This window comes from Strigops habroptila, chromosome 9 (assembly GCF_004027225.2).
Source record: "Strigops habroptila isolate Jane chromosome 9, bStrHab1.2.pri, whole genome shotgun sequence".
Classification (NCBI taxonomy): domain Eukaryota; kingdom Metazoa; phylum Chordata; class Aves; order Psittaciformes; family Psittacidae; genus Strigops; species Strigops habroptila.
Window position 1 is genome coordinate 13,889,697 of NC_044285.2, and position 262,229 is coordinate 14,151,925.

At 40.7% G+C, this 262,229-nt stretch overlaps 8 protein-coding genes and 1 long non-coding RNA gene across 25 annotated transcripts; 2 read left to right on the forward strand and 7 right to left on the reverse strand.

The window, feature by feature from the left end:
• Nucleotides 1–35,871: 35,871 nt before the first annotated feature.
• Nucleotides 35,872–43,888, reverse strand: RSL24D1 (ribosomal L24 domain containing 1). Its single transcript, XM_030498432.1, has 6 exons — nt 43,700–43,888; nt 41,560–41,673; nt 39,053–39,125; nt 38,232–38,295; nt 37,715–37,800; nt 35,872–36,267 (listed from the first exon to the last, which is right to left on the reverse strand). The coding sequence occupies exons 1-6, from the start codon at nt 43,778–43,780 to the stop codon at nt 36,194–36,196; spliced, it is 492 nt and encodes a 163-aa protein (XP_030354292.1). The 5' UTR covers nt 43,781–43,888; the 3' UTR covers nt 35,872–36,193.
• Nucleotides 43,889–47,263: 3,375 nt separating this feature from the next.
• On the reverse strand, nt 47,264–83,366 carry RAB27A (RAB27A, member RAS oncogene family). Of its 5 annotated transcripts, XM_030498446.1 has the most exons (8): nt 81,173–81,468; nt 80,450–80,583; nt 69,540–69,657; nt 56,113–56,285; nt 54,355–54,440; nt 53,522–53,625; nt 52,654–52,777; nt 48,474–50,020 (listed from the first exon to the last, which is right to left on the reverse strand). In XM_030498446.1, the coding sequence occupies exons 4-8, from the start codon at nt 56,263–56,265 to the stop codon at nt 49,822–49,824; spliced, it is 666 nt and encodes a 221-aa protein (XP_030354306.1). In that variant the 5' UTR covers nt 56,266–56,285; nt 69,540–69,657; nt 80,450–80,583; nt 81,173–81,468; the 3' UTR covers nt 48,474–49,821. The 5 variants fall into 5 exon arrangements, with proteins under 5 accessions (XP_030354307.1, XP_030354306.1, XP_030354309.1 ...); XM_030498447.1 differs by lacking the exons at nt 69,540–69,657; nt 81,173–81,468 and adding an exon at nt 83,344–83,361 and having other exon boundaries at nt 47,264–50,020; XM_030498449.1 differs by lacking the exons at nt 69,540–69,657; nt 80,450–80,583; nt 81,173–81,468 and adding an exon at nt 83,344–83,366.
• Nucleotides 47,264–122,736, reverse strand: CCPG1 (cell cycle progression 1). Of its 9 annotated transcripts, XR_003993317.1 has the most exons (17): nt 122,533–122,699; nt 117,814–117,885; nt 112,866–112,980; nt 111,842–111,921; nt 111,449–111,656; nt 110,340–110,435; nt 105,543–105,797; nt 104,707–104,718; nt 102,738–102,859; nt 99,645–101,053; nt 97,536–97,624; nt 80,450–80,583; nt 56,113–56,285; nt 54,355–54,440; nt 53,522–53,625; nt 52,654–52,777; nt 47,264–50,020 (listed from the first exon to the last, which is right to left on the reverse strand). XR_003993317.1 is itself a non-coding variant. In XM_030498437.1 (12 exons), exons 2-12 carry the CDS (start codon nt 117,871–117,873, stop codon nt 93,552–93,554), a joined length of 2,463 nt encoding a protein of 820 aa, XP_030354297.1. In that variant the 5' UTR covers nt 117,874–117,885; nt 122,533–122,699; the 3' UTR covers nt 93,367–93,551. The 9 variants fall into 9 exon arrangements, 7 of the variants coding, with proteins under 7 accessions (XP_030354297.1, XP_030354293.1, XP_030354294.1 ...); XM_030498437.1 differs by lacking the exons at nt 47,264–50,020; nt 52,654–52,777; nt 53,522–53,625; ... (1 more) ...; nt 56,113–56,285; nt 80,450–80,583 and adding an exon at nt 93,367–93,568; XR_003993318.1 differs by lacking the exons at nt 47,264–50,020; nt 52,654–52,777; nt 53,522–53,625; ... (1 more) ...; nt 56,113–56,285; nt 80,450–80,583 and adding an exon at nt 99,171–99,343 and having other exon boundaries at nt 97,577–97,624.
• On the forward strand, nt 83,424–96,800 carry PIGB (phosphatidylinositol glycan anchor biosynthesis class B). 3 transcript variants are annotated; one of them, XM_030498443.1, is made up of 12 exons: nt 83,424–83,554; nt 83,624–83,759; nt 83,934–84,036; nt 84,657–84,761; nt 84,946–85,076; nt 85,718–85,858; nt 86,256–86,307; nt 86,735–86,946; nt 88,209–88,273; nt 94,693–94,903; nt 95,631–95,811; nt 96,385–96,800. In XM_030498443.1, the coding sequence occupies exons 1-12, from the start codon at nt 83,437–83,439 to the stop codon at nt 96,514–96,516; spliced, it is 1,587 nt and encodes a 528-aa protein (XP_030354303.1). In that variant the 5' UTR covers nt 83,424–83,436; the 3' UTR covers nt 96,517–96,800. The 3 variants fall into 3 exon arrangements, with proteins under 3 accessions (XP_030354303.1, XP_030354302.1, XP_030354301.1); XM_030498442.1 differs by having other exon boundaries at nt 83,424–83,759; nt 83,919–84,036; XM_030498441.1 differs by having other exon boundaries at nt 83,424–83,759; nt 88,191–88,273.
• Nucleotides 116,270–117,807, reverse strand: LOC115613242. The gene is made up of 2 exons (XR_003993319.1): nt 116,769–117,807; nt 116,270–116,654 (listed from the first exon to the last, which is right to left on the reverse strand). It is a non-coding gene; the product is annotated as an uncharacterized LOC115613242 (long non-coding RNA).
• A 1,151-nt stretch (nt 122,737–123,887) lies between the features above and the next one.
• C9H15orf65 (chromosome 9 C15orf65 homolog) lies at nt 123,888–124,142 on the forward strand. The gene is given in 1 exon segment (XM_030498066.1): nt 123,888–124,142. A coding segment is annotated over 1 exon segment (255 nt).
• A 1,408-nt stretch (nt 124,143–125,550) lies between these two features.
• DNAAF4 (dynein axonemal assembly factor 4) lies at nt 125,551–134,430 on the reverse strand. 3 transcript variants are annotated; one of them, XM_030498340.1, is made up of 9 exons: nt 134,279–134,430; nt 132,847–132,994; nt 132,370–132,503; nt 131,166–131,406; nt 130,264–130,409; nt 129,514–129,623; nt 128,799–128,952; nt 127,817–127,922; nt 125,551–126,489 (listed from the first exon to the last, which is right to left on the reverse strand). In XM_030498340.1, exons 1-9 carry the CDS (start codon nt 134,315–134,317, stop codon nt 126,380–126,382), a joined length of 1,188 nt encoding a protein of 395 aa, XP_030354200.1. In that variant the 5' UTR covers nt 134,318–134,430; the 3' UTR covers nt 125,551–126,379. The 3 variants fall into 3 exon arrangements, with proteins under 3 accessions (XP_030354200.1, XP_030354199.1, XP_030354201.1); XM_030498339.1 differs by lacking the exon at nt 134,279–134,430 and adding an exon at nt 133,544–133,756; XM_030498341.1 differs by lacking the exon at nt 134,279–134,430 and adding an exon at nt 133,544–133,613 and having other exon boundaries at nt 132,847–132,966.
• A 3,872-nt stretch (nt 134,431–138,302) lies between these two features.
• Nucleotides 138,303–151,252, reverse strand: PYGO1 (pygopus family PHD finger 1). Its single transcript, XM_030498013.1, has 3 exons — nt 150,673–151,252; nt 146,209–146,294; nt 138,303–144,425 (listed from the first exon to the last, which is right to left on the reverse strand). The coding sequence occupies exons 1-3, from the start codon at nt 150,719–150,721 to the stop codon at nt 143,304–143,306; spliced, it is 1,257 nt and encodes a 418-aa protein (XP_030353873.1). The 5' UTR covers nt 150,722–151,252; the 3' UTR covers nt 138,303–143,303.
• A 16,040-nt stretch (nt 151,253–167,292) lies between these two features.
• PRTG (protogenin) lies at nt 167,293–250,793 on the reverse strand. Its single transcript, XM_030498015.1, is given in 20 exon segments — nt 167,293–167,831; nt 168,882–168,986; nt 169,284–169,449; nt 170,365–170,485; nt 171,762–171,944; nt 175,574–175,744; nt 176,491–176,618; nt 178,281–178,467; nt 178,996–179,091; nt 203,516–203,704; nt 204,032–204,337; nt 205,371–205,535; nt 209,481–209,728; nt 210,391–210,550; nt 211,119–211,277; nt 212,439–212,576; nt 212,893–213,026; nt 214,008–214,152; nt 249,643–249,945; nt 250,706–250,793. Coding segments are annotated over 20 exon segments (3,582 nt in total). The 3' UTR covers nt 167,293–167,441.
• Nucleotides 250,794–262,229: the final 11,436 nt, after the last annotated feature.

Consider the following 262,229-nt stretch of genomic DNA (forward strand, 5'->3'; position numbering starts at 1 on the left):
ACAGAAAAGCACTGGATTTGTTGAAGTTAGGCTGGCCCAGAGCCACTCTGCTAATTGTTACTTGCTGTAAGCACCCACCGTTTCTCCTATTACTGCTGTCTGGGAGTAGAAGACCAGGGCTGTGTGAACTGCAATCACAGCAGCTCCTCTGAGTGTTCAGAAAATGACTCTAAAATATTGACCAGGGATCTGTCATAAACACTCACTTCTCCCTGAACAAGCTTTTATATCAACTTACAATTGTCAGTGGTGAATCTTATGTTTAGACAAGAGTAACGTCAGATATTTGATATTTTTAAAATTATGGCTTTCTGGAGCCTTTCCTTCAAAATGACACCCCTGCGAAAGCTGAGTTCCATCTTCCTTAAAGCATAAATCATACCACAGTACACAGCATTAATACAGCCTGCATTATTTATAACTGTCACTAGCTACATTTTAGCCCTACTGGAGACAGTCATAAGCATGAAAAATACTGTAGAGCATTGTTTCAGAATTTAAATTTGAAGTGTGGGGGAAAAAAGCTCTCTCTTGCCTGTCAATCAATTAATCCAAACCCAGAAGTTGTATCATCTTCTATGATTCCATTTACTTTTGTCTTCTGTTTCATTGGAAAAATGATTTTAAATTCCTAACTGGTTTTATTTGTTGGGTTATGGAGTCCCACAAGATTGCTTAAAGTCAGATTATTTGAAACTGAAGTCATTTGACAAAATCGACAACTAATAGGTGCGATTTGTATTGTGTCTGAGCGTTAGGAACTCCCTGCAATGCAACCTAAGTAAAGAGCATTTGTGATACAGTACCTTTTTTGGAGTACAAAATCTATTTTCATTGGAGCTCAGAACAGCAACAAGATAAAGGACACCTCACTGAAAAGGTCTCATTTTTGGAGGGAAAATACAAAAGTTCCTTGCCTTCGTAGCATGAGGTTTCCTCTTTTTTGCAAAGGGGGAAAGGATGGAGAGGGAGAGATCTAGAAAGAGCTCAAGGTTTAAGACTTCAGCATTTAACAAAAATGTTACCAAACATGTCACAACACACTGAAACTATGGAAAGACTAAAGCAAAAATCTTCTAAACTGATTTGAATGCCTCTGTCTCCCTGCTTTAGTTGGACTGCTGGACTCCCATAGGCATTTACATAGCAGCAGACTACAATACACTGTTACTAACATAACGTACTAAATACTTCATCACTGTTTATCCAACCGGACTGATCTCACTCACTTTCATGCATACAGTGGCCAGCTGGAAAAAAAGCACCAAAGAAAACCAAAGCACTTGTCAATACTTAGTTCCAGTGCTCCATCAGAAAAGTCTGATTCATGGATTGCCTTCCAGGCACTGGAAAACATGCCCGTCTGCAGCTACTCAGAAACTCAAGGAGATGTTATAACTACCGCATCACCAGCCAAATCCCCGTTTTCCACAGGCCAAATTCCAGCACCAGTTTGGGCTCACTCCTGCCATGACTCATTACTTCGATCCATTACTTCGATCCATTCCACTGTTACTTCGATCCAGTAACAGTGGAATGAAGACATTATTTAGAGGTAATCAAAGGTTGTAAGTAGAAGTATGGCATAAAATTGAGAGAAAACTTCAAGTGAGTTGAACATTGACCCTAGAAATTGTTACACAGAGAAAAATTGTAGTTTACTGGGAAGTGAACAGAAAAGACTTATTAAGGTGTTTGGCATGCTGACTTTCTATGGTTATATTATGTTTCATGTGGAATTTTTCTCTAATGCACTAATAATAATTAAATAATGATTAAAAATAATAATTAAAATAATGGTCTGCATTTAAAAATCACTAAAACTTCACCTAAATCCACTTTGCAAGCACACAGTAGGGCACAACATCTTGATCACTTTTCTCTAAGCATAAAAAGCTTTGTCTGATAAATGGAGTGGAGAAAATAATAATTAAAAATTATAAAAATATGGGAAGGGAAAATAATCTTGCTTCATAATTCCCATGTTGATGCCAAACAGAAACAGAATGGGAACAACTCAGAGTGTTCTGACTTTACCATTTTGGTGCCTCAGACAAGATCAGCAATCCAGAGTGTTTATGATCATTACAGATTCTGTGGCATGTTTTATTATGGTTAAGATGTGTTCGTGATGGTGACATGCCCTAGTTCTGGTTGAAGAGATTCTGCCCTGCTCATACAATCTTTCTGGATGGTTTCATTTGGCCAGAGAGCCCATCCTTGCTGTAATCCAATCTATAGTATTGTGGACTTTGTTAATAAGCCACTGTGGTGCGCTCCAGAGACAGCTGCTCAGCAGCAATTTCAATTATTTTTGTGGTTATTTTTAGAAAGACCTATGGCAAATGGCTCTGTGCTTTCCTGTTCCTACCTTCAGATGAAAACACAGTACGCAGAAGCTGGCCATACCACATGGCAACTGACTGCCATTCACCTGGAGTACGACCTCAGGAAAGAGGACTAAGGCTTAGAGGAGTCCTCAAGTGCTGCTAGATCTGGGGCACTGGCATAAGTTACCGATATCCCTGTCTATTTAGTGTAGGAAAGTTTAATTAGAAAGTTTGCAAGGGCAGTTTTAGAAGAAATGCAAGTACTTTCTTTTCAAGTGAGTCTGATGCTCTTAAAACCTACCTGTGTACCTCCACTTCAACCACAGTGTGTATCCAGAATTGCCAGTTCAAGGGAAAGAATGTTCAAAACTAGGAGCACACCTGAACCTTGACTTGAGAAGGCAAAGAGCAGTACAGACTGCCCAGTTCATTCAATCTTTAATATCTGTGCTGCCTTTGTCAGCCAGGATAGCAAACCACAGCAACTGATAGATTTACTGGGGTTTATTTCAGCTCCCCACTCACCCTGTTATCAGGGTATCATGCTTTCAAGACTTTGCACAAGGCAAAACCAAATACACATTATTGCCATTCAGCTCTCACAGAATAATTACTTTCAGGCAATAGACTTCAAGGGGCTTTCAAGAAAACTATTGAAAACTCTGGGTCATCTTCCCAGTGATCTGAACAACTCTATCTTCTCCAAGTGCTTTAGTATTGCCTTGCCTTCTATGGGATGTGAATTAAATATGCTCTTTTGCAGTGGAAATAAAGCTGTGCAGAGTTTTTATTCACCATTCTGCAACCTTTCCCTCTCACAATACCTAGCAGGGACTTGGAGATGTAAGGCAAGCGTCAAGGAGACAGGCTCCACAGCAAGGACAAATACAGGATTTTTCGCATTTTCTTTGCTGTCATACCTGCTACTTCTACAATGCCAAAAGGCCATTTGGGTACTGCCAGAATTTTTAGCCCTTTCCATGGCTTTCCAGCTCACCCTGCTTTAACAATTCTACACATCAAGACAAACAGATAACATCATTTTGCATCACAGACAAAAATTGATTTTCATTGTTTCAAATTTGATTTTTGTGATAGTTATCCCTCTTCCTGAGAGGTCCATGTGACATTAAGGAAACCATATAAGTCCCAATACAGGTCCCAGTGAGCATGGAAGAAGAGAACCAAGCTATAGTCCAGGTATCAAGTCTCCTCATTGTTCAGATAAAGCATTCAGATACAAGTCACTCCCATAACTCTGCCATACAATGATTAATATGTTTTCTAATACACCTTTCAGGCGCCAGCTTGCAGCTCCAGTCAGAAAAGCAAACTGTCCTTCACGAGGAAGTGCCAAGCCCAATGAACCTTGGAAGACTTGAACAGGAGGTATCCTCTGCCAAATAAATTTCCTTGACAGCCGAAGAATTCTACTTTACCAAGGAACAAGAATCTGTTCACTTGTCCTGAGTCCCCTTGATGGAAACACATAAGGACAGCAGCATTTTTTAAATACTGAGTTGCAGGAAGATCTGATCACATGGAAATCAGCATTTCTCCTGCACACTGGGAGAGGTTGTCAGATTGGGGCTAAAAAGCAAAGGATGAAAGTTTGGCCACAAGCCTGAAAGATGAAGATCATTTGTAACCCCTTCTAAAGCAAGATCTGAGTCAAGATTACTTAGCTTCTCTCAGTCTGCCTGGGTTTTTTTCTTCTCTGCAGGGCACTACCTTTGCCTGATTTTACAGGTAGAAAAAACTGCAGAATGCAGTGGAAATACTGAGGCCAAATGTAGAGCCTCCGGAAAACATATCTCACATTATCATATAATATCCCCCAGTTACAGAATTAGAACATAGATTATTCAAAATACGAAAAACTAGAAGACCCAAGATAAAAAAAAATCAAGGCAGATTATCATTTGTATTTTTTTTAGCTGAGCACTTCACAAACTGTGGAAGACTGTCATTGTTCACTGCTCTTGATAAAGCATCACTATGTAACAAGGGCCAGTCTTGAGGTCTGCTTTGTATTTCAGCCCTCAAAACAAAGAAGAAATATTTTTAAAGCAAAAAGCCCTTTTGTAAAAAGGGTGCACATGAAGGGACTTAGAACCAGTTTGAGCAATAAAACCTAGAACATATGACTGTGTCAGACACAAATTTAAACACTAGAAAGCAAATCCTATTATAATTATCTGCAGAAGAAAAACAAGGCAGTGTTGCAATGCTGGGGCACCAGCTGGCTCACAGCCCTTAATCTAAACAAAGATGTCAAGAAGACTTGAAAAGATAGGCAGTAACTTGTGGTCTGCATTTTAAAATCACTAAAACTTAACCTAAACCCACACAGTGGAACACATTTTGATCACCTTTCTCTAGGCATAAAAAATGTTTTGTCTGTATCAATGGAGAAAATGTTAATCTCTGGAAGACCACAATGACTGGAAATTTCCATTCACAAATCCCTTTCTACAGAATAGCTGTTTTGTACTATTCTTCTTCTGAGGAGGCACAGCTCATATCTGAAACCTGAGCCCTACTTTAGATAGATGGAAGCGAATTTTACACACCTTGTATTAGTGTTTTTCAGTTCTCCTGTTATGACATGTGGCAGTTTCAGGATTTACCCTATTCATTTACCACATTAATATCCCAAGCACTTACACAGCAGAAATGTCCACACAATCAATCACTGGTGAAGAAAGGAAGGTGAGGGCAAGAATTACATTGAAAACATGGCATATTTCTGGTTTATGTCCTTTCATCTCAAATATATAAGAAACAGAGATGTTGCCACCCTTATGTCCAATCTGTAACTCCACTTATCACTACATATATGAAAAAATATTTTCTGATTTTAATTTTACCAAAATGCAGAAACCTGGAAAATCCGCATCGAGTCCGAAGTCTGTCAAGTTCATCTAAGACAATACAGTGCCCTCTGCAGGTTTTCTTCTTGTATTACAACTCCAGGGAGTAGATGGTTTGTAGTATCTTCACAATGGAAAAATAGACTGAATTTTTATTGTCAAATTCTGTCTGCTAATCTTTGGAAAAACAGTGCAAGTACTGTAATGTGAAAGGAAAATATAAACTAAATAGAAATAATCTCTTATATAAGTAATAATAATGCTGTTAATTTATCTTAAAAAACCCTGGAATTATAATAGAGGATAACATGCAGTTTTAAATGATTTGTTACTTAGGTGATAGAACTGAATGAAAGCATAGAAAATATGTAACTGCTACCTAAGCATGTATTCTCAAGAAAAGCCTGCTGATAGTTTTTACAGGCATTCCACTTGGCTTAATTGTTATTACTTTCAGCAGCAGCAAGTACCATTACAAACTCAATTAGCATTTAGAAGGCCAGAAAGGAGATTAAACCTCATCACATCAATTTGTACAAAGTTTTTCCTTCCCTAACACCTGGACACATACAAGCTAAACACTTCAAGCCATATCCACTTTGGCATATCACTTAAACACACAGCCATAAACTCAGAGGTGGTAATGCATGAAGCAGTTCAGATATAACATGACAAATCTTGTTCCTTGGGCTACTTTTTCACATAATATAGAAGACAGAGATAGGAATTATTTTTCATTAGCTGCATTACCAAATAAAAAAAAAAAAAGTATTTGTATTTAATTCAGCATTTTCTTAATGCAGTTACAAAAGTACCTCAAATTCTATTCAGTGCAAAGGTAAAACCTACTGAACTTCAGTACTTATATTGAATTGAGCCGTGTTTCAGTAATATATCACAGTAAATTTTGTAAATATTGTAATGATTGATGACAGTGACAAGAGCTATTTTCTTTCTGAGTGTGTAAAACCCACACAGAAAAAAACAGAGGTTTTGATCTGAGGAAGCAAGGAAAAAGATTAATAATGTCATTTTCCTTCTTTTGTGTACAGTATGATTCAGTGGCATGAAAACCTCTCTTAAATATATCACCAGGCAAGGCGAAATGTCATCGCAATGAAAGTTAGTTTCAAGAAAGCAGAAAGTATATTTTGAGATGGCTGTGCCCTGCATCAGATACATGGCAAATAGCTCATAGAATCATTGAATAAAAGAATGGTTTGTGTTGGAAAGGACCTTAAGATCCTCTAGTTCCAACCCCCCTGCCATGGGCAAGGACACCTTCCACTAGATCATGTTGCCCAAGGCTCTGTCCAACCTGGCCTTGAACACTGCCAGGGATGGGTCATTTATCACTTCTTTGGGCAACCTGTGCCAGTGCCTCACAGTAAAGAGCTGCTTCTTTAAATATATCCATAGATATATGGATTTTATACACGTGTGTGCATGCATGTGTAATAAACAAATGTGTGATGGTCAGTTTGCTTTATGTAGCAATTCTTTTTAAGCTACTGAAAAGGAAAGTTCTAGATACATACTCAAACCATTTCTCTAGAATTTCATGACTCAGGAGGAGCACACCAAACATCCGCTGGCTCATCAGATGTAACCACAAACAAAACAAAGATGCCCCAACAAGCCACAGAGCAAAATGGAGTTAAGAACCCAAGTGGCGGCGCTCCAAAAGCAAACCTAGTAACTGTGTTTATAACCTACCAGGAATACCAGCAGACTCTGGCTTTGCAGAAAAGGTTAAAAAAAAATACTGTCCTTATTAATATGCAGTCTTTCAACAGTTTCAACACGAATAGGAGCAACATCCACGGTTTAAACAACATGGGTACATGTTGTTATCCCAGCAGATGTCATCACCAGCTGGATGCTTCAAACTGCTCTGAGCATAAAAGTCTAAAAGATATCAATGCCCCAAGTTTTTGAGATACACCAGGAGGTTATCACGGATCATTAGCAGGTAAGCTGCAATCTGACTATCCATTGTCTTTTGGGAGGATAGACAACCACGCAAGAGTGGGTTACGAGAACTGTAACACTGTTCTGATGGCTGTCCTCACACAGCCAGTGTCAGCAGGAGAAGGCAGAGAGGCAACAGCACTCTGCTGAACAAAGCTGGGGGCTGGGTGGGGAATTGCTGAGAAAAGGCAGAATCAGACTCATTGTCCCACTGGATAAAATTATGCCAGGAAGGAAGGAATGAGAAGCAAATCGCTAGCTCATGTGAAAGGATACACTGGTCACGTGGTATGTCCCCCTGAGACAGCACAGACTGACTCCTTGACTGCAGTTCTAAGAGGACTCGGCACCAACAGCAAAATAAACACAGGTTACACAGACTGACATCTGCAATGCTGCTGATGAGGAGCAGGCTTACACACTGCACTACAGTAGAAAAGGGAGTGATGTTTCACCCAGTATAAAATGGCATGTTTTGATTTCAGATATTCATTAAACAGGAGGTTATCCATTACATAAATGAAACACTGACACAGTTCAGCCTTCCCTCTGTGTTGCTGTTGCTGCTTCCTGGCAATGGGAGCCTTCACCAGGTTATTTCAGGGTAGTAGCTGTCTTCTGTGATTACAGTTTACTGCAGGGGTGATATCCTCCAGCGTCTCTTGCCCTGTGACAAGGAGTAACGTTCAAGAATTAAACAACTGCTCTGATGCTCAGGTTGATGTTTATAGGGAAAGCAGATTTTCCTGCCTTACTTCAAAGCAGGCTTTCATTATTTTGTTAGCACAGCATGTATTGATCCATGTGGCCTCAGGTCCCTGGCTTTCACTTCAAAATTTAATGTTAAAGAAAACTCAGTATCTTACCCTCTAGCTTTCAAAATCTGGACACAGCAATCCAGATATACCTCAGGGAATTGTGTGATTACATTCCCACAAGCATGTATCTATAATTAGGAGCACAGCCTGTTATTTAGCAAGTGAACTGCTCAAAGTCAATTTCTCCATTGCAGCCAACTAATATTCCCAGCCAAGTCCCTGGTCACAGGAGGGATTCCAAAATGGGTGATCAAGCAGCTGCCAAAAAATTACAATTAGTTGGGTTCCAAGTAGAGAAGTTCATCAGGAATTAGCCATGTGTTAGAAGACAGACCCAAATCCATATGGAAACAAAACACATACTTTCGTTCCCAATAATCAGTGAAATATCCAGCATTTTGGTGGAACTGCAGATTCGGATAATTTCTTACATGCATCTTTGATGATCTCTGCATTTTTACTTGAGCATCTTTACAGAGATGCACATCAATGCAGCTGCTACAGATACAACAGAGATGTTGTATGATGATACCTGTGGCCCGCACTGTACACAGACGCTGCGTGAAGCTGGGGGAGCTGCAGAGCACCTCGGTCTGTTAGCCACAGCGCTTACTTTAAGGGCCTCTCCCAGTATTGCCCTTCTTTTTCCTCCTCACAATAGACAAGAGCTGAAGACCTCAAAAGATGCAGGGCTGACAGAGGAACACAACAGCCAGCATTCACACACTAATGTCACACACCGAACAGAAACTCTTTTATCACAGTAAGGCCAGTTTTCACTGAGGCATCCTGACATACAAAATCCCTCTTCTGTCTCCTTGAGAGCAAGATGAGTATTACCATTCCCATTTTACCAACAGGGAAGGAGAAGATGACTTTCCATCAGCACTGAGCACCCAGAGCAGGGCAGCATGCCAAGGGAGAGATCCCACGACTGCTCTACAAGTTCATGAAAACCTGAGCATGGTGACAAATGGTCCTGTCAATAATTCGCTCTGGGCACCACAACCACCACCACAATTCTGCTCAAAGCCTTCCCTCTAGGGCTCTATTTGTTTCCATTGTTTGTTTTGTTTTCAAGTTTTCTCCATTCTACTCACTTTCCTTCCCCCCCCCCCCCCAACTCTTAGCCAAATTCACACCACGTTTAAGCACACAGATTACATGGTTTTCCTACAGAATTTGAGGTGAAAAAAGTGTTCATTAGAACAACTATATGGCCTCTTGAGATTCCTGCAGTGCCTACCAGCATTAAGTATATGATGAATCATGCTGAGAATACGATGATCATAAATTTAAGACCAGCTTTTGAAGATCGTATAATGAGCTGATCCATTGTTGTGTGTAGATACACCTCATTAAAAATATTTAAAAAAATATAAAAATGAAGGAGACAGATTTTTAAAGTCTTCAGTTACAGCTGCTGTATTCTCCTTACAGCTTTATAACCCAATTGCATATCAGCCAGGGACCCAGCCAGAACGCAGCTGTGCATCATGCAAAACTTGTTGCTACCATGTCCTAGATGAAGAGTTCAATTAACATTTTATACAGGACTCAAGAAGCCAACCATTTAGTCTTGATGCTAATGAGACCCACATATCTAACTCACATATCCAAGGTTTTTTACTCCATTGTTGCTGTAACTTCACATTGAAAGGAAAAAACATTTCTCCTAGTTCTCACCTGGAAGTTTTGTGCAATCATGAGTATTTTCTATAAAGCCTATTTTATCTTTTACATGACACATTTAATCATTTTCAGAGATCCTTTCCCCCATCACAACAAATAACTTTTTTATTAAAAAAAGAATATTGTGAATATGAAACGGACACAAAACCAGAAAATATACGAAGTACCTGGAAATAAAAGGCAATACTACATGGAATTTTGTAACTGATTTAGAACTATCTATTTCCTGATCCATTAGCTGTCCTCTGAACACACATGAGGTCTCAGTGAAGTCATCAGGACTCCAGCAGAGCTCAAATGTTTGCCCAAATGGCTCCCACAAGAATGAAGCTACCAGGCTTTAATCCTCACCTAACCATAACAGCAAGGCTGCTTCAGTGGGTAGTCTGCAGCCTTCACAGGTACCAGCATATTTTCACTCTGGAAAAAAACCTAATTTCAAACATTCTTTTTTATATATATGGTACAGAGATACAGAAAATGCAGCGGACGTAATTACAAATCAGAGTTGATCTCAGAGATGATTCTTGTCTAAGCAATACTTATATTGTGACAATCCTACCCACTTAAATTCCCTCCCTTTCCTCTGTTATTCCCAACCCTCTCCAAATTATCTAAGTAAATACGCCAGCATAGTTTACACTAAAAAGAGATGAGAGAAGGGGACTCTTGTAGCAAGCCAGCTAATAAGTGAAATTGATGTCACGCTGGAAGGGAGCAACTACAGCAAGGTTGACTGAAGAGAATGAGCAGCATGCCTAGAATGGGAAGGGCAACAGTTGCTATTACAAGGAGATGAAATCAAAGGCAGCAAAGGAAATTATGGTATCAGAGGAAAGGGGACTACTTTGATCTGGAGATTGTAGAAATGTAGGTAGGGAGAGGGAGAAGCTGCCTGCAATACGCTCGAGCACAGTGAGCTTTGGCGAGCAGGCTCTCCAAGGAGTAGAGTGGAAATACACAAACACCACCACGGTTATTAAAATCCAGCAAACTCATGACCACAAAGCAACACAGCAGTAAAGGATGTCAGATGTGTCTTAATCACTAGTGAATATGGACATTATGGCATATTAGTTAAGCTAAATCTATCCTAAAATCTACACTACTCTAAGGCAGAGCTAGATCCCACATCTACAATCTCCCAAGCAAAGGAAAATCCAGGCTGAAGTCTGGAACTTTTGAAATTTTTTTGTGTATATGGAGGATTTGCTGCCTCACATGTGCCTCGGAATCTGGATTTGGATAGGGACAACCATAAGAAGCTGGTCTCTGAAATTACACTTCTGGTAAGTTTCTTCACAGTTTCTTCCCCGTGTCAGAATGCAACAGGCAGTCAGACAGCAGCTGACAAGCAAATACAAACCCCAAATCACAGTAACTCAGACAAGTGAGACAAAATAAAAGACAGCCTCCTTATGTCTACAGCTCTAAGGAGACAGAAAATAGATAACTCACTCCCAGAATCCTGTCCTACCACTCTGGGGGCTCATTTGCCACAATTATTCAAGGATCCAAGAGCGGAATGTCTCCAGGCACCCAATACCTGAAATACAGGAATCCCAGCATAAAGCAACTGCTGCAGTTTCCAACCAAAACCAGCGGACTCTTCTTCAGAGTCTATGTTTATGCTTTCCTTTGGGTACACTAAACACCAGATTTTGAAGTCTGACTTTGCAGCTGATAGAGAAGCAAATCCAAGTGCCCTCTTGTGAAGCACCGTTTTTGTAGTTACTGATGAAAATCTGTTTTGCCCTGAAATGAAGTAACATTTTGCCTGTACTGTTCACCAGTAACCACCTCTGAGCCCAGATATGACTGATTATTCGGGCTAATGACTTGTCCACAAAATGAATCACACTGTTCTAAAGGAAGAGTAATTATTTTTAAACCAAGTTAATTATTTCAGTATAGAAGGTTAAAAAGATCTGAGTTTAATTCAGATGCAATTTGATTTTAGAAGTCAGGAATATGTTGATACTAACCTGAAAAATGAGAGTATTGAACAAAGGAGTTTCAACCAAATGAAATCAATCAAAGCAAGTTTAGCATAGGTAGGCCTATAAAGGCCATACTTAGGGTAATAATTTACTCCACTTATTTTAGAAAATGTAGCAATTTCACATCTAAAACTTGCTATAGTTTTAGAGATGCTTTAGAGGATCATGGTTTATACTCAAGTGTTTTTTATCCTGCCTGAGGCCTGAAGGTCAGTAGAGTGATTCATTAAATTATTTAAATATCTTACCCTTTTTTTCAGAAACTCACAATAGTTTCTCACATACCAAACTTCATTTAATCTAAAAAAATCAGGTTTCCTTTTTCAGCTTTAATTACAAATTAAACCCAAGTTGCAAGGAAGGGCAAATTTTTAAGGCTAAGATCAGCAGGACACAGAAGTGCCACTAGCCTGTCTTCCCCAGGCAGTTGCACACAATTTATACTCTGCTTGTGAAAAGTTGTTTCAGAAAGTCTCATTTTTCTGTGGAATGTGTTCCAATTAACACAGTCTCCCAACTTAATGAGAGCAACATTTAGAATTTAAATAAATCACTCTTTACTGTGCTATCACAGACAAAACTGCTGCAACACCAAAGAGAAAAAAAGCAACAAACCCAGAACTCAGCCTGTATGCACGCTCCTAGCCCTTGGAGTGAGAAGACAGCCCCAAAATCCAGATTTGAATACTTCTCAGATGAAAATACCAACATCTACATCGAGTCTTTACATCTAACTAAAAACATTTATTTTAAATTTCCTTTTCCATTTAATGTTAAATGCCACGGCTAAGCTTCAAGGTTTTTCAACAGATTAAAAAGTGGGAATCTAACCAGGCAGGTTATCTGAATCTGAAAAAGGGCAAATGAAAACTGCACCTGCCCCTCCCAACATTTAAAACAAACCAACAAACAAACAATTTAATCAGGCAAATAATTCCCTCTGCAGATTTCTGGTGTACTATCTAGCAAGAAGGAACAGACATATCTTAATTGCTAATGGCTTCCATAGAACAATAACAACTTCAAAATTTACATTTCTCAAAATAGGAGAACTTTAATCTTGAAAAGCCTAAGTCTTAGCATCATAATGTTATCTCTTATGGTGACAACTGTCAGGACCTGATGGGACTCTTGCATGTCTTACTCAGCTTTCAGTAGAAAATTGATTTAGTTCCTGTGTTATTCCTGACAATTTAGAAGTTCCATATGTGGTCATTTTCACATGATATTAAAAGTTACCAGAAATTAAAGGAAGCTTGAATTCTGAGTATCAGCTTAAAAGTAGGTAGCTTGATCTCTGTTATCCATTGAGCATTTAATAAATATCAGCAAAAAACTGTGCAAGGAAAACAAAATGCTGATTTGACAAGGAAACAAGTCAGAAAATTAAAATTTGCATGACAGAAGATAGAGACTTGATCAAATGACTAAAACCAGGAGTGACATAAGCAGGAGGAGTTAGGTATCAGTGCCATGGTGATGGTCAGCAGTAGCAGACCATCTGATTCTATTGTCCAGCCATGAGAAAATGAAAGACTTGCCCATGGACAACTTAGAGAGTAGCTATTTTTCTACCAATAATTCCAAAAAAGTCACAAGCAGGCTGCTATAAAAGCAATTACAGCAAAATGTCTTCTCTCCTTGCCAGAGCAATTTTAGCTGCTGTGGCAACTGCATTTTAATGTTGCCTCTTTCTTAAGAATGGTTGTAACAGTGACACATCCCCAGGGATCGTAGGAGGACCAGCACCCCTTGGTTGGAAAAGGCTTTAGCCAGTCATGGTTTGCAGTGTAACCAAAGATGAACCTTCTCAGCTGTCTGTGTTACGTTATTGCTCAGCTGAGATCACCTGTATTTTCCAATACAGTTATCAGGTAAATCAGATTATTTGAATAACTGACTTTCACACAGCCTCACAAAGCATCGCAAATGCAGAACAGAAACTTGGAAGTGTTTCTATATTCTTAAATAATATTCTAATTTTGAAGTTCATCTTTAAGAAGGTGCTTAATTAATCTCCCTGGATTTTTTCTATATTCACTACATCACCAAGAAAAGCCATTACACTAACAGTGGTGTTTCACAGTTACTTGTTTCCTTCTCTCTAGCATTACATTTATTCAGTCTGAGCTTACAAAAATGACCCTGAATAGTTTGCAAATGAAGCACACAGGAGAAACGTGCTTCCTGATATCAACTCTAATAACTTGCCATCATGCCCACTTCAGGTAATTTCTTAAACTAAAAGTCTTGCTCTTGAACTCCTCTCTTGCTTCTGCTACACATTGTCCAAGAGTTTTATTATTCTGATAGGAACTTTACTTCCAATCCAAATTTGTTCACTGCTGGTTTATCCCCATTACTTATGCCAACATTTACCTTGTAAAACTTTCCCTGGAGTTTGTTCTTTAGGCATATATATACATTGTAACACATCCATTCTCAGGTTTTGCTTTCCTGAGCCAACCAAGGCTTCCTCACAATATATATTCTCTGTTCCCTGATGAGCTTCACAGTTCCTCTGCACCTGCTTGAGCCTGCACTGAAAGGGCTGTACATACTTGTACTATTAAGGGCTTAGCAGGCCACTAAGCAATGGCCCTCAGAGTCACTTGCCTTCACCCAGGGTGAGAGGAGAAGCAGCAGCAGCGTATGCCAGCCTGCAGGAGGCTTGGGCAGCACAAGAGAAGCAGGTGAGGCCCCAGCAGCTCTGCAGACCTACCGCAGCACAGCCCCAGCACTGACATCAGCAGGGCCCTGCTGGCACTCTGTGCTGTTAGAGCATCCTCCCTATACCAACGCATCCATCCAGCACCAGCTGGGCACTGAGCCGGGCTGCATCCAGCAGGGCTGACACCAGGCATAAAACTAAATCACTCACGTCAGCCCAGTTCACAGCTCAAACTTGCCACAGGAGCTGTACAGCCAAATCCCAGCAACACAGGGCCACAGCTGACAGATCCTGCCAGAGCCAAGCAGGATCCTTGCAGTGCAAAGCCTCTGACAGTGTGACCCCATCCATGACTAACAGAGGGTCAGCTGTATGCCCCTCCAGAAACATCTCTGTACACATTCATGACCCCATCACACTGATGTCTCACACCCACCCTGGGCTGCTAAGGTGCAGAAATCAAAACCAGTTGTATTCTGTATTTTCCTGTGAGGCTTGGCCACTGGTTCATTTCTTCATTGGTTTATCAACAGAAAAAACAAATTGGTCTGGGTTACAATAATAAATTCCTTTCTAAGCAACTATTGATTTTTCTGTTTCTGGACAGTAGCCAACCCTACAGGGCAGCAGTCAGAAGTGTCTGAGGTGGTTGCCAGCAGGTACATCTTCCATGTCATCCCAACACTGGAAATGCAAGAGCAACACAGCTCAGCTAGAAGGAGACCTCTCTTCAATCCAATTCTGCTAGACCCCCAAAAGTTTTATATGGTTATTTCAGTTATGTTCTTATGCTGTATCCATCACTGCCATTTGCACTTTCATAAATACAGATGATACGTTTTACAAGCTGCAGCCGACATGCCAGATTTTGAAATCCTTTAGCAGCTGTTTCAATTGACAAAAATGCCATAATGCATCAGGGTGTTGAAACAGTGGTGTGTACCTACATGTCCCTCTGGCAACACCCATCTGGTGTGACATTTGCTTTCTGCATCTTTCAGTCTAGTAGAAAAGCCATGCTCTCAGTCACACTGTGTTCAGTAAAAAGCTATGCTGTAGGAACTAAACCATCAGGCAAAAGGCAGAAGCTGAGACTAGCTACATGCCGCACATAGCTGCTGGCCTTAATAGAAGTCACATACAGTCTGCCACTCTGTAGGGACAAATCAGTAGAAGGTATCCTGGATAAAGGAAAGATATCTTCAGTTCTGGAGGAGATAAGAGAATAAATAGTGGAAGAATGCAAAAAGGAAACAGATGAATGGGATTTGTTCAAATAAAAATGGGGGGGGGGGAATGAGGGGGAGGAAAGCAATAGAAGAGTAACAAAAAAAAAGAACATGTAAGACAAGGATGGGATTTGGAAAGAAAGGAAAGTGGCTTCATAAACAAAGAGGATGAGTCAGAAAAGATTCCTGATTTCATTTGCAGAATAATTGCTTACAAAGCTGAACTAGTTTTGGCAGCCACATAGCTTGAGATTGCAAGCCTCCTAGGTGCAAAGGGAACAGGAAACTTTGCATGCTATTGAAACAAGCTGAGGGAGAATTGCAAAAGGAGAGCTGAGACTCCTTCATTCCACAGTTCCAAGCACACTGATTTCCCTCATTCCTGTGTGTAGTGGGAAAAGATCCTTTGCAGTGGCTGGAGAACAAGGCAATCTTTTTTGCAGGATGAAAGTTGTATTTTATGAGGTCTCAACATTCAGAAAACAGAAGCCTGTTTTGCAAAGACTTTACAAGTTTGGTTATCATTTCAAAAGGAACAAAAGGGAAGGTCCGATTACTGCATAGGTGCTGAGCATGACTACGTTTCTTTCAGTGGCAGCTCCAGCATAAGCAGCTCCTACCAGCACTCTGGCTGCTGCTCATCCCTATACCAGATCCCTCTCCCGGTCTTCTGGGACAGCAGTCAGTGGGAGCCATGCTGTGAAACTGGCCTAGAGAACAATCTGCCCTCAAAATCCTCACCGCTGTCAAAAGAAATGGACATACATCTCTGAATTCAGTTCAAACTCCAAAATCATTCAAGAAAAAAATAAAAATGTTACTATGAAAATTAAGGATCTATTCCTTGAAGCAGTGAGAAGACTGGCCTCATGGCTAAAACACAACCCACTTCCTAGTTCTGCGCATGAATCCTCTATGACCTTGCCGCCCTCCTCTGTGCTTCAGTTCATCATTTGCACACTACAAGCTTTGCAAGAACATGTTCAGGATTGTTTGGGCATTCACGCTCTAACCATGACAGCCAGAGGCAAGCACACCAAGCTTTCAAACAGAACAAAAAATTCTGGAAATGAAAAAAATCCAACTGCCAAGTGCACAGACAGAGAAGTTTTTCATTTTTTTGGAGCAAGAAACCAGGAGTATGATGAGGAAAGGGCAGAAAGAGAAGGAAGAAGACTGAACACATCAGAAGTGCTGAGTATTCAACCACTGCAGGGGCCACCCTACAGGGAAATAAGAGCTGCATTCCCTGAAGAAACAACACACATGTTTAGGAGCAAGTTTTTCCAAATCAGGATACCCAGCACTCTTATTGCAGTGGTGGCTGAGAAGAATTTCCTAGTGTCAGCTGAGATAACAGTCATGCAGGTGAAACAGTGAGTTGGATTAAGATTAAATAACAGGGTCTAATAACAGAATGTTTGCCAGTGGGGTGGATAACATGGGAAATACTAAAAGTCACTTTCCAAACAGAGGTTGCTATTTTCACTCACAAGAAGAACAAGCAATTTTTTTCCCCAAATCACCAGCTGCTAACAGTGTATAAGATGAGCCAATTAACACAACTAAAGTGTTATGTAGAATACAGTTTACATCAGCTGGGGAACTACAAAATCATTACAAGTCTAGAAATAACGGGACATATCCTTGCTGGCGTCAATTAGTACAGTTCCCTTTGTTTCAAAACCAGTTTACAACAATTAGCTCCTGCGAATGACACCACCAAACACGGTGTGCTAACAGTAATACCAAGCATGTGATCCATCAAAGGGCTGATGACAGGCATACTAACCAGTGAGCCAGTTGTTCTAATAACTGCTGAGAACCTGAAAACCAGGGAAACATGGGGAACAGTCATCTTTGTGGAAGTCTATATGAGAAATGTGGAATGGTATGAGTCCATAGGCATAGTCTGGAGAAGGTGGAATTAAGTCTAGTGTTTTCTTTCACTTCTGTTGGGGTGTCTGTGCAGGGCTGGAGTGTGAACCCTTGGGGGGACATCCAGGAACTGATTTGTGAAGTGAGATGTAAGTGCCTCACTGGAGATTTCACCTGCCTGACTTTTTGTGTCAGAAACAAGCTGAGTGCAGACAAGAGGCTGTCTCTTGGCACCAAGGCAAATCTTTCAATTTTTCCTACTGCCGGCATTTATCCTCTTGCTCTAATAAGATTTGCTAACCAGTAAAGGAATTCTACTATGAAGTATCTTAACTGTAACTGGGGAAAAGCAAAACAAAAGCATGTGATGAAGTATATATTTGCTTCAACAAAGCTGCATCGCTGCACAAAAGATGCAAACATCTTCCTAAATATATCACAACACTAGGTTCTGCTCTGCAATCAAACTCACTTTAAAACTGTAGTTTAATTATACATGAGAATAAGACACTCTATAGGTGAAATTGCCCACAGAACTGCAGTTTTCAGCACTTTCAAACCCCTCTCCATGAAAAAGCACATTCTTCTCCCTTTATATTCTTCTGGTTGTGCTTTCAATTTTACTCTTCCTCCAACAAGATTATTGGCATCTTTTTCTAAGGGAAGATAAATGGGAAGGATTGCTCTATCCTAGAGAAGATCCACCAGCAATCACACTATCTTTTTCATCAAAATCACCAGCAACCAATGTGTGCTTCTAATGAAATTGCCCTTCCCTTTGATAAACTTCTTTCTATTATTTTTATCAAGGTTTTCCCCATAGCTGATCTTGCCTGATATGCTTGTAATTGACAACTTGACACAAGTCAGTACCTTGTCTGAATAGTTATCATATGGTCTACTCCCTAGTCCTTAGAAATGTAATGCTAAAAGCTTAAAATATTATTTTTCCCCTCTCAAACCTCAGAGGCATGGCATCAAGGTTTTTAGGCCTGATTTGCAGCTGCAGCAATATTAAAACTAACGGAGCTCTGCTAAACCTTACCTTTAGGTTGATAAATCACTCACCAATATCGTCAGGAGAGGGTAACACTGAATCAAGCCAGCAGAAGGACCGGCAGAAGGGCCAGCAGAATCAAGCTCCAAAGGATTATTTCCTCACATTTTCCATATTTACCCACTCAAGTTACATCAATATTTTCTCTCAAGACACAGGAGAAATTGCTTTTTTCCTCTAGCTACTTGCTTCCTTGGCAGTGAGATCACTCCTTACATGGGCAGAATTCCCAGGGCCAGTGGAAGATTCTGCAGAGCATATGAAACCAGGCATCATGAAAGGCAAAATATCAGTATGAGTAGTATTTCTTTATTACACATTCCCAGTTCTCATTTTTCAGAGGACTGGTTATCTCTTCTGATGCCCTAGGTGCAATATACTTTCAGCAGTGTATTGTAAACAACCAGCCAAGGCTTTTTTTAGCTGTGTAATTAGAAGCCATTGTTTCTCTTTTCAATTTCTCCTCTGCAAGTATAGCTCCCAGTCATTATCAGATGGCTATTGTTACTCTTATTACTGACCCTGCTGTCTAGATACCTACTTACACTTATTATCCACTCTTATTTTTCCAAGTAAAGACCTTAATGAGGACAAGCACAGCGATTATCTCTACAATTGTGTATTACATATTTCGACTTTAAAATTCAGATTGTAAGCAGTGAGAGAACACATGGTCAGAAATTTTTTTAAAGACCTCCTTTATTATACTGTCAAATGATTCAATACTGATGATATTTTTGCAGTAACTAGAATGCTGATGTTCTATAACCTCAACCTTATTTATTGCACAAGGTTTATTTCCTTGGATTTGCTTCAAAACAGCTTTTGGCTATTCAACAAATTAAAAAGATGTTGCAAAAAAGAAAGGAATGAATCCTCTCTTGGCTCTAGAATGTGTTCACATCCTAAGCTTTTTTTCTTAAAGGCTGTTATTCTCCTTGACTAATTATAATTAAAATTCTATACAAACTGTATTTTTCTTCTCCTACAATCTCCTCTTACTTATAAAGATTTCCTGATCTTTCTGTCACTATCATGGGGATGTAGATGATCCCAAACAAAAAGAAATATCACCTCATTACTTTCAGTGACCATGACTTCCATCCAAGCTGTCTCTGCTGTGCCAGCCAGAAGAAACGCATCATTTCTTCCCGTGCACCAGCACCATCTATCAGTGCCCCTTCTGCCACGCTTGCTTCATTTGCCTATCCCTTTGGTAAACTTTGCACTTCAGAACTGAACATCTGAAGGCAGCTCTGAACAGCTTGGTACTGAGCAAACCTACCTGCCATCATGGCAGGAGAGCAGGGAGAAGCAACTCCCCAGGGCATGCTGCTGGACTGGCCCCTGCACTGGGGTGGCCCTGGGAGCTGAGCCAGTAGCTGCTCACACACATACCCGATGAACAGAAGCATCTGATCTTTCAGGGAAAAAACACTTTATCTAAGTGGATTATCTGCTTTTGTCAGCAACTCACTACCAGTTGTGATTTAACAATGTGCCAACATGAGCTGAAAGCTGTAATTCTTTTTGTATTCCTGAAGTTCGGGATACAAAGCTCAAATTAGCAAGAATTGGAGAGATTCATAGGGAGCACACTTGCAAGCATAGGCAAGTTTTAATGATATATAAAAGCATAACATGATTATGTTCATGGCTTGGATGTGTCTGCTGTGCCAGTAATACTAATACCAGATGCTTCTGGGGAGGGGACTGAATATTTTTTTTCATTTTTTTTTTAAATCAGATCTTCCTGGCAAAGAAACATTCACCATATGCTGCCTTTCATGTACAGGGGAACATAACAGTAATACATGAAAAGAACCAAGTTACATTTGTTACAAATTTTAGTCAGCAAATACTAGCAAGCACCATTTTCTGATTGCACACAGCCTTCCCTCAGTATTGGCCTGGGAAACTTAAGAGACAATTGAATTTATTGTCCACCAGAGCCCACACTGAGAAGATGCTAAACTTCTAATTATGAAGATGCAAATGTCTAAGCCCTACTATCATCCTGTACAGGCCACTGTACAAGAGAGTGAAATCTGTTGAAGACATTTGAAACTTACCCGCATTAGCAACACAGATGAAAGTACAGACAAGACCGTCAATACATATATTGCATATATGTACACCTGACATATTATCCCATGAAATTTATACGTCTCCACTTGTAGAAGTGCACCACTTATTTTGGCCACAAGTCACAATTCATCAGAGCTACATATTTTTTCAGGACATCCTTAAATTCTCCTCCCCCACCCTCATTTAACCTAAGCTGTTCATACTGCACATTACCAGCAGTTACACAAATTCTCCTCTGTTTTGGCTTCAACAACAAAGGTATTTGCTAGCATCACACCAGGGCATGGCATGCATACTTATGAAAAGATTTGTTAGCTTAAACAGGTACATTTATAGATTCATTTGTTTTAGTCAAAACAATTTGTACTGTTCATTCTAATTCCTAACCTGGATAGCTCTTGCTCACTCAAAAGCTTGCATTTGCAATGCCTTTCCAACTGGTTCCATGCTGAAAATATCCCTGACCTGCATCAAAAACAAACAAACAAAAAGATGTCCCCCAAAAAAATCGACCCTCCCAATTTTATTGAAAGTTCTCCTACCCTTGGATCAGCCAAGAACAGTGCTCTCACTGGGAAGTAGAAAGCAAATTCCCCTCTCAATAACATTATGAAGATGTGTTCAGCTACTCAGCAATGATCTGGGAATTAGAAGAACATGAAGCCTGGCTCCGACAACAGCGGGGTTGGAATTAGGTAATCTTTAAGGCCCCTTCTAACCCAAACCATCCTATGATTTTATGAATCAAGCAAGATTAGAGATCTGATGATTCAGCAAATTAAATTTCCATAAGGTTCTAATTTCATTGACTACATTTACACCACCAGAAGAGAAAATCTCAGCAGTCATAATGCAGATTAGTGCAGTCTAATGAAGCGCACAGCAGAGGGGAAAGAAAGTCAGTCGTGTACCTTCTATTTCTTTTATTTTAACCAGTCATTTGATTTACCAGAAAGTCTACAGCATTCTTGGTAAAACCTCCAGGATTAAGTATTTTGCCTTGGGTGCAGACACAGGAACTGCCATTGAGCAGTAAGCCCCACAACACAGAAGGCAACATGCGGGCAATACACAAGCCCCTTACAGGTTGCAGTGACAAACGCAGGGCATCAATCATGCACTGGGACCAGGGCCTATCCCCACACCTGCAGCAGCTGTCTCAGTGCGTGAGAAACCAGGCTTCTCCCCCTATTTGTGGGAGGCCCCAGGCAGGCAGCACCCCCAGGCATGCAGAGAGCACCTGCAGCCATCCCACAGCCCAGGCAATGAAGAAAGTTAATTTACAGCTTAAATCAGTACTAGAGGTGGCAGAAAGGCAGAACTAAAATGAAAGGGAAACACCAACTCAGATTTTCTTGCCATTTTAAATTTTTTTTACCTGATGGCAGGGTGAAAGTGCAAGTTCTTTAGGAAATGAAACCTCTGTTTAAAATCACTACAGTTAGGAGAGCCAGGGCTGAAATGAAAAACACTAACCAGGACAATTTAGGACTCATGGAAGGCTCCAGCCCGTAAATCTGATCTCTAGCTGTAACATCAGCCTCAAGTGAGTAATAGTTACGCTTCAAAATCCAGAAGCAGAGCACCCCCTCTTTCTCAACCCCAATGTACGGTGGTGAGGATGTATCAGCTTCCTGTAATTTAAGGCCCCTTGTGCTGCCCCAGTCCTAGGGTCCTGAAAATCGGCAGTGTTAGTAACACTCTTAAGACGGCCCAGACCCAGCATGACTGCTTGCAGGCAGCCTTGTTGCCTAGAAATGGCATCTCCTCCTTCTCATATCCTAAATTCATTCTATGCCCAGTTTGTGCACAGTAATTCTAAGGGAACAATAAGTCCCCCATAGTCCACCTGCCTTTAATTACACACTCACAACCCCTGCAACAGGCTCTACTCTTTGATCTTCAGTTTAGTGCTGCCATAGATGTTCTTAATCCCTTTTTCTTTCTGAGTACACTTGTAAAGGCATGGAAAAGAGAATAAAGCAGAACAAGTTCCTGTTAAAGCTTAGGGTGTCTTTTGTACTAACCAATAGGTCAAATAGCAGACCTCCTTTGAGCTGTTGGGGCCTCCTCCCTCCTGTATCCTTTCCTCAAATGGAGATCTGCATGTGGAGACTAGCTGACTGAGCACCCAGCAACCTGTTGGTGCAAAATGATTGCATGCATCCAGCAGGCAGAGGTTACGTACACCTAATCCTTTAATTTTCAGTTCCAAGTGGCCTATCCTGAATACTGATTAATGAAAAATAGAGGAAGCAATTATTTATACAGGTCTTCTCATTTATCAAAGCAAGAAGCTATAGGTCCAGAACACATTAGATCAGAAGGCAAACTACAGGGAGCTTTCAGCTTCTTCCAGCTACCAAACTTGTGATTAAATTAATTCTGTGCCCACTTTTCTCACACAGCTGGGCACCCATCAATCACAGTGTGTGTGTGTGTCCCCAGGAAGTCCACTTCCCTCAGCTTGTCTCCAAAAAGCTGTTATGCATGCACAACATTAGCCACTTCTGGTAGACTGCATGCTGTTAGCAGGCTGTTGAGAGACACAACCACTGCCCGAGCAATAATCACTCACTGGTCTGACCCCCACCATTCCCATCCTGTCAGCATAATTAAAAATCTGTTACCTTCTCTGGCTTGGCTAGCAATGGGCAGCTCCTCCCAGCAGACATAGAGCTGTAACAGATGGCAAGACAATGACGCAGTTCAAAATCTAAATGTGATGCCACAAGAACAGAGCGGTGCAGATTTGGTAACAAAATGATAAGCCTGATAACTGTGGGATCAATAAGATATAGATGAAAAAATAAATTAAATGCATCTCTCATACATTAAGGAGTGGGTGTATTTTGTTAAAGGATAAAAATAATAAGCTTAGTTCTCTGGTGTGTTGCAGTACCTGCATAACCTCTTTGTATGTTTCCCATTTCCCTACTAATGATGCTGCAAAGCAGTATTATTCAATAAAATAGCTCTTCATGCTAAACACCCAGGCACTGAAAGTTAAAACACGTAGTACATAGATTTCATTCAAGCAGTTATGCCATACATGCCATCAGCTGTTTCATATGGAAATCATGTACCACAATGGAAAATGAGGATTGCAACTCCCTTAAACGTGCTCTGATCTTGCACCTTGCCACTTTGCTAGAAGTGAAAGCATGTGTAAAAAGCTTAATTGGACCTTCTGTTTTCATCTATCACTACCAATATTCAGAGAAGAAAGGCTGAAATAAAGACTAGGGAACATCTGAGATCAAATCAGGATAACTCAAAAGAAATGCTCCAAAATGGATGTGAAAAACAATGTCAAGAATTTCTTCTCTTATTTATGAGGTTATTAAGTTTTAATCAAAAGTGTTTAGAATACCAGCATCTCACAAACACTGTGCTTCCTTCATATCAACCTACATGAAATTATGCCTTTGGTTCTTGAGCTTTTTGATAAGTAACCAGTATTCCACATGATGGACGAGTACCTAAACACGATGTGAAAAATTCCCATAAAACCACTAAAAATACATCACATATTTCAGCACTTAAAGCACGTATCAGGTCTCCCCTCTGTCTAGAATTAGAGGCAAAGAACACCACAGCAATTATTTCACATCTAGCTCTTAGGACCTGGTGATTTCTGCTGCTGTCTGTCACCAGCTGAGAGCGGCATTAAATAACCCAGATCATGCAACAACAGTAAGAAAGTTACCATGTAGGATTTATTACCCCCATAAAGACTTCTGGGCTGTCAATATGTGAGGTCACTGCGTAAGATGGCAAACGTAGAAATACAGACAAGTAGAGCACTGTGCCCTTGCCTCAAGGGAAAACAACATCAAACTGTTACTGTGCTCTGGTGAGACCCACCTGGGGAACTGCATCAGCTCTGGGGCCCCAACACAAGAGGGATGTGGACCTGCTTGAGTGAGTCCAGAGGAGACCACGACAATGATCAGAGGACTGGAACACCTCTGCTATGGAAAGAGGCTGAGATAGTTGGGCTTGTTCAGCCTGGAGAAGGGAAGGCTCTAGGGAGACCTTAAAGCTGCTGTAGAGTCAGTCTCCCTTGAATAAGGGATGCTCTCAGATCCAGTTTTCTTCCTTCTAGCCCAAGGCACGACACATCCAAGACAGGCTGCTTGTGATCCTTGCAAAATATTTATCTTTAATTTTACAGGTAGAAAAATGGCAGCAGCAAGGAACCCCTGTTGCACAAAACCCCCGCAGCTCTAGTGCTCAGGCTATCAAACAGTGCTTCCTCCCCTCTCCATGGCTCAGTCTCCACACATTCCACCCAAGAATACTACTGATGTTCAGGATCTTGAATTTGCTTTCTGAAAACTGATGGTGCCCCTAAGGATTAACCAGGCCACTTTGGCTCTCACCTCAGGGCCATGCACTCTGAAGCATTTGAGTAGATTATATTTTATCTCATCTGATCTCTGTGACCACATGTGCTCTGTGCTCCCAGGGCACTCAGACACTTAGATTCCCTCCATTCCCTCCCCAGGAAAGCCAACCTTCTGCAGAGGATCCTTCTAGGGTACTGTAAACTCAGTTAAGCTGTAGGAGAACAAGTAATTGAAACAGATTCCACACAGCATTCAAAAATCAATCCTTAATTACAAACTGGCAACCTCAAAAAGGTCAAAGACTGAGGTGGGTGAAACAGCCTCACCAAAGAGCCATCAAAATTGATTTCAAAAGATTAGAGAGGGGAAAATAAAAAAAAAAATAAAAAAAAAAAAAAGGGGGGGTAAAGGAAAAAAAAAAAGGAAAAAGAAAAAAGAAAAAAATAAAGTTAGGTTTGTTTTGACAGAACTTCTTCCAGTCCCCCATTGCATAAAATCTAGGACAAAGGAGAGTTGATGCTGTAACTGTCTCAAGTTCATCAGGTATTGACACTTACTTCTTGAAGCTCTTCATCCTTACATCCATCCACACTATCTCCAGAATTAAAATTTATTCTGCAAACTCTAAATCCATAGAACAAAAGCTTTTTTGGGCATTATTGCCAATATATCATAAAGGTATTTCGCATCCTCTCCCCAGTAGAAGCTTCACAATATTAGAGAGGAAAAGCTGCAGCAAAAAAATAAATGTGCACCTGACAAAAAAAACCCCACCCAAACCAACCAAGGAATAGAGTTCTTTGTTAATACCCAAATTCACCAAAGCACCTCAATATGTGCCTAACTTTAGGGAGGAACCTGAGTAGTTATTTCAAGTCTTTGCTGAATTGAGGTCCCACACACAGAGATTTCCTCCTTTTACCTTTCAGAAATATACGTGATTTTTCTGATGTTACCTGAGCATCCTTAAATAAGTATTCAGCAGAAAAGATTCAGATCACAAGACAAGCTGAAATAGCATCAGTAAATTCAAGGTTTTGATAACGTTTACCTCAATTTCATTTTCAAAGTACACGGAATGCCAAATCCTGCTTGCTTTTCATATGCAATTAATCCTACCAAAATCCTTTGGGACTACTTCTGAAAGTAAAAACAAGCAGGATTTAGTTTATAATCCAATACCAACAGGAAGAGAAAATATGATACAGTGTTTTATCCCTAGCAAAGAACCTGGCGCTAAACCCGCGTGAGTACAGTGTCAGTGCATATTCTACAGCTAATCTGGCAAGAGGGCAATTTCCTGTTTGTAATTTATATTTTTGCCCAAATGACTGTATGAAGACAGATGGGTACAACAAAGGAGGACAGTTTTGGAATGACACCTCCTTCCCTCGGGAATATTTCACAAGATCAGTTTGGAGACTGCCAAAGCAAGATCTTTTGCCAGGCAGCTGAATCACAGTACCCTGAACACCTTCTTCAGGTTCTGGCTTCTTTATCAAATTCTTACCATCTAATAAATATAACACTGAGGAAAGAACAGCAAAAATACATTTCTGTGACTGGACGGGGCTTTGAATGCTAGTGACTGGATGTTGAGACTCATTTCAAGTTTTTATTGCTGAGGAAAGTAAAGCTTTCCTGACTGCATTTTCTGCATCTTTAGCAGCATGCCCTAGGTTACTGATTATCTGGGATCCCATCATCAAGTTTTCAAGAAAGATACTTGTTTCCTTCAGGCTGCAATGGCTCAAGCAGATCAAGTTTGTAAAACACAGGCCATACAAATCTGATTTCAGCCAAGGGCTTTATTCTCCCTCATAATTTTCCAGTTTTCTGCCACTGATCAACAGGGCCTGCTTTGTTTTGCTTTAAACAGGAAATGAGGAATTTTAAGAATTATCTAGGAAAACACATGCTAGAGTTAGTATAGCAACCCATACATTCTTTATTTGAATGCTGAATTTGCCTTTCAACAACTTCAGCCTAAAATCCTTCAGGGTTATCAGGTAGTAAGAGCGATTTCTGGACAATGACATAAAATCAAATGCTGCTGTGATCAACAAGCTGAAGAGCTGCCAGTTTTGATTTTGATTAACCCAAGGTTCAGAATTAAAACTGGATTTAGAACAGGGGAAATCTGTCTCACCTTTCATCTATCTGTTTTGCCTCTCCACAGACTGAATAAGACATCACTTCTTCAAGGCATCATACCTGGCTGAGATACGTTCTTCATAAGCTCGAGGGCTAAGGGAAAAGTTTATAATTACAATTTTAAATGCTGGATTACATTTCAAGCTCTAAATCATAAAATCTGCAACCTTGGAATCAGAAAATACATGAGACTGTCAAGTGAATAGTTTGCGAATATTTCAGCTCTTTTTTCCTTTCTCCTTAGTGAGAATAAATATAGAGATTTCAGTGCTAAATTTGGTTGCTTACTAGACTTACGCTGGTCTATTAGGATTTCTAAATTACATAAGCAGAGAGTTTCTGAAACATGGCTTAAGGGGAAAATCATACAGAATACAAAGCGTTGCTAGATATAAGAACTACCAGAATTCCCAATTATTTAACTTCAGCAGAAGCAGAAATAGGTAAGATGTCCCACACCTTAAGCATTCACCTAGTAAAACAACAACCAACTTCTGGTTTGCATGGAAGCTTCCTTATTCCCAGTCAGGTGCTTGGGGTCAGACCAACAGAGTCATTACCGAATGGCACCGTATCAGTATGATTCATATTATACCAATTTCTATCAGGCACATACATTAACAGTCCAGTAAAATCATCTCATGACTGGACCTGGCCCTAGAGGTCCCAGTTAGTGACACAAACCCATCAGAAAAAAAGATGGAAAGGATGAATGAAAGGAACTCTGTTTCAAAGGTGAGAAAGTAAGATTGAAATTACATTTTAAAGGTCCTGTAGGCTTCCAAGATAAAATTAATTGCTGGGATAAGTCTCACTTCAGTCCCTTACTACGCTTGGAAAAACTGGAAGAGAAGGAATGCACTCCTTAGGATTAAGTAGACCATTTTAGACAGGACTCAGAAAAGCTGAGCAACTTGAGTAAAATCACTGAGGAAAGCAGAGCCAGGAATAAAATTCAAGTCTGCTGACTTGTGTAGCTGTCTACTCACTGCTCAGCTACTGCATGTAAAGTGTGGAAAGAAAAACAGCATACTGTATGTAAGATGTCAGAATTTCCTTCTAAAAAGGCAGATGAATCATAAAACTCCATACCAGTGAACACTTCCCTGCATCTATGATCAACTATGCTTAAGCATTTAAGACAACAGCACCAAATTTCTCATGACTGAGGAGCTTTTAAGGTGATATTCTAGGGCTGTTAAGAGAAGCAGATTCCCATCTGTTGAGATCTGTTTTGACAGAATTTAATCCCTTTGCAAGTTCCTTTTTGTGTATCTGTTTATTTTTTTATAATGTTGTCTCTTAAAAGCAAACTGCTACCTATGATATCTGATGCATTCAGCTAGTGGACTTGTCTGGTCACTAAAGATTTAAAAAGAGAAAACATAGCGAATGACCTGGCAAGTTATAAATCAAAAGAAATGTGAACAGTGGAAGTTATTTTCTCCCCGCAAAACATGCAGGAAAAAGCAAGGGGTATCGGTTGAAAAGAAACAAAAAGCAAAGGAGAAACAGCGTAGACATCAAGGGCACATCCGTATCTTGAATACTGCAAGACTTTCTCATCATTCCATCCCACAAACCAGGCAAGAAGAGTGGATGTAAGAAAGAGCAACAAAAATGCTAGAGGAGTATGCCTTCCTACAGAACAGGGTAACAGATTAGGACCCTTTGATTTAGAAAATTTGTAACTGGAGGTCCACAACACAGCAAACACTGCAGAGGGTGACAAGAATGATTGTTTGGCTTCTTGAAGGACGAGAACTACAAAAACCCCAATGGTATCAAACCCAAATCATAAGTAAGTTCTTCCTCACAATAAGCAATTAAGCAGGAGTATTCATCACCACATTACGTTTGAGAAATTATAGAGGGGTTCAAAATTGTCAGACACAGTCATAGAAAACTGGTTCACCAGTAATTTCCAAAGAAATCCCTAAATGACTGTTTGAATTTGGAAGATAAACAATAAAAAAGGTCACTCAGATGCATGCTTTGTTACACTTCTCTGAAAGGATCTGCCACACTGGCCACCACTAGTAGTACAAGGTTAAATGGACTTTAGATACGAATCACCACAAAATTTCCCCTATTTTCAGTTTAAAGGCCTTAAAGGTTTCTAAATTGGATTCTCAACATGATTGTCATGAAAAGTGAAAAACTATTAGCAAATTTTGGACAAACAGACGAAACTCATACAATTAAGGCAGATTAAAAAGACTGCCAAAAAACCACACAGCCTGGGAGTAGTTCAGCAAAAGTTGGCATATCCTTAGAAAACAGAGAGTACTGTTTAGATGTTCCTTATACGACCAGGTTCACATAGATCATTACACTTAATACATTAAGAAAGTAAACTGAACTGAGTGAAGTGCAGACCCTGATGATCACTGGAAAAGCTTGTAATATTGCTGCCTGCAGATACTATTTTCTTTTCATCAGAGGAAGTGGGTAAATTTGTTGTTAGAGGCCTACAAGATTTTACCCTGCTCAGGCACCTTTAGTTTGACCTAAAAATGTATCCTGTGTTCACAGCCATGTTTTTAAGCAGAACCTGAATTCTATATACCTGCTGTAGAAAGCCTTCAACACTCAGTAAAAGCAATTTTCAGAGGGCAATCTCCTTCTCTTTTGAAACAAATGAATCTACATCAGCTGTGAAAATTGAAGAATGCCTCCTGTCACCTTTGTATCACCACTTTCTGACAGCACCATCGACAAAATGTGGCACTCAATCTCCTCCCAGGTCAACACCAGACATGGAGGTAGCCACCTATGGAGAAAAAGCACAAGCTCTTTAAAAGCAGCATAGCAGTATTCCCCAGATATCGTGGGGATCCTCTATATGAGGCAGCCCAAGCAGTAGCAAGGACATGCCCTAAAGAAATCTGGATTAGAACATGTTTTGTGCATAGATCATTCTAAATTTATTCCTAGCTCAAGGATAAATACTATTTCTTTCTAAATATCACACATGAATTAGGATCACATTATGATATCTGTCTCTTCTGCTTCAAAAGAAAGATTTTCCCCAGAGATCATTCACATACTGGGTAGAGCTAATCAAATTAGCCTTGAATGGCTTCCCATCTGTACCCAGGCACAACTAACCAGGGAAGGCAGGAGCAGCCCAGGGGGGCAGCCTGGCTGGTTCTTTCTGATTCCAAATCCACCATCAGGTTGTTAGGCCTGTTAAAAGAAAAAGCTGTCTTCAGACAGCTGAAACTTAAGACCGCTGGGTTCAGGTCTGCCACCTTTATGAATCAAGCTAAATCTGTATGGCCTGTACTACTCTGTCCCTGAGTGTTGTGTCTAGAAGTACATAAAGAGTGAACACATGGGGATTTGAAGTGCAATCTGCACTTGCTCAATGCTGGGAATGGCAGGTAGTAATCCCTGTATGAGAGAAAACCATTTGGTCTCTCCAGCTCTTACCTTACCCAGTGCTAGAGAGTCAATTTCTGCTACAAGGCTAAAAGAATGAAAACATTACCTTTGGAACTTTCTTGCATAAACAGAGATACCATAACCAAGGCTAGCTTCAACACAAGAGAGAATTTCAGACAGCTTTTTATTTTCTCAAGTACTAAGAAATCTCTCAAATTCTCTACTCAGCAATCACTTCAGCCAAAGTGGATTACACCAAAGCAATTCTCTTAATCAGCAAGCTTAGTGCACAGTGGAGCCTTACAGAAAACAGCTTATATAACTGTAAACAAGAATTTCTTCTCAGTTACACAGAGACCCCTGCCTTGATTCCAGGTGGTAAATTGCGGGTGCACAATGGTCTTGCCTTGTAAATATCACATCTATTTCCATTCAGGAGTCAGTTCCCTGTAGTGAAACTTGTCACTAATAAATCACTCTGCTTGTAGAGCTAGAGTTGATGTCCCCCTTCACTCAGTACATACCTTTACTACCACGTATATATGTGCAAGATAAAATGGTCTCCTGAGTACTTTCTGAAGGTGAAACAGCAGCAGTTTAAGAAACAAAAGTGTCTTTACCAAACCAAATATAATATGCAGCACTTAAGCGGGGTAAAAAAAAAAAAAAAAAACAAAAAGGAAAAAAATAACCAAACCAACCCCAAACCCAAAACAAAACAAAACAAAAAACCCCACGAAACAATTACAACCAGCAGGAATGCCTTCCAACTCAGCTACCTTCACAAATCCTTATTTCTCCTTCTGTTCCTACCCGGTCTCAAGTAATGCTGCTTGTTCAAAACACTATGGCTAAAATCAGATCAACTGGGTCTTTTAGGAATTAGGAAATTAGGGAAAAAAACCTTCCTTGTATTTAGCAAACACCACCAAAGACTAATTTTTAGTTATACCAATGTTAAAAATCATAAAACCAAGCAAACTTAGGCATATCTCTGCATACAGCCTTTTTGAATTGAGATCTAAAAATACATAGACAGACAACAAGCAGACTTAAACAGTTTTATCAGAGGTTGATTTATTTTGGCTTTCTGCTCTCTCTGGTTGCAGTTCAGTGCAACCCATAAATAATTTAGGCTGGTGAAGGAGACTGAATTTTTGAGGCCGGAACAGTAATTGAGGAATTGAACAGCCTGGAGACTGAAATACCGTCTCCTGGGACATAAGCCTTTGGAACTATTAGCAGCTGTCTATATTGCTTTTCCAGCCATTGACACATATGACCATGTCAACATATTGATTTATGTTTCTTTTTGTCGCAAAAGGACAGATCTTGTACGCGTTCGGGGCTCCATCATGTTGTTACTCTTAAGAGTATGAGTACCTCAACAATATCTCAGACTAAAAAGTCAGATCTTCCAAACGATGGGAAGGCCCAGCTTCCTGTGGAGAAAATGTGCACCAGTTCAGCACAACTTCATTATACAGAATGCAGTAATTTTCACCTTTTCCACAGAGTATCAGTCAGCACTTGCAAAGGAAAGACTGAAAGAGAAGCCTGAGGTTTCTGCTTTTTTTCTTGAAACAAAACCAGGCAAAACAACAGCCTCTACCGTCACCCACCACTTCATTCTTCTCAGCTGTTCTCTCAGGATCAAAAACTGACAAGAAAACAAGAGACTCCGCAGACAACCAAAGCAACAAGTGAAAGATTGCAAAACCAACCCATGACCGAATGCAAAAAGAAGCATTTCCAGCTCTTACTCTGTACGAGGACAGGGAAACAGCCTCAGCACAAGCGCAGACCTGTGAGGACCATGAGCGCAGGTCTGAGCTCTCCGTGGCCTCGGCTCCTTCTGGGGCAGCCTCAGGGGCCTCCACCGCTCAGGAGCATGCCCTGCCCTGCCCGGCCCCGCCCACCCCTGGTGGCAGCTTCCTTGGTGCTCCCACCACATGGCTGCTGCTCCACCTTTGGTGACACACACCCCTTCAATTCACAGCTCCAGACACAGGCACAAACACTTCCTTCCCTCCCTAACTCACCATCCCACAAAGCCTAAAGCAAATGGCATTTCTAAAATGGGGTTGCTCAGCACAGCCCATGGGCTTCCCAAGCCTGACAGAAATGGTTGCACACACACCACCCCAAGCAGTCAGGTTTTGGAGAGTTATGATGACAATCACCTACCAAAAAAGAGTGAAACTTGATAAAAGATCCAAAAGACACCTCTGGGGACTCAGGGCAGTGCTGTAACCTCTCAGGGCCACAGGCCTGCTTCAGGCTCTGCAGCTGGAGGGAGTGAGGCAGCAGGCAAAATGCATTAGCACAAGGTTAAACTTCTCCTGAAAACAAAGCCAGCATTTAACTTGAAATCATTAAAATGATGGATTAAAAAGGAAAAGGGGAAATATGAGAAAAAGTCAGTTAATAAATCACCATTAAAATCCACATTTCCACCTTTTGCAGTGTCAGAAAAACACATCTGTTTTTGTTTTGTAAGAAAAGATGACGGCAACTGGAACTGAAAAGCATTTCTTAAAAATAGGGTATCACATTTGTACTGATTGAGCCCATCACGTTTTGAAGAAAGGCTCCCAATGGCATCAAGTACAAACACAAAACAGTGTTTGTTGGATCTAGAAAATGCCAAGCAATTCAGACTGTATACTAAACACTACCAGTTATTCATAATAGATTTCTCTGATTAAATGGTGACTCAAATGGACACATCATCATCATCAGTCTTGTAACAGACTGTACTCACAGTGCTTTGTGCTCCATTCCTGCTAGATCTCAACAGGCGCGGGATCAGTGACTGTGACATATGACACTAATAGAGAGATCTTTAACGAATAATGATGTACTGCTCATAAAATACCATCTCTCTGACTTGCTCTTAGTGGAACTGATGGCAGGTCCTGCTTCCCCAAAGACTGTGCACTGATCAGCCCCACAAGCAGGAGATGAACAGAGGCTTCCTGTTTGCACGTCACCCACTCCTCTGAAAGCCAGCATCTGAGCTAAAGCTGTTCAAGTGGAATGAGAAATGTGTTTACTTCCTGATATTTGGCAGTATTTTTCCATGACCACCAGAATACTGTTCCGTTGGAACATTTTCCCTCCAAGTCTTGTAAACGAAATACAAAATCTGAAAGAATTTTCAGTCAGCTTTAGCTTAGTTGAAAATTTTCATGCTAAGCAAGCTAAGAAAATAACAGCTCTTCACCAAAACGTCTCTGAAGAGCAATTCCCATTAGAAGAGTGGTTGAACAGCCAGCCCCCTAAATGAAAAACCCTGACTCCTCAGCTCAGCAGCTCTTCAGGAAGATCTCTGCAGCTGGTTATGCACACATGTGCAGGATGGAGGATAACTAGCCCCATGTTCATCAGCTGTAGTTGTTCCCCCCTCACCATGTGCTCTCTCAGCAGCATCCTGCTCCAGCTGACAGAGACAAGAGAACAGGACACCACAGCAATTAAATTAACACACAAACACCCCCCCAAACACAAGGGTGCCTTCAGAACAGCTGCTATAAGCATGTTGCTCATGACAAATTTTTAAACTCAACTACCTATGTACTCACAAGGTATACACAGCAGGCTGCAAGTCTCTGCTGCTCAGGAGAATAGCAACAATAGCACACCTGCTATTCTTCAGTATTAATTTTCAAAGCCCATGCTTGCAATTATACCACTACACAGGCTGTAATGAGGTACACAGGTTAAGCAATTCATACAACTGGATGCTTAGGATTTATGGTTGTACTCCCCAAATGGCTCTATTCAGCTGCTGCACGAAGACTGCTTCAGTTACAAACCTTCATAGGATAGGGTTAACAATCCCACAGAGACATTTTTTATAAAGCACACAAATAAATTAAGTATTGCAGCTCATTTAAAGATACGTGGTCAGAAGAACTACAGATATTATGTATGATAAATCATTTAATGCTAAAAAAACTTCGTATGTAGACTGTATATAAATACGACACAATATCCAATGGGATTCACTGCCTTTCTCTGCTTTGCGGATTTACTTTACTATTTTTGGAGAAAATTAAAACTTGGCACTCGTTGAACATCGTATCTTAAAAACTCATTAAAAAAATCTGTAGTCATATTTTTAAATGAATTCCCAAGCTGAAATATTGAGTTCACTGGTACAGTCACACATAAACATACTAATTAACATTTTGTGAAGGTCACCCTTCACTATGTGCAAGCATCTTAGGGTATATATAGCATGCATATATATATATACACATATACTGTATTTATACTGTAGCATCTTAGTGATTTCACCCCGTTGACATATGTTTTCTGGCCAACTTACCATATGTTTTTGAGATGTTACTTATATTACAGTTTACAGGAGAGGTACTAATATTACAGATCCAAAATACTTCTCAGCTATCACCTTATCAGCAAAGTTGAAATGACAGCAAAATTTTAATTTCATGAAAATATAAATTACGCATTTTTATTACTAGAATTCAATTATTTTTATCTCAGTAAAATACATCAGTCTTCTAGATATCTGAACATCACTCATAAATCAAGAGATGAAAAACTGAGTACAATGCCTGTTTATCTCACACGTACCCACTGCCCTTTTTCCTATATTCAAATATGACTCTCTTTTGAATAACACAATACACATGTAGGTGGTAGTATGAAGAAGTTTTCCAGTGCTTGATATAGCACATATTCAAGTTTGGAATAGAACTACAAATTACTGTTTTTCACGATAACTAGCACTCACAAGAAAGGAAATACTATTTTAAATGCCTTTGAAAGGCTGCTTTGATCCCACCGTTGTAGATAAACTGCTGACAGTTTTAAAAAGCAAGAGCATTTATCTCAGTACTGATGACACACTGAATAAATACCACCACAATATGCAAAATATCTACACTTTAATATCATCATGTTTTCTATCAAAATAACCCCGAGTGTTAGATAAAACAGTCAAAATTGTGATTTACTGAGCATCACAATCAGCCTGACTACACATCAGATTTGAATTTTGGTAGATCAAGAGGATGGCAGGTCCAACTCCAGACTGGGTGTTATCACCATTACTGTTTTACAAACAGCTGTAAGTCCTATACCAATGTTAGCCTTGTCAGGCTTAGGTGTCAACTGCAATGTAATCATGGGGAAACTGACTTAAAAAGGAAATAAAACAAACACTATACACATTCGTAACAAAATGAAGAAATGTCAAAATGACAAGAACGAAAGTAAGTCCGGACTGCACTGAACTGAAGAAAATAACACATCCTGCCCTACCCTGTAACCATTAAGACAGATTTTTACCTCCTTTTACCACTCTGAAAGAACAGATAAAATAAGACAAAATAAGAAAAACTCAGGGCAAACATCTTTTATTCCTTGAATTATCTGGGAAAAGTTATCCAGAAAGTGTAACTTTCCAAGGAGCACATAGTATCTCAAACAATATGCCTTATTCTCCATCCTGCTGACAAGGTGTTTTCAAATTACAGTACTGTAAGCACTGCCCAAAACAGCATCCATATATTTTTTTATAAAACAAAAAATCAAACTGTAAATGACCACTATTCATTAAAATGTATTTTTCTTCAACTAGAAGGACAGTTCTGAAAGATGCCAGGAGAGGCAATAAGGAACTGTTAACTGCTGTAGAGATATAAATAGAAAATAAAAGTATTTTAAGAGTCTTCTTCCATAGCCACATCCTCTTGTAGCTTCTGCACCATTTTGTCCTCCAGCTGTTTTGGTGTTCCTTCAAAGCAAAGAAAAACATTAAATTCAACGTGTCTCTCTAAACCCAAGTAACTGTTGTTCTTTGGACAATGTATGTGTCTATTCTAGGAGTTTAGGTCTAACTCATCAAGCTTACAACTATTTATTGCTAACCTCCATCAGAACTTCAAGCTACTGAAGAACTGTTTTAACAGAAAAGCTGATGTTATTTTTAAGCAAAATCTAAAAGCATATGTTTTCATCTACTATGGTGAACTTTGATAGAGCTCTTAGCAGAACCTTGCAAAGGACTATAAAAATGCATTACTTTTAACAGATCAATAGCCTTCACACATTAGTTTTTATACAAAGATTTAAAACCCTCCTGAATGCTGTTTTGGATGACAATTGTGTTAGCTCTCCATAACACTATCAGAAATAAAAAAATCCAGGGCTGACATTTGATTCTGCTCTCCTGAAGGCCCAGTAGGAATTGCAAAGCACTGAAAATGTAGCTGTAATTTGACAGATGTGCTGCACACTGTTGTGCATCATCCACTTAACATAAGCAAAGCCAAACAAAATAAACAGGTTTATTCTTCTGAATTCGGATCTTTTCACATTTTCTCCTTCTTCCCTCAAAAAACAAGGGACAGATTAAACCAAAGTTTAAATATATCCTGACAAAAGCTTGTTTGACACATAAAACCATGGAGACAAAACCACTGGTTATTTTTATAAAACAGTAACTAATGGAAATTTCCATTACTCTATTAACTATATTTTAAAAAATAAATCATATTTACAATCCATTTTATCAACATCATCTAACACAAGCCAGTACTTGTAATAGTTTAGAAACCAGAAAATTATTTAGGAGAAGGAGGTTTCTCCATCTAAAAAACTCGGTTCACTAACAAAGAATATACATTATTATATCTGAAGTAGGCACAGATTTTGGTGAAAATTTGTAAAATTTCCATGATCTTTTAAAAAGCATTAGGCTTACACTGACCAGTATTTTCATGTAAGTTTCACTACACACAGTGAACTACAATAAAACCCGCTTTCACAATTAGCTAACAAATTCAAAAAGCAGTTTAACTACTGCATTTTATGTCAATCAGTGGTACAGTCTGTAGAGTTCAAATACTCAATTCAAAGGAAGATTTAGATAAATGTATTGGTTAACAAACACACAGTTCATAGAGTACCAAATATTGAGTGCAGTTTAAAATACTCAAATGAGGAAAAGAAAGGATGAATGCAGGACTGGCTAAATAAAAAGTTACGCCTGATTCAGACCAAAGGCACTGCTTACAGTCAGTGGCAAGAGCTATTCTCTCTATTCAACAGACAAATTAATTATAAGAAAAATGCGCAGGATTATTGATCTGTAGAATTAGTCATATAAAAAAGATTTTTAAAATTCATCATAAAATTGTACACAAGTTTACCTAAGATAATCAAGTAAAGCAAGTTCTTACCTGCATGTGGAGCACGAAGAAGGTGGATATTCTGTTTGACTTCTTTGATGTCTTCTGCCTTCTGCAACTCTTTGCTCTTCTTTAATCTGGGGAGGGGAGAAATTAAATTTCATTACCTTCAAAGAGAAGATGTATATTTTTGCTCTATTGCAAGGCACATCTTCAGCTAAAAGTATGTAAACTGTAAATAACTATGATTATGAGGAAATAAAGTATTTGAAAATTAATTCAAGCATATACTGGATACAAAACAAAAAAAAAAAAAAAAAAAAAAAGCCAGTACTACATCAACTCTTACCAGAAATTTGTTTAAATCTAAAACTGTTTTACAGCCAATAAAGCATAGTGGTTTAGTAGTATATGAGAGCCCCTCAAACTATTCCACCCCACTGTTTGGATGACTGTGTCTATACAAAGCAAACAACCATTTAAAACTTTTGATCATCATTTCTCCGGAAACACTGACTGGCTAATACAGATTTGGAAGAGTTCCCATACTATAAATAGTTCTCCTCACCTGTTCATAATAAATCTAGCTTGGCGTTTTTGCTTTATTTCCTCCACTCTCTTCATTGCATCAACTGAAATAAAGCAGAAGTTGTTTTAAATATGCTTACATACCTACAGTTGAAAATACATGCTAGTTTGCAGGGCAACACAACCAGTATTCCACAATACCTCTACAGCAGAAGCAACTCTTAAAATATACAGAGGAAGTTATTCCTTCCTCTGAAGAGCAGTGTAGGGAATAGTCTGTGTAGCAACTATGGTAAATTGTATTTTAAAACTTATTTATGCTTCCACTTTTGTGTCTACACATATTTCCTACAATTAACCATCACTACAAAAGACTCTTACTCAAGATCAGACGCAAGTTACCACCTTCTCCTATGTGCCATTCAATCACGACATAAGTAATTCTTCTACTTTATAGCAATTGATTTATTAAACCAACTGAAGTGGAACAAGCAGGCACAAACAAACAAGTGCATCAGTATAAAGGCTTACATTGTAAGCCTCTTAAAAAGACGGAGAACCACTAAGGTTTTTTGAAGATCTTTCAAAATAACCAGTTTCTGGAAAAAAACCAACCAACCAACCAAAAAAAACCCAACCCCACCCCACCCCCCCTCCCCAAAAAAAAACCCCAAACAAGTGCAACTCCACATCTGTTCACAACTCAAACCTCCTCCACACATAAGAATTTGGTCATTATCCCAATAATTTCACATACAATCACTACAAAGTGTCTCTACAAAGTCTTCTGAAAACATTTTCATGCACAGTGAGAGTTCACTCCCCACAGTTCATCTTTTGTTTTTTTCTACAATGACTCACCAGTCTTGTTCCATAACTCTCTCTGGTATTTCACTGGTTCATTTCTACGTTTTTCAAACTCAAATGAATTATCCTATATTAAGAAAAAGTAAATATAGATTATATACAAAGCATACTTAGATCAATATATTCTTACTATAGCACTCACTCACATAACTTGGCATTTTACGTGGTATTTTTCTCCCCCTTTCAGAATCTCGGTTTCTGTACTTTAACAACCTTTAGGGATTACTATAAACTAGAAGGAAATAGAGTGGAGTGTTTGACCTCAAAGTGTCAGGAGCCACAGTGATTTGACTGAAGAGAAATATTCCCTCAGCTATTTTCCTTTTAGCAAGTCAAAAGGAACAGAGAAGACCAATGTGGAGTGGGAAATACAGAGTAGACCAGACAGGTGGAAGGCAAAATTGAAAACGTGTAGAGTCAAAAGCATTTAACCCAGGTCAAGTAAGTTCTACTCGAGAGCCTGTAATTTTGAAAAGGGTAAAAAACCCAAAAAAATCCAAACCCAAAAACTATTTAGTTTTAAGAATATTGAAACAATACAAAATCATCTGAAATTGTGAAATATTTCATTCGATGACACTGGTGTTTGGGGCAGCTGGAGGCTTTTCTTTTTGTTGGGTTTTTTCCCCAAGACCTTAAGATGGAAAAATAGTTTCCTCCTTTTTTTTTTTTTTTTTTGCTAGGCATACTCAGCTTTAATCCAAATTTATGTGAGGACTTTTCCCTGCCCAAAGGTTCTTTCTTGTAGTGGAGGAGCAGAGCTATTAGACCAGCTGCTGGTCTCCACTGGAGCTAAAGACAGCTCCAAAGAGAGAAACTACACAGAATAGCAAGAAATGGCACATATGCACTCACAAGCCATGCTCCATTGGCAGATGAATGCTAGTTTTTCAAGGGGATAGTGTTAAGCAAAACACCCCAAATATCAGCTGCAGAGCACACAGTACACTAACATCTACATGCCATTCTTACTCTTATAAAAAATTTTTAAAATTACCTAAAATTCATTTTTAGCCAAGCATGACATAGCACCACATCAATTCACTGCAGTTTATCCTAAGTCAAGTCACCTTTTACGTATTTATAATACACAGTATTGCTCTGTACCACGAGAACACACTGCAAACAGCAAAAACAAGTCTCACAAGAGTACAGATGTTCAAAGTGCCAGCATCTTCTAACCTGCTCCCCCAGAGATAGACTACAGCTGCCTCATAGTGGCCAGTGGATCTTTTCCATTCCAAACATGAGGGGACAGACTGACCGACTCTGCCTCATTCTGAGTGAGAGAATAAGGCAGTCTTTCAGAAATACCTTGTGAACAACAGCTGGCAAGATTATGTCCTCCTTCAATTTTTTAATAAAAAAATATATATATAAAACCAACAAAAAACCACAAAACACTTGAAACCCAGGAAAAGAAAAACATACATTTAACCTCTATCCAATGTACTGCTTGAAGCCACAAGAACTGCCACCTTCCAACAAGCTATGGTATTTCCCATTGTCACAAGCCTATTTAGACACTCTCCCCAGAGCTGGCTTCCAAAAGAATGGATACCAACTGAACTACAACAAAGCACTGTGTTTATATATTGGTTTAACTCTTAGCATATATATATTATCTTGAAACTGGAGCATATTGTCACCTATTTAGGTATGTATAAAAGAATTTTTTAATTAAGTTATTTTCAAAAAAGGTAATTTACCTCAGCCAGAAACAACTTGAAAGCAAGAAATACAATTACAGAAGGCACCAATTAATCATGGCTTCTCAGTCACATTACAAAATAATATCACATTCTTCCCCTTGGAAGATCCACAGAAGGCAGCAAATCACAGTGTCAAAATACTTACTAAATTGTTAGTATTCTGTCAAAAACCAGGTCATTAAGTCACAATAATTCCTGAATTATTTAAGGGCTGTCCCACCAAATATGAGTGTTTAGGATTTTTACCACTGAAGTAATTTTGTCTTGAAATTGTTTTTATGATCTCATATGCTGGTCTTGAAACATTCCTATCTATGCAAGGACTTTTCTATACATTGTATACTTTAAAGAGATGTCAGAAGGTAACCATCTTATTGTGTCTACGCAGAGACTTCCAGGGCTACCCACTAACCCAGGTTATCTGATTGTGCAGAAATACAACTACCAAATGTGTCTGTACAGAGAGTAGGGCATTTACAGAGAGAAAAAAATGCCTTGGATGTGGGAACCACCATTTATTTCTGATGTAGACACCTGGTAAACTGGCTTCCACACGAAAGCTGAAATGGGAAGTTCTAAGTTACAGTCAAGATGAATTAATAGCTCACTCTCAAGAAAACTCTCACATCTTCCTCCACAATGCCTCTTTTCTCCACTTACTCCATCCCTTGTGCTCATCTAATTAAATGATAACACATTGAGTGACCTAACCTGCTTGCAACTGGAAGAGGCTAGATTTCTGCCATTTTAGTGAGCTAATGTCAAGCATGAACCAGGTCAGCTTCTTACCACTGTCAATTCTTTGCCAGCTGCTTTCCGGAATGCTTTGGTCCATCTCATCTTTCTGGGATTTCGCTTCTTTTTAAAGTTTCTGTGGCATTTTGATTTGCAGAATCTAAATATCTTAAAGAAGAAGGGGAGGAGGAAGAACAAAACAAAACAAATGCTTACATTCAAATCATAGAATCTTTGAATAGTTTGGATTAGAAGGGACCCTCTCAAAGGTCATCTAGTCCAACACCCCTGCAATAAGCAGGGACATCTTCAGTTAGATCGTGTTATTTCTGCCCCACTGCAAGCGTGATATCAAACACTGAAGTTTCTCTAATAACACTGCTCATTGAAAATGACATTCATCCTACAAATGTCAATATTTTTAGTTCAAATATAGCTATTAACAGCTTCAAGCATATTCGCTTTTTTCATTTAGTCATTTTCACAGCTGTCAAATACTTACACTTAAGCTGATTAGAAATAAAATATACCAGAGTTGTGAGAATTATCAGCTGCAAAAACAACTATAAAACCAAACCTGTACTATGAATAAACAGTTTTCTATACCTATCAGCACTTTTCAGACACAGTACCATCCTGACAACAAAAAATCCCCACACCTCATATATTTTTGAATGCAATACACACACACACAAAAAGTCTGTCTTCTGGAGTGTAGCTTTAAGCCTTAAAGATTACCCTGCAGCAGGACTCCTAAGCACATCAGTTAAGTCGTGGACTGAATTCACTGAAAGCTATTAAAGCATATACCAAAATATTCTAATTGACCTTTTTTTCCTCACACACACACACACCCCTTCCATTTTTCTACATATTCTACAGATTCTAGACTCATTTTAGGCACATGTCACTGCTAGCCATCCAAGCACCTTATGTTCATCTGGGTGATGTTTTTGGGCCCATTAAAGATGCATTAAAAACTTCACTATTCATGCTTTAAATTTCCCTTTTGTTGGTACTGAAATGATGTAAGTAACAGCCAAGCTAGAGAACAATCCTCTATCGCAAACTGTCTACATCCAACAGGTATTTTCCAGTCAAAAAGAGCCTGCAGCAAGACGGCAGTAAGGGCACGGGGAGGGGGACGAGGGAACAGGACAGGCAATACACACAATCTTACCCCTATTTACAGTTCTTAATACTCCCTAAGTCTGTGCATCACTTGAGCTGTCCTGGGCTGTCTGGTATCCAAAGCAGAGCTGAAACTTTACTTAGGAATACTAAAAATTACATTTGTTATTGATGAGTTTTTGAAAACCGTATTTTCTTCACCTATACACTCCTTCCCATCTAAAGAGTCATTTCTAGAGAAAATTAATAGAAAATATGAAACCTGTAGAAAAGGTAACCATCTTTGAATATTGTATTTTATTAAATGCTTCTACCATGCTTTTTCACCTTACCTCGGACAAACCTGCCATTACATTTGGCTCTTTCATAGATTATCACTTCACAACTAGCCTGACATAGTGCTACTTCTTTAAACACACACCTTGGGGCCATTTTCTACTAAATGGAACTGTGTCAACCTACATCTACCTCGAAACTCCCAGAAGCTGTAACTCAGAAGAGGATTTGTTCTGACACCTGAGCACGGGAAGGAAGCTATCTGTGTAAGCCCCACTGCACCCTGGGCTCTGCAATGCCCTATAGGAGCGATGAGGAGCACAGCGAGGCTGGGAGACCACTCACAGCCCCGGGCGCAGTGCACGGCCCGCCGGCAGCCCCAGCTGGGTGAGTCCCCCCCAGGCACCCGGCGAGGTACCGACCACCACGGCATCACCCACGTAATGGCTCGCACGGGCCCGCGCGGGGGATGAGGCCGCCCGGCACACCTCGCGATGCCGGCACGGCTGCGGCCTCGCCCGCAGGCTGCGCTGGGCGGAGACACCGCGGCCCCGGCAGCGGGAGGGAAGCGCTGCCCCCGGCCCGGGGCCCTGGCAACGCCCGTAACCGAGCCGCGGACACCGGGGAGACGGGTAGGGCCGCCTCCCGCTCCCGCAGCGCGGGTCCCTCAGCGCCCCACGTGTGACGGGGGAAGCCTCCTCGCAGCTCCCTCACAGGCCCGGGCCGGGCAGGCCGCGCGGGGGAGCGGTCCCGGCGCCGGGCGCCGCCGCTGACGGGCGGGCAGTACCTTGCAGTCGTTGCGCACGAACATGACGCCGTGGCCCGGGTAGATGGGCCCCGAGCAGAAGTAGCACTTCTCGATCCGCATCGCGCTGCAGGCCGCGCCGGAACCGCGCGCTCAGCTGACCGGAGGCGGCGCGGCACCAGCCGGCAGAGAGCACACAGCGCCGCCTGCCGGCAGCGGGGCGCCAGGGCGGAGCGAGGCGCTGAGAGGGGCTGCACCGCCTCGGCAGGCGGGAGTGCTGCGGTGTGCCTTAGCTATAGCGAGATCTCGTAATAAAAATAAAGCAGAGCGGTCATATAGAGAATGCGGAAGAGATTATTGCCCCAAAAGTAAGAGCAGGGGGCACAAGGCCACCACCTGAACAATGCTGTGAGGAAGTTCTCAGTGCTGTGCTTTGGTTGAAGCTATAGGAAAGCTCCACGTGTTGGCTGATTGGAGCCACAATCTCTAAGTCATTACACAGAGGTACTGGGGGACAGGGGTGAGAAAAGCAGTAAAATGCCAAAGACCAGATACTAAGTTGACTCACGAGGTAGACCCATCAGCCCCACGTATGCCAGCTGCAGTCTATGACACTGAGAGCATGGTCCGGCCTTCAACTGCACTAAAGAGAATCCTGTTGAAAGCTGAGAAATACTCATGCTCCTGAAAACATCATAAAATCCCCAAAACCAACCCATACACAGAAATGTAGCTAGGATGAACTCTTAGACAATACTGCATCTCCAAAACTAAGCTGACTTTTCTCTTTCCCAAACAACTCTCCACTTCTCTGAAAAATACATTTGTGTCTTTGTACAATCAAATACAAATTAAAAGATTTTGTGATCAGCTTGTGTTTGCTCCCCTCTGGCTTCTCATTATAAATGCAATGTTAGAAATGAATGAAGCTGAAATGGCTCAGTGTTAATATAAGGATAGAGACTGTAGCCCAAGGAAAGGAAAGGGAGTCAGACACAGATTTTTAAATCTACAATTGATTTACTCTAGAATTCAGGGAAATCAGTTTCTGCTCCATTTCCATATTTGTAAGATCCAAGCCTTCTATAGGGGAATTAATTTTTAAAGCAAAATTCGAAGTACTGTCTAAAAGCGATGGCTCTGCATGCATTAACCTAAGGAACCTGTTACTCCTTCCGGTCCCCCTCCTACAGAGTGTTTATTGTGAAAGGAGCTAAATCCTAAACCTGTACCTTCCTAAATTGTTTGCAGTTGGAAAGGGTCTTCTCTCTGTTCTCCAATCCTGTCCCAGCTCAGAGTCTGAAATCTTCCTCACTACATAAGGCTTTACCACCACAATTCCTGCTTCTCCATTTAAAAGAAATTAACTTTCTGAGTATTTGGTAAAAAAATCCATGTATTGAATTGCGTGTGCCCTAAGGGCAGTTTTTGCTTTCTGGTTTCTAGAACAACAAAAAAAGGCAGTCAGCTTGGGGCTATATTAAGAAAGATGGAAGAAAAAAAAGAATTGCCTTAGCTCAGTAGAGTCACTAACCTTATCAGCATAGAACTTGTCTCCAATCTATTTGGAAACCAGACCTCAACCACATCCTATTGCAGGAGACAGAGGCTAGAGCATATGACTTGTGACTAGTCTCACCCCCAGCCCTGAGGAACAACAGTGCTGAACTGACAGCCAGACAGCAAGACAGGACTGTACAGGATATTAGCTAGTCTCATGCTGCACACCCGAGGGAAGGCTCTGTGGCTGCACAGAAAATGGCAACCCAGCTGATAAGAGGAAACAGCAGACACACAAACACAAAGCAATTTTATAAGGGAAACTATGAAGACACTGAGTGTACAGCTAGAGGCAAAACCAAATAGTAAACAAGTTTGCTAGGTCTAAGGCTGCTGTGCTTTGGCATATGCACTTGCAGTCCTCTTTTTCAGTTTGATTACTTTGAGTTTCCTGTTCATGTGACTTTTTTCCCCCCTATAGACTGTATTTATTTCACTGAAAACAGCTTTTTACTGGCAGAGTATTGTGAAGTCTTTGGTGGCTTCTACAGTTTAAACACTGTGGATTACAGACTGTCACCAACGCCTCCAGCAGGCAGATGGGATGTGAGAGCAGTGATACTACAAGCATTTACAACTAGACTCCCCTCCACACCTTTCTTCACAGCAAGGCGCTAATCTCCTCTTCAAGTACAAGCCATTATGCTGTGGACTGCAAGTGCTTATTCCTGATCTATAAACAATTTAGATTGAAGGTTGCTGGAGCCAGAATCCAGTTTAATTATCAAAAATGAATAGGTACTTCTACTCATTAACAGTTACTCACAGACAGAATTAGGTATCCAGCTGAAAAACAGCTTCACTCTAAGAGATTTTGCAGCAAACTGAGTGGCTCACTTGTTTGATTTCTGACACAGATTACCACAGCAAGAATTGTTTCACCAAACATCTCAACTCCATATGTTAAACTCATAGCAAAGCTCTGGTCGCAAATATTTAGGTACTTGTCCAAGTTTCCTAATAGAAGTAAAAGTTCATATAAACTGTCATATATAGTCGTATATAAGAACTGACAACTGTCAGGCATGTGCATCTGTAGGACAAGGTTCATAAAGCATACAATAATGTCAGTTCGAAGGCACTTCTGGAGGTCATCTAGACCAAAGCCCTGCTTAAAGCAGGGACAAATTAACATCAGGTGGCTCAGGGCCACATCCAGTTGAGATTCTGGTGTCTTCAAGGATGGAGATTCCATAACCTTCCTTAGCTCCTGCTCCACTTCTGACTACTTGTATGGTGACATTCTTTTCGTAACAGAAACTCTTCTCTGTTGCCTCTTTCCTATCCCTGTGCCCTCTGAGACAGGTCTGGTTCCATCTTCTGTATACCCTCCCATTAGATAGTTCAAGACAAAGGAAAGGTCTCCCTTGGTTTCCTCCTCTTAAAGCTAAGCAAACCCAGTTCTCTCTCCTCTTACCCCTTGTGGTCCAACCCTCTGATCTTGGCGGCATCTGCTGGACTCACTCCAGTGTGTCAATGTCTTACTTCTACTGAGGTGTCCAAAACAGAATGCCAGATGTGGTCTTATAATTACTGGAATACGCAGTCACACCTGCCTTTGTTAAACTTAATAAGGTTTAGTTCAGCTCATTTCTCTTGCCTGTCAAGGAACCTCTGAATAGCAGCTGTTTCCTCCAGCATATCATAACCCACCTAGTAATACATGCTGCTCTTGATGGAAGCAGCTATGGTGAAAAATCAGGCTCCTTACCTTTGTGGAAGCTATAGATTTTACAAGATGTACTGCGTGATTTCCTTTGCTCTGAACATGCTACGTGCTCACATTAGCAGCTTTCTGAATATCTTATGAATACAGAAGTGTTGCCTCTATTTTCTTCTATGGGTCTGAGCTCCTTCTGGCACCACCCAGGATGCATCAGGCCCCCATCTGACTGGTTTGGTCAGTGCATCGAAAAGTCTGTAGGCCACAGAAGAGATCTAAAAAAACCCACAACGTATAGGGACAATGCAGAAAGACACAGACTGATACTGAACTAACAGGAAATGCTACAATTCAATTCAACAAATGCTGACAAGATTCAGATCAAGAATGTTTAACTATTTTATAAGATATAAGAAATCTTGGGACAACGCATCATAATGGGAATAATTTCCAAAACTTTGTTCCATTATAGATCACCATTTTTGTCTGACGCTGGATAGAGACAACTCTTCTAGAAATAACAGGTTTTCATCACATGAGAAATCTTGTTTGTTTTGTAAAGCCAGGGCTAGGCTAGTAAGAATAGTGTAACTCACTGTTAAGGAACACCTACCATGATCTCTCATGAGAGTTAAAAAGGGAACAAAAGTTTTATCACAGAATAATTCAAACAGATAAATCTTATGGCACATTTCAAAGGCTGACATCAAATCAATTTTATGTAGACTGTCTTTATACAGTAAATAGTTACATAAAATATGCATGACAAAAATATTACAGTTTCAGTATTTAATATCCAATCTAAATATAAGTATTCAAAAGGAAATATTTTTACACCATTTCAGTAGTCACTTAGCTCAGTAGTCGGTTGTAATAATCCTTAATATTTTCAGGAACTGGACGGAGCTATAAGCACAAAAACTCCCATTAATGCATGACAAAGTTGCACTGCAACCCTCTGAAAAGCAAAGAGTTACATTAGAAGAAATTCAGACACACAAGTACATTGAAATATATTGTGTCCTACAGCAGCGTTTGATATTCTACTGGTAAGAAACATGATGGTAACTTCACAAGGCACTCTGAATTAAATGACAGTAACTCCGGTCCACAAGCATTTTAGAATCTTGGTGTTGTATAAAAAACCCCAAACAAACCCCACACCTGCATTTATTCAGTATAAATTGGTTTAATCTCTGTCCTAGCCTCAGAGCAGTCAAATTATATTGCACTTATAAAATATTCTGTGTAGGCTGTGATAAAAATCTAGTATTTACATGCTGTGTTTGTTAGAGAACAATGCAATGTAAAATATTTTAAGAACCAAGATTTAACACTTATTCTTGTATTATTAATATAACCAGAGGCTACATTAAAAAAAAAAAATATATTTTATTAGCTCCTAATCTAGAAACATTTTTGGTCCTTCAAAAAACTTGTTGTGCTGCAGTTCATGTTCACAACTGGTATCAATGCTGGCCTGAAACTGCAGTAGTTACACTATTTAAATAAATAAATACGCAATTTCCAAAGAAGTAATAGCTTCGGAGTTCTGTAAACAGGCTGCTGAGGCAAGTCTGCAACAAGACCCAATTTGGCATATTGTGACTTTAATTGGCAATAATTGGCAATACTTTACAGTTATACAACCTCTGCCAGGGTAGAAAACAGTTTGGTAGGCACATCTTATATATCAGTCTGGAAAAAAGACCCCAAAAATACTGATTGTTCCTTAGTTGTACGAATAAATAAAATGATCAAAGAGTAACATGATCCACTGAAACCAAAACTGACATTTATGTGATTTGGGGGGTGGGGGGAAGGGAGGAGAAAATTGTGTCTATTCTTTAAATACAACCTAAAGGAAATGAACAAGCCATAAATGAATATATGATAAGCATGAAGTACAGGACAGAAAGGTTGGCAGAATGAGCATTATAAATTTATAGAAATACTGATCTAGACAGAACTGGTGCCTTAGCTGCATCTCACCAGAAGACAATCATCATTCTTTTTTCAATCCAAATTTGAAGAAACTTTCTAAATCGGTGTTTGGTAAAACAAATTCAGTGCAACGCAGCAGCTCTGATGAAAGTTTGCTGACATCTAGGTTGCCCTACACTCCTGTTAAAACATGAGTGGTAACATAAAAGAAACGTAACAACAGCTGTACCATTACGCCTTTTATATACAGACATATGGATATGCATGTTCTAGAAATTCAAATGATGTCAGGAGGCCTCATAGTCTGTGCTGGATATATGTTATATAGTACAGTTGTAGTTTACATGTTCAATTTCATGACATACCCAAAGTGCTCTACATATGCACCTCTGTGCTTCTCTGTAATTTTTATTCAATATAGAATAGCTTTCTTTTGGTTTTCATCACTAAAAACCAATGGTTTGAGAGAGCAGGAAAAGCTACTTGCAGGATTTTGTGGAAAACACAGGATTTGCTCTTTCAGATTGTTACTGGTTGATGAAATGATTAAACGTTTCTGTTCAAAACCATGAACCATGTTGGTAAGCTTGCTGTTAGTAGAGACTAAGAGCTGTCACAATATCTAGTCTAAATGCCTCATGCGTGTAGTTAATGGAGCCTTCAAAAGGCAACTGAAAATCCTTCAATTCAGAAGCCTACCCTTTCTCACCGCCCATACAGAAAGATGTTTCTGTAATTGGTAATGAAAATTCCTCTCCTTCTCTCCAAAGTACAGAATTAGAGGAATATCCAGTGCTACACCTAATTAAACATCTGTCCCATCACTAATAAACTGCAAGCAAAGATCAATGTTGGTCGAGAGGAAAAAACCAAATATTAATATCAAGGATTAACATAGCTCATTAAATAACTACAGTGTGATTTGCCCATAAGTTAAACAGTTAAGCTGCAACTGTACTATACTTTATGATATACATTAAACTTAATTGTAACTGAGTTAACAGCCACATCTGCTTTTTTCTTGCTCCTCATTCAGTTGTTCTGTAGAGCTGTGCCCATTGGAGCGCACTACCCCTTCTGGGATCCAGGATTTATCCACACACCGTTCCATGCGCTTCATGATGAGGTCTAGCAGAGTTTCAATGGCTTTGCTTACATTATTCCCATTAGCTGCACTGGTTTCAAAATACGGTATTCTGCAGAAGACAAAACCCACAAACTTGTATCACACAGTTTATATTCATAGGAGAAAATACAGGATTACTGCCACATACTAAGAAATCACATAAGCACTGTTACTGTTATTGCATAGCAGAAACACATGAAATGGTCTGAAACACAAAAGAAATTAATGAAATGGACGACTCTGTAGGTAAGACAGAAGGAAAAGTTTTAATTTACATCATGGAGTCCGCAATCTAAAGAGGCACTGGTCAGTATGAGCTCCCAAAGTTATGCTACTGAGGTCTCTCTTTTCTCAGCTCTGTTCCCCACAAGAGATACAATTACTTTATATGACCTTGTGAGCATAAGCATTCTCCTTACTGACTTGTACCTACATCAGGTAGGGAGTCATTGCAAGAGAGGGAACGCTGGTATGCGCATTCCCCTGCAGGCAAGGCAGTAAAGACTCCTAATGTGACATTCTTACTACAAAAGGTGACTGTTGCTTCTGTTGACACCTCAACTATAAAATCTCTTACATTAAAAAAAAAGAAAAATAAAAATCGCGGTGCTCAGACCTCCTATTTCTTTGTTAACCAAAGTTTCTGGGCACCTTGGTATTGAAAATACATTGCTACTTTTCATTATTGTTGTGGATCAGGGAGTCTCAATGGCTTTGACCCTCTGCGCTCAGTGCTTCCCACAGGGTGGTGCTAGCGCGGCTGCACTAGTGTTCCTCCCCGAAGGACCGATAGAATCACTTCAGTTTTAAGTGTTTCTTACTTAACTTGCAAGATTCAATGAGTGGTCACAAATATTATCTTACTGACACAGTGCGAAGGCTTCCTGCAACCATTTTCAGAATACATCACTTACCATTACATGGCTTTGCCACAGAAAGAGGGTATTCACTATCTCATACTTCTGTTTCCAGAAGACTGGTTTTGCTGCAGCAGGATTTACCTTGCTTCCCCTCAGGAGTGACTCCTAGCAGCTATCCTTTCTCATCTCTACAGGGCAGAGAACTTTGTAACTGTCTACAGATTGGACATGATCTGTAACTCTTAATTTATTGCTAAATTAAGTTGGCATTTTCAGTCACAAAGATAAGTATTTCATAAATTATTTCCAGAAGTCACACACAAAGAGATCTCTTTCAAATCTTTACGAAATTGGCCACATGCCATCTGCTCCTAAACAGTAGTTTAGGAGTTTTTGCTCCTTCACAAGCAGCTGGTTAAAGTACCATATACACCTGCTGCTGTCTGTGTGACATGGACTTCAAACAAGCATTTTCGCAGGAGAAGGAAAAAGAAAGAATGCAATATTGCACTAAACCTATTCGTCTCTAAATGGACAGACTGCTTCTGATCTGCCTCCCATGAGTTTTCAAGGTCAAGGAAAGCTAATTTGTGACTATGTAATAAGAAATAGCATGGCACAACAGGACTAGACCTGCAGAGCAAGCCAGTTAGTGCTGAGGACCTAGTGTTCACACAATGCATGTTTTGTGGGCTTTACTTTGGACCAGCTCTGATCTATTCCTCCAGACAGGATGCAGATTACAGGTTGGAGCACATCATCTAGTTTAGTTTTCAGTTGAGAAGGAATCCAGTTCACATGCTAGAAACCTGCTCTACTATGTGAATCAAATCACAGTAAATGCATCAGAAGATTTGCTTCAAAAGTGCACTTCTGATCCACACTGAAATGCAAATGTAATCCAGACAGAAGTCCCATAGAAGAGTTAACTCTGTATAAAAATACTATGGGATTAATTAGTACCTGATAGGAACAAAGATTTCAAGTAGTTCCTTTAAGGACATGGGGAAGGGCAAGGTTACCCTGTCTTCCCGCTGTCTGACTTGGTTTTCAGACTCCCTGGGAGTCTGCGAGAATGCAGATGCCTGTAAGAAACCATGGCTGACCCCTCTGAGGATAAGTCACCAGGAATTCACCTAAGGTACAGTCCTAACAAAATTGCTTGAACAGTTGAGGGAAGATTGAATGGGTAGAGGGAACAGTGGTCTGGACCAGAACCGCTCTTCTGTGGGAACAGCACTCTGTAAGCTGACTGTCCAAACACTCGTGAATGGGTCCCAAGGCTCTCAAAGAAACTCGGGCCTCATGTTTCCATGGCCATGCCAGAGGTAATGGCTACCTTAGAATAAACTTTTGTAAAACAACTCACCTCATAAATTAGGATATCATTGCTTAGTATTACTTTTGCTTTCCCTACAATCTGATGTGACACTCACCACATCACCAGATACTCTTGGATTTCACTTTTTGTAAGAGACCTGGGTTTTCTGTGTCTCATAGAAAGCCTCAGCACAGGCAAGATTAAAGAATTAGAACCCCACCATTCAACTGCATCTCCAGCTAAATTATATCTCTTTTCCAGAATGTTTGTGAAAATTCACTTTGTTTACTGCCAAGGGTAGAAGATTAACCCATCTCCAGTGCAAGATTACTGCAATACTAAGTATGAATTTTTAGGCAGTGCAGAAAACATTAATCTCTTGACAGAAGAAAAGCTACCACACTGGCCAGTTAAGCACTCTAAAATGCCTATGTCACAATAACCTTTCTGTATACAGAAAAGGCATTTTAAAAAAGTTTCTTCTGCTTTAAACACAGCAATAACTGGAAGGAAGTCAGTTACCCATATTTTTCTGCAAGTTCCTTCGCTTCTTCTTCTTTCACCATTCTTTGGTCTTCCAGATCACTCTTGTTTCCACATAATACAATGTCAGGGTTTTCACAATATGCATGCATTTGTAGCTGACCTAACAGAAACAACATGAATAGGGGTCACAATTTGCTGTCATACATAAAGCTCACTAAGAACACTACCACATTTCAGGGGGGACAAAGTCCTTCAGGTAAACGACTCTTTGAAAGACAGAAAACAGTATGTTCTCTGGTACCTGACAGGACTTCTGCTATTGCACTGAGGAGCCAGAGAACGGGCAGTCATCCACTATCATGTACCCAGTGAAAAAGCCAGGGGAGCAGAAGCCTGACAAAGCTAGCACTGAAGCTGTGTATTTGTAACTTTAGGAGTTATGCTCACCAGGCATCTTCAGTGAGCTGCCAGGAAAAGATACACTTCCTTCTCCTGATGGATAATGCAGTCTGGGAACTCCTTTGGCTAGATACACCAGCCAAGTAACATTTGCCTTCCATTAAGGTTGGCTGACAAAGTTTAAGCTGTGTCAAAATAGAGTTTTGCATAGGCTTTCCACACAGTAAAATTACTGAATATCATCAGAGCCAGGGATATGATTTTCTCTCAGCTTGCTTTTATCTAGGTTAAGATTCAAGTTCAATTGGCAAGGCTGAATTTCAAGTAAGCACTAGAAGCCACTCCTAGCAGCTATTATAATTATGAATGCAACATTTTCTTTCTTCTACTGAGAAAGTTATAAAAAACAGTATTTCTAGTTCTATTTCTCCGTGAGACTCCATATTTACAAACACAGCCCTCTCCCCACCCATGCTGAGACAGAAAGAAAAAATAAATGCCATACTTATCCAGTTCCTGACATTCAGAAAGCTTTGCTCATTTGTCAGATCAAAGAGTAAAAGAAATCCCATGGCATCTCTGAAGAAAGCCGTTGTCAGGCTACGAAACCTAGACCAGCAAAATTAGATTAGCTGGCTCATCTGGCAGCTTACTTTGAAAATATAATTGCACAGAGTCATAAAACTGAGGTAATTTAAGACTGAGATAACTGGAATGAAATATTAATCATAATTGTTTTGCTGAGGTAGGGACTGCATAACAACAGTTTCTAACATTACTATGGTCTAATCAAGGCCTAAGGAAGTCAAGGAAGTCATTTCACTCTCACATCAGAGTGACTTTAGACAAAGTCTTCTACTATAAAGCATGACTTGATCAGATTCAGGAATTTGGTCCCTAACCACATCACTTCTTGATTTTAAGACTACCAATCACTATAATGTTAGTCTTTTGACAGACAAGTAGAAAAGAATCCTTTGAGGTGATTTCATCTGTCTGACTTTCCCAAGACCTCAATGTATTTTCAGAAATTTAAGGAAAACTGAAAGAAAAAAGAGCTTTACAAGCATCTCTATGTATTGGTTATGAAAAAATAAACTGAAAGTTTCCAAAAGCCAAAAAGCAATAATTACAGTTTTAATGTTCTACAGTTGGAAATTACAGTTGTAATTTAATGGGTATTCACAGGAAACTTTCTATTATTGTTAAAATGAAAGCAAGCACACTTTCCCATCCCAAGTCATACAATTAAAATCTAACAATCGATAAAGAGAATTCATGTACTCTGTTCCATTCACAACTAGCTTGATGACTTACTAGATGTGGGATGGAACATACCTTTCCTGCCCTGCAGTATCCCAGAGCTGAAGATGTATCCTCTGTCCTCTGCCACCAATGCCATCTGGCCCATTGGGTCTATACACCTGTAAAAGATAAATTTGCAAGACTGAGTGTTAGTGGTCCAGCCTCTACAGAACACAAAATAACTGACATTTTAAGCCACTAAATGCAGCAAAACTAGCACTGTCAATGCAAAAATACCAAGTACAACTCAATCCATCTGCTTTATAAGACAAAAGTAATATGAGATGCATTTTAATTTTGCATCCAACTGAATATTTAAAAATAAGGGTAAAAGTGAAACTGGAAAACAGTTTCATTAGACAAGCTTAATTTTAATACTTTTGTTTTCTATTTTTAACTGTTATCTTGTATCAAATTGTTTTACTTTCATCCTGTGTTCAAATTTAAATATAAGAAAGCAACAATGGTATCCTGCAACCAGGCAGTACACTTGTACCACTACGGAACCTTATTAGCAAACCGAATATACTCATAATGACGTCTTAGCTGCCAAAAGATTGCTGAAAAAGAGCTGAGGGTAGATCTTATCATATCGTTAGCTTAAAAAGCAGAAATGGATGATAATAATAAAGGCTGAAGTGTTTACTCAGCATGAAAATATAAATAAGGGCATCTGTTAGCTTTGGAAGGATCAGATAAAAATAGATTAATTTCTTGTTTAGAACACCTAATTGTTAGGTCGTCTTCTTTACCTTCAACTGCTGTTGTACCCATGTTTGTAACACTCTCATTATCTTATCTTTAGAGACACATACACTTGCTGACTTTGTGGATTATATGATTCAGGTTGTGAAACCTAAATCTTATCCTGAGTTATCAAATATGCTGATCAAGTAAACACACCATGGTTAGTATCCCGCAAAAGGAACACTAACTTATTCAAAAGATCGGTTTCGCATTTCACTGAGATATTTACTCTTTGCACTACTGTGGTGCATGTCATCCATCAAAAGCCAGCCTGCACAATGCTCATTACACTATCCAGATTTCTGGACACTTGGTAAGCCATCAGACCACACTAAAAGGCATTTAATACTTTTACATAGAATTGAAAACCACTTGTGCTGAATCAGTTTCTCACTGCAGTAAGGACCCACATCCAATTGGTTATCCTAATGCAGTGCTCAATTTATTATCAAAAATACACTTCCCTGGTTTGATAACAATTCACAGGTTTTAAAAGAAAAAACAAACCATCTACTACCTGATTTTTCACAATTCTTCTCTGGTAGTGGTAGCTGCTTAGAAAGTCAGTTCAGCTCCACGTATCGTGCTATCCCATTTCATTCACAGGTTTTAAAACTGTTTTAAAAATCAACATTGCAGTCTTTGTTCACTACCCATTTGAGTTCACAAGCAGCAGAAACACTTTTACTACAGTCCAATCCTTCCCTATGAAGAGGGTTCAACAATTAAAAGTGCTACTCCAGGTACTATGAGCACAACTCACAGAGTAGGTACACTCATCAACACTTGCTGAGCAGTAAGAAATGGTTGCTTAGTATTGGCCCTTCTTATTTTAACTTTGAGGGAAATAGAGGGGACAACACGCAATGACAAAAATAACCAGGTAAAATTAAATCATTTCCTTGTCACAAGATTAAGTCCACAGTAACTATTGACTGCATGCCTACATGTAAGGATTAGCAGGTTAGATTTTAAAAAACCAGATTCTAGCCATCACCAAGCCAGATACCATTTTAAAGTAGCACAGCATGTGTGAAAACTCACCACTCTCTTTTCCCGAAAGTCAATGCCCACCGTTGTGATAAATTTGGAATTGAATTTGCCATCTGTATATTGGTAAAGAAGGCTGGTCTTTCCTACTCCAGAATCACCGAGTGCTAAAAATTTTATGAGGTAATCGTAGTCCCCATCAGACATAGTGAGAATTCAGGACACACCTTAAAAAGCAAAGCAAAAAGGATTAGTTAGTCAACAACTCTGCCAAGGCTTCTTTTGACAAATGTTTAAAATACAAATCACTACTTGAAGTACAAAGCATCCAGCAGTGGATCCAGTTCTGTACTCTTTTACACCGGTTTCACCTTAAACTCTCAGTTACGCCCATTATCAATATCAAATTCAGCTGTGGCTGAAAAAGCACAGAGTTAATTTTATTACGTTCCTCTTACTAGAAAGAGAAAGCAACACACAATTTTAACTTCCTCAGGAAAGACTGAAAATCAAGGTCAAAGTGCTCAGGACATCTAGAACATGAACTGCAGAACTGTTTTTAATCTGCATGGAAGCTGGCAAAGCTACTTAAACGTACCAGCAGTGCAATTCTGATTTCACTTTCACTGTGACATCATTAACATATAGTAAACAAATATTTCTTCCAGACTGCCCACTACATTTAAATAAAAATGACAATGATTTTCTATTAATAGTTACTTTTCAATCTTGAAAATGGTTTTAATTTTTTCATACAAAGAGGGAAATTAACCAAGAAAAATTTTGGGTTTGTTGTTGTTGTGATGGCTTTTATTTTGTTTTAAAACTGTGGAAATTGCTCCTGTAAAGTTTTAATCATTATGCTAGTTAATCATTTAAACTAAATCTTGATCGTCAGTCGCCATTAAACACCACACACGTTTCCCTGTGGCCCATACACGTTTTCTCTCTATCCTTTTAGTGCCTTTGAAAAAAGAACCCTATTAAATATAGTCTGATTGAAGTGCAATAACAGCTAGAATGAGTAACAAATATCACTGGCAAATATCCCATATGCTAGAAAGACTGATGTAAGTGCACTAGTACTTTCCTGTTGAGTAGCTACTGAGCCTCTCTTCCCCCAAAATAAACAGTAGAGAGCTGCCTTATGTTGTGTTCAAAGACAGGAACATGAAAAGATAAGCCTAAAATAACCATTCTAAAAGCAACATAAAACTGGCATTGTCTCTTCTGAAGGAGGGAAATAGATACAAAGGATAAGATAGATGATGAAATAAAATAATAATTTAAAAAAGTAAAGTTGGTGGTGCAACTGTAAGTAAGTATTATGGAACTATTTGTAACTTGAACTAGCTTTGACTTTATTCAAGTCAAACACTGCAGGAGTCTGCATCAATGGCAAAACACCAATTCATTTCTTGAATATCAACTCACAGCTTAAGGTTTGGAACAAACTCAGTACCTCAAGTGAGTGGGTGTCAATCACTGCCACTAAGCTAAAACCATAACAATCTTTAAAGCTTCAACTTTATGTTAGTAATGCTCTTAGTTACACAACATAACTGTGATTAGTTGATTTAGCCGTAACTGGACTTACCACAATCAAACGCACACAATGGTCAGATTTATGCCAATATTCTCCAACTGAAGAGTCACTGGAAAGCATCTGATGCTTTTTTGCCATTTCCAGTTTTGAGTCTCCCTTTCTCACATCTTAGATTATGCCATCAATGACAGTAAAACCTTGCAGGAAAGGTGTTTTAGGTGACAGAGTTCACAGTACCTTACCACAGATAGCTAATTTACTTTCCACTGGAATATTTTAATACAAAGATTTTCAGTAATGGTGTCCTCAACATAAGAGTGTGTCTTCAATGGTGTCCTCAACGTAAGAAGGACATGGAGCTGTTGGAGCAAGTCCAGAGGAGGGCCACAAGGATGATAAGAGGGCTGGAGCACCTCCCGTATGAAGACAGGCTGAGAGAGTTGGGGCTGTTCAGCCTGGAGAAGAGAAGGCTGCGTGGAGACCTCATAGCAGCCTTCCAGTATCTGAAGGGGGTCTACAGGGATGCTGGGGAGGGACTCTTCATTAGGGACTGTAGCAATAAGACAAGGGGTAATGGGTTTAAACTTAAACAGAGGAAGTTCAGGTTAGATATAAGGAAGAAGTTCTTTACTGTGAGGGTGGTGAGGCGCTGGAACAGGTTGCCCAAAGAAGTGGTAAATGCTCCATCCCTGGCAGTGTTCAAGGCCAGGCTGGACAGAGCCTTGGGCGACATAGTCTGGGGTGAGATGTCCCTGCAAAGGGGGGGTTGGAACTAGGTGATCTCAAGGTCCTTTCCAACCAAAACCATTCTACGGTTCTATGAATAGAATAAAAGATTGAAACAAAAAAGCCTGCAATAATAGTTATCAGTGAGCTTTTTACATAAATACACCACAACTGCACACTTGCATCCACCACAAAGGTCCGAAATAGCAGAATATTCAAGTGAGCAAGTTGAAAAGGCAGCCACACGCTGACATAAGAACATGTTTAGAACAAATTAAAAGCCCTGATCCATTAGACACACTCGCACATACCAGCAAAAGAGTTTTAGGGGATTTTGTTTTTTAAATCCTCCCCCCTGTTGGGGAAGGAAAAAGCAAAAAAGTAAAATCAGACTGCCCACCTTGTAGCTCTACAAAGTCTTTTCATTGAAATGCACTAGAAGAAAGGGAAAGGTATTTTAAATAGCAAACAAGGAGGATTTTACTAAAGACTGGATTTGATTTAGACTTCCATCTTGTCTATGGTGTTTGTTTTGCCCTCATTTTCTCCAAGGGTAAAAAGCTGTGTAAGCTCCCCCTCTACTCACGTACATATTCTTTCAGCTTCAATACCCCTAATTAATTGTTGCTTAAAAAGGCTTTAATGGAAATCTTAGAGTGAGTATATCATACAAACACAAGCTACCTTCCTATCTTTTACTGTGACATCCCACCTATACAAAAGTATTTGCCTTGTTGGTACTTTGTTAGCTAGCTATAGGTATATAGAACATATTTTTAATAACAGATACCAATTACAGTGCTACCTAATCACTGCTTATCTATGTTGTAATAAAACTAACTTGTCATGCACCCTGTGCAAGACCTTACAGAGGAAGAAAGAGCGCTACAGCTCTTACTTGGAGCTGCAAGACACTGTTAGGGTTCAGCTGCAGCCTTCCACTGGCCAGAGCTGGGTGAAAGCTCCACTTAAAACAGAGAGGTCAGACCTTGGGGAAGTAAAGCCTAAAGGTATTCCTAGTATCATATCTGATTTGTAGAGTATCTGTTTGGACAAATATACCACATCATTCAGACCACCTGAACCTCAGTTCTCCCTATGGCTGGTAACAAATATAACTTGCAAATGACTGATGGATGAGTAAGAGCCCTTCATAGGAAGGGCTTAAAATGTCTTCTAAAGGATTTGCTCGAGAAGGAAATTTTCTTCTCTGACTTTTGAAATGCACACACCTTTCACTGCACCCCATAATGTCAATTTATTATTCAAATATCTCCAGGGAGTGGTTCTTATGAAACCCTGCACAGTTACCCTATCCTTGGAGACATGCAAAGAGCTGTTTTCAGAGCAGTTTCAAGCCTTGTCCTCCTCCCTGTACAAATATTTAGAAAGCGATCTCCACCCTCTACTTCCGAGACCTGTAGTCCTAGTGCTCAGGTAAATCCAGCTCCACATAACAAATAAGAATATATTCACAGCAAAGTGAAAACATAGCAAAAACTGTTGTGGAGTTTTTAAGTCATGGTCCTGTTACTTTATAGCTTCACACTGTCCAGTCTTTCCTTCCATATTTCTATAACTTGTGTATCAGGAAAGTGGGAGGTAGAAAAGAATCAGAGAACATTTATGATACAATTAAGCTTCATCAGGTCACCAAAAGTAAAAAATCTGAATTCATTTTAGAATGATCACTCACAAATCTTGCTTCTAAGAGTAAGAACTCTTTGGCTGAAAAAATTCACTGATGGACACAGTCTTAGGTCCCACATCAAGCCCTACAAGGTTTTGCATTTTGTAGACCTCTTCTTAAATCAAATTCAGCTCTGGCTTTGCACTTGCCTAGCATGCAGATGGACAGGGACCACGAGCAAGTGCTGGGAAAACTCTTCTGGCCCTTTCCATTGCTGACAGGACCGACACAGCCATCACTCAAGCTGTGCCTGTACAGCCTGCCTCTCTGCAGCCTCCACATACACACACATCCAGATCGTGCCTTGCCATGAAGGGATGCTCTGCAAAGCAAGTGCTCCTCTTGTTCAGTGGATTTCCTAGTCCAAGGTACTTTCACATCAACTGGCATCAGCATTAGAAGGTTCATATTTTTGCCTCCAGGATACTAATATCACAACCCTATGGTGTGATAAAACATTCAAGACTATGGTAGTGTTGCTGCTGTATAAATTAAGGAAATTGACTTGGCATGCAGGATTTCCTCTGTGCAGTATGGAGACAGGAAATATGCTTTCTGAACTGGCCTTGCACAAAACATGCAATTCCTGTGCTGCTGCAGAGCTGATGAAGGGGAGAAGGAAAAGGGACGCAGGCACGAAGAGTTGAGTAAATGAAAACACAAGCCAAAAAAAAGAAATCAAAACAAACCAAAAACCAACAAGCACTGAGCTGCAAATGAAAATATGTACACATGTGCAGGGAAAAAACCTGTAAAACTGAACATGCTCCTGATCAGACAGTCCTCAAGCACATCAATTTAAAGTAAAATACACCACTTACCCCAAACTCTGCTAAAGGAGTAGTAAAGGGCACAGTGGAGAGAGTACTTCCACTAGGAGTATTTTTCGAGCACCACCTCTTTAGCACACAGCCAAGAGGCCTACGTGTCACCTGTTTGCATTCATGTTGATGGGTGCCCAGAGATAGAGAGGTGTGCCTCATGCCTCCATGTCTAAGGAGGGTGCTGCCTGACAGCATGGCTGAGAAGCAATTACAGAGTTCACATGTCCTATTTATGCCTAGAGGCAAACAGCATTTCAGAAGAGGTTTGTGCATGACGTACCTAAAGAGCAGATCTAAAGTATCTGCTCAATCACCCACACGCCTTAGTAAAATTACATTGTTCCTAACAAGTGTTTTCATACAAAAACGTATTAATGATGGAGTATATGGATCACAGCTGTTCAGTTCTGTTCACAGCTTTACATCCTTCTCCCACAGGTGTGAGGAGGACACACCAGTCTCTAATGCAAACTGCTGGTTTCTTTCTCTTTCTCTTGCACAGACTTGAGGACACCGTGCTGCTCCATGGTACCATGGTGAAAGCCTTGTTTACCATAAGACTTCCAAAGAAGAGAAATATTAGTCTTTGGCAAAGATTGGATCATAAGGTATTACAGCTGACATGACTTCAGACCACACCTGCAACACCACCCCATTTCACAGAGAAGCAATACACGCTTAACAGAGGAAGCTTCTGGGGAATAGGGAGTGGTCCTCCCCATACTACACCACCTAGCCAGCCCCCACAAGAGCAAAAAAGCCACTGTTCTGTATGAAACTACTCGAATAAACCCATTTGTTTGACTCAGCCCACTCTTCCCCCTCATACCAAGTGAAATGACTCACATCATGCCAGCTCCTGGATCTGCAGTGTAGCCAGCCATGAAGGCAGTGACTAACAGGATGAGACATACCACACAACTCTAAAGAGATCGACTAATTCAGATTTGCCAAAACACAGCTATTAGACCAATAATTAATCCATATTTTAAAATACCACAGGATTTCATTACATTGTCCTTCTGGGGATGGACAGCAGACGCTCAAGGGATATAGCTAACTTTTAATAGTGTCCACCCTCTGCAAGTATCACTCTGCTTTCAGGTAGGTCTTACAGACAAAGACAAATTGCGTCTTGGCCTTGCCTCCTTTGCTCAGGAAAACCAGACCCCATTGTAATAATGGGACATTCACTACGCTGTGTCCTATAGGTAGGAGTCAAGCTGCAGTGAAGCCTGCATATTCCCCCTGCAACAGAGATCCAGTCCTCAACGGACAGAGGGAGCACACTGACGGGGCTACATCCTTTGGCACCTAACATAGCAAGAGCAGCGTGCAGTAGGTGAGAAAGTTGGGAGTCAGCTTAAGAAGGTTCCACTGTATTCATACGTAATTGAGCCATATTTGTAAATATACCATGAAAAAGTCAGTACTATTTGGAGTTCAAAAAATGCTTTGCAAATGAAGGTTTCCCCAAATACAGCTTTACTCCTAAAGAGAAGTTGAGGCTGCGTGCTTATGATGGAAGTTGACATGGGCATTGGGAGGAGTCCAAATCCTGAACAGGCAGAAAAGGAAGGTACTGCAGGTCTCTTGATGGTCACTGTGTCAATACAAGTACGTGGTAATAATTCACTTGTAGAGGTTTGACCACCCTGAAAGAGCAAGTAAATGCATACTAAAAAAGCTTCTCACCTGGGCACTACACAGGCTTAAACAACTTCAATAGCTTTTTATACATCCCCTGATCTGTTACAGCAGAAGCACCAGGAAAGTGATCTGGACCTCAAAGGCATAAATGTACTAATCCTGTCATACCAGCACTCCCACCACACTATAGCAAAGCAATCGCCACGTTCTTGCCTAGCGTGGGTGAAGCGTAGCAAACAGCCTCGCCCTGCTCTAAGGCTTCAGTAGCACCTCAATGCTTGCAGAACTGGTCACTATCAGACACTTGCCAGCTCTGCCGAAACAGAGGACAGAGAGTTAAACTCTTTATTAGAAGTGCCTTTGGCTAAGAGCTGCCAAATATGTACAGATGTAATAGAAACAAATTGTGACAACTATTCTTTATAAACTCAAGTAACTGTTACACTGGGAGAAGAGTGTTAATAAAGAAACACTTTACTGATACCCTTTTGCAATTTCTGGGACTTTTCTGGAACATAAATAACAAGAAGGAAAACATCCCTTACTCTGACCACTGAGAGGAAGACTTCACTTGCTCTGAGCATTTATCTTTTGGTTCCTCTCAATTGCTTTACTTGACATTTTACCATTATGACCTTTTTAGTTTCAACTACAGAGGAATTCTAAGGAATTGTAGGATCGATGTTTAAGGATTGTCTCTTTCTTGGAAGGATCTAAGTGATTTTAAAGGTGCTCAGGAAACATGAAGGAGTCTGCAAAAATAAATGCAAAAAAAAAAAAAAAAAAATAGGCTGCAAGGCTTTAGCTTCCAAATGCTGATGTGACTTCTCTCTCAGCTGAAGGTGCTGTAGGATGTTTCACCAGCTGTCAGCATTGCCAGCACAGCAGAATTTTGGCAGAGCAGGAACTGACAAGCACACAAAGCACTCTGAGAATGAGCTGTAATGGGAGATGCCAGGCATAAAATCATGATCCTACCCAGAACAGGACACAAAAGGGTAAGTGAAGCAACAGGTCTGCAGATGTGGCAAAAGTCCTGCACAACAGGCCAGGCAGGGAAACTGCAGATTATGGATTTTGTTTCCAGAAAGCCATTGGAAACTGGGAATGGAGAAGCCAAGAAAAGAAAACAACAGTTAATTTTGCAACTACATCTGCATTTCAGCATAAATAAACCAATGAAAAGGCAGCTGAATTTCAAAGAATGGCTTGGTTACATAAAGGAAAGAAAGGCAGCATGGAACTGGAAAAAAATGGAAAATAAAACCAGGAATGTTGCAGGTGATACTCCAACATCACCCATACAGAAGGATCTCTGGGCAGTTTCAACTTCTCTGCAAAAGCATAGGGCCATTTCTATTCCCTCGCTAGTTTCTAACATTTTCATGCTTCATGGTAAGAAAATACTGTAGATTAATAAAGATTCACAATGTTCTCTGATGAATCATAAGAATGAACACTCTCAGAGGATCTGTCTCCCTCCTGAAAGAGCTTTTGCCTCCCAAGTTACCTCTTTGTACTTGCATCAGAAGTTGCTTTCAAGTTGTAGCACTGAAGCAAACATCTGTGCCATGTCAGTCAACTCCAGAGGAGACTGAGAAAAATTAAGGGAAGAATTTTTTTTAAAACAGCTCCATACTACTTACTCCTTCCTCAACCATTCAACTGTTCCTCTAACAAATACTTTAAGCCACAACGCCTTACAAGTTAACATGCCATGCTTTTTCACTAGCTTATAAACAAAAAATTCAGAGCAATGCCCAGCACTCTTCCTTGATGTGACAATTCTGACCCCTTTGGGACCCACATCAGAGCTCAGGAATAATGAATGACAGTCTCACATAGATTACAGTTTCCAACTCTTTCACTCAACACAGGAGCCACCAGGATTTCACCCACAAAAGCTGGTCATACTCACAGAAGTTTGCCCACCCACTCATTCAGCAACACCTCCAAACAGGAAAAAATAGAATAAAAGGAGTAAGAAAGGGTAAAAAATCTGAAAACTGAGAAAGGAAGCAATTTCATGTGTGCAAGTGACACATACAGAATAAATGAAGCAACACCTCAGGGAAAGCATGTGCGTGTACTCATAATGAAGTGTATTTTATGCTCTGCCGATGTGGGTGATTCAGTAAGTTGCGACACACATTAGTCAGGCCAGCTTCTTTGTTTAAGCCCGGTAAAGCACACACTGCAAACAGCCAGAGGAAAATATCTGCAGCTTTTTTTCTCTCTCCTCCAGCACAAGAAAGTTCTCAGCTGCCTCCCACCTTGTTCTGTAGGACACAGACAGACAGAGCCTCCAAAAGGTCACACCGCCAAGCTTAGGAACATATGTGCTGCATTAGAGGGAAACAGTCTGGAAAAATAAATTATCGTGATTAGCTCAATTAAAAGTCTATGGAGAAGGTCAGGCAACAGACAACCTGAAGGTACCTCCTAGTCACTGTTAGATAAAAGTGAACCCCACACAAATATGATACAAATAGGACTATGAAACTGCATCATTCATCTAACATGATGTGGACAAGCATACAAAGGGGTGAGGCAGGGAAGAATTTCCGTGCAGAATTTAATGCACCTTTTCATCCTTTGGATTGGGAAATACCGGCTTCTCCTGTTTTCTACAGGAGGTAAACTGTTCCTTGCTAACTCTGGTTTTTGACTGGAAGATGCAACAGAAGTTATTACTTCTTTTTTTTTCTAGTTGTGATGCACGTGGACAGAGATAGAAGGATGTATTTAGACTGGTAAAACTGAGGCTCGCAGCTAGCATTCACTTCTCCCAAACTTTTAAAAGAATCTTGACAGAAGCATTCTTGCAGGTGCTGAACTCACTGGGCTTATGTCAGATCACGCTGGTAACCACTGCAGTGCAGAGACAGTCAGAGCACTGCAGGCTGGCAGCATGACACTTCAAAGAAATTGAGAGATAGGTCAGTCACGAATAACATGCTCTTAAGAGGTCTCAAAAAGGAACTGAGCCTTTGATTTCAGAGTCTGTAACAGCTACAGTCCGAGAGAGAAATTTTCAGACAGTACTGGGCAGGATTGTTTTGTAACTATGTCCAGAAATAGCAAGCATATGTGATGCTTCCATGTTCCATAAATGCTATGAAAAGGCTAGAAATAACTTGCTGAGAATATTCTGGGCATAATTTAACTTGTCCATTACATAAGGGATTACCACTTCTGCCTGAAATAGAGCCAGGTGGTGTTCAACAGGCCACGGCCTGAAGGTCCCTTCCAACCCAATCTGTCCTATCATTTTATCATTCAGGAAGCTGCTAATGTGCAACAGCAAAACAGAAATCTTGATCTGTGACAGCAAGACATGGTCATTTTGGAGCATGCTGTGGCTCAGAAGTATCACTCAAACTCTTCTAACAAAGCAAAGCTAAAACTATAGGTCTTTTGGGGGGTTATTTTTACTTTTTTCCCCCACCAGAATTGAAAAATAAGCCCATACTTTCAACAAGTCAACAAATCTTCCACTTGAACAGCTCCAGAACTGCAGCATGTATTAACAGTGTCCAAGCTGAGGCTCTGCAGTCTGCCAAAATATTCAAACAGTGCTTTGGCAAAATGTTTGCTTCAATTCGTATCCTTGCACAGCTTTCTTTTCAGAGCCTCAGGGAAGGAATAGTTCAAAAGAAGCACCAATTAAGCAGGCTGAACTGCACAACACAAAGCTTCCATTCAAAAAAGCCTGCTGGTTTTCAACCTGACTTGCCAGCACTATTTATCTTACTGCTCTGATCAGAATCCCATACTACATCATGAATTTTGGTTAAATCCTGATATACAGTGATGACTGCTCAGGTAAACAGCACAGCAAACTAGATTTTCTTGCACTAATTCTTGTCATTTGAAGTATGCACGAGCCCTGCAAGGAAAGCAAAAATAATCACAAACCTAATGCCACAGTTTGCCCATATTATTCTTTTTAGTTATTCCCAGATCGAGGGAAGGTACCAAGATGGCTGTAGAGTAACATCCCTGGCTGAAACCTGCCAGCTTTTCATGCCTTCCTGCAGAATTCTTTCATAACATTTCATGCAGACATAGTGTCCTCAAGTTTCACTTTAGCTGACCTACAATAACGGGCAATCTGCTACCTCTCCCCCCAGAAGAGTCTTCAATTTAAATGAAGAATAAATTTAAATTATTATTCAGAATGTTTCTGCTACAGGCAATAAATGGCTTAGCAGCAGTGAGCTTACAGAACAACCACCTCTATAGCCCAAGGTCCACAAAAAAATAGACAAAGTTCTTCCAAGAAAATAAATCACCAGTCAGACTGCTCCAATTGATCCAAGCAGTGCAAGTTCCCTGTAGAAAACGGTGTCAAGGAAACACGTGTGTAGTTTTCATACCACAGTGGATTCAGACTGTGCTTTCTTAACACTAAGTCTGAAATTCTGCATACTTATGAAGAATCTGAAAGTCTCACGCAAACTGACAAACCCACTTCATGTAACAATTTGCAGGTTTTTATGTTCTACATTATGACTGAGAAAAGCATCAAACCTCTGAAATGAAAAATGGGATATAAAGAGCAAGAAGATATGGAAGAGTCCATTCAGCTACACACTTCTGTGCACGAGTCACAAGAAACTCAGAGTATGCAATAGTACTGTCCAACAACAGTTTCTATTTGATAAGACTCATTAAAGTAGCTGCTGGCTCGCAGTGTTTGGTTTGATTTTGAATCAGTGCATATGATTTCCAGTAGAAGGAAATGAAAAGCCAGCAATGAGATTTCAGTAAAAACAAACTCAGTATGTGAAAAAAAGAAAATCTCAGTTAGCACTGATCAGTACAGCCGCAGTGCCGTTAGTGGAGCTATGCTAACATACACCAACCCACTCACTCTGAGAGAATTCCCACCTCACCAAGATCCCAGTTCTGCTTCTCTTTATACCAACAGTTGTACTGTAATACATCAAAACTCAATCTTTTTAAAGAAACTTTATTCCCATGACACAGTGTTTAAACAGAATTCAGAAGCAGGAGCTATATTGTTTCCTAGTTATGAATTCAAACATCTAGACCAAAGAAAAGTTACTCTAAACTTTTTCTCCTTAAAAAGCTCTTTCCACTTCCCTTAGACTAGAGTTTATTTCCCTCATTCTACTAGGATCTGTTCCAGGTCTTTTTCCATTAACTGCTTTTAAGATTACTTTTTTTTTTTTTTTTTAGTTCATTCTTTAACTTTTGCATAGTTTCAGAATTTATCATCTTTATTTTTTCATTTTATGTTTTTAAAGGCAAATAAATTACAATTTCTCCTTGATGCCATTCTTAGTAGCATGTTTAAAGAATCCCATCTGAAATAGATTCCTAGTTTGTCTTTACCATGCTTAATTACTAAGGATGTTTTGTTTAAGATAGTGCTGTGAACAAAAGACATGCTGGAAAGAAGCAAATATACTGAGACCCACTGTGAGTATGGTGAGGGAAAGGGGGGCAGTACCACATGCTAGAACACTGGTTTGCTTTATACAACAGAATCCCAACATTATCAAAATTTAATCCTCAAATAACTCAGGCTATTAGAAATTGCTACCCTAAAATGTGCTAGAAATTGCTTCTGTAACACAGAGTCAAAATGCATGTGTAATGCAATAATTGAAAAGCATTATATAATAGTAAATTACAATGAAGCAAGTATAACAACCAATCCATCCAGCACAGCACAGAAAGAAAACCACAAAGTCAAGCATCAGTGTTTACAAAATCTTTCCTCCCGGTTATTTTGTATAAGCATTTTCATACACGGAGAATGTCTATAAGGAAATAGCAAGAAAATATATTTACTTAACTACATGTATGAATTTGCCACTTCTTTCTCATAAACACGTCAGGAGTGATGATCAGGACTAGAAAAATCATGTTAAGATACTCTATGGTAGGTATCAATTAAAACTCGGGGAAAGCCTTGTGACCTTCCACAGAAGTGGAAGAGAACACTGTTCTTTGTTCTCTAAACAACCACCCCTTGGTTATTTACAGTCTACAAAAACAGGAGGTTTGGTCTATGATTAGAAAAACGCTGGCAAAGACATGGGCTAGAAAGGATGCCTGATTACAGATTCATGCTTGGGGTGGCAGTCAGATGGGTACATACATCTTGAGTTTCTTCCAAAGGAGACACAAAACACAGTAATAACATCCCCCCTCATATTGTCTTTACTATAATTAAATGTAAGATTGAAAGCATTACTACATGATTGAACAAGGAATGTGAACTAGATGAGCTCTCATGGTTCCCTGCGGTCCAATTTCTTTTGCTAAGTAAAAACAACAGACTGTGCAACACACCATTTTTATTCCTTTTATCATCAATACATTTAGTACACCTGAGAACAAACACGTTGGTGCGTAACCCAGTTAAAAACCCCCACCATTCTAAAGGAGTGCATTAAGTATAATTTATCTTTATATGTTCAAGAGAACACATGATTAAATAGAGGGGGAAAAAGTTCAAGCAGTACAACATTTAAAAATAGAGTTACTTTGTTCCGCATTATGAAATGTTATTTGTGCAGTACATTTATTATCAAAGGTCTAATTCCACCTTCTAACTGCAAAACAAGTTTTAACACAGAAGGAAATGTAGGCTGATGACTTGGGACCAGAAAGGGCATCTCTGTCCCTTAGTCACTAGTTACTGCAGTCATTTATTTTACTGATTCATTTACTCAGGTTTGTCTTTAAATCTGACTGATTTCTTTGTGAAAAGCAATGACCAAAGATGTATCAAAAAGCTGCAGTTATGCCACTTAAACCCAAAGCTGTGTGCTATGTAAGCCAGTATATTTCCCAGTTTTAAGTTTACTTTCCCCTCTCAAACATGAGGATGCAGCAATGCTGAACTGTCTCTCCAAATCAAAGTATTTCAGGCAGTTTGTCAAAAGTACAGCAACATTGTTCCAAAGGTCTTAACAAAGGAACAGTTGGGACATGACAACTGCCAGCTCAACGAAAATAATGTAAGAAATCTTACAAAAATAAATAAATAAGAGAAAGTGTTTCATACCTATGTTTAAGAGCTGCAAACAGATCTCTAGATTTCCAAGGGTACTTCAGTGACAAATTTCCTGATGCAGTTCAGATCTCTTGAATGCCACAGTCATGCAAAAAGAGCCATTTCTTATCTGCAGGTAGCATCAGCAGAGAAAAAGAATAAAACCAGAACAGAGTAGTTCAGACTGAGCTCTGACATTCGCACTGACATGCAAAGCTCCCAGCCCCACAACACAACCCTACCCACCTAATTACACTCAGCTGCTTGTCATGTGGTCGTGTTGACTGATCAAGTGATCACTTTTCCTCCTTCTAACACTAAGCAACATACCTAACTAGATCTTCCTGAACCAGGTAACAAACACTGAGCCTGTGTGCAAACTACTGACCCTGCTCCTTCTTGTCACAGGGAGAGGAAGTTGCAGTATGTTCCATTACAAAAAAATAAAGTAAAATACAGCAAACACATACTGGAACACAGCGACCACCAAAACCTCCCAAAACCTAACAGAGAACTTCAGGTTTGAGCCTGGTTTTATTTTATGGCTTTACAGATGGCAGAAAACTGGCACAAACACCTGAGTGAGACTACGTGAGAAGGAGCTGGAAGGATTTGGGAGAGCAGTGGCCCTACAGGGCTTTGTGGGCATCCACATCCAGCCCCTTCTGCTGAACCACTTCTGGTGGCAACAAGCTCCAACAAAAGATCAGAGCTGAGATGTTGCCAGAAAGTTTCTAAACCATTCTAGCTAAATCTGCAAGGCTGTGTCCCTGTGTGTCCCACTCCTAAGAGATATATGCAGACATTTTAAATGTTTAAAAAATTTGAAGGAAATAAAGTTACTGATTTAACATGTAAACCAACTCTCCTCAGCAGGGAAGTCCACTCATCAGGGCCTGTTAACACCGGCCCCCAATGGGCAAGATTCACGTGTCTGGCTGCATTACAACACTGATGTCTGCAGCAGGGCACTTGCTGGACGAAGGTCCGTGCGCTGGGTTCAAGGGATGAGCGAGGAACCACACAGCTGCCTTCAGTCTCCACAAGGCCTCATCCTTCTCACAAACTCCCTTCATGTTGCAGATGCTAACAGCAGAGGACTGAAAGGTGTGGACAAAGCGTTTTGCACTCACCGTGTAAGATTTAGCAGATGTGAGCTTTTACAGAAGAAAGGTTGCCTTGCACAACCCTCACTTGTCTCAGTTTATTTCCTCACAGTGCTTCAGGAGCAGAGAAGTAAAAAAGGAAATTAAGGTTTCCAAGACTACTCTCCAGCCTTACTATTTAAGAAGTGCTGCAGACAGCCTGTTACAACATTTAACGTATCCTTAACGCATTCATGTACCAGTAATGAAGACAAATCCACCAGCTCCTTCATTCACTTGTTTCAGTGCTCAACTCCCCCACCACCTTCCCTGCGAATCAAGGCAATTTTTATTGCCCTTTCTCCAGTGAATACCCAAGTTCTGTTATGTAGAGCTGGAACACTTTTTCATGCCCTAACTTAACATTTATCCAGATTTAACTAAAATCCACTTCTTTGACTTTTGTTACCAGTTACAATTTTTGAAACTCTACCCATTCCAATCTTCTATAAATCTCACCACAATTTCAGAAGAATACAGAAGTCTCTTTTTTGCTCTCACATGCAATAAAAAAGTTTGTGTTCTATTGTCAGCAATGTGAGCACTTTTAAATTTTAACGGTTCCCCTGATCGATACCAGCACATCTGGTTACTGTGAAGAAATATTCAGACCACAAGCACCTGAGAATTTCTGGTAAGTGCTACAGAGGCAGGAGGAACAGGATAAGAAGTGTTGACAGACAAAGCAACAACTCTTGTGCTGTGTTGCAAACAGCCCTGGGGGGTGGCGACATGCACTGAGCACAAACTGCCTGTCTGGAAGTCTCAACCAGCAGTGTAAATGGAGTTCAAGCTCTTCCACACAGTAAGATTTCTGACATCTTGAAGGGGAAAACAATTAATAAATAATTCCCAGACTTCAGCTTTTTATTTCGGAATGAAACAAAGCTGCTTAACTTGTCTCTTACCAATTGGTAGGAGGAATACCAACTAATTTTCCCTTTCCCCTTCCAAGAAAGGGTTTTATCCCAAACAGTAAGAATTTGCTAGGAAGGTAAAGCCAAAATAAAGTTTATTTTCTGAGGGTGAAGTTATGTTGATTTCAAACTGCAGAGTTAGTACCAAAACACAGGGCCTCAGTTTACAAACTGGGAGGACATCAATATTTGGTTGCGTAAAGTCTCCGGTTTTAAACAAACACATTTGCAGCTTCTCAGCAAATGCTGTACAAACAGCTGAGCCAACCCTACTGCAGTGGCAGGAAGCACACGCAAATGATACGGCAGCAGCTGGAGCAGGAACCACTGCAGCCAGCCCAAGGTAAGCCTTCCTCTTGCTGCTACCCAAAACTTAGGGGTTTAGAAGAGCTTGGACATCTTCTAAGTTTATGTAGGGGATCAAAATGACACCAGGAAAGTCCTGAAACTCTGAAATGTAGTTTTGAAGCTACAGCTCTACAAAGGAATGTACACCTATTTAGTTATTAAATCTTCCTGACATTTTTACAAGCAAGTTTTATGAACAGGTTGTATGAACAAGATGACCTGCATGCATGGAACTTATGGCTTTCTTGTAAAAATGATCTAAGTTATAGAGGCATAGGAATCTAGGAGGAAATTTGAGGAGAGCCAAATACAGTGGGCAGTGTAGAGCATTCTTCATCACAAGCATCAGAGTATTTGCCTTCATACATTCCATGCTCTTGAGAAAAGCTGCAAGTGTGCAAACTATCCTGTAGCAGGCGTTTCCTCTGTAAGAAAATGCTGCATTGTTACCTGTCTGACCGTAGCTCTTGAAGGAATTAAAATATCTGCCGCTGGAGACAGAAACAGGGGAAGAAGAGTATCTAGCAACGGTCCATTTCGATAATGCTACAGAACAAGTCATCTCTGTTTTCAAGGCCAATACCTGTGCCTAACATCAGTGTCAACTGCCTCCATTCTCCCCAACTACCCAATTCTGCTGCAGCTCTCCTCTTCAGCACTGAGCAGTTAATGGCTTTTTCCAACACACACTAAAAACTCACCATGCCCTTACCAACAGCCATAGTTTTCACACATGCATTCAACAGATGACTTGCACGTCTATGGAACGAAAACCAGCCAGCAGGCAGCCAGGGTCAGTGTTATTTGTTAGCATCCACAAATCTTACCCGTGCCACAGAACCTCTGCTGGCAATCAAAGAGTTCTTAAAAAATGCCAGAGGAGGAAAAGCAGCCACTGGGACTCACTGCCCATGAACTGATTCACATATCCGGTGGCAAAATTCAAGAAGAGCCAGACTACATACTATATAGCAATTATTTCCCACTGAGAGAAATACCCTACAAAATACAAAAAGAAGAGATGAAAAAAAGTAATTAGGAAAAATATTAACAGGCAGATTCCTGCAACTGTAAAAGACAATCATAGTTGTTTGCTTGGAAAAAAGGCAGCTTCTTACAAAGACACTGGAAAAAATTAGAGGGACTGATGGGACTTTGCACTGCAAAGGGGAACTGACTGGCTGTCATGTGAATGAGCTTGCTACTTACTGCCACAGCAGTCCACGAATGCAGTAACACACCAATACTTCAAGACAGAACTAAAAAGACCTGAAAGGAGGACAAAAAAATTCTTTATATTGAATTTTTTCTGCTTTCCTCTCACCAATATCCTTCCAAGAAAAAAACAAAGAAAAGACAACCCACACTCAGATCAGCTTTTACACCAGAAATGTAACAGCTGACCTTTGCCAGCATCAACTCATGAAATACCCCTTCAGTGATTAAAATGAAAGTAGGTCAGGCAGGCCTTCCTGCTACCCAAAAGGCACATCTGCGAAATACTTTGTAATACTATAGATAAAAGGAAAGCTTTCATGTTTTGTTTTGGGGGGTTTTTTTTCAACTATAAGCCAATCTAGGCAGCTTCTAGTGATGGTGACAGAGCTTTCCACTAACATTGCAAGAGATACAGTACAGGTATGTTGCCCAAAGAAGTGGTGAAAGCTCCATCCCTGGCAGTGTTCAAGGCCAGGTTGGACAGAGCCTTGGGCTACATGATCTAGTGTGAGGCATCCCTGTCCATGGCAGGGGTTTGGAACTGGATGATCTTAAGGTCCCTTCCAACACAAACCATTCTGTGATTCTATGTTTAAGGTCAATAGTGTTCTACACAGGAAAGAGCCTAAAAATAGTCCTCACCAAGAGAGGCTCTAGATGACTAACTTCCATGAGTTATTATTCTTATTCAAGAATAATAATTAAAAAAAGTTAACACTAAAATAACTGATAAATTAAAAGCATCAATTTTGTTTTCATGGATCATCATATCACCTAAAGGAATCCTTCCCAGCAACTGGGCACTCAACATCAGCACTTTGGAAAATTTTAGACCAAACTCTGTCTGTCATCTTTTCCACAGGAAACACATCAAAAAATTGCTTCCTGAAATAAAATGTGCTTATATTTGAACCCGGTAGCATCTCGGAATACTAGTAAATTACAAGTATTTTAATACTAGTAAAATTATCCCAAACAAGGAGATCTAACTGATTTGTCAATTCTGAGGAACTACAAGTTTTCTTCCTCAACATCACTTTCTATTAACGTCAGTGTAGGCACAGTTTATCCCAAGGGAAAGCCAAGAATGTAGATGCCTGCTCAGGCTCTGAATGAAAAAAAGGGGGGAGGGGTAGGGGCTTGGGGGGAGAATTAATCCCTGAACCAGGTTCTCTCTCTTATTACAGTTCTGAAATATTAGAAAGAAAATAATAGGAAAAAAAAACAGTGTCCATATACAAGGTGTAAAGACACCAAGACACGGTGAATAAAAAGCTCTGTATTTAAAATGCCAACAAAATATATTAGTGTAACAACAAACTTGATTATTCATTTTGACTGAAATGAGCAAATTTGATCCTTTTGTATGAATTCCTCAACACGCTACAGATCTTCTGCAAGGCTCGCGTTGGTCCCATGTTTTGTAAAACATAAGAAGTAGGTGCCTGCATGAAGAGAGTACCTAGAACAGCAATGCCCGCAGATAGAAGTGTCCCTGCATTCTGGTAAGAAGCTGTAGAAGCATGCTAACAATGTGATGTCTCTATCTTCAGTCTGAAGAGTTACAAATCTCATTTCAGATCAATGATCTTTATCTACGCATTAAAAGGGTTGATGACTAAGTGTATTTTTTTAATTAAAAAAAATGGTAGCTTTACAGGAAGCTGTTATACCAATGCAAAGGAGCATATGCACTACAGCTTCCCTAGAAAGGATTTTCAATGTTTTACAATCCTATAATATTAATACAGTTATGAAAGTTGTTTTCATATTTTTATTCATGCTAAAGTATAAGCAATATGCATTTGTTCTTTGCACTACATGATCCAGTATCTCACTGCCATGTAAAAGACACTGCTTTTCAAAAGTGATCTCAAAAGAGTTCCAATTTGGACACAGCTGGGTTTTCTTTCCAGCACAAGACAACCCTGTTCACATCTTTTATAAACCTGCTTACCAGGACAAGTGGTCCTTCATTCTCAGCAGCTGACAACAGCATTTTTTACACTTTGCATTTGCTCTCAGGAGGAAAAGCTGTAATGGTAGTTATTTGCGCTATTTGACAGATACAGAAGTACGCCTCTTGTCCTACATTATTGTTTGATCTTCCCTGCAATGAAGCATATGAAACCTAACTAAACACCTGCGATGCCTATTTTTCCCCTTTACCATTTCTTAAACCATGAACATCATTACCATTAGATCTCCTTCATTTTCACATTTATTCAGTGACTCCCCACATTAAGTATAACTAACCCAACTGGCTGATCTTATTTCCTTTGGAGTGTGCAAGAGGCTTGTAAGGGTTGTGATTCTGAAGTACATTCCCAAAGTAAGTCTTTCAGTTCCACTGGCGCTATTCCACTCCCTGTGTAACTCCCAGTTACAAAAAAAATCTTCCTGCTCCCATTCCTCATTATCCCTCAGGATGTTAGGCTGAAGAAAAATTCCCTAAGGCTCTACACACCACACTGAAGATTACGAATACAATGAGGTCTTCTTGGAGCAAAGCTCCAAATTTGCAATGCAAAAAAACCAAAGCTGAAATGAGGACATGCCTCTTAGACTGGTTTCCTAAGGAAACAAAGCTTGTTAGAGAGAGAGAGGTAGAGACATGCAATTTTTGGCATTTCTGCCTTCTCCCTCAACATTTGAATCTCTTGATCAGTTTTAACACTCCTTCACAAAAGGGGAAGAAGTTCCTATACGAAGTTCCTATACACTTTTGTGAAAAATTGGCAGCTGGATAAGGGACAGAGTCAGAAGCCTGCCCCCACTGAAAGCTGGCTCTTACAGTTCCTCAGGTCTGTAAGGGGCACCCACAAGCTGGCCACGTTGCACATGCACTGCTCCAGACTAGCCACAGCACATTCTGTGACAATGATTCAATTCTACGTTTACTTCAGTTTGCATTTAAAGACATTTTCTATTTAAAAGCAAATTAAATTTAAGCACATTATTATTAAAAATAAAACATTAACAGAATAAAAATGACTTGAGTTTCACTGTATTAACAGTTCCAATTTGGAGGGGTTTTTTGTGTTTTGTTTTGTTTTAAAACCTACTAGAAAGACAGATTCTGATTTTGCAGCACATTCTTTTCATAGGTCTTCCAAAGCCTGTCCTTCAGCTCCTACTAACACACAGCAGGATCTCAGGCCCTGTCCTGTGCACTGGGTGCTATATCCAAACTATCAATTCTAGAAAACTATCAAATAAAGATTTATAGTCAGCTCTTCTATTTCATAGCTAAACATTAAAAAAACTACTACTTTAACAACTCCAACTTATGGCTACACTACAATCAAATTCAGACAGTACTGTTCAAACTTCGATGGCACCATCTCTGTACAGAGATGCCTATCCTGACACCATTCTAATGCAAGAAAGAATATGGAAAAATTAAGTATAGCCAGACAGTTCATGCCCCAGCAGAAAAGACCTGTCAAGTTGAATCACTGTTAACAGAAGAGAGTCAGTGGAGCATGTGCTGTTACATGCACAGGATCTTGAAGTGCTGGATAAGAAACACTGTGTTGCAAATGGATGATACTAGCAGGACTAGAACCTAACCTGATACCTCTATTTTGGGTCACATTCAGTCATGCATAAAGTTTGGAACCAAACAGAGGGTAGATTATGATTAACATTTGCAATTAAAAAACCAACAAAACCCTATCCTAGTTTTTGTTATAATTCTGAATGTTAGTTAGGCTTCAAAGTAGACCTGGAAAGCACCACCCATTGGCAATAACTATAACAGCAATTCATCTTTCATGCAAATATTGTATAAAACAGTTTCAGAGCACAGGCAACTCCCACAACTACCACCTTTGAGTAACAACCTGAAGTTTTCAAAATGCACCACACTCCATGTTAGTCATGCAATTATCAGCAGGTATTTCCAGAAGGAATGTAATTTTCCTCAGGAGCTACTAATTTGAAACACTATATTCACAAGACTGGCAGAGACACATAATGAAACCAGAAGACTTGCATTTTTTTATCATAAAAGAGAATCAACTTTGCTTTTCCTCCTACGCAACATACATGTTTTATTAGTCCTTATCATTACTTGCAGCCTTCAGTCTAGTCCAAATATTCCTGTTCCCCAAGGATGTTATTGAAAGAATTTTCTTCCTTTTCAGTTCACAGAGCAACCTTTTTCCTCATAGCTCTTTGTCTGAGCAGCCAAAGGGACTAAATTAAATATCCAACACTTATGAAAATAATGGGATAGGTCCTCAAAGTGAAACTTGGTCGACTTTGGAGAGCACATGCTGTTCACTTTCAGAGTTGCATAGCAGCTACCATGACAGCACTGCCATTTTGACTGTTTAAATTAGACAGAGGAAGATGCCTTTAAAACAGTAGTACTTCTGTGAGAGCCTTCATCACCTTCTAATGACACACGTATGCTGCCTGCTGGGTTAATATGCTTAACAGAAGTACTATAAAAATCCTGCATCAATTGTTTTCAGTTTTGTTTTGTATTCTGTTGTTTCTAATTCAAACCTGAAAGGGGCTCACATACCTGAAAGCTCACCTACCCCTTCCAACAACACAAGTTGGTCTAACAAAAGGCATTACTTCTGCCCATAGAGCTCACCTTACCTGAAAGGAAAAGAAAACAAACCCTGAATCTTGAGTAATACTAAACTATTTTGCTATTTATTCCTTTATCTTTTTCTCACCTTTTCAACCGACAGTTGTACACACAAGCCAGTTGCAAAAGAGCAATCAAACTCTGAAGTTAATCTGGAATCAGCTATTTGATTTGTGTAGCAGTTGTCCTTATACCCATCCAGTGTTTTATCTGCATATAAAATATTTCAACTTAGGTATACTCCTTACAGTCTTTTCATTGACGTAACTCTTTTACACAAAAATCACTGCAGAAGCATAGAGTGATTTTCAAAATACTTTACAAGTGCCCACGGATTTAACTTTTAATTCAAAAACACTGCTCATATCTACCAACTCCTTTTTTACACTGAAAACCACTGATTTCTATAAAAGCTGTACTCCTCCTCCTAAGCTTCTATCTTCACTGCTGCTTCCTGCTGCTTTCCTACCTTACTTCCAGTCTTCACATTGTCTTCCAGAAGTGCCTTTATCTAATATGGTTTATTCTTACCAATTTCTCATCACTAAAAGACATAGAGAAAGGGAATAGCAATGGGAAATGGGTTTGCTAAGTCAGGAAAATAACACTGTATTGGTTTACACTTTTTTATTATCTTCAGAGCCATAAAAGCAAGGACATTTGCCTTTTCTTTTGCCCCTGCAGTAGTTTAAAATACTGAAGAACTTGTCAGGTCAACTCCAAAGTGTTGGCCAGTACATGAAAAGGATTCCAACACCCAGTACTATGCAAAACTATCATCGCAGTATTTTTAACCCCTTGAATCCATAGCATCATCACAGAAAAAAATGCTGGTTATATGTCATATTTTAATCTATATGCCATAAATTAATCTTCAAAGCTTATTAGATTGGAAACTAAATCACAGATGTTGAGACTACTAATTACAATAATCAAAAGTAAGTTCTGTTTTATTATGTATGAAACCAAAACAATATAAGGATGTTACAGGAAAGAAAGTAGGGGCTAGAATTTCTCATTCAGTATGGTTTTACCTCCACTGGAGATGAAAGGGTATGATCTCAGCTGATTTAATGTGGTTCAAGTTAGTCCTGCCTCCTAACAGGGATGCAGTTTTCAGACTAAGACCAAAAAAGAAGTAAGGAAAAGAAATCTCAACCAGATGCTGCTCCCAGAGGAAGACTGGGAAGAGAAAAAAAAAAAAGTGCTTTGCTATAAAAAGCTGCCTTTGAGTAAGTATTTGTTAAACCATACTGTACTTCAACAACTTTTCAGCCATGTTTGAAGTCAGTCCTGTAAACATGACTGTATCTCCACCATGAGTGGTATCTGCAAGACAAGAGGAGCGAAAGCAAGTCCTTGAGCACTTGACATGCCCGGCTCAGCAAGTGCTTAGCTATAAATATGTAAGTAACCTTTTGAAATTACTGAAGAACAAGGCTAACTATCTGCAGGACCTGATCACATGTGCAGTGGAGTACAATAACGCAGCTTTAATACAGAAGAGCGTATCTGATGATTAACTATTTAAATCGTAAGCTTAACACATTTTAAATGCATTTTGTTATAATTATTTGCCGAGACATTAACGGGGAAACAGAGTTGTCATTCCTTATGTTCTCTTATATTCTTATTACACACTCTAGTGCCAGTGTTGCCGGTCCAATTTTTACTAGCCCTCTGCTGACCATGACAGACTGTGCTTAGTAACAGCATTGACCTGCAAGTCCAGGGTTATGCTGAAAACTGACAGACTCACCAACGGTCATTATGCCAGCACAGCAGATAGCTCGCAGAATAACCAAGAATCCAAAGAAGACACACAAGGATTACTGCTCATAATACTTGTTTCTGTAAATGCCAAAAGCTACTTGAAGATTCTTTTATCTGACCAATCCTCTCTTTGAAAGAAAAGGAAATGTGTAGTCAAGTGATAAAATAATGCGTTCCCATGTTTAACAAGAGTGATGAGAACAAACTTACAGTCTGGTTTTAGATATCTGGTTGCAGATGAGAAATTTTATTAACTGTAAAAATAACAGAGTATAAGTTACAGCATATTCTCCCCACCCAGAACTCCTTTGTGAAAGAGATTAAGTAGATGTAAAACTAGAACCCTGAACTAGAAACACAGGAACATGTTCTTTTTACCATCTTTTTATCCATGCTTTTGAGACATCCATTTAACATCACAAATACTATTCCCACAATTATGCATCAACATTTGAAATGCATATTGTATTATATGCCTTTCCCTGGCTGGAAAATACTTGGAACAGTCACCAAAGTAGTCTATGAAAAGAAACAAGGGCTGAGAAGACAAGTCTATGTAAGAATAGATTTCCAGGAAAAGGCAGGCAGAACAGACTGAGTAGTTCCACTAATGCATTTTATGTGTGGAAATCAATAAACATTTTATAGAGTTTCACTAAAAACTCTACAAAACATCAGCTTGCCAGTAACACCTAGCAGAACTCTTAAATCCAAACATGCATATGTGTTATCCAATGAAAAACTCATAAGTGGTAATCATCAGGTAAAGTGTTTGAGGACTCATAGGATCAGAAAGCTCAAAGTACATCTGATGCGTCTCTAAGGAGAAATAAAAATTGAAGCTGGGTGGTCCTTTATGCTTTGCTAGCACCATAAAAAATACCATTTATACATTATTATAATCTAGTTACTTACAGAGCTAGGAAAAACAAGACGTCTTTCTGATGGATTTAGCTTTCTTTAGATCCAAGATCATCAAAGCGTTACTTTAGCCCAAGCACTGCAACTCAAGCTGAAGAGACCTCCTGAACCCTCTCAGCAAGCAGACTCTGACAGACAAAATACGTAGTGTTCAGAAAGAAGCAACAGATCTGTTGACACTCAAATACAAGATTTAAGCTCTGGCTAAACAAACACCCCTGTATCGCTCCCTCACCAATTTAGCATTTTAAAAGGCTAGGTTTTTAAATCAGACGTGCAATCCACTTTTTACAAAACAAACGCACGTCCTGAGCCGTGGGAAACTCGCAGGTGCTACAGCTGCTACCTGCGACGGCCTCACACGGGTTATTTGTGCAGCAGTTGCGAAGTTAAGCACACGCACGGGCATTCGAAAGGCCAAGGCTTGAGGCTTTTTCCTCTAATGTCACGAACGAGGGCCCATTGTTCCAACCCCCACACCGTTAGCGCTCCCACTGCCGCCGGACCCTCCGACACTGTCCCGTTCCCCGCAGCCCCAGGAAACCACCTTTTCCCCACTATTTCGAGTTTCCTGCCCAAGCCACTTATCCCGAGATTATTAACTCGTTTCGCAGCGGAAATATTTCTCTGAAGCCACCCCAACCCGTGCGTCCTGCAGCGGCCCCCCAGAGGGTGGCAGGGCGGCGAGACCTCGCGCCCCGCTCGCCGCCCTCCTACCTGCTCCCCCGCCCCGGGCACCGGGGCTCCCGCAGCGCCGCGTCCCTCCGCGCCTGCCCTTTTTTGGGCTGCAAGCGTGCCTTTTCCGTCAAGGCAACATCACTTCCCGTGAGGCCCGGGGCGGGCACGGCCCCTCCCGGCCGCGGGCAGCACCGGCAGCACCGCCCCGGCCCGGCCCCCCCCGCCCCGGGGAAGCGGAGCGAGCGCAGCGCCGAGCGCCAAGGACGCGGTGCTCGGGCGCTGCACCCCGCTTGCCTTGCGCCAGAGCCGGTCTACGTTAAGCAGGCTGCTCGCCAGCCGCACTCCCCCCCCCCCCCCCGCTTTTCTGAAAGGTCAAGCGCCGCTGATACAAACTCACGAGAGGCAAAACAGGTTTCGAAGAGAAAACGCGTGTTGCCAGGCTCACATCCACCACCGTGCATCCAGCGAGTTCTTCCTGCCACCTGCTGGCTGCCTTCCCTCGGAAGAGGAAAGCGCTTCCTCGACTCAATTAACACACTTTACATCCAGCAGTCTCAAGAACTCGGCAAGCGCAGTCTGCAGCTCAGCTGCATCAATAACCCTTTCTGTCTGCATCAGTTCAGACATCCTATTTCTTGAGACTTTTCAAAATCAACTGCCATCCGGCAATTACGGTTACAAAGAAAGTGCCAAGTGGACTTCAGTTACACCTTTTTTAAGATAGCCTTCTCAATATGTACTGGTCTGGTAAACAGAGCAAGCTGCTGGAGTCACCACTGCAGTTCTGTGTTTCCATTCACCACAGACTTGTGGCATTTCCTTCTGTCCAAAGAAGATTAATCACACACTCAACTGCACTTCCCAGTCCACCTTCTACCGCTGTCCTCTCACTCCAGCTTCTGTAAAGTCTGCCCACTGCCTACAGCTGTCACATCGTTCCTGGCTTTAAATAAAAGCACATCCAGGGAAAGGATTTCTTCCCTCATGCTGCCCAAAACAAGATTCTGTGTTAAAACCAAAATCTAAGAGAAGTTCATCTCAAGCTCTGCAGTTTCTTTTTAGATTTACTAAAGTCTTGACGTATCTACTGATCTCAGTAGCCTCAGTCTCAGATTCTGTCGTCAGACTGATCCACACCTATTCCAAGATGAGCACTGTCCTACTGAGCTACACACTGAAGCACTTCTCCACATACAACCTGACTAAAAGGCAACCTTAGCTACAAAATAGCCACCCTTGCCTCATTCTGTCAGAAATGAAAGATACTTGTGTGGTACATGTGTGCATGTGTATACAGGTACGAGCTGAAGACACCAAAGCTGGGTGCAGCTCCCTCCTCAGTCACCAGAACAACTGCATTCCCAACGGAGCTGAAGTATTAAGAACTGAAACTGTGACAAAGAGATAAAACTGGTATTTAACATTTGGAGGATCAGACCAGAGGCAATCCCAGAACCCCCATGAAGTGTAACTGTTCCACAGCCGGTTTCTTTTTCCAGTTCGCCGGTGGTTATTTCAACTGAGACGTGAAGACATACCTTTGAACACTCAGAATTTTATATGTATTTCAACATTCACTTCCCTATAGGCCGGTACCAAACACACACGTACTCAGCGAGACGTTCAGCGGGCGGATCGCTTCAGAGCGGGGCCGGGCCGGGAGGAGCCCGCCAGCCCCGGCAGGGCCGCTCCGCTGCAGGCGACGGACGCTCCGACTTGCTGGCGGCGTGGGCGCCATTTCCTTCGGCGGGAGGCGCGGCCTGCGGGGGGGTACCGGGGAGCGGCGCTAGGGCAGCGGCGCGGCTCACACGAGTCCCTCAGGGCCTCTTCTCCGGCGCGGCGCTCGCCGGCGACCCCGCGGTGCCGTCAGGAGGCTGCTCCGGCCCGGGCGGCTGGAAGACGGGCCGGTAGATGTAAAGCCCGCTGGCCACGCCGAGCGCCACGGCCAGCGCCACCTGCGGCAGCGGCAGCCGTCCCCACATGCCGCCAGGCGGCGCTGCGGCACCCGCGCCCACACACACGCGCGCGCAGAGCGCCGCGGCCTCTCCAAGCCCTTCGCCCCCGGGCGGGGACAGGCGAGACGGGACGGCGGCAACGAGCCCGGCGGGAAGCGCGGCGGGAAGCGCGGCAGGGAGCGCGGCAAGCCTCGGCTCGGGAGCGCTCCGGCCCGCGGCCCCGAGCAGCGCCGTGCCAGTCCTGGCGCCCCTCACCTGGAGGCCGGGAGACCACAGAGCGGAGGCCTCCCCTTCGCTAGAGTGACCGGAAGGAAGTGCTGGCGGCGCTGCCGCAGCCCCGCCCCGCGGATGGAGGCTGCCGGCGGGCTGCTGGCCCGGGCGCGGCGGAAGGAAGTGGTGCGGCTCCGCAAGCGGCGGTCAGTGCTGTACGGAGACCCCGGCGCAGCCGCCGGGCAGCCAGGCGCCGGTAAGCGCGGCGGGGCGGGGGAGCGGCGGCCCCGGCGGGACCCGTCACTGACAGCTTTCCCTCTGGCAGGCGCTGCGGGCGGGCCGGCGCCGCTGCTGGCGCTCGCGGTGGCGCTGCGGTCGCTCAACTGCTTCCTTGTGCAGACCAGCTTCGTTCCGGACGAGTACTGGCAGGCGTTGGAGGTGGCGCATCGCATGGTCTTCAAATATCCTTCGCCGCGCCCCGCTCCTCCGCGGAGCAACGTGGTGAAACAAAACCCCGCAGCTCTTGGGCACAGGGCTAAATGGCTCCACTCGGGCAGGTCTGAGAATAACGCTGCTCGGATGAAGCTATAGTTGTTCGTGTCTATCCTTAACATTAATAATTATGGCCACCTCACTTGGGAATGGGCACATGGCTTAAGGAGCTATTCGTACCCACTGATCTTTGCAGGCATCTACAAAGCTTTGCAGCTGCTGGCTAAGGATGATGTTCAGCTGCTGGTGAGTATAATAAAAAAATGCATCTGAAACTAAAATTAAATTTAAAAGCATTGCATTTAAAATTCAGTGTACGTTTATCACTGCCCAGCTAAAATGGAAAGCCTTGACTCTGGCACTTAGAGGTGTCTGAGCACAGAGACCTCACTGAAGCGTTTCACACGGGTGCACACTGCTGTCATAGATCTCCCATCACAGCAGTGATGCCTGTGACTGCAGAGGATTATTCTTGGCCTCTATCACTCTCCCTGAATTTCATACTGATACCGTTTGTCACTGCATCGTAATTACTCAGTGGTTCAGTTTTCTGAAGTGTTTAATAACACGTATTTGTACCAAGCTCACTAAGAACAGCCCCTTTTGATTACATTAGAGATAAACGGCAAAAAAATTGTACTTTGAAATTCTGAACACTTTCAGTTGAACTGTATCTTTGTTTTAGCAGAAATACTAGTCTTACCAAAGGACCTTACTATTAAAAAAAAGGGTAAAAAGCTATAGTGAATATTCACTGATTCACTATTTTCATGTCTGAACAGTCACTCACTAATTCAGTAGTCCTCTCTTCAAACTTGGAAGTGAACAGGTTTGTTGCAAGTGAAATTTTCTCTCTGCTTACACAGATCTGGGTCCCTAGACTTGCACAGGCAGTGCTGGCAGCTTTTGCTGATGTGAAGCTTTACTCGTTAGTGCGACACCTTGAAAATGCAGAAACAGCAAAGTGGGTGGTGAGTCTGGGCTTTTAAAAACATTTATGCATGTCAGTAAACACTGTTTGCTGCAGTGTAAAAAACAGCAAAATGATAGTAAGCCATTTATCATTATCTCTAGAACAAGAATTATCACCTTCATTTAAAACTGCAGAGTTTAACCTTTCTCCCTGTGCATAATTTTGTTCATCATTATTTGCAGTACTTCTGCCAGCTGTGTTCCTGGTTTACATGGTATTCCTGCACCAGAACTCTAACAAACACCATGGAAACTCTTCTTACCATTTTTGCACTTTATTACTATCCAATAAAAGGTTCAAAGATGGGGAGCAGGTGAGAAGCTTTATACTAACAGTACTGGTAATTTTTGGCTCGGGATAACACCAATCTACTGATACTGTTTAAAATGCTAACTTTTATCTTAAAATATAAGGCAACCAAAATCAACTCATTTCTGTAGCAAGAGCTCTAGATCATGGGGGGAAGAGCAGTTGTGGTATTTCCTCTAAATTGAAGCCATGAAAGAGCTGGTATTTAAAATTACTATTCTACAGTTCCCTTGTGCAAATTACCACTCTGTGGGAAACTTTAAACTGGACTTTAAAGGACTGGAATTTGTGGCAACGCGGGAAAAGATAACAAGAGCTTGTTTGGGTTCCAATATAGGTGAATTCATGGTAATTACTTTCCTTACCAGCTATCTATTTCAAAGCAAGTATGTGCTTCTAGTTAGCAAATCCACTGCAAATAAAACACTTACTTATGTAGCTGGCAGTCTTCCAAGGAAAAGTATCTTTTTTTCTTACATTTGCAAGATACAAGAGTATTTGCACTCAGAGAATCAGAGTTATCTGCAGCATGAAAAACTGGTCAGAGACATGATGGTATTTAAATTCTTGAGATATCACCATCTGCAAAAAAATTGACCAAATCCTTTAATAAAAGTATGTTTTTCTTATGTTTCCTCATTCTAGCTGCAAATATTTAGCTTTGATAGCACTTGCAGTTGTTATTCGTCCCACTGCCGTTATCCCATGGATACCTTTGGTCTTCAGTCATTTTTTGCAAGAACAGAGGAAAGCTGACCTTGTCCTACACAGCTGCATTCCAGTAGGGTAAGTTCTTTCTGAATTTAAACTATGACTGTGCACAGCTGTATTTTAAGATTAACTTTACTACCGCAAAGGCAGACAACCCAAAAAGCTGATGTAAAAAACAAGGAAAAAACCAGGATCCTTTGCAAAAGTTGAAAGAAGGGGCACACTTCCTTTCAATTAATGTATATGTTGCAAAACAGTGCTATGACAGATTTCATGAGGGCAAGCCATGAACACCATTCCAGCTTAATATGGGATTGTGCCACAGATACCAGGTGATGGCCAATGGCCACAAGTATGGATAATCTCAAAAAAGACGAGGAATCGGAATTTTGACAGCTATTTGGAAAAGAGTAGAATCTGATAGAAAAGCAATCCAGCCAATATCAGTGCAACCAACTTTCCATTTTTGCAGATTGGTCACAATAGGAACCTCTTTAATAATTGACCGTGTGTTTTTTGGTGAGGTAAGTTGTTTTAAATTTGACTTATAAGGAGAAGGCTGGGTTTTAGCATTTTAACACTGGTAGATGTTTCAGACTTCTCTAAGTTGTTATGTCTGTGAATATTTGGCCTATCATCTCTAAATACATTCTAAGCCATAAACCCCCTTAAACACTGACTAGTTAGTTATTTTAAATGATGGACTGTTACTTAAAATCAGTGTGCTGAGCTCTCAATAAATCAATAGTTATCAACAAAATACAAAACATAAACACGCCTGTGTTTAATTGCTAAATGTAGGAAATCTGTGACAAGTCCTAGTAGAAAATAACAAGTATGAATGAAAACACTGTATCATTTAAGGCCAGTGATGACTGTGTAATTCAATTTAGCTGTTGGTTTTCATTCTGGATTTGTATTTAACTTCTCCCCTTCCCCCACGTCTCCCAGTGGGTGCTGGTTCAGCTGAACTTCTTGAAATTCAACGTGCTGCAAGATTTTGGAACATTTTATGGATCTCATCCTTGGCACTGGTACTTCACTCAGGGACTACCAGTCATCTTGGGTACCCATCTGCCTTTCTTTATTCATGGCTGTGTGCTGGCACCAAAAAGGTATCGCATCTTTCTAATGGCAGTGATTTGGACAGTGTTGGTGTACAGGTAATTTCTCCTAAGTCTAACTACTATTTTTCACTGGTTGTGTTCTTTTCAAAGCCAATGTCATCTCTACAACAAAAAAAGCAAAGTATTCAGGTTAAGTGATAGAAAACTTTGAACTATCCAAACACTCCAGGAAATGCAGCCAATTATTCAATAGAGTCTAGAATTTTATGTAATACTACTTCTTGTATCGCTACCAAGCATGCATTTTTAGAATTGATTAGACCCTTACAGAATCAAGTAATTCAGCATGAAATTCAATGGAAAATGGGAAAAAAAAACCCCTAACAAACCTAACCAACACTCAATCAGTTAACAGGTGTTTAAGCAACAATAGAACTAGTTAGAAAACTCTATTTGCTAGATGCCTGTTAACAAAAATACCATTCCATTTGTTTCCTTATTACATCCCCAGTAAGATGAGAGGTTCTTAGGCCTCTAAAACTTACTCTATTCACAAGTGTACACACAGCTGCTAAAATTTATTATAGGACTGACTGTATGTCTCATTTTAAGGTGAGAAGTAGAAGAAAAGGTAAACTGTTTCTAAGCATCTGAATTAAATGTATATTAAATGAGAGACACTGAGACAAGAAAAGATACAGCAAATTAACAAATACCAAGTAATGCAAAGTGATAAATGATATTAGATTACATATTAGCAGAATATAGCAAAACAGTAGAAAGGCCACAAATGCCATCTCTTCTTACTGTCTGACTCAGAACTGGGTGTAGCTCTATTGGGTTTAGGCCTTTTTTACTCCCTCAGTCTTATAAGAACCTGTTTGGTTACCTGACATAAGTCTTGCAGTAATCCCCAAAAATATCTCCTAATTGGCTTGGGAAATTGTGTAAAGATGTATTAGCAGAAGTGAATGTTTCTTTGTTAGATACAAATGTGTACTTGAATCTTAGCTCCTCATCCACACTTTTTATTGTGTTTTGTTACAGAAAGCAAATTGGTGAAGTACTAGCTAAGTTACATCTCGCAGTCATAGATTCAGACCACTTAATTGCTAGAGTAGTAGCCAGGTAGTTTTATTAGTGCTTGGTTTAAAGTAACAAAATAATTATAATTTAATGTACTCACTATGTTCTTAAAAAGTGACAATTTGGATTTTTACTCTCAACTGCTGCAATGCCAAAAGCTTTTTAGTACATGCAGGTGCTTTCTCTCCAGCTCTCCATGCTCTAAAAAACACATTTTGTCAACAGAACTGACGCATGTAACTTTCTCACTGTACTGTTATGTTTTATTACAGCATGCTGAGCCACAAAGAATTCAGGTTCATCTACCCAGTACTGCCATTTTGCATGGTTTTTTGTGGTAAGCATCGTTGCAAATGTCTTGCAACCTTCCCTGTATATAATTTTTACCTAAAGAGAGACTGTTAATAGTCAATGTAGGTATTTGACAAAGGATTCTTAAAACTAGCCCAACCTTATCTTAGAGCTAGGAAAAGAAAGGGGAAAAAAAATTAGGAACAGAGTGACTGAAGCACACATGAAGATTCCTTAGCATGGATAAAAGTACTTCCTGCAAAAAAATACAAAAAATTGCCTCAGTGACTTCTAACTTCTTAGCAATGCCACCCTCACAGTGAATTTAGTTCCTTGTCTCCTTTGTAGTATTTTTCCACCCAGTTCTCTCCAATATGCCTGACAAATGCCTTTGAGCATTGATTTAAAAAAAAAAAAAAAAAAAAAAAAAAAGTATTCAAAACTTAAAGTTATCATTTATAGATCCAGGTGTGTTAGTAGATGGTGCGAGGAAGTATTTTATATTTAACAAAACTAGGTATTAACTACAGTAGTGTATTTATAGGAAAAGTAAAGATGTAAAGTCTTAGTATGCTGAAAAGTTACAAAAGAAAGATTAAACTTCTGAAACATAAAGCTGTATAGCTTTAGTTTAAATACAAGTTCAAAACAGATGAACCAGTGAAATCTGTAGTTTTCTTTAATCTGTTTGGCTAGTCTAAACAAAAGTAAATCTTCATAGAATCATAGAATCATAGAATCGTAAGGGTTGGAAAGGACCTTAAGATCATCTAGTTCCAACCCCCCTGCCATGGGCAGGGACACCTTGCCCTAAACCATGTGGCTCAAGGCTCTGTCCAACCTGGCCTTGAACACCGCCAGGGATGGAGCATCCACAACCTCCCTGGGCAACCCATTCCAGTGCTTCACCACCCTCACTGTAAAGAACTTCTTCCTTATATCTAATCTAAACTTCCTCTGTTTAAGTTTGAACCCATTACCCCTTGTCCTACCACTACAGTCCCTAAGGAAGAGTCCCTCCCCAGCATCCTTGTAGACCCCCTTCAGATACTGGAAGGCTGCTATGAGGTCACCACGCAGCCTTCTCTTCTCCAGGCTGAACAGCCCCAACTTTCTCAGCCTGTCTTCATATGGGAGGTGCTCCAGCCCTCTTATCATCCTTGTGGCCCTCCTCTGGACTCGCTCCAACAGCTCCATGTCCTTTTTATGTTGAGGACACCAGAACTGTACGCAGTACTCCAAGTGGGGTCTCACAAGAGCAGAGTAGAGGGGCAGGATCACCTCCTTCGACCTGCTGGTCACGCTTCTTTTGATGCAGCCCAGGATACGGTTGGCTTTCTGGGCTGCGAGCGCACACTGCCGGCTCATGTTAAGCTTCTCGTCAACCAACACCCCCAAGTCCTTTTCTGCAGGGCTGCTCTGAATCTCTTCTCTGCCCAGCCTGTAGCAGTGCCTGGGGTTGCCCCGACCCAGGTGTAGGACCTTGCACTTGGCTTGGTTAAACTTCATAAGGTTGGCATCGGCCCACCTCACAAGCGTGTCAAGGTCCCTCTGGATGGCATCCCTTCCCTCCAGCGTATCAACCGAACCACACAGCTTGGTGTCATCGGCAAACTTGCTGAGGGCGCACTCAATCCCACTGTCCATGTCACCGACAAAGATGTTGAACAGGACCGGTCCCAACACCGATCCCTGAGGGACACCACTCGTTACAGGTTTCCAACTGGACATCGAGCCATTTACCACAACTCTTTGCGTGCGGCCATCGAGCCAGTTTTTTATCCACCGAGTGGTCCATCTATCAAATTGATGTCTCTCCAATTTAGAGACAAGGATGTCATGTGAGACAGTGTCAAATGCTTTGCACAAGTCCAGGTAGATGACATCAACTGCTCTGCCGCTGTCCATCAGTTCCGTGGCTCCATCATAGAAGGCCACCAAATTGGTCAGGCAGGATTTCCCCTTAGTGAAGCCATGTTGGCTGTCACCAACCACCTCGTTGTTTTTCATGTGCCTTAGCATGTTTTCCAGGAGAAACTGTTCCAAGATTTTGCCAGGCACAGAGGTGAGACTGACTGGTCTGTAGTTCCCCGGGTCTTCCACCTTCCCCTTCTTGAAAATGGGGGTTATATTACCCTTCTTCCACTCATCAGGAACTTCACCTTACTGCCAGGATTTTTCGAATATGATGGACAGTGGCTTAGCAACTTCATTCGCCAGCTCCTTCAGGACCCGTGGATGGATTTCATCAGGTCCCATGGACTTGTGCACGTTCAGGTTCTTAAGATGATCTCGAACCTGATCCTCTCCTACAGTGGGCCTAAGGTCTTCGTTCTCACAGTCCCTGCATTTGCTTTCCAAGACTTGGGTTGTGTGGTCAGAGCATTTGCTGGTGAAGACTGAGGCAAAGAAGTCATTAAGAACCTCAGCCTTCTCCAAATCCATGGTAGCCAGTTCTCCTGATAGCTTCTGGAGAGGGCCTACATTGTCCCTAGCCTGTCTTTTATTTGCTAAGTATCTATAGAATCCTTTCCTGTTATCTTTTACATCCCTTGCCAAACTTAATTCTAGCTGGGCCTTAGCTTTCCTAACCTGGTCCCTAGCTTCTCGGGCAATGCTCCTGTATTCTTCCCAGGCCGCCTGTCCTTGCTTCCACCTTCTATAAGCTTCTTTTTTCCCTCTAAGTTTCCTCAGCAGCTCCTTGTCCATCCATGGAGGTCTCCTGGCCCTCCTGCTGCACTTTCTTCTAGTCGGGATGCAACACTCTTGAGCACGTAGCAGGTGATCCTTGAATATCGACCAGCAGTCTTGGGCCCCCCTGCCCTCTAGGACTGTATCCCATGAAACCTTACTAAGGAGGTTCCTGAAGAGGCCAAAGTCTGCTTTCTTGAAGTCCAGGGCAGTGAGCTTGCTGCACGCTCTTCTCACCGTCCTGAGGATCTCAAACTCAACCATCTCGTGATCACTAGAGCCAAGGCTGCCCTGGAGCGTTACATTTCCAACCAGTCCCTCCCTGTTGGTGAGCACGAGGTCCAGCATGGCACCTCTCCTCGTCGGCTCCTCTACTGCTTGAAAGAGGAAGTTGTCTTCCACACAATCGAGGAACCTCCTGGATTGCTTGTGCCGGGCCGTACCGTCCCTCCAACAGATGTCAGGATGGTTGAAGTCCCCCATGAGGACCAGGGCCTGCGAGCGTGAGGCTGCTCCTATCTGTCTGTAGAGCGCTTCATCCACAGAGTCCTCTTGATCAGGCGGCCTGTAACAGATCCCCACCGTAATGTCCCCTGTTGCTGTTTTCCCTTTGATCCTGACCCACAAACACTCTGTTACCTCATCACCCGTCCCCAGACAGAGTTCCATACTCTCTAGCCTATCACTGACATAGATAGCAACGCCCCCTCCCCGTCTGCCTGGCCTGTCTTTTCTAAACAGCCTGTAACCTTCCATTCCGACATTCCAGTCATAGGAGCCATCCCACCATGTTTCTGTGATACCAATGACATCATATTCCCGTAGCCTTGCACACATCTCTAATTCCTCTTGCTTGTTCCCCATACTACGGGCGTTTGTATAGAGGCACCTTAGCCGAGCTCCAAATGAAGCCGACTCAATGGCTGGGGCAGCTGGAACATCTCTGCATTGCTCCAAGCACTTATTATAGGTGCTGGCAACTGACCAGGAATGTTGGGATGGATCAATGCTCCCCTCCCCCAACACATCTAGTTTAAAGCTTTCCTGACCAGCCTGGCAAGCCTCCTACCAAAACAGCTCTTCCCCTTCTTTGTCAGACCAGCTCCACCAGCCTCCAGTAGATCTGGCCTCCCAAATGGAGCCCCATGTTCTAAATAGCCAAACCCCTGACTATGGCACCAGCTTTCTAACCATTTATTAACCTGCCAGACACGCCTAGCTTTTTTAAGGTCCTCCCCTTTGCCCTGGAGAATCGATGAAAAAACTATCTGAGCTCCAGAGCCCCTAACCACCTCTCCCAGGGCTCTGTAGTCCTTCTTAATGTCCTCCAGGCAACTGCTGTCTATATCTCTAGCACCCACATGGACCACTAGAAGGGGGTAATAGTCAGCAGGACTTACTAGAGCAGGCAGCCTCTCAGCAACATCCCTGATCCGAGCCCCCGGCAGGCAACACACCTCCCTCGAGACTGGATCAGGCCGGCAGATGAGCGCCTCTGTGCCTTTCAAAGTAGAGTCCCCTACTACTATGACCCTCCTCTTTTTCCTGGAGGCACCAGTAGCGATCCTCTTTACTGGTGCATCAGCAGGGTGCTCATTAGGTGTGGTGGGTGCTTTCTCATTAGCCTCCTGCAGAACCGCGAAGCAGTTCTGGGTGGGGACATCAGATTTAGGAGGAAGCCCCTTGTCGTTAATTGTCCTCTTCCTCCTTTTTTTGTTCGTTTTTCTCGTGACTAATTCCCAGCTTCCTGGGTTGCTGCCTTCCTTCTTTCCTATACGAGCAATGCTGGACGTTTGCAGCCCCTGCGCAGTTTGGGCCTGGAGCAAGCAGCCCAGCTTCCTCTCAGCTTCCCTGGCATCTTTTAGCTCTCCAACAGCCTCCCGCAGCTCAGCCACCTGCTGCAGGAGGACCTCCACCAGAGCGCACCGAGTGCAGCCCTGTCCATCGTGCACCCCCGCCTCACGAGACCAGTCGAGGCACTTTCTACACTCCGAGGTCTGCGCCGCAGCCTCCCCTCTCATCGGCTCTGTCTGGGTGCCTACGCTGGCCACCGCCGGGGCAGAGCTCCCAGAGCGGGCCCTGCTCCTGAGGCGAGTGCTCACCATCCCGCTCGCTGCCCGCTCGCTCTGCCTGCGCGAACTCGCCGCGCGAACTGCCGTGCCACGCCCTGTTCGCCGCGCTCCTGGTCGCTCGCGCTCCCTGGGATGGGTTTTACCCACTGAGGGCTGGTGCCGTCACTCCTGGCACCGCCCCCTGTGAGTCAGCTGCTCGCGTCAGCTGAGCTGCCGGCTCCTGGGCAAGTCCTGTCGAGGACTTGAGGCTCCCTCGGTCGCTCTTGCCGCTCCGAACTGAGGCTCCGGGACGCTGTGCTTCCCCCCGCTCCGGTGTTAAAGGCGTCCTCTCTGGAGATACTCACCTCGGCAATTCGAGGTGAAATTATTGAAATCTTATTTCAATAATTCTGCTCTCTGATGAGATCAGGTATGTAATATGTCTTGGCTTAGTTCAAGAGCAGATTTAAGATGAACCAGTTCTACCTCACACGCAGAAAAATTCCAATCAGACCACTACTGTTTGTTAACTTTAATGTCTATAAGGGACTGAGGTAACCTGCACAATTTCTCAAGAGCTAATTAATCACGTTTGGATCCTGTGGTAAAGAAAAAGATGACTGAAGTTATTTCTGGTAACTCAGTGGTTACAAATTGGTCTTTAAACTGCTCAAAACATTATAAATAAAAGCAGAAAAAAATCCCACATGAACCTCCAAGTCTTTTCCAAGCACAATTAAAGATAAACTTAAGAGTGTTTCACAAAAGTAATAAAAAAAAAAAGCCTATAATAGAATATTTCCACCGGAGCTTAAACCACAGACTAATTAGGGGACTTTGTTTTCATCTGAGATAAAGATCTGCAATTTGTCAGAACAGACCAGCTGAAGACTAACTTAACTTACTTGTTACTGCCTTCTGAAACAGGCCTATTCTAACTTGTTTCTGTGATTCAGTAAAGGTGGTCACAGGGCTAGGCTGCATAAAATATTTTTATCTCCTAATACTGACAAGCACATGACTTAAAGAGTGTTTCCAGACTGGCTGCAACATGAAGCGGCCTTCTGTGCCAGATCCATCTAAGTTATGGTTGTGAGAAACAGGTTTATACAGCTATATCCCACCAGAAGAAATGTCTCTTCCTGTTATTGGCTCCATCAAGAAAAGTGGGGAGGAAAGGGCAGGGATGGGAGATGGGAGAAGATAGAGGAGTAAGCTTTTCCAAGGATAGTAGCCTAAAAACAAGTAACAATAAGGAAATGCTGTAGCTTTCAGCATGTTGGAAAGGAAGAACACCACAGCCATACCAAAGCACATGTCGTTGCCATTTATTCTGGCTCTACTTAGACATGCGTGAATCAGAACACATCAATAAGTCAACACACATCATTCATCCAAACTACTGAATGGACTGTTTTTCCCCACAAGAAATTTAAGCTCTAAAGAGACAAAGCACTGGCTTTGAAATCATACTTCTGTACTTCAAAAGACAGGTATGGGCTTAACATTTACACTGTTAAATCCAATAGTGAATAAGGGCAAAGTCTAACCTTTGAATTTCCATTCAAAGAGCAAAGACCAAGAACGCTATTAAATTACCTCAAAGCAAGGTATTGTTATCAACCAAGTAATGGTTTTCTAGTAAGTTATAGTACTTTCAATAATATTGTGTGGAACTGTTAGTATTTGTTTCTTTCTAAAACCTATTCAAATCTTTCTACAGGATATTCTTTGAAACACTTGAAAGCATGGAAGAAATCTGCAGCAAGTTTCCTGCTTTTATCAAACTTAGTCCCAGCCCTGTATGCAGGTTTGATTCACCAGCGAGGCTCTCTTGATGTTATGAGTCACATACAGCAACTCTGTAATAACTCTTACCAGTCCCAAGCTTATGTCTTCTTCATGATGCCATGCCACTCTACTCCATTCTACAGGTATTAAAATAGTTAACAGTGTACTATACTAAAATCAAACACTTAAGCAGAAATTAAGGTGGGGTTTTTTTTTCCTAAGCTTAATAAATTGAGAAGGATAGAGCTAATACAGAATGAATAGGGGAAATAGGCCAAATGCTTATACCACAGAATAAAATTCAGCATCTAAGCTTTATTCAGTTTTGGTAAAATAGCTTTGTATGAGGATATACATTAAGTCTTATGACTTCTGCAAGCAAGTCATACTGCTTCATTTATTTGTAGCAAAGCTAAAGAGTAATTGTTACAATCAATCTGTTAATTTTACCTTTACTTCTGCTGCTAGAGAGTAATGTAATTACAACAGGCAATGACCAAGGTCATTATTCCTAAAAGTTTGTAATAGATCTTGGCAAGTAAACAAAATGTTAAAGCAGATATAAACAGTGAAGTTCATATGGAAAAGTACCTTTTCAAGAAACTGATGTTGCACAAATGGTATTTTTATTAAGATAAATCTGTTTTCTGTGAACTTATAATAACATAGTAACAACAGTTTGGAGGTGGATCCACTTGTTCTACTTTTGCTTTCATATGAAGTACAGAGGGAAGAAAATGGGACTCTGGGGTAAAAAAAACTAATTATTTGATTTTGGCTTTAACTGAGGTATCTTTAAGTGACGAGGCATTTCAAATCTTGGATATTGGTCAGTTTATCCTGAAGTGTTTGTTTTGTTTTTCTCCCTAGTCATGTTCACTGTCCTCTAAAAATGAGATTCCTTCAGTGTCCCCCAGACCTAACTGGAAATGAGAGCTATATTGATGAAGCAGACGTGTTTTACTCTAATCCACTTGGTTGGCTTAATAAGGAGTTTTACAATGATACGTTACTACCCAGTCACTTGATCTTCTTCAGTGTGCTAGAACAGGTATGGTAACTGGCAAGATCAAACAAACTAGTTTTAAGGTCAAGACAAAAAATAAATTAGGGGGGAGTTAAGATTTTTGGAAATTGTTGTCCACAACTTTTTACAACAGCTTAAACTAAAACTGAACCCTCTAGTCCATAATGTAGATACCGTTCCAGCAATCCATATACATCGCATTCGTGTATACAATCTCCTCTGTGCTAAGTCTAGATGCCAAAAAGTATTGTTTTATGGAATTCTTCTTAAGCCATATTAAATGAAATGTGCAGTGTGTTTCCAGAACTGTGCACTTTTAAGTAAGCAACAATGACAAGCAAAAATGCCTGCAGTTAGACTACCTTTTCCCCTCAGTTCTTTTATGAAGTCCATGTACTCAAACAACAGTGTCTGAATTTCCATGCTGGATAGGATCAGTCAGGATAGGTACCTCTTTTTTTAGCAGTCTTTCCTAGAATGAAGGATAGAACGTCCACAGGACAGTTGAATTAATAATTTCAGAAGAGTCTGGAACACTATTCTGATGCTTCCAACTGCACTTTCTGACTGTGGAAACCAATGTATATTCATTTACAGGAAATATCATCATTTCTAGCTTTAAGGGGCTATGAGAAAACAGCCACTGTCTTTCACACTCACATTCCTCAAGGACGAGTTGGAAGCCACATCTACATCTACAGGAAAAACACTGAAGTGAATCATACCTGAAGATCTGTTTCTAGCCTTAAGACCTAATGAGATCAGTTTTGTGTAGCAGGACTATGCTTAGAAGATCTTGTACTGCAGAAAGGAGAGCATAGTGAGTCTGAAACCGGGTAAGTCAAATGGGGAAGTCTGATCAGGCAGCCACTGCCTGTCTGGAAACACATAAACGTGTTCCTGAAGGCAACTTCAGTGTAGTGTGGCAGAGTGGGGCTGGGGACCTACATTACAACACTGGAAAACATTAGGAAGACCAAAGTTACCGTATGACTACTTAAACAATAAAAAAATCAGACAAGACTGGACCATTTTTATAGAACTGTACAGCTATGCTATGTTTGTTTTATAAATAAACACTTCTATCCACAATGTCTCTTTATTTTTCTTCTACAATATGCAGATATGCAAGACATTTCAAGTGCTTAAATCAGCAAGCTGATTAGGATGCAGCATAGCAAATTCTTCACAATTCAACAGGCTCTTGAACAACGCCCCCCCCAAAGACAAGAAGCAAGTGTAAGATTACAAAACACTAACAAATACATTACCATAATGTAGCCATAATGAAGACCTATTTTTTGAAGGATGAGATGAAGTTAGTATATCAAACGTTGGCGTTAATTATTGGTACATTATGCATGACTCAAGCTTGAACTACGCTAATGGAATGCAATTAAGCATATTTTTCACACACAAGTCACTGCATGCCTAACTTCTGTAACAATACTGCTGGCACCCAACTATCACTTCCAAAGAACAGTTAAAGCAACAGTACAGAATATGCAAATTAGAAAGCTTGACCTCTACCTTTTAACAAAAATTTGTAAAAATCAAATTATTTAGAGAAAAGAACTTACATCTTGCTGCTTTGTTGAACAACAATTAGTTTCTGGAGAGAATGTGAATTCTAATTTTATTTTTACCATAAATTACTCAGTATTTGGGATCAAAGGGTAATTGCCCCAATTCAATTTCAAGATTTGCCATGTGTCTTCCATTAGTGCGACCATGTTTTTGCCATTTACCTTCTCTTTTATTACGGTGGTGGTACTTCTGAGCTTGTTTCTCATGTCTGGAATTTTCAGTTTGTGTATAAGAAGGCCTTTTAGGTCGACTGCAAGGAGTAAACAAAAGCTTATTACCACTCTTACAGAAAGCATCTCTCTAAAAGCATTTTGAAACACAATTACATTGTCAAGAACAGCTTTTAACATGCTGAGTATGACTGAACCCCCCCCTAAAATTAGTATGAAAGTAGTCCTTTCTCTTGTAAACAAAGCGGGGGGGGGGAGTGGGGTGGTGGTATTTGTTGAAATCACCAATACAGTGGTACATTTAAAAGAAATCCTTTCTAGAAATAAAAATGCTCTGCAGCTGCTTGCCCAAAGTTCTTTTTAGAATAAAGCCAGGTAAAAAGCTGTTTGATTATCCCTTCTGTGACGCTTGAGTGAGGTCTCCATCTGTTTTTCAGTTGCTCTATTATACTCTTCTCCATAAAAATCATGAAGAACTTCACAAACCCTCAGGAAAGCAGGCTTTGTGTAACCGTGGGCACTTCTGAGGTTTTCATGTACAATAACTACATTTATACAGAGAGAGGGGGCACTGACAAAATACTGATGCTCATTTTGTTGGCAGTTTTTGAAGTAAACAGTGCAATTATACTACATGCTGTTATCATGTGACCAGCATCTCTAGCCTTCTGCTAAGCTAAATTAAGACTATTTTCATCCTCAGTATCATACAAACATCTGTATAATACTATCATCAGGAAATGAATCTGAAGTTCTGTTTTTTTCTGCAAACTGAATTAAAATGCTTAAAAATTAAGTATTTAATTAAAACCAAAGTTCATTTTAATGATAAAATAGAAGTATTTGAACTGTAAATAAATCAAAACTTACATCATATGTTTGCCAAAACTATATATTAAAAAGGCTACTTGGTAGCTGATAATAGGAGTATCATCCTCATGGTTGAACTTTTAACAAGAGAAAGTACTACCTGACATACACTTGGTAATCCCAAAGTGGTTAAATATTCAGTTTATGCTGCAATAAACACATGAAGTAGTAAGTCCAGAAGAGAAACCTGAATCAAGAACTGCACCTTGATCTAAATACTAAATATGCTTTGCACTGAATGCCAGCACAGGGAAAAGTTCTATTATGTCTACAAGGATAACTTCTTGTGTATTATACATTTGTTACCTGATCTTACCTGATCAGAAGAAACAGTAGCACAAGAGACTATATATCCAATTTTGTAATAGCAATGATATTAAAAGCCACGTAAAACATACAGAAGTGTTCCAGAAAGAGCAAGTTCCACACAATATATTAAGGCTGCTTGCTTTATTTTCTTTCACCTAAGTCTATGCAGTAGAAAGAGTCCACCACATCTAGCTCCACTGGGCCAGGCAGCATACCACAACTGCTCTGTAGAAGCCCTGAGAATACTATTAAATACAGCAAAGTAATGCAGGAACCAGTTCATGGCAAGGACGTTTGTAAGCAAGTCTGAACAAAATTTAGGTAGGGTCAGGATCTGAACTAAATCCTATCATTTGAGTAGCTCTGTCTGAGCATACAGACTAACTCAGTATTACACTAAGCTATAACAGAGTAGCGAAATTCCTCAAAAGCCAGCAAAGAAAATACCTGCCAAAATGGGACTTTGAGACTACTCAAACATATCCAAAAACCTTCTCATTCAATGCAGGACAACAAGGAAGTCCTAGTTAATGCTGCTTCTGAGCTAGTTACTCAATCCATCAGACAAGCAACCATAGCTGTTCAATCTAAAGTAATCCCACTTACAGTTACAAGGTTTTCTGAAGAACTCGATATAAATACTAGTTTGTGTCATGTACACTGAATCTGTAGTGCCCCCAAACTAACATCCCACACGCAAAATTTATAAGGTACTACAGATCCACTTAATACGACACAATCTAGTATTTCCACTGAGCCCTTCAGAAAGTCTTCTAGCATGTGTAGGTATGTATGCCCAGAGACACACACACAAGCTAGATACATGCATGCTACAAGACTGCCTATTAGAACAGAGACACTAGGTGACTTTGCAAAGACTAATTCATTGTATTAACAAGTTCAGGAAACATGGAAACAAACCTGGGTCCATACTGGGGTGAATTATCATAATGAAAGTAGTATCTGTAGATGTATTTGTCCAAATCCTCAAAAACCTTTTCATTATTATTTTGGTATTCCTTCATATCTTCCAGGTAATCCTTGACATCATTAACAAAATCAGTGAAGAGCATCTGGTCATGTATAAATACCCCATTATGAAAAAACTTATCAATGAAATTTTCTAGTTCTCTCCAGTGATGAAAGTTATGTACAACCTGTTGCAAATACTTTTTCATTAGTCGATTAAATTCATCCACCCTGATAGGATCTGATACTCTGTTAAAGAGACTAATGAATTCCTGATGAGCACATTCAAAAATACCAGAGCAGCCTTTTAGGCCAAACTGATGTTTTCTATTACACAAAGGATCATTGAGACATTTCTGTGAATCTGTATCTTTTTCAAACGTTGTAAACTGATGTTTTCTTCCATCTTTGAACTCTTTTGCCACGTTAGGTCCCCTGTAATGCATGTGCTTTGGACTCTCATAAGAGTTATGTTCTCGATAAAAAGTTCGAGCCTTCTTGTTTGCCTCGTATCTTCTATCATTTGACTTCTTCTCCTTTTCATCAAAGATGTTTTTTGTGGTATCTTTGAAGTGTCTGAATGTAGACTTTACAGAATCAGAGAATTTTTTCAGGTTTTCTTTCACTGCTTCTTTAGCCTGCTTAATCTTTTCTTTATGGTGTCTTACAAACTCTTTTGTGGAATTTTTCATAGCATCAAAAGTTTCCTTAACTGAACCAAAAAATGAGTCCTTTGATTTCTTTTTAGTCTTACTTTGCCCTTTAGCACCTTTCTTTTGTCCCTTTTCATACATTTCTTGTTTTTCAGTTTGATCTTTTGCTTCAACATACAGCTTCTCCCATAAGTCAGAGCGTTGCTGCTCAAAGTTTAGCTTTTTTTCTAGTTCTACTAGTCTTCCTCGCAGAGATTCTATTTCTTGATTTTCTCTTAATGTATCATCATCTTCATTAGCATTGTCAGGTGTCTGACGAGAACTTAACTGTTCCAGTTCTTTTTTTAGCGCTTCCGTAACATGACGTTCTTTGTCCAGTTCTCTCCTTAACATCTGTGCCTCTGCAAAGAGTGTTTCCTTTTGCCTAAGAAAGTTGTGGTTTCTTTGCTTTTCCTCTTCCAAATGTTCCCTTAGTTTCTGATTTTCCATTACAATAGACTCAGTGCTAGTACCTTTATCTTCTAAGTTTCTAATTTGTTGTCTTAGCTTTCTTAATTCTTCCTGAAGTGAGGCCAAAGCTTTTTCTTCCTTCTCTAGAGATTCTCTTAAGTGCTGATTTTCTGCAGCAAGACTTTTTTTTTGAGATTCAAAGGATTTCTTCTCCACCTCAGTCGAGGTCAAACACGTGGCAAAATCTCCCTTGAGTGACTAATACAAGCAAAAAGAAACAAGCAAGAATACTACAGTTAGAATTGTTACAATTTCAGGTAGAAAGATGAAAGACCAAGTGTCCTGGTTTCATCTGTAACAGTTATTTTTCTCCTTCCTAGTAGCTGATACAGTGCTGTGTTTTGGCTTTAGTCTAAGAATAATGCTGATAACACACCAGTGTTTTAGTTACTGCTTATAGTAACACTCTGATCAAGGACTTTTCAGTCTCTCATCCTCTGCCAGTGAGGAGGGGCACAAGAAGCCAGAAGGAAGCAGAGACAGGACACCTGACCCAAACTGGCCAAAGAGGTATTCCATACCACAGCACGTCATGCCCAGTATATAAACTGGGGGGAGTCACCCAGAAGGGCAGATCGCTGCTCAGGTCAGGCTGGGTATCGGTTGGCGGGTGGTGAGCAATTGTATTGTGCACCACTTGTGTTTATTGTTTGTTTTTCCTTTCCCCTTTTAGTTCTATATTCCCTCCCCTTGTTATTTCCCTTATCAGTAGTAGTAGTAATAGTAGTTTTGTATTATACTTAAGTTACTGGACTGTTCTTATCTCAACCTGTGGGGTTTACATTCTTTTGATTCTCCTCCCCCACCCCACCCAGATGGGGAAGGGGTGGGGATGTGACCAAACGGCTGCGTGGTGCTGAGTTACTGGCTGGGCTTAAACCACGACACCAAGGTAGCCCAGGCAGAGTTAACTTGTCATTTTGGATGCAGTGACACATGTTGCAGCAAGATGCAAAAATAGAGCTAGCTTGTTTATCTCGGATATACACACAAACACTTTCTTGGCAACAAAGACCACGTGAGAGGCTTCCCCTTCCAACCAGAGGTCATCATCCCTCGCTTGTATTGATTTAACTAGGTAAAGGATAGTAAACTGGGTACATGAACTGTAATATCCCAAAAGGATATGAAAACGTGCCTGTTTGATTTATGTTGATTTATGTTCAGCAAACTGGGTTTACAGATTACACAACAAAATATGTTAGCAGAAGCAAGGGCATTGAGCAGTTGGGACAGAAATTCAGGAACTCATTTTGAATCAAATTTGTTGTTGAAGATACGTGTTCATGTAACGATATCCTAACTCAAAAGGATCTCTCCCCAGACTCTTGACATCCTTGACAAACTCTAGAACTAAACATATTGAATTATATATAGATGCTGCTATCAACAGCATAAATGAAAAAACACTCAAACCACACACACATACACACACACAAAGCACTCCCTAATCATCTCTCTGGGTAATCTAATAGTAAAAAACTAAAAGAGTATAGGTCAAGTATTTAAAAAAATAATAACCATTGACAATTTGAAAAGCAAATTATAAACCTATAATAGGTTTTTACCAGTCTGTTCTACTTCAGCTGTCTTCATTAATTACAACCTGGCACTATGTCATAGGAAAAGAGACAATCACTGTGTCTGGATAGCTCCCAGACTACACACGTAAAACCCAGTATGTTTAAACATATTCCAACAACAAATTTGATCAAAATAAAAAATTTTTGTCAAGAATTCAGGGGAAAGAAAAATTACATTGTCAGAACAAACTTGCTATAGAAAAATATGTAGTGGATTTGTGTGACAAATTAATTTCACGTAGTGTAAGTTACAGACATAACAGAATAACCCAGTAGCTTTCAGCTAAACTCATACCTACCCCTGCTTTATGATACACTTTATCTCCTTGCTCTTGTTGGCACTGGTAAAGATCCTCTTTCATATCTTTTAATTCACGTGTCTTTGTCACCAGCTGCTGACGTTTCTGGATCTGTATTGTACCTACAAAGATAAAAAACTTGCTTTTGATAGTCTGACTTGCATTAAGCAGTTAAGAGGAACCGCTGAACCCAAACGTCATCTTCATTTTCTCTGCAAATTCAAGAGCATTCTTACTTTGCAATTTCTGCCCAGTACTTACTAGCAACTGTTTAGCTGCAACAAAATGAAGACTATAAAACCAGATTGTTACATATTGATTCTGTTTCTTCCAGAGATAAACAATCTCCCAAACCCAAAAAATTCACTATTACACTGTCTTTTATTTGATGACAGCAAATGAAGGAATTTTGGAATGCTACACAGAAATAAGTTAGATACAACACAATAGAAGTTATGCAGGAAAGGATACATGCAACTTTTCTGTCATTTTTTAGTAACATGCAAGCCAACCAGGATAAAAGGGAGACCATTAGTCCATGCATTATTCACTTCAGAACTTCAACATTTACTGTTAAGTTACATGAATGAGAGGATATCAGCACAGTATTTAAACTTCCATGCAGAAACACAATTATTACACACTGCTCACAAGGCAGGAAGTATTTGCAGGCCCTATCTTGTCATTCTTACCATGAGTGAAGGCTAACGAGTAAATAAGTATCTTACTTTTCAATTGTCAGACAGAGGCTGAGACACACTTTTTCTGAAAAGATATTTTCATTGTACTAGCCACCAGTTTTTTCCATCAAGTAAAACTTCTTCACTGGTACTTTCCTACCTACACACATATTCTGTAAATCCTAACACCAATGTAGTTTTTATTTCTTTGCTTTAAAGATTCTCTTGAATTGACTCTACAGCAGATGGCAACAGCAAGTTTTAGGTATTTCTTTCAAAACCAATGCAGCATATGCAGAGTTCTATTTCTGTATTTACAGGCAGGGGGTGTATTATTAAACAGAAAAAATTCTATAATTACTATTACACTGAGGAATTTTTTGTGCTCTCGATTTCTGTTTAATGTATTGTCAAGTATGAACTTAAAACCAGACAGTGCTCTATTAAACCAGTTGAACCTCAGCTCAGCTAAGGGAAAGCAATGTTTTTGCAGCACTGCTTGTTTTTAAGTTTACAGAGTCCTATTAAACTTTATAAGCACAGATCCTTGTGTAAGTGAATTTGAGTATACTGGCAGTAAATTTGGTTTTAATATTTATATTTTAGAGATACTTTTGAAGAATTCCATTGATCCTAAGAACCTAAAGACTGCATCTGAAAAATCATTTAGTGTAAATGTTAAGAGGAGCCTGAATTACAGAAAAACACTGGAAACTCTGTTTCTCTCCTTATCAATAATCATAATTGGTAGATACAGTAAGCAAAAATGACATTAAGCAACACAGAAAGAGTAGCAAAGACACTGAAAATGCATGTAATGATGTACCATCCCTCAGTAATTGGTTTGTGTTTCCAGCTGGTACTCCAAGTCACAGTACCCTTCGGGTTCTGTAAGTAATCTATCCAAATCCCTAGCACTACAGCAATGTTCCCTTTCTCAGATCCTGGTTAAAGAAGAAAAATAAGTATCTTATTGTCCATAGGGAGACATTCTTCTGGCAAAAGCTTCCTAACTTTAGCTTTTCCGTTTACCTCTGCTTCTAGCATGTCAACAGACATCAGTGTTTACATCGGCTACTAGCTGCAGCTGCTACATAGAAAGTATTTTACATGACTGGATTAGTCATTCCTATAATCCTGCATATACTAGTAATTCCTAAGACTTGATTTATTTATTTTTTTAATATAAGTGTGCACACATACATGGATGCATGTGTACACATACACACTATTTATAAAGTAAATCTGAATGCAAACACGGCATCCACAATACATCTTTCATGACTTACCTTCAGGTTTACCTAAGAAAAAAAAAGTGCCAAGTGAAAATTAGTATAAATCTCAAAATAAATGTCAAAATTTAGAACCCAGTCAAAATCAAATCCAGTTAGAATCATATTCTCTGTTTCAAATTGAATCACAAGTCTTAGGACTTTTTTCATATAAAACTAAATCTACTTAGAAAAAATTACTGTTGAAAATAAATGCTCTCTATCATTTTTATCATTACACATGCATCTTAGAAGATCAGGATTCCACTACATAGATTTAGGTCTGGACTGAGTTCTGCTGTTTTGTTAAATGTAGTAACAATCTGTGTAATGCTTAACTTCAGGCACTGAACACAGAAAAATTGCTTCTCTCCTGCATTCCTTAAACCACTCTGGAATTGCAAAGACAACTACAGCATATTTTTCTCCAATAGAGAGAGAAAAATAGTGACACTATGGACTCTCGTAAAAAATATGCCTTGCTTTTTATGGTACATTTACCAATTAATATATATGGGACAGCAGCCTGAAATAATTCTCTGAATGCTGTTAGGAATGGTAAGCACTATCACAAATGTATTTCAAAAGAAAGAATGTGTAAAATGAAGGGTACAGACTGCAGCATGAGAACAGTAAGGAACTGCCATCTGGAAGGGAACCAAAATTATTTTATTTAATTTTGAATTAGTGTATATTAAATACAATTGCATTGCTGAAGAGCCTCCCTATATTATCCATACATTAGCAGTTGCTTTTTCTCTTTTTTAGGTTTAGATTGTTAGCAGAGAACACAATAAAATGGTATTTTTTACATAAAATGATAATTCTGTGTATTTTTTTTTCTATAAACTCACCATAGAAGTGTCCAAAGCCCATGCTGATTGCAATCACCAAAGCCAGTATGATGCATCTGTTAAGGCCACTACTGAACTGGCGTTTGTGCTGCTCTTCTCCGGGAGGCTCAGACTCCGGTTCAGCAGGTGACCCCCCCTCAGCCTCGGAGCTGGGGATCGGCCTCTTCTTAGCCCGACGTTTTCGTACTGTGGGGCTGGACTGATCGCTCGTTTCATCACTACTTGATTCATCATTGCTAGCCTGAGATGAGAAAACTGAAAACCAGCACAAAACGTTCTTTAAAATGCATTAATTGCTGCTTTAAAAAAATCAATTTGAGTACCAAAATCCATATTTATGCAACATCTATCTGGCATTTATCTTAGAGAACATTAATAAAACAAAATAAAAATTGTCAATGTACTATTTTATGCTAGATATTATGCAAGGAATGCTTGATGTCCAAAGTTAAAGATTCATTTTTTCAAAGGAAAAGATAGAGAATCAAGAAATCATGAGCAAAGAACTGTACGGTACTTTCTCATACTGTTCTCATACCATTCGCATACCGTTCACTCATTAGAAAATGTTTCTTTCATACAATCCTGCCTCATACACTGTCTCTGCAAATTCTTGTGAAGTAGAAAGATTAAGAATTCTGTTTTCCTTTTCTTACAGATATTGAGAGTGAAGTATTTAATAATGAAAGAGCAACATAAAGGCTTGCTAAAAGCAAGCCTCCTAAGAAGCTATAGACATGGTTTTATTATGTTGTCTCAAAAGAATTCCTTCTGTGATCTACATGCAGCTGCGGACAAAATTCCATTAAAATTCCATTAATGCAGGTATTATAAATACCCAAAGGTTTGCATTGCACATTTATTTAAATATGTAGATTTGTTTACTTTTAATATTTACCATATGCTACCTATAAACATCTCTACCCACCTTTCAAAAAAGCCAATTTCAACTACTACTGCACAGGAAGGGAACCACTCAGGTGGTTCTGTATCTGTCCCTCCCTAAGGAGGGAGCTCACCAAGCCACTCTCCATCATTTATCAGCAGTCCTGGTCTAGTGGGCAGGTCCCAGAGGAGTGGAGGTTGGCCAACGTGACACCTCTCTACAAAAAGGGCAGGAAGGAAGACCCCAGAAACTTCAGGCCTGTTGGCCTGACCTCAGTGCTGGGGAAGGTCATGGAGCAGGTCATCCTAAATGAGATCACACAGCACGTGCAGGAAAACCAGGGGATCAAGCCCAGTCAGCACAGGTTCATGAAGGGCAGGACCAACTTGTTCTCCTTCTATGACAAGGTGACCCACCTGGTTAATGAGGGAAAGGCTGTGGACATTGTCTATGTGGACTTCAGTAAAGCATTTGACACTGTCTCCTACAGCATTCTTCTGGAGAAACTGGCTGCTCATGGCCTGGATAGGTGTGTTCTTTGCTGGGTTAAAAACTGGCTGGATGGCTGAGCCCAAAGAGTGGTGCTAAATGGTGTCACATCTAGTTGACGACTGGTCGCCAGTGGTGTCCCTCAGGGCTCTGTGTTAGGGCCAGTGTTGTTTAATATATTCACTGACGATCTGGACAAGGAAATCAAATGCACCTCAGTAATGACAGATGACACCAAGTTGATTGGGAGTGTTGATATGCTGGAGGGTAGGAAGGCTCTGCAGAGGGATCTGGGCAGGCTCCATCAATGGGCTTTGGCCAATGGCATGAGGTTCAACAAGGGGAAGTGCTGGGTCCTGCACTTGGGTCATACCAACCCCACACAGGCTTGGGGAAGAATGGCTGGAAAGCTGTTCATGGAAAAGGACCTGGGGGTGCTGACTGACAGAGGATGAACATGAGCCAGCTTGTGCCCAGGCAGCCAAAAAGGCCAATGGCATCCTGGCCTGTATCAGCAATAGTGTGGCCAGCAGGGCCAGGGCAGTGATCATCCCCCTGTATTTTGCACTGCTGAGGCTGTGCCTTGAATCCTGTGTTCAGCTCCGGGCTCCTCACTACAAGAGAGATATTGAGGTGCTGGAGCAGGTCCAGAGAAGGACAACAAGGCTGGTGAAGGGTCTGAAGCACAAGGCTTACAAAGCACAGCTGAGGGACCTGGGGTTGTTTAGTCTGGAGAAGAGAAAGCTCAGGGGAGACCTTATCACTCTCTACAACTATTTGAAAGGAGGATGGAGAAAGGATGTGGCTCTTTTCCCACGTAATAAGTGATGGAACAAGAGGCAACAGCCTCCAGCTGCACCAGGGGAGATTTAGACTGGATATTAGGAACAAATTCTTCACCAAGAGGGTGATCAGGCATTGGAACAGGCTGCTCAGGGAAATGGTGGAACCACTGTCCCTAAAGAGTTCAAAAACCACGTAGAGATGAGACACTTGGTGACACGGTTTAGTGGTGGACTTGGCAGTCTCGGGGTAAAGGTTGGATGCAATGATCTTCAAGGTCTTTTCTAACCTAGTTGGTTCTACGATAGGATTCTAACAGTCTGAATCCAAAACACTTCCATTACCTGACTGATGTTTTGGAAGACTGAATTGGCCGAGATTTGAGATAAGCCCAAATTCTAACCACAAAAAAAAAAATATCTTTTATATTCTTTTTGTAAAATGGTGTTTATGATACCATATGTATGATCACATTCCTATGGCCCAAAAGCCATATATTCTAGCTGGGAAAATAATAACAGAGCTGTAATTGCTTGTTGTTTAGTGGTACAAATGCTTGCTGCATGTACTGTAAATAAATGTGTATAATCCAGTATGTAAGTAATGATTATTTAATCTCTCTCCTTTGAAAGCATAACTTTCAAGTGTAATGCAAGTATCAACGGGAAGCAGTAGCAGGGTGAAAAAGCAGCTTTCAAATATCTATGTTCATGTACCTAATTCACATGCCCAAAATAGATTCAGTGTGATCAATGAAGCCTCCAGCACATGACAAAGTGCTCCTGCTCAGATGCTAAATTTGATGCCTGCAATTACACAATGCTAATGCCCCTTCTAGATATATGGTTGTTCATTCTCATACCAGAGATCATCACTCAAATGTAGAAATATAAATACAGAGTTACCGTCCTCGAACATTTCACAACTGAAAATCATTTGTTTGAGCGAAGCCATGCACACACCACTGAACAGACAAGAATGCCAAGCAGTGCTAGCCATCATCTGTAAAAAGCATTACACCAACTAAGATCCTTCACTTAAAATAAATTCCAACTTAATAGAAGTGATTGCATCAGCCCCAGAAAAGATTACCTATTAGTATCTGGAGTACACATCTGATTTCTGACTCCATGGACAAGCAACATGTCAGATAATGAAAGATAACTTCCCCTCTTACAAAAATAATCCATTTTAGTCAGTTAGTCAAACCACACTGACCAAGCAGACATTGCAATAAAGACAAATCACTTTAACCACTACTCGACATGCAGATTGTTTAATGAATTTCTATAGTTTGGCAGAAAAAGATAATATTTTAGAATCAGTCGTTGAAGCAGATGCATACTTCCCCAACCCTGGACAATGAAGACAAGCATTCTGAAATTAGCTGGAAGAGAGGTATTTAGAATTTACTAGAATGCAGAGGTCAGACATTATAAAAGATCATGCAGGACATACTTAATAAGACAGATGTTATCATCAATTATTTGGGTTTTTTAGGGATTTTTCAACAACCAAAGAAGCTTACACATATGGAAAACAAAAGTGGTTAAGAAACAAGCTGCTTCTAGCCAAATGAAAAATTCTTTTGATATTCACTGGACAGCAAAGAATAGGAAAGGAGGAAAAAAAAAACCCAGACAATCAGAAAGCAAAGAGAAAAAGCTGTAAGACACTTAGAGCCATTCAAAAGCACTTACTGGCAAGTTGTCAACAGCATTACACTTTCAGGCAAGAATGACACTGCCTTACAGCTGCTGTACGAATTCAGTACAAAGCTGTACTCTAACATTCACAGGATGAAAAGGAGTATAAATGAAACAAAGTGTGACCACAATAGCAGTGCAAAAATTCTAGCTTCTGCTATGATTTTGCAGTGTCACATCTACACTTGAAACAACATGAAGTGACAAAGTCAGTGATCAGTTTGTCTTTCTGACATTTCTGCACAGACACAACTCAAGCCTAGATGCAGTTTATTTCAGCATATGAGAGCTCCTTCTAGTTAACTTCACCCATGAAGCAATATTAAAACATTTCTGTTTGCATGGTGAAGACAGCCTAAGCAGGAACTGGTTTGCAAGTAAACGTTTTAGTATCTATATGAGGAAAATCTGAAGCTCATCCTTTTCCAACTCTACAGAAAACAAGAAGTGAATGGCAAAGATTTCCATCACCAAAAAAGTGGCATGAAAATTTTGACTGCTAAAACTCTGGTGTTTAAAATAAATGCAAAAGTACTCCAGACATTTTCTGTAATACATGGTCAATCAAATGCACAGCACTAAAGACCATGCTGAAATCAGCTTCAGTTAGAAGGAATTCTTTTTGCCAGTCACACAGATTTGGAATCCAACAAGAACCATTCAATTAAAACAGTCAAGCACACATATTAAAATGTATTACAAAGCTTACTGATGCCCATTCCAAATCTACGTGTAAGTTTAACATTTTTCAGAAGAAGCAAATACAACACTGACAGCTTAGCCAAATTCTTCAGTAAGGACTGGCTTTTAGCATCTGTTCGGAATATCGCTACTGTAAGATCAAGTCAGATTGCTACTGTTAATTTTAAGAACACTCCATGCAAGCCATAAGCAATCAGCTTTACACAAGCTGATCCGATTTAATCACACCACCTTGGAAAGGAAGACTGCGAGACACATGCTCTTTCACCTCATTTCCCCATCCCCTTACACAATCAGGAATCTTCCTCAGCTCTTCCAGCCAACTGACTTTTGTGTACAAGAACATGGGGGAAAAAGTGAAAAAAAAAAAAAACCATTTTTAGAACTCTGCCCCAAAAGTAAAGTCAATAAATTTTAAATTGAAAATGAAGTCAGTCATCCAGAAGGCTTAAAGAAGGTGACAGCTTTGCTGTGAATCATCACTCGTCATATTTATACTCTGTCATTTTCTGATTCAAATGGATACTACACAGATAGGTGAATGTTTAATGAGGCTCTATTCTACTTCTACAATAAAACAGTATTTTAAGAAAAGTCCTGCTCTTGTAATAAACTCACTTTGAAAACAAAAATCAGTAACACAAAAGAGTTATCGAGAATAAAGAGAACAGAGATTACAAATAAGCAGCCAAGCAGAATTAAAAAGAAAGACTAGAGAACTAGAGAAGGGTAACACAAGAGTATTTTTGTTCGGGTTTGTTGAGGTTTTTCTTGGGTTTTATTGGCCTAATATTCTTTCCTTCCTCCTGCATATAATGCATTGCATATTTCTGCCACGTACTGGGAGAATCTTAAAAAAAATATATATACACTCTACGTAACTACGAAGATAAGCAAAATTTTTCTGTAGTCATGCTGCTATTAGTCCTCATGGCCCCAAAAGTCAATTCTCTCCCAGCTGCTAGTTATTTATGCCAGCTCTATAAAAGCCTCCAAAATTGCCAAGAGAAAACCTACAATTACTCTATGAACTAAAAGTAATTTTAATTCTCAAAAATATGCTAAAAATCAACTTTCTATTTAAAATAGCCAACACTTATCGGGAGAGAAAGCTTTCAAATAAAAAGATTGCAGACATATCTTTGGATAAAGGTTCAGATTTAGGGTAACTAGAGTTCTTGTAGACACTGCAGATACTTGGACATGTACCCAACAAGACCAATTATCTTTTCCCCTCTCCACACAGAGAAGGTTCCCTAAGCAAAGACTGCTTTGTTTTGGTTTGTTTTTTTCTTGGTGACATTCCTGCACACAGTTGCTTAGTGATTTATTGCTCTTACCAGTTTCTAGATGGGAAAATGCATATTGACTGCTAGAGGAGGAACCCATGTTAAAATCAGCTGAACTTTGAGCTTCTTCACCATCAGCTGGAGCTTCCTCCTGACTATGAGTTTCTTCTGATTTTGGAGCTTCAAGTGTGACAATGTCAGAATCATCACTAATAGTTCCAATGCCGGACCCATCATCAGGGATTTTTTCTTTATTTCCCTAGGGAAATGGACAATGTAAAAATTATTCAGATACATATAACAAAATAATTCTGAAAAATAGCAAGAACTCTTAATGCTTTAAAAAAAGGAAAATCTGTATCTTTATTTTAATGCCTTCAAAACATTGCTTGACATTGTCATATGGGGCTTACAGAAGCTTCTGAACAACATAATGCAATTTACCTCTGGAACTATCTGAGTTTCCTCAAAAGCAGGAAGAGTATTATCTACCACCGGTATCTCTTCATCATTGCTGCACTGAGCTATACAAAGAGGAAAAAACACACAAACATGGGATTAAAACCAGTAACCACAAATCATGCCCACTCATACATAACATCAAAATGTGTGTAATTGTGGCAGATTTCTAGTGCCTTCTCATATCAGGGAAGTTTTTCTAAAAATACAGTAAATCTCCTTTTTAATAACCCTCTAACAAAAATGAGAGTCCAATTTGTTATTACATAATACAGTGGTTTGGAGGATACTTGAATTCAAATGGTCACACTGATCATAATGCAAGTAACCTCTAAATGAAAAGCAGTCAGGTAAAAACCAACACTGTAAGTGACACCACAGTACATTTGTATGCTAAAATAATAAAAATATTTTCCAGACAGTCGCTGGAGTTTGAGTGTCTAGTCCTATTTCTACAAGGAGAGGTGATGAGTTTGGAAACATGGCCAAGCTCAAATTTAGTCAACTACACACTGAACCCGTCACGTCTGTGTTCTCATGCCAACATCAAAAAATTTAGTATCAAATTTAGTAATTAAGTGGAAGGATTTCCACTTTATTAATATGCAGCCGACTTACACTGCCAACTCAAGAAATACTAACACAGCACATTTTTTTAGGTGTAAAAGCATTGCTTGTTCCTTCCAAATTACTCTTATTTGATTTATGACGTTATTAAGGAGTATCTCTTTTATCAACAGCACTTCTATGAACTATCTTCCAGCAACACCAGTGCGTACTGTTCTGTAACACATCTAAAGTATTGACAAAATGAAAGACATTCTACTAATTTCATCTATTTCAAGAAAAAATACTTTCATAGAGCTGATGACTGATTATTTTCTATACCTCTGATGAAGCAAGCACTCTGACAGAGGCCTACAAACCCTATTAAAACCACTAATTTTGTGCCAATGCTACAACAGATACTTACCTATTTTTTGGAACTATTCCTCTTTTAATATCTTACCTTGCAAATCAATTGGTTGCTCCTCTTCTTGCAAAGAAACATATTCTTCTGAAACAAACTCATGGTTATCATTTGTGCTTCCATTTTCTGAAGTCACTGTCTCTATGTCAGAACCCTGGAGTTGAAGAGTTTTGAACGAACATCACAGATTTCCGTCAGTAAAGCAGAAGGAAAAGGTTACAAAGAAAACAGAACTCTAATAATAAAAACAGAAGAGAAGAGTAACAACCTTTAAAACTGAAGTAGATTTTAAGCAAAGAAAACAAGAGAAATACCAAGTAATTTGCTAGAGGGAAACAACTGTTGGTGTGTAATACTTATGACCATGATTGAAAAAAGGCAGAGGAGGACAATTCTGAGGGCGGGGAGGGGAAATAAAGAAAATTAGCCACCAGTTAACAACTATGCCAGGTATTTCAAATAACTATTTCCTATTAGCTTTATTAGACCTATTTACTAAGCAGAACTTAGAGAAACAGGGGAGGTTTTGAATATGGGATCTAATTCTTGCACACATGTCCATGTGTCGTATGCAAAAACACACACCCTCCCCAAAATGGAATTTCCAAGAGTGCCACCATGCACTCTACTAAGTACTACTATCAGGAAAAATCATCTCAATTCCTGTTGGCAAATTTGAATGGCTGTTTTAATAGGACATCTCTGATACCAGGAAAACAAATACAATCTCTAAATTGGATTTCTGTCTTTAATCCAGAAAGGAGCCATAGCTATTAGTCAGCTGCCAGTCAGCAACAACCCCAGAGCAAAACAGGCACTGAAGATACACAATGCTTGGAGACTGCAGGGCACTAAAGGCAACCAGTATGGTTGGCAACTCTAAATATTTAATCTTCATATTGTAATTTTTGTTTAAAAGAACTGATGGAACATGAGTAAGGTTAGTAGCAACGTACAAACATGCAAAATGTAACTGAAAAATACTAAGTCACTCTGATCCATAAATAACTTGAGCTGTTTTTGTAAACAGAGGGAGTTATTTTTGCCACAGCAGGTGTGAAATTACAGTAGTAGTAATACTTCCAGATCAGTTTCCCTAGATGCCTCATTTCGGGACTCAAGCAAACATGTATGGTTTTAAGAGGAGACTGTACTTGAGGAAGAATAGATACCTCAAAAAGCTGCATAAGATACATTCTATAACCACACCAAAACCTTTTTAAAAGGCTTCAAAAGCTAACTGCTTTAGTCATCTGAAATATACTTTGTATTTCCTTTGACTATGTATCACAATTTTAATCTCAAATGTTCTACAGAAATTCTTGCCACTAAATTATAAGTAACTTATTAAAATCTGACTGAAATCTCAGGAAAGAAAACACAAAGTTATTTGGTGGGTTTGGTTTGGTTAATTGTATAGATAGGTATATAGATTTATTACATGAAAATTGTTCTCTGGTATCACAGAACCATTATTTTTCTTTCTTAAGTTGTGAAGAATAATAAAAATCTAGTTTGACCAGGCTCCATTGGCATGCATGAGGAATAGAGCTTAAAGCAGTTTAAAATTTTAGCTAAAATACCAAGAATGGGCTAGCTGTGTACAAGGTAAGCCATCCTTTTTCTGAACACATGCAGTCTGATGTGGATGCCTGAACTCTCTGATTCACTTAAACTGCTGCTAGATCTCCATCACCCTTTTATTTTATCAACAGCAATGTTACAGTTACAGTGTAAAATAACCATCCCAAATATGAAAATAAAGCCTGCAATTCACAGTGGAGTAACCCAACTGCTGTAGCCAACTCCTAAATCCTTTCACTTTTATTAGAAGTCTGTGAAGCCCAACAGCCTGCGCCCTCCTGTATCCCACTTGGTCTTGAGGATTGGAATGAGCTTTCCATTTCTCTTTTGGTGACAGAATTCCTAACTTGTCATCCACCCCAAAAAAAAGAAAAAAAAAATTTAACCATCTCTTAAATACCACCTTGCTGCCAGCAGAAATGAAACCATGACCCAACATCTACAAGTCACAAACTGTACCTCGTGCTCTTTTGAAACTCAACTTACAAAACTTGAATACAACCACAAGTTTGTAATGGCTTGCCTTTCGAATTACCCAGATTTGCACTGCAGTCTGCAAATAGGGGAGTGTGTAATGAAGGAGAAATCACTACCTGTGAGCTCTTCCCATTATTTTCTATTTTTCTCCTATGAACAAAACATCTCAAGTACTGTTCCTTGAAAATGTCTTGGGGTAGGCAACAAGACCATACTGACAGCCAACATGCAAGTGTCATTCCAGGAAATTAGCTAATGCATTTGCTCTGAGGACTCTGGCTCAATAACCTGCCCAGCTTACAAAACAATGCTAAATACTTAAAAAACAAAACCAAAACAAACAAACAGAAACACAGAAGGAAAAAAAAAAATAGAAACAAAAAAATAAATACGACACCCACACATCAGCCAAGATCTGTAGAGACGCAAAAATCCTCAGGACTACAGGAGAAAAGTATGCTGGAGGTCCACACTAAGAGGTGGGGCCTCTCAGAGTTCCTGAGCAACTTCGGCCTGACTTGCTCACTGCTAGGGGAAAGTAAGATAAAACATTAATCTTATCTAACTTCAAGTGTCTACACCTGAGCAAATTGTTGAAGGCATCTCTGCAATCAATACAGTGAGTAAAGTCAAGGCAGCAAGTCATTTGATTAAATGGAAGCAATGCCCTTAGAAGAATTACTGCTCTCTAGACTCCATGGGCTGTATTGATTTAATCTATACAATGCCAGCTTAGAAACCACCATCATATCAGATGCACACACCTCGCCTGTAGACATCTATGCAACAAAAGAAACCATCCCAACACACCTTTAATTGCTTTACTTTTTTTCTCTTGTCTCAAGCTTTATTCTACTAGGAATTAAAAGTTACTTTTGTTTTAATAAAGCCACCTTATACAACTAGTCAAACATCAGATAGCAGGAAACACAAACACTCAAATTAAATTAGGGCTATACAGACACAATAGTGACCTGACAAACACCTATACCCCAAGATTTGATCAAAGAAAGAGGGAATTCCAGCAGTTCATCCCAAATAAAAGTATGCCTAATAAATGAAGCTATAGCAGAGCTCAAAAGATGGGCGAAACACAACTGAAGCCATACAAATTTGATAGAGCTCCACACATCAATTGAACAGGTCTTAAAAATACAAGAATTTTGAACCAGGAACAGATTTTTGCCTCTCCCAAAGTCTATTTGGGAATAGACTTGTTGCCACACAATGTATCATCCAAATTCTTTACACAGTAATTAGACTGGGTTTGTATATTTCATTATGGAAGATACCTCTTCAGTGACAGTTTGCCCAAGGGGGAAAAAACACTCCAAAACATTCCCTTAGTTGCTGCCACTAGCTCAGTCCCACACTGCCACATGAATTCCTCCTCCACAAGGTGCCAACATCCAGGTTATTTCCACATATTTTATGCCTTGCGCTCTCCTGCCTGAACAACAGGGCCAAGGAAACCCAGAATTCCCACATGAATTGCAAAGAACTTGTGCTAAAAGCCGCTGTGAGTCCCTGGAAAACACAAAAGAGAATCACTTCAAAACTCAGCCTTTCTCACAGAAAAATCTCTTACCACCTCCAAGCCTTCCAGGCTGTGACAGTTTTCAAGAACCTCCAAGGATGAGTATGATAAGCTCTCTCCAATCAGCATTTGAAGCTCTGAGAAGGCTCATTCCAGACCTTACAGTACAGGTGTGTAGAGAGCTGCCTTGCCCTCCCACCACCTTCATTTCTCAATATATCTAATAAAATCTAATGTATCTAAATAATATATCTAAAATATATCTAAAAAAATCTAATATATCTAAATATATCTAAAATATATCTAAAATCTGATATATCTAATATCAATATATCTAATAAAACATTGGCATTCATTCACTCACTGTAGCTTCCACAAGATTCCACCTGAGGCAAGAAAGCCTGGGAAAACCGGCATCGTGGCTATGGAATATGTAATTACATACTCTGTATCATAACCGCGTCTAAGGGATTGCCAACCAGTCTTTGCAATACCATTAATTTCTGGAGACTCCAGACCCTCTAAACTCCCCATATCTTTCCTTCTTAATGCAGAACAGTATTCCACACACATGAAAGTGCTTGAAATCATGGAAGTAAGACCCAGTAGGTCTATGTGCATCTTTCTCCAAACTGCATATGCATTCTATAAGCAGAGTGAGGCAGTACAGAAGATTAGAGGCAGCACATCTCACAGATGTCTTTATGCCAGTCCTCAGCCTCCTGACCTCAGAGGCTCAACTTAAAAGACAGAGACTGTTGCAGTCAGGAACAAAAGCAGTTGGTTATGCACAAACTATAGCATTCACATGAGCCTTCAAAATGCTGCCTTCTAATATTCTAGCCCTTGTGCATAAACTGGTCTATTTTTAACTAATAGGACAGACAGAATGTAAGGACAGAGGCCTGCTCCTAAACAGCAGCTGTTGAAGCTAAGACCAGATACCTTAGTGGTAGAAAAGACTTGAAGAAATCATGGAATCAGTTCCCTTCTGCATAAGATATTTTTCCTGCCCACTATTCCCAAATTATTCTTTTTTTTAGGGGGGGAAGGGGGTGGGTAGGGTGGATGGAAAAGAAGAACTATATTAGTAGCAACAGACAAGATATACAGAATAACACTGTTTTCAGGAAAGATGGAACAGAGGAGATTCTCTCACTAAAATTCTATCAGTTCTTTAAAGTAAAACCTTTGTAGGAAAAAATTCTTTTAAATAACACGATTTATAGCAGCTATAGTAAAGGATACACATTTTTGAACAGTAGTTTTCTTATTTATAAATCTCTCTTCTACACTCTCTGTTGATATGTAAAAACTATATAGTTGAAATATTTTACTGCATATGGCTAGTCTTAAACTGACAGAACTTAATAATTTTAAATTGGGTACCTCGTGGTTGATGACAGTCCAGCCACAAGATGAATCACTGTCACTTGAATTTTCAGACATTTTCAAAGCACACTGCAAGTAAAAGTAGATTCTTTTAACATGCAACATACAGAATTTCACTGCTCTCAAGGAAAAGAGAAAACAGAAGAATCCAAATCATGATGTTACAGCAGGACCACACTGACTCACAAACTGTTATTCTGTAATTAAAAAGAGTTTAGAAAGAAAAATATACTCTTTTGTACATGTTTCCTATTACCTTTTTTATATTTGGAGCAAATATGGCTTTGCTGGATAAGTACCTATTTTCGCTAGCCAAAAGAGCTCTTAGACTAGCTGAAACCACACACATACAAGGCTAGCCAAAAAAATCAATAATCAAATTTAGAACTCGTCTGTAGCATCATTGTTTCAGACAGGTTTCAGTAGGCGCAGTCATTTCTGAATTGTTACATGCACAAAAACTACAGTTTAGTCAAGAAAACCACTGTGGGGTTTTTTTGCGAAGACACAGAATAGGATCTTTTGGAACTAATTCTCTTCAACTACTGGGCAAAACAACGTTTCATGTTTCTTTCACTCCTTTCAAGTACTCTCAAACATAGTTACTGATTCTGAAGGAAATTCAGAGAGTACCTTGAGAGTACAAAAAGAGAACAAAAAATAATGAAGAACAAACTTCACTTGTCACAATACTACTGGATGACTTGGCTGGTTACTTTCAGAAGAGAGCTGTCTGCCTGCAGCTGCCTGTTTATTCTTTTCTCCTGTACCAGGAATACAGAGTATTCACTATTGTTACGCATTCTGATTATTTTTTAAAGTTCTTAACAGAAATGCTTTAAAAAGAAACTTAATGCATTTCCTATAATTAAAATCAAAATATATTGAGTTGTTAATTAAAATTTACTATGGATTTATCTTGAGGAAAAAGAAATTCTCAAAAGCAGAAGAATTCCCAATCCATTGTGTGTTATGCTATACATCCAATGTCATAAAACAGCAAAAGAAATCATGATTCACTAAAGCTTCTATAAAATGATGATTATATTGACAAAGCAGAGAGTTCTGAGACCTTCAGACATCTGCTTTATTTCCCACACCAGGGTACTTCTGGTGAGGACACAGAGAAAAGCACCTATTTGTTTGAATTTATTTACTCTCTACTTAACAATCTTGTCTTTACTCCCAGTTTGTTAACACACAAAATATACACAAACCTTGGATCAGAACATCTACATATGCCGACGTGGCTAGAAATCTGCACAAAAAAATATAAAACTTCCAATTCCATTTAGGTTTCTTACAAAACACAGTAAACATCTGTCTCATGTCTTTACATTATGGTACTTAATTGTACGTTTTTCTAACATGGCACTTTTTCCTTATCATCTTCAACTAATACATTTGGGGTTCCTCTGTAAAAAAGGCAAGTGACAATCATAACCACAGTTTATAAAGCAAAAGTATTCACTAACAACCAACGTAGGTACCAAAGTCAGAGAAACTACATTTCCATTCTTTATAAAGGCCTACTTTGAATATGGTTGTCATTTTCCTTTAGATCTGTTTCTTCCTTCGTTAGTGCGTTTCCTGGAACCTCAGATACGGAACACCAGGAGGGGGGAGGGTGCTTTGCTTTGGGTTGTTTTTGGTTTTTAAACTACTGTGTTCAATCACCAATTTTTGTTTATTTATTTTTTTAAATCTTACTTCTTCAATCATCAAAATAACAAGTGCCCAAACGGCAAAGACTGCATTCCAGAGCTCCCATGAGATGATAACATCTGCTTGCTGCCATTAAATGATGTTGCATTTGACCAGGTGTTCAGCAGCAGCATTCCTTTCAGAGGAAGGTAACTGCCAGCACCAGCACTTGCCACCTATCAGAAACGTGGCTGGCTATGTTGCCAAAACCATACTGCTGGTCTGAAATGAGCTTTGCAGAATTCTCTCTGGTATAAAAACATTCCCATTTAATTATTCGACAGTTCAGTGAACAGAGTGATCACAAGAGCACCAAATTTATTGTCACTGAAAACCAAGTCTTCTGCATAACCACAGAAAATGCAGTTTGGGGCAAACATAGTACAGGCAGCTCCCCAGTCCTTATTAGTGAGTCTGATCTCCACTGGGGAAGAAATTCAGGCTGTGGCTTCATAACATGGCAATTCCAGTTTTACTGCATCTCAGTGCTAGATGAAAAACAAAGAAGTCACATAATGCAAATCCTTGAACAGAAAATAAATAAGTAAAAGAATCTGTTGATGCAACTGCATTTACAGATTTTGGAAGGGCAAGTATTAACAGCAGACCCTGTGCTGGAGATTGTAACGTCAGTCTTCCTCCAGCTAACTCAGCATTTCATCATGGGCCCTGGCTAAATCAACATAAATGCTATTGTGTTCTCCCTCTCCATCCAGATCACAGACTGACAGACAAGTAACCTAGCACTGCTTAAAACTAGTTCTACTCAATACACAACCTTGGCCTCAGGCTTCATGGAGCATTAAACATCTGTCTTCCCTTCCCAAACAAAAGCTTCAGGACCTCACTATGTGGGTATCAGCATCATCAAAAAATATTGAAAAAAAACCCCAGAGGAACACACAGACAATTAATAATAATTTTCCATTACTTTCTGGCCTTGCTAAATTGCCTCAAAACTCACTTACCTTTTATTCAACCAGAATGTTATACTAATACTGCATATCTAACTTCATACAGGTGATCAATCTCCAAAATGGAAAAGTTTTTAATATCAAGAATGGAATAAAAAAGAATAATTACAAAAACATTGAGAACTGCTAAATTTACCAAATTTATTGACAGACAGCATGGCACCAGACTGACTGGCAACTCTAGGGCTACCATATTCCTACAAGCGCATTCAGCAAATATACATGTGTAAAACAGTGATCAAAAGCAGAGCATTTTATTAATTAGAGTTAGTTAGCTCTAAAAGGGTTAAACAGCCTAAAAGGCTTTAATAAAAAAAAAAAACAACAAAACCACCTAGGTACAGTGTTCCTAAACTTCTGTCACCAGCTAAACAGCTTATTTCTGCAAAAGATTAATAACACACACAGAGTCAGAACGAAATCTGAGGTCACATCCAGTCCCTTAAGTAAAATGAAACACAGAAGACTAATCTGAGCCCAAACGGAGCTCAGAACAAAATCTTTACCAGCTTGTATTCGCCATCACCAAATGACAAAGACCAACTAAGACCCGGTGTGCTTCTCCCGCCAGCCAAAGGTGCTGGATGCATTGGCACTGTCTTTAAAAAAAATACCAGCTTTGGGCAGGAATCAGACATGAAACCTGCAAACTTCCTAAGGAATCAAGATGATCCTAATGGGTTCTATTCCAGGAACGGCAGGGATAAGTAGAGGATACAAGAGAGTATTCCATATCTCCTGTAAGTCAGGCCAAGCCAGAAGGAAATATTGAAAAAAAAAGAGGAAAACCACCCACCCTCCATACAGACAGCTCCACTGGTTTGGCTCCTCACTACATACGTTCATTGCCACTATTTTTCAAAAGAAAGCGACAGTTCAAGTTCTTCTATACTCCAGTTTAAACTGCAAAGCTGATCCTAGGCCCATGAATGTCACACACTATCAGTGACATGGCCTTTTAAGTTTCTATAGACAAAATAAACATCCATTACATTCAGAGTTCGACCTTTACGTAGCGGGGGGAGGGAGCGGGGAATCAGAGCTACTTTCCTAACCTTAGTGAAATGCAAACCAGAAGCATAAGATGTAAAAGCTTACAGCCATATGGACTGTTGATAATGTCATACCAAGTTATCCCATATATCTATATAAAAATAAATATGAAATACCGCATCCTGTTTATCTATTCTGAAGCAGAATAAATACCAGTCTCAGAAAGATAACCACTCCAGCCTAAACAAATCCCTAAGTTCTTCCCTCTTAATATAGGATTTCAGTGAGCACTGACAAAGACGAATAACAAGGCACCGATAGGAACCAGTGTTCTCTAGAGTTTGCTGTGCTGTCATTCCAAGTAAGAACTCAGTTCTCTTCTACAGTGGCTTCTTTGTTGCACAGCAGAAATAAACACATTATAGTGGTATTACACTTTGGGGTTTTCATGCAAGTTTATTTTTTCTACTGAGCAATATAATTTCTTCCCCAAAGTAACATTTTTCTCCTCCACGACCATATTTAGCAAACCATAAAGACTATTTCCTCGCTATGAGCTGCAGCAAATGTGGCTTCTAAAGCCAACCGGCCGCAAAGCCGGGCAGCCAGCCCCTGCTCACCGCTACTTCCCTGGCACAGGTGTTACCGTGTCACACCTGAGACGGAAAGCGGAGCGGTGCCGAACAGTTAAAGCAACAATAGCACGATTTATGAAACACACCACCTTGCATCAGCCGGAGACACAGAGGCAGATGACGGAAGCGAAGGAAGTTGGCAAATGCCAGCGCCCAGAGCCAGGGCCGGCGCGGCGCTAAACGCCGCCCGCGGAGCCCGTTCTGCCGCCCCGCAGTGCCCGGTTACTCGCTCCCCGCGACTGACACTGCCTGTCTCAGTCCCGCTCCCGGCCCCAGCGCTCCCGGGCTTTGCGCCGCTCCAGGCAGCCCCTCCACAAGCCGGGCCACCGCGCACTGAGGCCCGGCCAGGACAGGCCGGAAGGCCGCAGCCCCCCGCGGGGCCGGTCGGGTGCCACCGCGCCACCGCCTACCTGAGCGCGGCGCCGAGCGGGGCCCGGCACAGACGAGGGGCCGCGACCGCCAGTGACGCCGTCAAAAACAGCACCCGGCCCGCGGGGGACGGCGCCTGCGCGCGGCGGCGCCTCAGCACCCTGGCGAGCGTAGTCCGCGCCCCGCCGCCGCCCGACGGCCCGAGCGCCGCCACAACTACAGCGACCGGCGTGCACCGCGGCGGCCGGCCCGCCCCGCCCCGCCCGCGGCTCCCGCTGCTATGGCAACGCCGCGCCGCCGCCGCGGCCCCGCACATCAGCGCCGGGCCCCGGCGGGCTGGGCTGAGCCAAGGTCGGGGCTGGTGCGGCGGGTCCGCGGAGGGAGGCAGCCCGCGAGGGGCGCGGCAGCAGGGCGGGCCTGCGGGGCCGGTGTTTGTCGCGCGGGAGGGTGCGCAGAGGGGCCTGCAGCTGTGGGCACGGAGTAACCCCGGCCGGCACCCGGCTCTGAAGGGTGCGGTTATGTGCGCTCCGTTATGTGCGGTTAGTGCTCGTGCTAAGGGACAGAAAACAAACAAAACCGCCCCACCACAGAACACTCCCCCAGGGCACAACACCTCCGGCACACACAAAGAGGAAGAGAAGTGCAGCATATGGACTAGAAATATTTGACCCTTCTAGTCTTGCACCTGATGCCTGCGAGTTAACCGATTTGGACAGTGTCCCACCAGCTCAGGCTTGGAACCAGACGCCTGCACCCTGCGCTGCTCAGGAGCTGTCCTTGCCCCTGGGGGACAATGCACAGAATACATCCAACGGCCAGAGACAGCCCCCAGCAGTGCTGGAGTGAAGATTGAACAGGAGACAAAAACAGGCCTCATCAATAAAGTGAAGGAACAGTGGAATTTCTTACCCGTGTTTTACCTAAGCTAGCAACTTAAATGTTTTCTCCATCTCTCCTGTGACTGGAGGAGTCAAAACCAAAATAAACCATCCACAACACCTCACTGTATTCTTACTCTCATTCATATTTTTATTATCCATACTAATTATTTCTGCCACACATATTCAGATATTTTCTAAGCTTAAGGTTACCATGAGCACAGAAATTGATGCAAATGCTAATTTTTAATACACTTCACAGTCTGTGAGTCCAGTTATCACTGTCCAGAGTTTACTAAATAAGGCCAAAAGTCAGTTCCTCACTCTCCCCCATGAATGTATTTCAATACACGTCTTGAGCAATGTTTGCTCTGACCACAAACACTTAACAAATTTGAAATGCTTTGCCCTGTTATTTGAAAGGGTGAATTAAAATCCATCTCCTTATGGGGGCAAATAGATGACTTCTGACAAGAAACCGCCATCAAGTCCGAGCACTGAGCAAAACCAACCTCCTCATGGTGTTTTGATGTGTGCTGGAGCCTGAAACACTCATGAGTAATGATTCTCTTACAACACGTCAGGTTTTACTGTTAAAAACAACTGCAAGTGAATATGGTGCTATACCACCTATGGTGGTACCCTGCAGTGGATCCGGTGGAGCAAACCTTTTCAAAACCCTTACTTGTGGGTCATTTCAAGATACTTACTTAAACACTGCCATTGACAGAAGTAGGGTATAGGATTACCCCCATTTCCAGCATACTCTGTAAAAATGCATCTCCACCTTTTTGTCATACACTTAGACATGTAGCTCTAAGAAAACAAATCTGACTTATTTCAGCCATTCTAGGAATAACTGTCAGTATCTGATTTATTTTTGGTTTTGCTGGGTTGTCATGGTTTAACCCCAGCTGGCAAGTCAGCCCCACAGAGCCGCTTGCTCACTCCTTCCCAGTGGGATGAAGGTGAGAATCAGAACAGTTAAAGTGAGAAAACTCATGGGTTGAGATAAAGACAATTTAACAGGTAAGGCAAAAGCCGTGCACACAAGCAAAGCAAAATAAGGAATTCATTCACCACTTCCCATGGGCAGGCAGGTGTTCCGCCATCTCCAGGAAAGCCGGGCTCCTGCACACCTAATGGTTACTTGGAACAACAAACATCATCACTCTGAACATCCCCCCCTTCCTTTTTCTCCCACCTTTGTATGCCAATCATGATGCCTTATGGTATGGGATATCCCTTGGGTCAGTCAGGATCAGCTGTCCTGGCTGTGTCACCTCCCAGCTTCCTGTGCACCCCCAGCCTAGTCACTGGTGGGGTGAGAAGCAGGAAAGGCCTTGACACTGTGCAAGCACTGCTCAGCAATAACTAAAACATCCCGGTGTTATCAACACTGTTTCCAGTACAGCTCCGAAGCAGAGCCCCGTACCAGCTACTGTGAAGAAAATTAACTCAATCCCTGCCAAACAAAAAAAGCTGTGTTTTGGCAAGTAAACCATTACACTCAACTGAGGCACTAACATTCCTGCACTGCCCTCCTTCCAACTACTATTAAAAAAAGGATTTTCACCCTCTTCCATTGCAATGCATTAGGTACCTGCAGGAAAGAAGGAACAGCAGCTACTGCAGACATTTCAGACTCACCTCAGCACTCCTCTCAAGGCTCTAAAGTAAAGCAACTGGAAGCAGTGCCTGCCAAATCCTCCCTGATCCGAGAGTATAAAATCTGCACAGAATAACATATATCTGCATAAAAAATATTTTCTTTTAAGGACAAAAATCAGTCACACGTGGTGTTCAGGACACGGACTGATGTGGAAAATTCACAAGTCTGCTAGAACTGCTACCGAAAGAGCGTAGTTGACATGGTCACAATTTGGATAGAATGCCTAACAAAACAGAACCACTCAAGCCCAGTGCTTCAGGTTGTCACAGTAATACAAATGCTAAAGCACATACATATAGACAATACAATTCTGTACTACATTTTTCCACTACCCAAAACAACAGGTGCTGGACTTTAAAACACAGTGTCACACCTCATGTCATTACAGCATTTGTAAGCTCACCAGGATGGTTCCTTTTTTGAGAATCTTTAATCACACCAGTGTTCCTGAGATACTGGCCAATGTCAACAGAGTACAAATTAAAATAACAGCTCAAGAAAAATACGTATTCTTATGCAAATAACAATGGGTTTTATTTAGAAGATGCTTTACAGCTACACCATAAGATTACTAACTGTAGTAGGATGAAAGAAGCAAGTCATTGATTTATCACAGGATTAATTTACTGCTACACTACAATACAATGCTACGGATTTATGATTTTTCCACTTACCTCGTTTGGTCAGTCCAAACAAATGTTTCCAAATAGTCTGAAAATACCCAATGTATATTACTTAATGTTAAAAAGAACATTCTGCACTACATAAAATCTACCTCTATGCTTTCAGGTAGAGGTTTGCCAAATTAGATGCCAGAGTATCTAAATTCACTGTCTTAGTTTCAGATGTGCCAAACACTATGAACAATGAGAAAAGAGGAAAGCAGATAACCACAACCATAAAACACACACCTGTTTTAGCCTTGGTGGAGAACAGAAAGATAAGAAGTTAACAGGTGTTGACTATACAGAGATACTGAAGTTGTTTCAAAACTCACTGTCTAGATTCAGTAGATATTTCCAGACAAATATTTCATTTAGTTATAAGTAACTTTAAATCAAGTACCAAAAGCATGTTTTAGTATTCAACCCACCAATATTTCACAGAAAGCAAAAATGACAACTTTGTATCAAAATGATATAAAATATATGTAATCATATTTGTTATAATACTATACTTTCCAGAAAATAGTAATTCATATAGCCAATCTTTTACCAATTCTGTAGGTGTTCTGCGTGAAACAGAAAAATGTCCAGTTAACAACAGATTAAGAGAACTAAGATTCCTTCTGATGCCCTTAAAAGGCACCTCTGCCAAAAGTACCTTTTTTTTTTTAAATTAAGAATCTGGTGGTGTTCCTTGAATCAGGTGTCGAATCTTCTCAGCATCTTTTTCTATAGTTCTATTTTTAGGATCAATCTTGAGAGCTGCTTCATAATCCTGGAGACCTAATACAGATACATTAATAAGAATGTCAATCAATAACACAAGAGCATCCTCTTTAGCAACTAACCAGAAATAAGTGCTCCCTACTCATATGCAGAAATGACACCAGGTTTAACTTCTGACAGTAAATAAATTTATATTTTGTTTATACTATCTTCAAAACATTTTAGTGGAAACACTCTACTACATAAACATTTTCAGGTACTGAAACACAAAAACAGAGCCTTTTCATTCACATATACACACATATATATACACACACATGCACATGAGGGAAGTGTTCAAAAGTCTTCTGCAGAGGAGAGAAAAAACGAATGACAGATGGAAAGTGCATGAAAACAAGAAATAAAAGACATGAACTGTGAATACTAGAGCTTGGGCAGGGATAAAGCAAACCCTAAGTACAGGAAGTAAAATAAAGGTTTCCAAGTGCAAATGAAGCTGTAAGGGAATGACAAAGTGATTCATAGGTAGAAAAAAGTAACCAGTGGGAAAAGGTTAGTATTTCACTCCTGACATTTGGAACATTCTTCACTTTCTACTTTCTATCAACTTCCACTTTTTGTAACTGTTTGCCTTACAAAACTAAACTGATACTCTCAGAGAGCACAGTAAGGACACTTAATTCAAGTGTTTTCACACAAATCACACATACTTGATGAAATATTTTGCTGACCAATAAGGGTTTCATGCATCATTTTACCAAGGTATGTCACTAAGCACTTCACAAGCAAATATTTTAGAAATACTTCAGGTTATCTTAAGTTAATTTGTTCTATATTTGGAAATACTGTAAATAAAATCTCAAAACCAATAAACCATGGATTCATGAATAGCAAAATTAGAGCAACCTAGTTTCATATCAGTTTGCATCCTACATTTCACTGCCTCCCAGTGCAAATATCTCATCTCTGACCTCTCATTCATTCTTCAATAACACCTTCCACAGCCACCAAGCTGCTATGGTCAATAGTTGGCCATTCTGCACAAAGACTGACTCATGAGACCAAACTGAGGATACACAACTCGCTAAACTCCTCAATGCAAAAACTAGTTTATACTCCTTAAATTAGGAGTACAATCAATTTTTTCAAAACTTCTAAAGATTTTTCAAGTTGAATTGCAATTAGCCAATAAATAATCTTTAATAAATTAAAAAGTAAAGAATGTGGTATAAAGGTTCACAACGAAGAGACCTGCATTGTATAGGCCTCCTTTAACAACTGTCCTGAAAAAAATAAAGGTGTGAGCAGCCTCACTGAGCTAATTAGAATTACTTATGTGTCATTATAAATTCACATGCATGTTTACACAAAATCGAGGTCTTGCCTTCAGTATATAATTCCAGCTGACAAAACGCTGTTCCACGTCTCACATATGCTTTTACTCGAGCATTCTCATTATCAGGAACAGGTGGTGTCAACAGTTCTAGTGCCTTTACAAATAAAAACACATTTAGAGGTAGATTTTCTGTAAGTTTGGTTTTTTCTCATTTACACACCCTTCTTTCACCTAATTACTATGATTATACAGTAACATAATAACTATTCAAATAGAAAATAACTATGCAGATTTAACTACACGGCTTGTGAATCTAGTCATTAAGATTTGTATCTGTTACCCCACAGTTTGCTAAATAAGAGTTTCATTGCCACGGCTAAAAATTGACAAATACTGTGTTAAATGTTTATTACAGTCAAATAATGTATTCTGTTTTTCATACATGATATTACATACCCAGAAAAAAAAAAAAGGCAGCTCTAAAAAAGCTGCCTTTTTTGTAGTAGTAGTAGTTACTGGGAAAAAAACCCACGTTTTGAGCCTCAAGTAGTTCAAAATTAGTTAAAAAACCAATATTTTAAAAAAATAATAATTCTGGGAAAACTTTTTCCAAACTATTCAGGTGCCACTTAAGATCACTCCTCTCTCATTGCATAAATAATGGCTGCTAAAATACCACGATAATGCAGCCCTTCTTTAAAAACCACTGGTTTGTTTGGGGTTTCTTTTAGGTATCCTCCTCCTCACCACCACCTTTTTTATGTTCTTCCCACAAAACGAAGAACACCACAACATAATACAAACGGTATGTCTCTATATTTTCATCTTTTTCTGCTTAAAGTTGTCTTTTTTTTTCCAAGTGTATATACTGCTAAAATATTGTACCCGTAAAGAAACATGTATTGAGTCAACATAAGGCCATTCTTCCCAAGTACTTGGAAGCACGGTTTGGGGTTTTGAAATGCAATTATCACAGTAATAAATCACAACCATGTATAAGATGACAGTCTGAGAACCTATGTATTTATACCTTAGAGGAATCTTCAATAGCTTTATGTAGATTTCTCAGTTTAAGGTGGCAGGCAGCACGATTCAGATACAGCAGGGGAAGCTTATTGTTTAGCCGCACTGCGAGGTTATAGGCATTTACAGCTGCAAGATAGTTTCCCGTTGCAAACATTTTGCTAAGTATAAAACAAAAAGTGAAACATACTCTTTAAACAAGGTGATAAATCACAAAATAAATACCTACTTATTGTTACAATTAATTTTCAAAAATTTGAAGTTTTAGCAGCTTTTCCTAGGAAATGGCCATTTATAGCCTTTTCTGAGAACAATGTAGCTGCAGTTCAGTCTAATGTGATGCTGACAATATAGCATATAGAGACACAAAGTCATTGCTTGGAGACAATCAAAGAACACTAAGAAGAACAGTAAGAAGAACAGTAAGAGGTGGACACATGTAGGCAGAGGCAGGACTAATCTTGAAAGCCGTGTATCTGATTATCAAACCTTGCACATCCAACCAAAAATACATATTGTGTGTTCACAATGATTTTGTCCATCATGAGCTGCAGCAATTAAGTCTCATGACTTTATCAGATTCAAACCCCATAAGCTGTCAACAAATTATCTACTTATGCAGACATTCACCACCTGTGTCTAGGAAAAATAGAAAATATCAAGACTAAATAATAGACACAGACTATATCACTAATTTAAATATATTTTCAAATCTAACTCACTTTCCTTTGTCCTTTAACCAATCTGGATTCTTCTCCTCTTCTTTTAAATCTCCCAGCTCAGACAAATCAGCACTTATTGTTCTTCGAGCTTCTGCTTGTTTACGTAGCCACTGTAAATATACAACGTGCAAGTAATTTCTGAAGCAAAATTCAAATCCAAAAGAGAATTTTGCTTTCCTCTCTTAACTCACTCCCATCAAAAGAACTCTATTTGCCACATAATTTGAACAGAGAGAAATCTTTCATAATGTCAGATGTGAAAAACTTCCAATTTTCTCCAAATATTTTATTACCATGTAAGAAGCAGCATTACTGCATCACTAATACATTTTTGTTTGCTTGTTTGTTTTGGAACTTCCGAAATAACTCTTTGTGTTCACTCAGTAGAGCACAAAAGACCTAACTGTGAGCATCTTTTTAAGAAGACAGAACTTAAAGAACCTTAAATACAAGAGTTAAGGCATTCCAAATTTTGTACTTCAAGGAATTAAATTCATACTGCTGTCTTTTTTTTTCCCCCTCCCAAAAAAGGGAACATGCCATTTATTAATCTGCACAATCACATGATTGGTGAAAATATTTTTTTATATAAAAGTGTTTCTTGAAATCTAAATTTATTAAGGCTGTCTTCCTTGGAAGATAAGAATACTGGGCATGGTTATCATCTTTGTCACCTTGCTTAACACATGATAAGTAATTCACCTTGGAAGACAGCAGAAGCATCGTGCTAAACCAGGGAGCAATCCTTACCTCCTCCTCTTCTGCAACGCGAGATTCTCGCAGAGCTGTCGGAAAAACTCGTGATGTAAAGTTGATTTTAATTGTAGCAGCAGATCGAGGAGCTGGTAACTGTTCCTCCTTTAAGTTTTCTGAAAACATACTATAGGAACCATGACCTGTGAAGAGAATTGGAGTACTGGAAATGAAAATTGGAGCAAAAGAGATTTCTCTGGTTTTCTACCAAAGTCCAAAGCACACCTAATTCAGAAATTCTGAGCATTAGAACTAAACCTTGAATAGCTTGAGAAAGGTTTAGACTTGTTCTTTTGAAGGGAAGGTTCAAAAAATGTTTGTTCTTGCCGTGTCATGCCATCTATTTACTGGCTACGTTGTCTGTCACAAATGAAATTAAACTCCTCTTACACCACTCTCTATGTCACTTCCATGATTCTTTGACAGGGCAACTGCAAGAGCTAAAACTAACCTTACCAAAACAAACAAAACAACCAAAAATTCAATACTTTCTGTTGTTTTAATTCCCTGAATTGGGTCTGTGTGGGGCCAAGATGTGGGATAGAGAGAGTGAAAGGAGATTGCATGTTTCGACGAAAACCAGCAGTTAGGTTACTTTGGGTAACATGAATTCCACCCTCCAAAAGCCTGCATTACATGATCAGAAAGGCTTTCTGGTTTACTTTTCTAAAGCTTAGAAGAAAACCTGCCCTTGTATTTCTAAAGGCTTAAATAAGAGCTAAGAACTCAAATGCTTTAGCTCAATAAATTACCTGAAAATGAAGACACTAAAATAACTGCAAACTAAGAGAATTAGATCAGTATGGGGGAGACAAAGATAAATGGTGAATTAGAAACATCTAGGAATAAAGCTATACCCACACTTTAAAGAATGATAAAATACACTTTAGTATGACAACCTTTAGTAGGTTTGGGTCTGGTTTCAGAAGTTCCTTCATTACAAATCCTAGTTTTATTCATGTTTTCCTTTTTCCTCTCCTTTAATTGCTCTACTTCTTGATGTAGCTCCCCTCTTTTTTGTACCCTTTTTTGTTTCTCAGCATCTTCTTGCTGTTTTTTCCATAACTCCAACTCCTTAGTGACCTTCTGTCTCTCCTTTTCTTTCAGATCTTCAATTCTTTTTCTTTCTGCTTCTTCTAGCTGTTTGAATGATAAACCTGAGATATGTAACATCTGCTAATAATAAGATGACCAAGTAAAAGTTACCATTATTTTCCCAGTTTCATATCCTAAGCATAGTGTCATCATTGATGTGATTGTACAAACAGCATTATGGAAGACACTTAAAAATGACTGGGAGAGTAAATACTTCCAATTAGTTTTTAAAAGTCGTATCTCTTAACTGTTACTACCACTACTAAGGTATGACCCAGAAACACTCAGAAATAAGATTGACTTTAAACAGTGAAAATCCTAGCCATATTCCAAGGAGGATCTCTGGCATATACAGAAATGTAAAATATATAGCTTGATTTTAATACACTATTTCTTATTTCTCCTCTTTCTGCAGTTCATTTTGGTCCAAATTGCATATGCAATCTTAAAATTTGATTGTATACTTTAAAAAGATCCTTTTGAACACAAATGGAGTGATCAGGCTTTTTATGTACACTAAAATTTTGAAAACTGCATCTTAAGGTACACATATAACACAGAACACTAAAGTACACAACACAGAAGGCAATGAACAGCAAGTCTGACATAAAATATAACAATGAATAAGTAAGATTAAAAAAAAAAAAATCAGTATTTTTGACAGTGCTAAATGACTTAACATTTGTGCTTATGCAAAGGCCACAAAAGATTAGTTTTGCCACACGACTGCAGTCTCCTTCAACTGACAAAAATCTGAGCTCCTCGCCAAAAATTTTCATTAGTATTAGTAATGGAAAATTGCAACTTCTATGTATTTTTTTCTGTATATTTTTTATATTTGCTAATAGATATCGTTTTAAGTACAAAGAAATAACAAGGTTCACCACCACTGTAATAAAAATGAGTACTTCTCATCTTTTTTAAGGTACAATTAACCAAGAAGCTGCCACATTATCACTTGGTAATAGTTTACATGTATGTGTCTTGCAAATGCCCTTCTAAGCTTACCTTCATCGTGGCCTCCAAAGCATACTTTTTGTGTTCCTGTTTTGTAACTTTTTTTGCTTCTGTCTCTTCTTTTGCCTTTTCATGGGCTTTTAGAACAGCATTCTCTCTTAGATACTGCAGTTTTTCCTTGTTATCTTAAAAACAAATAAAAACTATTTTAATAATTTAGGCCTGAAGTTCTACTGTTATGTACCATGTTCATAAACCCAGGATTCCTTTTGCTGCTTTGTCTGGGAAAAGGCAACATGGTTCAAATTCCACAAAGCAGTAAATTTTACAAGAAACACCATTTTGTTTTGTGCATACTACACCCAGTAGTTGTTCTTTTTCTGTTTTCATATACTATTTTTAACAATGAACAAGGTTTAACTTAGCGGATATCTAGCAGCAGTTTTACATTGCTTATTATGGTTTGTAAAGTCTTGGCACACTTTGGGTTTCTTACGCACAATCTACTGTTCACAGTAGAGAACCTACCATTTTCTATAGTCAGGGAATCCCACATGGCCTCTTCTTTTTTATACAAAGTGAAGAAAATGACTCCATTTCCAATCTTCGCTGTGCTATTTGTTTCATCAATAGGAGCATATAAAATGGCTTCAAATAAAAAGGGAGGGATGCTTACCTATAAAAGTATAATTAATTTGTACTGATATTTACAATTTTTAATTAAATCTCGCATATTCAAAATACTGAGTACGAGCACACAGTAAACCTCAAGAAACACATGATATTGACACAACTACTTTACTTAGTATCCAGTACGGAGGTTATATATTTTATTAGAACAGGTAAAAGAGATTGAAAAAGCTGGTTCTTCTGCAACAGAAAATTTCAAATTTACAGTTATTATTCATAATATAAGCAGATGTGTATAACTCAGGCCATTTATGAGTGAAAAGGCAGCTGGCGCCTACTGAGTAGCAAGAGCATTAGTACAGAGAACAATCAGTGGTAAAGCCATTCTCTCCGGTAGGATAGATATTTAACAGTCTGCAGCAAAAAGGAGATTACAGATTAACTATTATAAAAGATTATAAACTTGACAGCGCTGTCCTGGTGCTTTTTAACAGTGCTATGAAATAACACCAAGGCACAGGCCCATGGGCGCAACACATGTCAAGCAGCAACGCTTCACGACAGAAGGCCCGTGAGAGGAGCGGGGCCGCCCCACCTTCAGGTACTGGTCAGTGCAGAAGATGTTGGCGGGGGTGACCCGGACGCCGCGCAACGGCAGCGAGAGGTACACGGCGGAGCGGGTCTGCCGCCAGCTGTACTCCCGCAGCCACACCGGCATGGCGGCCCTGTTGCTACGGCCGCCCCGCCGTTGCTAGGGGCGACAGAGCTACCGATGCTCCCCAAGAGCACGTCCGGGTCCTTCAGCACCGCCCCGGAAGGCGCCGGCCCCAGCCAATGGCGGTGTTGCGGTGCGCCGGGACAGCCCCGCGCCGGCACCGCGGTCCTGGCGGGGGCTCCGGAGCCCCATAGTTCCCTTCCCCGCTGCTGCCGAGAAGCACGGCGGCACTACCGCGACCCGCACCGCGCCCGCCCGGCGGTGCCGCGGCGCCCCGGTGCAGGAGCAGCCCCGCCGGGGAGCGCCGGCCGCTGCCAGCCCGGCTGCTAACGGCGGCGGCCCAGGGCAGCCGCGGCTCCCATCCCGCCTGCCGCGCCCGGTACGGAGCCAGGCGCGCAGCCAGGGCGCCCGTGATGGGCGACAAGGGCGGGTGCACCCGCGGCAGCGAGGGAAGGGCTCTTCCCCGCGAGTCCCGATCACGGTTCACAGCAAGCACCGTCCCCGGGGCTCGACGGGGCAGCAGGAATCTCAGTCCACACACGGTGTTTGGGTCTTCTGAAACTTGGCGAGGTTCGCTGACAGAAGCGCCACCGCAGGCACCGGCCCGTGACTTACCCGGACACCGCGCGCAGAAAGCGCTCTTCTGGTTTTCATCACTCGCACCTAAGCAGAGTAGAAAGGAATGCAGCTCTTACCATCCAAATGCACTTCCATAAAGAGACAAAGTGTTATTAGCTTGAGAATTCGTGGTAAAAAACTATTAAAAGCTGAGGACTGATTTAGCAATACACTGAAACTCCCAGATGTCCTCTAAAGTACTCGGCAGCTCCATGCTATTGCCTCCCCATATTGTCTATTTTGCTCTCTTTGCCAAACACTCAGGAGATAATTTGCGCGTTGTTGCTCAACCCCCTCTCAACCAACCAGTAACACTGTATCTGCCAAAATAAAGTCTAGTACATGGAAAGCAACTGCGTCTGGGGAATATGGGTTGAAAGGCAAGCCAAACACATTCGGATAAACATTCAGGTATGGTTGAAGTTCCTCAGAAGTATAAATTACTTGGAATTATTTGGGGGGAAAAAAACCAAACCAAACCAAACCAACAACCAAAAAAAAAAAAAAAAAAACAACCCACAAAAAACCAAAAACACAAAAAAAAAAACCCCAAACATCCAGAATAAAAAACCTAACCTCAAGTTTTCCCCTTTTCATACTTTTAAAATACGACCAAGAAAAGTTGAGTTTAACATTGCACACATTAGCCAAGATTTTTGATGTGTATCACTGAAGATTTAGATGTTCTATCTATATTCCAAAGCAATGTTCAAATGGTAGTGGTTACTACTAAGTAGTGTGTATATATATATATAAAAAAAATACATATATAAAGTATTTATCATGGAGGTTTAAAACTTTTTCAGAGCAAGAAATCCATTGTAACTGATACAATTTCTGGATTATTCTCCACCCTTACTCACCCATGTCAATATAATGTGGGTGAATGCTTGCAGGGACTGGTATCTGACAACTGAATTAAATTCCTCATTCCAAGAGCATTCAAAGGTGCAAGAGGGAAGAGATGTAACTGAAGGTCAAAATGCTGTAGGTATTTTTGGCACATGTGACCTTTTTTTTTTAAACCTTGCATGATCCATCTTTTCAGTCTTACCTTAGGGTGTGCACCGTGGCAAAAGGAGCCTTGCCATCAGCTGCAGATGAGACTTCTGTCGCTTATAGCTCTGAAGCCAGACCTAAACCAGGACGTCTCCATGAACAGACTGCAATCAGTCTAAGAAACTGTAAGAGAAAATAAAAAAAGTAAATAAAAGCTGAGGAAAGATTCTGCCTGTGAGAACAAACCTCCTGCTGTTTGTTTTAAACCTGCCTCGTGTTACCTTCAGTTAATATCACTTAGTTGTCTGTATTGCAAGACAAATTTCAGGCAAGTGCAGACAAAGACGAAACGAGGAAGTTCTCAACATCCCTTCAGTGCCATTCAGGTTTTTTACAGACCATTCTCTACTCAAAGAGATGCTTTCCTAGAGAGCCTCTTGCCTCACATTTCTTTCACATAGCTTTACCTTTGCTGACCCCTGAGGCTTTCCCAGTTCTACTATATTGAAAACAGAGAGGCGAAAGCTGCACACAGTGGTCAAAATCCTATTTGCCTGCTTCCTACTTGAAGTAATGGAAGAGTTGGGGGTTGGAAGGGATAAGTGTTTTGTTTTAGATCAGGGTGTTCTAATAGCAGTATTGGTTAGAATGGTTATAATGTAATAGCAATTCAAAATCCCCTACCACTCCAGAATGCAGCTGTAGTCCTCCACGATGCATTCTTCAATTGTGGAGAGTTCATGCATGGACAATAAGTCTTAGATTTCTTGAGTGCTGGTCTTCTGCCTTGGTCATCCAGGTGTCATTTTTAGTTTAGCCACAGAGAATATACTGAAATGTAGCAGCTTATTATTTATTCCTGCCAGAAAGACCATACTATGTATACACACTTTACAAGCCAAGACATAGATATGGTTACCTGTATTTGCTGTTCTCAAGTTACACAAAATAGGTCCAATACATTAACAAAAAAGTCTGTTTACTTAAAAGCTAGATCACCAGTGCAAAGCCATGCATTTCCCCCACAGAAAACACACTAAATGTCAGTAACACACTTCTAAGTCAAAATGGCAAATTTAGCTGCTAAAAACCAAAAAGGATTGAGCAAGGTCTTGGATCTACCTTAAAAGTCTTGTGGTGATGTGTATCTACAGAAACACCACCTATGTCATACACATTCTGCATTGCTAGCTTACTTGGACAAACAACTGAGCTCTCACTATGACACTTTTGCCAAATAAACCAAGAGAAAGGTCCATGCAGGATCTTTCTTCTGTTTGCACTAAGTTATGAGTCAAAAGTGCAAGAAACTGTTGTGAAAGGAGACATTTTTTTTCTCTGGAAAGCTTTTTTGTTAAATTCCCATGTCCTGTCCTATGAAGGAAGGAAATTTATACTCCAGTCAAATCTTAGTAATATTACTAATACTCTGACCTTCCAGTTGCCAATACATATATAGATCTCTTGTGGGGGTTATTTCACTTCTAATGACTTCAGAGGCTTTAATGTATGGGGAAAAAATTCCTTTAAATAGTTTAAATTTTCTTAATTTAATAATCCTTTTCCCCTCCCATCCTTCTTAAATTTTCGTTTATCTCATCCCTCCATATTTTTTTAAGAGGAGCAGGATTATTTTATCAGATGCTATTTTTGCCAATGAACTGTTTTGCATGTGTGGCTTGGGACCACCTGTATCAGTTGCTCATTTGGAATGAGTTAGTTCTGTCATTTCAACAAACAGGAATAGCTTAATAACAATTTTTAAAATTAGAATAAGTAATTCTTTGTATAACCTCATCCCAAGTGCAGAAAACTCTAAAAACATCTATTCAGCCAAATGGTGACTAAGCCTTCCCTCCCATCCTGTAAGAAAGAAATGGGACTCATGGTGCAAGATCTCTTCTAATCTGCTTTGAAGTTACTTCAGATTAACGACTTTACAGAGCAGCAAACCTCTCCAAGAGAGGCAGGAGCTGTCTTTTCTGAGCAGTACAACCTTATACTGAGTCTTGCAGGATTATGCCTAATCCAAATGCATTCTCACAGGCAAAATATTATGAGTTAATACAATCAACTAGGTTGGAAAAGACCTTTATGATCATCCAGTCCAACATTTACCCCAGGACTGCCAAGTCCACCACTGAACTGTGGCACTAAGGGCCTACATTATCTTCATAGAAATCAATAGGCAACTTCCCCACAAAAATTACCTTTATTTTAAAAGAAACTGAAAACAGACAACAGAAAGCAACAAAGTTACATACAGTGTTGGACAAAATCTACCATATACATTATCCAAGAACGCTTGAATCAGATTCTGATACATGTTCTTCTAAAAGGTATCACATCATTATTAGCAAAAAAAAAAAAATAATTAAATGTCAACAGTCTTAATCAGCTTATACTTTGCATTGTTTGAATGGCAGTAGATTGGTAACTTGCCTTTTTCAACTCATCTTTAACACTGAAAGGAGAATGTGGACAAACAATTCCAAGTCAAAAAGCCCTAAAGAACACAGTATCTGCTCTGAAGGCCATATACAAAAGCTTGGAGGAGAAGCTGTCTTTTAAGTAAAAATCCCTCAACAACTCCATATTATTTCACATTTCAGAAAAAACCAAAAACAAACTACCAAGAAAGGAACAACAAAATAGAAGAATATATGAAAAGCTTGCCCTCCTTAAGCTATATGGAAGTTCAGAAGATGAGTGCCTAGCAACAGACACAACATCTCTCATGACTCCAATCCCAAACTGTCTCAAATACAGCAATTCCTGAATTACAGTGCACAAACCTTTGAGTAAAAAGGTGGGGTTCAGAAAGTTTGTTTGAACATGAGAAGGAAAATTAATCATGTATGGCAAATAATACAGAAATAGGTATTTCCTGTGATGCTGGGATAAGCCATTTCTGAACCCGGAAGCTAAGAGCGATATTGAATACTTGAAGCTATAGGCAGCACCTCTAAGGGGCTGAACACCATTTAGAATTCATCATCTCAGAACTGATGACAGACAACACTAGGGCACTAATGGGATCCTTTATTTCCATATAAAACTTAAGCCCACAAGAAATCAGAGGAGTTCCATACAAAGAAGTGAATGTGCATAACTCAAGATGTAGCGTAGGATAGTTATATTGCCTTAAGAGTTCTGCTAAGTACACTTAATTTTCCAATTTTAAGGAAGAGTCTATTCTAATATAGAAAGCTTCAGACAAAACTTAGTAATTGCAGAATAACTTTAAAATACATCCAGTTCTACATCCTCCTGCATACATCTAATCACATCCAATAGAGAAAAAAACGGCATGTTCTGTAAACCAAGTAAAGAGTGTTAGAACAGAATTTTCACACCCATGAGCGTACAACCAGATGTTCACCCATTTGTCATAGGATAATAATATGAAACTCATACTAACAGTTGTGGCAACAAGATGACAATGCACATAAGTGCTGCGTGTTCTGAAAGGTAGTCAGTTTAATTATCATGAATTGCTACGATCTATCATACCTCATTCTATGCAAGATACCACACCAGCTACCAATCCATAAACAATAATGTTTCACATACTTCATAGAGTAGCTTAAAACACATCATGATATGAAATAATTTGTATTACATAGTAATTTAATCCCTGGCCACAGGGTTAATGTTGGACAAAGTCTGGAAACTTTTTTCCAATTTGAATTACATACATTAACTTTGCCACACACCACAGCACTAATGCATGTATTACTTCAGACATGCTCTAATTTAAAATTGAAACAAAAAAGTTGTTGCAAAAATACATGTCACCAATGTGGAACACATTCAAGATTGTATAAAAAGTACTGAACTGATATCCTAAAACAGGTATATTTAAGCAGTACATAAGGAAAGATTAGTTTTAATATGAAACAGTCATTTAAGTCACATACAACATGATAAGAAGCATGACTTCCTTATTTGAAAATGTTACACCAATACTTTTACTGCCAGGCAATGTTTATTTATAAAATGAAAGGGATATATTTAATGCAGATGTGTTATTGTATTAAGTTGGAATGAAGACAAATGTTTAAAAGGTGCTACATTTGAACACCATTGATTTTGTAAAAATCTCAAACCATACAAAGCATTTCACTTGCAAATATCATAGGCCCCAAACTGCAAACACTTTGAAACGTTCTTGATGTGTGCATGCAGTTCCACTGACCGCTAGTTCTCACATGCTAGAAGTTAAGCCTGAAAAATGTGATTACAAAACTGGTTCTTAGATGAAAAACTTGAGAGGTCACAATGTATGTATTTCTATAAGCAGCCCCCAAAATTATGTTTTTGTTTTAAATAGTAACTTTATTACTTTTCTCTAGTCTCTTTCATTTGAAGATCTCAAATAAAACTAGGCCTCTAAACAACCTTGGCAAGTAAGCATTAGTCCAATCTTCTGAGGGCAGAAACTGAGGCACAACCAACCAACCTGCTTGGCTCAAGTTGTAGAAGGGATCGGTAAAACAGCCAGAAACAGGATTTTTGACATCTACCCTCTAGCCTATACGCAGTACTGTCACTTACCCTGACAACAATAAAACAAGGATTTTAAAGAGCAAATTACATATTTTCTCATTTAAAACTGGTCTCTGGCAAAAAAACCCTAAGTGTTAAGGACAGTCTGTATCTATTTATTTTAGCCTGAGGGAGAGGAGAACATTTTGGGCAATATGGGCTCGTTTCTGACCACGACAAGGAGCTATTTAAAAAGGACACAGGCATTTCGCATAAAAATGTTAAGGTTTGTAAGATTTACAAAATCTTTGCAATATTTTTGGTGTGCAGCACCAGTGCAGTCTAAATCACTAGTAATGAAAGAAGCACATGATAGTTCAATACAAATTGTTTCATGTAGAGTATTACAAAAAACCCTCACCTATTCTAATCAACCCTCCCTCCCACCCACCCTTCTATAACTAATTTCTAATTCTAACCAGCTGACATTTTCCTAGTACCTTACTAACAAAACATGATTGTTGTTTTCCCTGTGCATACTTGAACTACTACTAGTAAATACATGCAGAGAGAAACAAAGTATAACCCTCCCTCTAGACAGAGTCCAGGTCTGTCCAGCACCTATCAGTAGGGCAAGCATATTGGCTGGATGACTTTCGGAGATCCTGATCAGTCATATCTCTGTCATCAGTGTAGTAACAAGTCTGGTTTTCTTGTTCATTTGTTTTTATTTTGTATAACTGGCATTTGCTAATGCCTTGTATTTATAGGTTAATAAACACAGAAAATTTACTGGGTTACAAACCCAACATAATAGCAGTTTAGAAAAACTGAAACAAACTGTTATGCTAAGTTTCACAAATACAGAATTTAAGGCCTTTTAAGATGATATTCCAGTTGATTTTAAGTGTGTAAGAACATTACATTTAAATTCCAATATCTTGCTACCTAACACAGAAAACACTTGCCTAACTTTGTGTAGGGTTGAGGAAGAGATTAAGAAATACATGGTTATTTTAAATACAATGTCTGTTCCAAAATGTTAAAACATTAATTGGACTTCTGAGAACAAATGCCCGAGCCACGTTCCCACAACAGGAATGAGGTGTGGGAGAGGGGAAGGTATTGTGAACAGCACACTTGGGTAACAACAGCATCATTGGAGCTGGTGTTGAATTTTCATTGAGTGCAATGTTTTTACTTCATTTACATTGCTGTAGGTCTAAACCAGCTCCACTCTCTTCAGAGTGCAATTTTTTGCAGAGATTAAATTGAGTCCCAGAGGAACAAATCTATCTAAACAAGGTTTGGTTTAATATCTACTATAGGTACAAAAAGTAAATTCTAACAGTCAGTCAGTCATTAGGAAAACTACGGAAGAATAAACCTAACAGAGGTTAGATTGTTGCTTGTAGATGCTTGTTGGGTTTTTGTTGTTTGTTTTTAAATATCACACCTCTAACAACAAAATTAAGTTTAGTCTCTGTACTAAATAAAGCAAATAGTGATGAAAGCAGAAACCCTGAATCTGCCTTATGCTTTCTTTACATCTCCACAAAGGAAATCCTCAAGATATGAATCCTGCCATTTACACTTTAGACATTATTGCCTTTTTCCTAATGAGAGGCAAGACAAAAAAGGAGGGAAATCTGCACTTCTCTGGTAAAGCAGTATATAAAACTTTTCACTTTTAAAGTAAAACAAAGACAGTTATGTGGATCTGCACAGTATCTTCTAGGAAAGTACCACAGTAGAGCCCATTTAAAATCAAACACAACGGTGAACTAGCAAACAGGCCTCACTTTTCACTCATTAGCATAGCTTACCATAAAAACTACCTCTTTATACAGATGACTGTATTCCACAGAGGCTCCTACATCACTCATCACCACAAACCTGAACAATTTATCACATTAAGGAACATGACTAATGCCTGTAATGCCTGACATATGCTTTAATTGCTGACTGTTTAAAAACTAAAAGTTTCCAGCACAGTGGTATTACAATCAGAGTCTGTTATTACAGTGCCACCTTTTATTAAGTTAAAACACCACTTATCTCTACAGAAACACTGATTTTCAGTTGCACATGCAACTTTATCACACTGCTAAGGCTGAAGTCTTCAAGGCTAGATGTTTCCCCACATGGAAAAAAAAGAAAAAGAAAAAAGGTGGGTTTGAGATCAAGAATAAAGAATAAGGTCAAATTACCCATATTAAAATATAATTCTTAGTATCACACATGAAGCTCTAGCGCCATACATACTTGTCAGTAGAATACCAAGTTTAGCAAAGAAACTAAACTTCTGATTACTTGCTCCTGACACAAGCTAAACTCACCTGATGCGAAAGCTTTCTTTTTCTTTACCCCCTCACTGCAAGACTGGCTGAAGCAGTGGCAGGAATTCAGTTTTACTTTGCTGGCCACATTATCTTTTAATGCAGAGCCTGTGCTGAGCACACTCCATTGCCTTGCGCGCTCCTTTATGCCAAGTGGACTCTGTAAGCTCAGGACAACTGAGCAGGCCCTAGCTGAAAGTCCTTGAAGATGAGCCAGGCTTTCCCTGCACTAGTTCATTCACAATTCTCAGGCAGCACTGAGGCAGAGAGTAGAACCATCAACAACAAGGGATGAGAGAAATGCATAATTGCACAACCATGACAGATGCAGAGACTGTATCCTAATGTATGTGCTTAAGATAAATGAATTAAGGTTACACATGCAACCCTGGTTTTGGTATTCTCTAGATTTAAAGCACTGGGCTTCATAAACTTGATGTGTTCTTTTTCCAATGTAATCATCATATTTTGTAACTATTTCCAAATACTGCAAGACCTAGCAAGAGTCTTCAGCAAGCATTTGCTGAGAAGTTAGAGAAACAATTGACTTTTCAAGGAAATACAAATGCTTTTGTATTAGAGAGTTAGCAGGTTTCATTATGTTACTAAGCATGAAGTCATCAGTTTTTGACTAGTATGTTACTTCAAAAATAGGAAAAAGCACATGTGAAAATCTCTGTATTTACCCCAAAACAAAAACTATTAATACTGCACATTCCTCCATGTCATCTCCACTATATTCAAAGAAATGATAGCAAGAACATCAGTAATGGACATTCACTCCCCAAAAATAAAATGTAATGAGTACTTGCAAATATAGTACCATTAAAACCGAGCACTAAATGCCAGTGTTAGTTAACACATTAACACTAGCAAATTAGGGGCTACTCATGCAGGCACATTTTTGCCTTCGATAAAATTGTCAATGCATATCCTACTTATGATCAGTGGTCAGCTGTATTTTACAGTTTAATCAGAAACAAAACAAAAAAAAAATCCATCCTGTAAAACATTTGCACGCACAAAACTAAGAGTACAAAAGCTGAGATGGAAATTTATGAATGAAAACAGATTAGGGAAGAAAAAAAAAGATGACAGCAATCAAACACAACTGATTGTCTGCAGAAAGTGAAGTACGCAATTTGTAACCAAATCTTCACAGCAAGTATTTCAACCACTACCACCAATTCATGTTGTTAGCCATCCGTATTCAGTGCAGGTGGCCCTGCAGTCTCTCTTGTACGCATTAACTGGACATCTTTGTCAGCCATGCAAGTATCACAACCCCACACTGCTGATGCTTCTGCTGTAAGAAGGCCATAAGCTGACTCAGTCATGCCTGTACAGATCCGATGAAACCATTTTTGACAAGAGGCTTCACACAGGATGGCATCCTGGTCATCATTGACTTCATGTGTACAAATTCCACATGGATAGACGGGTTCAGAGGACGAGTGACCATGACGACTGGGATGAAGGGGTGTTTTGCTGCTCTTTTCAGAGTTGCATCCTTCAGCAGCACCTCGAGGCTGGCGGGACTTACTCTGAGTCCCATTTGAGTGACCAGCATTAGTGTTATCAGTGCTATTAGAATGGCTATTATCCTGGTTTACCACATTGTTTCGAGTAACATTTTTTAGGTCGCTGTTACCTTGACTCACAATGTCCTCTGGCCTGTGATGATGCTGATGAGCAGTAGTGTTCTGGTTGGATGCTTTGCTCGCACCTTGACTAAAGTCTTGCTTTTGTGCTGATGATTTTGTCTGGTTGTAAGTGTTTGGTGGAGGAACAAAAGAATGGTTTGACTCTAGCTGAGAATTTGGGAAATTTGGATTGTTTCCAGGACCAAAGTTAGATGGCACATCAGGGTGAGGTATCTGACCAGAATGGCCAAAGTTCTCACCAGGATTTGGTCTGAAATGCTGACCAGGCATAGTGACGTTTTGATTTATCTGACCACTGCTATAAGGTGGTTGATTCCCAAAACCTGGGTTATCGTGTGGACCAAAGCTGAAAGAGTGGGGTCGACTGAAACCCATTCCCACTGGGTTTTGAGGAAGGGGATGTGGTTGGTTTCTGAGGGAGTAAGAACCACCATATGGTGAGGACACTCTGGGCAGCATGTGAGGTGGCATTCTGAAAGTGTTATAGCCTCCAAAGCCAGGATAACCAGGATTACTAAAATATGGATTTCCTGAAGGAAGTGGTTTATAAGACACAGTATTATAGTTGTCATCAAAAGGATTTGCAGCTACAAGGTGGTCAGAGCTTGGATTCGGCGGTGGAGCATATTCAGATGGAGGAGGAAATGATGATCCCTAAAAATATTTTAAATACAACATTTAAATTAGTTTTAGTATTTCCCTGCAAGACAGACCAACCACAAAAGGTCCTGGATTAGCCCTAGTGCTAAAAGAACTGTTCAGCTGTTGCATAAAGCTCACCCACCATACCCTGCCAGGCTGTATGAAATTTCAGCACAGAGGCAAGAGAGGAGTTTGGGCTCTGGATAATATGGTGATTTAAAGTAATCTCAGTGGTTTAAAAATTGTGCAGTTACACAACCATGCTTCTGAAAATACTACTTGATATGTAACTTCTATTTCTTAATCTTTTACATAAGAAAAGCAACAATACAGAAAGCCATGTGTTACTTAAACACATGCACAAAATATTTCCAAATGTTGCAAGAGCAGATTTGAAGCATTTACTTTAGCTGCATCTTGGGTTCATTTTATTGAATATATGTCTCTGAAGACACCCCATTTCTATGAGGATATACAAACCTAATGTTACTATAACCCTAAAAAAGGTATATAGAATATAGGAGTTTGCATATAGGAATTTTCTGTATAGCAAACGGAGGTACCCCTTATGAGCATTCAGTGATTCAGGGAGTCTGCAAAGCACAGTCAGTAAGTATAAGATAGAAGGATTTTTGGTTACAGAGCATAATTAAGTGTTTAATGGAGCCCAGAGGCTGTTCAAATGTCAGCAGAGTGGCTATACAATTGAATTTCATACTAGACTAGCCTGAGGGGAACATCTACTTGGTTCACTCTCACACTAGCTGTGCTCACAGAAAGAATTTCCTCCAAATACTAATAAACTAAGATTAAACTTCCCCCCTCACTCCCCCGCCAAATACTACATAAATAAATAAATAAATAAATAAATAAAATTAAAGAAAAAAGAAATCTGCTGTGCTGCAGATTTTGAACCTGGTAAAAAGAGAGGAAACTAATCAGCATTCCCTGTACAGTTATCACCATTCCACAATGCAAAGGAAGCTCCACCAAGAAAGAGGTCTGAAACCCTTAAATTTACTGAATGCTTCTCAGAGCATTCAGTTTCATCATGACTACTTTAAAACAATAAAAATTAAGAAAACAGATCCACATCTCAATGGAATCTGGACAGTCCAAACAGAAAGTTAAATAAATAAAATTATTTATTTAACTCACTGGGCAGTACTAAATTAATAGATATTCTCAAAGCTGAATAAGCACACAAAGAAAAATTCTACACTACAGATATCTACTTGCTTTAGATGATTTGTACTCAGGCTTCCTTTTCTGGAAACTGTATAGAATTGCCAGATTGCAGGGATTCACTGGAAAGGAGCTGAACCTGCCTCACAGCTTTTGCTTGAAAATCACTTGCGGAATATGCCAAGAGTTTGGTCAAAGCATTAAGAAACTGTGCTGATGCATTAGCCCACAAACCTACATGCACAGGAATAAAAGTAAGAAGAAAAGTAGTCTCATGGCAACTACTCATGCTATATAGATTTCTACCAATGGCTACAAAGTCATTAAAAGAAAGCCTGCCTCAGAATCAAATCCATATGCTAAAATACAAGTTACTGCAGTCTCACTGTGCTCCTCTCTTTATAGGTCTTTGGCAACCTACAGAGATTAAAATAACTTCAGTGAGAATAACTAGTATTCTAAAGATTTTAACTTCACAATACAACTGAAATATTTTGTATGTAACTGCTATTTGTGAGAATAGACTGATATTCTGAACAACGTGAGATACCACAAACAACATGCGAGTGCACTATTTATTACAAAATCAAGAGAACCAAAGGGAATTTACCTGTGTATTTGCTTTGCGCTTTTTCTTATCAGGGCTTCCAAGTTGTACTCCTGGTCCTCCTAACCCATCCAATCCACTGTCACCACCTACAAAATTTCAATCGGTGCAATACTGCATTAGTTTTCTTACAGACTGTGTTTTAAGTTTGCCTCTGTCTGCAATAGCAACAGATATATGTTACAAGTACTGACCTTGCACTAGTTCTGGTGGCTAACATTGCAAGAAGCAAACATCTGGAGGTAAAAATTAGCATACCTTGTATACTGCTGCCTCACTCTACTACCACTTTAACATCCAATTCATGCTCATTAGAGTTGGAATAAACATTTCCATTTATTTTATGTTGATCTATCCCTTGGTTCCTAGTATCTCCACTTCACCAGTTAGAAGTATTTCTTGTTCACATAACGCATAAAACTTTCAAAGGAACTGTTTAAAACCATGCCTAAGATTCACCTCCTATTGACCTTACATAGACATAGCATTTATCAAACCCACTGTACCAATATACAACAGTACATTACAATATGTCATGAAAGAAAAGACAAAAAGTAGTAGATCCATGACTGAAGCCCACTGAAAACCCGTCATGTCGTTTCAACAGATCTCCAGTTCACCAGATCCAAATTCCACTAAATGCAAGATTCGATCAGACAAAAAGACACCTGCCAACACTGAGAGGGGCTCTAAGTGAACCTGCCCTTCTCTGCAGAAACCTCATAGAATAATTGAGCACGGCTGCTCTGGTGCAAAAAGAAGTAAAGAATGTTCATTTTATTGATCACTCAATCAGGCTTGACTGAGCAATACAAAGAGATATCTGTACTTTACCTGGGCTTCTTCCTCACCTTTTGTTAACAGTGGGACCAGCTCTCAAAGTTGTATAAATCGTGGCTTTCATTTTTAAAACTCTTGTTGGACTATAGACAAGAAAAAAAAAAATAAATCCTAACACATTCCTTACTATCCCATTTGGTCTGCCTTCGTGTGAATGCAAAAGAACCCTGCGCTGAAGCACAAAAATCACTTTGGGGTTATATGAGAGCAACAAATGTTAAGATACTAACATCATTACATTAAGAAACTGTATGCCAATTTTATTTTTCCCCAGGCCCATTAAGATAATAGCTTATTTGCTCTTCTAAAATATAGATATATATAGTAACTATAGAATACTAAGAAGCGGGCAATTCAACCTAAACAATGTGCTGTTATTTGTTTAAAACTCAGATTCAGAATACAAGTCAAACCTTACCGAGATGAAAGCATACAGCTGAACACACAGGTTTGTCTCTATTACCAAAGGCAACCTGAAGATAACTGTGAGTTATCAATAGTATCATACAAAGAAGCATAACATATGACATTACACTGCTCTATGTTAAAGAGGTACTCCCTGCAGACACTTAAACCAGCTTCAGCACTGTCCAGTAAAGTAACGCAAAATCTCTTCTCACAGGGAAGAAGTAGACCTACTGTATACAGACCAAAATATCAACAGTTATTTCAAATACCCCTGATCAAAGGGGGCCTGACAAATTTCGCTCCTAGCACTTTCTTCCTCCCCACCTCCTTTTTTGAAGTTTCAAGGAATTTACCAGTCCTATCTCCAGTAAGAATCCAGTTCTCCCTCTGCTTTAATAGGTTCCTTTTGGCTTTGGCTGTCACTGTTCAAATCTGTGAGCATCCGAGATCCACACCTATCGAAACTTCAGTCTGAATTTCAAACACCAGGGCAAGAAGTCACAATAAATTTCTCAAAACAAAATTATGCTTGAGCATAGTGTATTGTGCTATAACCTACAATCAGAGTAACTAGGGATTACTTCTTTTAGAGAGTCCTTTTTGCCTTGATTTAGAATACAAAATACTGTGTATACTTGGTGTGCTGTGAAGCACTGCCACTGCATTAACTGCAGATACTAAATAATCACAGCATGAAGTTTTACATAAAGGATGACAATAAATCTCCCTTAAATTTCAACTTTATAAAAAAAACTTCTTGATAAAGTATTTACTCAAAACTGACCCTGCACTTTCCATTAGCTTCTTCTCCAGCATTCCTATATGTTTGTCATAAATTCAGTGGGAGACTTCACTGTGAACACCATTCCTTGCTACTGTACAAAATACACTCCTGTTTCTTGTGGTCCTGTACTCATACCACATAAACAACATTAACCACTGGTAGCAAAGTATTACAAATATCCAGATTTCTTCTAATAAATTCAACAACTAGCAGCGCAGGTATTAGTAAATTTGTGGTCAAACACAATACTGAGGATCATATGCAAGTGCTGCTTTACAGGAGCACAAGTTAAAACTTTATGAGATTATGTATAAATTCCCTCTCTGGGATATCATTCTTCAAAAGCATAAGCATATGAATATTAGAATTCCAGTGACAAGTTCCACGGATTTCTCCATGAGTTACTTCCATGGGTGAAGCCAGTCACATGCCTCGGTTTGCAGAACTGAGTCCTACATCTGGAAAGGTACAAAGCTTTTTTATATTTTCAGTTCTCGCTGTGTGAGGCCAATGATTTAATTTAGCTCCACGAATTTATATTTTCCCTGTGGATTTTATAATGCTTTAATTTATACATGAAAGGAAACAGAGTGTTAGTCCTAGCATACCTCCAAAAATGAGTGAATAAGGGTCTTTTTCATGCAGCCAAGATAAACTTTCCAGAAAGTCACTTTTGGTACCCACCACGTAGACTTTCATTAAAAGGTGTACTGAGAATTCTGGAACACTGCACTAAGGGGGGCAAAAAAAATTTTCATTGTTTGAGACTATTTTTCCAGGAAAAAAATACAATTCTTTTGACTGGGACATCATATATGCGATGGATCTAGAGATACAGATACACATCTAAGAACTATTCCCTTATTAAATAACAAATAAAATATATTTTGCTCACTTACGTTTAGGAAAGGAGAAGTCCCGTATCCTTTTTTATTTCATACATACACAAGAGATTTTCAGTGTTATCTATAAGAACTGCAACTGTAGTTTTGTTTACGTATTAAGAGATTGTGACTTTACATGCAATTTATGCCATATTTCACATGCTGCAAATACACCAAGGAGTATTTTCATACTCCCTGACAAATCTCTGTCTAGGTTTTTACAGGATGGATGCCAGAGTCTTTTCAAACAGTGCTTTATCTCTGCAAGAATGTTTTCCCAAGAAACATAAATGGCTGAATAAACTTTTCATTTTAGGCAGAAAACTAAGAAGAGTCTAATTCTGACCAGATTTGGTGAGCCTATTCTGCGGTCCTGATACTGTAAACAGTTTTGATATTAAGCGGTAATCACATGGAACTCGGTGGGTAACTCAGGCATGTGAAACTGCATGTGCTTAAATATTTGCAGAATCTGGGCTTGAGAGTGAAGGACTCTAATGAATCCCAGTCTCCTTTGTAACACTGCTGCATATTTTCATTCTCTCATTCTCAAGGTTGCAATCCAGCTGTTACTAGAACAGTTTCAGAGAAGCAGAATGTAAATCAATGACAACGTGCGTAGCAGAATCCACACCTTTCCCCACTTACCCAACCATAAAAAAAAGCTTTAAACATCAAGAACAATAGAATTCCAGGGCCAAAACAGGAGGTGAGGCAAAGAGAAGCAATAAATTGCAGATCTTATCATTTTGCCATGATTTTCACTCAACTCAGTCACCCTACTGTCTTTCATGAATTCATTCAGAAATGAATTTCTGTTTTTAAGGACTATGAGGACACAACTACGGCTACACAGACTGATGTGCTACTGCCATTAAAGTCAGCTGCACAGACAAGTCGGAAGAGACACCGTATTTCTACCCGTCTCCTTGCACATTTCAAAGAAATGCATACTTCAAACCTCACTGGAGCCTTACAACAGTGCTATTGATAAAGAACAATATTTCGACAGATTTCTCATTTCCCGAAAAACAAAACCTCAGCTAGAATCAAGCACAAGAGCGAGACCAGGGGCAGAAGAGCAAACACTCAAGTGTAATTTATGGGCTCTGCATCAACACTAACTCGGACATGTGGCACTGCCGACGTATTCCCTTGCACCAGCAGTATGCACGCTGCATACTAATGGACAGCACATCCAGAAAAACACGGGACATGACCACGCACCGCACGCGTCCCCGCGCGGTCCCAGCTGCGCGCAGGGCGAGCCCGAGTTTGGCATTTCAAGGCCCGGAGGCTGCGGGAGCCCGCGGCGCCCGGCCGGGCCCACCGTGCAAACTTAGCGCGGCTGCCGCGCCGCCCGGCCCCGCCGCCAGCCGCAGGGAGGCACCGCGGCGGGGGCGCGGGCGGCCCAGCCCGGGAGCGCGGCGGGCAGCGGCGGTCCGGTCCGGTCCAGCCGGTGCGCGCATCCCGCGGCGCCGCCGGCTCCCCTCACGGGAGTTAGGCCCCGGCAGCGGCCACCCCCCGTGCCCGGCCCGGGCCCCCCCGTACCTCGGGATCTCTTCAGCGCGATGGGGTCCTTCTCCTGTTCCGCTGACATTACAGACCGCAGCGCATGGCTCCCAGGGCGGCAGGAATCGGGGCTCTTTGATGCTGCTGCCGCCACCGCCGGCCCGCGGCCCGCCCCCTCCTCCCCCGCCTCCCCCGCCACCGCCCCCGCCCGCTGCTGCCGTAGCCGCCGCCGCCGCCCCACCAGCGGAGCGAGCAGACTTTGCAAAGTTTGGGCGCGGGAGGGCTCCGCGGCGGCCCGCGGCCAGGGCCGGGCGAGGCGGGCCCCGCCGAGCGGAGAGCCGCTGCCCGGGAGCTGCGCGGGGGCCCGCGGAGCGCCGAGCCGCGCCGGGCAGGCTCCCCGCGGGCTGCGGGCGCCCGGCTCGCTCGGCGCCCGCCGCCGGGGCTGCCAGGCCCCGCGGCCCCGCACAGCGCCCCCGCCGGCCAACAGCGCCGCTCAACGAGCCGTACCCCGGCCGCCGTCGCCATCCGGCTCCCGGGCCCCCAGGGGCAGCGGCGCCAGCTCCCGCGGCGGCGGGGCGCTCGGCGGGACTCCGTGCACTCCCGCCATGAGCGCGGCGGGGCGCGGCCCTTCTCGGGGGGAACGGGGCGGGGGGGGGAAGCTGACAGCCCCGGCCGCGCCCCCGGCCCGCGCCGCCGCTCGGAACAAAGACGCGGGGCCGGGGCGGGCTCCGCCGCCACCCTCCGCCGGGACGCGCTGGGCTCGGGGCGGCCGCGGGCTGGGGGCCGCGTGCGGCGGCTGAGGGGCGCGACCGCGCGGACCGTTGGTGCGCGAGAGGGCGGGCGCGCGGGCTGCGGCCGGCGCGCGCGGCTCGGTGGCCGCCCCTCACACCTCAGGCCGCAGCACGTGCCGAGCGCGCTCCTGCCGCCTCAGGCCGCAGCTCCGGTGCCTCCGCGCAGCGCTGAGCCCCGCGGCGCGCTCGCAGGTGGGTCCGTGCGGGCGGGAGCACTCCTGCAGGGAGGGGCCCCTCCATTCCTCCAGCCTGGTCTGTGGCCTGAGGGGAGTGCGGGGGAGACAGGAGCCGCTGTTGGCCCGCACGGCGCTGACGAACCCCACTGAGCCCCGGGAACACACAGGGCAGTGGGTGAACCACTGCTCGTGCCACTGTAATTCTGTGGAAATCTACGTTCTGCCACAGATTCCACCTTCTGAAGTGGCCGCATTCCAGAGGTGTTACATATGGAGTCCTCGTCCTTGATCAAAAGTGTTTATCAACTGTATTAAAAATAATTATCTTTTAAATAAGGATTTACCCTCCTTTAACCGGGATAAAAATGTCCATGTAAAATGTAAAGTATGGGGTTTGCTGACGTACCTTATTTCACAATGCCTGGCAGCCCTATTCTTTACATACCTTCCCCTGACATGGATAGTTGGTACTTTTCCAGTATTTGGAACACTTTTTCTGAGTGTTATTTGTGTAAAGGTTAAGGTATCAATATTGCTATGGTTTGGCATTTACATTTTGCGTGTCTAACTAAAGTAAATTTTTTTTTATGCTGATTTCTGTCCTTCCCTAGACATCATTTTTATTTGTCCACAGTCTTTTACTTTGCAGCAGTCCCAGGTTGCATGTACCTCCAAGTATAGCAGATTGACAATATTCTTGTGGGATCTGCTGGTTAATATTGTGTAATCTTGCTGAAGTATAACTTGTTATTAGCAAAGTGGGTGTGAGCTCGTCTGTGTTTGGAGGAAGATGTGTCTTATCTGTGAAGAGATTTGCATTTTCTGCGGTGGAGCTCGCTGTAGGCCTGGATGATTCTCCCAGGACTGCACGAGCTTTTGTGCAAGGCTGCCTTGTAATAGCATGTAGACTGTAATTATGGATGCGCAGATTGATGTCACCGAGTCTATAAAGGTTCCTAGGGGGAGATTGTCTGCATCGGAAATGTGAGCAGGGAATTCAGATTTAACCCAGTGCTCTAGTTGCAAAAAATTAGCTCTGTTTTGCTGTTCATCCAAATTCAGCTTAAACTTGTACTCAGGGCTTTAGTGAGTGGGCTGGGAGAATCCTGTTGGACTGACTTTACACTTCTAAACCTACATTGGAAATGGATGACACAGTGTCTGAAGGGAATTAATTCACTTGCTCAGGTGCTTACACCAGCACCTCAAGTATTCCCAAAAGTCTATGGAAGTTCTCATTATCACACACTATTCACCACTGATACCCTCGCTGCTCACTGGCTGTCCTTAAAATCATTCCCACATTTCTTCCTCTCATTAATTAAGGAAGTTTAGGGGTACCTGGCAGCAACCTTCCAACACCTAAGTGGAGGTTACCAAGAAGAGAGAGACAGGCTCTTGACTTCAGTGTGTAACAGGAAAATGAGACTCTATGGTCATTATTTGAAAGGAGCTTCCAACTGGCTACAAGGTGGCAAAAAATTGTTTTGAAGCTAAGCAAGCACTGGGACAAGAAACTGAAGCAATTGTAGGATCTCCATCCTGGGAGATTTTCAAGACCCAACTGGGCAAAGCCCAGATTAGCCTGGCCCAAATTCAGTGCTAATCTTGCTTTGCGTGGGACGTTGGACTCGCCTTTGAACTGTAATGATTCCGTCATTCTGAAATGATTATCTTCTTTTTACCAATAACCAACTAGAGAGAAAGCTCTTGCTCCCTGTACTCAGTTGTGAACAAGTGCTGTAACTCACCCCGACTGTTGCAAAGGTGCTTTGGTGACATAACAGTAACTTCAATCACATGTGACACATCGTGCCTAAAAATGTTACTAAGTATAGAAGAGGTGTTTTGGGGAACTTCCTAGGTTCCTTTCCCCCTGAATTCAGGTTAAAAAGAAGGTGACTGAAAGAGCTTTTCTGTACAACCAACCAGTAGATAAAGGAAGTTCTTTTACTAATCATCATCGGTCTGAACATTCAACATTGCATTCCGTTGTCAGGAGAGAAATGTCAGTGAGACATGGATCCATGACAGAGCATTAACATTTAAAGGGTTTTTACTGCATCTTTTCACATCTAACTACTGCGTATCTCAGGAGCACACAGTAGCACAGCAGCCTGTTTTGACAACGTAGGAATGGATGCAAATGTGCTAATGGAAAATATATAAACACCTCAGAGAAAATTTCTGATGTTTAAGGAATTTGAAAAAGGAAGAAGTGAAAGATCTGTTCTGTTTGATTTTATGGGGGCCAATATTTCATACCAGAGGAATAAAATTAGGAAAGAAAAAAGAAAGCATGACACCACAAGGAAAAAACCTGGAAGCTGGCTGAGCTGTGTAACTGCCACTTTCAGTACGGGGCAAAATAGAAAAGTTTTCCTCTCATGTAAGCCATGTACGTTCTAACATAAAGCACACACAGCTTTAACCTGGCAAGTTACTGCGATTTATCAACTCATCACAGAAGATTTCTTACACAGCGAGACAGAAATGGAACCCTGTGCAACGGACGTGGGCCCAGCGTCCAGCCGGCTCCCGCAGGACCGCACTATGTCCAGCCTGCACGGCAGTGCCAAGGGATGGCACGTGCACGGCAGGATCCAGCAGCACCTGTGCAGGTAGGCTTCCTGGCACATGGGCACAGAAGCCAAGCAGCCGGTAGTCCCTCTCCAACCTAGACTGAAAGTGTTGAGCTGGAGAAAAGGGACATTGAGGAAATTTGGATGGTGAGAGCCTTAGCTCATAACAGCCTTCCAGCATCGGTAGATTTGTTTCCCCCACCTGCTGTGAGGGGAAAAAAATAAAGTCAGTAACTCATTGTTCTAAAGGGCCCCTTTTCATGTTAAACAAAGTGCTAGTTCTACAAACTTGTACATGTTTCACGATACGACTGTGAAAAATGGGACTATTTATCAAGGCTGGAGGGAGTTTCTGTCAGGCCCGAGACAACACTAAAAATCTGGCTTTTGTTACACTAGTTGCACCTCTTCCTCCAGACTCATTTGTTCTCCTCCTCCGCATCTCCCTTTTTGAGGGTAGTAAAACTAAATGCATGCATGTTTATAAATTGCATAAAGCACAGAGATGTGCTTTTTATGCCTTTTTAGTCTAGCTGTTTGTGCGGTTGGTATTGCTCTGGAAAAATGTGTTAACCAGGTCCCTTCTGGGTCTGGATGTAGAGAGATATAGAGCATCTCTCTGCCAGTCTCGGGAATTGTAGCTGTAACTGAAACAGTTTGAGCACAAGTCATTGAAGCTATTTTAGTGCAAATTGCTCACCTACTGGTGAATGCTACATCTGTTATGGCGATGTAAACCAGGTCTCAGGAGCCCACCTCCGTTTTGTGTCTGCGTTTAATCAACAAACATTAAGACTATCTAAACTTCTGCATTAACCATTCATCCACGTAATATAAAGTACAAAACGAAAGCTAATTAATCGTCTGTTTCAACTTTAATCTGAAGTGAATACAAAAGTGTTTGTAGGGAAAAAATGCAGAACAGATTGCTTTATGTATTAGTTCCTAAAAGAATGTCAGATTATTTTCTGTAGTCCATTGCATTAGGTTTTTTCCATATGATGCATGATCATCTTGAAAGCAAGTAAAAAGCCTGAGAATGATCATGCCTTTGTGTAATCACATAGCAGACCATTGGCTGATGAAACACATTTTTCTAAGCTTTGTAAGACAAGTTATTAGTGGACAGATTAAAATGTGTCTCAGAAATGTGTACAAGGGCACTCCAGTGTCATATCTGTACTGGAAGAAAAACTTTAAAGTTCACAGCAAGCTCTTAGGTCTGAAACTTGCCTAGACTGACTGATTTCTTTTTTTGGGTGCACACTTACCTGTCCAAATCACAGTTAAAATACAGCCATGCTCAGGTATCTCAGGAAAAAAACCCAAAAACTTCGATGCACTCAGACACTCCTTCCAACAACATAAATGACTTAGAAAGTTAAAATTTACCAACCGTTTTAAAACTATAGAATTTTATAGCCAATATGTAAAACTAGTAAGTATAGTACCTAAACATTTAGTATATGAAGACAGACATTGATTATCTAGGAACTTGAGTGTTATTGTTGTATTTATTTACATAACAAAGTACAAAAGTTTTGACAAGAAATCAGTGTGCGCATATATATGCATTAAAAATCCCCAATTTGATCTTCAAGTCACTAAGAAACATAAGATTTCTTTCTCCTTTGCCCTTACGATAAGTAAAAGGGAACTTTCAGTTTGCCATGTTAATATTATTAATATAATAAATTTTAAAAAGGGACAAATACATGTTTTACAAACCTCTGTGAGATCCTCTGCAAAATGGACAACCTCGTCTCAAAGAAGCGGTCACCTCTTGAGCAGTGAATAGTGAAATGGGGACACTCAGTGGGGAAATGAAAGAAATGCAATTTCTTGTCCTTTCTGGATTATCATATTGAATCCTTAACATTTTCCTGTTTATCATGGTTTGATGAAAGGGGAGGCAGGCGTTTAATTCCTGCAGTTACTCAGTTCTCTCAAGAGCCCTTTCTAGTTTTCTGCAAAGGCCATGCTGATCTTTGCAATAATTGTTTATGAATCTGCTGTGAGACCCAGACTCCATCAATGACTCTGCTGAGAGCCAAAGTTATAAAGCTGCTGTAAAAACCTGGGGAAGCTTTGTCCCAGTCTGTCTCATGCATCAGTGCATTTGTAAGTAATTAAATTTAGGCAAAGATTTTTCTGGGATCCGCATTGCAGAATTGCCAGAGTGAAATCTTTGCCATAAAACTAAAGCAGTGGTGATACTGAATCTAGAGGTAGCAGAGCCTCTTGCAAAAAACAGCTCTCCAGGCTTAGCAAAGCTGTGGGTATTCTCTCGTGTCAGCCCCGGGCCTCAGCAAGCGCCCTGGCTAGGCACAGAGCTTCCTGACCCATGTGTATCTGTCTGCTTGCACCAGAGGGAATCTTCCTGGAAACAACTAGAGTCTGAATTTGGCGGTTTGTAGACTATGAAAGGAAAATGCAACTAAAGCAGAAAAAAAAATTAAAATGACAGAAAAGCTATCCCAAACACACCATTGTTAGAAAATGCCATTAAAAAATGCCACTGTGAAATGTCAGAATGCTACCATCCTTTAAATCAAACTTAGTGACCTCTTTTGGTTTTTGTGCAACAAAAGTAGGGAAGACCACAAGAACAGATAACTAAATACGCCTAAGTACCCTCTGACCTAGTTACATAGATGCTGCACTCACCCATTACATCTGAGAGCAGCTTCCCTAATCCCCAGGCTAAAATTCTCATGAAATCCAGGATTTCAAGAAAATAATGTGGAACTAATTTTTTAAAATATATGCACTATCTGTCTGCAGACCCCAAACTGGATTAAATTGCTTGACATGCATTATGCCCAGTGGCTATGATTCAAACTCAGAAACCTACAGGCAGATGTTTTCGTGTGCTCTACATCTGTTCCTGCAGGAATCCTGTCATTCAGTTATCTGCAACTGCAGGGCTGGGCTGTTAGTTTTGGCCCAGCTGAGCTGCAGAACAGAAACATCATCACAAACTCTTAAAACCTTGTTGAATGCGAAACCAGCTTGTGGAGTGTTTCTATTAAAAGCTGTTTCCAGCCAACCCAACTACAAATGACAACCTTGTCACTCAGGCTGAGACTTCTAAATCACAGGGTGTGGTGCAAGCCAGCGCACTCTGCTGGGTGCCAGGGTGCTTGTCCCATCTCTAGCCCGTGCTCAAAAGCTAATCATAGAGGTAATCCAGGCTCATGCAAAGCTCTGAGCCTCTGCAATGGCAGAAGTGGACTCTTGGGTATTGACTGTGATTCAGGCCTGTGCTAGAGTGGCTTCTAACACGCTGACCTTCTTCACTGATTTCATCTTACCATATGTAGATCACAAAGCTAGAGATGCAGTCTGTAAAAAATAAGAGGGTGCCTTCCTCTTCAATATAGTCATTTTTCTTTGAAGTGTTGTAAAAGCCAGTATCAGAATTCTTTCATATTATGAACTAGAGGTTGTCTTGCTTTTGATTTTGCAGAAGAATTTTAATTGAAATACTTAGAACTCAAGCTTGGAGTTAACTTATGCTTTGAAGTCGGCAATCTTGATCTCAAGGGATTCATTCTGCCTTGACTGTGGTTTTTGTGTAAAGCAAAGCCAGATTGTTTTATTTGGTAGAGAATGAGCAAGCTGTTACTGACTTTTAAATATTCAGGATCTATTCCAAAGCATAATGGTTGCTAACATGAATTATATCATTTTTAATGATTTTTTTTTAATTTTACAGTCTGTGCTATAAACTGCCTTACTTCCAACTGCAATCGCACGACCTACCATAGGGAAAGCTATGAGCGAGGTAGTGCAGTGGGCTTGGTTTAAGATAATATGACTGTAAACTGCAAAAAGTGAGGAGGCAGCATATATTAAGCTCTTTCACTCATCCCCTGGTGATAGCTTTCAGCAAACCAGAGGGGTTCACATCCTAGACCAGCACACCAAAATGCAAATTGTCAAAGGCTGTAGTGAGCTGTAGTGTGAGCAACACTTTTCCTGCTTTCATGTGGTGCGACCGCCTGGCAGCCTGGCCAGAAATCTGCTGCTTTACTCATTAAAATAGTTGGGGTTTGTTTTTTTTTTTCCTAGTGTATTGCCATGCAGATAAAAGGAAATTCAAAACCATTCTATTAACATGACCTCTGGGGAGTCCCCAGTCTATTTGCAGCTAAAGCAGAATCCAGTGTTATGGGCACTGATTTAAAACTTCCTGTGGAGCAGTATAATAGGAAACACATCTTCAGTCACCCACAGAAATTCATTTTCATCCCTAAACCTGTGGATTATTACAGTATCCAGCATTCCCTGGACCCACCTGGAGTTCTCATCAACTTCCAGTGATGCTGAGCATCAATCCAGAGTAACCCAGAAGAACTTGGACCAATTCGCAGCACTGCCAGAAAACCACCTCGGCTGGTTCTTGCAGGCCACATGGGGATTCGTTCTCAGAGAGCAGCTGGCACCCAAACATCTGCCAGCCCCGAGACCTCTATTGCCAGCCAAGGGAGATCCTACAGACCAGGGACATCCACGCATGGTGTATCTTTCACTGAGGCACAGCTACATTCTGAATTTCTCACATTTTCTCTATGTCTTAATGGTGCATTCCTCTGTAAATAGGAGTTAAATGATGAGTTTTAAATAAAGCTTACTCTCCACTTTCATGCAGAAACAATATGGTATCTCTTTGTCAAATCTGAGCTTTTACCTGGGGCTCTAGCATGCAGGTATGTGCAGAGAGGAGGGTTCAAATCCATCCTCTTCACTGTGTGGGGAGGAAAGGTGAAGCCAAGCCTTAATACATTAATTATAGAAAGAGTAGGTCACTGCAGCATGGACAACAATAGCACTAGCACCTACAGCTTCTCTCTTACTGACAGAGGATATGCTCTGCAGTCCAGCACCAATCCTGAGACCATGACTGCAGATGAATGAAAAGGGAAGACAGACTGGGCTGCACAGTGCCAACATGTATTAGAAGTAAGAAAGATATGGCATAGGTTAATCCTACTGATAACAAATGCTTATGCACCCCCAAACAGAAATTCCAACTGGATTTACTTGTAAATATTCAGAGAAATAACTTAAGGAATAAAGGAAAGAAGAGCAGATGTCTTTTTTCATTTGTAACAAATGCAAAGTCTGTCTTTAGGTGCAAAGGAGATCGGAAATCTGCCATCACCAGAGCTCCAGATTTGGTGGAGAACTGGGCTGGTTTTCAAGATACACATACCCAGTTTAGACCCTGGGGTCAGTTCCTTTAATGCATGGTGCTCTGCACAGTATTAGCAGGCAAATACCTGCACAGACTCGCTTCTTAACAGATGCTAATTTTACCTGCTGAGAGAAAGGATGACAGGGAGAGGAATTAACTCACAGAGAACTGGTGCTCACCTGCTGTAGTGCAAGGGATGTTTCACATGGTGCAATCCTGATCTGTCGCCAAACTGCAGGTAGAGTCCTTTCCCTCCCTACACCTTGCTTTCCTGCTTGCTGGAGGCCCAGAAATCTGCAAAGCATGACAGAAAGCTGGTCTTCCTGTTCCAAGGTATTGGTCCTTTTCTCCAAAAAATAGATAAGCAACGGCTGTAGGTTGATGTCACTGATAAATTAAACAAAGAAACAGCAATGCTGTCATTTCAGTTGGTGCAGGTTGGTGTCAGACTGCAGGCAGGTAGCACGGCATCAGGTCACAAGCCAGGGCTGGTTTAAAGCTTTCCTTTACTATAATAACTCCTTGAAAGATGAGACTTTAGTATTTATTTACTGCTATTGAGAATGAGAATACTGGACTGTAAAATGTTCCCACACTAACCAGCAGTAACATGATCAGGAACTGCAGCTGGTTCCTGTTCTCACCTAGAGAGAGAACAGCATCTCTGGTGGACTCCACTGGTAGAGCTTTCGTATCACTGGACAGTCCAAGATCGAGTGCTCCCTGGCTATTCGAAATTGTTATCTTTTAAAAGTTAATTCATTTACAATATGTAAGATTTATTCATTTTTTACATTTACTGTTAAAATACTGTATTATTTTTTCAACATTGGTCTTATTTTCTCAATTACCTCTGACCAACAATATTTCAGTGTTCCTAAATTTGAGCATAAGGAGTAAAGAATTTTGGATTAGAGCTTGTTTTATAAATAGTTACCACAGCTGGTGCTCTAATACCCCCAGCAATAAATGTCATATAAGCTACCCAACTAGACAGAACTGTTCTATACATAGACTCTGCAGGTAGGAACAGCTGTGATTCACAAAGCAGCATGATGAGGCTTTTTGCATTTCCTTTGCTTTCTGAGAATTCAAAAGGAAAGACAGACATGATGGTTCTAGTGTAGAACCCGGGCAGCCTGACCCATCAGCACGAGGTGCTGCCAGGGCAGAAGGGCTGTGTCTCCTCGGGGCGCACACAGAGTGCCCTTTCTCTGAGGGCACCCATAAGTGACAGGACACGTGCCTCTCAGAGAAGGTCAGAGAAAGAAGTAAAAATAAGTGTATTCAGAAGCAGTCATTTCCTGGACATAGAAGAAAGTTAGTGAACATTTATTTCAAATCTTCAATCCCCAATACTGTGATTCAAAGCTTTGAAATACCTGTGAAATACCTTTTCTTTCCCATTAAGTACAGTCAGTGCCAGCGAAGAGTTGTAGTCTTTGAGGGAACAAGATAGATGAAAAAGCAAAATCAAACCTACTGAAGTATTGCAAGAGTTCAGATTCCATTGCTGTTTTTTCTTATTGTCCCTAGAGACCCTGTAAATAACAGCAGTAATTACTGTGCTTTCATTTTCAGTAGTGCAAGATTTGCATGGGCAACACTCTAAATCCAGCTCTGTACCTAACTCTTTAAACCACCTGGCCAATTTTTCAGTTGCTTTCAAGTGGCAATCAGTAATCAACCTGCTAGCAAAGAAACCTTTTAATCCCTGTAGGACATCATTTCCTCGCTGATTTCACTTGACGGACTTTTGTCTAGAATGTAGTCCTTTGTAAAAACAACAGTTTGCCTTTTGACCAACAGCAACTGCATGTTCATAGTCTTGTCATACATCGGAATACCCAGTTCAACAGTTAGCAGGTGTGAAACTGCCGGGAAAAACTCGGCACTGCAGCTTTCCAGACTTGAGAACAACTGCACCGAGAACCACATCTTCCACACTGAGCAACAGCAAACCAACACAGAGATCTTACATGGGTGTTTGACACTGGTGGGACATAGATGGAGTTTTTAGGTGGGAAATAACTCCAGGTATAGAAATGATACATGAACACATGTTTTGGAAAGTTCTATGAATTTCAGTGATAAGGCATGTGCAGTTTACTTCCTGTTATGATTTTAAGTGCCAACACCTCCCTAGCTGCTCAGCCTCAAATGAGGTGCTGCATTTATATCTCCCTTGGGTTTAGCCACTTGTCAGAGACACTGAAAATAAAGTATTTAACAAGTAGCAATTTTACTAAGGAAAACTTTTATTTCAACTGTGCAATCAATCAGTATTTAGACAGCAGTTTCATAAACATTTGGCATTTAAACTTCTATTACTTTTTGGCATGACCTTGGGGTAGTATATAAACAACCCTGGAGGGAAAAAATGAACCAACACACTAGGTAACATTTACTAGAATGCTAGAAAAAGAAATCCACATTATTAAACAAAATAGTTTTTAAAAGACATTAAAAAGTTACATTCAAATCAGGGCAAACATTAGCTTCCCTCATGCAATGGAATTCACAGAGCTGATCCCCTGAGACAAATATAAAATTAATACAATTCAGCTCCATCCTCCATCAGCCAGTCAGCCATTGCTGCCCTTAGGAGAAAATGGCACACGGAGTGAAAGGATCCAGAACACCACAATATGAGATACATACCTGGCTCCTACACTGGCAATTCATTCAAAACTTAAAAAAACCCAAAAGCCAAACAATCAAAAAGCAACATTTGTATAAGTCAGTTTTCATATACAGTCAGTCTTTACTGAGAACACACCAGGCAGGTGCCATGTGGGTATATGCAACCATGAAAAGCTGAAAACTTCCAGAAGGAGCACAGCTCGCAGTGGAACCAGAGGGACCAACATAGCAAAACCTTAAGCACGTGTTTACATCCCTTTGCAATCGATGAGGACCCCTCTCAGTGTAAATCTAGAGGAATTACAAAGAAAGAAACTCACATTTGAGCCAAACTGAATTTGCGTTCTTTTCATATGGGCCTGTTAACAGAAAGCAAGTTGGTTTTGGAGTTGTATTAAAGAATAGTATTTTTTGAAACACATGTTCCAAAATACACAGTTACATAAATAATATGTTTTAAACTTACGTTCTTATAGAAAGGAGCTCATTTTTTCCTGCAGACAAATTCCTCCACTTTAGAAATTGCTTGCTATTAGCAGAGCTGCAGTTGCAGCAACTAGTGTCACAACAGTTCAAGCTAAGAACAACCTCTTTAGCAATTACTAGGTGTAATTCTGCTTTCAATTTTACCAGAGAAACCTCAGTAAATTGATTTCTGTGGAACAGCACCGGAGTTACACCTGTGCAGCTCTCAGTGGGTGGGAGTGAGATTTTTGGCTAAACATGAAAGGCCCTACAAAACCTACAAACATTCTCCATGTTTGGAGATGGACTTTCCCCTGCATGAACTTCATTCTGTAATGAATAAAATGAGCCAGAGCTCCTGGTCTTAGGGCTGACAAGTTTGCTCCGAGTAATATGTTACCAAGATGCAGCAATCCATGGTAACTATGCTTGTGTAGGTGCGGGTGACAGCAAGTGGTAAGTCATTCAAGTTGACTTCATTTGCAATGAAAAAGTAGTAAACTGACCTGAAATGCTCAGTATTTACTACAGGTTAAGGCTGAATGCATTGAGAGTTACAATGGACCTCTGATGCATGGTAACTTGTTATCTTACAAAAACACATTTGCCAATGGGAGTTTTAACTACACAAGAATTCTTTCCTTTAAAAATAATAATACTGTGAAGATTTAAAAAACAAACACTCCAAAAAAGCTGACTTTGTCTGTCCAGACTAGGCAAACTGAAATAAAAATTAATTCCCTCACTGACTTAAAAAGAAACAGGATCAGGACCCTGATTTGAATAAGGCAAACAAGATTTAGCTCATAGTCTCAAGCAAGGGAATAAAACCAAAGAGGGAATGAACTACGAAGAATAATTAAAAGCAGGTGAAGTAGTCTCTCAGTACTCTCTTTTCTGTTAAAATCTCCTAAGTTACACCGAAAATGCACAGCTAATATAGGAAATTATTAAAAGCGATATGTTGATTTTTCAAGTTTCTCTTACAGAAATAGAGCTATTAAAAAAAACCCAAACCAAATGATAGGCCTTGTTCTACACAGCACACAGGTTTCTAGTTCTCCTGGATAACTCCTGAAACATAAGTATACTTTTTGTTTGTTAAATATGAAGAAAGTACACAAGTGTAACTGTGGGCAGATTGAGCATTTGGGTTTGGATCCAGGTCCTGCAGAACAGGCATAGGCATTGCTGCTGAAGGGCAGAGTCCTCCCTTGGAAACACTATTAGCACAATACACCAGTTTCAAGATTTCCTCTATAAGTTTTGATGCTTTTCAAGTCACATCAACTGTAACATTTTTGCCTTCCTTTTAAAGCACAAGGGTTGCATATACACTCATTACACCAGCCATGGCTCCTTAGTTCTTAAAACACTTAAACAAAATCAGTTCACACAGTGTAACACTAAATTCCACATTTCTGTTCATCTTCCAGAACATATTAAGTAAAATTCATAATTAAAAAATGATATTGTTTTTTTCCTCCAGGACCCAGTTTCTACAGACATTAACCAAGAAAAATATTATAGGAAAACCTGAAGCCATCCTGCCTGCTGTGTTCTGTCAGCTCTTTCCAGGCAAATGGAATGAACAAAGTTCACATACAAAAAACTGATTTCCTTAGCCACAGGTATAAAATTCTAAGAAAATTAGTAGCTGTAATGTCATATCTATAATTACATGTGTTGGCTTCAAGGATATGAAACATTTAAACTTTAAGCCCAATTTTGCACTGTTACAATCATGGAGGATTGATTCTGCTGTTGAGTTCAATAGAGAAAGTATCCATTTCTACAGAGTTTTCTGGAGATTCCTTTGCTTATATTGCTGGAGTTTTCAACCATAAGACAAATTTTCTCTTACAAAATCTTGCGATAGATTAGTGATAGGTCATGAATTTCAAGGAGAACCTATTTTTTGTTCTGTAGTAATCATGACTATGTGACAATGGAAGCACATGAATGTAGACTGGGTTCTGGAGAAACTTCTTATATTTGGTTAACATAAAAGTAAAGAAAAAGACAGAATAATTAATGTCTAACTAAGCTTGCCTATATGCTGAGGTAACCTTAAATATCTTTGGTTTTCTTTATTTGCAGATAAAAAGTACTTTAATAAAACCTTAACTTCTGGATGCACTGAGCTCTCATACACTGAATATTTTAAACTCTTTGGCTACTGAAGTTAGAGCATCTATATTAGGCTGACAGATTTTATACGGAGTCTGTTTCTCTCAAATCATCCATGGGTTAAACTAGAGTGGGTCTCTGGAAGAAAAAGTTCAGGATTTACAGTATTTACCTGTAATGATGGTCATAAAATTATGTCTGATTATCAGTACTTACAGCAAACAAGTCTTTGGAGAAGCAGTTACCATCTCTGCATATCAGCTCTTTCTGAATGAAACTAACAAAAGAGGCTACTCTGAAAGATGAAGTGTGAAACTTCATGCTACAGTTACACATTCTTAATCTAGTTCTGATTAATTCACACTTTACCAAACTAGAAACAGTACTCTGCTGTACACTAAACATTCTGCCTGACGAGACCAAAAATAAATCTTTGGTGAAAAGGTCTTCTTTTTCTTCAGCAAGTAGATAAAAAAACTGTTCAAAAATAATTTTTTTTTAATACTGTAATGTTAATCAACTACATGCTGGAGAAAAAAAATACACTTGGAAGTCTTTGGAGATATCTGCTGGTATTATTATAGCTTTCTTTAAAGGCTCTTGTAACAACAAGGTAGTTAAAATTGTAGAAGCATACAATTCATCTATGCAATCAACTACAATCAAGAAGCCCTATTGTTTTTTGTTAGTAACTACTTATACAGTAAAATGTATTCAGCTTTTCAAACCTATAGCTTTTAACTAGTTCAGCAATTTTTGGACAATATGTGGCTTCCTTCTCTCTACAGAAAAGTCTTTGGTACAAGATTATTTTTAAAGCATTTGAATGAACACTGTTATGAAAAGGTGGATGTGTCCTGTCTGATTCAGAACTAGCAGTTACAAGGTAAAGAACTACAGTAACCAGAAGCCAATTCCTCAGCACAAGCCAGACAGAACATTAGGGCTTATTGACGACTTGTGACCACCTTCTGATAGATGAGGAACAAACCAGAAGTCAGCCTGGCCTACCTGGAGGGTGGTATCTTGGCCCCAGTAAAGTCAACGGGAGTTCTAACAGACTTAAATGGAGCCAGGAGTTCCCATGGTTGCTTCTCACAACATTACAATTTAAACATTTTTTAAGTAAAAACATATGCCTGGGGGGTCTTTTTTATCTTTTTTTACCTTTTTTCTTTTTTTTTTCTTTTTTTTTTCTTTTTTTTTTTTGGTAGGTAAAAGAGGGAAAGAGGAGTGAAGAAGGGGACTGGATACTCGATATAGATACAGGCAAGGTCATAACATTGGATGATTCCAACCTCCTCCCTCTCTCTCCCTCTTTCCTATTAAAAAACAAAACATGATACCCTGTCAGTTTGCTCCACGTTTCTGTGAGGCAGCTCAAAAGTAACAAACTCTTCCCTGAGTACAGGAAAAAACAATAACAAAAAACCCCAAAAAACACTAGAATAACTTTTAAAGGAGGTAGTATAAAACAGGAATTGCATGGGTTCAAGGCAGTACTTGCCTCTTTCAACAGACTCTTCAACGAAAGCTCTGGCTTTTTATGTCTCATGGTAGCTTGATCAGAGTTTAAGATTGGCATGCGGGTAAAGTCACTCCCTGAGCTAAAATTCCTGGCTAACAGCACACTAGATGAAGGCAAGGAGCAGGGTTGCATCCTAACAACAGCTCTGAGATATACCACAATGCTAGCAGTGCTTATCAGCACTCAAAGCTGGGTGAAAATGAAGTATAAAATTCATGATACAGTTTACTTAAAACATCTAATAAGTATTTAAGGCATCTTTCTGTACTCCAAAGCAAATTTACGAATTCTAAAAAGGCATAAGGCAAATCTGTAATTTCTAATATATAATGCAAGGCACCATTGCTAAGAAGTACTGTGATACTGGAATACTCAGCATCATCTATTCCATGACTCTCATGCAGAGCCAAACTGTTTGGAAACGTTGAATACTTCTTCATTTTTGCCATGCTTTTTAGCATTAACTGTCATTAAAGGGGAAGCAATTGTCACTGTGGGGAACCCAAAATGCCCCAGAACCCTAAGGATATAGCATACATCCTGTCAGCAGTCGCTGGCACAAGTTTCTGAGGAAAAGGCACTGTCCTAGGCTTACTGGGGTTATGAGAAATCAAGAGGTACAAAAGATTTCATGTGGCTGTATACATGGAAGCACCAACTCTGGTTTTCCCAGTTTTTAACATCCTCTATGTCAACCACATTAAATCATTACATTTTATACTCTGAGATTTCCTTCTTTTTAAAGACAGAGCTTCAGCTAAACAATCTTGTTCACCGACCTATACAACTCCCTGATCACTGAGCGCATACACGTGCACACACGCACACATTCTACACACAACTGGGGGGGAAAACAACCCAACAGACAAAACCAAACCCAAAAGAAAACAACACTACTAGGAAGTATCATCAGTTCCATAGCTGAGACCAACTAGAACACACATGAGGTAAAGCAGTCATCATTCAGAGTTCACCTCTCGGCAAACTGAGGTAGATAGTCAGCAAAAGGGCCAACAGCCTTCCCTTTGCTCCAGTGACATATTTTCAACGTTAGTCAGAAATTTTCACTGTCCTTTCACATTTTTTGACCACTGAACATTCAAAATGAGTGAGTTTTAAAAAGCAAATCAAAACAAGCAAAAAAACCCAGAAACAAAAATAAAAAACATTCAACAGAAATCTGGGATCACCTGCTAGGTTAGCCAGGCTTTCCACAATAAAACTTTGGCTCCCTGTTCATTGTCCTTCGAACAGATATACACTGCAAGAATGTTAGGCATGGCCCTAAGGATGTCAGTTTTGCACCGCAGAGTGTATCTGAAGAGGTGAGGTAGGGGTCTGGTCAGTAGCAAACAGCAGAGGAGACTCTGTGCAGTTACTTTTATCAGGACTCATCACATTCACACCCAAGTCACTGCTTGCAAAAGGACTGGTAGTGGGAGGGGTGGCACTTATCACAGAGGAGCGGTGTATCTCATCGTTGGACTCGTGAGAAAACCTTCCAGAGTCACCGGTCTCGTGGCTTCCTTCGCTGTTGGCGGAATGCTCCGTATCGGCAGCAATACTGAACGGCACCTGGAAATTAGACTGCTGGCCAGGAGAACTGGGGGACTCATCCTCACTGAGCAGCACCGTGGTGCCTGGCTGGTACAGACACACCGCCTGGGCAAATCTTCTCTGAGGCTACGTAAAAAGCAGAGAGAAAAAGGTTGTTCAGCCTCTGAAAAGCTGAGCTAGAATTTGAATTTTTACTGCATTTCCTATCTCCTCTTCCATCAGAGCCTCTACCAGCACTGGCTTGGAACAAGCTGGGCTTTCCTACAGGAGGTTAAAAAGAATCAATCTCAAGTCTTGCTCATACTTTTCTCTTCCATAATAGATGAAATAATCCCTTCTAGCTAAGCATGGCTAATCAAGAAATGATTCCATTGGACAGACCTGATGGTGTTTTAAAAACATACTTTATAGAGCTCTCTCCCATCCCTTCATGCATATTCTTTAAGCATTACTCCTTGGGTGGTAACAAACACTTCTTTTATAGAGGCATCAGAAATATGCAGCTGCTTCTGGAAATATTTTTGAATACCAATTTACAATATGGATATCAAGACTTCCTTAAACATGAAAGAGCACAACACAAGTTACAATTCAATAAACATTAGTTAGATGCTCCATAGGTGTGAATTTGCATGATAATGTTCTGGATTTGGTTTTACACTTTAGCTTTAAACAGTTATTCTTCTCATCCAAATAGCAAACGTGTCCACAGTAACAATTTCAGAAGCCAGACAGATTCTCGATTCCTACAGTGCTTTGGGTAAATAATTTAATTTCCCTCTTTTGGTTCTCTTCAGCAAACAAGGTTTTAGCTGTCAGGGTAGCAATCTTTGTATTTATATATTATTATTAATTTGTATTTATACAAAATCACTGCAGATTTAGTACAGTAGATGCTGTGCACAGACCAGTACACAGAAATCCTTTTGCTCACAGATGAATAGGCGCAGGCAAGAAAGTAATCAATTGACTGCAAAGTTACAATATCTGACAACTTGGGACAGAAAATGAAACTTCCGTAAGGCTTTACTGCAGGGTAGAACACTGCCAGCCTTAACACACCCAATTAAAACTTGGACCACTAATTATGCTTTTCCACAAACAGAAATCTACATGTCTTCCTTTGCAAACACGGGGTATTAAAGATTGTACATCTCTGTCCATTAGACCAATTACCTCCTCGGCCTTCACCTTCTTAGTATCTTGGAAGAACAGCCACCTTTTCTTGCAGTTACCCTTTGTGACAGGCCCATAGCTGTTAATAATCAGATCAGATCCCCCCTACAATAGAGGGAGACACACAGACATTTATTTTCACAAATTACATTTCTAAGACAGAGTCAAACTGCAATCTGTAGAGTACAGTGTAAAACAAGTGTACTGAATCAGATCTCCAGCTGAACATTCAAGTAAGTCTTGAAAATTTGACCCTGGATTGCCAAAGTTGTGCTGCCCCATTAAAAAAACCTCCTGTGGATTTGTTATGTACGTATTTCACTTTTGATAAGGACTCCAATGTTACAGCAATAAATTCTGAAGACAGACCTCTGGGTTGGGAGCAAGTAAAGCTCACATTACCTTAGCGTCAATGAAGCTGCTTCCCACTATCATTGGCAATAAGGATTCTTCATTCTCTGCAATTCCTTCAATACTCTTCTCCACCTCATTAGCACTGGCTAATGAGATGCTGGTATGTGACAGCTGGTCAGTGCTTTGCTGCACAGGTTTAGGAGCAGATGTTTTCCTACACAATGTTAAGCAAGAATAAAATTGACCCACAGGAAGAAAATAAAAAAATCAAGGATAAACTTCAAAGCTATTATTAATCAAGTAACACTGGTAATATTCTTGGCATTTACATTACACGATACTTCCAACTCTCATAGAATTTAAATGTTATTGCTTGTGATAAAAATAACATCTGCTTCCAGTTAATCATACACAGTAGGCTACAAGCTTATATGCAGACAGGAATTGTCATGATTAGTAATATTACTTGAAGGAAGTAACTACTAATGATATTAAGGCCTTTGTACCATGCTACACAGAGACTGTCTCCCAATCCATATTTTTTCCTGCATATATGCTATAAAGCCTTTGTTACTAAAATATACTTTCAGACAGTTTTTAAGTTTGCTATTTCAAGTAACTTGTCTTTGTTCTGATCCCAAAGTTCTGGGCAGTCACTAGGCCAGTTTATGTCCCACAGCAGCTGATGACAGGACAGATGGTGGCTTGCCCCACTGCAAAGAAACTGCATCATGGAACTGCTTTATGTCAGGGTTCCTTTTGTCCAGCAAAACCAGAGGGTTAAAGCCTTGCAAACCAGGTCTGGGCAGGCTGGAGGGTTAAGCAGGAAGAGCAGATGATGTAAAGCAGCATGCTTGTCTGACTCAAAAGGGGTTTTTTTATTTGGAAACATGCCTCATACTTAGTTGTCAAAGCACCACTGACTCACTCTGTGGGTTCTTCCTCCTCTTCATTGGAGAAAGGGCTCAGGTAGAGTAGGAAGAGCCAACAAAGTGCTTTGTTTCCACTGCTGGTAGGAATAGGTGAAGAGACAGAGTACTTCAGAGAACTTAGCACTCTTGGAGATGAAGGCACATCCCAAGAATCAGTGCCTTAAGAAAGAGCTCAGTCTTCAAGAACAAAAACATACCTGGCTTTACTGCGATAAATTAAGATCAGGATGCAGATAAGGATGCAGGTCAAGGCTATGCAAACTCCGACAACAATGCCAGTCATTGATTTCTGGTCCAGATGGTAATAGTCAGAATAAGCTATAATAAAAAAGAACATAGAAAGGCTCAGAAAATAAGAAGAGTTGCCCCCTCCTCCCTGTCAGGATATTAATAGGGTTACAGTCACAACCACAGAGACAAATGTTTCCTTTTAATGAGATTTCCAGACCTTCTCTGTCATACATTTTGACACTTTTGAAAACAAAACTTGTAGACCAAACAGAGGAGTATATACAGTTCTGGTGTGGGAGGGGAAGAAGGGACTGCCCCACACCACAGCCTCTTTGGTGACCTACAACACGGAGTGGAGGAGCTCTCTCCAACTCCTTCCTTACAGGGTGCTACTAGATAACAAAGGGAAAAGGCTCCTAGGAGGGAGCCACTGTCACCTAGGAGGGCTTACTTTGGTGTATGCTTTGACATTGTATATCTATTAACCTAATCCTGAGGGCATGATTCTACTTGCTCATTCAAGCCTAAAAAATAACTGAATTCCAGGAAGGGAGAAAACCTGAGCAAGAAAATCTCTGTGTTTTAATCACAATTCAATGTGTAACAACATGAATAGGTTAAAAGGTTCATGTACCTGAATAATTGCTAGCTTTAGTCTCCCTATATTGCTTTAAAATCTGTAATAAGTCACTAAGGTAAATCCTGTTCTATCAGAAAAAGACAATGTGCTCTTGAATTCTTACTTGGAGAAACCACTGATGCTACCTTAATTTCCACAAGGTAACACAAAGTTTTCCCCAAAGAGCTGCAGGTAGAGCTGACTTCTTTGGTGAAAATATATGCTGGTGTATCACTGACCGACAGGGGTGATTTGGGTTGCTGAAATACCAGGAACCAGCAAATTTCAACAGACTTATTTGAGATGCCATCTCGTCTCTGCTGGGCTTTCTGGTTCTAACTGACCAGTGCTACTAATATTTAATAAACAATTTTAAAAATTTATTTTTAAATTATTTTGTTTAAATAAAAAATTTATTTTAAAAATTTAGTATTAAATAAAGGATTTAAAGGAAGCGCCTTAGAAGAGTGGCTGCAAAGTTGATATTGACATAGAATTCAAAACAATTATGTGTTGTCATTCGAAAGGCAAACTTAAAACTTCTGAGCAAAGTAATTAAACCAGTTGTGAGTTGAACTGAGATAAAAATTCCAAAATGGTTTCATTTACAATAAAATGCTATGGTGTTAGGACTGCCTCACACAAACCAGAATGGTTTACCCCGACAGCGGTTACAAGCTAAAACAAACGGGGATCTTTTTTCCTAGTACTTGTGACAGCAGTGGTCAAAACATTGCTACTGACTTATGGAATCTCCCGAGTCCAGGCGTTTAGGTCTTTGATTAGACTCTGATGTCTCCTTTGGCAGGACAGCAAATTCTACTGCATTTGAGAAGGGTCCTTCTCCCACTTCATTGGAGGCTGCTATTTTGACCAAGTAGACATTTCCTGCCACAAGGTTTTCCAGCAAAGCCATGGTCATTGCTCCTATGGAAAGATTTGAGAAAGAGTTCCAGTTAGACAAAATCTGTGAGAACAGACTCAGATTTAGACATTGGGACCTACACTTTCTTTCCAGTACCACCTCTAAAGCTGTGATCACTGCCATGTTCTAACCTGCATATACAGGGTACAGAATGAACACTGGGGTTGCCTGCTTGTCCCTTCTGTCCCTTCTCTCCCTGCTGCTTGACCACAGCACACCGTGGCCAGTAAAGTTCAAACCCCAGAGTCAAGTATTGGCTACAATACACAGCATATTAATTCTAGATCCAGCGTGCTCTGCATTTCAGTGTGACAGCATTTATGTTGTGGTCCTATCTGTGAGGATGCTCCAACCATTAACCAGACTTTCAGGCAGAGAAATCAGAATGTTAGACCTCTCCCACATACTAATCTATGTGCCCCTCCTAGATCCTGTACCATCAATGTGAATGAAAATTGTCATAACAGAATAATTCAGGTTCAGTTTATCAAATTTCAAGTCTAGTTCGTTAAATGCACAGGACAGATTTGGAAGAGTACATTATACCAGGTTTTAAAAATAAAATTAAACACTATTTAGACCTGTGTAGGCTTCCTTGATTACTGTGCATCTACGTTGTGCCACTAAAAATACTACAGAAAACGTCTTTCTCACATGTTAAGGATTCATTTCCTAAAGTCCCTGAAGGCAGGAAAAACAGATTAAGAACATCAGTAGGATTCACTTGCATTGTCCTTAGACAGGCAAAACTCCTATCAAAGTCAATAAGAGCTTTGCCTGTCTAGGGACTGCAGACTACTGCTTAAAATTCCAATTCATTTCTAAAATGCCTGTTTCTTTCTACCATGGAAATATACTGCTTTTCTTTCCCTAAACAGTGGTAGTTACAAGCTCAAATCTATTCCTTGTTCTCTTTCACATATTCCATTCACTTTCTCAGACTTAAGTCTAAATTTCAACCTTCAAATCAGTTTCAGAAGTCAGAATTTACAGTAACATTGGGAGTGTATAAAATATAAGGTTGTTTTGTTGACAGAAAAGATTATACATTTGGTAAAAGGGAAGCTACTTCAAAAGCTATTTCAGCTCTTCCATAAACACCACCCATTAGCTGAAAGCATTTGAAGTAAAATGTGAGGTATCTGTAACCAAAGGAGCTGTAATATTTAGCACCAGCAAGGGCGAAAGGTCACATTTCAATATTACAGGCTCTTTCCCACCAGCTCCTTTCAAATCTGCTGCATCGCTAAAGCAAGTAAGCACTTTGTACTGATTTACTGCACACCAAGTGTGCAAAGGCTGTAACTTCTGATCCACTTGAAGAGAACTGGGGAAAAGGGGGGATGTGGCTGGAAGGTAACTCACATCGCGAATCAGCAGCAAACTGCAGTTACATTTTCTAACACTGCCGTGCCTAACACAAGCTCAGCCAGATTAGAGGGTTTTGTTTTTTAAGTTGGTGGATTGATAGAAATTTGCAAGCATAAACTAAAGGCCATGCTATGACTTTTATAGGTGGTGGGGTTGATTTTGTGGGGGTTTTGTTTGGTTTGGAGGGGTTTTTTTATTTTTTTTATTGGGGGGTTGTCTGTGAAGGTATGAGAAAAGAATGGGGTTAAGATTTCACAAATCTTCTGCAGAACAAGTGAAGTGTCAAGACAAAACAATGTTATTTATCAGTGCATAGGGGTAGCTGAGCCTAGCACAATAAACGCATTAAAAAAACCAAACCCTGTGTCTATCTCAAATGACCTATGAAAGGACTTTCACGGGTGTATCACAGTATTTGCCCAATTTTACCCTGACATACTTTCTTTCAGACTTTTTCATCTGTACTTTAGTTAAGAGCATTACAGATTGCCCTAATGTGTCAGGATGCCTGAATTCCGTGACACGCCTCAAACCCTAATATATCTGTCAAAGTACAAAATTAGTGACTCTAGCATTGATGGACATAGTAATACACTGATATTTATAGCTCTCCATTTGCTCATTCCCAACAACACTTTCAGTATGGGAACACATGAAAATGTTTACAGTTATTGGCATTCCCTCATCTGAAATATCTGTAATAAAACACTATTTGAGATGCTGCTCAGTTTCACAGCCATGGCTGAGCTGAAGCACATACCTGAAAGCAATTCAGCCACTTTGCTGCATACAACAAACACAGTGTATCATCACCAGAATGACAAGATAGACTCTTCAAATATAAGCTCTCTGTGAATTTAAATCTGCTGAGGTTTTTAGTGAGTAAAAATTAATATTAAATTGGTCCTTTAATATGACAACTTTACATTACTGTTTCCTTCCACAGTTTAATGGGACAACTTCATATCACTGTTTCTTTGAACAATTTTAATAGTGAAAACACATGGGCTCAATCTTCCCCCTATAGTTAGGCCTCATTGATATTTCAGAGACTAATTATTGTTCACAACTTATGCTTATTATGACTTATTTAATAGTCATTTTACTGTTACTCTTCACAGCTGACCGTTCTATTTGAGGCCAGCCCAACAAATACCATTCTGCTCCAGCAAAGACAAAGCAGCACTGTCACCCTTCAGAATGGCTGTTGGTCCTTCATCCTCTCTTCAGGAGCAGCACAAAGGACAACCACCGTCTTTCAACTAAAACAGTTCACTCTCAATGATGGCAAAACGAATTGTCCTCTGTAAACACACTCATTGCTTTATGAGTTTTCTCCATGGAAAATTTAAAGCCTCACTCTCTGCTGACAACTAAGCTTTCAGCCATCAAACAACACAGAACAACAAAACAGTAACTTTTCCTGGGCAATCCTCTTAAATAAGCTACTCAAGTGCATGACTTTATTCTATAACACTGAGCTTCCCTATCCAATTTAATATATAATTAGAACTTTATATATTCTGAACTGCCTCTGTCTATTTCGAATACCAAACAAACAAAATGCCTTTTTCTTTTTTTCTGGCTATAGTAGAAATCTGTTCTCAATGCAGCTCTTCAAATCGTAGTAGTATCCTGGAAAGTCCCTAGAAAAATTTATACTGTATCTACATCTAATCACAAAGATGTGGCTGCAGGTGACATCACCATACCCGAGTTCCTGTTAGATTAGCTACCCGGGGCTCAGCAGCAGAATAGAGCCAGAGAGTTAAATTGAATTTGCAGAGCAATTTACTGGGAGTAGGGGAAAGTTCATTAAGCGAACTGAGCCAACTGGATTGGCAGTGATTGAAAGAAACATCTAATCCCACATAGCCACATTTATAAATTTATTTCTGGAAATCAAGGCATCTCAGAGACTTCAAATCTGGAAGAGTGCATTTACAAAAAGAAACCATCACAATCCTGGTTACAATAGAACTAAGATGGATGTAATTGGATTTAAGAGACATTTTGGTTCACATATACACACTGAGCTCCAAATCAACACAGAGAGCTGCTCTCCCCTCACCTTCTCAGCATTAATTGTTCTTTAATACATTTTCATCGCAACCCTGGCAATAATTCTAAACTAATTATAACTTTCACACAAACATTCAAATGAATTTCTTATTGTAGTCCAAGGGAGCTGAAAGTAACAAAGCATCTTATAAGCAGCCTTATTGTTTATCCAGTTCACAGGTTTATGATTTTAGTTTACCTTCTCTGTGCAACACTTGCCATTCCCCAGCAATCCAAGACTTCCTGGATGCATACAGGATAGTGTATCGTGTAACAACTGTTTCAGGACCATCAGGTGGCTTCCAGGAAACCAAAGCAGTATTATCCTCTATCAAAGTCACCTTCACTCCTACTGGAGGGCCAGATGGTGCTGTGAGAACAGTAACACAATGCTATTAGGCTAAACTAATTTACATGCAATTGAATTGCTCAGAAAGAAACTGATGTGCAGACCTAATGGCTACTGCTACATCCCAGACAAACAACATATAAACAAACACATGCTTCTCCTCAAGAGAAACTCTCCTGTTAATTCTGACCTGATCTATAGCTCAGATTCTGTGAAAGCAAATTTAGTATTTTTCCTTCAACTCCAGAAGGAAACAGTTACTAACAAAAACCCACACATCGTTACCCTGTGAACAGCTACGTCCCGAACATTGCAATGCTGAGAACACAGAACTCCAGTTTTTGATTTTCACTGACCAAGCTGACCGAACAGCAAACCAGCAGCGAGGGCAGTAGATGTGTAATATTGTTACAGTTTCCAAAGTCTGGGTTTTAAAATAGGTTTTCATAATGCCTATGAATCAGCCATGCCTCTTCAATACATATTTTAAAGTTTTGATTCAAGTTATTTCCATTCAGCGGTTGCTAATTCTATATCAAAATCATTGCTGATTTTAGGTAATTTTTGAAAAATAATTTTCCAGTTCCAAAACCAGGGTTTTCCTGACAGCATTTTTCTATCTCTCACCAAGAAGAGCAATATCTGTATCTCAGAGGAAAGTATTTCTCTCTCCTACAGACAGCTTGAAATTAATAAGCAATTTTTCATGCTATTTGGTTTACTGAGCTTTCTTTTTAGAGCTATGTGCTCCTCTGCTAGTGCCTTACCTTCGGGAAGGGTAGTGTGGTAGACTACTGGACTCCAGGGGCTGGAGAGCTGGTCCACATGGAGCCGAACTGCAAATTCATACATGGTTTTTGGCTCAAGACCTTGAACTAACATGTGAGTCTCTGACCTGTACAGATGAAGGAATAAAATAAATTTAACTGCAGCAGTTGACTTCAAGATCCCAAACTCAACTGATATCTCTTAGTCACTGTGAGTAGATCCACACTGTCAGTTCCACACAAGACAAACCGGTGCAAGTCCAGACACATGGTCCATCTGCACTGTCTACCTGAAAATGTAATTGTACTAACCTGGAACTCTCCAGCAGATATTCTGTCTGCTGTCAGTTGACTTGAGATCGAGTTTTGATAAAAGTTGATGCACAAGCAAGTGCAAGAACACTACTGCCCAGAACACCAGTAAGTATCCCAAACTCAGCTCTTCCTGCACTTGTCCATAGGACACTATGCTTCAAGCTGGAGTAACACTTCTTACACTACAAGCAGCACCACAAGCTGAAAAGGCACATGATGTTGGCTCCATCAGCTATTCCTGGATCTGCTTCTCAGTTCACAGAGCAGACAGTGGCTATGTGTGCAACTTCCCCTTCCACTTATAGCTTCTATCACCTCATGTTTTGGGGATCTCTGTAGAATACGAATGTTCCCTACTCATCTTGTAGCCATATTTGGTAATTTATTACTTGTAAAATTGATTATATTAACTGTAATATTGCTGTTTACTATTTGACCACAAAGTCAATTGTGGACATTCTGCTTTATTCTGACTCTTGGGGTGGGATACACCAGAGCGGTAATACCCAGTCGAGATTAGATCTCAATTTAAAATGGTGTTACCCTACAGATATTGCTTTATTAAATCTCACTCAGTATTTTCATCTTTCATGATGCAAAGGCAGTCACCAATATTTGCAATAGCCTCATCTTATCACAAAAAGCAGCATTCATTGCTATGCTCCATATTGCACACTAAGAATTTTACATGGTGATTATACTGTGTCAAATCGTTAAGTCAGGAGTTATACAGCAGGGGATGTGCTTTTTGAAGAGAAAACCATCGACATTAGGATGGAAACTAACTTTTAGGACAGCATTTTTCTTATTCAGAAGGCTTGAGTAAACCCACATGTTAAGGGAGCTACACACAGATGGATTCCCTCAACAGCACCATTGCCCCCATCATAGGCAGTCACAATGGAGCAGTGTCTTCTGCGCCCACACCACCTGAGCAGAGAGCTGAACACTAGGCCTAGGCAGAATTTCTTCCCTTTTCTGTCATTCTATGGCTCATGTGTTGCTTCTCTGAAAGAGCTCTAGTTGCTGCTCAGCTTTCTCCTGGGAGGGTGCCACACACCCAGGAATATGGCATTCCCACAATAACATGCTCAAGCTCTCAAAACTCAAAAATTCTTGTTTCCAGTCTTAAAATCAGACACTGGATGAAGTCACTTTGCCCAGACAAGCTACCTATAGTTATTCTCTTTTGTTTGGTTGAAAAAGAGCTTAAAACTAAATTCAACTTAGCTAAACAGCCATTCAAGAGCTTGTCCAGGGATCCATCACAAGGATCACAGGTAGAGAATGAAGTTGTTCTATGAACACATCTTAAAGAACCCAAGAAACAGAACTAGCAGCAAAATATACAGTCCCCTAAGGGACATATAAGTTGTTACAGTAAAAGGCAACTAAGAGAGGGCAGGAAGAGTAGAATCTGAGTGGAAAGGATCTGGAAATGGGAAACCAAGACTCATTAGCAGCGCTGCACTTACGTTTGAAGGTAGAGAACCAGAGAAGCATTCTGCAGCCCCACTGGGTTGCAGCGGATCGTGTAGTTAATGACTTGTGCAGATGTAAAGGCAGGCTTTCCCCAGTGGAGGTAGATAGAAGATGAAGTGTTAGCTTTGGCATAGAGGTGGTGAGGAGGTGGCGGCGGTGGCACCATGCGATCACGGACAGCTGTTCAGAACAAAAAGGAGCATTAATTATTTATTGAACTGTGTACAGATAGTGGTAGGATTAAGAGACAGGCCTGAGCTCACAGGTTTAGATTCAAATCTGCCCCTACCCAGCATTCTCTGGTATTCAGACCCAGGAATCTGGTTCAAACTCCCAACCCATGTCACATACTACTTCTGTAGTCCCACTTGTTTAGTCAAGACCAAAGTCAAAACTATAAATAGAGACAAAGGAGAGAGATAAATCTCTCATAAGACACATGATATGTCACTGGTTAGATGATGCAGGCAATCTAGTAGGGGAGGAAAATGTTTGGTAGCTATCTTGTTTCCTCAGCTGCAGTTCATGAACACAGGAGACTGTCTCACTTGCAGGATGACTAAGATAGTACTTGTCACAGATACAATCTTTCTGGTTCTCTGTTTTACACTGAATTAGTTGATTATTTATAGGTTAAAAACACAGAGCTGCTGGGGCCTTGAAACAGCTCAGTTCCTAATAAATTCTTCATGCACCTGTAACACTTACAGACACATCCTGGAGTGCTGACTGTTTGGTCTGCCTGATAACCTTCTTCCATACTGTTATATGCCAGCAGCCTTACATGATACTTTCTCCTAGGATCTACACAAAGAGAAAACAAATAATGAGACTCAAGTAAAATAAAGATTTTCAGACTTCAACAGGTAGTCAGGTAACTTGATTCTCCTGAAGTTTGATTCAAAACTTGTCTGCTACAGTCAGCAGCCTGATGAGCAGGCCAGATGCCCGGAAGCCTGTCTTTTCTCCAGCCCTGCCAATTTCCCTGAATCTTTTCCCAGAATCAGTCACTATTTCCCAGTCTTGCTTCTGACAGCCTGAAAAAGAAGTTTGCAACAGAAATCAGTGGGAGGAGGATAAATACCACATTTCTATCTGTAACAAAATAACACCTTCATAGCTATAGAGTTAGATTTAATAGTAGGATTCAGCATATTGAAAGTGCTTTCAATCTATAATAAAGATTTGTTAAAACAAACAGCATGAGGCCCACAGAAACTAACATTTATTTCTGGATAAGCAGGCTGTAATGACGCAGGGCAATCCAAGCAAAGGCAGGAAGACAGGACCCAGCAAAAAAATGGGAAATGTTTTTGTTCCAGGTTCCTAGAGGAGATGTACTGTGAAACAACAGTGATTGTTAACAGTGCCTTTGACTAAAAACTTCCGCTTCTATGTGTTTTCTTGAAAGCTGGTTCTGGCATTCTTAGGAGGTCACTGTCCTAGCTTGAAGGGTCTCCCTATTTCCCCTTCTCTGGCCTCATCTGTGGATGGCCATATTGCAGTTTGCTGCTTCCCTCAGTTCTGTTGATGATACACTGGCCTTGATCAGAGTGAAAAATTACTACAGAGAAGTGAGATCAAAAGGGGCCTTGAGCCTTCTGTAAGTGGGGCTGGCACAGGGTACCCATAGGCAGCTAGGAGTGCAAACCCCCGGGATGGCTGCGCTACTTCTTTGCACCATACTCCCTTGTGCTGGTATTTGCAACAAATCTCTCCTATACAATGATGATTTGCAAGGTGGTGGTGTTTGCTATTAGTAAGTACAAGCTCTTCTAGGTCCAGCTAAACTTCACCCCAGCACCAATGCAGGCATTAGGACATTCCTCTATTGTCATGAGCCTATTTCCTTCTATTAAGATTTTCAGAAGGTTTAGATGTTATATAACTGTGCTGATCTTATTTTTTTTTCCTTGCCCTAAAACACCGCAATATTATCCCTTCTCAACGTAAGCTCTGCTCTTTCTTTCTTATTTTAGCTGAGATTTCGCAAAGCCTCTCTCATGAAATAAACAGGAACAAAAATCCCTGACACTTCTTCACCACAAATAGGACTTTTGTTCACATCGGATCCTTGGCTCCCTCTGCAGCCTCTGCATCAGCAATACAATCTCAACAGCTCTTGATTTGAGGTTTCCATAAGGACAGCACAGTAATGTCATAATAATGCATTTTATAAAATCTTTTCATATTCTTTTGAAATAGACGATATTTTTGTGCTGTAGTTACCAACATCAGCTGTAAATGAACTATCACTATGTAAAGATTACATTTCTATGTATGTTTATTTTTAAAAGAAGACTGTTTTACCAAAATCTAAATATAACTGTAAAAGAAAAGAGGCTCTTAAATGTAGATTAAAGTATTTCTTCAATGTGTTTAACACTAGTGGCAGAACAGGCAAGAGGAGCCCATTCCCATTTTTCAAATAGACTTTAGCATCACAAGTAGACAATATAAATAACAAAATGTCAAAAAATTCATGATTTTTAACTATAGAAAGACTCTCATTTGCTTTGAAGTTCTTTTTTCCACTTTACACTATTACTTTAATAACAGATGTCATCAGTTGTTCCCAGCCAACAAACCACAGAGAACAGGAGATGGACACAAACATGCAAAATAACCTTAAGCATGTGATAAAAGAAAATATGGAATTTTAATACTGAAAATTCAGAAAAATAGTAAGTAAATTATATGTAAGCCACTGCAATATCTTAAAAATTTGTAAAAACAAAAGACATATGAAGGGAAGGTGCATTTAAAAACACTGAGCCCAACCAGAAAGATAGCTACTCTTCGAAAGTACCAAGTGGTTTGAATTGAATACACTAAAATCAAGTTATGGGGACTTGTTGAGACAAATTACAGCATGTATCTCAGCAAAGTGGAAATACACACCTTCGCAGGCTTCCTAACCTGTGCTAGGAGTGCAGCCGTGTAAAGCGTAACTGAAGTACTCAAAAACAAAGCAGATTCTAAAAAGAGGTCATCAAGATATCTTTAAGATCTCATTAGGATTCCGCTTTAGAAGTTGTTTTAGTAATCGATTGTCCCATCTATTCTCAGAAAAAATGGGAATTTGGGTACAATTTAGCAGACTCTTGAACAGATTCCACCTTCCCAGGTGGCACCCAGCCAGCCAAGTGTCACGGTCAACCTTTTCCTTTACAAGTTCCTGCAGAAGAGACCCCCGCTGCATTTCCGCAGGACCCAGGATGACAGACACGACAATTCATCATCCTGCCGAGCACCTTCAAAAACTCTCTGCCCTTTGAAAGTGGTCACCCAGAACTGATCATCTTCACTGTGAAATGAAGAATAGCTGAGGTCTAATGCCCCGCTGAGCTGAATGAGGAGCCTGTGAGGTCTGTTTATCCTCATTGCTGCCTTTTTTTTTTAAACTGAATTCCTTATTAACACTTGACTGGAAGGAGAGGAAGAACAATGGGATGTGGAAGGAAGTTAAAATTTATCTCCCACCACAAAAATTCAAATGTCTTGGAGAAAAGCACATTTTTTAAATCTTGATAAGTGTCTTTTATGCTCTACATGTAGAAAAAGTCCAATGTTGAATACCATTCATCTTACTTTTGTGTACTGCAAGAAGTTTCAAAAAGAACTCTTGTTATATAGAAGAACCTGTTAAAAAATTAAGTCTCTCAACTAGTCTCTACCATATAAAACCCAAGGTTCTTACCACTTCAGGACATTGTGATTCAGCTGGTAGCAAGACTAGTTCAATCCAAAAGAAATGACAGAATTTTTAAGCTGTCACATATTACTGCTTTAATGGCTGAAAAAAACATCCGCTGGTATCTGTAACTGCAACAGCAACTGAGAAGGGCTGCACTATGGACTGGCCTAGAAAAGCCTACATGTCACAGTAATCTAAAAAGGACCATATAAAAGAATTTTAAAGACCGTGTACTGAGCAGCAGAAGAATGATGTAAAACTGGCTTCTCAGATTACAGGTATAATATTAGTGAAGACCAATGTGAAGTACCTGCTGAGGTGCTGTTCCATTTTGATCACAGCTCCACCACATGCAAAACAAGACAGCCAATAGCCAAAGATCTACCTCCAGTTCCAACAGATACTTGTACACTATCTGTTTTATGAAATAGTGGAAAATATTTTTTTGTCTGAATTAGCCTCTGTTTAGAATATTTTTAACTATTGTTAGTTTCATTTAAAGGCTTTTGAGATGATTTACTCCTCAATGGCAATCACAATACAAACTTGGCATAAACGCTTTCATCTAGCAGTTCATCAGCTGTATCAAACACTCAAAGTCAGACATACTCTGAGAAAACAAACTTCAGAAGCTTTCTTATCTTTAACCAGCATAGGTATCCTGAATAGTTTACACATAAATCACTGATAAAAGATTGGGCATAGCATGGCCACCTGGGGGGCTGACAGTCTCAAATTTAGTGCATGCCATCCATGCACATTATACAGCAACAGGAGGCTCAAGAGGCTCAGAACACAGGGAAGCTGGTATTGAGGCCATCAGTCATGCTCATAACATACCCAGGACTAACACATCTTCCCGCAGAAGATCACTGCTATTCAGAAACAAACTAGGTGCAGTCCTTTCAACACATCCCATTTTGACTCAGCCCATTCAACAATAAATTTGGCTTAAGTAAAAAATCCTCTCAGCAACATTTCACCCCTGCATTTCCAAAACTTCTCTGAACAGCTGGTAACACTGAGTCATTTCAACTAATTCTCTTGCAATTGCCAGCAGTTGTCTAGTGATTGAAAGCTTGTTCCCAGGCCTAAGGTGAACAGGAAGAATTCTGTAGCCTGTTCACCAACTGGCTGAATTTTTTAAACTTAATTTGTTTCTGTTGAATATGGTTTGTTTTGTTTGGGGGTTTTTTTAGTGCTGCTGGCATTAGGCTGTTATAAAATTAAGTGTCACAGCACCTACAACTTTTAAAAGGCATTTTTATTGTTATTACTTGAATCAGCTGGTGGAAAGGATGCAAAAACTACACTGTTTGTACAAATCAAGAGGCCGGTACTGACGTTGATATAAACATGCTAGAGCTAATTCATCAATCTTATTACACGAGTGCCTCTGGAGCACACAGAGGCTGTCTCAAAAGACATTGTAGGCTGGGTGTGATAAGCTGGGACAGCTTCACACAGGAAAACAGAGCTGCCTCACACACCCTTTTTATATAACCAAAACCTGTCAGGATTAAACACACATAAATAGTAGTTCAACCAGAGGCACAAATTTCACCTCTCTTAATATCCCTCCTATACAATAAGAGCAGAAAAAAGCTAAATACCCTTTATATTGATTAATTTCAAATTATCAAAATAGATACTGTCCCAAAAATCACTGGTTTACAATTTATGTAGGATCAGCCTCATTTTCCTATGGCGGTTTTTGTAGGCAGGTCACTGCTCCCTGGTGATACTCCTCTGGAACCCTGTATCCTGTCATTCACTCTCCCATAAAAAACCGCAGTGAGCCCTACAGATTCAGCACTGGTGGGTTTTCAGCAGCAGGACACACGGGGGAGCCTTCTCTTTGTTTTGCAAGTCTATGAATAGGTTCTACACCTTATAGTAAAACTATGGCAAAGCTAAATACTGCACGTATGAGCACTATCATTTAAAACATGGATTGTAACTTGGAAAAAACATTAAGCATTGCATGAGCTGAAGCTTGGCAAGAATTCAGATGACAATGATTTACTTGTGTATTGTACTGTCATACTGCATCCCTGAGATATAATCTTAGAGATTATGTTCAGCTTCTCAGACAGCAGATAGGAAGCTTGTGGCCATTACTAATGTTAATGCTAAAAAACCAGCTTCTTCAAGAAAGATACTACAGTGCACTCAGATGTTCCAACCCTGTTTTGTGACAAGTCATTTCATTTCCCAGCATGGAGGAAGAACCACAGCTGCTTATCTGTCTGGACACAAGAAACTGAGAGAAACTGCAAAAATACAATGAAAAATTGAGACTTGATTTACTAGCAGTTGTGTTGCTCTACAGTTCACTGAAGCATCCATGTTCTATTGCACCAGCTCAGAGTTATTCAGTGTTTTTTACTATTGCCATCAGCCTTGCTTCCATGTAAATCTTCCATTTCCTCTTTCAGTAGGTGAGAAGTTGATACTACCAAGCAGCTGTCAGTCAGAAATACTAACATTCAGATTTCCCATTTTCTTTTCCAAAATTTAAGATTTTAATACGTTTATATTATGTATATTTACTAGTTAAATGTGGATTAAACATACAGAGCCCAGTTTTCAAAGCTTAGGGAAATACAAATGCTCTAGTAAATACATACACAATGGTAGGCAAAAGCAACTACAGAGTTGGTATCTTCTCATGCCAGAACTAGCTTTAGTGTATGGTGGTGTATTCTATGGAATTCCATTGAGTTACTGTCTCAAACTCAGTTCTTCAGTTCTTCTAAAACATTGAGACAAATACAGAAAAACATCTAAAACAATCTGGCATCGTTCCACAATAGAATAAACAGTGCTTCTGTCGACCCTTACTGGCCTTTGAAATATGTCCACTGAAAAGAAGGTTTTTCTGGGATGACTGCTGTAGCAGCTACCGTTATTTGGAGGAAGCAGGGGGCGGGAGCTCTCTGTTTTGAAGACATTTACCTAGTGATAAAGGTGACATGGGAAGAGGAAGGAACATCTCTCCAACAAACGTGGGTTGGTTCCATCTGGTAGAGTTATACCTCATTACTGCCAGATGGTGTCCTCATGCACCTCCAATGAACACAGCTGGAAAAACTAGAGGCATCAAAGATTAAATGCCTGTATTAGCAGTTAAAACAACTAAAAACAAAAATGTGCTTCTAATCACTTTGCAGCTGGTGAAGTACTTTTTAATGCAACTGCCTCATTCTTAAATTACCAAGATTCCACAGACTGAACTTTTAGGAAAAGTTACTAAGAACAATCAAGTCACTTCCATATTCACAATGGAACAAAAATTCCATTCTCAATACATTCTATTACACAATTAAAACCCTCTAAGCTTAAAGCAGCACAATACTAACACCACGGCCAATGAAGATTCCTAATCCATACATAATTCCATCCTCCCTTCTCAAAAAAAAAACCTCAACATAGAAATGCAAATGTCCTGATTACATTTTAACACTATCTTCAAATCAGTTTTCTGTAAAAGATCAAAATGTGTTTATCCCATTCCGATTTTGATAATTTCTCTTCATATGATTCTTATATTCCAAGTAAATTTATAGCATTAAAGGTAAGTATAAAACCTGTAACAGCAGGTTCCACGATCACACTACACACAAGACACGCTCTGGGTAACTGTTCATTCAACTGAAGCTTATACTGAATACAAATTGAAAAGTCCTGAATCAAGACTGTTGCAGAGTCATGTTTGCTGATACCAACACAGCCAAAATTTTGGCTTTCTGGCAAATGCTTCATAGAAAGCATCTGTTTACAGGCTACCTAGCCAAGGTTACACGAGAGCGTAATATTGCAACCCCTGAAAGCCCTGTCATTGTTTCCTTCAGCTGCTGCATGTTTGTGAAGCTGCGAAGGCCTTGAAAGGAGCCAGAGCAGAGCCAACAGGTCAGGGCTAGATAAAATTAAGAAAGAATCCAAGGTCAGACCATGAAAGAACTTCCCCCCCCACCCCCCACCCCTCCAGAACAGCAAGTCCACCTCCAGCAGCCTTTCATTCAGTCCTGATAAGAAGAGACACACTCCACAATCTGGATTTCAGACTTTTTAAGTCCTCTTCGGGAGAGGAAAAGATAAGGAAGCCCAAAGAAAATGGACATTTTTACTATCATTTTCTGTTGACTCATTAAGTCTGGATACTGAACATACTTTCATACCTGTTCTGAACAAACCCATTTGCAGTACTTTAAAAGGAAAATAACAATAGACATAAAAGTATTGGGAGCTTTGTTCTTTTTTCTAGAAGAATTAGGATTGCACAGAATTTCTAGAGAAAAAAAACAAGTAAGTGGTTTGATGTTCTAAGTGATGTTCAGCAACTAGAAACCTTGAATTAATTTCTTAAGCTATATCCAGAATGGAGATTCTAACTGTTGAGGAAGAGGGTAAGAAAAATACTTCAGTTATACACGAACTTTTAAATAATACCTTTTTCCTTTCCATTAAAGGTATCAAACCCACACTATACTCAAGAGGCTGAAAAAATAGTTGTTCTAAGGCCAAAACTTCTGTGGCCAAATGTCCATTTTTAATTGAATCTTTTGTGCTGCTGGATTTTGTGTGTAACCTACAGGTCCATTGTTGGCTTGTGGTCCGGCTGGAGAGCCCATTGGTGTGGTTTGCCAGGATGACTGTGCTGCCCCCAAGCCTGTCCCTCCAACACAATAAACTCCAGATAATTATTCAAAGAAGAGGCCAGCAGCATGGGCTGCTCTGACATCGGGTCATGGCCTTTGACATCGAATCTGGGGCTAGCCAAAGTCTGCTCCAAGCAACAGAGGTCCAGGGGAATTATTAAGGGGGAAGGGTGGGAAAGGAAGAGCACCGAGAAATACTATCCTTAAAAATGTACTTTTGAAGCAAAGTAATGTAAATACAGCAGAAACTTATTAGGAAAATAAGCAAATACATTTCAAATATACTAGACAAGAGAGACAGAGAGAAGCGCATCACGCCAAACACTAACATAAAGCTGGGAAGTAGAAAGACTACGCAGGTTCAGGTCCGTTCCTCTCAAAAGCAGGTATCCTCTCTCAGATTTTCAGTATTGGATTTTATTTTTTGTTTCTGAAAAATGCCCTTTTACCTTGCTCAGGGACATATGATTAAGCAAATAAACACAGTTTAGCAATCCTGTTCTGTTTTTTTTAAGTCTTGTCAAGGCTTTGGGTATGTAATTTCTAAGCATTATTACCAGCTTCAGATAATATTATTATTTCTTATTTAAAGGAGTAAGAATTTCAATTGATCACACATTTTAAATAACAACTTGTTAATATCAGGCTAAAATAGTTTGAGAGGTTACAAATCAACATTTTACATCTCGTGGTTTCTTTTTCCATTTAAAGGTAACTTTAAACACTTACATGGAACAAAGACTGTCTGTGAAACTCATGTTTTTCTTTGCAAACCAAATAACTGATGTAGAAACTAACCAATTTGTTCTTTGTACAACATTGTAAAAGTTTATTTTGGTAGAAACTAGAACATATGACATATGTGAATTGATCCAGCTAAATGGTCTGGCTTTCCATGGCTTTGGATGGCTCTCGCTTATTTGTCTAAATCTGAAAAGGGTCTGTATCCCTTTTGTAGCTTTGCGGTATCCCTTAGAGGGCCCCAGGACAAACAACACATCACACCCCCTTGCAGTAAAAACATCACCTCTCCTACTGCCCACCATCAGCAACAGCAGCTTTATACAAAAAGAAATGTGGGGGGAGGGCTAGCGGGGCAGGATGAATTCCCAGCATACAGCGTTTTGGCCTTTTGGAGACTACAGAAACAAGAGAACGCTCTAAATGTCTCTAATCTTTTTAAAAGAAGTGAAGCAAATCTCAAGGATTTTACATTGCTCAATTTCCTTATGGGAGTAGAACATTACCACTGTGCCTGCAACGTTTTCAGTCAGTCCCTGTTTCTCTGGCGCTTTAGAGAACTGTTAAATCGCACAAGCAAAAAGCTCTCTTCCAATATTATTCTAACAACACACTCTCAAACTAGCAGACACCCTTATGTTAACTAGCCTGGCTCGCCATTTTCAAAGTGAGCCCTCAAAAGCTAACTTGAAAGCAATACCAGAGGCCTGGACAAACACCTAATTTTGATCTTTTGTGCTCGTCTTTTCTTCTGAGAGACCTTTTCTTTTGTTGCTGCCCAGTGGAAAGCACATAGCTCATTGGTCCTGCTTTGAAAGATGAGAGCACTGCCCCTCAGTCTACCCCTCAGAGCACAATCACTTTAATGGAATTATGTAGAGAGGCCATCTCTGGAAGAAGAAAGGGAGGGCGGGGGCGAGGGAAAGAGTGTCCGAAGGAGCCAGCAGAGCCTTAATTACCCCCAGTTACTAACACAGATATGTCCACTGAGAATTCACCCAGTGGTGCAAATAGGATGTGCCACCCCATACAACAGGTTCCCTTACACACAGCAACTGACCCATGCAGGAGCGAAAACAGTGAGTCAAACATTACAGTAGAGGGTCAGCGGGAAGGAAAAAAAACCAAAAGAAAGCCCCACAAAATGCTGCTACAAGCACACCTCAAAACAGGAGTGTGCTGTAAAAGGTTCTTTTCTGTAAGATGGAAGAGACTGAAAAGATGATCTCCCCAGGGAAGACCAACATTTCTGGGTTGCAGATGGGAAGGAAGTTTAAACAATTTGCCTGACCTTCATGCTAAGAAGAATGCTTCCAGACAATGCAACAAGCACTCCACCAAGTTCAGACTAACATCTGTTTAGGTACCGAGCTCTATCACACGTATGCATTGAGTGCCTGACATCCAGCATCACCTTACAAACAACACATTTTTACACAACGACAAAGGCAATCTGTTCACAGGGACCAAACTTTCCCCTGAAGCTATGAAATAAATTTTCTTTCAGAACCAACATTTTCTGCTGGTCTGTCATGGACACCCCGTGCCATTTTGACCCTTTTGTGCAGCAAAATGAAAACACTATCTATCATTACTTGCACCACAGTGACTTTCTAGGAGGTGCACAGTTTCATTGCAAAAACATCTGTGGACTGGTGACTCTTCTCAGATCTCAAGCTTTAGGCGTTGTACTGTTGTAAGCATGACTGCAAGATGCATAAGTTTCAGATAGGGCAACTAGCAATCAATCCGGCTCTCTCCTCCTTGAAAGGGCAACAAGGAACTGCACTAACACATGCAAATTGCTAAATGTAACACAAGTCAGTCACGACAGGAAAACAAATACAATATATGCAAGTAGAAACCACAGCTATATTTTTCTTAAGGCAAATCTTAGCTGCATGGCCTATATCCAGCTGTATCTATAGTTAGGGCCCAAACTTCAGTGAGACATTCTGTTACTGCAGGCATCAAGGGCCATGTGTGCTCCCTTTTATTTGGCAGAGATCAGGTTGTGGTGGTGCACCTAGTAGGCATATAGACACCTAATCTACACTCTGTGTCCATGGGTTTGCAGTATGCAGTTGTGTGAGCAGTGAACTATTATTATACAAACACTTTGCAGATGTAAATAAAGGAACTGCTTAATGAAGGTCAAAATTTGGCACTCGTTTGTTGAATACAAGGTGGAAGGGCAAGCTAACCTAGAAGACTGACAAGTTTTATAGGGAATTTGCTAAACCAACACATTTGTCATAGACTGACAGTCTGATACACATTTACAGCTTCTAATACGACAACTCGCATACTTCAAACGCTTCGTACTTTTTTAATGCATCTGGATTTAACTTCATACAGCTGGAAGTTAAATCCAGATGCATTAAAAAAGCTTAAAAATAAAAGGTTGGCATCAAGCTCCCTTTGTACACTGCTTCTAATGCAAAGTATTCACTGAAAACTCAGCATATAATTCTTAACATTTTCCAGTTACACATGTTAGTAAACCAGGAAGCAGGGAAGACAGCTAAAAGCACTTGTAAAGAGTTTAACCCAAATGCCTTAGCTCAGCAGACAATTTCACCTGAAGTGTGGTGGCATGAGGACACAGGTCTCAGTTTCCTCAGCCATGAAATACACTGCAATATTTCCCTCTCCATACATGAACACGTCTGTGACTTTTCCCTCTCTATCTTCTTAGATGCCTCATTCTCTACAGCCTCTCTGGTTGCATATCTTTAACATTTAGCAAGTGTATTCATTTTAATTACATTTAGATTCTGCTGAAGTACCTCCCTAGTGGTTTGGCACAGCAGTGTTATTTTTAGCCTTTACATTTTCATACAGCACATCCCGGACTTCTAAAACATGTCCTGAAGAAAATTTCCATTTGTAAGGATAATAAAAGCATCCAGGACCCTACAACATCCTTAGCTCTAATATGCACTGCTGTTATATTCAGTGGCACGCTGGTACGAGCTATTCATAATGAGTTTTGTGGTAGGAATTTGCACAGAAAAGTTCATTAAAAGAACGTAGTAAGTGACAGCTTGTCAACAGGTAATGAAGCCCATTATACTACTCTTATATTCCTTCTTGAATGCTCTCAGTGAGATTACATTTGGTACAAATACCCACCAGGAAGGCCAGGAGAATTTGCTGCTCTGCAAAAGCTACACTAACTTTTCACCTCCACACTGATTCCACCTAAAGCCATTTTTCAACGGCATCTTGTGTGCATGTCTTTCCAGGCCAGGACTCTGCTCTTCTAAGATAATTCACCAGAAGGATTACTCCGTCTATATTAGTGGCAGCAGCTGTGCAAGTTAATGTTGTTGCTTTTAGTTAAATATATGTTAATGGTTTATTTGAAGACTATTTAATTAAGACCAAATTTCTGGAACAGTATCCTTGAAAGCACCATAGACAGATCTCACAGGTGGTATAAAAGGGGTCAACATGTGCAATCTGAATTTGGACCTAATCTCAGGAGCTCAAATCCTTTACTCAGAGTAATTCTCCAAATTGTGTTCTGAGTACTAATACCCTTCCACAAAAATGTTCTTTAAGGTCCATACAAAGAAGCATCTGAACAAGAGTAGCCTAGAAGATCCCAGGCGTCCTGAAACGTCTGAAAACCTTTTGCTCTTCTGGCTGACGACACAGTACCTATATTTCTTTTATACTTCGTGGTGTTTTGCAAAGACAAAAGAGTATTTTTCCCCCACTTGGAAAGGATTACAACATGTTTTTAAAGTAAATACTACTTACTACAGGTAAATACTATTGTAGTTTAAAGGATGCTCAGAATAGCAATAACAACATGGAAAAGGACATTACAACTTTGCAGAATCCAGAATAGAATTTCACAGGTTGTGTCCCTTTTTCCAAGAATGCTTTTTACGTGTGTAAAGTATTTTCCATAATTACATACATGGGAATTTGCTCTGGCTTAAATTTTTCCTTCAAAATCTTCTTCTTTAACTTTGTTCTATAAACAAAATCACTTCTCATGGGAAGCAATGCTGCTGTTGCCAGAATGTTTGACCACAAAGCAGTTGTAATTTAAATCTTTCGCCATACCTGCAGTATTTTTAAATTAGTTTTGTGAAGAACATGCATTGAATCAAACATTGTATTAACAAACCAAAAGGTAGAGAGTAAAGACTAGGACACTAGTCAAAATCAAGGTTATTTTTGTTATCTTTCCTAATGCATTCAAGATTTAAATCCAAACTGCATTACTATCTTGATTGAAAAAGGGAGAACAAAATTATCTTGAGGTAATTCCTCTGCATATGAAGTTTATACAACACTTAGAAAATGGAAAGCAGTCTGACTGATTGATTACTTAAGTAAAATAAACACACAGCTACTTAACTCTTAGCTAGCTATCTTCCTTTGTACAATTAAAAGGGTTTCCCATCATTAATTCAGTTTTACAAATGCTAAGTTGAGCCTGCAGTTTGATGAGCACTCTAAACTAGCATTAGCCAACACTGCTGCTGAAAGAAACCAGCCTGCTTCCCCTCACCCTTCAGCCACTCACTCCTGCCACTACCTTCATTTGCCAAGTTATTTTTCATCCAGGCCAACTTCCCACCCTGTCCCTGTGCAAGTGCACAAGTGTTAATGCAAGCACAGAGAGGAGCAGCACAAATTAGCACAAACAGGTACACAAGCAATGTGGTGTAGCTTCTTCCAAAAGTGCCAGCTTTTGCTACTTCACTGTGCTCCAAGCTGCACTTTGATGAACCCTGAGAACTAAGTGACATCCCAAGAGCCAGTGACTGGCAGAATCACCTTGCTGTTCCCAACTGTGGCCAGCTGGTTAGGACACAACACAACCACCATGAATCTTTCATCTTATGCAGCCCGGTGAAATGGTGACCCTCAAACCTATCCACACAAAACCTCCAATGATAGAATAGCCATGTTATGAATTTATTAATAAAAGTAGTTTCCCTCAAGGGGGAGCTGTTATCTAATAGTCTGAATGCAAAGCTGGAAGTCTGGAAATCTACAGCTCAGTTCTGTCACTGATTTCAGGGATATCGTATCACTCTCAGTTTAAACCATTAGTACCCGAGGAACTCCATTGAAAATGGCCCTTGCCCTCCTTGTGTTTCAGGCTCCCAGTTTGTAAGATGGGACAGTGAACACTCATCATCCTGTGAAACTCATTGGAATGGCTACAAAGTGCTGGAAGAACACAGCATGTGTTACTCGCAGAAATAACAAAGAAAAGTGGAAATACAAATAACTGCTGAAAGTGGGGTTTTGTCACATTGCTCTCCGGGCAGCGTGCTTCAGCTGCCTTGCACAGGGGTGCAACGGACAACACGGGCTCTGGGCTCCCACTGGGAGCTTTCCCCCTGGCTTCAACAAGGGGGAAGATGACCCTTCAGAGGTGGATCTTCCACCAGGGAGGCTCAAGCAATAGAAGGAGGTGTAGGCACTGCTGGGCCAGCTGGAGTACCCTGGACTCATGCCTGTGCTCTGAGTCATGCCAAGAAATTCACTTTTCTGTCCTACAACTTGACTGTGCCTTGGTGTTTTTCTTCAGGTATTTTATTGGGTTGATTGGAAGCATGATCTGGCTGTCATTTCTGAAGGAGAGAGATTATTATCACTGCATGTATGACAGGGCTCTTAAAACCATAGCCCATGCATACCTGTCTTCTCTGCTTGGATAATATACAAAGAATTAATGGATCCAAGCCACCCCTGAGCAAAGTTTTCCAGCACAAATAACTGGTAAGAAGTGCTACAGCTATGTGTTTTCTGGTTGTCACTGAGGCATCAAGGACTGATGGAAAACTAAGAGAAAATAGATAAAGGCAAGTGAGAAACAGGAAGAAGGCAGCTGAAAGATGTGACTAGTGAAAAAAGGCTAGGTTAGGTCAACATTAACAATTATCATGAAAATAAAGATTAATACAAAGGACTAATACAGAAAGAGGTATGCTCCTGATGGAGAAGTGCTGGACTGGACTCAGAGGATCAGGAAGCCCGAAGATATCCCATATTTCTCCCAACAGTTTCTATATACACATGCAAATATAGACACACAGATACAGAGCTGGCAACAGGCTGTGACCATGTCCCTTCCTGTGTCTTAAATATGCAAAAGAGAAAGAGGGGAATTGATGGGTAAATGCAAACAAGGCTCAGTAGTGCAACACCTACCCATCTGCTTCTCTTCCCCTACGTACATCATCCTAGCCTATGGCTTCTAAACATCTCCGGTTCAGTTGCCTTCGGTAAAAGCCCTGGGATCATCTGATATACAGACCCATTTTCAAGATGTATTTGCATACAATATTTTATGTTCCCTCCTTTGTCTGAATATACAAATGTGTCAGTTCTACGAAGAGCCACAGCATGCACAACTGAATGCACACAAGAACAGAAAACTCAAGCCTTTAACTGATCTACCAAACAGGATTGAGAATTGTACTTCTCTGTCCCAGCTTCTGCAAACATGTGCAGTAACAAGTACTTTTGTTTTGTAATGATAATCAGTTTGAGCCGGAGTACAATATTCAGCTATGACAATGGTAAAAACACTGAAAGTGAGTATAAATGCTGAAATACCTTTTTGTGCAAAACCTATTTCTCCTGAACCTTTTTTCCCAGATGAAAAATAAAAAAATCAAAGGTTTGTAAAAAAAGTTGCACAGCAAGAGCTGCTTTTTCCAACCCAAGATTGTTTCCTCCACACACACTTCCCACAGACCCTCCCTTCATTTGCCACAAAAGTGTGACTCCAGGCAGCCTGAAGAAAACAAACTCTGGCTTTTCCACAATTGCAGCTTTTCCTAAAATAGAAAAATCCTTCTGTTAGCAATAATGCCTTCATGGCAAATATATAACCAAGGTGTTACTCAAGGCAGGCAAGCTCCCAGAAAACATATTAGCTTAGCTTTGAAAGTGCCTTTACTTATCACTAACACAGAATTTGCAGAGAGCCCCTACTATTACCTTTCTCATGCAACTATCACAAGTGGTAACATGACCCAAAAGAAGTTAATGAAAAAAAACTCAGAAGAAATTAAGTTTTTGATCACAACATCTGGATTGTTGTTTAACAAAGGAAGAAAATAAAATAATAGGAAGGGGAAAAAAGAAGAAAGAAAAACACCACGGGAAAAAATGAAGAAATGTAACTAGCCCTGTACAGCAAATGTTTTCTTCTGTCCACTCTGAAGTCTCTTTCATGTGCTAATGGTGACATTTTTTTAAACTCTTCCCCTTTGACTTACTCAGACCTTTAAGGACCTCACACATCTAATGGTTCCTCACATTCACCAAGAACAATCAAGAGAGGTCTGGGGGGTTGACATGCAGTATGATTAATGGACAATGTTGATTTAATTTCCTATAACAGGAGTTTTCTCTAAGCTTTCTCCAAGGAGCAGTTTCTTTGCAATCCAGGACTTAAGTATTTTACTAATGAAGCCCAATAAATAGCAAATTAAATAATGCTGTTTCCCAGAGACAAATCCTCTCATTTCAGGAAAAAAAAGGAAACAAAACAAAACAACCCCAACCACCATATTTAAAGGTCTGTTTAAAAAAGGCTGTATAGCAATAGCAGGAATGTAGATAGCTGTTGGGGGTTTTGCTTTGGAGTGGGGTTTTTTTTTTTGGTGGTTTTTTCTTGGGGGTGCTTTTTTTTGGGGGGGGGAGGTGGGTTTTTTGTTCAGTCTATTTTGTTTTATTTAAGAAAATTGAGTAATGATCTGGTCATTCCTGCCACTGCTAACTGCTTGCTCTTTTTTCCTTTTAAACAGGGGAAGACACTTAATTTCCACTTCCAATAAATTATTCTTTATTTATTAGTCACATTTATATTACAGCTACTAAAGTGCATGCTATTACATATTCATTGTAATACTGAGAAGCATTTCAAAAGCAACTTTGAGGGGTTTTATTTAAAATAATTTACAACTTTTTCGATGTAAGGAATGATCAATATGTCCTTTTCATGAAGCGAATTTTAACCTTCAGCTCCAGCAAATGGACAATGAAACACTATTTGCATACATCCGAACTGTTACTCAATCAACATGACACAAATTTCCCAACTGAATTCCCACACAGCTTTAGCTTTAAATGGTGGAATTCCTACTGCAAGAACACAGAGCAGCAGAGAGCATTTCCTGCAAGATTCTTATCACTTTCCCACCACTGAAAATTTTACCTTTAAATACTTTCAAGACGACACATTTTGCTTGACTGCCAGAGTGCAAAAAGTCTCCCCCTCCTATTTCCAAGGTTTTGCAGCAGCCTTGATTCCAGTTCTTCAAGTTACGACACAATTAATCTGATGTCCTGAGAGAAACAACTGCATTCAACTCAGTTATGGGGACCGCTGCTGAAGAGACAGAAAGTCTCTCAAAACTAGGCAACAACCCTCTGTGCTGCTGGAGTGGGCCCATGGAACATAATCTCTCCTGTTGCCTTAGTAAAGCCTGTATCTTTATATTTTACCTTTAAAATCACTACAAGGCATTGTCTCACGAAATAAGGAAACTTCCCTCATCCTAACAGCTCCCACTATCTCTTTAGAGAGTCAGGCTTAACTGGTCTTAGCACTCTATTTTGTCAGTTGAAGAACAGTACATTCAATCTATTCCGCACTTGGGTCTCTCCTCCCTCACCATGTCTATCCCCTTTGAAGACCCACTAGCTTGGGAAATTAAAATGAATTACTGCATAAGTCAAGGCATGTTTAAATGAGGATCTCAGGACTATTTTCCCAGATAAATGGGCTCAAACTGAAACAGTTCAGAGAGCTTACTCAAGAAGGTTACATAAAAATATATTAGGCAATCCTTCCAACACACAATCTACCTGTTTCTGAAAGATCTTGACTAAGTGAGCAAGAATACATCTTTCTGGCCCAAGACTAAGTGCTTAGCAGGTAAGCAAATTAATAATTTTGCATGAGTTTTAGAGCCATCTCATGACTCTGCAGTTAATTCAAAGAAAGCCTAGAGATTCCTCTGTGCCTGTCATATGTAACATTTTAATCAACACCAAAATCAGTTATGCTGCTAATGCAGATGTTACAGATTTCAGTATTCTAGTGCCTACAGAAGTTGATTACTGACTAAATCAGTAACCTACTGAGAGGCTTGATGGTGAAATTTAAAATTGACAAATACATTTAACATTAATTAAAGCTTTCCTTTACAAATGAACTGTACAAAAATAACATTTACTTTCAAAAACTAAAACATGGCCAGAAGTAACCGTGATGTGATTTAAAAAAAACATATTTGATAAGTCCCATTTCCTTAATAGAGGCAAACTTAAATGCTGTCAGAAAGAACACATGACAAAGTAATCCTTTGGGGTTTTTTCTAGAACAGAAGTTTAACTATAACACAAAACTGCAACACTACACAGTGCAAGAGAAATAATGGCAGAACTACACAGGAAGGCACTACATTTTTAGAGATGTAGCACTTGAACTGCATAATAAGTATGTGGCATTAACAGCTGATAGTTAACTGGCCTCTCCTCAGCAAATCTGCTCAGAACAAGCTGATATTTATCTAGGATTCCCACTCAGTCGTATGTAAGAGTGCTTAAATAAAGCTGAGCCAAAGACACAGTTGTTGTGATGGATGCCATGCCAATGTGCTCCAACAAAGGGCAGCACAATTAAACACAAGCTTCAGTTTTGCTCAGTAAGAATTCAATTTACAACCTGAGCGAATCAGTTTTTCAGCTGAACAGAGCAATGTAGTATTTTTCTTCCATAAGGGAGAAATGAACCAAGCGGGTGAGTCTGCCAATCAGGTTGTCTGGTCACCTCATGCCGGCCTGTTTGCACTGTGCAACCTCCTCATATTCCCCACTGGCTTGTCCTGGTACATGTTAAGCTGTGCATGGACCCAACAAGTACAAAATCAGAAACACTGCACAAGGCAGAAGTTTGATTCTTTCCTTGCCTCTGCCACCCAACCTAGCTCTTGCACAAGCAAGAACAGTAAATCTGAACCTAAAAGAAGCTCTCTGCTACAAATATATCTAGAGAAGTTACTAACACTGACATACATTTGAAACAAAACATGGCGTGACATTTTGTAAGTTACAACAACAGAACAAAACCCAGTTTGATCTCTATTTACACTTACAGCCTTTAAAATGCAATATGGTTTCTTATATAAAAGAAGTAAAAGCTTATCAAAGCTGGTTTTTTGTAGGTAAAAAAAAACCAAAACAGGGTAGTAAAGCCCCCTCCCTTCTCTCTTTTAATCTATGAGGGTTTCTCCATTTCCCCTTTTAAACCCTGAAAGAAAAAAAACAAGGGGAAAAAAATGATATGCAGATATGCCACATCTGCAGTTGGAAGACAGGCTCATTTAGAGTGGTGACAGGTCTGCCTTTCATGACGAGAAAGTAAGGAATGTGTGTCTCTTGTTTATTGACATGTACTAGAAGCGCACTATCATACCACGACTAGGCAAGAGCTCGGGTCTGTTAAGTACAAATATACATAAACTGCCATGTCTGCGAAAGAGAAAGAGGTCACAGTTAGCTGAGGAAGAGGTTGCTTTTAAACGTGCCTAGTCTACTTCTAGGGCTTTTGGGTTTATTACTGTACAATATGACAATATGGCAATATGTATTTGTCAATTCCTCCTCCACTCTCTCAGCAAATCCCTTATGTTTTGGCTAATAAGTAGTAGTAGCAAGCCTGTTACACACAATCAGGAGAATTGACAGATAAGAGGTTTAGTTTAAGGATGTAATCAGCGTGAGTAAACACTAGAGTGACCCAGCTGTAAACAGTGGATATAAATGATAATATTTGTCCTGGTCACCTACTGAGCTATTAGACACTTTTCACTATGTAACAATGTAAATATAATGGCTACAGTATATACAGCACAGTGCTATCATCTGGTGTTCCAAGCAAGAAAACTGAGCTTTCAGTTGATCTTTATTAAAAAATAAAGTAATTTCTGATCCTTTTCTCAGACAGAGCTGCATAGTTTGTTCAAATCAACATTTAACCGTGAATGTCTGATATAAAATATCTAAGCAGAAATAGTGTATCTGTAATACTAGTTGATACTTCATTAAATGCCATTTGAGAACAGTTAACTACGAAATAAACAAAAATGAAAAGAATAGTGTTGAGAGAGAAGACCTGTATTTCTTTCATGTCATTTCATGAAACTGTAGGAATGCCTGGCTCCTTGAATTTGTATGGGAATCCCAAGCTAAGTTTCCAACTTACAACCAAAAACCACTATCAATTCCCATATCCACAACTTTGGATATCCCAGAATTTTCAGATACAAGTATGTAAGATCATTTTGGCACTAACAAAATCTGGGATAATACTGAAATTATAGCCCTACCTATCAGAAAACACTCCATTAACACATGTAATGCTCTTACAATATTCTTTCTCCATATCACAGTATTTGCAGGTCATAATGAGAAAGATGTCAAAGCTGTCAAAGATGTCATTATGTTTTTAAATTTACATTTTTCTAGCACATCCACCTGCAGTATGGTGCAAACAAAACCACTGTGTCATATCTGACCATCACATCAACCGCTTTACAAAACTTCATAATCACTTTTACACAATTACTACAAGGAACTCTTCGGTGACATGCATCAGGCAGTTTAATAGGAGAAATTCTTTGTACTGACTCTTCTCACACACATTTATTCAATTTCTATAGACTGTAGATTGACCCTGTCATCTCTGCTGCCCTGGACTAAAGCTTAGCTATAATCATGGTTGTAACACGATATAAATAGATCCAGGGGAAATTAAACAAGTGAAGGCCAGGTCTCTAGGGGAATGCTAAGTGTAGTAGACAGTTGGCTAATTCTTCAGCACAAGCCCCCTTTTCAGAGGAGAGCACCATGCCGGGTCACAAAACATGTCTTTGAGTCATTTACACTTTACCAAATTCTTGACTTGGAAATTCTGCCCAAGCCAAGGAGGGCAGACAAATGCACTTTCCCTTACTTCTCCTCTCTACAGAGTTACTGGAAAGAGGTAGGACATCAGAGAGCTTTCAGGCAGGGAAGTTCTTCTGATTAAGACCAAATTTTTGGAGTAAATCCCACAAATGAGTCTGGCAATCTAGTATTTTTCCAAAAGAACTAGATTGAGGCAGGGGAAAATGCTACCAGGTAATGTGAAACTGGAGTACCAGAAGCAGCAGCAAAGGGTTGTGGTGCCCCTCATGTTACACAGCTTAGATGACCCCAGTCAGCAGAGAAGCAGCTTTCCCAGAGAGTGAGCTGCAGTCTCACCAAGCCTCAGGAATCACAAACTATTTTTTACATGTTTTTAAAGCAGATGCACTCCATTTTGTGGCCATCAAATCACTTGGCAGCTTCTGCTCAGTGCCCTGCAGCCTGCAAGTGCCCCAGGCTCTGGGGAGCCAGCAATGCTCCCGCAGCTCCCAGCGCAGGACACTCCTCTCCGCAGGCTGTCCTGGGAAGAGCCCTCACAGAGAAAAGGCCAAGCTGTGTGGGCTCCCGTGCTCAAGGCATTTTCACCGAAGCTAACAGACCAGTTTATCCATGACCTAAGGTGTCTGCCTGAAAACAGTTATTTACTGTGACATTATCTTGTATGCAACAGAAACAATAGAACACCTAAGCTGCACATCTCTGCCACAACCTGCTCGCCTCAGGGTTTCGTGTAAGACTCTTAAGTTAGCCTTGTCACCGAAGTGCAACTTTCTGAAACCTTCACTGTAGCAACCATCACTCATGGTGGGACAGGTCTCAGACAGCAACTACGGAAGAATGAATTAGCAGAGTAAATTCTTGCTTTCCTTCCTCCCTCCAAGTGTAGAAGGCATTCATGGCACAAGAACATGTTGCATTCCCCCACACCAGTGGCACCCTAATTAATTTCTAGCATGGTAAGAACTGAAAAATAATAAAAAGCTCAGAGAGGGAAACTTCCAGGCAGCTTGAAGAACAGCACTCTTGCATTACAGCATAATAATTGATCATGCTTTCTTCAGTTTGCTAACTAGATGTAGGTTCCAGGATGAGATGCCTATCAGCATTCAACCTAGTTATAAAGAGTTCCTAACTCCAATAAACCAGATAACGTTAAAACAGGTTCTTAGTCACCGCCCTTCTTGTACAGGCTCCACCTTTCTACCGGTCATATAGCTGCAAACGCAGTGAGCTGTGACAGGCCAACAGTCCCCCTAGCACAATAGTGAGTACCAAGCATTGAGGCAAAGATGCATATGCACATGCTTAAAATATTCTTTGAAAAAAATAATTGGAAGACATTTAAAGAGGGAGATGAGCTTCTCTGGACACTTCTTTTGTTTTAACTTTCAAGCTTTGCCAATCCTTCTCCTGCTACACAGCGAGAAGGTTTCCAAACAAACTCTTTTACCAACAAAACTCACTTCAACTTCTGAACACACGTATTTTGAACCATTACAGAAACAGAACCTGTACCAGCAGACTCACCAAGTGACACAATGAAAGACTTTCTGCCAGGGAAAACTTTCTAGAGCAGGAGGAAGCAAAGGAGGAATTAAAAATAGAGGCAAAAATGCATGGTATGCACCCAAGGGTCTGCTCCGGTGGCAAATTCAAGTAACAGTGGAATTTTACACTGGACTAGGAAACGGCCTGCTTTTGAAAAATAAATGCTGAGACCTTTAACACAAACAAATGTCTATGTGAAACTGTGGATATTTATTTTGAGAATGGTAGCTCTGACTCTGATCAGATCATTTAATTCTATTTATATGGTGACTATCATGCTAAATATCCAGTTTAAAAATACACAGAAGTAACTGGGTAGACCTACACTGGAGTAAGAGAGGTCAGCTCTCCAAAAGCAACGTAGGAACCAACAAGAGATCAAAACATTCAGTATAATATTCACATTGCTGTCTTTCATGTTTAATCATTATAACCTATTTTACACTAGCATTGCTGATTCTGCTTACTTCTCACACCTGTGCCTCCATCTAGAATCCTGTAGACATCTCAAATCTTTTACAGTAGTTATATCAATCCTATCAACAATCAATGCAATCAACAGTGCTTATATCATCAGTGCTAATGTTCTGTTTGATTAGAGAATATTACGAATTCTGATTTTGTGATGCACTTCAATTGCCACAAAGTAAGTGAACTGTCTTCTTTAAGTGCACAGATTTTGGACAACTGGCAGTTGTACCAACATCTACAGAAAGCTCTGTGGGGAGACATATTGACATGCTTCAAATGTCACTAGAAGTCTATCTGCAGTTTATCAACTGTGCAACTGTTTATTCCTGTGCAACATGGAACAGGAGATGGTAGAGCAGCCTTAGGTCATGACAAACTAAGACATGAAGAGGGAGTGTTCGGAAGCCACATAACTTCAGCGGCAACAGATAAGGCATGAGAAACTACTCCATCTTTACCACTGGGAAGCACATAATACTATTAGCATATTCTTCCAAATTAGGATTAACCTTCTCGTTTGACCATGCTATACAACACACATGAAACCAAAAATCTTAAAACACCCCTTTCCCCTTCATGTGTCACACTTGCCGTATTTTACTAATTCCTGTAGCTCATAATGAAGATATTTATTTCAAAGAGGCTGCCAATAAATCAGTAGTTTAGTGTCCTCAGGAGAAGCAAACAGATGACAGAACATTAGTCCTCAAAGCCTCTGTCCAGTTAATGAAGATTCTGTTTACCATAGTCACAAAACCTAGAGCTATGACTTGCCTTGTTTTATCTCAAATTCTTCCAGGTAGGATCACTTCCTAATAAGTAATATTTTAAATATGAAATGCATAAATAAAATAACTTGGTCAAAATTATTTCGACTAACATAATTCTGTAAAATAAGATTTTAATCCGAGGAGGATCAGTGTACCGAGAAAATCCATATGATGTACACCATACAGTTCATAAGTTTGCATGTGTCTGAAATTACTGCTTTGTAACTGCATAACAAGCAGTCAAAAAAATTGCATTTATGTTCCAGGACACTGAGACACCACAACCTTTCAACCCACTGCTCTTTTGTCTCACAGCTCTGTTAAACAGTCAGCTGCTGCCAGATGCTCTGGCTAGAAATGGTCACAGATGGTCAGTTGTCCAGTTAACACACCAGAATGCTCTCCTCAAATCTCCCCTAAAACAGTATCTCAACTGTATGTGGCAGATGAAAATATCTGAGCGTGGTCAAGAGGCCAGTTGACCTAGGTAAGACTGCGGGTCAATTCTGATAGTTTAGTCAAGATTAAGTCTCCACACTACCCCTAAGTAAACCGTCTTAACACACTTCAAACATGAAGTGTCAAGTCCCATTTTACTTTTGCTGATTACATTATAGATCACATCTTTTTATGAAAGACATTCTTAGTTATATGTGTTTACAGAAGCACCTACTACCTACAGATGATACCAACACATCTGTACTATGTGGTGAGTCTGTTTCCTCCCATAGCAAGATCTATAGGGGGAAACAGAGTCAGGTGATCAGTGCAGAGACTCCAGTGGGACTCGGCAAGTTTTGTGCCCTAACCTTTGTGCTGAGTCCTGCAAATATTTACCAGTACTCCTTAAAAGTATTAACAAGATAATAACATGCACAAGGGTTATTTGCTACTATGGTGAGCAAGCACTGCTTGTTGTGTAGTATAGCTATGACAAAGGCTACAAATAACAGACAAATAGGCTAGAAATACCACAGAAAAAAGCTTTGGTAGTTGGCATTAATATTTCACAGTTACTAGATCAGGCATAAATACTCAAAAGCTGAAAAAATTGCATATTAACCTGAAAAGTAAAATATGTCATTTATTAGCAATAGTTACTAACTGTAAATTCTGTATCTTGTGGTAAGTAATTGGGTGTCCTTCTTCCTGTGTACACAAGGTTTACAAGATCTGGTTATCTAAGTGTTGTGTGACACATATTTTGGGAGAGGATTATTCCACCAGCTGTGTAAATCAAGCTTGCAAAGCTTACTGCTGGGAGAATAGATGGCCAAACCTAAAAGTTGTTGCCTTACAGATTTAATGATTTAAGCTCTCAAAGATGTCTTTGACTTCACTGTCTTCCAGAATAGGTAAGAAATATTCTATATACTCACCTAAACCACTAACAGTATACTCGAGATCACTGGCATCTAACAGAATTGGTCCATTCTCCTGTTGGCCTTCTTCCTTGTAATACAGCTTGTACCCTTGAATAGCTGCAGTGTCCTCAGAGTCCTGCTGCCACTGTACTGTAATAGTTGTGCAGTTCATCGGCTCCAAACGCAGCTCTGGAGACTTTGGTGCTGGTTTTAGAGAAATATATATAACATTCTTACCTTCTAGAAACAACTAATTTTTACACAAAAATCTGGGTGCCCATCATCCCAAAGTTCACTCAAGACTTTGATTCTAGCTCATCTGTGTACTCATAATTATTTCTTTATTATGATGTCTAACTCCCTATAAAGCTAATCTAACAATGTAATTCAGGATAAATTAGAATTGAAACTTTTTTTAATGTAATAATAAATAAACTAAAAGGTAGTTATTTTCAAAGAAAAAACAAAACTGCACCAAAGTCCTTGTACTACCTGGTGAAAAAAATTGAAGCTGGTAACATTAAGAATTACCTTTCACACTTGTAGCTTTGGGAGTCCGGTGGGAAGTCCACAAAGATGCCTCTCCCCAGCCAATCCTTGTTGCAGCAGTGATACGAACCAAGTACACACTGTCAGGCCTCAGGCCTTCAAGGAGATACTCATCTGAAGTCCCTGGAAGCTCCAAGACTTGAACTTTGGTCTCTGTGCTGAGACGGAAGGACAGACGGTACAGGACCACCTGACCTCTCCTGTATTTTGCAGGAATTGGCAGCCAGGAGATGAGAATATCTGTAGGACTCCTGCTTGTCAAGCTAATTTCAGGAGCTCTCAAGGGAACTAAAAAGGAAAAGACAAAGCTTTTGAGCTCAGGCAAAAGAGAAATGGAAAATTCTCATCTGAAACCTCAGTCTATGATGAGATGCCAGTAATGTAAGACTAAATAATCCAAGAAGTTTTGTAGATTCTTGTTTAAGAATAACTTGACACTGCTCATACTTCTCACCTTCTGCATGCAGTATCGCCTTAGCAAGCTCCTTTCTGTAAGGCCTTCAATGTTTTCTTCTCTTATTACTGGCAGCAGTAATCAAAGGTAATCAGCACCTTACTGTTCTGACAACCTGACTGTCAAGGTTAGATGCAGCAGCTTAAACTGAGAGTCTAGACAACAACCTGTACTGTTGAAGACTCACTGCATGTTTTCTTCTACCATCTGTGTAATGAGGGTAGTAACTCCTGGATAAGAGACAGGCAGACAACTGGAACTGGCTATGTTCCACACTGCCAAAGCTTAACCCTGTCAGAATTTATTAATCAGTTCTAATGAACTATACTAAACAGTTTGCTGTTGTCATGATGTTCAGATTTGTTAAATCACTGCACAAAAGTAGGGTCTTTTATGAAATTGTGATCCTACTAACAAGCACGTAGACAACAAAAAAAAGGGGTTTTTTTTGTATAGAAAATTTTTTATTCCAAATTTTCCTCCAAAATTTGCAAAAGATGCAGCAGATGTGCAGTTTGATTCATATTTCAGATGCCCAAGAGAGTGTCACAGAGACTAACTCTCAGGGTATCATCAAATTCTCAACACTGAGGGAGATCTTAAAAGATCAAGAATAGTTATCTACATAATTTAATGAAACGTTTTTCAAAGCAGACAAAGACATGGTGTAATATACACTGTTATCCTGTCAGAACGTTACTTCACTCTCATTCCTTTCATCAGCTGGCTCAGTCTTACTGAGCATATCCTGAAGCCTCACTGATGTCAATGGAAATTTGGGATCCTCAAGAGCTGCTAGCACTGGATTGCACATTTCTACACAGTGCAAATAAAAACATTCACCTAAATCAGTGGTATTTGTCTTACCATCTTCAAGGGTGTGCTGAGTCACATGATCTGACATCTGACTGGCTCCCAGAGGCATATAAGCTACAATATAGAAGGTGTAATTGCTGGCTGGTTCCAAGTCATCAATAATGTAATGGGTTGTATCATTTCCAATGACCACTTGGTACTCTTCATTATTTAAACCTGGCATAAAAAAACCCCCAAGAGTTAGACAAACAAAAATTCCATCTAAAGATGTTTAGTATCTTTAGATTTAAGATACTAAACATCACAGTATCTTAACTTTAAGATCTTACAAAGTTATTTCATGTTCTTCCCCAGCCTACCTCTGCATTTTCAACCCTACTAAATAAAAGCTCTTTTATGCACACGAGTAACTGTGTCTTGCTGTGGTGTAGATTATGGTGTTTCAGCATTTTCCTGAATAAAGGATGATGAATGCAATTCTAAACCCTATTTAGAATTAGTCACAACAAATTGTGCCCAATGTACAGTAACACAACAGACAAGCCCTAATAGCCTTATCATTCATACCAAGCTTCTAAATCTATTTGTTTAGAGTCAGGGAGGTTTTTTTCAAAACCTATTTACAGAGCCTTTCTATAGCAGACCGTGAGGAATGTGAGGGCTCTACTCCATCAAAAACAAAACAAACACCCCCAAAAAAAGAAACAAACAGAAAGAATTTATTCAGCAAAAGGATCTCATTTTAGCCCTGCGAATTCTATTACATTTGATTGACACCTTTTTTTCTTTAATTTGGAGAAAGGCCAATAAGAACAGACCAGAATGAGGTTCACAAATGTTTGGCTCCTTAGCGAATTGTTAAAAATAAAAAAAAATTAAAAAAATAAAAAGAAAGAAAAATAATTGTCAGCAATTCACATTAAAATATGCATAGCAATGCATGCAGCAGTCCTTGTCTTTGTTGGGCTTTATTCCTATAGAGGAAGGCTATAAAGTGGAGTAAAGCGTGGTGAAAGCTGCTGTGTTAACGAACAATTCACACCAAGTGCATGTCAACTTAATCAAAACTCTGTAAGAGCCAGCTCCTCCTCTTCATAACTGAATTTATAAACAAAACGAAAGGCAAATTCCACCATTAAGTTTTCCCACATCTATGAATTAACTTGATAGCATTTTAATTAGACAAGATTATGAGCATCTCACAACAGACTAGTTAATGGCTTGTTAATTAGGAATTGCAAGGCACGATTTCTGACCTGCTAAACAAGATCCTTGAGCTCAAATTAAAAGGACTTGTTCTCTCATTGAATGGATTGCTAGGCCTCATGCAGAGGCCCTAATGAAACAGCCATAATAGAGAACAAGGCTTGCCTTCCACCACAATCAGTGTTCCCTTTGTGCCTTTTCTAAATCACTAACAAGGAATTAACACACTCCAACATGCACGCTCATCAGACCCTTATTCTTCTTGCTACTCTGACCCCAATTTGAATGTAAAATATTCTGCTTAAAGAAACAAAAACCAAAACCACAAAACCCACACCTGTGGTTCCTACAACTAACTTGATTAAAACACTAACTTTTTTTTTTTAATAGGAAAGAGGACCTGAACCTGTTTTTACAGTGAAACATCAGAATACTCCAGTTGTGAAATTAAATGAGTGATCTTTTGTATTCAAAGTACCTACCACATTGTGAAGTCTACAGAAAAAAAAATGTACAAAACTGGATATGATCAGTGTATTATCCAGTTTTCCTTTCTGTTTAAAGCTTATGGAATCCCAAGCAGCAGTACTACTTAGGAAACTTAGCAAGCACGGTTTTTCTTTTGCAATAAAATGTTCTTTACTCACACTGACAAATGCGGTTCCCAACTAAAAGAAGAGAGCAATACATGAACATCAATGTATAAAGTAAAAAGTTACACATGAGAAGCTTTAAGCAAGTATGATGCACTCCGGTTAAATCAGATACATCTGAGAATTCTTCATTTTCGTTAGGGTCTGCAAGAGGGTGTGAGGGCAAGCTGGGCAAAGACATGCTGAAAGGAATAACAAAATCAATCCATTCATACAAACTATTTACACTAATACATAATTATAGAGAATTCATACAGAGTAAATAAGGTGTTGACAATGTCAACAGTCAATATGGCCTGATATGGTGTGAGCCATCCAAAGATTTTACTTAATATTTAATTTGCATTTCTTTAAATATAGCTGCTTCTAAATTTACATTAGAGAAATGGCTGATGCGATACTTCCTCCCAAAGGCATCTTCTAGATTTTTAATAATGCTTCTGATATATAGGCAACATCCTCAGAAAGGTTTGCAGACTACCACTTAGAAAGCAATTCTTTTTATAGAAGTGCAGGCCATTAGCCTTTGAAACTCAACATTTTTTCTATGAAATGAGACAAAAGTGGTTTTATGTCCTGATGTGGATCTTCTGCAGCTACCCAATCACATTACCAAAGCAAAAATGCACACAGATCACCTACATTTTGATTCCCACCACTGCCATTACTCCTCTTAACACAGTCCTCCCCCCTCTCCCTGTATGGATTTCTTTACTAATTCAAAAGGATGCACAAAGCATTATATTAAATAAAGTAAATATCATGAGACAATCTGGAAAGATGAAAAGAATGGGTATTGGAGAAAGCAAGTTCCAATAAACCAGAGGGTTTTGTTTGCTTAGTTGCTTTTGTTTGGAGTTTGTTTTGGTTTTTAAACCAGGACAAGCTATAATCTCATTTCACAAGATACAACCTTTGGATAAGAAAGCAAATAAAGCAATGATTGCAAAATGATTTTGCAGAAAACACACTGCAGAAGATACCTCCTTTCACTACTGTGCAAGAGTATTTCCTGCACACGTCCCTAAGGACAGTTTCCCAGTTTTCTTTGAAGTTACCCGGTCTCTGCTCTCTACACTGGCACCAGACATACAATTACCCACATAACTTATCTAGTGTGGCTTTATTCATACTAGCTTTAAGAGGGCGTCGTGAGCACAATACCTCAGTGCCTGAAAGCATGGGGGGTAATTTCCCGCACCTCTTGTCCTCATTATCTTTTAAAACTCTTTCCTTCCTTTCCTTCAGACAAAATTCTCTTGTGTCCTGAAATATCCCACTTGCAAAAGCAAAGGCAGCTATTCCTGCATCAGTATTAGAGTAATTAAGCTGTCCTTCCTGTCCTCTGCTTAGCAGATGGCAGACTGGTATTCTACAAAGAACTGAGCATCTGCAGTCCTGCCCTTGAGTAAACCACTTACTGAATAGAAGTGGAAAAAGAAATCACTCCTAGAAAACAGAGCTGCATCACAGCTTAGTTTTACCCATGCACCTAAGAAATTTGAGTCATTTGGCAATCACTTCTCCTGCTTATGAAAAATGCCTGTTTTCTACCATCTTAAAGATTACCGTAACTTAAAGCAATCAAATAATACTAAGGGATTTAAAAATGTCAAGTTACTCATTTTTGTTCCAACTAGCCATTCACTTTTATATAGGAACTTATATATCATTTCAGAGACTAGGATAAACCTTTCCTGGCTATTTCAGCATATTTTAGAGTTTAGTATACTCTTCTCATTATAGGAGACCACGGGGTGAAAGGAGAGTACATTTTACCATTCAGTCAATATACGTTTTAAGAGAAGATAGTTAATAAAGTATCAATTATTCTACTCCAAAACAGATGAAAGACAGTAAAGTCAGAAGAAATCAGGAATCTAGACAAAAGAGCTGTCTCTGGTGAGAAGCCCACTCTAAGCCTCCAGGATTCTGCTGTATGCTCTCTTTCCCTGCTTAGCACACACAAGAAGAGAGTAGGCAGAAGCTCCTGCTGAGGACAGAGGGAAACGCAGGTAGCAGTATAGAGAGCCCAGGTTTTGAAGTTCGTCCCTAACTTCAAAACCTGCTCACCTGAGTGATCAGACAAGGCTGAGTGGAAAGAACACTCAGTCCCACAAATGAGAGGATATGGCAAAAGCATTTTTTCCCAAGCATGCCTGTTGATTACAACATGCATTTATACGCTGGCATGCTCTGATGCAGCTCTCGTTATGAACCATTCAAACTGGAGTCTTTGCACGGATATTCATGCTCTTACCACATACATATAGTTAAACAGTACTTAAATCAAACTGCTTACCTTCTGCTTTCATGTAATGTACCGAGTATGCAATCACTTTGTCTGAATTGTACAGTGGCCTCTCCCATGCTAGCAGGATTGCTGAGCTTGACATCGTTTCAGCATGGACATTGTAAGGTGCACTGGGTCTGTCTTCTGACATAACTACAGTAAGCCTGGCCCTGGAGAGAATAGATCCCTGGCTATTCTCAGCCATGCACTGATAAATGGCATCATCTTCAGGAATGATCTGGTTTATCACCAATTTACTGAATCCAAAAAGAAGAAAAAGGGGAAAAAAGCTCACATCTTGGATAAACTTAGCTCTGCATAATGCATCAACAGTTATATTTGCCTCTGCTTCATGAGTTCAGTATAACTGCCTTACATGCCACAAAGTTTTCTATTAGAAATGTATGTGCAGCTGCTAAATTTAGCAACTTGAAGTGTTCCTCAAAACCTGACATGCTTATGCAAAGCCAGGCACAGTGAAAACAAACCCGTAAATCTATTCCCCGCCTGCAAAAAGCAGAACCTTACGGTTGTCACTTTTTATTCAACTCCTTAACATGAGCTGCTCATGCTACAGAAGTAGTAAAATGGGGCTTCAAACAACTAGCAAGATTCTTATCTCTGCTCTACTACTGTAAATCCAGAACAACTCTATGGTGAAACTCTTCAGGTCCATCCTTTCCCCCATCCTTCTGCCATTTAAGGCAGTGATCACAAAAGCTTTGCTGAGGATTTTAGGTATTGACTAATCTGCATTCCTTCTGCAAAGGAAACGTCCACAACTACATCATAACTACCTTTAACGTCCAATTTCATATTTACCTGAGTTATATCTTGCTTGGCTACATTTAGTTACTGGAATTTCATCGTTTGGTAGCACATCATTAGCACAGTTCTCATACAGCAAGTGTAATCTTACCTGTTGTACATTTTTATTCTACCATTGGAGTGTATTCTCCTTCCATTTTTTAACCATGAAATTTTTGGGGCAGGATTTCCTTCTGCCTGACAAGCAAAACGAGCAGTACCAGCTCTAGGCCTTGTTAAACTTTCCGGCCATTCCACAAATGAAGGTGGAGCTACAGACAAGTAACAAGGGGGAAAAAAAGTAAAAATCAAGCCCCCACAAATGCAAGGACAGTCAGAATAATAGTGAATTTTCCACACACAAACCCCGCTCCTCAGGCCACTCAAATACACATACACCCATACAGAAAGCAAAGCATATTTGCTTAAAGATCCATACTATCTGCACAGATAGCAATATTTCTACATATTTTTGTTCATGCATTTATGAATGCAAACAAATCAAACTCCAGCCTATGACATACTGCTCATGAAGCATACATAAATATTACATATTTCTACTTTGTTACAGGATTCGTTTCTGTCTTCCCAAAGCAAACTTTGCACCTGGGTATTTCCCAGTGCAACTGAACTGCTAGTTTATAACTCAAACATTGAGTATCTGACTTCTCATCTAAGTCAACAGACAGAAGAAGGCAGCCACAGTTCTGTGATCTGTTTCATCTCTGCAGTCTCCCTACAGCCCTTGATGTTTGACATAAAAATTCAACCCAGCACATAGCATAGCTGAAGACACACACAAGATGTTAATACACACTGCAGAAGTCAAAGCTGGCTCACCCAGAACAGTGAGAGTTGCCATTGCTACCGTGAAGTTCCGTGTGCCTGGAATAGTGGCTCGACAAACATAGACACCTGCGTGCTGCACCTTGACATCAGAGATCATGAGGTTCCCATTTCCAAGGACACGGGTATTGAAGACATCAATGGACTTATGGTCTATGTGAGAGAGTGGGAGAAGTGTGGTTACAAGGCTGTTCAATGTATCTAAATAACTTACCTAGATAGGCTTGCCTAGGCAGTAATGGCATAGATCAGAGTTTCAAAGTCAAAAGAGAAGGGGAAATCATAGATGAGCTTCCAGAGGTTTCCATTTTGCATCTGCTTTGCTCTTCACTCCAGTTATCTAACATTCAGATGTCTGGGTCTCACCACTTGGTAAGTGGTTTATATCTGAAATTCACCATCACAGCTAAACAATAATGCCATTTTCCCAGTTATCCTCCCCAGTTGCCTTACGCTATGATTCAGTTTGTCACTACCACCATCCTCATCATCTTTACAAACAGGGATCATCTATCTCCTTCTGAATTATGCTGGGGATAAAATGAGTATATTTGCTTACCCCGTATTTTCTTCTATTCTCACAGTAAGTGCTCTGTGACCGTTACGTAACTTTTCTCCTACTTTTTTGTCTGTAAGAGCCACTGAATCAACCAGGAAAGATATGTTTATTTTTCCCACTTTTAGGAATAAAAATGCAGGAAAACTTTTCATTGTTTATTTCTACAGGTACAGTCCTAACTTTCACATTTAGGTACATGTGAGAATAAAAACAGAGGTAGTTTTCATCAAAAAATGTGATGCAGTGATGAATGTTATTCTTATTGCATTTCCTCTCTTCTCTCCTTCCAGGCAGACTACTTGGGGTTTGCCAACACCTATCCATGGTTCGAATTGCCCATTAACACAAAGTCCAGATCACATTCACACAGTGCTTCTAAGAGGAGGAAAAACATTTACAGGATTGCTTCATAGGACACAACCACTCCAACCTGCCCCAGCTCACTACTGATTCTACTCCAAGTCACAGATCCCTGGTGGCCACCACCCTACTCGGCACTATCCCCACGCTGTGCTGGGGGCAGTGCGGGATTGACAGCAGAAGCACCGAGTCCAAAGCTTCAGAAAACCTCAGGGCTTCTTAACAGCAGTATGAAGTATGCAACTGAGAGTGTTTCACTTACCCTACCCTAACCTACTAATCGTTACCTACTACACGAAGTCTCAGAACAGTCACCTAATCGCTGAAATCCTTTCTTTCCAGTTTCACTTCCTCTCCACAGGCTGAAGGTCATATGCTGTAATTTTAAGACTTACCCAACCGGCTCCATGAGATGATTGGCTTCGGATTCCCTGTGGCTACACACTCCAGTATGACAGTTTGATGAAGAGATGCTGTAATGTTTTGAGGACCAGCTATTATAGATGGCTTGTGAAAAGGCTTCAAGTCTGAGGCTTTGGAGGGGAGGAAAATAATTAAAAATAAAATCAAAGAAAGTGAGAACAATAAACAAAACCTCAATTAAATACGAAATAAAACATGACTTTTTTTCAAGGATGCTTAAAATTAAATTCACACTAAAGCCTTATTTCAGTAACTGTGGAAACTTTATACTGAACAATATTTTAGCCAGAAGACACAAACAAGCAAAATTATTATTCAGGCAAGTGGTTCAGAGGTCAGCAACAGCTCTTCAGTGCACGTAAGTGTTTTTGCTATAATGTAAAAAAGAATCTAATGCCACTGAAAAAAATCTCCCATGGTGAGTACCTGGAATGACACTCAGCACTGCCTCAGTGCTTTTACGTCTATTGGCTATTGTTGTGGCAACACATCGGTAATTCCCAGCATCCTTCTGTTCAACACCATAGATCTGAAGAACTCCTGTAGGTAAAGCGGTTATCCTGTCACAGAGATCAAAAAAGACATGTAGATGAACATTCAGCCAGCAATTACCATCGTGGAATTAACCACTTGATTTACAAGCAGCCATTGCTACGCTGACCTAGGAACAGCAGGCTGGAGGCTCAAAAACATTCTCTATATATGACTCACCTCCCCACATTTCTGAACTACAGGCAGCATTCCCCCCAGCACCACCACAAAAGCCGAGGAATTTCCTTTTGACAAGTACATCCTTCTCACCCTCAGAAGTAACCATCCCAGCCTTCTTTAGCTGGCTACTACATTCATACTATTCAGGTTGGTTGATTTTTGGCAGCAATTTCTGATATACTGGCATAAGTGGTACACGATTCCCAAAACCCCACCTACGCTTTCAATTTTTATGTTTCTTTTTTCACCTTCCTTTGCATGCTGGGTGTCTTAGATATGTTCATCAAAAGTTACATGTCAAGAAGGATGGGAGTAAGTTCAATGAATACAATCTGGACAGTAAAAGAATCTAGCAGAGAGCAGGCTGTATGCTTCAAGTTAATCAATTCAAGAGAAGTCTCCCTGTGCAGAATTTCCCCAGCATGAAGTGTTTTAACTCAATTTGCTGTGCATATATAATTCTTTACTGGCCCTCTAAAGAAAAACAGGTTCAGCACCAATTCTGCAAAAGCAATCCCACTAGTTCAAATCTCCCCCATAGCCAAAGTCCACATATTTGTATCCCACAGCCCTGAAGATGACTTGCACACAAAATTGACCAGTAACAATTCATAGGTCAGTGATTACTGTGCCGACAATAGCAGGTGATTCTGGTCTGCATTCGTAACACCTCTTTAAAAATTCATTAACAACTATTACTAGCTATGTTAATAGTTGACATACTATACACATGGAAAATGGAGTTGCAAGTATTCGGATTTTCTTCTTGTAGCAGGCTCAAAATTATCACAGAAAATAAATGACATTCTAAAATGTGTAACTCTCCATACCTGTCCATGACTAAAGGTAAAGTGGTTCGATTTACTTCCCATGTCACAGTGGCAGGAGGGTTTGCTGTTATTTTACAGGCAAATCGAGCTACTCCACCTTCTTGGACCTCAGTTGAAAGTGGCTGGACTTCAAATGCAGAAATGGCTAAAAATAAGAGAACACTGAATTTAAAAAGACTAAAGTGAGGAAAAATTCCGGCTAAACCAAATTCCAGATCATTGATCAACTTGTAAAAATAGCCAGAAATACTTCAAACAGTCCTCTTTTCTACATGCAAAGAAAGACAGCTCTAATTACCCTGTCAGCTTTGCTCAATAGCATGGTTTCACTGGTTGAAGGTTTACTTAAAGTAACTTTGCTTTAACCTAATTCAGTAAAAAAAGTTTCCATGAAAATTAATATGACACTCTCAAATGGAATTACACCTACAGAAAGACTGACACGCAGATGAAAATCATATCAATTACTAAACTAATGAAGTTCATGTCAACTAGTTTGGGACTGGCTCTGCTACAATTTCCAAAACATCATTTGGTTCCTGACAGTCATATTTTAGTCCTTTAATAACACTCACTTTAGTAAAAGCATCTGCAGAACTGTACAAGTTCGTGTTAGGTAAGAAAAATATATCAAACCCAAAAAAGATCTCAAAATAAGTTTAATCATGTAAGAACACTTCCATCCCAACAGTCCTAGTGGTCACCAAGCAGACGCTTGATGCACAGAACATCAATACAATTTTGAGCATTTACAAGTTAAGGAGTTCACAAAACTGAGCCAACTGAAGTGGCAGATCAATAAATACCTTACAGTTAACAACCACCTAAGAAATTTATCAGTAGTTGGATTTCTTTGCTCAGAAAATAGAAGCCAAAGGGAAGGAATACAAAACTCTCTAATTAATTGCTTATTTACTGCTACTTACAACATAACAGAAAGAACAACACTTCAGAGGCAACTCCTTTTGGATAACTCACAACACAAAGAATTCCACACCCATTTTCACCCCCTGTAACTGCAGAGGGAACAATCTCTGCATAAGCTCAACGGTACTGACTTGGTTGTTTTTCTTCTTAAAAATAATCAGATCTCAAATAAACATCTACTCTTGAATAAATTATACAGAATATTATATAAATTATACAGATAAACCAACATTAGTAAGTTAACCACCTCTTAACATTCAAGTTTTGTGTTGAAACAATTGCTCTATTTTATTTGTTTATTAATTGAAATAGTTTTTCATCCTATTTACTCTAACATGTTCTCAATAATGCCCTTATGCATAGAGGACACATACAGTACTGATGCAGACCAAGCATATTAACTAATGCTGCTCCCCTCTATCATTTTAGTACTACTGCATAGCATCAATAGATTAATATTGGAGTGCGAAGGAAACGTGATATCACCTGATTGCTTTCCCCTCCATGCACAAATTAACTCCTAACATGGGTCTAACTACATAACTTTTAAAGATTCCTATTATCTAGTACACCTATTTTACTTCCCAGGTCAGAATAAATCCCCTTTTTGCACTGCATTCCTGTAGTTGCATCAGCACTGCAGGAATGAGCATTCCTGATCATACCAGCAGAGTGAAAGTGTTGCAGCTTTGTGGACAGACCTCCCAAAGACTCTGATTAACAAGTCAACCAAACCACCTCGCACAGCAAGATCACCTGAGAGCAGTTGCAGCCACATGATACAAACACTGTGGCCACTGGACACCTCAAATGTGATTCAGGCTCCCAGGGTGCAAGTAGAGATGCTCCTGGTATCCATTTTTATCACCAGTCCTGTGCTTTTGGCAGGAGGTCCCTGCAGTTCCAGCATGCTCTGCAGTCTGTTCCCTGCCCACCTTCACTGCAGACAGAACTAGCCTCTCTCATTAGCAGTATTTAACATTTAACCCATTTCCTTATGTTCCAACCTTTGTTCTTTCTTTCACTTACGAGTACTACAAGGTTCAAGAATGAACAGAGACAAAAAAAACCCCAAACCCCACAACTTGCATAAAGATGCTACAACAGAAGGCTTATGTTTAAAGCCTGTTGGGGGGAGACATGAAAACAGTTCTCTCCTTAAACAGATTTTCTTTTGATTGCTGAGACACCATCAGAAAATAAGAGATTTAATAGTACTTTGCCTGCCTACAGAAGTTCCATCTCAGGAAACAGACTCAGTACAAGTCAAATAACATGCACATACACCAGGTTGTTCCTATAACTAAACTTTCTGGACTTGCTTTCTGCTGAATTTGATGCAGTCAGACTCTCCTGTAGTTTTCCACCACGGGGTAGGGGGGAAGCATGCAGGCTTTTCTTGCTTCTTCCCTTCCCTCCTCTTCTGTTTTAACCCCTCCCTACACAGAGAACATGTGTTCACCTGAAGTCAGAATAGTATTTCCCTAGTGCTATTCTTAACAGATTTTCTAAAACTAAATAAAGATTAAAGACAGAAATGAGATTCTAAGAAGCTACAAAAGAAATTGAGGAAAAATAGTATTTCACAAAACACAAAATGTCATCATGACAGCAAGCAAGAACAGATTCAGCTACACTATCTAGAAAATCCAATTCAAGTTGTTAACTGAAGCTGATATTTAAAGAACATTTTTCCATCTGATCAAGAACAACCTATTTACTCAGAAAATTACTCTTTAAAGACAACAAAAGTCAGAACTATGGAGAACTGCACAAAATCTTCAGAAAAACACATTAATGTCACTAAATGTGGTTTTAGAAACAAAAAATCCCCACTTACGTCTCATCTAAATTTATACATTGTTTATCAGTTTACCTTAATACTTGCTCCTTCTGTATCTTGTTTCTTCACCCAAATCTCTGGTTTCTTCTTAATTCTGACTTTATTTGTTCCAGTAAAATCTGTTTTTACAAGTCTATTGCTGTCTCGTGAAATCTGACCTCTTTGTAACAGGCTTGTTTTCATGGCAAGCGCTGATACCAACTCAGAACCCCAAGAACAAGTCGTTAAAGCAGTGCTGTTAAGAGGCCAGAGCTCTATAAAATGCATAAGAAACAAAGTCTCAAGAGACATAACGTTGTTCCCAAAACCAACCCTGCAAAATGCAATAAATGTAAGTGCCTTTTTATTTGAGTTTTTCCCCTCTTCTGCAGTCTATTTAATAATTTTGTTCTCAGATTTATAGCCAAAAGAAAACAATTAATGTTACTCTGAGAAGCTGATGCTCCCATCCTTTTTAACTTGCAAGATACTGAACACTGCTTACAGAAGAAGAAAACAATAGCTAGAAACTTTATTTACTTTTACAAATTCCTGCAATTTATGCAATGGGAACATGTGTTTATACAGGTACTTTTGAGTATAAGTATCTCTGATGGCATAAACCACACAGCTCTGTCCAGCAAACTTATCTATGCTGAGAGAAATCAGAGTTCAGCACTGGTGTAAGTTCCCTCATTCACCATTCAGGCAAATATCCATAGGCTAAAACCCCAAATGATTACTTGCTGTCACATGCTGATTAAGTATTAGAGAAACACTGCTTTGTCTCTTGCACCATGCATTGATTGAATAGTATCCTGCATGCATGCAAAAAATTTTTTGTACCTAAACAGGTTTATATAGATTTAACTGTTTAGGTACAAAAAAGCCAAACTTGAAGCTCATCCCTCACGTCTTTTGTTTGTTTCAAGAGCAGCACTCCCTCATTCACTTTAATTAAACCAAAAATAAATAAAGAGAAACAAACAAAAAAGAAACACAACACCCTCCCCATTTCATTCACTCCTGAAATAAGTCCTGAAGCTTGCTCAAACCACAAGTCCAGCTCGGCGACTTATTCCCTTACATGCTGCACTTTCTACTCACACGCTTTATGCCATTAAGTGATTTTCTCAATGAGCTTTCTTAAGAGGAAATTCCAATAATGTACATGTTTATTATTGTTAAAGCTTGCTGGTTTCATCACAGCTGACACTAGCCTGAGTCTGGACTGCTACTGTATAACAAAGAAACTGAAGATAAAACCCCTGAATTGAAATTACCCCCTGAACTGAAGCAGTAGCACAGAACTGGGTTTCATCTAATAAGAATGCAACAAATATTGAGAAACTCTCCAGCACATGCTACCAACCACTGAAGTGTTTCTCAAGAGATAATGGCCACTCAGATAAATGAACTGCTCAGGTGGAAAGGACAAAAGTGCATAATGCCGTCTGTAGAACTTACGTGTTAATACTATTGGGAATTACACAATAGCCCTAACCCTTCAAATGAAAACAAGAATCTTTTCCTTTTTTTAATTCTCAGGCGAAGAGGTTTCACTTGAGAAAAATAAACTTGTATGTTAAAGAAAAGCTATGGCTTTTTCCAAAGACATGCATTTCAGTTCAGCACATGACAAATCTAATATCGAATTTTCTCTTTTTGATCTAGTTTTCATGATGCACTCTCTCTGTCCCTCTCTCTGAAACAGTGTCTAAAAATGCAACAAATACACATATGTATTAGAGTTTAGCACTGAAGCCAAGTTGCACATATTTTCCTGGAGTTCAGTGCTTTCACAGTCCTTGCAGGAGTGAGGCTTAAAACAGATTTTGAAAGGAGTTCTGCCATGCCATTTGGCTATACGGACACATATTTCCAAATGGTATGCTACTCAAATGGCACATTCTGGTCTGAATATGGATTGGAAATAACCCTGGGCTGAGTACTGACAGACCCAGACACATGGCAAGACTATAGACACAGAGCTATTCTCCCCATTTCTGATGAAGCAGTTGGAGTACACAGAGCTGGAGCTGGCATCAAGCGATCTAATGGGTGGATCTTAGCTGAGTTTCCCAGGAGATGCTAGTAAAAATTAAAGTATTTCAGAGCTCAAGTTCTGCTTAGTACATAGAGTTCAGAGCTGAATGTCACACAAATGGAGCAATATGGGTAAAGTTTTTCATAACTCTAAGTGAACAGGGATTACTGTGAAAGGGTGTTCTGTATGTGCTATCACAACCATTCACCCTTAAAAGTTTAATCAAGTGTTGTTTGACTAGAATTATTATTTTTAAAATGTGAGGCATAAAAATGAGAGATTTCAGGTGAAAAGACACCTGGCCTCTAAGGAAAGATTCAAAGAGCTGGGACCTGTTAGCCCTGGGAAAGGCAACTGAAGGGAGAAATGACAGTCTTACAAATATATAAAGGAGATATTAAAAAGGATGGGGAAGAGACGTTAGCTTTACCATAGGAAATTCGGGAGAGGTTGCTAAAGGGAAATGTGTTAGCAAGGAGCAGGCAAGTAAGAGAGGGGATACAACTGCTAGCAAAAGGGGTACCTGGGCTATTACCTACATGCCTGAGGACAATGACTCTGCTCCTGTCACTTTCCTCACATCAAATGCTACAGTAAAGATCCTGTCACAAAGAAAATCATTTTCTCCTTCAGAAACATCCAGAATCTATTAGTGGTTTCATTTTGGTTTGTTGGGTTTGTTTGGGCTTTTTTTTTACCCCGCCAGGCCAAAAGACAATTCAGAGCAGATCTGTATGAAGAGGCTCTCCAGTGTTCCAGCCTCTGCTTCACCTTGCCCGCTCCCCCCCCACCCCTTTCATTCTTCTTTGCTCTTCAGAGCTTTATCAGTGTAGTATATTTTACATGGATAGGCCCTAAAACCTGTGGAGATAAGATAATGAAGCTACACAAAGAAAAGGATATCTAAGAAAGGAGTCAGTGCCAGAAGCACCCCTCAGTAGAACATGAGTCAGTTAGCAAACAATCCCCTGAGGCAAAACAGACAGGTGAGGTGTGCCCATGCTCAACCTCACCTGGAACCACTATTGCTGGACAGCCGCTTCTACACTGCTATTCAACAGCTCATGCATTTGAGTAGCTCTGACAGCATCCTTACACATCTCCATTCTTTTCAAGCCAAGTGAGTCAATGAACTTTTTTCAGAGAAAAAAGCGACAAGATGATCAACAGGTACGAATACCTTTCAACTACATTGGGAAGAGAAGGATAGCCCTACTGATTCTGAACATCTTCAGTTACTACTAAATATGAATATAAAATAGTGGATGTGCTCATAGAAAGTAGGAACATCAGAGAATTCTAAATTCTAGCAGGGACTGGCACTGTCTGCTTGGCAAAAGCTGAGAACCTGCCGTGTTGTGGGTCAGTGAGGAAGTGAGTAGGATCAAGATTGTAAGAGAAAATTTGCAAGTGTTGGCCTAACTGCACCCAATGAATAGATTTCCTGTTTAAAGAAAATAAAATTCAACAAAATAGAAAAGGAGAAACAAAAACAAGCAAACAAGAGAAAGATGGAATCAAACAAACAGTCGTGTTACACAAATAAAAGGACTCCTCAAACCACAGTATCCCGTCAGTGTAAAAGCCCTTATAGCCAGGTGTAGAGTTTTTACTACAAACATTGCTACAAAGCAACGCTTGGTTGGCACTTAAGGTAGTATTTCTACATACAGAAATACTTCAGTAATTTGCAGATTCTTTGTTAATATCATTCCTCAGAAACATCTGAACATGCAAGTCAATAGCTCACAGAGAGCTTTTTCATGAGACAAAAAGCCCATGTATCTACAGAAGAACTATGGTGCTGGCAGAATGAAAATTGTTCAGAAAAATCTAACTGCACATTTAGCCCCAAATCTATACTGCCAATACCTCAGCAAAATCAGGTTTTCCTCAATAATAGCTTTGAAAAGTGCCTCTACAACCACGCAAAGTGGCAGTGAAACTTCCTTAAAAGAAATGTTTATTCCTTAACTTACTGAAATTAAACCTGAGGAAGAAAAACCTTCCCTTTAGCAACTAAGGAAAAGGTTTAAGGTTAAATTCTTTTTTTTTTCCCATGAAGAATTCTTGCTTGGGACAAAAATGGAAATCTGGGTATGGTAATGAGTCCTGCTTCCTTCAGTCTACACTGAAATGAAAAGTAATCACAGAACTGCAAATAATGCTCCCTTTTTTAATAAACTCTCTCTACATTGTTCTGGAACACAGAGAACAAAACCCAACAGCCTGCTGTGTATACTGGAAATATCAGCAAGCAGGATAACATTTAGCCTATCACCACACTATTTGTGAAACAGATTACACTGTTTATTTTCGCAGATATTTTTGGAGTTAAGCATATTTCTAGGATAAACCTAATACACCAATTTTCTTTTCCTAAAATGAAAACCCAAAGATGAAGAAATGTTCCTCTATGACCTTACCAATATGAAGAAATTCTTAGACTGTGATAGGATGAACACCACAGCAGCAGGTTTGAAGACAGTGGTTCAGAATTGTGTTGAAAAAGCATTCCAGTCTCAGGCTATTAGAGCATTACAATTAAATAATTGGGAGGTTAAATGAGACTGAAACTGCTACATTGATTTGACACCATCAATAATTGATATGGGACACCTATTAATCTGCCTATCCCAAAGATTTTTTTTTCTTAACCATTTGCCATTTAAAATCTCCCAGCAGCCATGGTAACATTTTAAAGAAGGTGCGTTGGAATTACAGCTCATACACAATACAATCATTCTACGGTGATCATTATTATTCTGATGTTTTGGAAAACCCTGCAGAGTGGGAAATCACAGAGCTGCATCTTTAGGAGAAACTAGCTTAGCACTACAACTTGCGTTCCTCTTCCCTACCTACCTTCTTTTTTTTCCTAAGCCAAAGGATAGATTTTATCAAAATGAGGTGACATCTTGGGAGCTACTGGCATAGCTTATTGGCATCTGTGCACTTCATGTTCACAAACACAGAAGGTTTGAGAGCCAGACATTTAAAACTGTTGACACATCTCTCTTCATTTTTGTCAACCTGTTGACCAGTGGCACTTTTATCTGGGATTTCAACAGGCTTTGAGACAGGGCCTTACCTTAGAAAGATAAGAGATCCTTTATTGAGAAAATATGGTGCCTTCTCAATTCTCTAGATGTTGTGTATATAACTCCAGAACTCTGGCATATATTTGCTTAGTTGGGATAAGAAGGAGGGAAAGAAGGAAGACTGAAAGGGAAGTGAGTTGTTCAGGTTTGGTTTAATAATCTTTACACAATTTTTTTAATGAGTGCAAAATATGCCAATACCTCAACTGAGAACACAAACCTAAACAAACAAACCAAAAAAGGTCTAAATATTGCAAAAAACAAATAAGATTAGGAACCCCATTTCTATAGTGTGAAGGACATGTAAGCACACACAGTGAGGCATATCTGAACATAAAATTTGACATTCCCTATAGACAAAATTGATGCTTCACACCATGTGCTCCTCACATTTCAATTCACAGAATAGTATTGGCTGGTTGTAGGTAAGGAGCAAATCCTTCTGAAGCATCAGTGTGTGAGACCCTCTCAAAACCACATTTTGAATTTTGGAGGGACCAGAAACTGCTCTGCACATAGGGGTAGTTACAGAAAGCTTTCACTGATAAATACCAAGGAGACCCCAGATGAGGTAATGAGTGAGGATTTGGGCCATCTGCCCTTTCTGCTGTTCTCAATTCATTACCTCAGCTCTGGACAAATCTTCTCCAGGGCCCTGACTCCTAAGCTAAAGCTTGAGGTCCTTTACAGAGCTTACTACAGTTTTGCCTCCAACAAAGTGCCAATTATATCTGGAAAACAGTCTGGTCTGCTAAAACTTACGGTCATCTTATTGCAAAAACATTTACTTCTAGCCTACCATGTACTTAGTTCTGCCACTAAAACTAAACAAAGAGAGGGAAGTGCAATAGAGAAAAGAATGGAAAACGGACAAAACAACGGTATGTTTTAATTTTTCCTTTCCTCTCATATTCTTGCCAACCTGCTGACAGATGCCCAAGTGTAGTTTTTAGACAATGATTTCCAAACTAAGATGCAGATCACCAGGAATTACTCTCCAATCTCTGGTAAGAAGGGAGAAAAGGAAATAAATCATTAGCTTTATATATAAACCCCAAACTTAAAATTCACTGCAAAACCGTTTCTTTGTGCATTAAAATCTTTTCACAGCAATGTCCATGATTGCCCACACACACCCCCCAAAAAAAAGTAGCATTTGCCCAGTCACAAACTCACCACTTTTCTGGTACTGAAGAATGCTGAAATCTAAAGGCAATGAAATGGAGAAGCAAAGAGGTCAACAGCCTGAGCACCCTTGAACAAAAGTTCCCTTGGAGATGTCAGCTGCAATCTCATTTGTTTCCTCTAACACTTTCAGGTCCCCCTGCTCCTTTCTTTAAAGCCCTTATTCAGTGGCTGACAAATGATCACTTTAAAAATCGCTGTACAGGAATAACCAAGTCTGAATATGTCCACTAAAGATCACTAAGCCCTCCACTGTTTGGGGTGGGACAAGATCCTGTAAAAGTCTGGCCTGTTTCTGGCCACACACAGACAGAGGTTTCATCACCAGCTTCTCGAAGTTAAGACCAGTCTGCAGTTTCATATGTAGTATTTTCTCTTCTTGAAAACTTGGAAGTCAAGTAGACTAGGTCTTTAGGGAGATCCTACACTATCCTCTTATTCTTTCATTCTTACAATATCCTTAGAAAGTAGGGAAGTCTATTGTCTTCTCTACATACAGAATTGAAACTATTGTGAACAAGTTTCTGACGCATCCCAGTGCAGAAAGTTAAGAAGAGAAGAGGAGGACACCAATGGATGCACATTGAAGACAGTTGACAGGAAAGGAGAAGAAACTTGACAAGATAAGGAAAACATCCCTCCCCCAAGAACCAAGAATAGCCTTTTCCTTGTACATCTCGACTTCCCCAAATTTGTTTTTGTTTTCATTAAAAACAAAACAAAACTTTCTTCCCCTCTGTCCTGGGTTCAGCTATAGCAGTCATTTTTCTCCTGCTTAGTAGCTGGTGCAGTGCTGTGTTTTTTAACTTTCAGCCTGGGAACAATGCTGATAACACCGATGTTTTTAGTTGTTGCTAAGTAATGTTTATTCCAACCAAGGACTTTCTCAGTCTCATGCTTTGCCAGGGAGGAGGGGAAGCCGGGAGGAAGCAGAGACAGGACATCTGACCCAAACTAGCCAAAGGGGTATTCCATACCACAGCACGTCATGCCCAGTATATAAACCGGGGGGAGTTACCCGGAAGGCCCTGATCACTGCTCGGGTCGGGCTGGGTATCGGTTGGTGGGTGGTGAGCAATTGTATCCTCTCCCCTTGTTATTTCACTAATCGTTATTATCATTGGTGGTAGCAGTAGTGGTTTTGTGTTATACCTTAGTTGCGGGACTGCTCTTATCTCAACCCGTGGGAGTTACATTCTTCCCATTCTCCTCCCCATCCCTCCGGGAGCGGGGGGAGGAAGAAAAGGCGGGGGGGGGAGTGAGCGAGCGGCTGTGTGGTTCTGAGTTACTGGCTGGGCTCAAACCACGACAGTTCTTTTTGGCGCCCAACGTGGGGCACGAAAGGTTGAGATAACGACAGATCTGACCAGAGTGTGTTTAATCATATTTGTGATAAGCATTCATTGTTACTACTCGTCACAATGGTGATTATTTGGCTCTCAGACGTGTTGCGCTTGATCTCAGAGTTTCAGCATGTTGTACCTTACTTACAGCCACTATTTGCTGTTTTAGCATTTATCGGCTGGGGGGCCTGGGCTAAGGTTCTTGTTTCACTGTACTTCATGGTAATGACTTGTAATACAATAGACTCATTGATCATGAAACTGGTCTGGTTTGTGCTTCCAGCGTGGCCATCACCACTATACATTGGGAGGTATATAATGAAATATTTTAGCAATTGCATATCTTTTTTTTTCTCCTCGGGGGGTAAACTTACGAAGGAAGCATTCTCTTTCACCCCCCGTTCCCCCACCAGCCTATTTGCAACAGCAATTGAGAGACGATTTATCCGATCTATCCAGCTCTCCACGCGTACCAACCCATGTCTCAGCTATCAACAGAAGGCGCCCTACTGCTCGAGAAAGAAAATATACGAGGTACACGCCACGGGCCACCCTATGGTTTTACCTGCGGGATCATGGAGAAGACATGAGAAAGTGGGATGGAAAACCTACTTCAGCTCTGGAGCAACGGGTGCGTGAACTGAAGAGGAGAACAATGGTCAAGGATGATCCTCCCAGGAAAGCTGCTGCTCCAGTCTCTGGCGAGCAGTTTCCCAGATGGAGCGAAAGAGCTGATTTTACTCCAGCTCCTGTGATAAGGAATACTAATCCCTTTCTACAAGACAGAAGTGGAGAATTTTGTGATCACTATTAGAGGGGCCCTGCCTCCAGCCAGGTGGAGGAGAGGGATAATCGGGTTTACTGGACTGTGTGGATCAGATGGCCTGGCACATCAGTCCCACAGAAGTATAAGGCTCTAGTAGATACCGGTGCACAGTGTACTCTGATGCCATCAAGGTATCAAGGGGTGAAACCCATTTCTATTTCTGGAGTGACAGGAGGATCCCAAGCGTTAACTATGCTGGAAGCTGAAATCAGCCTGACTGGGAGGAAGTGGCAAAAGCACCCCATTGTAACTGGTCCAGGGGCTCCATGCATCCTTGGCATAGACTATCTCAGGAGAGGGTATTTCAAAGACCCAAAAGGGTATAGATGGGCTTTTGGTATCGCTGCCTTGGAGACAGAGGAAATTAAGCAGCTGTCCACCTTACCCGGTCTCTCAGAGGATCCTTCTGTTGTGGGGTTGCTGAAGGTCGAAGAACAACAAGTGCCAATTGCGACCACAACAGTGCACCGGCGGCAATACCGCACCAACCGAGACTCCTTGATTCCCATCCATAAGCTGATCCGCAGACTGGAGAGCCAAGGAGTGATCAGCAGGACCCGCTCACCCTTTAATAGCCCCATATGGCCAGTGCAAAAGTCTAATGGAGAGTGGAGATTAACAGTAGACTGTCGTGGCCTGAACGAAGTCACACCACCATTGAGTGCTGCCGTACCGGACATGTTAGAACTTCAGTATGAACTGGAGTCAAAGGCAGCCAAGTGGTATGCCACAATTGACATTGCCAATGCATTTTTCTCAATCCCTTTGGCAGCAGAATGCAGGCCACAGTTTGCTTTCACTTGGAGGGGCGTCCAGTACACTTGGAACCGACTGCCCCAGGGGTGGAAACACAGCCCTACCATCTGCCATGGATTGATCCAGACTGCACTGGAACAGGGGCAAGCTCCAGAACACCTGCAATACATTGATGACATCATCGTGTGGGGTGATACAGCGGAAGAAGTTTTTGAGAAAGGGAGGAAAATAATCCAAATCCTGCTGAAGGCCGGTTTTGCCATAAAACAGAATAAGGTCAAGGGACCTGCACAGGAGATTCAATTTTTGGGAATAAAATGGCAAGATGGACGCTGCCAGATCCCCACAGACGTGATCAACAAGATAACAGCAATGTCTCCACCAACTAACAAGAAAGAAACACAAGCTTTCTTAGGTGTCGTGGGGTTCTGGAGAATGCACATCCCAAATTACAGTCTGATTGTAAGCCCTCTCTACCACGTGACCCGGAAGAAGAATGATTTCAAATGGGGCCCTGAGCAACAACAAGCCTTTGAACAAATTAAACGAGAAATAGTTCATGCAGTAGCCCTTGGACCAGTCCGGGCCGGGCCAGATGTGAAAAATGTGCTCTATACCGCAGCTGGGGAGAATGGTCCTACCTGGAGCCTCTGGCAGAAAGCTCCAGGGGAGACTCGAGGTCGACCCCTTGGCTTTTGGAGTCGGGGATATAAAGGATCCGAGGCCAGCTACACTCCCACTGAAAAAGAGATACTGGCAGCCTATGAAGGGGTTCGAGCTGCCTCAGAAGTGATTGGAACTGAAGCGCAGCTCCTCCTGGCACCCCGGTTGCCTGTGCTGGGCTGGATGTTCAAAGGCAGGGTCTCCTCTACACATCATGCAACTGATGCTACATGGAGTAAGTGGGCCGCACTAATTACACAACGAGCTCGAATAGGAAATCCCAGTCGTCCAGGAATTCTAGAAGTCATCATGGACTGGCCAGAGGGCAAAGATTTTGGGATGTCACCAGAAGAGGAGGTGACGCGTGCTGAAGAGGCCCCACCATATAATGAACTGTCAGAGAGTGAAAAGCAATATGCCTTGTTTACTGATGGGTCCTGCCGTATTGTGGGAAAGCATCGGAGATGGAAGGCAGCTGTGTGGAGTCCCCTGCGACAAGTTGCAGAAACTGCTGAGGGAGAGGGTGAATCGAGTCAATTTGCAGAGGTGAAAGCCATCCAGCTGGCCTTGGACATTGCTGAACGAGAAAAATGGCCAGTACTTTATCTCTATACTGACTCATGGATGGTGGCAAATGCCCTGTGGGGGTGGTTGCAGCAATGGAAGCAGAGCAACTGGCAACGCAGAAGTAAACCCATCTGGGCTGCTGCATTGTGGCAAGATATCGCTGCTCGGGTGCAGAACCTGGTGGTGAAGGTACGCCATGTAGATGCTCATGTACCCAAGAGTCGGGCCACTGAGGAACACCAGAATAACCAGCAAGTGGATAAAGCTGCTAAGATTAAAGTGGCTCAGATGGACTTGGATTGGCAACATAAGGGTGAATTATTTTTAGCCCGGTGGGCCCATGACACCTCAGGCCATCAAGGCAGAGATGCAACATATAGATGGGCTCGTGATCGAGGGGTGGACTTAACGATGGACACTATTGCCCAGGTTATTCATGAATGTGAAACATGTGCTGCAATTAAGCAAGCCAAGCGGTTAAAGCCTCTCTGGTATGGAGGACGATGGCTGAAGTACAAGTATGGGGAGGCCTGGCAGATTGACTATATCACACTCCCACCAACCCGTCAAGGCAAGCGCTATGTGCTTACCATGGTGGAAGCAACCACCGGCTGGCTGGAAACATACGCTGTGTCCCATGCCACTGCCCGGAACACTATCCTGGGCCTTGAGAAACAAGTCTTGTGGTGACACGGCACCCCAGAGAGAATTGAGTCAGACAATGGGACTCATTTCCGGAACAACCTCATAGACACTTGGGCCAAAGAGCATGGCATTGAGTGGGTATATCACATCCCCTACCATGCACCAGCCTCTGGGAAAATCGAACGGTACAATGGGCTGTTAAAAACTACACTGAGAGCAATGGGTGGTGGGACTTTCAAACACTGGGATACACATTTACCAAAAGCCACCTGGTTGGTCAACAGTAGGGGATCTGCCAACAGGGCTGGCCCAGCCCAATCAGAACTTTTACGTACTGTAGAGGGGGATAAAGTTCCTGTGGTCCACATAAAGAATTTGTTGGGGAAGACAGTCTGGGTTATTCCTGCTTCAGGTAAAGGCAAACCCACTCGTGGGGTTGCTTTTGCTCAGGGACCTGGATATACTTGGTGGGTAATGCGGGAAGATGGGGAAGTCCGATGTGTACCTCAAGGGGATTTGATTTTGGGGGAAAACAGCCAATGAACTCAATTGTACGCTGTTGCCTGCTCTATAACACTTTTATAGCCCACCAGCTAGATATCTTCAGGTCACCAGCCATTGACCTTGACTTCCCTCCGATCATCACCTCAACAAAGAATGAATTTTGAGGAAACCAGACGAGCTCAGCAGTGACCAGATGAGTTTGGCGGTATCATCAGCAGGCAACAACCCAACACTATGTACCGTCCCTCCTGCCCTGAAAGACTATTACAAGAGATGGAGCCTGACATCATGGACTGGATGAGTTCAGCAATTTTACAGGGATTGGTCCATGGACTAGGGAACGATATCTTTCTCTGTGTGTGGGTGTGGGTGTATACATATGTGTATATATGGGACAGGGGTGATGGTGTGCTGAGAGATGTGGGATCTGAGCATGACGTGAATGGTATGGAATAAGGGGTGGATACTGTCCTGGGTTCAGCTATAGCAGTCATTTTTCTCCTGCTTAGTAGCTGGTGCAGTGCTGTGTTTTTTAACTTTCAGCCTGGGAACAATGCTGATAACACCGATGTTTTTAGTTCTTGCTAAGTAATGTTTATTCCAACCAAGGACTTTCTCAGTCTCATGCTTTGCCAGGGAGGAGGGGAAGCCGGGAGGAAGCAGAGACAGGACATCTGACCCAAACTAGCCAAAGGGGTATTCCATACCACAGCACGTCATGCCCAGTATATAAACCGGGGGGAGTTACCCGGAAGGCCAGATCACTGCTCGGGTCGGGCTGGGTATCGGTCGGCGGGTGGTGAGCAATTGTATCCTCTCCCCTTGTTATTTCACTAATCGTTATTATCATTGGTGGTAGCAGTAGTGGTTTTGTGTTATACCTTAGTTGCGGGACTGCTCTTATCTCAACCCGTGGGAGTTACATTCTTCCCATTCTCCTCCCCATCCCTCCGGGAGCGGGGGGAGGAAGAAAAGGGGGGGGGGGGGGGAGTGAGCGAGCGGCTGTGTGGTTCTGAGTTACCGGCTGGGCTCAAACCACGACACCCTCTTGCAAGAGCTCTTTAGAAGTGCAAAGTCTGGAGACAGGGTCTCGAAGACAGAGAGTATCATCTTCGACTGCTGCAGAGAAGTAACAGCAGAAAACAAAAGAACATATAAGGCACGTAGTTCTGGAACAGCCTCCCTTGGGTGAGGCAGTTTTGGAAAAGTAACCCCTTCCTACACACACGGACGTCACTGAAGGCTGAAACAAGTCCTACCACTGCCATTTAACTATTGTCTCAGAAACTTTCAGACTTGCAAATGTTTCTTTCCTGGGCACAGGACAGATGGGCAGATCAAATGGCTCACCAGATTCTCAGTATTTAAACACGTAGCTGTCTGTCTAAGCTTTCCTTCTTGGGTAAAACTGAATGAAACATTATTACAATAAGCAACACAATACACCAGGAGTCTCTGATACTGATCCATTTTTTCAAGGATAAAAGCAATCATTTCATCTCAGGATATATTGTGCTTTATGAACGATGCTCTTTCCTTTTGCTAAATAGGGAAAGTATGTTCACTATAACTTTTGGAAAGCATTAACCTTAGCAACGTAAAGAGTTCATAATTAGCATGTCTGCTGTATGTTATAAAAAAAAACCCCAACAAAATAGTTAAAGAAAACTGGCTCCTCAGGAGTGGATAATCACCCTTCCAAACATCTCTTAAATGCAGAAACATGCACGCAGGAACAGAAACGTACAGTTTGACAAGGTGTCTATTAGACTGTACTCTTCCCTCCTCTCTTCCTCAGACCACTGGAACAGACACACAGCTTGTTATTCATGACATTAACATAACTGTGACAATAAATGGGATCCTAGGCAGCACCAATGTGCTAGAGAAAACAACAGGAGGATCCTAACTGACATTCAACCCATGAGCCTTATTTTACTGTTCATTCTCTGGCCCATTAGCTGCTCTTAAAGCCACACTGAGATGACAATCCAGGAGAACTGCAATGTGAAGGCATGCATCAGCATTCCCGGTCTGTCAAGGAAGAAAGTGCAGGATAATACACCCAAGTCTTCGTAGTTCACTTTGGTCAAAGCAGCTAATGATATGGCAAAGATGCTTTCCACCTCTTGCAGCTACGTATAAGCTACTTACTTAACCATCCATATTGTCTGTCTACACCTCAATCATTTAATAAGTGGCAAAAAATATACCACTACCACCCTTCCCAATGAAACCAGGCATAACTCCTGAGGTAATATGTAACACTGGCAGTGTTTTAAAAGAACTAAAAGATTGAGGCTTAGAAGAATATACTCAACAGTTTATTGATGGTGTAACTGACATACCCCACTGAATCCTGTAAATAAGCATGAGAGATTTGATCTTTCCACTTTTGAAGGCAACCCAGCTGGGGTTTTCCCTTCTCAGTCTATCTATCATTCAGGCAACAGTGTGTGGCCACAGAAGTGCACAATAAATGCTAATGCACTTATCAAGGAATTCCCTTCTGCTCTTCTACAGACAAGAAATGTAGGAAATAGTAAGAAAAGGCAGACAGTAAGCCACATTAACCAGCTTCAAAGCTGTTCTACTTGTGTGGCTGCATGCATTCAGGAGAAAGAACACACCACTTTCTCCCTTGCAAGGACTGCTTTCCTTCAACAGTTTGCCAAGTGATTGCCTTCTAGTATCTTTGCTTAATCCTACAGATGCCTTTCTTTGGAGTTGTTGCCATTCTGTGAAGAATTAGTTCAGCTTAATAGCCCAACTGTTGCATGGGGAACATCCAGCACAGTTTTGCACTTTACAACATGAAAAAAAAGGATCAGAACACAAGCAGGATTGTGCAACAAAATATGTATCCATTCACAGCTACCCTAATCTGGCATCTAAAAATAAAATCACAAATTAAAATAGAAACAAGCCAATCAAGACTGACTGCTATGGTTCTAAGGAACAACCCCAAGAAGAAGAACAAAAATATAACGATCACTCAGAGCAAAACAGAAAAGAATTTCAGCACCATGCAACAAGAGCCTCCAGCAGTGAAAGCACTAAAGCTGCCCCATTCTGACCAATGAATTTTGCTGCAGATGCCAGCAGAAGGGTAAGACCTCTATTTATCAGTCATGTACCTTTAAAAATAAATAAATGCTATTCCTGGCTAAAATACAACAAGACCCTAAGTAGAATGCAGTGCCCGCTCTTCACCTCAGCCTGCCCAGCTCATCAATCAGAAGAGGCACTGCAAAGCGCATCCCGGGACAGGAGCGGGGCCCCACACATTCCTCTGCCGCGCCGCCCACCCTGTGCCTTCCCTCACATCTGGGGGGAGGCAGAGGAAGACGTTTCATTTCATACAGTGGCAAACTGACACCAGCCTCAGATGAATGGGCGTAAGCTGATATGGCAGTGCTGAAAGTCTTCAGACTGTCAGAAACGCTATCCCTGAGAGAGATGTGCACTCTCCATCTTTTGCTCTCAGCGTTCCAGAACCAGCATCCTAGGATGAAAGACAATTTCACTGCAAAGCGCCAAGGAGAGGGGCTGGGAATTCAAGCCTTTCAGCCCCCTCCCCAAACATCAACATTTCAGCATTCCCATGGGGAAAGGAAAGAAGAGATGCCTCCACTCGCAAGGGCCAAACGCCTGCAGCTCATTTCCCTGTCACCAAACGCCCCTCTCCTGCACTACACAGCCCAGAGATCTCTCCCCTATAGCACTTTTTCTACAGAGAGTAGTAACTAAGAGCAAAATTCTGAATGTCTTAAAGTTTGAGAGCAGCAGGATAAAACCAGAAACAAGCTTCACACAAAAAGACAAGTAACGAAAGGCACTGTCAGTACTGCTTATTTATTGAAATTACTTAAATCTTCTAATTAGGTATTTATTTGAAAATTTCTGGAGGTAGGGGAGAGGGGGGAGGTTAAAACTCCTGCAATTTTTACATAAAACAAATCAGCAGTGTGGCTTCCAGACAAAAATCATATTGCCATGTCATAAAAATCTTTATATTTTTCCCCAAGTATGTTTCTCCCACTCCCTTGTCTGGAAAATATCCTGCAAATTTGTTCTGAACACACCATAAAAGCCCTCATATCAAAGGCAGATAGCAGAAGCAAAAAAAAATTGTCTTTAGAGAAAGTCACCTTGTTATGGCTGTTGACTGCTTGGGTAGGAGGCAGTCACTGGATTTCCAGTTTGCCCAGTCATACTGCAGGCAAACAACCATGTTCTACTAAGTAGGTAATACCTCTGGTTATTAAATTGCTTATATTCTGCAATACACAATGACAACCCATTTGCCTTTTCCACAATTTTCTAAAGCTCATTATTTATCTCCAACTTTAGGCCATGAATGAAAACCACCAGGAAGATGCCGAGGGAAATGTTACTTGGAGCACAGACAAGCCAGTACCCCCATCTCAGACATAATACTCCAGCCTGAAACAAGCAGGCTCTGAGAAAGGGGACTTATCCTTGGGAAATGCAACTGCAGACATGAAAAGCACCACCAGGCCTCCAAGAAGACCTATTCAACAGGTGCTGTACTTATCCCAGATTTCTGACACGCACGTAGAGGTGGATAACAGAGAAGTTAAGCAAGGTTAGATTCCCTCAGACTTCCTTCCTCTCTTGTGCTGTTAAGATCCTTCAGCCGCTCAGGTCAACAAATACAAAATTCTCCCTTTTCCCTCAAAAAGGAGGAGAGAACAGAATATAACAGACCAAGCCTCACTGTATTTTCTTCTAAATTATGCACTTGCACTTCCATCGGCAGCAGTATAATACCTTGGCCTGAAGCCAGCCAGAAATCCCTCATAATGCGTTCAATAAGCCAAATCAAAACAATACATAGCTTATGAGAGCGGCATAAAGAAACTTGAGGGTCATATTTCATCTGCTGCAGCTCATCATGTTCATTCAAAAGGAGGCAGAAGGTTAACTGGCGGGATCTGCTCTTTAATGCCTGTTATTTCCAGTGGAAGGAGTTAAGCAACAACGTTCTCTTCTGAGTATTTCATGATGAGGATCAGCAAAAAAATCCTAATGCTAAGGGAACACAGCCCAGCTGAAGGAAAGATGAACGGAAGAGCCTGGCAACACGCTGAAGAGGAAACACACCTCCCTAGCTCAACTCAAAACTGGATTTTGGACACATTAATTACAAAATTGAAAATATGATTAAAGTTTCATAAAGCATGGAAACACCTTCCTCTTGTTTAAAAAAAAAAAAAGGGGATTCTAAACCAGCAGACAAATGAACAGGCAACACCCTTGCATGTCTGAAAAATGCTATGTTTGTACAGTAAACTTTTGTTTTCCAGGTGGAAAAGGGCACTGGATAGAAAATACAAGGTTCTACCCCCAGCTCTATACCCGCCTGTGTTGTCTGTAGGAAAGTAACTTATTAGTTTGATCCTGCAGAATTTATTCTCTTCTCACTTTTCTCTACATCTAAAATAGAAGTAACACACTGATCTTTTACTTACTCTAGGCTTTTCTGGATTGCTTAACTGCATATATGAGAGGTAGTAGGAGCATTAACATTCATATATCATACACACATTAAAACTAAGAGTGAAATTAATAGAAATTAATATTCTTAACCTTCTGTCATATCACCTGGTCACTAAAATCTGTGGATTTTTGTGGAAAAAGAAAAAAAAAAAAAAAAGGCAGGGTGGACAAATCATGGAGAGAAGGGGAGGGAAAACAACAAAAACCCCACAAACAAAACAGCCTTATTGCACTGATGGAATTGAAATGATCTGTCCCTCTTCATGAGCACCACACTGTGCTGATAAACTAAATCTCTCTTTGATTGAAGGTCGAATTAAAACGGAGCAATGCAGTAACTCTTCTGACCCAAAAGTAATCCACTCAATCATATAATGCATCCCCTTCCTTTTAGTAAAATGAATAGCCCTCCATAGAACCTTTTTCTTCCTTGACAAGTCCTTGACAGAAGAATGTGAATCTGGACAGTTAAATGAATCAATCACCAGCTGCTAGTCTAGGGCCAAGATGGTGAGCCGAGGGGCCTGCCAGAGTTCACTGACCACTGGTCAAAGCAGGACAAAGGCTTTGCCTCTATGAATAGCCCGCTTCTGGGATCCAAAGGTCAGTTAGCTGCCTTGGAAACGGTCCCCTTTGGTTATTTAAAGTTCTCAGGCTATTCTGCCGCAGATATTATTGTTTCAGGTGGTCACCATCTTTCCTCTTCACAAGTTGGTGAAACGCCAGGCAACTATTACTTAGGTAAATGCAAGACAATGGCAAACACGGCAGTAACTAAATAGTGAGGAAAGGAACAATTAAAATAAGTACAAATAATGCTTTATGTTTCCTCATAATTACACCTTCTAAAAAAAAATCCTCACAGAAAGAAGGTCTCAGCACCCAAAGGGCCAGATCCTCAATAGGATCCAGCAGTGTACCATGCACTGAAGGTGTGAGGTGTTGAATACTTCATTGCCTTTGAGATGCTAAAAGAGCATCAGGGCTTTTCTCCAGTCATGACTGCTGGGCTGTACTTCCAAAAAGCTGCCCTGTGGCTCAAGGTAAGGCCTGTAGCTTAGCAAGCAGGTGGTACTCTAGACTATGTGCTGGAGTAAATACTTGAGAAAAGAGACAGATCAGATGATGGAGAAGGTGAAACCCACAGGTGCTAACTCCTCTACAGCACTGGAGCCTGCAGTCCTCCCTGCCACCTACCTAATACCATGCACCACAAAAGAAGTTTTTCTTCTGTACACCAGCAATAATGCCAATTTTCCTCTGTCAGGTCACAGAGAGGGTAAAGGTTGTACTGACAAACACCAGAGATCGTACAGGTGAGCACTCACCTAAACCCCATCCACACACAAGCTTAAACTGTAGTCCAAAGTATAAATCAAATGTGGAGTTTGTTAGTACTGTGCTAAAATGGTTTCCCAAATTAGATAATGCTTGGGTAAACAACGCTAACAACAGGTTTATAAATGTTGCTCTACAGTGTCTTCACTGGTCAGTAAACCTTTACATACAAAAAAAAGTATCTGAGGATTATTATTATTATTATTATCAAGTTAAAGCTATTGCTAAATACATGCTTAGACACCAGCCCACGTTTTGCTTGAACCAAAAAGTTCTGATAAACTTATTTAACTTGTCTCAGAAGTTATCACAGTTCCCTCTGTCATGAGCCTCATTTTCTTGACACTCTGCCTATATAAAACTCTAGTACTTTCAAGTATATTTCATTTTTTGCTGCATTACACACATTATTAGACAAATGAAGCTAAAACTAAACTTTCCCACTAACACAGCATTCAGTATATCCACATCTTACACGTGTATACATACACAAGATGAGAATTTCCAAACTCAAATGCTCAGAAAAAACTGAAGAAATGAGGCTGCTTATGTAACTGATTTGTTCTGTTTATATACATGCTTTAGAAAACAATCCAACTGCACAATCACACTTCCCCCACTATTCACAGCACCAAATGAATGGTGCTCACACAATAAGCATCTATTCAATATTTAGTTTTCTCTTCTCTGTTCAGTGTGTGGCCTAATTTCTTATTTAGTACACTCTGTTAAGCACTGCCCTGAAGACAGAGTTACTAACTTTCCTATGGCCTTTTCTGCAGGGCTCTGCACTACAGTTCTTCACAAATGTTAATGCATCTACTCTTGCTAAGTAGATGCATTACATTCTATTACATTCTTTTATTATTTTAATTTTACTGTTGGGTCTGGACAAACAGTTGGATGGTGGCCCTAAATATTCACTAAATTTAGGTGTCCAAAAGAAGACACTGATCCTTCACAGTACTCTTTGTATTGCAACCACAGCTCCCCCAGTTTGTTGCAGTCCCAACTGATCAAACCTCAGAACCTGGTATCAAACACTGAGACCGTAAGAAACCCATAATCACAGACTTCCCATGAAAAGGAGAGACAAATTGACTTGTGTCACATATTGTAGAAGCTACCAGCTGGAGCAGTGATGCAATTTAAATCCTCCACAGCTCCCCTGACTGGGAGGTTATTGTCTTTCTGAAGTTCCCAAGCAAAGTCCAGGACTCTTGGGTCCACATTCCACATCCTAAAAGATCAGCTGCTCTGACAGGCACACTCTCTTGAGTCAGTCTTTGCCAGCCTCTTGGTCCTCTCCCACTCCCAACTTGTACCCATGGCAATCTCCAAACCTAGCCAGCCCTAGGCCGCACTCCACAAGCTTTTCCTTAGCACCAGCCGCTTCCCAGCAATGCATTTCTCTTAGCCTTCCTGACCTCTAGACACATGAGACCACTCACACCTCCACCTCACCCACTTCCCCTCCCAAACTTCCTCTCCAGGTAATTAGACCATTGTTTTCACTTACTTCAGCTTTCAATGCCAGCTGGTTTCTCCAGGCAGTGTTAGATCACACTTTAGCTCCTCATTAATTCAGAACAGGGAAAAAGGCAAGCCCACATCTGCCTAGGACTGCTTAGAGGCAAAGCCCAGCTCAGTGTTCATAAGCACCATGCTCAGCACAAAGAGCATCTTCTGTGTCTCTAAGCTAGTCAAACTGACTAAGTCTGTGCTGAACATGTGCCAAAAAAAAAAAAAAAAAAAGAACTCCACACAAATCTTTGAAATTTTTCCTTAGAACTTACAAAGCAACCAAATTTGCAAATATATTCATAGCAACAGCAAGATCTATTTCCAGACACAAAGACCACTTCGCCAACAAATCCCATGTCCCTATTCGCTAAGTAGACATTCCCATGCTACCCTACTGCAAAACAAAAATCCAGAAAAAGCAGTTTCATATTAGATTTGTTCTAGGGAACAGGATAAATGGTCCTGAAGAAGTATACTGTACTAATAAATAAATAAATAAATAAAACAAAGAGATGGATACTGACATGACAAAATTCTATCCAAAAGGTTCAAATGTCAGCAACTCAGCAACTGCAGTCCTGCAATACAAATATTTGGTAAATTTAACAGCAGAGTGCCATCAACTCCCTTAGAATAAGATCATCATTTGCACAAAACAATAGAGCAGAAGAAAGCCAACTATTGGTTTTTTTGTTTGGTTGGGGTTTTTTGCAAGAGTCGTGATTAAAAGCATCAACAGGCTTCATCTCTACTATGCGCAAATCAAGTTTGTCAGCCAATTCTTTTTCTTGGGATGGGGGATGGGAAGACTTTTTAAATCTTAGAAGATCATGGGAGGAGGGTGTGTTCCCACTGATACTACTCCATGCTCTGCTATTCCTTCAGAAACGGTCCTGCTAGTACTATAGCAAGGTGCCTCTAGCAATTCAAACCTACTTCACCTCACGTAGAACAAACATTTTGATGATTTTAAATCAAAATAACACCTGAGTGAAGTTACCTTCAGACTGCTGTTTTTTGAGATAGTCAGAGCTAATCTACCAGTTAGGAGCTGCTAAAAAGTGAAGACAAACTCTCCCCAGATAGCCCCAAATCCCCACTACTCTTGCCTACTTATTTACCTCCAGGTAGCTCTAGCACTTGTGATAACACAGAAAGCCAGTTCAAATCATGACAGCTAACCCCATTAGTTCAGTAACTATGTAGCTTCATATCAACAACAACAAAAAGAAGATGGTTGGTTTTGCTTTGGTTTCATTTTTTTCCTGCCAGGTTATCAGATGAGCACCACAGACTGCTCCAGGGATATGGCATTAACTGCATCCTGTTCTACAGCTCCAAAATTGCAGTACTAGCATCAGCCACTTTATGGTTAAAGCATGATTTATTGTTCTCGTTCTGCAAACTAGTGAACTTTATGTTCCTTTGCAGTTTCTTTTTTAATAGCTTCATGTTTATGTCATCAGAAGTCTTTCATATCTAGTGCACACCAAAAATCCCACAGGCTACTGCTAATGAAGGGCATTAAAGAAAATGTCAACGTTATAAACATTCATCTAAACACAAAGCACAGATTTTAAATGTCCTTCATTCTCTCCGTAAGATCTACTTCCAGCATCACCTCTGGTGTACAAAGGGTAATATGCCTTTGACACAGCACTAGAATGAAAGAGATGTTTCTAAACTGAAGCGTCATAAAATTCTTCATAAGAAATGTTTATTATATTCCAAAAAATTGACCATTTTCAATAAAATCTTTGACCATAAAAGAACTTAATACACTACCATGTATCTCACAATGACACCTATTAGCAAATCAGATATGTTGCCTTTCATGCAGAGTAGTAGTTTCCTGCAGTTATTTTACGATAGGTAGCACAGGGTTTTTTCTCTGTGTGTGTATATTTTTTATTATTATTGTTTATTTATCTTGAATAAAGTAATGCAAAACCAGTAATTATACTAGGGGGGGAGGGGAAGAATAAAGCACTGTGTGGATTTCAGGGATTCACTATCTAAAAGCTTTTATTCTTTCACAGTGAAGTAAAGTTATGACCTTTGACATATGGCCATGGTGCCAAAGAAACTGCTCATAAATGTGTGTCAGTAAAGAAGCAAAAATCAATAAATTCATTTAATCCAGTGAACTATTATGTAGTGAGACACAATATATTTTAAAGAGCCAACTGCTCCACTCTTTCTCTCAAAAGACAAAAATTTTATGTAATAGATTTTTGGTTGTTGTTTTTGGAAGGTTTTACAATCTGAACATTATCTTCGACATTAACGTTAACAAACACTATGCCACAATTTGTTAGCACGTTCATTCCTGTTTGAACAATCCCTGGTACAGTTGGATTCAGGTAGCACCACAGGAACACTAGCAGGTGGGTAGGTAGCCTATTAACAACCTCTACCATTATTAGAGATAGCTATCCACAGGAATCAAAACATAGGCAGGTGTTAAAAGTACATATTTTCTTACACACCGGGTGCTCAAGAGCAGAACGAATGAGATACTGTTCATCATTCCAAACATAGTAATTTTTAAAGACCCAACAAAGCACTGCTCCATAATGTATATTATAAAGGCTTTCAACAAAGCATTTGGTCACCTACCATGTACTTTACAAGAATCAGCAATAAGTAAAAATCAGGTAAAGATGACGACCATTAAAAACAAGTACTGGATGCCATGTGCTGGGAATGTCACAAAACTCCCATCAATGCTACCAAGAATTCCATAGTTAATTTCTTGAATCCCAATGAGAAACAAAACCAAAACAAGTCCTCATACTCCATTATGTCTCAGTTTCTTAAATAAAATGAAATACTAATTTTAAGAGCATAGACTACTGCATCTGAATACAAGCTCACATGTACCCACCGTGCCCGGAGCACTGTGGATTTGTATTATGATCATTTTTACAATAGTTTGGTCATGGGATAAAATTGAGCTGCCTTCCTGACACAGAGCGGCTGAACTGATAAAGGCAGTATCCACTTTCAACCTCTGCTGAAGATCAGTGCTAAATCTTCTTGCAAACTGTGGCCACATGGTTGTTTGCATAAATAAGAATTAAAAGCAAGATGAAAAAAGAGCTGCTCATATGCTCACTTACGCTTACGGGGAGGGGATGAAGGAAGGAATTTTCACCCTTGTAATCTGGGACACGTTATATACCAAGTTTCTCTCTCCTCAGGCAAAATGACAAGAGTCGTGCCAGAACTCCCAGAGAATATTTCCAGTTAACATCAATTTGCTGGATGTCACAGACAAGTTTAATGAACAAAATGATAAATGTCTGTCAATGGCTTCATAAAGTCAACGAATTCTTGTTACAAAGAACATACATAATGCACAGCTCTGCCTGAGGCACATGTTACAGTTATTAGAAGTTTACTAGAGACCTTGATGTGGACAGTGAAATGGTAATTTAACAATTTACACCAGTTAACTTACTGATAAGTTACCTAAACAATTATTAATATCTTACAGATTGTACAAGCAGGAGTAAGGAAAAAAAATAATATTTAAAACTCTTCTGCATGTTCAAAAACCTGAAGATTAATTCAAAAGTTTCTTTGAAAAGATAATGGCATATATGATAACTTCCAGTTGAAACAAGCTGTAAACTAAAACCCAATACTGTGTAACACTAATCCGTTTCCGTTGTACTGGCTTTTTCTTAATAATAATTATCTGGCTGAAGTGACAGCCAGACCTCTTGAGAGAAGATATTACACTCCCATTGAATAATTTTTACCTCATCTAAATTTGGGGTCAAAACTGACCTCAAAGTATCTTATGAGACTTCCCTCCTCTGCCACAGCTGTGAAAATAAGGCTCCACTGGAAAACAGTACCTCCTTCCAGTCATCAGACAGGAATAAGAAAGGGGGAGCCACCAGCAGCAGTTTTGCAGATCCAGAACAATGATACAGCATATATGTGACAATTTGTAAAGAGAAGAGAAAAAAAAAAACCCAAAACTGGCTACCTGCAGCAAAACCAGCCTGCAACTGACATAAGATAAAAGAGTGGGAGGATGGAAAAGGAGACAAATGATGAAAAAATGTTTAGTGTTAGAACAGATTGGCAAATAAATGAAAAGCTTTTCTATCTGATACTTTCTCCTCTCCGTTTTAAGGTGTACAGGAAATGTCTCTCAATACAACTTAAACGAACTGGCAATCCCACTTTGTAAACAGGCTGACAGATGACTTTTATGATTTTAGTGGGAGAAGAGAAGGCTGGCCTCATGCTGCAAAGGCTGAGGAGGTACACAAGAGTAAGTTATTTTTCTAATCTTATTCTATCCTTAGTCTTTAATTGGAATTGGCTCAAAGAAGAGCCCCCCAAAAATAAATAAATAATTATAAATACCAAAACTCAAAACCCTCTTGACTGGAAGATTCAGAAAGATCTTTGGTGTAATGCAAGATTTTAAGACTTGTGTATCTATAAGGATGTCCAAAGATGAGCTGGTACACGTGGTAAAATTACACTGATCAATTAAAAACCCAACATTTTTTCTACTTTTAAAATTCTATTAATCTACCAGTGATATCATTAAGACATTAAGGTTTTCCATGAGAAATTCTCATCTGCTGAAATGAGAACAATGTAATCAATGTGAACAGTATGATTACCTGAAGATGCTAAAAATCAAATCTGAAGATACAGAGTTGCTTCTGTTCACAGAATCCCCTCCAGTTTCCAACATTCATGTATCACTATACACAAGATATACATCACAAGCTCTAAAGACTCAGTTTAACTGCCCCCTAGCTATGTATTAAAAGAACACCAGATGACATGTTTAATGCTTGTAATAACTTTTACATACCCCTTACCCTTGGTCAATCAGATGGCTACTTCTTTCAAAACAGTCTCTCATATGCAAAATGGAACTGCTGCATCTCAGAGCTAAGGAGCAAAATTCCATTAGACATGTTTCTAAGAGAAGGTAAATTTTGCTATTATTAAATTCAAAGTAATAATTTTAGCATGTTCTGAGGCTAGAGGACTAGAATGAAGTATGTTTTGCTGCTTTGCCATCAATATACCACTTGCTGTAGCCTGTAGCTAGACAAACTCTTCTCCTTTCCAAAGGTCATACTGTATTCGAACAACCTAATGCTATGATTCAGAAAAGCCTCCCAATTTTGGACAGAACTGTAAACTTGCACAGAATGGAATCTGTTGCCCATTCCAACATCTACTTCAACGTGGGCTTCACAAAGATGTTCCACATCTGAATACACATATAGTGAATTGCAACGTTTTGAGACAAAACCCATCCTACCAGCAGTCCCTTTACATCAACCAGTACATAGGGAGTTTTCTTCTTAAGATTCTATAGATGGGAAAGGTTATCGAAGACCCTCTCTGCAGTTAGATTCCTGCTCTTCACAATAGATTTTGGTCATAATTCAGAAACAACAATCTTACTCCTTGCTGCCCAGGAGAATTTTACCAGGGCTCTTACGGCAGTCGCCACTTTCAAACACGGTTCTTGCCAAAGGCTGGAGATGTAATTTGCTCAGTAGTATTCTACCACTGCAAACTGGTAACATAGAAGTCAAAGTATAACTGCAAGGTCTTGAGAGGAACAGTGTTGATCATTACTGTCTATGGAAGGGACTGCTGAGATGTTGATTTTCTTAGGGTTTTTTTAATACTGACTTAACTGAGCAGATGGCTCAGCTGTATTTTCTCATGTAGCAACGTCTCTTAAAAATGGCTGACAGAATAGTTTAGAGTCTACTGAGGTATCCAAAGGCAGAACTTCCACACTTGTAGATTATTACTCATTTTTGCACATGTTTGCAGAAGAGAAACCCTGTTCCTTGATTTTGTTGGTGGGGTTTTTTTGTTATTTTTTCCCCAAGGGGTTTTCTGGTCTTTTTTTTTTTTTTTTTTAAGAAAAATAACTCCTTGATTTATGTTATACAAGGTACAATTACCTGACCTGGCTGTTTCTTGTACACTCATTAGTTTAAACCAATGCCCGATATAGTAACAGGAAGAAATATCCTCCCAGGTGACAACATTAAAGTTGCATTTCTTTTCTACTTTCATTTCTCAAGACCACCTGAGAAATTTTCATCGAACAAACCCCTTACAATCACAGAGATGTAGGAAAGGGGTGGCACCCTTGTGCTCTCGTGCTCTGTTCCTGTATGAACAATCCTAGACAGTAAGGCTGGGTTTCTAGAAGGAGCTGGGAGAGCCTTGCAAGCCTCCATGCCCAGGACTGCTGGAAATTCTACTTAATGAGGTTTCTACCTGATTTCTAGTTGTATAACGAAAGTTCTTGTCCGTTCTCAAGTCTGCACTTTGGGACATGCCCTCGAGATGATGACCATGTTATCCAGATGCCGCTTAGTTTACTCTGTCTTTGTGAGCATTCAAGTTAAACACAAAACAACTTCCACTCACCTAAAGAGATCAAATTTCACCCATAAGAACAAAATATTTCCACTATAGACGTAAGCTGTGGGAAGCTCACAGATGGATTTCTAACTCCCAACACAGATCAACTAGTGTGATTAGGTTTTTTTCCACCTCTAACTCAATTGCTGAGACAATCAGCTTTAAAATGTGGATGCTGCTTAAAATGCTGCTGCTTAGAAGCTACATAGAGGTGGACCCTAGTAACTAATGTTGACCATACAACCCACACTTACTCAACAAAATGTGGAGACTTGATGTTGTTGATTACTTTTTCACTTAGGTGGTGATTACGAGTTATAAAGACTGGAAGTAATCAATCCCTATTTAACAGCTGGGCCTATTGATGAAGCAAAAAAAACAATGCAAAACTAAACAAAAGATTATGTCCACGGAGATAAGAAGTGGAAAAATACGAAATCCTGAGGAAAACACACAAAAACTAAGCACAAATTTGTCCAACAATGGAAATTACCATGTTTCTGTAGGAAAATGCTTAGTAACTTTTAAATTCTTCCTCCAAGATTCTCTTTTGTCATTGTCTTAAATTGTTCTGCACACCATCAATAGCCACAGCTGTTAAATTGTGAAGACGTGACAACAAGTCTCTAGGCAAACAACTGCTCTGAGTGAGATCCTTTTCTTTAGGATAATCAGAGCTGGCTGACAAAAGGGGGCCTTACTGAATGCCCTTTCAACAATTTCTACACCAAGAAACGCAGAGAGGGAGGGAGGGGGAAGAAGGGGAGTAGCGTAGAGCACACCACACTGCAAGAACAGAACAGCATCCTCTGCTGCCATACATTGCTTTGCAAGTAGAAAAGTAATCTCAATAGTTTAGTGCACGTACCTCACACAGAACTTGCACCAGGTAAGAACTGAGTGCCTCTAGTCACAGCTCTGAACAACTTTTGGCATGGTACCATGTTTTCCTTCAACATTTCTCATGAAGGTGAAGCTTTTATTAGCTACATACTACAATAAGACTGAGCATGCCTTTAAAAAAAGAAGCCGGTAAAAACTTTATACATTATGAAGTAACAGTGATAAAAACTAATAAAAACCTTAACAGCTTTGGCCTTACTAGATAGGAAAAAAAGCAAGGGCATGAAATGCCTCAGTTTGGCATTATGCTTGACGCAAATTTGAAACTGAAGTATTGAGGAAACCCATAAAAAGCTCGCTTCTCTGGTAAGGTGGTAGTGGAAACAAACATTGTTCACGTGCACTAAGTAAAGGTTTATACATTTTTTTGTCCTGGCAACAATATAAAAGCCCATCCATTAGTCTGTGGAAGAGCTCTTACAAGCACAGACCAGTCATTGCTGAAAGAATAGGGAATGCCCTAGTGCCAGAAAAAGTTTTAAAAGTAACCAGCGGTTCTCTCTCAAAAGGAGGTTGACAATTTCTTCTGTAAAGGTGTTGTCAGAGTTCAGACCAAAAGATGTCTGGGCAAGTTATAGAGGAAAATCATGCAAGAAAAAGAGTTAAGAAGGAAAATATTTCCCAGTTTTCTTATTTCTTCAGTATATCTTCGTTAAAGAACAAAAATCTTACTGCTGCTCTTCACCGTTATCAACTGACATTTCCAAATGAGACATTAAACATCCTCCTCCTGCCTTAAATACTGTAATTTAAATGCACTAAGGATCAGCCATGTGCACTCTCAGTTTAGAAATCTCTTTTAATACCAGACTATTGTCTACAGCTGCCATTTGCCACTTCCACCTCAGTCAAAAAACACTTCTGCCCCCTAAGCACACCCTTCCATCCATGAATTTGTTCCTCTCTCCATTACTATTTAAAATAATGAAACATACCTTTGAGCTCTATATGCATTTGGAAGACACCTGAAATGACAGATTCTATACAAAATGAAAACTATATTATCATAGAATCATAGAATGGTTAGGGTTGGAAAGGACCTTAAGATAATCTGTTAGACTACAGCTATGAATCCCTTTATTTAAGGCACAATTTAAAAAAAATAGCAGCAGAAGGGCAAAATTTTTGCCTACACACATTCCAGAAAGGCTGCAGTTTGATGAACATTTATTTTTGCAGCAGTCTAAGCTTCAGTAGCCTTCCTCTGTCCCTCTTTGCACCTCCACATCATTCCTATCAGTTACACCAGTGCAATCACTCTGAGTGGCTCCGTGACAAACTGCATCAGGGAACTCATCTGGGTTCAACACCATCTTTTGTTTTAATTCTATTAATTTAACCCAGATCGGTTCCCTGTTCAGTTAGCCACACATGCTGCTGTGCCCACAGAAGAAACAGCACAATACAAAAGTAGAAACAAACAGCTGGAACTGCTAAGAAAACATGATTGTCACAGTACAGAATAAGGCTCAGCTGGATGCACTCTTAAGTACAAATATTTAAAAGCAGAGCAAAAGGTGTTATTAGGATAGCAAAACACAAATATTGCCAATTATTGGCACTGCGGTAGGACCAGAAGTCATATCACTGCCACAGCAGGTAAGCAAAATTACAAACTCTCCACAAAGTATAGCCTGCTCTGTGTAAAAGGCCCAGTGCTTCACAAACCGCAGTGCAGCGTGCACATGCGGTTTCCCGCCAGGAGCATGCTCCCAGAAACCTTCTGCTTGCATAACCTTTCACTCTTGTGAAATGTAGAAACCTGTACACCAAGAATTGGGCTTACATTTCCTGTAATTCACAAGCATTAAAATCAATTCAGCCAAGTTACAAGAAGAGAAAGGCTTATCCAGGAATGCTCCTACCCAGCTGTACATATCCCATCCAACCATCTTAAGACTTCATTTCCACTTTTTGTGAAAAGGAAATAAACAATGAGCATCCTGTCCAATCACTGCTCAAAGCTCATACTACTACCTTCACAACACGAACTATCTTCTCCATTTTTTCTTAATGCTATCTTACTGGAAGACTAGCTTTATTTTCAGACAGATTCTTAGTTAACCGTGGTTAGTTGTAATTTAAAAATACAGGGATACAAAACTCCCAGCTTGTTTATGTTTGACTGATTCGAAGTTGTACCAAAAGTGCTTAAGACTTTCTCCACAGTCTACATTCCTTCCATATTCCATTAAGAGACCTCTCTTAGTAGCAGTGGCAGCAGTAAACTGAATTTTGAGTAAGCCATACTCTTCACTATTAGCATTTTACCCTAACATGTTGCCTCACAAAGAACCACATAGGAACCTCCTCCTCTCCCCTCCCAGGTCAATTAGCCTGCTTAGTAAGCAACTACAAGCATGTAGTGAAACTAATATTTATTTTTACCTAAGCAATACCTCAGCCCCACAGCTTCCTTTAAAAGAGTAGGGGGATCTCACCGAAAAGAAGCCCTAAATTAGTCAAATTCTTTTGTGCATGGATGAACAACAGGAAAGCAAAGCCTTGGGGCCTCTGGGGAGGAACCCTGTCCCTGCAGACCTACTCTGATGTGCTCGGGAGATAAGGCTCCATAGTGACACTTAAGGAAAGGCCTGCTCACATTTGAATTTCTGCATTCCTCAAGAACAATTCATGGCAATCACTAACTTGGCAGAGGAGCTACATGAAAGCTTTGGCCAATGAATGAGGGTCATCTGCTCTTTATCACAAGGGTAAACCTCATCCTGGCCAGTTTCTAACCTTTTAACCCTGTGAATTCTTAATTTGCACATGAATAATGGAATTCTTGCCAAGAGTGCAACCTTCAGCTTCCAGTTCCTAACTTTAGAAACCAAGACCTGATCTCCTTGTGTGTTCAAATCTTAAACTCTTGGACAGATTAAAGTTTTTGATTTCCAAATGCAACACTAAACATTACAATTCTGAAGCAAGAGATAAGCTTACCGGCAAAAGCTCTGACCAAGCAAAGTAAAAGAACATCCTTGCACCCTGCTGCTACCAGTAACTGAAGAGAGCATTTGCTTTTTCTCCTCCAAAGAAAGAATGCCCATTTAATGCCTATTCTCCACCTGTTTAATATGTATAGTTCCTTCTGTACCCTGACCACGAGGTAATTTGCCTTCACAGCAACCAAAAACTGCTTCTAAACAAAATTATAAGCCTACAAAATCCCCCACAAGATTTTGATTTATTTAACTTAAACGGTCTGCAAAGTTCAATCAGCTCATGATACCAGGCACAAACACTGTAAAAATTGGGTATAAAACTAATTTTGCACGTTTTATGGGCTTCAAAATACCACGATAAAAATTACTGCCTCATTTCACAGCTTTACAGTAAAGATTACATTCTGAAACCGGTCAGATTGTAACATGACTAAAAAGAAGAGACTGCTACATAAGATAACTTCATGTTTGGCCCCTAGTTAACCACTTAATCGCTAAGTCAACAACACCTACTGTGATCATTATGGATCCACTATCCCTTCCAGTTTTCTCCAACAGCCATAGGAAACCTTTCAAGTATTCAAAGAAGAAAAAGAAACCTTTTGTCACAGTCTTACAGGAGAAGGGGGGAAAAAAGGAAAAAAAAAAAAAGGGGGGGGGGGAGAGAGAAGGGCTACAAAACAAGAGTCTCACTCCACAGCATGAAATCTTTTAGTTCACAACTCTTCCTTGGTGAAAATCTTTATCAAAAAAGCAAAATAAAATTAAACCATATTTCTGGTGAAATAATGCGCATCTGAGAAGCACTTAGAGAAGTTCAGTACTGTCTGAATAAAACCTAATACTCCAAGTGTATTACCATGTTGTACTACTACAGTGCTGTCCTATTCCAGAAGGTCTCTGATAGAATAGAGCTCACCCTGCAATGTCTCTTATTAAAATGGCCCTGAATTTTCCACAGTCCTACACACAGAATCCATCAGCCAGTGATTTCCTTTGTATTTATTAAGAACTAACTCCTGTCCTCTTAAGAAAGGTCTTCTTCAGTCTGTTTATTAATGGTGCTGACACTCTGAAACCTGGTGATGTGAATTTAAGTGTCAACAATAACAATACTTGATTTTCCCCCATTTTATCAAAAGTATCCAAGAGCTGCTTGGTCTGGTAATCCTGTAGGTAAGATGCCATGATACTAAGTTATAAGTAGGAAGGTTTTTGAAATCAAGAGTTCACAGATCAACTCCTTACAGCACATGAAAAACTCATCACTTCCTAGCAGCCACCTGCTTCCAGGCTCATTTTCCACTGCCCCATGCTCTGTCTCACTTCGCACCTTCCTGGGGTATCTTATGGATAGTTTTTATAGTAAGTTCAGAAGCACACCGGAAAAACTAACAAATGTTAACATTCTAGCACTTTTTCACGTAAGCTAATGTACCAATTTTATTAACTATTTGCAGATTGATTTTGGTAAAACTTGCAATTTACAACAAATGCCAAGTTTCCAGAGACATCAGTGCCACAGTTTTGTCCAACTTGCTACTACGAACAGGGTTGAAGAGGTCAACGGAAGTCTTTTCCTATTAGATTAAGTTCATCAGTTAAGTCCTATTATAGAGGGAACATGAGAAGACTACATAAACTGTGTACTCTCTGTGTTACACTTTCTTTGAAAAGAAAAATAAAAAACCCCTATAGTGTTGTAGAAGCAGCCTACTGGCAATGCTTTGCACTGGCACGGAAAAAGGCATGGCATTCAGTTCCTAACACACATATGTTGCTCAGTGCATTTAAAGATGCTAGGAAAACAGAGAGCAACACACAGTCAGGGTCAGACAGTTAAAACCATAAAGGCAGTTACACACAAGTATTTCCTTCACCATTCATCTAGTAGCAGGGAGTCACCCTAGAAACGTGACTCTCGCTTCCTAGCGGAACCACATAACAGGCCCTCAGGTCAGTTCCAGAGAAGTCCCAGAAGGGACAGCACCCGCATCTGCTTGGCTGAACGCACGTGTCAGGAAAGCAAGAGCTTGGTAATATAACCCTCACAGTTGCCCTGAAAGCCCTTCCCCTCTTTCCCTTCCCAAAGACACACATCTTCACCAGTCGTTCTGCCCTACCCCAAGATGGCACAACACAACACCAAGATACTGAACAAGGAGTAATTTTATTATTTTTTTAATCAGATTTGTAGATAAGCCTTGTAAGGCTGCCTGAACAGCACTTGGGAAACAAGACCCAGGAGCGCTGTAGCCAGCACGGCTCTGAACCGCCCCCTGCTCTGGAGACCAGTGACCCACATGAGCCACGCACACGAAGCACTGCTGCCCAAGAGGCCTCAGATGTGGCTGCACTGCTCCTGCCATGCCAGGGACTCAAAAATGGGGCACAAGTGTTGGGTATATCTTTAAACATGCAAAAAGAAACAAAGGTGCTGCAGAATTGACTTGCTCTTTGCTTTTGTAATTTGTCTTTTTAGATACACAATCAAAAGGATAGCTTGCTGTGTACTGTTCAGGAAATTGCTGTCACAAACTCAGAAGCAGGTTAATAAATAAGAGCTGGAACTTACTTGCTAGTGTGAGGTGGCTTTTTTGACTGAGAATGGCCCCATACTTGTTCAGAGCTAAGCACTGGTAAAATCCTTCATCAGACAGCTCTCCTTTCTTTCCTTCCACCTCACTGATATATAACGAGCCATTGGATAAAGTGTAGATCCGTTCATTTTCAGATACTTTGCCTCCGTTTTTCAGCCATGTAATAGTTATAGGAGCTTCACCACGGGCCTGGCAGTCTAGAACCACCGGATCCTTCCTTGAGACTGTAACGTCCTGAGGCTCTTTCACAAAAAAAAGTTCACTAAAGCACCACACTCCTAAGAGAGAGAAAAACAGATTTTGCCTGTAAGTACAGAGGTGCAAGCTACTGAGCACACTTGTGAGCTGCGAGTCACCCTGCTGAGCCCTCCACACAAGGTACAACTGTGGCTGCTACAGGCTCCAAGCTCTCCGAGCCCTCTGAACGCAGAAAACTCTGGCAAACCCGCGGTACTGAGTTCAAGCGACGTAAAGCCACCGGGCTGTAAGACACCCGGTTTCCGAACGCGAGGTGCCGAGGAGCTGCCGGCCCGCGAGCAGGGCTGAGCGCGGGGCGCGCTGCGCCTCAGGTGAGCGCGCACCGCTGACCGCGCGGGCCCGACACACAGCTGCGGCCGTTCCCGCTGCCGCGGCGCCCGACCCGCTCGCTCGGTACCTTCAGGAGCCCGCCCGGGGCGAGGCGCGGCAGGCCGGTTTCACAGCAAGGCGCTGGCGGAGCCCCCGGCGCGGCGAGCGGGGAGCAGCGCCCCGCGAGCCCCTCAGAGCCCCCTCAGCCGCCCCCAGCGCGTGCCTAATTAACGGTCGCCCATCGCCTGACGCGGCCGCGAGGAGTTACCCGCCGCGCGCGCCCCCTGCCGGCGGGGCGGCACAGAGCCCCCCCCAGCGCCGCGCCCCGGCGCGAACAAAGCGCGGGGCCGGGGCCGGTTCCCGCCGCGGCCGGTCCCGCCGGTGCCCGATAAATAAAACCACGTGCGGCCGGAGCGCGGCCGGAGCGCGGGCGGACAATGGGCCCTCGGGGTACGGGGCGGGCGGACTCACCTGGCAGCGGGAGCAGAGGGAGCAGCAGCAGCGCCCGCAGCAGCGCCCGGCGGCGGAGCGGCGCCATTCAGCGGGAGGCGGCTGGCATGCCCCGCCGGCCGCCGCGAGAGAGACCGGTCAGCGGCCGAGGGGAGGAGACAGGGGATAGACGGAGCGGCCCCGGCGCGCCCGTCCCGGCCCTACTCTCCGCATCTCGTCTCCATTGGCCTTTGGGGAAAAGAGGGGCGAGGGGCAGGGCCGGGCTGGGGGCGGAGGAGGGAGGGACGCCGCTGGACGGGGCGGGCCGCGGCGGACAATACCCCGGGGAGGGGGGGCGGCAGGACCCGCCGGCCCCGAGCACGAGGGGCGAGGGGCTGCGGCGCCATCTGGGCCGAGCGCGGCCGGGCCCGGCCCCCGCGGGGGTGAGCGGTGGCACTGCCCCGCAGACGCGGCGCCTCGGACAGCGCCGGGGCCCGACGGCAGCTCCCCGGCGGGACAGCCCCGCGCCGGCCGGGCGGCTGAGCCCCCCCCGACCGGGCAGGAGCTGCCGCCCGTGCCTCCCTCCCCAGGGCGCTACACACCGGATCGCTAGGGCGAGCGTTAACAGAGCGCTCAGCCAGACCCGGCTTTATCAAAGGTCTGTGCCAAAAGCGGAGCTGCCCGCCCGCAGCACGTAGCCGACGGGCCCTCCAAGCCCCGGGCAGCAGACCCTGCAGTGGCCGGTGCAGGTGCTGTGGTGGCCGGGTTTGGCAGAGCACCGCACGGCCCTGCGAGAATAGGAACTGATCAGAAATGGAGTGCCCTTTTGTCAGTGGTTCTCACTGACCCCCTCATACAGCACCAATAAAACCACTTCCAGATGGCCGTGCGAGGCAGGGCTCTGCTGCTAAGGATGAGCCGCCCTTTACTTGTCTCCACCAGTTTACATCTGCCTCAAGTCCAAAATGTACTTGCTGAAATGCAACCTAAACTGCAAACAGATGGCTTGAGAATCATGCTACCAACACCCTATGGCCGATTTGGAGGGGAGATATCAAATGCTGCCACTATCATTGAAGTTTTCAGCTCCACCAGTGACTTTATTCCTTGCTCGCAGCCAGCGATTTCTAAGCTCTTTTTTTGTCTATTCAGAGTTCAAGTTTCTAAAGTTACCATGTAGGAAGGCATCTTCTTACTCAGCAGATTTGCCCCCTGTTTGCTTTCATTGTGAGAGCTGCTGACTTCAGTGACAGGCAAGTTTTTACTGCTTTTTGTTCCTGCCAGCAGTGCAAAGCTCACAGAGCTGCAATCTGGCAGCCAAACTTGGTCCCTTCTGCTGCATCATCACTGGGACTGGATGCAGCCTCAGTCACTGGCTCCTGAGAGCCTTCAGGAGAGAATCAGAGATATCTAAACATGACACAAGCCATAGTTTGACCCTATATCACCTTTCTTACTTGTCAAAAATACATGAGCAGAAGCATTCAGCTTGCTCTGATCTTAACACTAGTTTTCAGGAAAGGTAATTAGGAAAGATTTGCTCTACGTACAGATCAGTTACCCAAAAGGCATCCAGGCAGTTTCACAGTCACTTTGCAGAGCACGGCTGCACATGTACCGCTTTGGTGTCCAAATAGCAGCAAATACAGTAACAGATCCACTTGACTCAGTATTTTTTAAATTTCCTAGGTGTTTTATTTTATCCAGTCATAAAAAAGGTATCGCAAGCAATTTTGTTCGTATTCTTTTTGAACATCAATGGTTAAGTTGCAGCACAACTAGAAGACAAACACACCGACAGGGAACGCATTACCCACTAACATTCCTATGCCACGTGCTTTGGTCAGTTGGTGGAGAGGCTGAAACTGTCCTTAGATGCAAAGCTACTTCCCTGCAGACCTATGCTCTGTGCAGCAGGGCGCTGCTTCCTGCAGGCTGTACTGCCTGTGCTATACTGCCCAGCACTGGACACCATACCACCCCAGCAGGGACGCCTCCTTACCCAGCTCGCCAGCCCTTTTTGAAGCAGGAGTTAGTCCTAGTGGACAAGGAGACAAAAAAAGCCAATAGAGAAAGAGCAAGTTGTAGTCTTACTTGTGGGCTGGTTTCCGTTAGCTGTGTTCTCTGTGCTCACTGCTGTGGCAGGGAAACCGCTTTACCATCTCCCTGGACTGCGCTGTGCCAGCAGGAGGGTTTGGCTCATGAGATCAATGCAATATTTGTCTTAAATAGCTTGACAAAGAAAAGTGCTTCCCACTGGAGCGCTCTGTGTGTCTGGGTTGGGGCAGCTGCAAACACCAGTATTTCCATTTTCACACATCTGCTGACCAAAACAAATAATAAATTTCTTATTCGAATTAAGCCATCCTATAACTAGATGAGCATAAGCTCTCCCTCCTTAATTTGTCAGAAGTCATTTTAACACATTTTCCAGTAATTAATTGGATTAGATATAGTGCAGACTTGAGATAACATATCTAAATTCATACTTCACTGCAAACTGATAAACCCATTGAACCACAGTTTAAAGGCAATGCCAGCCATAACTTTGTCAAACACACCATGTTAGTAAATATGGAGCCAATAAACACAATTATCACTTGGCTGGCCCTCTCACAGCAGCATTATCTTGAGAAAGCCAGAATGGCAGTCCAGGATGAGTATAAAATAGTGCCAGCCAACATAAACAAAGCTATGCCTACTTTGCTGCAGGGCACCAATTTTTCTTCTGTCACCAACAGAGACTTTTTTGCTTGACTTGATCTGTATTTTTGGCTATGCAAACTTCCGCTGGTTTTGTGGTTCTTTTCAGATCCGTATAAATCCTTTTCTATGCTTTCTCTTAGGTTTGGGGGTCTGCAAACAAGCTGCACACATTTTTCAAAGAAATAATAACTTCAGCAGTCAGCTCCTCAATGTCTTAAAACACAAGTCAGTAGTAAGAGCTCTTTCTGAAGTGCTACCAACAGCTGGAACATCAGCACGCTGTCCAGGTTGCTGCCTGTAAATAACCTGATTTACCTTATGCTGCATTTCATCCTCAGCCTCAGACCTGGCAAGCCCTGAAAAGGAAGATTTAAAAATCAGACTGACATGAACAGATCTAGCTCAAGGCTTTGCTCCACTGCTCTTCTGCATGTGTGTGAGGGCAGCTGTCAACCCAGCCAGGGCTGCTAAACTGGGCTGGGGCCATAAAATCCAGAATTTTGGTTGCATTATGAACCAGCAAGGAGAGAGAGGGATTCTCCAAACATGAACGCAGTTCCATGATCATGGTGTTTATACACTTTTTCTGAAGTGTTACCAGCATCTCTAGAAAAGGAACTAATAGGCAGGACTCTGGGACGGAATATAGCAGCCTCAGGAAAACAAAAGAAGCTGATTAGAGCTTCCCAAGGTGAACTCTATTTATGAGATCTCTGCAGCCATAAGCTCAGGATGGGGAATGCACTTTCTTTCCAGGTTAGAATAAGATTTTTATGGTGTTAGACCATTCACATTTCTTTCAGCTTAAATCAGAAATAGTTCAGTTTGGTCTCTGGTCAGTTTTGCACCAAGCATTTCAGCTTTACCTGAGAAAAAGAATAGCATCATGTCAGTACTCTCATCCCTGTGGTCTGAGAAAAGCTGTCACAGCAGCACTGATGGTGTTTGGCATGGTCACATCCTGCCCGAGCTGGGTGGCCACATGCACTGTGTCCCACCTGACCTGACAAGCTCAGAGATGGGAAAGTGGCTTTGCCCACATGATCCATTCTCCCACTGTGGCTTCGCGTGGCTCCTGCTCTAACACTTTGTCATGGGACAGAAAAGGATAAGGATGAGCACCCATGGGTGGGAAGCAGAAGCGATGAGGAGAGAGCTGCTTACAGCAGTTTAAGTATGCCCATTGGCACATGTGCAGTCACAACACCGTCCTCAATTAGCCGCACCCTCTAAGAGGCAATAGTAGGATCCTAGAGCCCAAATCTATTTTCAAACCAACATATAATCATCCTGGACCCCCACTGCTCCCAGCCCCACAGGCTCAACCCTTCCCCACTACCTGTGCCAGGTCCCAGCTCATCTACCAGCTCTGCTGGCAGGTCACTGCTGGCATGAAGCAAGCTGTAGCTACAGGCACCCAAGGCACAGGAGAGAGCACAATCACCAGGCAGGTTAGCACAGCTGCGGCAGCATTGGAGCTGCGGTCACTTTTCAGGGCAGGCTGAGAGCAGTTGTAATTGCCAGAGCCCTATTAACTGCAGGGGAATTACAGCAATTTGCACTGGCTCAGCTTTGCCTTCAGCGGGGGGAGTCCTCAAAACCCAGCTAAAGGCCTGCCACAACTGCACTCCCGGCAGGGTGTCATTAACTGTTCTTCTCAGGGAAGCCCCTTTTTTCTTTCCTTTACAGTTCTTGCTCCAAGTGGTTTTGATCTGGTGTTACTGTAGGCATGTGTAGACATTTTCTTGTTTCTCATGCCAAACTCCTGACCCAGTTACAACTGTATTCGCAGATTTACAATATGTTAAACTCTATTAAGACCCACCATACAAATGTTTACTTGCAGCACATTTGGTCACTTAGTGGATTCTTGCTTCATTTTGAACCTGTGTACAGTTACCATCTCTGTCGCATTCTCAAAGGAGATTCACTCCTTCCATGAGCAGATGGGCAGACACACCTTGGGCTGAGCCCTTGGGATGCTAATGAACTTTCTCTCCAGGGAGCCTTCCTGTACAGGAAGAGCACACCTCCTTGACAAAGGGATTTTAACACAGATCTCATCTGGTTATAAACCAGCAAACACCAAAGTGGAAGGAGTACAATTATTTGCCACACTAGGTGGGGCTTTTGTTTTGTTTTGATTTCCCCCCCACCCAGCCACCTTCTACAACAGTGCTCTGCTGACCCAAATCAGTGGGTGCACCTCGGCCAGGTGTTTCACAGTGGCCCAGAGGCAGCCTCCAGACATTTACCCCTACCCCTGCAGTCTCGTCACACTAGAATGAAGAGACACCCTGCCATGAATTTCACCAGGACAAAGAAGACACCCCAACATCCTCCCCTGCTGCTGGAGATAACTGCAAGCAGTTTGTAGGAGTAACCTCACAGGGATCTGGCAAAATACGTTTCCTTGCTCTCCCATGCCCATTTACTGCTGCTGGAAGGTGTGAAAAATACTTGATGCAAGCAATCGGGTCTTCTTGGTACTTTTAACAAACCACACAGCTATGGCTACTGAAAGTACGCACCTGAGGGCATACCTGATGCCTGAGCACACAGTGTTCCCCTTACACCCAGCACAGAGTTCTTATGGTGTGGAGTTTGGGTTGACTGCAGCTCCATGCTCTCCAGCCCTCATGCCACAGCTGATGCTCCTCTGCCTGCAGTGAGTTCCTCTGGACACATAACCTGCCAGAAAACTCTTCATTTTTTTTTCAGTAGAGCTTGTTTTCTCATGATTTACCTCCTTAACTTGGCTCTTACTGTACAATGAATGGTGAAAGACCATGGGTTGCAACATGCAGCTGAATGTATGGCAAGAGCACGGGACAGCAGCTGCCCTGACTCGGATCAGCTAAACTGCCACGAACGTTCCCCAGGCCAGGGCAGCCTGCACGCCTCTGCCATGCCACCTTGGGCTCTCACACAAGGTGCTGCACACTGTTTGCTTCCTTTGACCTCAGGGATGCTCAGCAATGCCAGGACATAAGCTCATGGTGCTTGGCTGGCTTGGGACCAAAGTGACAGCAGACATGCAGCCACAGCTGGAATCTGTGCACTGAAACACATGGAATAACTTCATTAAGGGTTTATGCATATATGGAAATAGCAGCAAGGAGCAGGAACAGCCAGCAGGTGAAGAGATGGCCCATAAACTGCATTTGCAATGTGTATATTTTTAATTGGCTCAGTACAGTGCCCTCACTCAACCCTTTCCCCAATAAGAAAACAAAACAAAATCCTGGAAATGCTGCAGTACGATACGCTGATGTTATCTTCCATAAATCAAAGTGTTAATACACTGGGTCAATACAATAAGTATCAGACCAAGAATAACTGAAGAGAAAGAAAATATCTCCTAGGTTACCACTTTCTACATTTGAATCTACAAAGGAATCTCTCGAACCTTCCAGAGGCAGCTTTTTGTTAGTGTCTTTCTTGCTTATCATGACAACCCACTGTTCTGCAGCTATTTGTTTAGCAACAGGCATGAAATATGGTCTCCTTTCATCCCTGTGTAATTTGCCTTCATTCTGCTGTTACAAGAGGAAATAGGCAAATCATTTCTGCCTCTTTTCCTCTATATGTTTGCAATCAGGAAACAATTACTGGAAATAAAATAAATGAAAAACAAGGCAAATCGGTAGTTGGATATACTGCTGAATATACCTATTTACTTCTGCTGTGAAAGATTGCAGCCCTTTCCTTTGTCTTTGCATTCTCAGCTTGTTAATAATGTGGTCTCCTCTTATCTACAATTTATCCCAAAAAAACTATTAAAAAGAAGGATTGGAAGAGGCTTCCTGCTGCTCTTGTCTCATTTCATCTCACAGAGACATAAGGAATTGCTGGTCAGGGAGAGGCCACTTGGCCAAAGCAGCTTGTGCCCCATAGGTTTATCTCCTCACTGCCAGTGCAGTTCCCTCCAGCGCGCCACCCTGTCATGGGAGAGCGATCGCCTCTCAGGAGTGTGAAGATAAACAGATTTAAAGCCTTCAAGGCATGTTCCCAGCACCTCCTCCCCCTCACATGCACACAGCCCTGTCCTGCAAAGACCCCCGCGCGCAACGCTGCTTTGGGGATAGATACCGAGATGTTTGAAGGGCCACGCGAAGCTGTGACTTCCACCAGAACGGCTTCACCAAGAATTCGGGCTGAACCGCTAAAGGCAACACCCCGGTGCTAGGAGCAAGCCAAGGGGGGGTGAACCAAGGGGAGCCAAAAGCTGGGCAGCACAGGAGTGATTTCTTTTGATGCCAAAATTACTGCCTCCATGAGCAGCAGTCACTGAGGTTTTATCTCAGCTGGGCTGTGGGAGTTGCTTGGGAGCTCATGGGGATTTCTCATATTTTAAGAGGTTCTGGAAGAGCTGTCTGCCCAGTGCACGCAGCAGCTGAAGGCAGGAGACATAGCTGGATCACAGTGCCCTGCGTGGCCCAGGGGACTGAGGGGAAACAGAGCAGCCCACCCCAATTCCTCTTCCCCCGCATTGTTACTAACCCGGCTCAAGTTTCTCTCTGGCCCCTGCCCAGGCGCAGCAGGGCAGGAGATCAGAGGCTCTGCTGGAAGCACATCCACAGGCACCCTCCATTTGTTTGATGCAACTCAGTGCTTTGCAACTCACAGTGCTGATGCTGGGTTGGCATAAGAGCTTGTGTGACCAAGCGAGGAATCAGATCAGAGAGCTGATGCTGATGGAAATAAGTTGGCAGGAGAAAAAGTATTTTTTCACTGGAATCAAGTCCCTGGAGTGGTTTAGTATGTGGCATACACAGATGCGCCTGCATAGTGCATCAGGAGAGCAACCAGCAGTTGGGGCTGCTGGTAGTATAACTTGGTTTCAGCTGTGCTGCTGTCCAGTACCCAATCATTACCCCGGGATTATGTTTGCTAAATGCTAAATAACATTTTGCTGTCATTCATGTTCAGGTACCTCTAGAAGGTCACAGTGGCCAAGTTCTGGCAGATGACAGAACTTGCACTGGGCGAATAATACACTTGGGGAACACATACCATGTGCACACCAGAATGTTCATCTTAAGTAACTATAGAAAAAAGTGTGTGGCGGGGGGGAGTCTTATGATAAATTAGTGGCAAAATGGCATAATTTTTAGCTACATGTTAATAGAACTCAACTATATTATTTTTGCCTTGGATGAAGCAGCACCTCTTAACGCGTTGATGGCTAACTTTTAATTACACTAAGAGAAGAGCAGTTGTAACATTCTGATAAAGCACAGAATTATCTTTTACTAACCTGCAAAGTAATTATTCTGTGAGTCTTCAACACAAGATATACATGATTGTTTAATACTTTTTGTACACTTACAATTATTGGACTGAGACCAAACAAATCCTCTCAATCCCCTGATTTTTGGTCCATTTCTGCAAGCCTACATAGAAAGGAAGGCATTTCTTTAAAACTCTGCATTACAGCAAGTAATAGTGCAACTAATCAGGAGCAAATCTATTAAAGATGGACAACTAATAGATGGGCAGCAATTCATAGAAGGGGGGGGACGACACAAACTTATAACTACATCCAACACTTTCATCAACTGAATTTTATATAATGTATCATAACTAGAAAATAATGTGTTATAGCTATTAAAAGTGAAGAAAATATAATCACAGAAGCCACAGTTTACAGAGAGTAATTTCTAAGTTCTATGTAACAGCCACCCAGAATCTCTGGGCGAAGGAAGAAAACAGGTTTTCAGGATAAAGGGATAGCATGGCAAGGCCAGGGTAACTTCTATTAAAGTGGCATAGTTTGTCATATCTGACAACCCACTGAAGAAAGTTATCACTAGTTAAGGGCCTGACCCTGCATTCCTTAAGTAGACAAAAATCCCTTTGAAGTCAATGAAGCATCTTGCTCAGAGAACTCTATCAGGACTTAGCAATTAATGAAAACTTTTAATTTCTTAAGTAGATTATAAAAGGTTTTCCTTGAAAAACAACTATTACATGTTACTCACAGCAACTCCTCAGCAGTATGTTTCCGGCAGCTCGTGCAGCACAGTAACATTTCTCACTAACTAGGAATTACCAAAAGTCAGAACCACATTGTTTTCTGTTTGCATTGATCTGCCTTAAGTGTTCTTCTCTAGCTGATGTCTAGCTGAAGGTTTTGACAGCTTTGCATTCAAAAGGTCAGTAAGCAGTCCTCAGGGCAATTTGATTTAAACCTTTAGCATTTTGTATACTCTCAAGCAGCAGTGCATAGTAGGACATGTGTGTTCCCAGCCTCCAAAAGGTCATACTTCCCAGCCCTCAAAACAAAACCTGAATGAGAAATATTCAGCTTGTAGAAAATATCAGAAAAGCTATCAGACAATTATGAAAACATTTTCCATTAAATTAAACTCAAAAGGGCTTAAGAAAAACAAATTGTGATGTATGTTCTTAGACTGTGGTGTATTTAAACAGAAAGTTTTACGTTCTGTCACATTTAGGAAGGCTGCCTTATCTGTCTTTCCTCAAGAGGCATGCTTACTTAATGTCTGTTCAGGTTTTCCAAGCCGCTTTGCCTCCCTGCCCTCTCCGAAATCCCAAGCCTCTCTCTGGGATGAAAACCTGAAACCTACAATGCAGAATTTGTTTGAAGTCTCATTAAGCAAGAAACCTCAAATTAAGGACAGCTCAGCAAAACAAAACATTTTTCTACGGAGTCACGTGGATGTAAACCAAGCATTACATGGAAGTTCTCCCTCATTATCCCCTTTGCAAGCTGTTTGTATTCTGATTAGCGTGCTAATGATGTATGTTCCTCATAGAAAAAGCAATTAAGTCTCCACTTCAAAGAAAAATGATTTAATATAAGAGTACCAAGGCTTGTGCTTGCATCTTCTACTGGTTTCATAATGCTGCAGAGCAATACAGCAGCTGTTAAATGCTTAATTCCCATTTATAACAATGGAAGATGCTATGTGCCAGTTGCCTTTGAAATGTATAGACATTTCCATCAGGTATTTCTATGGCACCAGAGATATGGATTCTTACTGGTGATGGTGGTCTAACTGTAGATAAATAGGTGAGCTCCTCTCTGTTCACATCATAAGAACTACACACTGATTCCTTTAAAGAAATCATTCATTAAAAAGAGTAGATACTAAAATAAACTGCCTGTAAAAAGCTGAATATGATTTGATATGATCCCATGTGAAGAACACAAGCACCACAACAAACTGCTATGGATTTAGAGAACAAATCAAATGCCAAAGCACTAGGTAACTTGTAAAGTAAGTTTCTGTATAAAACAATGAGGTTAGAGAGGAAGAAGTAGAATAGAGGAGGAAAATGAGTAGCCTACACTCACACATATATATTTTGCCTAGGTTCAATGCCAGTAGACAGCCCTGTTTCTAGTAAAAAATAATTCGTTTAATATGCTACAGATGTGACTTGATTAATAGTAATTAAAAATAATTTAAGTCATGTGTCCTTTGAGCAGCATGAGTGAAGCCTCAGTGGTACTTACAAGAAATTATTGTTTTGCCTTCCTACTAACCCACAGCTCTGCCTCATGGTGCAATGAGAACACTGAAGAATCACCTGTACTCCCTTGAGAAGTGACAGATTTGACACCAATAACACCCAACCTGAGAATGTGTCAGTTGTGAGAATGAATTCTGAGGAAAACCCACTGCTCCAAACCTCCACGGTACTGATGAACGCTGCTTGTTCCTACCTATAGCCTCATTTCTGCGACACCAGACTGCACAGCGCTTCCTTATCCATGGTAACCTTTGGAGTGAATGAGAAATTTTAGAGAAAGGCAATTTCAGACCAAAACCCTTTAAGCCAATACAAACTGAACTATTGACATTGATTGAGAATCTAAGAAAACCTTACGCACAGCAGTGTAAGGAGACCTTTGAACTACATTTAAACTGAAAGCCTTTGCTGAGGTTACTCTATATACTTTATTAGCCTAAACAGATTCGCTTCTTTGACAGCTGTATTTATTTAGAAACACCATTCAGTATCTAACAGCAGTAACACAAATGAGCGCCCCTATGAAGCAATGAAAGCCAAGCCCCCGATAAGTTCCGCGGAGGTTTCACACTGTCCTCAGCTGCTGCAGCCCGGCTCGTACCGAGGTTCCCGTGCGGAAAGCCGCACCCCTCCGCGTCCCGCCCCGCCCTGCCTGGCGGCGGCTCCGGCCCAGGCCCGGCCTCTGTCTGCAGCCTGCAGCCGTGCGCGGGGCCCGGTGCGGGCGGCGGCGCCACCTGGCGGCCTGTCCCGGCGCCGCCTCGGGCAGCTGAGGGTGCCCGAGGTCCCCTGCTCCAGTAATGAGCACTGTGCTCAAGTCTCCCTTTAAAACATAGTTTCTTCACAGATCTAAGCATTATAACTAGATATGCACAAAATCTCTTACCAAACACCAACCGGGTATACTCTTTTTTTCCAACAGACTGGTACGTTTAGCTCTTACCTGCCTAGGAAATCTTTCTGCCTTATCCCTTAACTGGCACTACTGCAAGGTGTTAAGAGTAATGAAGTTATAGTGTAACAGAGCGGGTCATTAACGCACAAGGAAGAGGCTGTTACACTCTCCTCTGCAAGGCCATGGGAGGTGGTCCGAGCTGTCTGATGAAAAAAATAGGTAAGCGTTCATAGTAGCATCTTGGGAGTTGCCCCCCACAACCTAAGTGTAGATGTTTCAGGGAATACAGAGGTATGATGCGCCGAAAACACAAGTTCAAAGGGACAGGCAGCAGATCCAGTGGAGCACCTCCCCGGCTGGCCAAACCAGCACCCCTGTTTAGCTACTCACAACCCCGTCCAGAAGCCTCCCAGATTGCATCTCCTTGTGTTGCCCTTCCCACAGACGTCAGGGGGTTTAGTCTCA

Bases quoted from the DNA above. Each gene is read 5' to 3' on its own strand.
- RSL24D1 (XM_030498432.1), bottom strand. From the start codon at position 43,780: ATGCGGATCGAGAAGTGCTACTTCTGCTCGGGGCCCATCTACCCGGGC. The intron at 39,126-41,559 runs GTAAGAAGCTGA...TTCTTAATATAG, and splicing joins CTGGCAAAGAATTGACAGTG to GATAATTCATTTGAGTTTGA. The intron at 38,296-39,052 runs GTGAGTCATTGT...GCTTTATTTCAG, and splicing joins AGAGTTATGGAACAAGACTG to TTGATGCAATGAAGAGAGTG.
- RAB27A (XM_030498447.1), bottom strand. From the start codon at position 56,265: ATGTCTGATGGGGACTACGATTACCTCATAAAATTTTTAGCACTCGGT. The intron at 54,441-56,112 runs GTGAGTTTTCAC...TATCTTTTACAG, and splicing joins ACTTTCGGGAAAAGAGAGTG to GTGTATAGACCCAATGGGCC. The intron at 53,626-54,354 runs GTATGTTCCATC...TTGCTGGTCTAG, and splicing joins GATACTGCAGGGCAGGAAAG to GTTTCGTAGCCTGACAACGG.
- PIGB (XM_030498441.1), top strand. From the start codon at position 83,437: ATGGAGGCTGCCGGCGGGCTGCTGGCCCGGGCGCGGCGGAAGGAAGTG. The intron at 84,037-84,656 runs GTGAGTATAATA...CTGCTTACACAG, and splicing joins AGGATGATGTTCAGCTGCTG to ATCTGGGTCCCTAGACTTGC. The intron at 86,947-88,190 runs GTAATTTCTCCT...TTCTCACTGTAC, and splicing joins TGGACAGTGTTGGTGTACAG to TGTTATGTTTTATTACAGCA.
- CCPG1 (XM_030498433.1), bottom strand. From the start codon at position 117,873: ATGTCTGAAAATTCAAGTGACAGTGATTCATCTTGTGGCTGGACTGTC. The intron at 112,981-117,813 runs GTACCCAATTTA...CTTCAACTCCAG, and splicing joins GGACTGTCATCAACCACGAG to GGTTCTGACATAGAGACAGT. The intron at 97,625-99,644 runs GTTTGTTTCCAT...TACTCCTTGCAG, and splicing joins TCACCCCAGTATGGACCCAG to TCGACCTAAAAGGCCTTCTT.
- DNAAF4 (XM_030498339.1), bottom strand. From the start codon at position 133,666: ATGCCGGTGTGGCTGCGGGAGTACAGCTGGCGGCAGACCCGCTCCGCC. The intron at 132,995-133,543 runs GTGGGGCGGCCC...ATACTTTTATAG, and splicing joins GCACTGACCAGTACCTGAAG to GTAAGCATCCCTCCCTTTTT. The intron at 132,504-132,846 runs GTAGGTTCTCTA...TTTGTTTTTAAG, and splicing joins TTCCCTGACTATAGAAAATG to ATAACAAGGAAAAACTGCAG.
- PYGO1 (XM_030498013.1), bottom strand. From the start codon at position 150,721: ATGTCAGCGGAACAGGAGAAGGACCCCATCGCGCTGAAGAGATCCCGA. The intron at 146,295-150,672 runs GTACGGGGGGGC...GAAATTTTGTAG, and splicing joins CGCGCTGAAGAGATCCCGAG to GTGGTGACAGTGGATTGGAT. The intron at 144,426-146,208 runs GTAAATTCCCTT...AAATATTTTTAG, and splicing joins AGCGCAAAGCAAATACACAG to GGATCATCATTTCCTCCTCC.